Below are 288,358 nucleotides of genomic sequence, written 5' to 3'. Positions count from 1 at the left end.
GGGAAGAGTGCGCCGCAGAGTCATCAGACGGTGAGTCCAACGACGCCTGGCGTCGGGAACTCTTTCGAGCTCCCTTGGCCTTCTTGGTCTTCTTCGGCACCTTATAAGGGGCCAGAGTCAGCATCTTCGTCAGAAGAGCGTCTGCGGGGCCTTCGGGCAAGGGAGCCGGACAGTCGATTTGTCCGGCCATCTTCTGCCAGTCCTGTTAACGGCACGGGAGTTTAGATCCCGCATAGAGTCAATCTATATAGAAAACAAGTATCCTGTAAAAGGTAAAACAGCTTACCGCACTGGCTTGGTGCTTCGCGCTGAATCCGCGATCCTCAGTAATGGGGGGAGGGACCGCGGCGCCCTTGAACAGCACCCTCCAGGCATCTTCATGAGTTGTGTCGAAGAGCTTGTTTAGAGTTCAGTGCTGCGCTGGGTTGAACTCCCACAAGGTGAACTCCCGTTGTTGGCACGGGAGTATCCGGCGGATGAGCATGACCTGGACTATGTTGACGAGCTTGAGCTTCTTGTCCACCATGTTTTGAATACATGTCTGGAGTCCGGTCAGCTCTTTTGAATTACCCCAGGACAGGCCCTTCTCTTTCCAGGAGGTGAGCCGTGTGGGGATGCCAGATTGGAACTTGGGGGCCGCTACCCATGCGGGGTCACGCGGCTCGGTGATATAGAACCACCCCGATTGCCACCCCTTTATGGTATCCACGAAGGAGCCCTTGAGCCATGTGATGTTGGGCATCTTGCCCACCATGGCGCCTCCGCACTCCGCCTGGCGGCTGCCCACTACCTTCGGCTTGACATTGAAGGTCTTCAACCATAAGCCGAAGTGGGGCCTGATGTGGAGGAAGGCCTCGCACACGACGATAAACGCCGAGATGTTGAGGATGAAGTTCGGGGCCAGATCATGGAAATCCAGGCCATAATAAAACATGAGCCCCCGGACGAAGGGATGAAGAGGGAATTCTAGTCCGCGAAGGAAATGGTTGAGGAATACCAGCCTCTCATGGGGCTCGGGGGTGGGGATGAGCCGTCCCTCATCAGGGAGCCGGTGCGCGATGTCGTCGGGCAGGTATCCGGCTCTCCTCAGTTTCTTGACGTCTCACTCCGTGATGGAGGAGACCATCTACTTGCCTCCCGCTCCGTACATGGTTGGAGAAGGTTGAGGTGGAAGTGAGAGCTTGGGTGCTAGAGCTCGAGTGTGCGGGAGCGGATGAGCAGAGGAGGAAGAAGGCGTGGATAGAAAGGTGAATCTTTATCCCTTTATATGGGCGGACAAAATTAAGCGTCCCCACTTGCCTGGTAAAACTCGCTTATCCCCCAAGCGCCGCAATTGATGGCGCGGTTGGGTTACCCACGCCCATATTGATGAGAATCCCGTAATAAGGGGACACGATCTCTGCTTTGACAAGACGTGTCGAAAAACTGCCTCGCGTTATGTGCGGGGCTGGTTAAAAGGAACGGTTCGAATAATCACCGGGCCATGATGTAACGTCATGTTGCCAAAACAAGCTAGTGGATTAGATCTGCGAAAACATTATTCTCTCTACGGTGAAATGTGGAACTTATTTTGTAGGGTTGGACACTATCCTCGTATTCAAATTCTTCTGTGATGTATTCGGAGAAGGAACCCGCCTTGCAATGCCGAAGACAACTGCGCGCCGGACTTGTCGTCATTGAAGCCTGGTTCTGGGGCTACTGTGGGAGTCCTGTATTAGGGGGTCTCCGGATAGCCGGACTATCTCCATTGGCCGGACTGTTAGACTATGAAGATACAAGATTGAAGACTTCGTCTCGTGTCTGGATGGGACTCTACTTGGCGTGGAAGGCAAGCTAGGCAATACGTATATGGATATCTCCTCCTTTGTAACCGACCTTGTGTAACCCTAACCCTCTCCGGTGTCTATATAAACCGAAGGGTTTTAGTCCCTAGGACAACAATCACAACATACAATCATACCATAGGCTAGCTTCTAGGGTTTAGCCTCTCTGATCTCGTGGTAGATCTACTCTTGTAACACCCATATCATCGATATTAATCAAGCAGGATGTAGGGTTTTACCTCCATCAAGAGGGCCCGAACCTGGGTAAAACTTCGTGTCCCTTGCCTCTTGTTACCATCCGGCCTAGACGCACAGTTCGGGACCTCCTACCCGAGATCCGCCGGTTTTGACACCAACAGCGAGGGGCTCACGTTGAGCCCATAGGAGTGCACAGCGGGCTTGGGGGAGGCTCGGTCATAGCGGATTCCAGCGATGGCGACAACGGTGCAGAGGAGGAAGACGGGGTCGGTCCGGCGATGCAGGGTGCTTCGGCTCGATACCATGGACGAGAAGGAGGAAACAGACGATGGCAGATACGCGGGACTCCCTAGCTCGACGTGGGGGTGATGGTGGCCACGAGGTCGACGACAGCCATGGCGAGGCGTGGTGGTGGGTGCGGCGGATCTAGAGGAGGGTAGTGGAGCGAGAGGGAGAGGGAGAGGGGGAAAGAAAGCGAGTGGGAGAGAGGACCAAGGAGAGGGGGAGGTGGTGGCCTTATCTCCTCCGGCGGGGGCGGCGACGAACACTGGAGGGGGGAGAGGAATACGATAACAGGGGAGCTGGGCTGGGATTGGCTGGGCCTGCCACTATGGCCTAAGGCCCAGTCTGGCCTAGCTCTTCTTTTTCTTTTTCCACTTTCTGTTTTTCTTTTTATTTCTTTTGTTTTCTTTAAAAAGTATTTAGTTTTGTAAAATATAAAACTTGCACCTAAATTAGTATTTTAAATTAGGCCACTTCCAAAAAAGTTTGGCACTTATATAAAATAGTTTGTAATTTTTATAATTAAAAAGCATTTAAATTATTATTTTGGCCCCTATTTTAAATGTTTTACGACACTTAAACACTTCATAAAATGTTAGTTTCATCACCATAATTAACTATGGATTATTTTCAACATTAATAACATTTTAGTTTCATGTTTGTGAATTTCTTTATTTCACTTATAATTTGAATTTGAATTCAAGTGGAATCTGAAATGAGATTTGGGTCGAAAGGAGATCAAGCACTGTTTAGCAAAATGATTTAGCTTAATCATAAAGGTTACTATAGATCACTTACAGATGGGTCTTACAACTCTCCTCCTCTAAAAGAAATTCTCACCCCGAGAATTAAGAGGTAGAAGGGAAAGGATTGGGGCATTCAGCATGAAGATTATCCTCGCATTCCAAAGTGGTTTCATCTTCAGTTTGATTTTACCACTGCACTTTGAGGAACTTGGTAACCATCCAGCGGGTTCGACGTTCGACTTCTTCAAGAATGTGTATCGGGTGCTCTTTGTAAGTGAGATCATCTTGCACTTTGATCAACTCCGAATCCACTTCACGGCATGGGTCCTTGAAGCAACGGCGGAGTTGCAACACGTAAAATTAGTCATGGACATGAGAGAACTGAGGTGGCAATTCCAGTTGATAAGCCACAAGTCCAAGACGGGTGAGAATGTGAAAAGGACCAATGTAGCGAGGAGCTAACTTGCCCTTGACTCCAAAATGATGAGTGGCTTTTAAAGGAGTGACACGCAGATAAGCTTGCTCACCAAGTTAATAGGTTGAACCCAATGTTTACTGTCATAGTTGCTCTTCTGGTGGGACTGGGCCACCTTGAGACTATCCTGGACAATGCGTACTTGCTCTTCAGCTTGTTGGGTAATGTCTGGACCAATGAGCAGTCGTTCCCTAGTTTCTGACCAATTCAGATGGGTTCGGCACTTACGTCCATATAGCACTTCCAAGGGTGCCATCTTCAAGCTAGCTTGATAGCTGTTGTTATAAGAGAATTCGGCATAAGGGAGAGATTCTTCCCACTTCTTGCTGAAAGAGATGAGCATGTCTTCAAGAATTTGATTGACTCGCTCGACTTGAACTTGGGATTAGGGATGATAAGCAGCGCTCCTGGTTATATGAGTTCCCATTGCTTCTTGGAAACTATCCCAGAACTTCGAGGTGAATATACTGCCACGATATATATGAGATGATCTCCTTAGGAATGCCATGGGGGGTTACAATTCTGGAGATATACAAGTTTTTTAATTGACTAGCAGTGATTGTCTCCTTGACTGGCAGAAAGTGAGCAACTTTGGAGAATTGGTCGATGACGACAAAGATAGCATTGTTGCCCTTTTGTGACTTGGGAAGCTAGTGACGAAGTCCATCTGAATCTTATCCCATTTCCATTCAGGAATAGGGAGTGGTTGCAAAAGTCCAATAGGTTTATGATGTTCTACTTTGACGCGATGGCAAATGTCACATTCTTTGATATACCGAGCAATGTCTTGCTTCAACTTAGACCACCAGTACTTTGAACGGATGTCTAGATACATCTTGATACTTCCCGGATGAATAGAGAGAGGGTGTAATGTGCCTCTTTCATCACCTTCTCTGTCATAAGATCGAATTGGGTACCACAATGCAATCTCTGAAGTACAAGGTCCCATCTTTAGCAAGCGAGAAATCTCTGGATTTCTCTAAAGCAAGATTTCATTTCATATGATCAACTTCAGCATCTTTTGCTTGCGCAGATTTAATAGCTTTCAAAAGAGTTGGTTCCGGGACAAGGTTATTCAGAGAACCCTGTGGAACTAGGTCCAGGTTCAGCTTGCGAAGCACTTCATGAAGGCGAGGTTGAGCCTTATGAACCATGTGGTCATTGCAATATGACTTGCGACTCGGGGCATCGGCCATGACATTAGTCTTGCCAGGGGTATAAGGTATACCGCACTCATAATCAGTAATAACTTCCATCCATCGCTGCTGATGGAGGTTTAGATCTGGCTGAGTAAATAGATACTTCAGACTCTGATGATCAGTGAAGATCTCGCAATGATTACTAAGGAGGTAATATCACCACAACTTTAGTGCATAGATAACGGCAACAAGCTCGAGGTCCTGAAATGGGTAGTTCTCTTCATGAGGGCGCAAGTGACGAGAGGCATGAGCAATCAGCATGTGCTATTGCATTAGGACACAACCTAATCCTTGATGAGATGCATCGCAATAGATGATGAAATCCTTTTGGGAATCTGGAGGAGCAAGTACTGGGGCAGATGTTAGCTTGTCCATGAGTGCCTGGAAACTTTCCTGACACTTATCTATCCAATCAAACTTAATGCCCTTGTGAAGCAGACCAGTTAGGGGCTTGGCAATCTTGGAGAAGTTCTCAACAAAATAGTGGGAGTAGCTGGCGATTCCGAGAAAGCTTCTGACCTGCTTGGCATTCTTGGGGGGAGTCCAGTCAAGAATGGCCTGAACTCATTCGGGGTTGACGGCAATACCATCCTTGGAGATTACGCAACCAAGGTAGGTTACCTCAGGTAACCAAAATTCACACTTGGAATACTTGGCATAAAGTTGATGCTCTCAAAGCTTTTCTAGGATAAGACGAAGATGTTCAACATGTTCTTCTTTATTCTTGGAATATACAAGGAATCATCCAGATAAACCACAACGAACTTGTCGAGGTATTCCATGAACATATAGTTCATCAGACAAGAGAATGTAGCTGGAGCATTGGTCAAGCCAAAAGACATGATGGTGTACTCGTATGAACCATATCGAGTAACGCATGTGGTCTTGGGAATATCCTCTTCATGAACCTGGATCTGGTGATAACCCAACCTCAAGTCGAGTTTAGAGAAGACTAAGGAACCAACAAGTTGATCATACAGATCATTGATCCGAGGAAGGGGATACTTGTTCTGAATTGTTGCTTCATTGATAGGACGCTAGTATTGGACTCAATGATTCATTCCATCCTTATTCTTGACAAAGAGAGAAGGTGCTCCCCAAGCAGAGGAACTAGGACAATGGAATCCACTATGAAGAGATTTGTCGATTTCCTCCTTAAGTTCAAGGAGTTCATGAGGCGACATCTTGTAGGGTCATTTGGCAATAGGAGTGGTGCCTGGTTTCAAGTCGATGATGAACTCAACTCTCCGCACAAGAGGTATCCCAAGGAGTTCTTATGGAAAGACATCTTGAAAGTCATGAATGACTGGAATGTTTTCAATCTCCTCAAGAGGTGATGCATTCAATGCATTCAAGGAATAAAGGTGTGCTTCGACATTTTGAACAAGATGAGCATGGCAACTTATTATGTCATTCGAAGGATGTAGGAGATGGATGGTTTTTGTGGCACAAACGATAGAAGCGGTATGTGATTTCAACCAATCCATTCCCAGAATAAGGTCAATATTGGAAGACTCCAAAATAATGGGAGAAGCATGGAATTCCAACTCTTCAATTTCAACGAGGATGTCATGACTAATCATGGTGGTTCGACATTGGCCCGCAAGGCTATGTACCACTAGCGAAGTGGTCATGTTCTCACATCTAATGTCGTGCTTGTATGCAAAATTTTCTGACATGAAAGAATGTGATGCTCCTGAATCGAATGAAACATATGCTGGTACTGAATTAACAAGGATAGTACCCATCACAATAGCAGGTAGCTCTTGAGCTTCATTCAGATCAATGTTGTTAGGCTAACCACGACCATAATGCCCGGCATTATTGTTGCGGGGCTGGTTACCACGGACATTGCCACGGCCAGTTGAAGGCAGCGCAAGCTAGTTCTGCTTCTGATAGCATTCCCTGGAACGGTGACCTGGATGGCAACACTTGAAGCACAACCCATCATTGGGGTTGGGAGTAGGAGCTCGGGGTGGTGCAGTTCGAAGAGGCTTCCTCGGTGGTGGAGGAGGCAGACGGGGTGCAGCATAGGATTATCTTGGTGCAGGAGCAGCTAGGCGGTACATGCTGTGGGGAATCCATATCCTACGCTACTGCGATGACGGGCCTAAAGATGAACCAGCATCATGGTTGCGCTTGAGGGATCCCTGGTGTTCCTAAAGACCGGTCTCAACCTGAATGGCCTTGTTCACCAAGGTGGCGAAGTCAGCGAAGTCATGCACCAGGAGGGCAAGCTTGTTATCAGGGTGAAGTCTGTCATGAAACTTTTCCTGCCTACGAGCATCAGTAGCAATGTCTTCTTCTTCATAGCGAGACAAGTCAAGGAACTCCTGCTGATAAGCATCCACAGTCTTGTTGCCCTGCTTGAGATTGTGGACCTCTTGCTTCTTCATGTCCATGATTCCCTGAGGAATGAAGTGGGCATAAAAGGCAGCTTGGAACTCCGACCAAGTAATGATTGTTCCAGCCGGTTGGGTATGCCTGTGGCTATCCCACAATTGAGCATCCGGGCCCTTGAGGAAAAAGGATGCGAAAGTGACATGGCTGGCAGGGGCAACGTTAGCAGACTCCATCTCATAGGTGATGTCATGGAGCGAGTCATCAACTTCAAGGGGCTGAGTTGAGTTGCGGTAGATGATAGGGTTGAGGTGCATTAAGTGATGTAGAGTTACTGGGGTGGGCCGTTGATTCATATTGGGGCACGGGAACTGAGCCATGACCCCTTCCACGAACTGGTGATTCAGCTCAAAGTGTTGTATCATTCTAGCCATATATTCGGGCGGTGGTGGATTGTTGTCACCACGGCCATGACCAGTGGGTCTAACCATCCCGCTAGAATGCATTAGAGATAGTTTAGCATGGAGCAATGGTAGAGATAATGAATCATTCATGAGGTAACATGCACAATGAAAAGAGCGCAAAAGATACATCATAGTAGTCAAGCATGACATGCAGATCCATACATAAAGTCGATTACAAGCCAAAGTACAAGTTCAGAAATGGAAAGATAGTCTAGACCAACTAGGCGGCACGTAGGCACGCGGTGGAGGGATACAACAATAGGACATAGCGATATGCTACATCAGCGTCGAGGAAAACCTCTGAAGTTAGGCAACTGCAGGTGATGAAAAGCCAGGCGGTGCTCGAGAGAAGGATCCTGCGCTCCGTGAACACTCTGGTGTAGGAACTGGCCCCGAACTGGAAGGAGAGGTCCACATGGAGGGGTGTCACCTCCAACAGTAGGCCGTGCAAGATCTGGCAGCATCTATGTCCTACGCGGGTAAAGGATGTACTCTGGCTGAATCCTCGTGCTGGCTGCTGGCAGCATCTGTCAGATTGTCATAGTAACGAGCACGAGTGGCGTACAACTCGATAGTCAGAGCTCGAACAGTGTGATCTAGAGCCTCAATGTACCGAACCATAACCCGAGGGTCATAAGGACGACTCACGTAGGGGGTACAAACAACAGTGTAGTGTCTAGTCTCATCCCCAGCTGGGACGTATGGGATGTATCTGAACCCAATCTCCTCCAAGCGAGGGTGCTCTCCACGGGGATTGGTGATAGAAACATAGGCAGCATCATGGACTGCCATCTCAACGTTCACTTGAACACCCTCAAAGGTGTGCGACTCATCGATGGAGTTGTCCCGCTGATCATAAGTAAAGACCACAACACGGTACTGCTCCTGGTTGAACTCTTGGTAGTCCTCGTACATGGTGTACTGGGGGTACCAGCAATATTCCAGCAGGGTGAAGTGGTCGACCAGAATGGTCGGGAACCCAGTCGCATCAACAACCATGGTTTGGCAGACGATCTGCGTTGCGGGACACATCTAAAACAAAAGAAGTTCAACGGTGTCAAATGACAGTGTGTTTATCATTCATTATAATTTCAAAGGAATAGTTGAAGATAATCCAGCACTGCGGGTAGATGTGATCACGAGAATCTAATGTTAGAGTTAGCAAAATCATTTAACTCGATTAGAAGAGAGATCAGAGTCCCAGAGTTAAGATCGACGAATAAAAGATTCTAATACTACCCAGTTGTGATGTGGGCCCATAAGCCACACAACAAAGTTAGCAAAAAAATCCAAAGACTAGACTCAACTTTGGCCAAGGAGTTGGAAAGGGGGCTACCTACAATACCAACTTGTGATGCCCCAACTTAATCCTGCACTAATCATACACACAAATGTGCACAATCAAGATCAGAGACTCACAGGAAGATATCACAACACAACTGTAGACACGAATTAAAGTCATACAAGCTTTATATTACAAGCCAGGGGCCTCAAGGGCTCGAATACATAGCTCAAATACAAATGAGTCAGCGGATGCAACAATATCTGAGTATAGACATAAGTAAATAAGTTGCCTTAAGAAGGCTAGCACAAACATCACCATAGACCGAAAAGGCAAGGCCTCCTGCCTGGGAGCCTCCTAACTACCCTTGGTCATCAATGGCCTTCACGTAGTAGTAGGCACCCTTGGTGTAGTAGTAGTAGTCGTTGGTGGTGGCATCTGGCTCCTGTAATCCGTCATCTGATCGCAACAATCGGGTATAGGGGAAAAGAGGTAGCAATGCAACCATGAGTACTCATCCAAACTACTCGCAAGACTTACATCAGATCTAGTATGCAACGGTATCAAAGGAATGGGGCTATATCTTTGGACTGGACTGCAAAAATGCCAGAAGAGAAATGAAAGCATAGCCTATCGAAGACTAGCATCTTGAAGCAATAGAAGAGAGTAGAGTAACATAACATAAGTAGTAAGTATGTTGTAGCATCCATGCCTAGAAATCGTTTCTCAACTCACTACAAGAAATCAATCCCGGTGCCATCATATCCATTTCACATCTTCAATATCCCATTCTAGTTTTATCGACTAAGATACAACTCCGAGCGCCCGTTACCGTTGACACGTCTATTCGAATAGATTAACTTCCCTGCAGGGGTGCACAAACTTACCCAACATGCTCGATTAACTCCAATCAAACACACTTTCCTGGGTCATGTCCTGCCTCGACTGATTGACACACTATAGTCCAACGCAGGTTCAACAGAGAGGCCAACACGCTGGTCTACCTCCTAAGCGCTCATGGGTTTTGGGCCCATCGCCCTTTGCACTCCTGTGCATTGCATGGACGACCAGAACCAGTCTTGGATACCACTTTATACAAAGTAGGTGCTTACGTGGACCACTCGAGCATGTGCCGCTCAATCACTAACGTCTGAAGAGCTTTTAGAAAATCATACGACGCAGAGTGCCCATACTTATTCCCCTGTGGTGGTCAGTGCGAAAAGGCTAGAGGCCTACTCGGATCACATATGCAAACCGTTAGTGTCTTGGGAGCATGCGAAGACGATCAATGATCCACGATCTGTGGTCCCATCACCCCATCTCATGGACTTACGACAAGGGCTAAGAATGGCTAGCCGTGCTGCATAGTTATCGATACGTCTTCAACGTATCTATACTTTTTGATTGTTTCATGTTGTTATGATATCAATCTTGGATGTCTTATATTCATTTACTAGCAACTTTATATCATTTTTTTGGGACTAACATATTGACATAGTGCCTAGTGCCAATTGTTGTTTTTTGCTTATTTTTTTACTTTGCAGAATATCAATACCAAATGGAGTCCAAATGCAATGAAACTTTTTGGAGATTTTTTTCTAGAGAGAAGACACCTAGGGAGCCAAAGGAGCAGAAGGGTGGAGGCCCGTGGGGCCTATTAGGCACCAGGCCGAGCCAGGGAGCCTAGGCGCACCCTTGTGGGTAGTCGGGCCCACTGGAAGCTTCTGTACCGACATCCACCTCTATAAATACTCTAAAATCCCAAAAACCCTAGGGGAGTCGACGAAACACTTTTCAAGATGTCGCAAGTTCCAGAACTACGAGATCCAATCTAGAGGCCTTTTCCGGCACTCTGCCGGAGGGGCAACGATCATGAAGGGGTTCTTCATCATCCTTGTTGCCCCTCTAGTGATGCGTGAATAGTTTACCACATACCTATTGGTCTGTAGCTTGTAGCTAGATGGCTTCTTCACTCTTTTTGATCTTCAATACAATGTTCTCCTCGATGTTCTTGGAGATCAATTTGATGTAATGACTTTTTGCGGTGTGTTTGTTAGGATCCGATGAATTCTGGGTTTATGATCAATTCTATCCATGAATAGTATTTGAGTCTTTGATGAACTCTTATACCCATGATTGTTATAGCCTCGTATTTCTTCTCCGAAATTTTGGTTTGGTTTGGCCAACTAGATTGATTTTTCTTACCATGGGACGAGGTGCTTTGTGATGGGTTAGATCTTGCGGTGCTCAATCTCAGTGACAGAAAGAGACATGACATGCATGTATGATTGCTATTAAGGGAAACAAGATGGGGTCTATTCCTACATGAATAGATCTTGTCTACATATCATTCTTATTGCATTACTCCGTTTTTCCAATGAACTTAACACACTAGATGCATGCTGGATAGCGGTCGATGTGTGGAGTAATAGTAGTAGATGCAGAATCATTTTGGTCTACTAATCTTGGACGTGATGCCTATATACATGATCATTGCCTTGGATATCGCCATCATTATTCGCTTTTCTATCAATTGCCCAATAGTAATTTGTTTACCCATTGTATGCTATTTTTCTTGAGAAAATCCTCTAGTGAACATTACTGCCCTCAGGTCTATTTCCTATCATATTAAGTCTAAAAATACCTTGCTGCACTTATTCTTTATTTATTTTATTTTGTGTTTTAGTTAGATCTATTTATCAAAACCTATACAATTTAATCTATCTCAATACCGAGGAGGGATTGACAACCCCTCTTACGCGTTGGATTGCAAGTTTTTGTTGTTTGTAGGTGTTGTTTACATATTGTTGCTTGGTTCTCCTACTAGATTGATAACCTTGGTTTCATAACTGAGGGAAATACTTACCTTTGCTGTGCTGCATCATCCTCTCCTCTTTGGGTAATTACCAACACAGATACAAGCAATTAGGAAGAATTTTTGGCGCCGTTGCCGAGGAGACATCATCAACATCTATCAAGTACCTACGTGTAAACTTTCATCTTCTTGCAATTACTTTATCTTCCATTTGGCTCTCATTTTCATCTCCCCCACTTCTAAAAAGTTTTTGAAAAACACAAAAATATTTTCTGTTTGCCTTTTTCTTGGTTGTTCTTTTGTTTGCTTGCGATCTTGTTTGCATAGTCACGATGTGTCAAGAAAATTAAAGATGGATCATCCTCTTGCTAATCTTTTTAAAAGAACCAATTATGTTGAACCAATTGCTAGTGAGTTGAGTGCGCTTGATTATCTCTATGAAGTTTTGCTCGAAAACCATGAATCTGAAAATTTTGGTGAAGTGTTGAAAGAGGAAATTTATAAAGTGATTCATGATAGCTCATTGAGTGAAAATCATGATAGCAATGATGTTACAATAAACTCTATTAATGTCAATTGTGCTAATTATATGAAAAACCCCAAGCTTGGGGATGCTAATTTTGTTATGTTCACTACTTATTGCAATGATCATGATTGGGGTGATAATGATTCTTATGATCTTGAAAATTTATTTAAGCCTCATGATAAATATGTTTGTAATAATATTGAAAGTGGATTTGGAAGAGTGTCAACTCTAGGTAAAAATAATCCCACTATTTTGGAAGAGTGTCAACTTTGCATGCATGTGGATAATGTAGAGAATATGTTATGTGATAGCTATATTGTTGAATTTGAATATGATTCCACATTTAATTATTATGAGAGTAGAAATTTTCATGTTACTAAATTACCTCTCGTTATGTTGAGATTGTCAATGTTTTATTCCTCTCCTTTGCACATGCTAAATATTTCTTGTCTTAATAATTTGTTTGCTTATAAAATTCCTATGCATAGAAAGTATGTTAGACTTAAATGTGTTTTTCACATGCTACATGATGCTCTCTTCGTGTTTTAATTACTATCTTTCATGTGAGCATCATTGAAATCTCAAGGCTATCTTAATGGCTATAAAGAAAGAGCTAGTTGGGGGCAACCTAATAGTTATCTTTGTTGTGAAATGTTGCATGGAAAACAAAAACATTTCTACGCATGCAAGATCTATCCATGAAGATGCATATCAACGAGAGGGGAGAGTGTGTCTATGAACCCTCGTAGACCATAAGCGGAAGCATTTAACAACGCGGTTGATGTAGTCGAACTTCTTCGCGCTCCAACTGATCAAGTACCGAACGTACGACACCTCCGTGTTCTGCACATGTTTAGCTCGGTGACGTATCCGCCTTCTTGATCCAGCAAGACGGTGATGTAGTAGATGAGTTCCGGCAGCACGACGGCGTGGTGACGGTGATGGTGAAGCTATCTCCATAGGGCTTCGCCTAAGAACTACGAAAATACGATCGAGGGTGTAAACGGTGGAGGGGGCACCGCACACGGCCAAGATAATGATCTGGTGTGCTAGGCGCCCCCCCTCCCACATATATATAGGTGGGGGTGGAGGGAGCAGCCAGGAGGCACCCCCAAGTAGGCCGAATCCTACTTGGGGTCTTCCCCCAAGTGGCGCCCCTTCCTTGTTTGAAGTGCGGGAGGAAGGAAGGAGGAGGTGGCACCCCCCTTTCCTTTCTCTCCCGAGGAGGGAATGGCAGGAGGGGCCACCCGTCCCCTTTCCTTCCCCTAGGGCCGGCCAGCCAAGGGAAGGGGCGCACCAGCCCCCTTGTGGGCTGGTTTGTCCTCCCCTTTGGCCCATAAGGCCCATACACTTGCCGAGGGTGCCCGGAACCCCTTCCATTGACCCGATGACTACCCGGTGCACTCTGAAACTATTATGGTGTCCGAATACCATCATCCTATATATCAATATTTACCTCTCGACCATTTAGGGACGGGTAATCATGTCCGAGATCTCATCCGGGACTCCGAACAACATTTTTTCACCAAAACATATAACTCATATAACACTATATAGTCAACGAACGTTAAGCTTGCGGACCCTATGAGTTCGAGAACTATGTAGACATGACCAAGACACCTCTCCGGTCAATAACCAATAGTGGAACCTGGTTGCCCATATTGGGTCCTACATATTCTACGATGATCTTTATAGGTCGAATCGTTATGACAACATACGTAATTCCCTTTGTCCATCGGTATGTTACTTTCCCGAGATTCGATCGTCGGTATCTTCATACCTAGTTCAATCTCGTTACTAAAAAGTCTCTTTACTCGTTCCATAATACATCATTCTGCAACTAACTCATTAGTCACTTTGCTTGGAAGGCTTCTTATGATGTGTATTACCAAGAGGGCCTAGAGATACCTCTCCAATACTCGGAGTGACAAATCCTAATGTCGATCTATGCCAACTCAACAAACACCTTCGGAGATACATGTAGAGCATCTTTATGATCACCCAGTTACGTTGTGACGTTTGATAGCACACAAGGTATTCCTCCGGCATCCAGGAGTTGCATAATCTCATAGTCGAAGGAATATGTATTTGACATTAGGAAAGCAATAGAAATAAACTAAACGAATCAATATGCTAAGCTAACGGATGGGTCTTGTCCATCATATTATTCTCCTAATGATGTGATCCCGTTATCAAATGACAACACATGTCTATGATTAGGAAACCTTAACCATCTTTGATCAATGAGCTAGCCTAGTAAAGGCTTACTAGGGACATGGTATTTGTTTATGTATCCACACATGTATTTAAGTTTCCGGTCAATACAATTCTAGCATTAATAATAAACCATTACCATGATTTAGCAAATATATAATAATCTTTTATTAATGCCTCTAGGTCATATTTCCATCAATCTTTTAATATTTTTTTGAGGTAATATCACCGGGAGTCATAGAACTTGCATCCATGTTCAGTTTGATGTTAGAACTTTGAAAATATGGTTTTATGGTCATCTAACTTGTCTCAAGCGTGTAGATACGATCACAATACACGTATGCGGACATATCCATGTGTAGACCCCATTTGTCAGTGAGTAATGGCATCGGGTGCGTCCTATTTTTACACAGAACACCCACATATTTTTTCTACTTGCGGAAAAAGTGAAACACAACGACGATTGTTTTGCACAGAACCCCCTAACATTTTTTATTTACAAGAAAAAGATGGCCACAATCGTGCAGATATATAAGCGAAAATGAACACCAAGAAGTTGCGCAAGTATTCCAACCGGGACCGAATGTTTTAAGGTGGGGCGGACTAGCTAATAGTAGTTTGAGCTCCAGATGTCAAATATTGATAACAAACCTATTTGTACTGAACAAGGATTCATGCGGAGTTTAATTGGGCGCGGATACTGCCGTCCATTTTGCGCGAGGTTTTTTTAAAGATATTTGTAAAATGTAAGTAATATAGTTATGCTCAAACATGTGTGTGTTAAAAATATTATATATATACAGATAATGATTAGCAAATAAAAGCATTTAAATATAAAGCCTGTGAATTATGTATAAAATATTGAGTAAAATTTAAGTAATATAAACCTGTGTATTATATATATATATATATAATACTTAGTAAAACATAAGTAATAAAAATAATGTACAAATATATGTGCTTTAAAATAGTATACATACAAACGATGACTAGTAAACAAAAACATTTAAATATAAACATGTGTATTATATAAAAAAATATTTAGTTAATACGGACACTGGAAATGTTTATTAAATAAATAAGTTTATTGAACCCAAAAAAATACACTTGCGGTTTATATTTAAATTATAAAGAATGATGAATACAAACATGTACTAAATATATACGAATATTCAGTTGTGGATAATATCAACTTGTGACTCATATTCAATATAATTATATAATTTAAATATTAACGATGATTTATTCACATTAAGAGTTTAAATTTTATATCATACAAACATTGAACTACAAATGTGCGTGTAATTATTGAAATGTTTCTATAATTAAAATAATATTTTGAACTTTAATTATGAAAAACAAATATGTAGTATGCCCATTTATAAAACACATATATTTATATAATACTCAGGTTTATAAAACATTTTACCAAATATTTCTCATATAATACACATGTTTATATTGTAAAGTTTTTATTTACTAATCATCGTATGTATGTATAATATTATACATAATATTCAGTATTGTTGTTGTTTCGAGTCTTGATGGGCCCTCTATTGGGTTTTATTTCTCGCATATATATTTAGTACCATTGTCTTGTTTTTTTGTAAATAAAAATGCGAGGTAGCTTTGTGCAAAAATTCATAGGGTGGTTGACGTGTTCTGCAAATAAAAAGTTTATGACGGTGTTCTTTCTAAAAATACATCACACCAGCGCCTTCACTCACTAACAAGTGGGGCCATGCACATGGATACTACCGCATATGTGTACTGTGACCGTATTTGGACGCTTGAGTCAAATTAGATGACCACAAAACTGTATTTTCAAAGTTAAACTGAACATGTAGCGCAAGTTCTACGACTCCCGATGATATTACCTCTTTTTTTTGTTTTTCTTTCTGTTCTTTAATAACTCAACGCAGATTTTTGGGACATGATGGAAAGCGAGGACGTTATGTGGGCAGCCCATTCATGCTATGAGATTAGAAATTAATATAGTGATTGAATGAATACTTGAACGATACGCCTGGTTAATTCGACAAATATGACGTACAGAGGTTGGTGGCTAACCATCTTAAATGGAGTTGGATACACGTTCATAAACATGCAAAATATGGTTCTAGCTGTTCTTTTGTGTTAATGTCAGACCATTTAATAACGCTGGTCGGCTGCGTTTAAACGTTTCTATGTCGAACAAGTACGCCTTTAATGGCACTTAGCAAGTGTGGGCCTGCCGTTTCTGTGCTGTTTTGTTTTGCCAAGTTCATTTTGCATGTCTATAATTGAGGTGCACTGCTCTATCAGTTCATCAGGTATTACCTCATGGATGATGGGATATCTCCCCAAACATAAATGTAAACTACATGCGTTGTTGTAATAACAAAAATGGCGGGAACATTACGCGAAGCAACTCTTTGTCTCTGAAATTAGACATGATGGATTAATTAGTGCAAGCAACAGTAATACCCCTAGTACAACCTTCTTCAACCTGCCTGCTGGGAGAAGACAAAACAAGATGACCATGGCATCAAACTACAGCGACAGCAGAAGGTTAGCTGTCCATTAATTTTGCTACTGTAGCAAAACCTTTCTGACGCTCAAAATATGTGCCCAGGGAGTTTTTGTTATTGCTTTCCTAGGCTTGTTGGTATCCTAGTACAGGAGCTTGCAATGCCACCCGCAAAAGACGAGCTTGCAATGTCCACCAGCTGATTCTGAACAGGTAGCACACCCAGAGTCGATGAGAGGACCTAATGTGACAATGATGGATTAGATCATTGGAAGGATTAGTTCGTCAGCTCCTCCAACTCACCTTCTAATGATGGCCATCAAATGAGCGAAAGGGGAGCTTCCTGGTCTAAATGAATACATGTTGGAGGAGCTAATGAACTGGACTAGAACATGGAGGAGCACATTATAGAAAGCATTGTAGGGAAGACCAGCAGTTGAACAAAGCCGAGGAAAAGGATGAATGCGAGGAGATGAATGCATAGTAGAGAAACTAATACATGTAAAGGTTTCAGTTGTAAATCAATAGTCCAAAACATGTGATGACACTAAAATACCTCACTTTCCAACTTCAACAACGCTGGATGGAGAGAGATGGTGGTGCAGGCATCAAATGCAGTTAACGTTCCCAACCTCTGCCTAGTAAATGAGTTGTGTCACGTTTGTCAAGCATGTGGCCCCTTATGCATTGATTGTTTTATGGAATACAGATCCAATACTGCAAGGAGGAATATTCAATATACGTGATATGCACTGCTTATGGTATGAATACGATACAAATCTGAGAGAAATGGATGGTGAGATAAAGACCTCGCGTGGCGCCATGTTCACCTATGCATTTTCATTAATAACTACACAATTATGCTACTGTTATGATTGTGCTTTTTTATGTTTTAGTTAGTGTTTGTGCCAAGTAAAGCCTTTAGGAACATGTTGGGTGATAGTTGATTTGATCCTGTTGGAAAATAGAAACTTTTGCATCCAGTAGAAGAATTTTTAAAATTCGCTGGAGTGTGATAAAATCCTGATAGATTTTACATATGATTGATATACAAATTGCCTACATTGTCCTAATTTTTCAGATTTATTGGAGTTATAGAAGTATGGTCAAAGTCCAGAGTACTACAAACTGTTCTGTTTTTGACAGATTATATTTTCGTTGCATTGTGTGCTTATTTTGATGAATCTGTGGATTGTATCAGGGAGTATAAGCTATGGTAAAGTTAGAATCCAGTAGTTATAATGCAATGACAAAATATAATTTGGTTTGCAACAATACTTAAAGTGGTGATTTGCTTTATTATACTAACGGATCTCACGAATGTTTTGTTAAGTTTTATGTGATTGAAGTTTTCAAGTTTTGGGTGAGATCACGATGGATGAAGGAATACAGAGTGAAAATAGCCTAAGATTGGGGATGCCCATGGCAACCCAAGGTAATATTCAAGGAGTACCAAGCAACTAAGCTTGGGGATGCCCCGGAAGGCATCTCCTCTTTCTTCTAACGACCATCAGTAATTTTACTTCGAGCTATATATTTATTCGCCACATATCATGTGTTTTGCTTGGAGTGTCTTGTATTATATGATCCATTGATTTTTTTTAGTTTGCCACAATCATCCTTGCTGAACACACCTATTTCAGAAAGCCATAATGATGCTATGATTTGTTAGAATTGCTCTATGTGCTTCACTTAATTTTTTTCGAGCTATGGGATTACCCTAGTACTTCACTTATATCTTTTTGAGCCTGGTGGTTATTTAATTTTTGAAGAAATATCCTCTCATGCTTCACTTAGATTATTTTGAGGGATGAAGATTTTGGAGAAATATTTATACTCTTGTGCTTCATTTAAACTTGTTTGAGAGCTTGTTAGTAGCAATGGTAATATATGAAATATCTCCCAAAGAGATAGATATTCAAGGCGGATATAATAAGGACTTCCATGAAGATGATTATAAACTTGATTCCTTGTAATAGTTTTGCGATGTGGAGATAGTAATATGTGACTCATGTTAGTGTGTAGTTATGCTTTAGTAAGAATATTGGTGTTAAGGTTTGTGATTCCCTATGCAAGCACGAATGTTAATAGTTATGCAATGAAATTACATCCTACTTGTGGTGCATTATTCAGTGTTAGTTATGTCCAATGCTCGTTTATGAGAGTCTCTGTTTTTTGGTTGGTTGCTTCTCAATCTATTTTCTAGCCTTTCCTTGTACTAGGCGGGAATACTGCTTGTGCATCCAGACTCCTTAAATCACGTTGTGCCAAATGAGTCCACCAACCTACCTATATGAGGTATTTACATGTCGTTCCAAGTAAATTTGTATGTGAACTCTAATTTTCAAAATCAATTTCCTTTTTGTGTGTTTGTACCGCTCATGAAGCGGCAGGGGGTGGCCAATATTTTCTATGCTAGATGTGTTATTCTCAAGATGAGTGTTTATTCACTTACCATTGCACGAGAGTGTTGCAGGTAATAGGGATGTCCAGTCTCGAAATGTTTTTTTATTTATGTTGCCAATAATAATCTCCTTGGAAAGTGTTGGTATGGAAGGCACCCATGGATACGGCTAGCCATGGATTGTGAAAGAATGGTGGAAAGTAAATAAACATTATTTTATGTTTGGGAACCGCCTATGATTTATCTAGCATGGAAGATATTGGGAATTCTCGGCCCAAATGTCCATGGTACAAAAGAAAAGAATATATGATGAACATGTTAGGCAGCATTCCACATCAAAAATTCTGTTTTTATCATTTACCTACTCGAGGACGAGCAGGATGTAAACTTGGGGATGATGATATGTCTCCAACGTATCTATAATTTTTGATTGTTTCATGTTGTTATGTTATCAATCTTGGATGTTTTATATTCATTTACTAGCAACTTTATATCAATTTTTGGGACTAACCTATTGACATAGTGCCCAGTGCTAGTTGTTGTTTTCTGTTTGTTTGTACTTTGCAGAATATCAATGCCAAACGGAGTCCAAATGCAACTAAAGTTTTTGAAGATTTTTTCTGGACAGAAGACAGCCAGGGAGCCAAAGGAGCACATGCGAGGAGGTCTGTGGGGGCCAACTAGGCACCAGGGCGCGCCACGGAGCCCAGGCGCGCCCTGGTAGGTAGTGGGGCCCACAAGAAGCGTCTCCACCGACCTCCACCTCTATAAATACTCTAAAATCCCAAAAACCCTAGGGGAGTCAACGAAACACTTTTCCAGCCGCCGCAAGTTCCAGAACCACGATATCCAATCTAGAGGCCTTTTTCAACACTCTGCCGGAGGGGGCAGCGATCACAGAGGGGTTCTTCATCATCCTTGTTGCCCCTCCGATGATGCGTGAGTAGTTTACCACAGACCTATGGGTCTGTAGCTAGTAGCTAGACGGCTTCTTCTCTCCTTTTGATCTTCAATACAATGTTCTCATCGATGTTCTTAGAGATATATTTGATGTAATGACCTTTTACGGTGTGTTTGTTGGGATCCGATGAATTGTGGGTTTATGATCAGTTCTATCCATGAATATTATTTGAGTCTTTGTTAAACTCTTATATGCATGATTGTTATAGCCTCGTATTTCTTCTCTGAAATTTTAGTTTGGTTTGGCAAACTAGATTGATTTTTTCTTACCATGGGAAGAGCTGCTATGTGATGGGTTCGATCTTGCGGTGCTTAATCTCAGTGACAGAAAGAGACATGACACGCATGTGCTGCTGCTATTAAGGGTAACAAGATGGGGTCTATTCCTACATGAATAGATCTTGTCTACATCATGTCATCGTTGTTATTGCATTACTCTGTTTTCCATGAACTTAATACACTAGATGCATGCTAGATAGCGGTTGATGAGTGGAGTAATAGTAGTAGATGCAGAGTCGTTTCGGTCTACTAATCTTGGACGTGATGCCTATATACATGATCACTGCCTCAGATATCGTCATGATTATTCACTTTTCTATCAATTTCCCAAAAGTAATTGTTTACCCACCTTATGTTATTTTCTTGACATAAGCCTCTAGTGAAAACTATGCCCCCCGGGTCTATTTCCTATCAAATTAAATCTAAAAATACGTTGCTGCACATTTTCTTTATTTATTTTATTCTGTGTTTTAGTTAGATATATTTATCAAAACTTATACAATTTAATCTATCTCAATACCGAGGAGGGATTGACAGCCTCTCTTACATGTTGGGTTGCAGTTCTTTGTTGTTTGTGTGCGTGTGCTGTTTACATAGTGTTGCTTGGTTCTCCTACTGGATTGATAATCTTGGTTTCATAACTGAGGGTAATACTTACCTTTTCTGTGCTGCATCATCCTCTCCTCTTCAGGGAATTACCAATGCAGATACAAGCAATCAGTTATCTCGCGGGTACCCTCTAGGTCAACCCGACTCCATATCACTCACAGGTACCCTCAAGGTCAACCCAACTTCACATTCTCTCGCGGGTACCCCTCGGGTCCGACCCAACTCCATCATGGTTCTAGGGTAAAGTCAAAGCAATCGCGTGTCCATAACACCAAGGGGGAATCCGAGGAATCACCCTCGATCGATTCTAGCTGATGTAACCGTCAAGGTGAACTTGGAGGAATCACCCTCAAGGGTTCACACTTGAGGTGTAGCACGACAAAGTCATTAACGTGAGTGGTGAAGGAGGAATCATCCTCCGTAGACCAGGACCAATTAGCTACACTACAGAGATCTCATCAAAAGTGTTATGCGAGGTATCACCCTCGGCACTCGATAGTAACTCTGCAGAGTCATCCAACTAAGGGGGAGTGATGTGATGTGTCGGGTCCTGGACAACGATCACGTTGATCGAGTCATCGATCACAAAGCGGGGGCAATAGGGACAAGGTGAGGGGTCACTGGTGGATCACTAACCATCCTATACTAAGCATATAGGATAAGTACGCAAGTAATAATGGCAGGTTACAAAATCAGGATATGCATCATAATAAGATCAATAAAATATAGTAACAAATTCTAATGCAAGCATGAGAGAGAAGGAACTGGGCGATATAGGAATGATCAAGGGGTTTTTGCTTTCCTCGAAGCTCTGCTGCAAGGGGCTGAACATCAGGGGCGTAGTCATACTCGGCAGCAGCGTCAGTCTCGATGTCTACCAGAGAGAAGAGGGGAAAGAAACAATTTATATAAAGCAAACATATGCATCAAGATGCATGACATGACAATATGCAGTGCTAGGGGTGGCCAATTGCAGTGCTACACGATACAGAAGAAGAGGGAAAACATCTGGGGATGTTTTCCCAGAGTTTGGCAATTTTTGGAAAGATGAATCGAAGGGCAAGGATCCATGTTCATCATGTTATAGGCATGTGACAGATGAACGGATAACATATTTCGATTCTTTCTAATTTTCTGAGCAACTTTCATATATAAATTATTTTCATCTCACTTATAGATTATTTTTTATGATTTCTCAAAGTTTTAACAATATTATGAAATTATTATTAATTCAAAAATACATTTATTGCATCAGCACTACGTCAGTGGTCAACCCAGCCGGTCCAGGTCAAACCTGACCACTTGGTCCCACCTGTCATTGACAGAAAGACTAACAGGGGTTTGTTTTTAACTATACTAGTTAATTAATTAGTAGGGCCCACTAGTGAGTGACTAATTAGTCTAATTAAATTTAGTTAAACAAAAGGGGGGGTCCACCAGTCAGCGACTGGGCTGCCAAGTAAGCACTTGTTGACTGGTCAGCCCAGTCAACAAGGTCAGCTGGGCTACTAGGGCCCACCAGTTAGTGACCCTGGGGGTGGCCCCAATAGCGCCACGTCGGTGTGGTACCGGAGAGGGCTCTGGCGACCGTTCCCGCGGTGGAGACACGCCAGAGCTGGTCGAAAAATGCGCACAAAACCCCATTTGCCGCGCGGCCAGGTGCTTTCGAATGGGCGTTGTGCTGCGTGTCGCCCTATGGCGTTGGTTTGGTCGGGGGTGCCCGGAGCGACGACGACGACGATGTGAAGCGGCGGTGGTGTTCGGGGTCAGACGGCGGCGCTAGGGGCACAAGGGGGGCGTGCGTGTGTGCATTGTGATCCTGGGAGCACCATGAGCACGGTGATGGGGTCGGGCGAGCCCCACGGCGGCTGTGGCTGCGTCGGCGAGTCCACGGCATGGCGGCGAGGTAAGCTAGAGGGGATACCGGAGCTCGGAGAGAGAGGGGAAAGGGCGAGGGGCTCACGTTGAGCCTGTAGGGGTGCATAGCGGGCTCGGCGGAGGCTCGAGGATGGCAGATTCTGGCGATGGCGACGACGGTGCAGAGGAGGAAGGTTGGTGCTTCGGCTTTTTCCCCCGGACGATAGCGGATTCGCGGGACTCCCTAGCTTGGCGTGGGGGCGACGGTGGCCGCGAGCTCGACGACAGCCATGGCATGGCATGGTGGTGGGTGTGGTGGATTTGGAGGAGGGGAGTGGAGCGAGAGGGAGAAGGAGAGGGGAGAGCGAGCGAGTGGGAGGGAGGACCAAGGAGAGGGGGTGACGGCCTTATCTCCTCCGGCAGGGGTGGAAAGGCGGCCGGGCAGAGACCGTCGAGCGCGGTCGCATGAACAATGGAGGCGGGAGAGGAAGATGATAATGGGGGAGCTAGGCTGGGCCTGCCACTTTCGCGTAAGGCATAGTCTAGCCTAGCTCTTTTTTTCTCCTTTTCCATTTTCTGTTTTTCTTTTTGTTTCTTTCTGTTTCATTTTTTAACAAAAGTGTTTTAGTTTTATCTTTCCCTAATAATAAAGCACTGATTGACTCCGTGGGTTCACCGTCACAATACATTTTTTCAAGTAAATTTACGCTTTCAGTTTAAATTTAAAACATATACGCGAGGTGGTACTAATATTTACCCACTGACGCCCTTAAGTAAAAGAAGACCTAGCGAGTTGATCCCATCTCCCTCGATCCCGCAGGTCGCATACGGCGCTCCTCTCGATGACCACCACCGTCGCCTTCCCCAAGGCCATCACCTCCCTCACCGGCCTCAAGCCCCTTCTCCAGCGCCTTCCCTCTCCTCTACACCACCGACCACTGGCGCCCATGGAAAGCACTATGCCCCTGCACCGCTTGCCGGCCTCCATCTCCAACATTGATACATCCCTTCCCATCGCTGGCGCTCCTGCTCGCTCAGTAGCCGTCCCCAACTCCTCCTCAATCCACGCCTCCGTGTCCTCCGCCTTTGCCGCCTGCCGCCTCCTTCTTCCAACGACCCCACCTCCTCTCTTTCTCCCTTTCCGCCTCCTGCCTCACTCCCTGTATGCCTCCTTCTCACCACCCCGCCAGCCTCCTTATCCTCCCGCGACCGTCTCGTTGCCGGTGGTGGTGGCTACGGTCGGACTCTTGCGCAACTACCGACCGTAGTCCCTTGCGCCTCCTCCCACGTCTCCCCCACCTCGCCTATGCAACACCGTGGCTGCACGGCACCAGCGCCATCTACTGCAACCCCGTGGTCAACCGTCTAGACACCATGGGGCAGCAGCCATGGAGGCCGCACCTCTGTTCGCTCGCCAGCCAGTACCTCCGCCTACATCCTCCATCATCCATCTAGATCAGGGCTGCCCAACAGGTGCTTGTTTTTATGCCTAAAAGTAAGTATGTGTTTTCTAGAATAAGCTCCATATATATACATCTTTACCTAATAATAAAGCAAATTAGGTTTCTTTCATCCGTCATGGCATTTTTCAGAAAAGTCTCTTTATTTTAAAGAATTCAACCCGCAGTCCTGTTTTAAGTTAAAACGAATCGTTATTTTCGTATTTTACACAAAAGTCCCTGTCTTTTCTTGAAATCAACCCACCGTCCGGATTTAAGTCACACCCGAACCGTTATTTTACATTTTTCGGAAACCCCCTGATGTTTTAGGTAATTCATCCGTGGATCATATTTAAGTCAAATAAATACTTTTTAAAATCATCCATATCTTTTAAACCGTAACTCCGATTTGAACATGTTATATATGAAGTTTGATTAGAAAAATATGTAGGATATGAATATGAGATTATTTTTACCTCTTAAGTATTTTTAAATATTATTTTGGAATATATTTGAGTCAAACCAAATGATTTTCTAAATTATATGTATCTTGTAAACAGTAACTTTGATTTTAACATATTATATATGAAATTTTATTAGAAAAATGTGTGGAATCTAAATATGATGTTAATTTTACCTGTTAAATATTTTTAAAATATTTTTATGGAAGTAAACTTATAATTTATAGCGCAAAATCCGTTTTTTTCATACCGGCGGCGATTTAGATTGCAAATAAACACCCCACTATAACCATATAGGGAAAAAACATTGATAACTACACATGCATACCTCTAAAAAATGTCGTAGGGGAAAACAACAGATTTCTCATCGTGAGAGTGAGAGAGAGAGAGAGAAAGAGAGAGAGGGGGGGGGAGAGGGAGAGGGAGGAGAGAGGGAGAGAGAGACGTCTTAGGATTATTCATATTCAACACACGTTTTTTGTTGTTTTGTGTGAACACCGAGGCCATCACCGGCGAGGGTGAGAAGGAGGATAAACGGCAACACAAATATGATGCCTCGCAAAAATAAAGGAGATGGACCTATTGTAGTCTTGAGTGATGGTTGTTGAGTTAAGAACGTGTGTTATGTTTTCTCTCCCGTTACAACGCACGGGCTCTTTTGCTAGTATATATATACATATATATGTATATATATATATGCATTGCCTGTTGACTGCTCCTAAATTCTAACATACATTTGCAGGTTTATGAATGCATACCGCACGATTGTGGTAGAAGCACTTGTTCTTATTCTCTTGTCTAATTAGAGTTTTTAATTAGTGAGGTAGATGATTTCTTTGGCTGCATATTAGTTACAGAACATGAGCTTGTGAAGAGACAAAGTTCCAGCATTTGGTTCAAATATGACATAACTTTTGAAATAGGCCCCAAAACTTTCTAATCAGATACTACTAACATATTGTTCTATTTGAAAATATTTGGGTGGATAGGTTTTGGTGATTGAAAATATTTGAGATACCACACTTCAGTTTAATTTCATATATGCTCCCTGTTTGATTCAACTCCATGAACAAATAAGTTCATGAACACGTTGCTGTTTAATTCAAGTCTGAAAGATTCATATTTAGGTACATAGGTTTCGGTGATTGAAAATATTTGATATGCTACACTTTAGTTTCAAGTGAAATAATATACATGGATTTAAATTAAGTTTTGACATGTTTGACTTGCCTGTATTCAAAAACTATCGTTTGCCACAGCTGCGGTTATATCGAAGCTACCAATAGCGGCAACTTGCAGGGCCCTGCTATCTGACCATGCTTGCCGAAGCTGCTACATGTCATATTAGTTTTTCATGTTGTGTCTTTTCTAACCGCGTGAAGTTGCAAGTTGCAGAACTGGAATCAACCTTTTCTAGTATCATGCCAAAAGAAAAAACCTTTAATGCTACAGCCGAGCAGAGCCATGGATGCCTATGCTTTCGCATACTTGCCTCTGTTGCTGGAGGTATTTAGCCAGTCACCTAATGCTTCCTCTGTTTTAATGCGTGTTGTTTCTGAAAAATACAGGGTAGTACAGCTGCATACATATTGTATGCAGGAAACATAGAGTGGAACAGAACTGAAGCATCTCTAATCTGGCTCCCTTGGTCTTTCAATCGGTTGGTTAAAACCCAAGATATCTTTTGGGGTTCGCAGTAGTTATTTACTAGAGGCTTGCACGACCCTTTAGAAATTAGAAGTGATTTTAAAACAGAAGTGGTACCAAACTGAAGCTATTTCCGTTAGTATTGTCTATATCTACTTGACCTTTCATGGGAATCTTCCGCAACCTGCAAATACTACAGATGATATGCAGAGAAGATTTCAGTAGTACTTATTACTGCCTTAGTACCATGTTGTTCTTCTCTGCATAAATCATTTAGAAAGCTGTAGGAGGAACTCTGCTCGCATATCTGAATATCCAACTAACTGTCTTACCACTAATTAGTTGCCACAGTGCAACTACTGACAGTGGATACAGACATCTTACTCTCTTGGCAGAGTTCAAAACAACATGAACCAAGCTGATGAAATTTAGTCATATTTTTTTCTTTTTTCCGAGCATGTAGTTTCTTCAACTGTTCTGAAGGTCCTCTCTTATGTAATTAAGCTGACATGCAAATGTCCTGGTACGTAGTTAGAATCATATAGCTGACAATATTCAACTTTTCTGATGTAGTAAGAATGTCAAGCGTTATTTTGTCATTGGTGTTTCCGTTTGTCGGTTACAGATATATCATTCAAATATTCATACTATAGAAGTCATTGTCAGGGAGTGCGAGATGGGCGGCGCAGTGGCTAGCGATGGCAACAACATCACGGGAGCTATGTTCACCCAGTTTGAGGTGACGTTGAGGAGATGTCAACGAACTCTATGGATGAGCGGTGGTCATGAGAGTTTCCGAGGAAGGCCGACTTGATCATGGAGTTGCCATCGCTGCAAAAGGCGATGCTGGCAACAGAGAAAGCCATCCATTTGTGCCACCGTGAATAACAACATTGTAAGGCTCTACATTGGTGAGTAGAACTCTTCCTCCAAATCAAATCCAACTATTGGCTAAATATGTTCTAAAATTTGTTGCCTGACTGCCTCATTTGTGTCCATGTCTCTGTTGGGAATTTCTAGGTTGCTGAAGCAGCAGAGAAGCTTGCGTCATGCAAGCAACTGGTGGCTGCAAGGATCTGTATGTAAACATGGTATGTGAAATTTGTGCCACACAGGAATGGAAATGCCAATTTTCAAAACATAATATGCGTGTTTGGATGATGATTACTCGGGATAGCCGAATAAAATTTGGAATTAGTGTAACTTCAGTGTGGCTATGAATTTTAGATGTAGTTAATGATTTGTTACTTATTGGCATAAAAAATTCCAGTTACCCAGTAGAAATTAGTTGAATCTGAAATCAATTATTAAATCTGCTTTGTAGGCTTCTGCTAAAGAGATAAACTGAGAGGTACTACTATCCTGGTTCCATGGAAGGCTTATTTGTCATCTTGAATCCCGATTTGGACAAGAAGAACTCCCCCATGTTTCCTTGAATCTCTGTAAAGCAGCGTTGTGCATTGCTATTGAATGATGCCGTGGGTCGTGGGCATAGAATGGAGGTTGCATCACATCCTCTACATTGTGTCAAAGGACATGCATGTGGTGGTGTTCATAGTGGACGGGGTTTGTTTTCATGTAAGTGATCGTATATGTAAGATAGGTGGTGGATGAATGGGCATTTCATAAATTTTTTCCCATTGCAACCCATGGGCATATTTCCTAGTAAAATATAAGACTTGCACCTAAATTAGTATTTTAAATTAGGCCACCACCACAAAAAGTTTGGCACTTAAATAAAATAGCTTGTAATTTTTTTAATTAAAAAGCATTCAAATTATTGTTTTGGCCCCCTGTTTTAGGGCACTTAAACACTTTATAAAATGTTGGTTTCATCACCATAATTAACTACGGATTATTTGCACCATCAAGAACATTTTAGTTTTCATGTTTGTGAATGTATTTATTTCACTTATAATTAGAATCTGAATTCATGTGGAATTTGAAATGAGATTTGGGTCAAAAGGAGATCAAGCACTATTTAGCAAAATGATTTAGCTTAATCACATAGGTGCATGACCACCATGGTCGCGCAGGCTGGCAGGTGGCCGAAGAAGTGGCCTAAGCGTCGGTACAAGTGACGGATGTTGGTCATCCAGCTCCGGGTTAGTTGCTCCTCGCACATGCTTTGGACGCTCTGTCAGCTCTGCCCATGTCGGGGGTTGGGTCTTGCGGGTTGGGGAGGTGTCCACGTGTTATAGCGACGGTGAAGGGTTCGTTTCGAGATGTCATGGTGGCGGCCTTGGGACGTGGACTACTGATGCGTCCATTTTACATCATGTTTACCTACTGTTATTTATAATACTTTTATGCATAATAATGCTTTTTGGAGTAATTATAATGCCTTTTCTGTCATAATATGCAAGGTTCACACAAAGAGGGAGAATACCGACAGTTGGAATTCTGGACCTGAAAAAGCTACGTCAGGCAACCTATTCTGCACAACTCCAAATGAGCTGAAACTTCACGGAGATTTTTATGGAATATATAAGAATTATTGGAGCAAATAACTACTAGAGGGGCCCCACCAGTTGGGCACAACACACCTGGGCGGGCCAGGGCCCCCAGGCGCGCCCTGGTGGGTTGTGCTCTCCTCGGCCCACCTCTGGTGTCCCTCTTCTAGTATATAAGTCATTTTGACCTAGAAAAAAAATCAGGGGAGGACTTTCGGAATGAAGCGCCACCATCTCGAGGCGGAACTTGGGCAGGAACACTTTAGCCCTCCGGCGGAGCGATACCGCTAGGGAACTTCCCCCCCGAAGGGGGGAAAATCATCGTCATCATCATCACCAACAACTCTCCCATCTTGGGGAGGGCAATCTCCATCAACATCTTCAACAACACCATCTCCTCTTAAATCCAGTTCATCTCTTGTGTTCAATCTTTGTACCAGATCCTTAGATTGGTGCTTGTGGGTGACTAGTAGTGTTGATTACATCTTGTAGTTGATTACTATATGGTTTATTTTGTGGAAGATTATATGTTAAGATCAATTATGCTATTTAATACCCCTCTGATCTTGAGCATGATTATCATGTGTGAGTAGTTACTTTTGTTCTTGAGGTCACGGGAGAAATCTTGTTGCAAGTAATCATGTGAACTTGATATGTGTTTGATATTTTGATGGTATGTATGTTGTGATTCCCTTAGTGGTGTCATGTGAATGTCGACTACATGAAACTTCACCTTATTAGGTCCTAGGGGAATGCAGTGTGGAGTAGCTATTAGATGATTGGTTGTGAGAGTGACAGAAGCATAAACCCTAGTTTATGCGCTATTTCGTGAGGGACTGGTTTGGATCCAAAAGTTTAATGCTATGGTTTGATTTTATCTTAATACTTTTCTCGTAGTTGTGGATGCTTGCGAGGGGGTTAATAATAAGTAGGGAGTTTGTTCAAATAAGAACAACACCTAAGCATCGGTCCACCCACATATCAAATTATCAAAGTAGCGAACACAAATCAAACAAACGTGATGAAAGTGACTAGATGAAATTCCCGTGTACCCTCAAGAACACTTTGCTTATCATAAGAGACCGTTTTGGCATGTCCTTTGCCTCAAAAGGATTGGGCTACCTTGCTGCACTTTTGTTACTGTTACCGTTACTTGCTCGTTACAAATTATCTTGCTATCAAACTACTCATTACTTATAATTTCAGTGCTTGCAGAGAATACCTTGCCGAAAACTACTCGTCATTTACTTCTGCTCCTCGTTCGGTTCAACACTCTTACTTATCGAAAGGACTACGATTGATCCCCTATACTTGTGGGTCATCAACTACGAGGTCGGCTCTCCAGCGAGTGGTGTTGTGGTGGTGGTGGCTTCTCTTAGATGTGTGGATGCGAGGAGTGAGACGAAGGGTGAACCTGGTGGTGGTGTTGCTTTAGTGGTGGTGTCTCCCAAACGTGATTCTGAGGCCATTTTTGGTAGCGATGGGTTTGTTGAACTATGGTACCTCGGTGTAGCATGGGTGAGACTCCGGTCAAAATCTCAACGCTCAAGCGCCAGCGGTGGTGATGCATATGGATGTTATGTCCCTCTTGGTGGACATCGTTGTGCCCCCTCCCCCGTCAGGGCTCCAGGTGAAAACCCTTGGATATATCTTCGGTCTCGAAGACGCGGTTGATGTAGTTGTACTCGTCGCGATCCAATCATGATCCAATCCAATCTAGTGCCGAATGGACGACACCTTCGAGATTAGCACATGTTCAGCTCGATGGCATCCTCTCCTTCTTGATCCAGTAAGTGACAGAGAGAGAGAGAGAGGAGGTAGATGATATTTGGAACCAGCACGGCAGTATGGTGGTGGTTGCGGAAGCGGAATTTCGGCAGGGCTTCGCCAAGCGTGTACCGATGGAACGTGGAAGGAGTTGGGAGAGGCAATGGGCAAGGGTGAAGGGGTGGCTACCCCATGTGCCCCCTCTATATATAGGCTATGGGGCAGGGGAGGGCATCCAAAACCCTCCTAGGGCCGGACACATGGGAGAAATCCCTTTAAACTTGGAGATAACATCTTATCTCTAGATTCAACACTTTAAATTTAAACATAAGACCTTATCTCTAGATTTAAACAACATGTGCCTTAGGGAATGGTGCGGCTAGCCCATGTAGGCTGTGACCCAACCCCTCGATCCATATGGGCCCTTCCCGGGTCATTGGGCCCCACAGTGGAACCCCCGGAACCTTCTAGAACCTTCCCGGTACAATACCACAAAAAGCAAACTTTTTCCGGAACCAAACATATGACTTCCCCATATAAATCTTTACCTTTGGACCATTCCGAAGCTCCTCGTGGTGTCTTGGATCCCATCTGGGACTCCGAACAACCTTCAAAATTTCCGCTATTAATATCTCATCACTGCCGTAGTACTATTGAACGTTAAGCGTGCGACCATATGGGTTCGGAACATGCAGACATTACCGAGACTCCTCTCCAGTCAATAACCAATAGCGGGATCTAGATGCCCATCTTGGTTCCTATATATTCAGCAAAGATCTTTATCAGTTGAACCACGATGTCGAGGATTCAGTTAATCCCGTTGTCAATTCCCTTTGTTCGGCGATATGTTACTTGCCTGAGATTCGATCGTCGGTTGCTACTTGTAATCTGCGTTGGTATTTCCCCGAAAAGGAGAGGATGTTGCAGCATAGAAAAGGTAAGTATTTCCCTTAGTTATGAAACCAAGGTTATCAATCCAGTAGGATAACCAAGCAACACTATGTAAACAACACCTGCACACAAACAAAAAATACTTGCAACCCAACACGTAAATGGGTTGTCAATCCCTCAATGGTATTGAGATATATTACATTGTATAGGTTTTGATAAATAGATATAACAGAAATACAAAATAAAATAAATAAAATAAAGTTGCAGCAAGGTATTTTGGTTTTAATATATGATAGGAAATAGACCCAGCGGCCATAGTTTTCACTAGAAGCTTCTCTCGAGAAAATAGCATACAATGGGTAAACAAATTACCGTTGGGCAATTGATAGAAAAGCTCATAATTATAATGATGTCCAAGGTAATGATCCTGTATATAGGTATTACGTCCAAGATTAGTAGATCGAAATGATTATGCATCTACTACTATGACTCCACACATTGACCGCTATCCAGCATGCATCTAGTGTATTAAGTTCATGGAAAAATGGAGTAATGCATTAAGAAAGATGACATGATGTAGACAAGATAAACTCACATATGAAATAAATCCCATCTTGTTACCCTTAATAACAACGATACATGCGTGTCATGTCTCTTTCTGTCACTGAGATTAAGCACCGCCAGATCAAACCCATCACAAAGCACCTCTTCCCATGGAAAGATAAATTAATCTAGGTGGCCAAATCAAACCAATAAATCAGAGAAGAAATACGAGGATATAACAATCATGCATAAGAGAGTTCAGAGAAGACTCAAATAATATTCATTTATAGATCTGATCATAAACTCACAGTTCATCAGATCCCAACGAACACACCGCAAAAAGAGTTACATCAAATAGATCTCGAAGAACATCAAGGAAAACATTGTATTGAAGATCAGAAAGAGAGAACAAGCCATCTAGCCACTAAATATAAACCCGTAGGTCTGTGGTAAACTACTCACGCATAATCGAAGGGGCGGCAAGGATGATGAAGAACCCCTCCATGATTGTTGCCCCCTCCGGCAGAGTGTTGGAAATGGCCTCTAGATTGGATCTCGTGGTTTTGGAACTTGCGATGGCGGAAAAAGTATTTTGTTGACTCAACCAGGGTTTTTGGAATTTTAGAGTATTTGTAGTGGCGGAGATAGGTCAAGGCGGTGCCCGTGGGCCCTACTACACACCAGGGGCGCCAGAGGCCCCTGGCGCGGCATGGTGCCTAGTGGGCCCCATGAGCCTCTTCTCGTGGCCTCCAGAAGCTTCCGCGGCCTCTTCTTGCTAGAAAAAAAATCCCCAAAAAGTTTTGTGGCATTTGGACTTCGTTTGGTATTGATATTTTGCAAAGCAAAAAACAACAACCGACACTAGGCACTAAGTTAATAGGTTACTCCCAAAAAAATGATATAAAGTTGCTAGTAAATGTATATAAAACATACAGGATTGATAATATAACAACATGAAATAATCAAAAATTATAGTTACGTTGGAGACGTATCACCATCCCCAAGCTTAATTCCTGCTCGTCCTCAAGTAGGTAAATGATAAAAACAGAATTTTTGATGTGGAATGCTGCGTATCATGTTCATCACATATTCTTTTCTTTTGTACCATGGACATTTGGACTGTAAATGATTTAAAGCAATTTTCTATAATTTGAAATGAAGACCTTAATACTCAAGTGTATCAACAAGCAACCATGTCTTCCAAAATATCAACGCTAAGGAAAGCTATCCCTAGCCCAATATGCTCAATCGTTGATCCATTCATGAAACACACTCAAATATTAGCTACATCCAATGCACAAGTATGATAATAGTGTTCCCTAGTTGGTGCTTTATAAGAGAAGATGGAGACTCAAAAAATAAAAATTGCATAAAAGTAAATAGATAGGCCCTTCGTAGAGGGATACAGAGATTTGTAGAGGTGCCAGAGCTCATAGCTTAATTCGAGAGATAAAATTATTTTGAGAGGCATGCTTTTCCTATCAACGAAAACGACCAAGAATTTCCAATATCTTCCATGCTAGATAAATCATAGGCGGTTCCCAAACATGAAATAAAGTTTATTTACTTTCCACCATTCTTTCACAATCCATGGCTAGCCGTATCCACGGGTGCCTTCCATACCAACACTTTCCAAGGAATTTATTATTGACAACATATAAGTAAAAAAATCATTTCAGGACTAGGCATCCCTATTACCTTCCACAATCTCATGCAATGACAAGTGAATAAACACTCATCTTAAGAATAACATACATAGTATGTAAAATATTGGCCACCCCATGTCGCTTCATGAGCTGTACGGGTGCAAAAAAAGAAAATTCATTTTGAAAATTAGAGTTGGCACAAACAAATTTACTTGGAACGACATGGAAATACCGCATATAGCTAGGTATGGTGGACTCATTTGGCGCAGGTTTGGCTTATGGAGTTTGATGCACAAGCAGTATTTCCGCTTAGTACAAATGAAGGCTAGCAAATAGATTGAGAAGCGACCAACCAAGAAACGAGAACGATCATAAACGAGCATTAAACATAACTAACACTGAATAATGCACCACAAGTAGGATGTAACTTTGTTGCATAATGATACATCTCCAAAGTATCTATAATTTTTGATTGCTCCATGCTATATTATCTACTGTTTTGAACATTATTGGGCTTTATTATCCACTTTTTTATTATTTTTGGGACTAACCTATTAACCGGAGGCCCAACCCAGAATTGTTGTTTTTGCCTTTTTTAGGGTTCCGAAAAAAAGGAATATCAAACGGAGTCCAAACGGAATGAAACCTTCGGGAACGTGATTTTCTCACCGAACATGATCCAGGAGACTTGGACCCTACGTTAAGAAACAAAGGAGGAGGCCATGAGGTAGGGGGCGTGCCTACCCCCCCTCCCCAGGCGTGCCCTCCACCCTCGTGGGCCCCCTGTTGCTCCACCGACGTACTCCTTCCTCCTATATATACCTACAAACGATCAAATACGGAGCCAAAAACCCTAACTACACCGCCGTAACTTCATGTATCCACGAGATCCCATCTTGCGGCCTGTTCCGGAGCTCCGCCAGAGGGGGCATCTATCACGGAGGGCTTCTACATAAACACCATAGCCTCTCCGATGAAGTGTGAGTAGTTTACCTCAGACCTTCGGGTCCATAGTTATTAGCTAGATGGCTTCTTCTCTCTTTTTGGATCTCAATACAAAGTTCTCCCCCTCTCTTGTGGAGATCTATTCGATGTAATCTTCTTTTTCCGGTGTGTTTGTTGAGATCGATGAATTGTGGGTTTATGATCAAGATTATCTATGAACAATATTTGAATCTTCTCTGAATTCTTTTATGTATGATTGGTTATCTTTGCAAGTCTCTTCGAATTATCGGTTTGGTTTGGCCTACTAGATTGATCTTTCTTGCAATGGAAGAAGTGCTTAGCTTTGGGTTCAATCTTGCGATGTCCTTTCCCAGTGACAGTAGGGGCAGCAAGGCACGTATTATATTGTTGCCATCGAGGATAACAAGATGGGGTTTTCATCATATTGCATGAGTTTATCCCTCTACATCATGTCATCTTGCTCAAGGCGTTACTCTGTTTTCATGAACTTAATACTCTAGATGCATGCTGGATAGCGGTCGATGAGTGGAGTAATAGTAGTAGATGCAGGCAGGAGTCGGTCTACTTGTCTTGGACGTGATGCTTATATACATGATCATACCTAGATATTCTCATAACTATGCTCAATTATGTCAATTGCTCAACAGTAATTCGTTCACCCACCGTAAAATACTTATGCTCTTGAGAGAAACCACTAGTGAAACTTATGGCCCCCGGGTCTATCTTCATCATATTAATCTTCCAATACTTAGTTATTTCCTTTGCTTTTTACTTTGCTTTTATTTTACTTTGCATCTTTACCACAAAAATACCAAAAATATTATCTTATCATATCTATCAGATCTCACTCTCGTAAGTGATCGTGAAAGGATTGACAACCCCTTATCGCGTTGGTTGCAAGGAGTTATTTGCTTTGTGCAGGTACGAGGGATTCGCGCGTAGCCTCCTACTGGATTGATACCTTGGTTCTCAAAAACTGAGGGAAATACTTACGCTACTTTGCTGCATCATCCTTTCCTCTTCAAGGAAATCCAACACAGTGCTCAAGAGGTAGCAAGAAGATTTCTGGCACCATTGCCGGGGAGTCTACGCAAAATTCAACATACCAAGTACCCATCACAACCCTTATCTCCCGCATTACATTATTTACCATTTGCCTCTCGTTTTCCTCTCCCCCACTTCACCCTTGCCGTTTTATTCGCCCTCTCTCTCTATCCTCCCTCTCTTTCTCTATTTGCCTCTTTTTTCCCGCTTGCTTTTTGTTTGCTTGTGTGTTGGATTGCGTGCTTTTCACGATGGCTCAAGATAACACTAAATTATGTGACTTTACCAATACCAACAACAATAATTTTATTAGCACTCCGATTGCTCCTCTTACCGATGCCGAATCTTATGAAATTAATGCCGCTTTGCTGAATCTTCTTATGAAACATCCATTTTCCGGCCTTCCTAGTGAAGATGCCGCTACCCATCTAAATAGCTTCGCTGATTTGTCTGATATGCAAAAGAAGAAAGATGTGGATAATGATATTGTTAAATTTAAGCTATTTCCTTTTTCGCTTAGAGATCGTGCTAAAGCTTGGTTTTTGTCTTTGCCTAAAAACAGTATTGATTCTTGGAACAAGTGCAAAGATGCTTTTATCTCTAAGTATTTTCCTCCCACTAAGATCATCTCCCTTATAAATGATATTATGAATTTTAAGCAACTTGATTATGAACATGTTGCACAAGCTTGGGAGAGGATGAAATTAATGATACGTAATTGCCCTACTCATGGTTTGAATTTGTGGATGATTATACAAAAAATTTATGCCGGATTGAATTTTGCTTCTAGGCACTTTTATGGAAATCACTTTAGGAGAAGCTACTAAACTCCTAGATAATATTATGGTTAATTATTCTCAATGGCATACTGAAAGATCTACTAATAAAAAGGTGCATGCGATAGAAAAAATTAATGTTTTGAGTGGAAAGATGGATGAACTTATGAAATTATTTGCTAGTAAAAGGGTTTTTTCTGATCCTAATGATATGCCCTTGTCTACCTTGATTGAGAATAATAATGAATCTATGAATGTGAATTTTGTTGGTAGGAACAATTTTGGTAACAACGCGTATAGAGGAAATTTTAATCCTAGGCCTTATCCTAGTAATCCCTCTAATAATTATGGTAATTCCTACAATAATTTTTATGGAAATTATAATAAGATGCCCTCTGATTTTGAATCCAATATTAAAGAATTTATTACTTCGCAAAAGAATTTCAAAGCTTTGATTGAAGAAAAGTTGCTTAGGATTGATGAGCTGGCTAGGAACGTTGATAGAATTTCTCTTGATATTGATTCTTTGAAACTTAGATATATTCCTCCTAAGCATGATATCAATGAGTCTCTCAAACCTATGAGAATTTCCATTGATGAATGCAAAGAAAGAACCGCCAGGATGCATGCTAAGAAAGATACCTTTATAAGAGCGTGTTCTTCTAGTTCCTATGAAAATAAAGATGAAGATCTAAAAGTTATTGATGTGTCCCCTATTAAATCTTTGTTTTGCAATATGAATCTTGATAATGATGCGATTGAATATGATCCACCTTTGCCTAGAAGGCATTCTAAAAATTTGGAGTTTTTAGATCTTAATGCTAAATTTGATAAAAGTGGGATTGAAGAAATTAAAACCCTAGATGTTGCTAAACCCACTATTTTGGATTTCAAGAAATTTAATTATGAAAATTGCTCTTTGATTGATTGTATTTCCTTGTTGTAATCCGTGCTAAATTCTCCTCATGCTTATAGTCAAAATAAAGCGTTTACTAAACATATTGTTGATGCCTTGATACAATCTTATGAAGAAAAACTTGAGTTGGAAGTTTCTATCCCTAAAAAACTTTATGATGAGTGGGAACCAACTATTAAAATTAAGATTAAAGATCATGAGTTCTATGCTTTATGTGATTTGGGTGTTAGTGTTTCCACGATTCCGAAGACTTTGTGCGATTTGTTAGGTTTCCGTGATATTGATGATTGCTCTTTAAACTTGCACCTTGCGGATTCCACTATTAAGAAACCTATGGGAAGAATTAATGATGTTTTTATTGTCGCAAATAGGAATTATGTGCCCGTAGATTTTATTGTTCTTGACATAGATTGCAATCCTTCATGTCCTATTATTCTTGGTAGACCTTTCCTTAGAACGGTTGGTGCGATTATTGATATGAAGTAAGGAAATATTAGATTCCAATTTCCGTTAAGGAAAGACATGGAACACTTTCCTAAAAATCTATATAATATTAAAAGAGCAAACATGAACTCCCCTAAAACCACCCAAACAAATGTACACATGACAATTAGAACCCTTAGATCCAATCCAATAACTCAAATCTAAGAGTCCATAGTAATTTGATGGTCTGCCAGAGAATCAAACGGTTCAGATTCGATGTTCTGCCAGGGCAGACGACGATCGATCTGACCGGGTCGGATGGATCACCCCAACAAACCGCTAATCCCGCGCGGCAATCCTTCCTCTCACGCCCATGCACGCCGCATCTTCCCCACTAACTCCGCCGATTATTCAGGCGAATATGCGGCCATCAGATCCCGTCCCTGGATGTCACCACGCCACGCCGTTGGCACAGGCTCCCCATCCCGTCGCTGGATGGAGGATGCCGCTGGAGACGGCCGAGCCAACGACGAGCGTAGGACGCGGGCGGACCTCCCTCGCCCTACCTTGCCGCCCCTCCGGCCCTCATCATCCTCGTGCTTCTCCCGCACCGGCGTCTCCCCGCCGCCTCGGCACCTTCCGTAGCAGGCCAGTATCGGAGCCAAGAATGAGGCGTCCGCACGCGACCATCTCTCCCTTCGAGCACCTTCAACTCACCCCTGACTGTTGCCGCCAACTTCACTGGAAGCAACACGATGATCCAGGTAATCCCCAAGCAAACCATTGTCTGCTCACGATTTCAGAAGAGAAGCGGGGGAGTGTATTCATGTGATGAGTAAGAAGATAAACTTGTGTGGTTCAGTCACCGGATCAACTGTTAGATGCCCAGATGGTACTGTTAGTGTGTTACTACACCTGAAATTACAGCTCAGCTAGCAGCTTCCTTCACAGTCCTGCCGACCTCACCGAGCTGCAATTTCTGAGTAGTTTCCGTACACTAACTCTCGGAGTTACAGATGCCTTCAAGCACAAGCTCGGCGACCCCCAGCAAGGTGACCGAGCACGCGCAACCGCTGGCCAGTGAGCAGGAGAAGCTCACCGCCGAGGCTGAGTTCAGAACTACATATAGGTAGGTAGATGGATGAACATGAGATACCTTTTTTTCCTTTTTCTCCTATTTATCTAGATCAGCCGATCACCAAGGCATGTAGCTGTTTGTAATTAATAATGGAAGTGCAAGCATTCTCACATAGATAATAGAAAATGGTGGTAATCTGCTCAGGGAGTGATTCTCTCTAATTCATGGGAGCACCCACAGGGCTGTAATCGCCGTGAAGATTCAGCGGTTCGCTCTCACTAATTCAGGGTGCGTCGAAGGCACCGCGACGGTGGCAGTCACTATACGGATATCAGGCCAGTTGCATTATTTCTTGCCTGATATTTTTATTTATTGTTGCGGACTGGGGTAGGATGCCGAAGATGTAGAGGTTGTTGCTCCAGTGACGCTGGAGCCCATTCAAAAGAAGATAATATGCGCGTTTTCCCTCCTAACCATTTGAGTAGTGTTCTGTGCAATTTATGCTCACTTTGAAAATTTAGTTATAGACGTCGAATTTATCTCCAATCATCTATTGTACCGCATCTTCTACAATCTTTCATATTTTAGCATGAATTTTTGAAAATGTGTGTTAGAAAGCTTGTATATCATACATGGATTGGAAAGCATACATGTGCTATTTTCTTCTGATTATCTCCTTTCAGACTGTTCGTGGTTTCTAGATCAGAATAATTTGTTCTTAATAGCTCTTTGGGTCTTAGAGAGTTCAGAGTAAGTTCTTACAACAATCGTTACTGGATAAATCATGTATGATACCATGCTCGCACCCTTATTTGCAGCTGTATTTCAGGTTTTTAGCACAATCAGAAAAGTTTTGTTTTTTCTGCTTTTTGGTTAGCACTGATGATAATTTGAACCTGTCAGACGGGGAAAGATATGCCCAGTACGAGTGCATCTTGATTCAGTTTGAGGAGAAAGAGTAGTTAATTCAGCTTGTGGCATGTGTCCACACTTGTTAACCAATTAACCCTTTTCCATTTGTGTCTTAAAAGTACTTTTGTTAACACTTGCAACCTAACAGAGGATCTACTTTTGCTAATAGTGGTCAAATAAAAAAGGATCGAGAGTTCCAGACTCTGTGTTGTATAGAATTATTCTTTGCCAATTATAGTTTTGCTAAGTTTCTCTTGCCTCTCAGTATTACTACAGAGATTTAGAAACACAAGGAATTATTAACGATGAAAGAACCACAGATAGATCTGTGATTTCTCCATTGGCCAATAATTCAACTGCATATTTTAGGAACCACAAATAGCTTTGGGTATTTTCTTTGTATGCATTAATAATTTAATATTATATTGAGAACTGAAATAAATATTTTATGTCATATTTATTTAAAACTTTTTGTATTAATAATGCAAAGCATAGATTTATTTTTCTATGATTTTATGTTTATTTCCCACTAGACTGAGAATATTGATTATACTAGACAAGTAGTCATTGTTGCTTTTATTCAGAATGAGAAACATTACTATTTCTGAACCATTGGTACAGTTAGTTCACACCAAACCATTCAAAGGTACTATACCTCATGTTGGTGAAGATGGCAGATTTCAAAAACATGGTGGCGAACAAAGGTTTATATTGCAGGCGCCTCTGATTTCTTAAGTTCTTAACAATTTGATGATCGCTCGTTACTATTCTCATCATTATTATAGATAAGAATGCAAGACCCGTGAGTTTTCTACTACCTCGACGGTAATTAAAATGACAAGGAAATACACGGGGAAGCAGATAACTTGGATCATATGGTGTCACAAATTGTGTTGACCAATGTACTTTGCAGCTCAGACAAGGACCTTTATATGCACAGCACAATTTTGTGACAGTAGTCTTTTTAAGCAAAATGACCCTATGAACATACTTATCATTAGTTATTTCCTGGAACTTTCTATCCAGCTAAACTGGAGCATCAGGTAGCTATCACACACATCCTTTTGAGAACAAGAACACATTTATTTATATGCTTGTCTTGTTTTCTGTTCGTGCTTGCAGGAAAATAGTCTAGCTACTAGAGATTTGAGCTGAAGCATAAGCCTTTCCTCTTGGAATTGATTTAGAACCCAAAGGAGGAGTTTCTATCGTCAATGCTAGCTGTACATTCAAATGCATATGCTTGTGAGCTCTGCTCTCTAAACACCCTAAATATAGTAGATGTTATTTTGTACTTTATAAAGCACCCTATGATATTTCTAGAAAGTAAGGTCATGTAGGAAAATGGAGCGCTCCATCTTTGGTTATTCTCCACTCAGGTGTTTATTGCAGTGTTGTCCTTTTTTATCTTTCAGTAAAGTGCAAAGAAGCTCCTTTTTGTGAAAATTGTTATTTCCTTATGGTGACCATTTCCATACGAACTACTATTGTTTGCTTGCCGTTTTTCTGTTGCATCATGTCCATTCCACAACCTTTATATGGAATCCCGAAGGTAGTTGAATTCATGCTATTTTATTATGATTTTAATGCCTTACTATGCATTTCATCTTTTGATGGTAGATTTTTTTTTTTTGCGCTTGAACATTTTAATAAGTTGTTCAAGCCTTCTGAATTTACTTCATTTTAATAAGTTGTATGTGGCGATTTAATTGTCTATGCCCCTCAGGTTTGAGAAGAAGCACATCCCATTACTATTACATGGCAAAATCGGCTGCATGGCAAGGAGAAAGTCGCAACTCTGCCATGGACTTATGTGGCGATGGGAGTAGAGAGATGGCAATTCATGCTGGTAGTGCTATAAGGCCACGCCAGGGTTTGTGACATTGCTGGGTGCCAGTATGTTTCTACCATTGGCCCTTGTAAATCCCTTTAGTGAAAGGGTCGTGGTTATTAGAATAGAGATCGTGCATTGCACGTGCAAGTTTGGTAGAGACGTGCATTGCACGTGCACATTTACTAGTAAAATTAAATTATCTTATAAATCTATTATGAGAGTCACTTATGAATTGCCTACCAAAGATGGCAACACATAGATTTATCCTTGCTTTTTATGCCTAGCTAGGGGCGTTAAACGATAGCGCTTGTTGGGATGCAACCCAATTTTATTTTTTTCCTTGCTTTTTGCTACTGTTTAGTAATAAATAATTTACCTAGCCTCTGTTTTAGTTGTGTTTTTTGTGTTTAATTAGTGTTTGTGCCAAATAGAACCGTTGAGAAGACTTAGGGAAAGTCTTGTTAAATCTTGCTGTAAAAAATAGAAACTTTAGCGCTCACGAGAACTGCTGTTATTTTTATTTGGAAAGTGATATTTAGTTAATTTTTTTTGCAGATGATTAATAGATAAATTACTCACGTCCAGAAATTTATTTTAGAATTTTTGGGGTTCCAGATCTTGCGCTAGCTACAGATTACTACAGACTGTTCTGTTTTTGACAGATTCTGTTTTTCGTGTGTTGTTTGCTTATTTTGATGAATCTATGGCTAGTAAAATAGTTTATAAACCATAGAGAAGTTGGAATACAGTAGGTTTAACACCAATATAAATATAGAATGAGTTTATTACAGTACCTTGAAGTGGTCTTTTGTTTTCTTTCGCTAACGGAGCTCACGAGATTTTCTACCTTAAGTTTTGTGTTGTGAAGTTTTTAAGTTTTGGGTAAAGATTTGATGGACTATGGAACAAGGAGTGGCAAGAGCCTAAGTATGGGGATGCCCACGGCACTCCCATAAAATAAGGACACCTAAAAGTCAAAGCTTGGGGATGCCCCGAAAGGCATCCCCTCTTTCGTCTACTTCTATCGGTAACTTTACTTGAACTATATTTTTATTCACCACATGATATGTGTTTTGCTTCGAACGTCTTGTATTATTTGAGTCTTTATTTGTTAGTTTACCGCAATCATCATTGTTGTACACACCTTTAGAGAGAGCCATATATGATTTATAATTTGTTACAATACTCTATGTGCTTCGCTTATATCTTTTGAGTTATATAGTTTTGCTCTAGTACTTCACTTATATTTTTTAGAGCACGATGGTGGATTTGTTTTATAGAAACTATTGACCTCTCATTCTTCACTTAGATTATTTTGAGTCTTAAATATCATGGTAATTTTCTTAAATAATCCAATATGCTTGGTATTCAAGAATAGTAAAAACTTTCTTATAAGGGTGTTGAATGCTATGAGAAGTTTGATGCTTGATAATTGTTTTGAGATATGAAGATGGTGATATTAAAATTGTGCTAGTTGAGTAGTTGTGAATTTGAGAAATACTTGTGTTAAAGTTTGTGATTCTCATAGCATGCACGTATGGTGAACCGTTATGTGATGAAGTCGGAGCATGATTTATTTTTTGATTGTCTTTCTTATGAGTGGCGGTCGGGGACGAGCGATGGTCTTTTCCTACCAATCTATCCCTTAGAAGCATGCGCGTAATACTTTGCTTTGATAATGTGACGCCCGGATAATCAAGCTACAGTAACCTCTGCTAATGACACCACGTCACCTCCGTTACTGTCGCTAATCTCGCGTTAGTTCAAAACGGTTTCGAAATTCAATTCAAAATTATGATGGCGATAAAAGTTTTCAAAAATTAAAACTAAAATGTTCGGGGGTTGTCAAATATTACAAAGTTAATTATGGTGGAGTAAACACATTCTTATAAAATGTCTAAGTTGTTAAAATGAATTAAAACAGAAAAGGAAAAATAAGAAAAGAAAACAAACAAAACAAATAGAGAGAAAGAAAACCCCCCCTGGCCAACTGGGCCAAACGGCCCAGCCGGCCGGCCCAATGGCCCACCCGGCCCCCTCACTCCCCTTATCCCCTCGGTCCACACCCGACCGAACCCTAGCCCGCACCCCACTCGCCCCACGCCTCGCTCCTCCTCTCCCCACCCCGTCTGGATCGAGATTGGGGCAACCGTGCCCCCGACCCCGTCGGCGCACGTCGCCATCCCCGTCGCACCTCGCCACCCCGTCGTCGCCGGTGCTCCCCGTCGCCTGCCTCCTCGTCTGCCTCCCCGCTGGACTACATCGCCCCTCGCCGCTGCCCGAAGGCCTCCCCATCGCTGGACCACCCGCCGTTGCTGCTCGTCGCCGCCGCCTGGATCTCCCCTGCCTCGTCGACGGCCACCTCGCCGGAACGCCACCTCGACCCCCTCCTCGTCGGACTTCCCCGACCTCCGTCGAGCCCGCTGCCTAGACCCCACGGCCCCGTGGTGAGGCCCCGACAACTCCTCCTCCTCCCCTGCTCCGGCCACTTCGGCCATGGCCTCGCTCACTGGCTCCTGCAACGCGCGCCGGCCGCCCTGGCCACGCCCGCGCCCCCTACCTGTGCCCGCGAGGCCTGCCGCCCGTAGACACGCCCGCGCCGGCCTCGTCCTGCCCCGGACGGCATCGCCCTCCGCCCGGGCCATCGCCTTGCCTTGCCTCGCCGTGTTCCCCGCGCCCGCGCGCCGGCTTGGGCTCCCTGCGCCCTGCTGCCGCTTGTGCGGTGGCCGCCGGCGCCCCGCCAGCCTCGCCCCGCTCTACGCCTCGCCGGCGCCCCCCCTCGGGCGCCCTGTTGGGGCCGGCCACCACGCCCGCACGCCGGTGCCCGTTGCCCGCAACCGCGCCCGCGCCCGTTGCGCCCGAAACCGCTAAGGCCCCTGTGCCTATGACATGAGGGGCCCAGGCCCTAGAACGAAAAAAAAGAAAAAAAAGAAAGATTTAATAAAATAAATAAATAAAATAATTAAAATATTAATTAGTTAATTAATTAAAGAATTAATTAACTTAATTGATCTGATTAGATTAACCTAATCACCTAGTTAGTTAATTAATCTATTAGGTTAGTTAACAGTCAATGACAGCTGGGACCCACACGTCAGCGACCCAGTCAACACCTCTGTTGACTGCCGACGTCATGCTGACGTCATGATGACGTCAGCATGCACTGTTCTGGATAATGTTAAATTAAATTAATTAAATAAATTCTAAAAATGATTTAAAACTTTAGAAAATCATATAAAATAATCCGTAGCTCGGATGAAAATACTTTGTACATGAAAGTTGCTCAGAACGACGAGACGAATCCGGAAACGCAGCCCGTTCGTCCGCCACGCGTCCCTAGCATAGAGAACCCGCAACATTTCACCTCCGGTTCATCTGTCCGAAAACACGAAACACTGGGGGTACTTTCCCGGATGTTTCCCCCCTTCACCGGTATCACCTCATACCGCGTTAGAACACGTCTAGCTCTGCTTGTTGACCTGTTATGCACTTGCTTGCTATGTATTTACTATTTCTCCCCCCTCTTCTCTCCGGTAGGCCCCGTGACGATGCTGATGCCCCTGTGGACGACTACGTCACCGACGACCCCTCCTTCTTGTCTGAGCAACCAGGCAAGCCCCCCCCCCTTGATCACCAGATATCGCCTATTCTCCTCTATACTGCTTGCATTAGAGTAGTGTAGCATGTTACTGCTTTCGTTAATCCTATTCTGATGCATAGCCTGACATTGTCGCTACATCTGTTGATACCTTACCTGCAATCCTAAATACTTAGTATAGGTTGCTAGTTTATCACCATTGGCCCTACATTCTTGTCAGTCTGCCTTGCTATACTATTGGGCCGTGATCACTCGGGAGGTGATCACGGGTATATATGATACATACATACATACTATGCAGATGGTGACTAAAGTCGGGTCAGCTCGAAGAGTACCCGCGAGTGATTCACGGATTGGGGGCTGAAAGGACCTTTGTCCCGACGGCCCTCTGTGTGGATCTTTGTGGCGGAGCGACAGGGCAGGTTGAGACCGCCTAGGAGAGAGGTGGGCCTGGCCCTGTTCGGCGTTCGCGGATACTTAACATGCTTAACGAGATCTTGGTATTTGATCTGAGTTGGCTACGAGCCTATACGCACTAACCATCTACGCGGGAGTAGTTATGGGTATCCCGACGTCGTGGTATCAGCCGAAGCACTTCAGACGTCAGCGACGGAGCGGCGCGCGCCGGATTGGACTGGTAACGCCACTTAGGGGCTAGGTCTGCTTCCGGCCGCGTACGCAACGTGCAGGTGTGCTCATGGGCGATGGGCCCAGACCCCTGTGCGCTTAGGTTTAGACCGGCGTGCTGGCCTCTCTGTTGAGCCTAGGTGGGGCTGCGACGTGTTGATCTTCCGAGGCCGGGCATGACCCAGGAAAGTGTGTCCGGCCAAATGGGATCGAGCGTGTTGGGCTATGTGGTGCACCCCTGCAGGGAAGTTAATCTATTCGAATAGCCGTGATCTTCGGTAACAGGACGACTTGGAGTTGTACCTTGACCTTATGACGACTAGAACCGGATACTTAATAAAACACACCCTTCCAAGTGCCAGATACAACCGGTGGTCGCTCTCCCTCAGGGATACGAGGGGAGGATCGCCGGGTAGGATATGCTATGCGATGCTACTTGGAGGACTTCGACCTACCCTCTTCTGCCTGTTGCAAGACGAAGGTGACCAGAAGCGTAGTCTTCGATAAGACTAGCTATCCCCCTCTTATTCTGGCATTCTGCAGTTCAGTCCACTGATATGGCCCTTTACACATATACCCATGCATATGTAGTGTAGTTCCTTGCTTGCGAGTACTTTGGATGAGTACTCACGGTTGCTTTCTCCCCCCTTTTCCCCCTTTCCTTTCTTTCTGGTTGTCGCAACCAGATGCTGGAGTCCAGGAGCCAGACGCCATCGTCGACGACGACCCCTACTACACCGGAGGTGCCTACTACTACGTGCAGCCCGCTGACGGCGACCAGGAGTAGTTTAGGAGGATCCCAGGCAGGAGGCCTGCGCCTCTTTCGATCTGTATCCCAGTTTGTGCTAGCCTTCTTAAGGCAAACTTGTTTAACTTATGTCTGTACTCAGATATTGTTGCTTCCGCTGACTCGTCTATGATCGAGCACTTGTATTCGAGCCCTCGAGGCCCCTGGCTTGTATTATGATGCTTGTATGACTTATTTATGTTTTAGAGTTGTGTTGTGATATCTTCCCGTGAGTCCCTGATCTTGATCGTATACCTTTGCGTGCATGATTAGTGTACGATTGAATCGGGGGCGTCACAAGTTGGTATCAGAGCCAACTGCCTGTAGGAATCCCCCTTCCACACTCCTTGGCCGAAGTTGAGTCTAGACTTTACAAAACTTTTACTAACATGGTTGTGTGTCTTACGGGCACACGTCGCCATTGGGTGGTAGTAGGACCTTTTATTCCTCGACCTATACTCTGGGACACTGACATCTCTTCTATTCGGGTTAAATGAATTTTACTAAATCTAACATTAGGATCTCGTTATCATTTTCACCCGGAGAGCCCCTTATTATTGATGATCGTCTGCTGCACCAGAAGATTCCGAAGATACTCTACGATGTGCTCTCGAGACTATGTGCCATCGCTTTTGCAATTAACTTCCATCGATAAATCCCTCTGGATAACTACTTACACCTATCGTTCATATTGTCATCCCCAGTTGCTCTTGTTATTACAAGATGTCCTGAAATACTCTTCGATATTCCGAGAATTCTTTACGCTTACTGCCCTGCAGTTCCTTGCTGCATGAATACCCCTACGAATAATTACTCGCGCTTGCCGAGTATCCGCTCATCTCCAGTTGTTCAGGTGTTTCACAAAAGTCTTCAAAATAATATTCAATCTTCCGAAAATCCTCTGGAGCCTTTGGCTCTTGAAATTCTTGCTTGCTTGCATTATGGTTAATCCCATAAGTCTCGTAGTCCTAATGACATTCCTTGTCATTATCATTTTGAGTCTGTTGACTCAATATGTTTGCGAATACACGCAATCATCATTGATCCTTATAAATTACTTTTCCGGCTAAGCTGCCATTCTTTTAACTGGAACTGGTTCCCGACCAATCCAATTGTCTTTGATTGTACCCTAAGGCTATTCAACTTATCCACCCCTAATCAGAGCATTGCTTCTGATCCCTTGATTTGGAAATCATAATTCCTTGCATTTGACAATTGAGTTAGTCAGTTGTTTCTATAATCTGCTTCCTCTAGTTGAGTACCGATGCTCACACCAGATCCCTTATGGACCACCAGATCCTTTGTTGGATTTATCTGACAACGCCCTTCATATTCAATAACCTTGTGAGCCTTTCCTCGGATACATAATGCCTTTGGTAAATTGTATCCTCTGCTTTTCTCAACCATGCTCTGCCATCGAGTTTGTGTTATTTACTCTTGAAACTTGTGGTATATGTTTCTAAGAAGCCCTTATGGGTTGAACATATGCCTTCTCTAAACCGTGTGAACCCGAAAGTTTTCACGAGTCATACTCTTCTGGTGCTTCACCAGACAAAATTTCAACACTACAACTTCATCGAACGTGAGAAGTGAATGAAAGTTTATGCACTGGAGAAGTGGGAGTCGACCTTGAACTTGTGTTCCTGCCCATGGACGCGATATATATCCTATCATGAAAGCTTCTTGTAACAATAACTATTTCCTTGATAACTAACCTCTGGTATCTGTGAATTGATCCCTTGCAACCGTGGTTCCGACCATGATTGTTCTTCTTTGATCTCATTTCTCGGACAAGTTAAAACAATTGTCTTCTATGGATCAATACACCAGTCCAACCTTTACTTTGATCTTGTGTCGAGTATTACCCCCCTGGTATCTCGAGATTATCATGGAACTGCATAACTTTTTTTTATGAGTTCTTCATCAAGTGCTACCTTCCCACTGATTCCAATTTTTCGCGGGCTCTGTGTTACTGAACACTCAAAGACACCGATAACTGAACCGAGTCCGCTCTACGGTTCAACAACTCTTCGGTAAGCTACTATAAGTACGAGTTTGTACCCGATCACGCCATTCCTAGCCTGTTTGGCTATATCTTTGTCGTGATGATTTTAACTGTGCTACCCGGTCCTTCTTCTCGGAGCACAATTTTCGACGATGAACTAACCTTACGTCGATCCTCATCGTCATATCATTTCGCCTTGAACAACAAGCTTGGTTTCGAGTTTGTGTCGTACCCTTGGTTCCAATAACCTTTCACTTCATCATTACTTTGACTTGATGTCGTCGCTGATCGATTACATCTTCATGAACTCTCGCGACAAAGGTGTCGTGATCATCAACATTCTGAGCTCATCCAGGATATCAATTGAATTCATGATGAGAAATACCATCCTTGCCCTCGATGAATTGTATTATCATCGACCACTTTATTGCCTTCCCACCAACACAAGCTTGTTCATGTTTTGTGTTATACCTTGAGATCCTTGCTATCCAGCAATTGTTCTTCGTTACCTTGGACTATTAACATCCTTTATGTCAAGAATGTTCTGAGATTTGTTCCACCTCTTGAGAATTCTTGACATAGAAATACTTCTCACCATCACCATTCTTTCTTGGTCCCCGTGTTAATTCCAACAAGTGAACGGTGTTTGGATTCTTTCCTTCTAGCAACCCTATTTTCTTGAAGTTAATGGTCGAAAGTTCATTCTTAGGCTATTGACTATTGAATCACCATTCTGACATTGGTCGTGCAACCCAACCCATATTTCGGGTGCACCTTTCAACCAATGTTTAATTGTGTATGTTTTCCTCGAGCATACATCATTATACCATTTGATTTGACAAATGTCATCTTCCTGTTCACATTATTGTGGAAATCCATCTTTTGAAAATCTCAATGAATTGTCGCTGAGTCAATCAGCCACCTCCTCACCTCTCCTTGGTTTAATGATGAACTATTGTTTCAGGAACCCGCTCCCATAGTTCATTTCCCGAGAAGCTTGCAATGCCATTTCAACGATTTGTGTTGCGCCTTTTCTTCTCGGACATCCAGAGTCTGAGGCATCATGACACCAATTGGATCTGAATCTCGGTCAGATATGATGGTTGGGACAACTTTCCAGGAGTTATGTTGTTTGTCCTTTGATGACCCGGTAACATGATGTCATGCCTAGCACCCCCCCCCCCCGGCTGGAGGACCTATCTTTATAGATACCTTTACAGCAAGGTTATCCATTCGTCCATGAGGAAATTGTAAGACTTATTCTACAAGTTATTCCTGATGGATCCTTCGTGTTTCCAAAGTCTGATCTTCACCTGAAGACCATGTCAATGCTATCTCGAAGCATGTCAATGGTACTCCGATTTTCAACAGGAACATTTGAAGCACGATGCTAAATTTTATTTATCACTTATCCTAACACCGTTGTATGGGTAATATCATGAGATTCCTTCCCCCTTACCTAAATGGTTTTCTACTTTCTATCCTGTCATGGATATCATGCTCTGCTTGTCCTTGGGAAGGATATACCCCTGATATATGTGTTTAAACACATTTTCCTTTCCATTATTTGGTTTAACCTTTCTTGTGATCTATATAATCTAAGCAGTAATAATTCACTTCGTAGGTAAAACACCTCGGTGTACAACTCTGACAGTGAGACCCTGTTTCTATTGTTGATGGCATTTCGGTAACCGCCGATGGATGAGAACTTTGCCTCTTGGCCCGCCTCGTTCAACGAGCAGGAAAATAGTTCTCTTCGTCCCTCGCCCTTGGTATCGACGTTGTCGCCGACATAATCGACAGGCTACCCCCCTGACATGCCTTGCTTGCATGATCACGCAAGACGTCTCCGCCCTTCCTACTTTAACCACATGATGGGCCCATAACCCATAGTTCCACAGGATCGAAACCTGACTCTCCGGCACACCCATATCTCCGAAGTTATTCCTCACGATTGGCTTCGTATGAAGATCACCAACCACCTTCCTAGAGACGATCTATTCTGGTACCAGATGCAATACTTATTCTCGTTGCTCTGAACCCCTTTCACCCTTTGTTTCAGGCAACGAACGATTGCCTATGCGCTTGAAACTTCTATTTTGCACCTTCTTGCTTTGCTCTCGATATTGTCTTAAATTTCAATTCGAGAGTTACTTTCCGCCACCTTCCTCGTTGTTGTCTACCAGATAGTCTACCCTGCAGAGATCTATTCTTCGGTATACCCCCTTAATCTTTCGTTAGTACGATGAAATTTCCGAAGAAAGGATGATGACTTCATCATGATGACCTGAAGCAGAGAAAGGAAGACATCAATATAATGGGTCGACCTCTTCGAGAAGAGCAACCAAGACTGAGAAGATCCGTTAGCATTTCGTAACTAGATCCTTCCCCCCTTACTCCTGCTCCTAAATCTCGGGACGAGATTTCTTGTAGTGGAGGAGAATTGTGACGCCCGGATAATCAAGCTACAGTAACCTCTGCTAATGACACCACGTCACCTCCGTTACTGTCGCTAATCTCGCGTTAGTTCAAAACGGTTTCGAAATTCAATTCAAAATTATGATGGCGATAAAAGTTTTCGAAAATTAAAACTAAAATGTTCGGGGGTTGTCAAATATTACAAAGTTAATTATGGTGGAGTAAACACATTCTTATAAAATGTCTAAGTTGTTAAAATGAATTAAAACAGAAAAGGAAAAATAAGAAAAGAAAACAAACAACACAAATAGAGAGAAAGAAAACCCCCCTGGCCAACTGGGCCAAACGGCCCAGCCGGCCGGCCCAATGGCCCACCCGCCCCCTCACTCCCCTTATCCCCTCGGTCCACACCCGACCGAACCCTAGCCCGCACCCCACTCGCCCCACGCCTCGCTCCTCCTCTCCCCACCCCGTCTGGATCGAGATTGGGGCAACCGTGCCCCCGACCCCGTCGGCGCACGTCGCCATCCCCGTCGCACCTCGCCACCCCGTCGTCGCCGGTGCTCCCCGTCGCCTGCCTCCTCGTCTGCCTCCCCGCTGGACTACATCGCCCCTCGCCACTGCCCGAAGGCCTCCCCATCGCTGGACCACCCGCCGTTGCTGCTCGTCGCCGCCGCCTGGATCTCCCCTGCCTCGTCGATGGCCACCTCGCCGGAACGCCACCTCGACCCCCTCCTCGTCGGACTTCCCCGACCTCCGTCGAGCCCGCTGCCTAGACCCCACGGCCCCGTGGTGAGGCCCCGACAACTCCTCCTCCTCCCCTGCTCCGGCCACTTCGGCCATGGCCTCGCTCACTGGCTCCTGCAACACGCGCCGGCCGCCCTGGCCGTGCCCGCGCCCCCTACCTGTGCCCGCGAGGCCTGCCGCCCGTAGACACGCCCGTGCCGGCCTCGTCCTGCCCCGGACGGCGTCGCCCTCCGCCCGGGCCATCGCCTTGCCTTGCCTCGCCGTGTTCCCCACGCCCACGCGCCGGCTTGGGCTCCCTGCGCCCTGCTGCCGCTTGTGCGGTGGCCGCCGGCGCCCCGCCAGCCTCGCCCCGCTCTACGCCTCGCCGGCGCCCCCCTCGGGCGCCCTGTTGGGGCCGGCCACCACGCCCGCACGCCGGTGCCCGTTGCCCGCAACCGCGCCCGCGCCCGTTGCGCCCGAAACCGCTAAGGCCCCTGTGCCTATGACATGAGGGGCCCAGGCCCTAGAACGAAAAAAAAGAAAAAAAGAAAGATTTAATAAAATAAATAAATAAATAAATAAAATAATTAAAATATTAATTAGTTAATTAATTAAAGAATTAATTAACTTAATTGATCCTGATTAGATTAACCTAATCACCTAGTTAGTTAATTAATCTATTAGGTTAGTTAACAGTCAATGACAGCTGGGACCCACACGTCAGCGACCCAGTCAACACCTCTGTTGACTGCCGACGTCATGCTGACGTCATGATGACGTCAGCATGAACTGTTCTGGATAATGTTAAATTAAATTAATTAAATAAATTCTAAAAATGATTCAAAACTTTAGAAAATCATATAAAATAATCCGTAGCTCGGATGAAAATACTTTGTACATGAAAGTTGCTCAGAACGACGAGACGAATCCGGATACGCAGCCCGTTCGTCCGCCACGCGTCCCTAGCATAGAGAACCTGCAGCATTTCACCTCCGGTTCATCTGTCCGAAAACACGAAACACTGGGGGTACTTTCCCGGATGTTTCCCCCCTTCACCGGTATCACCTCATACCGCGTTAGAACACGTCTAGCTCTGCTTGTTGACCTGTTATGCACTTTCTTGCTATGTATTTACTGTTTCGCCCCCCTCTTCTCTCCGGTAGCCCCCGTGACGTTGCTGATGCCCCTGTGGACGACTACGTCACCGACGACCCCTCCTTCTTGTCTGAGCAACCAGGCAAGCCCCCCCTTGATCACCAGATATCGCCTATTCTCCTCTATACTGCTTGCATTAGAGTAGTGTAGCATGTTACTGCTTTCGTTAATCCTATTCTGATGCATAGCCTGACATTGTCGCTACATCTGTTGATACCTTACCTGCAATCCTAAATACTTAGTATAGGTTGCTAGTTTATCACCATTGGCCCTACATTCTTGTCAGTCTGCCTTGCTATACTATTGGGCCGTGATCACTCGGGAGGTGATCACGGGTATATATGATACATACATACATACTATACAAATGGTGACTAAAGTCGGGTCAGCTCGAAGAGTACCCGCGAGTGATTCGCGGATTGGGGGCTGAAAGGACCTTTGTCCCGACGGCCCTCTGTGTGGATCTTTGTGGCAGAGCGACAGGGCAGGTTGAGACCGCCTAGGAGAGAGGTGGGCCTGGCCCTGTTCGGCGTTCGCGGATACTTAACACGCTTAACGAGATCTTGGTATTTGATCTGAGTTGGCTACGAGCCTATACGCACTAACCATCTACGCGGGAGTAGTTATGGGTATCCCGACGTCGTGGTATCAGCCGAAGCACTTCAGACGTCAGCGACGGAGCGGCGCGCGCCGGATTGGACTGGAACGCCAACTTAGGGGCTAGGTCTGCTTCCGGCCGCGTACGCAACGTGCAGGTGTGCTATGGGCGATGGGCCCAGACCCCTGTGCGCTTAGGTTTAGACCGGCGTGCTGGCCTCTCTATTGAGCCTAGGTGGGGCTGCGACGTGTTGATCTTCCGAGGCCGGGCATGACCCAGGAAAGTGTGTCCGGCCAAATGGGATCGAGCGTGTTGGGCTATGTGGTGCACCCCTGCAGGGAAGTTAATCTATTCGAATAGCCGTGATCTTCGGTAATAGGACGACTTGGAGTTGTACCTTGACCTTATGACGACTAGAATCGGATACTTAATAAAACACACCCTTCCAAGTGCCAGATACAACCGGTGGTCGCTCTCCTCAGGGCAATGAGGGGAGGATCGCCGGGTAGGATTATGCTACTGGAGATGATACTTGGAGTTGCTACTTGGAGATGCTACTTGGAGGACTTCAATCTACTCTCTTCTACATGCTGCAAGACGGAGGCTGCCAGAAGCATAGTCTTCGACAGGATTAGCTATCCCCCTCTTATTCTGGCATTCTGCAGTTCAGTCCACTGATATGGCCTCCTTACACATATACCCATGCATGTAGTGTAGTTCCTTGCTTGCGAGTACTTTGGATGAGTACTCACGGTTGCTTTCTCCCCCCTTTTCCCCCTTTCCTTTCTTCCTGGTTGTCGCAACCAGATGCTGGAGTCCAGGAGCCAGACGCCATCGTCGACGACGACCCCTACTACACCGGAGGTGCCTACTACTACGTGCAGCCCGCTGACGGCGACCAGGAGTAGTTTAGGAGGATCCCAGGCAGGAGGCCTGCGCCTCTTTCGATCTGTATCCCAGTTTGTGCTAGCCTTCTTAAGGCAAACTTGTTTAACTTATGTCTGTACTCAGATATTGTTGCTTCCGCTGACTCGTCTATGATCGAGCACTTGTATTCGAGCCCTCGAGGCCCCTGGCTTGTATTATGATGCTTGTATGACTTATTTATGTTTTAGAGTTGTGTTGTGATATCTTCCCATGAGTCCCTAATCTTGATCGTACACATTTGCGTGCATGATTAGTGTACGATTAAATCGGGGGCGTCACAAATAACTTGTAGATTTTTGCAATAAGTATATGAGTTCTTTATGACTAATGTTAAGTCCATGGATTATACGCACTTTTCTTCCTTCCACCACTGCTAGCCTCTCTAAAATACCGCGCACCTTTCGCCGGTATCATACACCCACCATATACCTTCCTCAAAATAGCCACCATACCTACCTATTATGGCATTTCCATAGCCATTCCAAGATATATTGCCATGCAACTTTTCATCGTTCTGTTCATCATGACATACTCCATCATTGTCATATTGCTTAGCATGATCATGTAGTTGACATCGTATTTGTGGCAAAGCCATCATTCATAATTCTTTCATACATGTCACTCTTGATTCATTGCATATCCCGGTACACCGTTGGAGGCATTCATATAGAGTCATATTTTGTTCTAAGTATCGAGTTGTAATTGTTGAGTTGTAAACAAATAAAAGTGTGATGATCATCATTATTAGAGCATTGTCCCAGTGAGGAAAGGATGATGGAGACTATGATTCCCTCACAAGTCGGGATGAGACTCCGAACGAAAAATAAAAAAGAAAGAAAGAAAAGTGGCCATAAAAAAAGAGAAAAGGCCCAAATAAAAAAATGAGAGAAAAAGAAAGAAGGGACAATGTTATTATTCTTTTACCACACTTGTGCTTCAAAGTAGCACCATGATATTCATATTAGAGAGTCTCTCATTTCATCACTTTCATATACTAGTGGGAATTTTTCATTATAGAACTTGTCTTGTATATTCCAATGATGGACTTCCTCAAAATGCCCTAGGTCTTCATGAGCAAGCAAGTTGGATGCACACCCACTTAGTTTCTTTTGTTGAGCTTTTATATACTTATAGCTCTAGTGCATCCGTTGCATGGTAATCCCTACTCACTCACATTGATATCTATTGATAGGCATCTCCATAGCCTGTTGATACGCCTAGTTGATGTGAGACTATCTTCTCCCCTTTTGTCTTCTTCACAACCACCATTCTATTCCACTTATAGTGTTATATCCATGGCTCACGCTCATGTATTGCGTGAAGATTGAAAAAGTTTGAGAATGTCAAAAGTATGAAATAATTACTTGGATTGTCATCGGGGTTGTGCATGATTTAAATACTTTGTGTGATGAAGATAGAGCATAGCCAGACTATATGACTTTGTAGGGATAACTTTCTTTGGCCATGTTATTTTGAGAAGACATGATTGCTTTGTTATTATGCTTGAAGTATTATTATTTTTATGTCAATATTAAACTTTTATCTTAATCTTTCGGATCTGAATATTCATACCACAATTAAGAATAATTACATTAAAATTATGCCAAGTAGCACTCCGCGTCAAAAATTCTGTTTTTATCATTTACCTACTCGAGGACGAGCAGGAATTAAGCTTGGGGATGCTTGATACGTTTCCAACGTATCTATAATTTTTGATTGCTCCATGCTATATTATCTACTGTTTTGGACATTATTGGGCTTTATTATCAACTTTTATATTATTTTTGGGACTAACCTATTAATCGGAGGCCTAACCCAGGATTGTTGTTTTTGCCTATTTTAGGGTTTCGAAGAAAAGGAATATCAAACGGAGTCCAAACGGAATGAAACCTTCGGGAACGTGATTTTCTCACCGAACATGATCCAGGAGACTTGGACCCTACGCCAAGAAACAAAGGAGGAGGCCATGAGTTAGGGGGCGCTCCGTCCACCCTCGTGGGCCCCCTGTTGTTCCACCGACGTACTCCTTCCTCCTATATATACCTACGTACCCCCAAACAATCAGATATGGAGCCAAGACCCTAATTCCACCGCTGTAACTTCCTGTATCCACGAGATACCATCTTGGGGTCTGTTCCGGAGCTCTGCCGGAGGGGGCATCTATCACAGAGGGCTTCTATATCAACACCATAGCCTCTCCCATGAAGTGTGAGTAGTTTACCTCAGACCTTCGGGTCCATAGTTATTAGTTAGATGGCTTCTTCTCTCTTTTTCGATCTCAATACAATGTTCTCCCCTCTCATGTGGAGATCTATTCGATGTAATCTTCTTTTTGCAGTGTGTTTGTTGAGACCGATGAATTGTGGGTCTATGATCAAGATTATCTATGAACAATATTTGAATCTTCTCTGAATTCTTTTATGTATGATTGGTTATCTTTGCAAGCCTCTTTGAATTATCAGTTTGGTTTGGCCTACTAGATTGATCTTTCTTGCAATGGGAGAAGTGCTTATCTTTGGGTTCAATCTTGCGGTGTCCTTTTCCAGTGACAGTAGGGGCAGCAAGGCATGTATTGTATTGTTGCCATCAAGGATAACAAGATGGGGTTTTCATCATATTGCATGAGTTTATCCATCTACATCATGTCATCTTGCTTAAGGCATTACTCTGTTTTCATGAACTTAATACTCTAGATGCATGCTGGATAGCGGTCGATGAGTGGAGTAATAGTAGTAGATGCATGCAGGAGTCGGTCTACTTGTCTTGGACGTGATGCCTGTATACATGATCATACCTAGATATTCTCATAACTATGCTCAATTCTGTCAATTGCTCAATAGTAATTCGTTCACCCACCGTAAAATACTTATGCTCTTGAGAGAAGCCACTAGTGAAATGTATGGCCCCTGGATCTATCTTCATCATATTAATCTTCCAATACTTAGTTATTTTCTTTGATTTTTACTTTGCTTTTATTTTACTTTGCATCTTTATCACAAAAATATCAAAAATATTATCTTATCATATCTATCAGATCTCACTCTCGTAAGTGACCGTGAAGGGATTGACAACCCCTTATCACGTTGGTTGCGAGGAGTTATTTGCTTTGTAAAGGTACGAGGGACTCGCGCGTAGCCTCCTACTAGATTGATACCTTGGTTCTCAAAAACTAAGGGAAATACTTATGCTACTTTGCTGCATCATCCTTTCCTCTTCAAGGAAATCCAACGCAGTGCTCAAGAGGTAGCACATAACTATTGACTTTTGTGCTTGGATAGGGAATCACAAACCTTAACACCAATATTCTAACTAAATCATAATTACTCACGAACATGACTCACATATTACAATCTCCACAACGCAAAACTATTGCAAGGAATCAAGCTTATAATATCCAATGATCTTCATGAAAGTCTTTGTTATATCCCTCTTGGATATCTATCACTTTGGGACCAAATTCACAGCTCATGCAAATTACCATTACTATTTTTAATTCTTAAAAATATCTATGTGAATCATGAGAGCATAAATATTTCTTCAAAAAATTCAACTCTCAAAATGATATATGTGAAGCATGAGAGCATTTCTTCAAAATTTACAAACTCTTAAAAAAACTAAGTGAAGCATGAGAGCATTTCTTGAAAATTTACTAACTCCTGAAATAATATAAGTGAAGCATGAGAGCATTGCTTCAAAATTTACTAACTCTCAAAATAATCTAAGTGAATCATGAGAGCATTTCTTCAAAAAATTAAACCACCACCATGCTAAAAAAGATTTAAGTGAAGTTCATAGAGCAATTACCTAGCTCAAAAAATTTAAGTGAAGCACATAGATCAATTCTAACAAATCATATTATCATTATGGCTCTCTCAAATAGGTGTTTCCAGCAAGCATGACTGTGACAAACTAAAAACCAAAACAAGCAAAGACTCATATAATACAAGACGCTCCAAGCAAAACTCATGATATGTGACGAATAAAAATATAGCTCCAAGTAAAATTACTGATGGTCGTTAGAAGAAAGAGGGAATGCCTTCCGGGGCATCCCCAATCTTAGTTGCTTGGGAGTCCTTGAATATTACCTTGGGGTGCCATGGGCATCCCCAAGCTTAGGCTCTTGCCACTCCTTATTCCTTCATCAGTCGTGATCTCACCCAAAACTTGAAAACTTCAATGACACAAAACTTAACAAAAACCTTCGTGAGATCCGTTACTATAATAAAGCAAATCACTACTTTAGGTACTATTCCAAACCCATTCATATTTTATTATTGCGTTATACCTATTGTATTCTAACTTTACCATGGCTTATACCCCCTGATACAATCCATAGATTCATCAAAATAAGCACACAATGCAACGAAAATAGAATCTGTCAAAAATAGAACAATCTATAGTAATCTGAACTTTGACTATACTTCTGTAACTCCAAATATTCTGGAAAATTGGGAGAATGCAGGAAATTTTATATCAATCATGTGTAAAAACATCAGAATTTTATCATGCTCTAGCGAATTTTAACAATTCTGCTACTGGACGATTTTTTTTGTTTTCCAACAGGATCAAATCAATTATCACCCAACATAATCCTAAAGGCTTTACTCGGCACAAACATTAAATTAAACACTAAAACACAATCATAACAGTAGTGTAATTGTGTATTTATTAAATAACATAAGGGAAAATGAAAAATTAAAAGATAACTATTGGGTTGCCTCCCAACAAGTTCTATTGTTTTACACCTCTACCTAGGCATAATGCAAAGATTCAAGTATTGTCATCTTTGGTTTTTGCAATCTTTGTAGGGGTTTTCTCAAACCGGGGATGCTCTTTACTCTTCCCATTCCTCTCAGGAAATGAGACCATCTTGAACCGGGCATCAATGTCAACAAAATTCCCTCTAGCGGCAAAATCCAAAAGTTGTCTATGATGCATATGGTTAAACCTATATAAAATTGCGAAACAGAATTTTTGCATCCCCTTTTATGGAACAAACATGGTAAGATTCCATTAACCTATACCAAGCATCCTTAAGATTTTCTCCTTGTTTCTGCTTGAAGTAAAGAACTTCAATATTTGGTGACAAAGGAGGGATAGTTATGCTAGTCATGATGACAAGATAACCAAGACAAAAAGGCAAACGAGAAATATTTTTGTATTTTTTGTAAAACTTTTTAGAAGCGGGGGAGATTAAAATGAGAGGCAAATGACAAATAAAGTAATTGCAAGGAGATGAGAGTTTATGCGTAGGTACTTGGTAGACATCAATGATGTCTCCCCGGCAATGACGCCATAAATTCTTCCTGCTACTTGTAATCTGCGTTGGTATTTCCCCGAAGAGAAGAGGATGATGTAGCATAGCAGAGGCAAGAATTTCCCTCAGTTATGAAACCAAGGTTATCAATCCAGTAGGAGACACAAGAAACACTATGCAAACAACACCTGCACACAAACAACAAATACATGCAACCAAAAGCGTAAAGAGGTTGTCAATCCCTCCTCGGTATTGAGATAGATGGAACTGTATAGGTTTTAATAAATAGATCTAAAAATACAAAATAAAATAAATAAAATAAAATTGCTGCAAGGTATTTTTGATTTTAATACATGATAGGAAATAGACCCGGGGGCCATAGTTTCCACTAGAGCCTTCTCTCGAGAAAATAACATACAGTGGGTAAACAAATTACTGTTGGGCAATTGATAGAAAGCAAATAATCACGACGATATCCAAGGCAATGATCATGTATATAGGCATCACGTCCAAGATTAGTAGACCGAAATGATTCTGCATCTACTACTATTACTCCACACATCGCCCGCTATCCAGCATGCATCTAGTGTATTAAGTTCATGGAAAAATGGAGTAATGCATTAAGAAAGATGACATGACGTAGACAAGATAAACTCACATATGAAATAAATCCCATCTTGTTACCCTTAATAGCAATGATACATGCGTGTCATGTCTCTTTCTGTCACTGAGATTGAGCACCGCAAGATCGAAAATATCACAAAGCACCTCTTCCCATGGCAAGATAAATCAATCTAGTTGGCCAAACCAAACCAATCAATCGGAGAAGAAATATGAGGCTATAAAAATCATGCATAAAAGAGTTCAGAGAAGACTCAAATAATATTCATGGATAGATCTGATCATAAACTAACAATTCATCAGATCCCAACAAGCACACCAAAAAAAGGGTTACATCAAATAGATCTCCAAGAACATCAAGGAGAACCTTGTATTGAATATCATAAAGAGATAAGAAGCCATCTAGCTACTAATACAGACCTGTAGGTCTATGGTAAACTACTCACGGATCATCGGAGGGCAACACGGATGACGAAGTACACCTCCATGATTGTTGCCCCCTCGGGCAGACTGTCGGAAAGGCCTCTAGATTAGATCTCGTGGTTCTGGAACTTGCGGCGGCGGAAAAAGTGTTTTATCAACTCCCCTAGGTTTTTTGGGATTTTAGAGTATTAATATAGGCGGAGGTAGGTCAAGGCGGTGCCTGTGGGCCCCACTACCCACCAGGGCGCGCCAGAGGCCCCTAACGCGCCCTGGTGCCTGGTGGGCTCCATGAGCCTCTTCTCGTGGCCTCCAGAATCTTCCAGGGTCTCCTCTTGCCAGAAAAAATCTCCAAAAAGTTTAGTGGCATTTGGACATCATTTGGTATTGATATTCTACAAAGTAAAAAACAAGCAAAAATAGCAGCTAGAACTGGGCACTGAGTTAATAGGTTGGTCCCAAAATATGATATGAAGTTGCTAGTAATTGTATATAAAACATCCAAGATTGATAATATAACAGCATGAAACAATCAAAAATTATAGATACGTTGGAGAGTATCATCGGTATCTCCATACCTAGTTCAATCTCATTACCGACAAGTCTCTTTACGCATTCTGCAATACAAGATCCCGTGACTAAACTCATTAGGCACGTGAAGCTTCTTATGATGTAGTATTACCGAGAGGGCCTAGAGATATCTCTCTATCACATGGAGTGTCAAATCCTAGTCTTAATCCACGCAACCCAAAAGACACATTCGGAGATACCTGCAGAGCACTTTATGATCACCTAGTTACGAAGTGACGTTTGATAGCATGCAAGGCATTCTACCGGTATATGGGAATGGCATGATCTCATGGTCTAAGGAACTGATACTTGACATGAAAAAAGCTGTAGCAAATAACTAAACGATTTGATGCTAAGTTTACGGTTGGGTCTGTCCATCACATCATTCTCCTAATGATGTGATCATGTTATCAAATGACAACTCATTTCCATGGTTAGGAAACCTTAACCATCTTCAATCAACAAGCTAGTCTAGTAGAGGCTTACTAGGGACACGATGTAGTTCATGTATTCACACATGTATTTAAGTTTCTGGTCAATACAATCCTAGCATGAGTAATAAACATTTATCATGAACGAGAAATATGATAATAACCAATTTATTATTGCCTCTAGGGCATATTTCCAACAGTCTCCCACTTGCACTAGAGTCAATAATGTAGATTACATCGTAATGAATCTAACACCCATGGTCTTGGTGCTGCTCGTGTTTTGCTTGTGGAAGAGGTTTAGTCAGCAGGCTTGGCACATTCAGATCTGTATGTACTTTGCAAAGTTCTATGTCTCCATCCTTAATGTAATTACAAATGGAGTTGAAGCGGCGCTTGATGTGCTTGGTCTTCTTGTGAAACCTGGGCTCGTCGGCTATGGCAATTGCACCAGTGTTGACACAAAAGATATTCATTGGATCTGATGCACTAGGCACAACCCTTAGATCGGATATGAACTCCTTCATTCGCCCTTCCGAAGCAGCTATGTATTCCGCTTCACATGTAGATCCTACTACGATGCTCTGCTTGGAACCGCACCAACTGACGGCTCCACCATTCAAAATAAATACGTATCCAGTTTGTGACTTCGAGTCATCTGGATCAGTGTCAAAACTAGCATCAACGTAACCCTTTACGACGAGCTCTTTGTCACCTCCATAAATAAGAAACATGTCCTTGGTCCTGTTTATGTACATGAAAATATTTTTAACCTTTGTCCAGTGATCCACTCCTGGTTTACTTTGTACCTCCCTGCCAGACTTATGGCAAGGCACACATCAGGTCTGGTACATAGCATGGCATACATTATATAGCCTACGACTAAGGCATAGGGGATAACCTTCATCCTTTATCTTTCTCCTCTCGTGGTCGGGCTTTGAGTCTAACTCAACCTCATACCTTGCAACACAGGAAAGAACCCTTTCTTTGACTGATACATTTTGAACTTCTTCAAAATCTTGTCAAGGTATGTGCTTTGTGAAAGTCCTATCAAGCATCTCAATTTATCTCTATAGATCTTAATGCCCAATATGAAGCAATTTCACCTAGGTCTTTCATTGCAAAAATCTTGTTCAAATAACCTTTTATGCTTTTTAGAAACTCTATATCATTTCCAATCAAAAATATGGCATCCACATATAGTATTAGAAATGCTACAGAGCTCCCACTCACTTTCTTGTAAATACAAGCTTCTTCGGAAGTTTGTATAAAACCAAAAGCTTTGATCACCTCATCAAAGCGTATATTCCAACTCTGACATGCTTACACCAATCCATAGATGGATCGCTGGAGCTTGCATACCTTGTTAGCATCCTTAGGATTGACAAATCCTTTCTGGTTGCATCATATACAATTCTTCCTTAAGGAACCCATTAAGGAACGTTGTTTTGATGTCCATCTACCAGATTTCATAGTCGTAATAAGCGGCAATTGCTAACATAATTCTAACAGACTTAAGCATCACTATGGGTGAGAAAGTCTCATCACTACTGCACGATGCTGCTAACGCGACACTACAATCAGAGACCCTTCGACGAAACTATGTGCGATGCAATAATCGCAAACGATGATGTAAAAAACGTCAAAAAGGATGCAAAACATTTGCGATGATGGATGCATCAAACACACACTACTGCAGGATGCTGCTAACGCGACACTACGATCAGAGATCCTTTGACGAAACTGTGTGCGATGTATTAATCACAAACGGGGATGTAAAAAACCGTCAAAAAAGGTGCAAAACGTTTGCGATGGAGCATGCATCAAACATGGTTCAGATTTTAGTTGTGTGTGCGATGCAGGGCACATGGTTAACCCGTTCGAATTGTTTGCGATGAGGAAGAACAACAGAAACGGGAAGCCATATCAATGTTTGTGCAATATACAGCATACAGTTTGCTCCGATGAACCGTTTGCTATTAGGGAGTGCAACATAAACGGTTAGCCAGATCAAAGTGTGTGATATAGGGCATATGGTTCACTCGGACAAACTGTTTTCGATTAGCGAACGCAACAGAAACGGTTCAACTTAACAAGATGTGTGTGATATGTGGCAAACAACTGACTCAGATGAACTGTTTGCGATGAGAATTTACAAGACAGATAGTTAATATAGTTAGTTTGTGTGCGATTCTGTGTGTACAAAAAACTTTGAAAAATGCAAACTAGTTGCTTGCGGTGGCTAGGAGTATCGCACACGATGCGTCTACGAGCACTCGTCTGCGATGATTAGTAAGTTTCACATGCATTTCCTTATGTTAACACTTGTGTGATAAATAACACGTGGCACCGGATACGGTATTCGGGTTGTGTGTGTGTGTGCTCCACTTAGTCTTCCCGCGCTCCACATGGGTGAATTGTAAAATCCACGCCTATTCCCTCACCGGTTTCCCGCCACCAGCTAACGGCTTGCTGCATATAACCCAGGCGGCAACGCACCGCCGCGACACTCTGCGAAGATCTAGTCCTCACCCATCTACCATTAGTTATTCCAAGCATGCTAGGCCGACCAAATCTTCGACGTCGACGCCTACCTGCGTTCCATCTTCAGCGAGGAGAATGAGCCGGAGCAGGTTGGGGAGCAAGAGCTTCATTGGCCGGTGCAGGCACCATGGCCCATCGGCAACGATATTGGCGTCATAGTCCTTGGGAGCACAATCAACATATTGCAGAGGAGGTGTGATGAGCAGTTTGCTATCCATCATGCAAAAGATCCACCCGAAGAACCTCCGTCACCAGTGCTCATCGAGAGCCTGATGCCCTCCAAGGAATGGGCAGAGGACCTCTGCGATTCAGTCAAGACAAAGGCAGCGTGCGGCTTCATCATTGCCCACGGTGGCTGTGTCAACCTCGATCCCGATGATGTGGTAGCTAGGCTCGAGCGCATCCTTGGCAGAGTTGACGTCCCCGACGAAGTAGAACATCGCCAACATGATATCTTGAGGATGCAGGTGATCGACGGAATTTGCTACCAGGTCGGAGACATGGGAATGGACCGGTTCCGTAGAGTTGTCATGCGCGCGATTGTACGCTGTCAAGCTCTTCTGGAAGAGGCCCAGCAGCCCCAGAGCCTCCTAGCACCAGCAGCTCTGTAGGCGGAGGCGGGTCGGGACACTCGGAGTGAACAACCACAAGGGTGCTATGCTGATCATGGAGAGAAGACCATCGTTGGAAGGCCTCCTACTCAGCCTTTTAGCTTATATTTTATTATAATTGTATGCATATGTAGGTCGTGAGTGTTTTGGGCCTTGCCGCATTTGGCATTTTAAATTATCCTGAATATGTAAGACAATTTTAAGAATTATTAAATGTTGCCATTGTAACTTTGCCTCAACGGTGAGCAGAGCGCGTGCAGGGACGCCAAAGCGGAGCGCGCCGCGACCGCCTCAATGGCGAGCAACTACATGGTCAACCTTCTGCCATCAATAAATTTTAACCTTGTTTCTTGTCACATTGCTGATTACAATGCAATAAGTAATTACAAATCTGTTCACACCTTTCAAACTATATGTGTTCGCACTTAGCACCGGGCTATAAAAACTACCCACTCGAAAATTACTTCACAGTTCCTCTCCTCATCACCCACAAAACTGATTTTTTCTATCAAGTCTTTCCGCCATGACCGGTAGGAGGAGTTTAGGGTGGACATATAACCAGGCAGCAAAGACCAAGGCCGCGGAAGCATTAGAGAGGTCCCGCCGCGAAGCCGCAGCCATAGCAGAGATGTCCCGGTGCACCGCGGAGCCCTCGAACGAGCTCTCACGAGCACGCGAGGGCTCTCACAAGTGCATTTGCGGCGTCAGCCATCACGACGAGCCGATGTTCCTCAAGTCCTTCGCCGGCGACTACGACATTCTCATTGGTGTCTCTATGCAACAGGAGTTGGTCGACGGCTTGATGAAGCTACTCAAGATCAGCGATGCCTCGGTTGACAAGGCGTCTGGCCTCGTCGAGCAACTCATGGGTGACAATGCGAAGCTCCTCAAGTTGGTCCTCGAGAAGGAGGAGGAGGCCACTAGCTGGAAGATGCTGCATGAGCAGAGCAGTGCCTCGGAGATGATGCTGAAAGCAGTCGTCGAGGAACTGATGGGTGGCTTGAGGAAGCTCCGGATCGAGCGCAAGCAGGAGGTGGAGGAATCTGTGGCTGCTTTCAAGCAAAGTCGTGAGGAATTGAAGAAGGAGTTGGAGGATTTCACTGCCCAGCGATCCATCGACGAGTAGAGACAGTAGCGACCCAGATCGTTGTCTGCAATTTCCTTCTTCTCTTCCCCCCGTGTCTTCCGGGCTTTGCCGCATGTGGCATTTTAAATTATCCGAAATATGTAAGACAATTATTATCTGCACCATTGTAAATTTGTCATTGTATTATCCGTTGCCATTTTATTTGTGGTCATATTATCCGTTGCCTTATGTGGCAATTTAACTTAGGGCAGAATACAAGTTGAAAACACGAACAAAGCAAATGCTGCCATGGGATCACAAGCAAACACCCTCTGTCCAGGTCCTTTAATTAACCCATTAATGGAGAAGTTGTGAGCGAGGTGGGCGGCGGCTGGTGCATGCAGGTCAAAGAGCTCGCTTCCCGGTGAGCATGGGCGGCCTTGCTGCTCGCACGTGTCCCGTTGAGCCTACGAGGTGGACAGGATGCATACGTCCCATCGAGCCTGCACGGCGGATTGCTCGCACGCGTCCCGTCGAGCCTGCACGGCGGACTTGTCATGCTCGTCCCGTCTAATCAAACAACTGCATGCACGCCACCGAGTATGGTTAAATTTCGACACAGTTAATATAATATAACCGTTTGCGATATTAACGTGTTGGTTTTTTGTTTCAAAAAGGACTTCATTGGATACTAATGCGTGCACCTCTTCTCAAACTGGACAATTTTTTTACCACGACATATATGTGCCAGGTCATGAAATGCCAAGTTTCATGTTTTTTGGGTGACTTTTTTATTTACTGGGATTTAAAAACTGAGATTCTCAATGTTTCACGAGGATGACAAGTTTGTAATTCATTCTCATTCCTTAAACGAGACCTAAACATGCACCCAATGACACATGTACGATTTCCCACCCTTTTTGCTTCACTGGAGCATGTGGTTGTAGTTCAAAATTGAATTATGGACTACATTAAATGCATAGAAAACTTTGTAATTACTAATATATATATATATATATATATATATATATATATATATATATATATATATATATATATATATATATATATACAATGGCCAAACGAACCCTGAACAGTTTCAAATTTCAGCCCGACACTCCTGTTATTCTATATTGCCTGTAGAAAGCAAAGTTCAAGGCGGGAAGAGGCAGCGATTATTGTTTCGCCCACAAGAGGGGCATGTTTCCCTACCGGAACTACGAGGCTTGCGATAGGCTCCGGTTTGTAAAAGGCTTGTAATATAGCTACACCCAAATTGGACAATTATATGTACCATGTAGTGACACCATGCCAAGTTTCATGATTTCTTGGTGAGTTTTGGATTTACAGAGATTTGAAAACCGAGATTCGCATTGTCTGTGGCCAAGCCAGGACGGCGAGACGGTTGAATTCGTTCCCATTCGTTCCACGGGACCTAAACATGCACCCCAAGGAAACATGTACGTTTTTTCTAGCCATTTTGGCGCACTGGAGCATGTATTTGTAGTTCGGATTTGAATTATGGACATTAACTGCCTAGAAAACTCAATTAGTGCATAAAAAAGGTCAAACGAACCCTGAATAATTTCAAAGTTCAGCGCAAATCTCCAGTTGTTCCGCGTCACGTGTAGAAGAAAATACGAGGCTAGAAGAGGGAGTGATTATCGTTTGGCCCACAAGGGGACACGTTCCCCTATCGAAACCACGAGGGTTCTTGTGACAGGCTCCGGTTTGTAAGAGGTTTGTAATAAAGCTTGGCCCAAATTGGCAATATTTTTACCATGACATATATGTGCCATGATGTGACACCATGACACCTTTGATGACTTTCTGGTGAGTTTAGGATTTATGGGGACTTAAAAACCGAGATTCTAAATGTTTGAGGACGAGCCAGGACGCCGGTACGGTTGAAATTTGTTCCCATTCCTGGCATGAGACCTAAACATGCACCCAAGGACACATGTATAATTTTTATAGCCATTTTGGTGAATTGGAGCATGTATTTGTAGTTCAGAATTGAATTATGGACATTAAATGCCTAGGAAGCTCAATTAGTGTATAAAAAGGCCAAATGAACCCTGAATAAGTTAAGTTTCAGCATGCCCGTGGAAGAAAATACAAGGAGAAAAGAGGCAGTGATTATGTTTTGCCCACAAGGGGAACACATTTCCCTATCAGAGCCACGAGGCTTCTTTGAGAGAAGCTCCAGTTTTTGTAAGAGGTTTCTAATAAAGCTTGACCCAAATTGGACAATGTTTTTACCACGACATATATGTGCCATGACGTGACACCATGCCACCTTTGATGACTTTCTGGTGAGTTGAGGATTTATGAGGACTTAAAAACCGAGACTAGAAATGTTTGAGGACGAGCCATTACAACGGTACGGTTGTAATTCGTTCCCATTCCTGGCATGGGAACTAAACATGCACCCAAGGACACATGTATAATTTTTCTAGCTATTTTGGTGAAATGGAGCGTGTATTTGTAGTTCATATTTGAATTATGGACACTAATGCCTAGGAAACTTAATTAGTGTATAAAAAGGCCAAACGAACCCTGAATAAGTTTAAATTCCAGCACGGATATCCTGCCGTTCCATGTTGCTCGTAGAAGAAAATACAAGGCGAAAAGAGGCAGTGATTACGTTTCACCCACAAGGGGGACACATTTCCCTATCGAAACCACGAGGCTTCTTTGAGAGAAGCTCTGGTTTGTAAGAGGCTTGTAATAAAACTTGTGCCACAATGGACGAAAAAAATTCCTCGACATATAAGTGCCATGTCATGACACCATGGCAGGTTTCATGATTTTTGGCTTAGTTTTGGATTTATGGGGATTTAAAAACCAAGATTCTTCTCATGAAATGTTTTCAAATAGCACACAGTTCACTCACGAAAGCTGATATTCAATGAAAACTTCATGGAGACCATATTTTAAAGTTTCATAAAAAACTGAAGAAAAAAATGTGGGATGTTAAGAAGGTGATGCTTTATTGCGACACAAAATTTCAAGTTGAAAAAAATTACGAGATGTGAGCTATGAAAAAGACAAATTCAGCCCTGAATAGTGACATTACTATTTCGCACTACTCGACGCTGATTTTTTCTTTTTCATAGCTCACATCTTGTAATGTGTTTCAACTTGAAATTTTGTGCGGCAATAAAACAACATCCTCTTAACATCCCAAATTTTTTTCAATTTTTTTGAAACTTCAAAACATCTTTTCTCGTGGTTTTCACCGGTTTCCATCGAATGTTGGTTTCCGTATGATATCCCCCCGCTGCGCTTGCGATCTGAGTCGTGCGTTCTGACTGGCCAGAACTCAAACCCCACGGATCATACATGTGCACCATTGGATGCTCCCAGATCGAACGGCAACCCTGAGCCCTTTCGACAACACATGCAATACATGGGTAAGCACTATGCGCATGCGTCGTGTAGCTCACGCTTCCTTCTCTACTAGGTTTTCATTCAAAACATACTACCGTTTCTCGCCACTCCTCTCATCGGTTTCCCGCCTCTTCTCCCAGATATGCATGATGTAGATGTTCGTTTAATTCTTATAGTTCATCTCATCCAAAATCAATTATTTTTATAAAAAAATCTATTTTAAGATTCATGGAATTGTGCATTGTAAAGGTAAAAACAAAACGTGACAATTCATTTAGAAAAAAAATAGTTTGGGCAATTAAGATATGGAAGATTCTAGAGAACAAAGGAGAAGTGCTTGTGTTTTGAGGTTTGTGCATTATGCTTAAGTTCAACCATGGAGTCTTCTAGATTCTACATGTGGCAGAATCTGGTGGAATGTAGACGATATCCAACGGCAAGTAGTGCTCAGATTTGCCATCTCTGTACCGTCGGATTGGCTTCATCCAATGAGCAACTTTCAAAGTTATTCGCACACTATATAGGTGTATAGATGTATAGATATATATAGATGTGTCCCATGCTAGAAAAAAATAAAGTTTGAGCGCATGCGTGGGATGACCCCCCTGCCGCCGCCTCGAAGTTGGGAAACTGACATCGTACGTATTGAACCAGGCTTGGAGTCGGGTACGGTGTTCGGTTTGTAATGTAGTTGGTAGCCCATCGAAGTTGTGCATTTGGGATTTAAACACATCATACACCATCATACCCATACATATTTTCGAGCTGCATGTAGTGTATACGGGGTCTTCTAATCGACCATGTCTCCCTTGTGCAGTTTTTTGTGATGACACGGATATCTGTGGGCTCCCCGAGTGTATATATATCATCCCTTTGACCGATAATGAGGGGTATGTGTTGGCCATGAATGGATTCCTCCTAGTTCGTGTTAGGGACGGTCACCGTGAAATGTCGGTCAACCAAAGCTCGAGCTCATGCATTGTCAGGATTCCCTCCCAGATGCTCGGATTGTTGGGTTTGACCTACATCAAACCCTGCGTATCTCGTCCTTAACTACCTTGCCTTCATGGTTGTTGTCTGTATTGATAGGTAGGCGCCACATCTAAATTGTACATCATTCTATATTGAAAACACACATCACCCCTTCCCAACGTACATCATTTTGGGTGCATGCAAGAGGTGCTGGTTTTGTGGTCCCTCTCGTGCGATTTTCATGATAGTTCAATCTATTAGCCCAAGCGGTTTATCGACAACAAAAACTATCATTTGACCAAACGATAGATTCATTGGTCCGTCTTACGGTAGGTCATGGTGACATGCATGTATGACCAAAGTATCGATCATTATGTGCATCCGCCCCACTGACACGAAGTGGGAGGTGGTGGGCCAAGCATCCTAGCTAGGTACGATGTCAGGTCATTATATATATCCTAGCTAGGTGGTTGTTAGGGTGCTTTCAGGTTTGCGAGGCAGGTGCCACCAAAGTTATCCATTGTGTATTTAAAGTTTTAAACATCCCCAATATTCGTACATATATTTGGCCACTTCCAGGTGGTTCTTGAATTCTGGCCCCTCTCATCGATCTTAAACGACGCGCCCAACCATGGTCCCGCGGGGTCAAAGTTGTGCATTGGAATTTTGAACATCACACAGACCACCCTTTTCACTCATATATATTTGTGCCACATGTTGGTGTGGCTGTCTTTTGACCCTCTCTAACATTATTTTTTGCTGCAAAGACTTTGATGACCCTCAACGGACACGGGGTATAATATCTTAACCGTGTGCAATACAAGTGCGATGTGAATCACCACGCCTGCGCAAGCGCGAGCAAATTAAGGTGGAGGTACTGGCTCAACCGTGTGCGATGCAAGTGTGCTGAAATCACCACGACCATGCAAGCACGACTAAATTAAGGTGGAGGTACTGGCTCAACCATGTGCGATTCAAGTTTGCTGAAATCACCACGACCGCGCAGGCGCAAGCAAAGGGTGGAGGTACTGGCTTAACTGTGTGCGATGCAAGTGCGCTATAAAACCACCACCTATGCAATCTAGAGGCGGGTAAGTTTATTTGGCAATTAGGACGAACCGTGTGCGATAGACCAGCTAGCTAGAAATATAAAAAACAAACTACCCGCCTTGAGCATTGCAAAAATCGGCGGATCGGCGCTACTTTTCCTTATTATCATACACGCTTATTGTTATTGGACCGTGCACGATCTTGGGCACTCCCGCCCCGCATCAATTCCTTTACCCAAATTCTAGTAGCCGTCGTACATCAACCGTTGCCCACACTCCTCCAACACCGACCTTAATTATAGTAAAAATGTAGTAGCTGAGGCATTTGAACCGTCACCCTCCCTCGTCCACCACCATCTCCACCCACCATTACTAAAATATTCAGTAGTCGCGACGTATCCTCAAACACCACCCCTCCCCCCTCAAACCCTAGCTCACGGCGGCCGCCGGCACCGCCACCAACCCCTGTCGGCCTGCCCGTTCCTCCTAGCCTAGATAATAAAGTTCAGGTTACCCAGCGATTCACATACCGTCGCCCCACTCCCCCTGAGTTTTTAGATGAGGCCTGCGGTGTCCCTCCCCACTAGATCCACATCCCCTGCTCCAGAATGTCGCAACCTAAGCTCGACCATGTATCTCGGGGAGCCCGACGAGCGTTCAACCAAGAAGAGGTTTATCATGGCCTCTCCAGCGGACATTGGCGAGGTGGCCGCCGTTCACCCTGACCTGTCGATCCCGGAGCAACACATCATCGCGGAAGCCGGCGAAGACGTTGACTACGTTGCCATGCCGAAGGCTTCATGTCAGCGGGCTAGCGTATTACTGTATCTCGGGAAAGCTGCCTACGACATCAAGCTCATCCACACCGCCGGCTTCACATGGGCCATGTCACAGGTTAAGTGGTCCATCCCCAACCCCTCTGTTTCAACCTCCGTCGATCTCTTCAACGGCCCTGCCCGCTGATCTCCTCCGCCAAACGGTCAAGGATTTGCGAGCTTTATACGCCATCGGTCCCATTTTGTCATTTATGAAAGACACTTTCTACAATGGCACCTTGGGATCCTCAATTGCCAAGTCAGTTCTCATCGACCACAACCACGAGGAGGGCACCCACGAAGGTTCTTCCAAGGTGAAACAGCCCATCTGTGACATCAAAGAGCGCACCATGGGTATGTGCTCTTCCAACTGGAAGAATCCCATCCATGAAATGTGAGGCAACATTCTATCAGCAAATCTTACCTTTTCTAGCTTGCCAACTTGTACCCTTTGTTGTAGTAGCATTTGTCGTGCGGTGCTTTAACTGTGCCGTGTTTAATTATTTCAATTATACAAAAATGTATTGTTCAATAGGTCTATGTGATGTTGAAGTATGAATTGTCCACTTCAGTTTCACGAATGGCTATATTTGGTTGTTTATAGTGAGTAGATGCCTTGTTTATCTGTATTTGGTTGTTAGGTTGGTTGGAGTGAGCATTTTTCTAGTTATCAAGCAGATGCCTTGTTTATCTATATTTGGTTCTTAGTTTGGTTGCAGTGAGCATTTGTCCAGTTATCAAGCAGATGCCTTGTTTATCTGTATTTGGTTGTTAGGTTGCTTTTTTTAGTATTTGTCCAGTTATCAAGCAGATGCCTTGTTTATCTATATTTGATTGTTAGGTTGCTTTTTTAGCATTTGTCCATTTATCAAGAAGATGCCTTGTTTATCTTTATCTGCTTGTTAGGTTGGTTGTAGTGAGCATTTGTCCAGTTTTCAAGCATATGCCATGTTTATCTGTATTTGCTTGTTAGGTTGGTTGCAGTGAGACTCTATCCAGTTTTCAATGGCTATATTTGGTTTTTATACTGGTCATTTATGCCTTGTTTATTTCAGTCATTCACAAGGTGTTGTTCATTATGTGCAAGTCAGAACTGTGCCACTCGACTACATCAATACCAGTTTGAACGGCTATATTTGGTTCCAGTTATTCCTGGTGTAGTTAACACATGCCCTTTATTTCAGTTTTACACATTTATCAAGTGTGATGGTTAAGCATTACCTACATTATATTCATTTTCAACATTACCAGTTTGAATTGCAATATTTGATGGTTGTTAAGCCTGCAGTCGGTAACATTGCCTTCCATTTTATATCTGCTTTAACATCATGCTGAAACAAACACATTCAAGCTATCATTTGGAGATGATGTTGTTTAGCTTTGCTATATTTGTTTGATGTTAAGATTGATGTACTTATCATGCCTTTCCACTACTTATGCAAGACAACAACGAGAGTGGCCACCATTTTCCGCCGAGGTTAGCTTCATCCCTCGGCTTGTACTCCCCCCGTCGTTCCATAATGTAGTGCATATAGATCCAGGCCTGGACACTAGTTAGCTTCTAATATTGACTTGTTGCTTGTAGGTACATATGCCCTTGGAAAGGATCCACGCATCGACCCTTTTTGCATATGGGGCAATGAGATATTGATGAACAAGCATCAAGTGAGGAAACTGATAAGGATTATTAGCAAAAAGATACGAATGGTGGCAAGCAAATTATTTGTTTATGCTCTATCCAACACAACATTGAGCTGTAGGATGGTAACTACAAACTCTGTAGCCTTCTCTTTTTACTGCCCATAATGAGTTGTTAGACAACAATGTCTGAATCTTTTTTGCTCCCAGTGGTTCCCGAAGCAGTTCACTCAAGATTACCTCGCAAAGTACATGATTGGTGGACACACAATGAAGGTTAAAGTATTTCATCCAGACTACAATGAGCATCGAGAAGTCCTAATGAAGACAGTGAAGGATGGACGGGCAGCCATCACAAGGGGTTGGCCTAGAGTCGTGCGCGCATTACGCATGGAGGAGGGCACAATATGGGCATTCCGCTTCACCTTCTCCAGCAACCAGAATGTCTTTCACCTCTCTCTTTATAGTCTTTAGTACGAATGTGGTTCATCATTCTTTACTTTGTGCTTATGTAGTTCTTCAGTATATGTACCTGTGCATCGAATTATGGATTCGTGGTTGAACCTATATTTGTAATAAACATGGTTGGATATGAAATAAGTGATTGCCTACTTTCAAATTCGGAACATGTGATTTTTAAATTAGGGATTACACCGCACTCGGTTTGCGAAAGTGAAACGTCTGTGATATACGTGGAGATCAGAAACGTTTCTAGGATCCACTACGTGTGTGATCAATCTCCACTGCACACACAACTTTCTCTTGAAAACTGTTTGCGTCAGGCCAACTTGCGCAAACGTTTACCACATAAAAAGTGTGTGTGATGGACAACCTTTGCCACATAGTTTCTTCTACACACCGTGTGTGATGCATTCAATAACGCAAATGATAAAATTATTAATATTGTGTGCAATGGCAATGCTATGACAAACGATTTAACGGGAAAAATTGTGTGTGATGTCCCTGTGAACGGAAACGTTGTCCTTGGAGCGACTGTGTGGGATGTACATACGAATGGAAACGTTTAGCAGGGACTAATTGTGTGTGATGTACTTGCGACCGGAAACAATTTCGCTATATAATTGTATTTTTTAAGCTCTATTGTACGTATTTCCGTATTTGAGTGCCCGTCGGTCGCACACGACCTCATTTTGCCGAGCGTGTGTTCCAGGAGGGCATATCCTCGAGGGTTTTTGGGTCGTGTGGGAAGGACCCCCCTATCGCCCACACTCACTTGGCGACGGTTCCAAATGCCGTCGTGGAAAGGGGTTAAAAAACCGTTTGTTTAGCACCGACGCACACCAGTGACGGTACAGAATTTAGTTGCGGGTGCGATGAGGGGCATATGGTTTAGTTCAATGAATTGTTTGTGATGAAGCGGAAGAACAGAAACGGGAAGCCAGATGAAGATGTGTGCGATATACGACATATGGTTCACTCAGATGAACTGTTTGTGATTAGGCAGAACAAAAGAAACAGTCGGCCAGATCAAGGTGTGTGTGATAGAGGGAAAACAGTTCACTCGGACGAACTATTTGTGTTGAGCCAAGATAACAGAAACGGTTCAATTTAACAAGATGTGTGTGATACGCGGCAAACATGTCTGTAATCAGAAATATGTGCGTGAAGACCGATAATAACACACACGATTGCTGCTAATAAGACGTGTGTGTTGTGCGTTGGGATTGCATATAGAACAACATATATATACACACTTATAAGGACATGGTTGCATAACCAAATTAAACATTCAATTACACATGTGGCTACTAGACACATGACATTTGCACACACCAAAGTAAACTATTACATGCATAATTACATTGGTGGCTACTACACACATGACATTTCCACACACCAAAGTCAACTATATATTACATGCATAATTAACTAGGATAAACGATCATCTGATCATCATCTACTTCTTGTGACGCTTACCGCTACTGCTCTGCTTGTGGCTCGATCCGGCCTCATCCATTTTGGTAACGAGGCACTTCCTCATGTGAACGACCCACCTGTGCATCTCGTAGCATGTGTACACGCTCTTGGCCGCGAACGTAAGGTGAGGTTCATCCAGTTGCCGCATCCAGGCCCCATGCTAGGGTACCAGATGTGTTTTGTTGGCATCCTGCTTCATCTTTTCATAGTATGGGTAGATGATGGCCGAGGCGAGTTCAATCAGGGAGTCCTTCTTCATCCTGCCCCAGACCGTGTAGTGCTCATGGATTTCGACAAGGTTCTTACAAGCCAAGACCGTAACCCTGACCGCTTTTACATCGTCGGTGGTTTCTACCGTATTGAACTTATAGTCGGTGTTGTTGACAAACCTAGCAAAATGGTCGCAAGGATCTGTGGCCATGCAGTAGTGGTCGATGAGGACATGATGGCGCTTGCACAACTGAGCGATGGCAACCTTATGATCTATGTTGGGACGACCGCCTTGTACTTGTCTTGAGCAAGCAACTGCTCAACGGTGTTGATGTAGTCATCCACCACGGCTGGGTCGATGGTGTACACCAACGAGAGATCTGTATCTCTCGCGTTGGTCTCCACTTTATGCTCGCTGAACTCCATTGGAGCGCCGCTAGGCATCCCCTCTTTATGTGTCATCGTGGGTGTGCTTGTTGTGTTGTTGGGCGCGATCAAAAGGTTAAAGAGACTAAGGTTATAATGGTTGATAACCCACAAGTATAGGGGATCACAACAGTTTTCGAGGGTAGTGTATTCAACCCAAATTTATTGATTCGACACAAGGGGAGCCAAAGAATATTCTCAAGTATTAGTAGCTGAGTTGTCAATTCAACCACACATGAAAGACTTAATATCTGCAGCAAAGTATTTAGTAGCAAAGTAGTATGGGAATAACAGTAACGATGACAAAAGTGATAGTAGCAGTTTTGTAGCAATCGTAACAGTGGCAACGAAAAAGTAAGGGAGCAAAGATCAATATGAAACGAGCTCGTAGGTGATACATCTCCAACGTATCTACTTTTCCAAACACTTTTGCCCTTGTTTCAGACTCTAACTTGCATAATTTGAATGAAACTAACCCGGACTGATCCTGTTTTCAGTAAAATTGCCATGGTGTTATTTTTGTGCAGAAATGAAAGTTCTCTGAATGACCTGAAAATTCACGGACACACGTTTTGGAATTTATAAAAAATACCGGCGAAAGAATCAGCGTAAGGGGGCCCACACCTAGTCCACGAGGGTGCAGGGCACGCCCCCCTGCTACCTCTTGAGCAGTGCGTTGGTTTTCCCTTGAAGAGGAAAGGGTGATGCATCAAAGTAGCATATATATTTCCCTCGGTTTTTGAGAACCAAGTTATCAATCCAGTAGGAGGCCACACGCAAGTCCCTTGTACCTACACAAACAAATAAGAACCTCGCAACCAACGCGATAAAGGGGTTGTCAATCCCTTCGCGGTCACTTATGAGAGTGAGATCTTATAGAGATAATAATGATAAGATAAATATTTTTGGTATTTTTATGATATAGATTGAAAGTAAAGATTGCAAAGTAAAATAGATTGGAAACTTATATGATGGAAAATAGACCTGGGGGCCATAGGTTTCACTAGTGGCTTCTCTCAAGATAGCATAAGTATTACGGTGGGTGAACGAATTAATGTCGAGCAATTGATAGAAAAGCGAATAATTATGAGAATATCTAGACATGATCATGTATATAGGCATCACGTCCGTGACAAGTAGACCGACTCCTGCCTGCATCTACTACTATTACTCCACACATCGACCGCTATCCAGCATGCATCTAGAGTATTAAGTTCATAAGAACAGAGTAACACCTTAGGTAAGATGACATGATGTAGAGGGATAAACTCAAGCAATATGATATAAACCCCATCTTTTTATCCTCGATGGCAACAATACAATACGTGTCGTTTCCCTTTCTGTCACTGGGATCGAGCACCGCAAGATTGAATCCAAAGCTAAGCACTTATCCCATTGCAAGAAAGATCAATCTAGTAGGCCAAACCAAACTGATAATTCGAAGAGACTTGCAAAGATAACCAATCATGCATAAAAGATTTCTGAGAAGAATCAAATATTGTTCATAGATAGACTTGATCGTAAACCCACAATTCATCAGATCTCGACAAACACGCCGCAAAAAAGAGTTACATCGAATAGATCTCCAAGAAGATCGAGGAGAACTTTGTATTGAGATCCAAAGAGAGAGAAGAATCCATCTAGCTAATAACTATGGACCCGAAGGTCTGAAGTAAACTACTCACACATCATCGAGGGGCCATGAAGTTGATGTAGAGGCCCTCCGTGATCGATGCCCCCTCCGGCGGAGCTTCGGAAAAGGCCCGAAGATGGGATCTCTTGGGTATAGAAGGTTGCGGCGGTAGAAATATGGTTTCATGGTGCTCCTGGATGTTTTCGGGGTATGTGAAATATATAGGAGGAAGAACTAGGTCCATTGAGCCATGAGGGGCCCACGAGGGGGAGGGCGCGCCGGGGGTAGGCGTGCCCCTGCCTTGTGGACTCCTCGTACGTTTCTTGACATACACTCCAAGTCCTCTGGATCACGGTTGTTCCAAAAATCACGCTCCCAAAGGTTTCATTCCGTTTGGACTCCGTTTGATATTCCTTTTCTGCAAAACACTGAAATAGGCAAAACACAACAATTTGCACTGGGCCTTGGGTTAATAGGTTAGTCCCAAAAATAATGTAAAAGTGTAAATAAAGGCCATTAACATCCAAAATAGATAATATAATAGCATGGAACAATAAAAAATTATAGATATTTTGGAGACGTATCAGCATCCCCAAGCTTAATTCCTGCTCGTCCTCGAGTAGGTAAATGATAAAAACAGAATTTTTGATGTGGAATGCTTTCTAGCATGTTCTTCAATGTATTTTTCTCTATTGTGGCATGAATGTTCAAATCCGAAAGATTCAAGATAAAAGTTTATTGTTGACATAAAAATAGTAATACTCCAAGTATGCTAATCAAGCAATTATGTCTTATCAAAATACCATAGCCAAAGAAAACTTATCCCTACAAAGTCATATAGTTTGGCCATGCTTCATTTTCGTCACACAAAATGCTCCCATCATGCACAACCCCGATGACAAGCCAAGCAATTGTTTCATACTTAGCCTTTTCAAACTCTTTCAACTTTTACGCAATATATGAGCGTGAGCCATGGACATAGCACTATGGGTGGAATAGAATATGATGATTGAGGTTGTGTGAGAAGACAAAAGGGAGAAAGTCTCATATTGATGCGGCTAATCAATGGGCTATGGAGATGCCCACCGATTGTTATCAATGCAAGGAGTAGGGATTGCCATGCAACGGATGCACTAGAGCTATAAATATATGAAAGCTCATCAATGAAACTAAGTGGGTGTGCATCCTGTTGGGGAACGTAGTAATTTCAAAAAAATTCCTACGCACACGCAAGATCATGGTGATGCATAGCAACGAGGGGAGAGTATGATCTACGTACCCTTGTAGATCGCAACGGAAGCGTTGACACAATGTGGAGGAAGTAGTCGTACGTCTTCTTCCCGATCCGACCGATCCAAGCACCGTTACTCCGGCACCTCCGAGTTCTTAGCACACGTTCAGCTCGATGACGATCCTCGGGCTCCGATCCAGCAAAGCGTCGAGGAAGAGTTCCGTCAGCACGACGGCGTGGTGACGATCTTGATGTTCTACCGACGCAGGGCTTCGCCTAAGCACTACAACGATATGACCGAGGTGGAATATGGTGGCAGGGGGCACCGCACACGGCTAAGGAACGATCTCAATGATCAATTGTGTGTCTATGGGGTGCCCCTTGCCTCAGTATATAAAGGATGGAGGAGGAGGAGGCCGGCCAAGGCCATTGGTGCGGCCAGGATGGGAGTCCTACTAGGACTCCAAGTCCTAGTAGGAGTCCATCAAGAGGGGAGGAAGGGAGAAGGAAGTGGAGGAGTAGGAAAGGTGGCCGGCCCCCTTTTCCCTAGTCCAATTCGGACCAAAGGGGAGGGGGGCGCAGCAGCCTTTTTTCCTCTTCCCACTAAAGCCCATCAAGGCCCATTACTTCTCCCGTAACTACCCGGTACTCCGAAAAATACCCGAATCACTCGGAACCTTTCCGATGTCCGAATATAGTCGTCCAATATATCGATCTTTACGTCTCGACCATTTCGAGACTCCTCGTCATGTCCCCGATCTCATCCGGGACTCCGAACTCCTTCGGTACATCAAAACTCATAAACTCATAATATAACTGTCATCGAAACCTTAAGCGTGCGGACCCTACGGTTCGAGAACAATGTAGACATGACCGAGACACGTCTCCGGTCAATAACCAATAGCGGGACCTGGATGCCCATATTGGCTCCTACATATTCTACGAAGATCTTTATCGGTCAGACCGCATAACAACATACGTTGTTCCCTTTGTCATCGGTATGTTACTTGCCCGAGATTCGATCGTCGGTATCCAATACCTAGTTCAATCTCGTTACCGGCAAGTCTCTTTACTCGTTCCGTAATACATCATCTCACAACTAACATATTAGTTGCAGTGCTTGCAAGGCTTATGTGATGTGCATTACCGAGAGGGCCCAGAGATACCTCTCCGACAATCGGAGTGACAAATCCTAATCTCGAAATACGCCAACCCAACATCTACCTTTGGAGACACCTGTAATGCTCCTTTATAATCACCCAGTTACGTTGTGACGTTTGGTAGCACCCAAAGTGTTCCTCCGGCAAACGGGAGTTGCATAATCTCATAGTCATAGGAACATGTATAAGTCATGAAGAAAGCAATAGCAACATACTAAACGATCGGGTGCTAAGCTAATGGAATGGGTCATGTCAATCAGATCATTCAACTAATGATGTGACCTCGTTAATCAAATAACAACTCTTTGTTCATGGTTTAGGAAACATAACCATCTTTGATTAACGAGCTAGTCTAGTAGAGGCATACTAGTGACACTCTGTTTGTCTATGTATTCACACATGTATTATGTTTCCGGTTAATACAATTCTAGCATGAATAATAAACATTTATCATGAAATAAGGAAATAAATAATAACTTTATTATTGCCTCTAGGGCATATTTCCTTCAGTCTCCCACTTGCACTAGAGTCAATAATCTAGATCACATCACCATGTGATTAACATCGATAGTTCACATCATCATGTGATTAACACCCATAGTTCACATCGTCATGTGACCAACACCCAAAGGGTTTACTAGATTCGGTAATCTAGTTCACATCGCTATGTGATTAACACCCAAAGAGTACTAAGGTGTGATCATGTTTTGTTTGTGAGAGAATCTTAGTCAACGGTCTTTCACATTCAGATCCGTTATGTATTTTGCAATTTTCTATGTCTACAATGCTCTGCACGGAGCTACTCTAGCTAATTGCTCCCACTTTCAATATGTATCTAGATCGAGACTTAGAGTCATCCAGATCAGTGTCAAAACTTGCATCGACGTAACCTTTTACGACGAACCTTTTTGTCACGTCCATAATCGAGAAACATATCCTTATTTCACTAAGGATAATTCTGACCGCTGTCCAGTGATCTACTCCTAGATCACTATTGTACTCCCTTGCCAAATCAGTGCAGGGTATACAATAGATCTGGTATACAGCATGACATACTTTATAGAACCTATGGCCAAGGCATAGGGAATGACTTTCATTCTTTTTCTATCTTCTGCCGTGGTCGGGCTTTGAGTCTTACTCAACTTCACACCTTGTAATACAGGTAAGAACTCTTTCTTTGACTGCTCCATTTTGAACTACTTCAAAATCTTGTCAAGGTATGTACTCATTGGAAAAAACTTATCAAGCGTCTTGATCTATCTCTATAGATCTTGAAGCTCAATATGTAAGCAGCTTTACCGAAGTCTTTCTTTGAAAAACTCCTTTCAAACACTCCTTTATGCTTTACAGAATAATTCTACATTATTTCTGATCAACAATATGTCATTCACATATACTTATCAGTAATGCTGTAGTGCTCCCACTCACTTTCTTGTAAATACAGGCTTCACTGCAAGTCTGTATAAAACTATATGCTTTGATCAACTTATCAAAACGTATATTCCAACTTCGAGATTCTTGCACCAGTCCATAGATGGATCGCTGGAGCTTGCACATTTTGTTAGCACCTTTCGGATTGACAAAACCTTCTGTTGCATCATATACAACTCTTCTTTAATAAATCCATTAAGGAATGCAGTTTTGTTTATCCATTTGCCAGATTTCATAAAATGCGGCAATTACTAACATGATTCGGACAGACTCAAGCATAGATACGAGTGAGAAGCTCTCATCGTAGTCAACACCTTGAACTTGTCGAAAACCTTTTGCGACAATTCTAGCTTTGTAGATAGTAACACTACTATCAGCGTCCGTCTTCCTCTTGAAGATCCATTTATTCTCAATTGCTTGCCGATCATCGGGCAAGTTAACCAAAGTCCAAACTTTGTTCTCATACATGGATCATATCTCAGATTTCATGGCCTCAAACCATTTCGCGGAATCTGGGCTCATCATCGCTTCCTCATAGTTCGTAGGTTCGTCATGGTCAAGTAACATGACCTCCAGAACAGGATTACCGTACCACTCTGGTGCGGATCTCACTCTGGTTTACCTACGAGATTCGGTAGTAACTTGATCTGAAGTTACATGATCATCATCATTAGCTTCCTCACTAATTGGTGTAGTAGTCACAAGAACAGATTTTTGTGATGAACTACTTTCCAATAAGGTAGAAGGTACAATTACCTTATCAAGTTTTCTACTTTCCTCCCACTCACTTCTTTCGAGAGAAACTCCTTCTCTAGAAAGGATCCATTATAAGCAACGAATGTCTTGCCTTAGGATCTGTGATAGAAGGTGTACCCAACAGTCTCCTTTGGGTATCCTATGAAGACATATTTCTCCGATTTGGGTTTGAGCTTATCAGGATGAAACTTTTTCTCATAAGCATCGCAACCCCAAACTTCAAGAAACGACAACTTTGGTTTCTTGCCAAACCATAGTTCATAAGGCGTCGTCTCGACGGATATAGATGGTGCCCCTTTTTTAACGTGAATGCAGCTGTCTCTAATGCATAACCCCAAAACGATAGTGGTAAATCGGTAAGAGACATCATAGATCGCACTATATCTAATAAAGTACGGTTATGACGTTCGGACACACCATTACACTATGGTGTTCCAGGTGGCGTGAGTAGTGAAACTATTTCACATTGTTTTAACTGAAGACCAAACTCGTAACTCAAATATTTTACCTCTGCGATCATATCGTAGAAACTTTTATTTTCTTGTCACGATGATTTTCCACTTCACTCTGAAATTCTTTGAACTGTTCAAGTGTTTCAGACTTATGTTTCATCAAGTAGATATCCCCATATCTGCTCAAATCATCTTGTGAAGGTCAGAAGATAATGATACCTGCTGTAAGCCTTAATATTCATCGGACCACATACATCAGTATGTATGATTTCCAACAAATCTGTTGTTTGCTTCATTGTTCCGGAGAACGGCGTTTTAGTCATCTTGCCCATAAGGCATGGTTCGCAAGCATCAAGTGATTCATAATCAAGTGATTCCAAAATCCCATCAACATGGAGTTTCTTCATGCGCTTTACACCAATATGACCTAAACGGCAGTGCCACAAATAAGTTGCACTATCATTATTAACATCGCATCTTTTGGTTTCAATATTATGAATATGTGTATCATTAAGATCGAGATCCAATGAACTATTTTCATTGGGTGTGTAACCATATAAGGTTTTATTCATGTAAACAGAACAACAATTTATTCTTTTACTTAAATGAATAACCGTATTACAATAAACATGATCAAATCATATTCATGCTCAACGCAAACACCAAATAACACTTATTTAGGTTCAACACTAATCCCGAAAGTATAGGGAGTGTGCGATGATGATCATATCAATCTTGGAACCACTTCCAACACACATTGTCACTTCACCCTTAACTAGTCTCTGTTCATTCTGCAACTCCCGTTTCGAGTTACTATTCTTAGCAACTGAACTAGCATCAAATACTGAGGGGTTGCTATAAACACTAGTAAAGTACACATCAATAACATGTATATCAAATATACTTATGTTCACTTTGCCATCCTCCTTATCCGCCAATCACTTGGGGTAGTTCCGCTTCCAGTGACCAGTCCCTTTGCAGTAGAAGCACTTAGTCTCAGGCTTAGGATCAGACTTGGGCTTCTTCACTTGAGCAGCAACTTGCTTGCCGTTTTTCTTGAAGTTCCCCTTCTTCCCTTTGCCCTTTTCTTGAAACTAGTGGTCTTGTCAACCATCAACACTTGATGTTTTTCTTGATTTCTACCTTCGTTGATTTCATCATCACGAAGAGCTTGGGAGTTGTATCCGTTATCCCTTGCATATTATAGTTCATCACGAAGTTCTACTAACTTGGTGATGGTGACTAGAGAATTCTGTCAATCACTATCTTATCTGGAAGATTAACTCCCACTTGATTCAAGCGATTGTAGTACTCAGACAATCTGGGCACATGCTCACTAGTTGAGCGATTCTCCTCCATCTTTTAGCTATAGAACTTGTTGGAGACTTCATATCTCTCAACTCGGGTATTTGCTTGAAATATTAACTTCAACTCCTGGAACATCTCATATGGTCCATGACGTTCAAAACGTCTTTGAAGTCCCGATTCTAAGCCATTAAGCATGGTGCACTAAACTATCAAGTAGTCATCATATTGAGCTAGCCAAACGTTCATAACGTCTGCATCTGCTCCTGCAATAGGTCTGTCACCTAGCGGTGCATCAAGGACATAATTCTTCTGTGCAGCAATGAGGATAAACCTCAGATCACGGATCCAATCCGCATCATTGCTACTAACATCTTTCAACACAATTTTCTCTAGGAACATATCAAAATAAACACAGGGAAGCAACAACACGAGCTATTGATCTACAACATAATTTGCAAAATACTACCAGGACTAAGTTCATGATAAATTTAAGTTCAATTTAATCATATTACTTAAGAACTCCCACTTAGATAGACATCCCTCTAATCCTCTAAGTGATCACGTGATCCAAATCAACTAAACCATGTCCGATCATCACGTGAGATGGAGTAGTTTCATTGGTGAACATCACTATGTTGATCATATCTACTATATGATTCACGCTCGACCTTTCGGTCTCCGTGTTCCGAGGCCATATCTGTATATGCTTGGCTCGTCAAGTATAACCTGAGTATTCCGCGTGTGCAACTGTTTTGCACCCGTTGTATTTGAACGTAGAGCCTATCACACCCGATCATCACGTGGTGTCTCAGCACGAAGAACTTTCGCAACGGTGCATACTCAGGGAGAACACTTCTTGATAATTTAGTGAGAGATCATCTTATAATGCTACCGTCAATCAAAGCAAGATAAGATGCATATAAAGGATAAACATCACATGCAATCAATATAAGTGATATGATATGGCCATCATCATCTTGTGCTTGTGATCTCCATCTCCGAAGCACCGTCATGATCACCATCGTCACCGGCGCGACACCTTGATCTTCATCGTAGCATCGTTGTCGTCTCGCCAATCTTATGCTTCCACGACTATCACTACCGCTTAGTAATAAAGTAAAGCATTACATCGCGATTGCATTGCATACAATAAAGCGACAACCATATGGCTCCTGCCAGTTGCCGATAACTTGGTTACAAAACATGATCATCTCATACAATAAAATTTAGCATCATGCCTTGACCATATCACATCACAACATGCCCTGCAAAAACAAGTTAGACGTCCTCTACTTTGTTGTTGCAAGTTTTACGTGGCTGCTACGGGCTTAAGCAAGAACTCATCTCACCTACGCATTAAAACCACAACGATAGTTTGTCAAATAGACTCCGTTTTAACCTTCTCAAGGACCGGGCGTAGTCACACTCGGTTCAACTAAAGTTGGAGAGACAGTCGCCCGCAAGCCATCTATGTGCAAAGCACGTCGAGGGAACCGGTCTCGCGTAAGCGTACGCGTAAGGTTGGTCCGGGTCGTCTCGTCCAACAATACCGCCGAACCAAAGTATGACATGCTGGTAGGTAGTATGACTTATATCGCCCACAACTCACTTGTGTTCTACTCGTGCAAATAACATCAAACCATAAAACCTAGGCTCGGATGCCACTGTTGGGGAACGTAGTAATTTCAAAAAAATTCCTACGCACACGCAAGATCATGGTGATGCATAGCAACGAGGGGAGAGTATGATCTACGTACCCTTGTAGATCGCAACGGAAGCGTTGACACAACGTGGAGGAAGTAGTCGTACGTCTTCTTCCCGATCCGACCGATCCAAGCACCGTTACTCCGGCACCTCCGAGTTCTTAGCACACGTTCAGCTCGATGACGATCCTCGGGCTCCGATCCAGCAAAGCGTCGAGGAAGAGTTCCGTCAGCACGACGGCGTGGTGACGATCTTGATGTTCTACCGACGCAGGGCTTCGCCTAAGCACTACAACGATATGACCGAGGTGGAATATGGTGGCAGGGGGCACCGCACACGGCTAAGGAACGATCTCAATGATCAATTGTGTGTCTATGGGGTGCCCCTTGCCTCAGTATATAAAGGATGGAGGAGGAGGAGGCCGGCCAAGGCCATTGGTGCGGCCAGGATGGGAGTCCTACTAGGACTCCAAGTCCTAGTAGGAGTCCATCAAGAGGGGAGGAAGGGAGAAGGAAGTGGAGGAGTAGGAAAGGTGGCCGGCCCCCTTTTCCCTAGTCCAATTCGGACCAAAGGGGAGGGGGGGCGCAGCAGCCTTTTTCCTCTTCCCACTAAAGCCCATCAAGGCCCATTACTTCTCCCGTAACTACCCGGTACTCCGAAAAATACCCGAATCACTCGGAACCTTTCCGATGTCCGAATATAGTCGTCCAATATATCGATCTTTACGTCTCGACCATTTCGAGACTCCTCGTCATGTCCCCGATCTCATCCGGGACTCCGAACTCCTTCGGTACATCAAAACTCATAAACTCATAATATAACTGTCATCGAAACCTTAAGCGTGCGGACCCTACGGTTCGAGAACAATGTAGACATGACCGAGACACGTCTCCGGTCAATAACCAATAGCGGGACCTGGATGCCCATATTGGCTCCTACATATTCTACGAAGATCTTTATCGGTCAGACCGCATAACAACATACGTTGTTCCCTTTGTCATCGGTATGTTACTTGCCCGAGATTCGATCGTCGGTATCCAATACCTAGTTCAATCTCGTTACCGGCAAGTCTCTTTACTCGTTCCGTAATACATCATCTCACAACTAACATATTAGTTGCAGTGCTTGCAAGGCTTATGTGATGTGCATTACCGAGAGGGCCCAGAGATACCTCTCCGACAATCGGAGTGACAAATCCTAATCTCGAAATACGCCAACCCAACATCTACCTTTGGAGACACCTGTAATGCTCCTTTATAATCACCTAGTTACGTTGTGACGTTTGGTAGCACCCAAAGTGTTCCTCCGGCAAACGGGAGTTGCATAATCTCATAGTCATGGGAACATGTATAAGTCATGAAGAAAGCAATAGCAACATACTAAACGATTGGGTGCTAAGCTAATGGAATGGGTCATGTCAATCAGATCATTCAACTAATGATGTGACCTCGTTAATCAAATAACAACTCTTTGTTCATGGTTTAGGAAACATAACCATCTTTGATTAACGAGCTAGTCTAGTAGAGGCATACTAGTGACACTCTGTTTGTCTATGTATTCACACATGTATTACGTTTCCGGTTAATACAATTCTAGCATGAATAATAAACATTTATCATGAAATAAGGAAATAAATAATAACTTTATTATTGCCTCTAGGGCATATTTCCTTCACATCCAACTTGCTTGCTCATGAAGACCTAGGGCATTTGAGGAAGCCCATCATTGGAATATACAAGCCTAGTTCTATAATGAAAAATTCCCACTAGTATATGAAAGTGACAAAATCAGAGACTCTCTATCATGAAGATCATGGTGCTACTTTGAAGCACAAGTGTGGAAAAAGGATAGTAACATTGTCCCTTCTCTCTTTTTCTCTCATTTTTTTATTATTTGGGCCTTTTTTCTCTTTTTATGGCCTCTTTTTTATTATTATTTTTCGCTCGGAGTCTCATCCCAACTTGTGGGGGAATCATAGTCTCCATCATCCTTTCCTCACATGGGACAGTGCTCTAATGATGATCATCATACTTTTATTTTCTTACAACTCAAGAATTACAACTCGATACTTAGAACAAAATATGACTCTATGTGAATGCCTCCGGCGGTGTACCGGGATTGCAATGAATCAAGAGTGACATGTATGAAAAATTAAGCATGGTGGCTTTGCCACAAATACGATGTCAACTACATGATCATGCAAAGCACTATGATAATGATGATGCGTGTCATAATAAATGGAATGCTGGAAATTTGCATGGCAATATATCTCGGAATGGCTATGGAAATTCCATAATAGGTAGGTATGGTGGCTGTTCCGAGGAAGATATAAGGAGGCTTATGTGTGATAGAGCATATCATATCATGGGGTTTGGATGCACCGGCGAAGTTTGCACCAACTCTCAAGGTGAGAAAGGGCAATGCACGTTACCGAAGAGGCTAGCAATGATGGAAGGGTGAGAGTGTGTATAATCCATGGACTCAACATTAGTCATAAAGAACTCACATACTTATTGCAAAATCTACAAGTCATCAAAAACCAAGCACTACACGCATGCTCCTAGGGGGATAGATTGGTAGGAAAAGACCATCGCTCGTCCCCGACCGCCAATCATAAGGAAAGCAATCAAAGAACACCCCATGCTTCAAATTTGTCACACAATGTTTACCATATGTGCATGCTACGGGACTTGCCAACTTCAACACAAGTATTCATCAATTTCACAATTACTCAACTAGCACACCTCTAATATTACCACCTTTATATCTCAAAACAACTATCAAGCATCCAACTTCTCTTAGCATTTAAAATTTATAACCAAAGTGAATTACCATGCTGTTCTAAAGGACTCTCAAAATGATATAGGTGAAGCGTGAGAGATCAATTATTTCTATAAAATAAAATCACCGCCGTGCTCTAAAAGATATAAGCAAAGTACTAGAGCAAAAATTATCCGACTCAAAAGATGTAAGTGAAGCACATAGAGTATTCTAATAAATTCCAATTCATGTGTGTCTATCCCAAAAGGTGTGTACAACAAGGATGATTGTGGTAATCTAAAAAGCAAATACTCAAATCATACAAGACGCTCCAAGCAAAACACATATCATGTGGTGAATAAAAATATAGCTCCAAGTAAAGTTACCGATGGACGAAGACGAAAGAGGGGATGCCTTCCGGAGCATCCCCACGCTTAGGCTTTTGGTTGTCCTTGAATTTTACCTTGGGGTGCCTTGGGCATCCCCAATCTTATGCTCTTGCCACTCCTTGTTCCATAATCCATCAAATCTTTACCCAAAACTTGAAAACTTCACTACACAAAACTTAAAAGAAAATCTCGTGAGCTCCGTTAGTAAAACAAAACAAACCACCACTTCAAGGTACTGTAATTAACTCATTATTTATTTATATTGGTGTTAAACCTACTTTATTCCAAATTTTCTATGGTTCATAAACTCTATTACTAGCCATAGATTTATCAAAGTAAGCAAACAACACACGAAAAACAGAATCTGTCAAAAACAGAACAGTCTGTAGTAATCTGTAGGTTTCGAATACTTCTGGAACCCCAAAAATTCTAAAATAAATTTCTAGACGTGAGGAATTTATCTATTAATCATCTGAAAAAGAATTAACCGAATAAAACTCTCCAATAAAAAATGGCAGCAAATCTCGTGAGCGCTAAAGTTTATGTTTTTTACAGCAGGATCGCAAAGACTTTCCCCAAGTCTTCCCAAAGGTTCTACTTGGAACAAACAAAATTAAAAGCATAAAACCACATCTAAACAGAGGCTAGATGAATTATTTATTACTAAACAGAACCAAAAATCAAGAAACAAAAATAAAATTGGGTTGCCTCCCAACAAGCGCTATCGTTTAACGCCCCTAGCTAGGCATAAAAGCAAGGATAGATCTAGGTATTATCATCTTTGGTATGTATCTTTTTAATGGAATTGCACTCGAATCCGGGAGGTTCCTTACGTTTCCCTTCATACTCGGAGATTTTTAAATCTAGAGCATCCAACCGCTTATTGCAAAGTGTAATCAATGTATTCATGCGGTGAAGGTTCCCTGCAACATTTTTAAGAGGTTCAATAGACTTTTGCAATTCGCATAATTTTTCTAAGATTTGGGTTCCCTTGGAAGATGGTCCATTTTGTGGGGGCAGTATTCCTACTATCCCTTCTATAATTTCATAAGCAACACTAGGATCAATATCAATAAAATACCCTTTGGCGGCAAAATCTAGGAGTTACCTATGGGGTATGGTGAGCCCAATATAAAAGTTATGAAGTAAAATCTTAGAGTCTCCCTCTATAGCGCAATCATGATAAGATTTTATCACCTATACCAAGCATCTTTTAAGTTTTCTCCTTGTCTTTGTTTGAAGTGGAGTACTTCAAAATTGGGAGACAGAGGAGTAGATAAAGGACTAGCCATAACAACGAAGCAAGCGAAAGAAAAGGCGAAAGGAAAAGAGGGCGAATAAAATGGCAAGGGTGAAGTGGGGGAGAGGAAAACGAGAGGCAAATGAAAAATAATGTAATGCGATGGATAAGAGTTTGTGATGGGTACTAGGTATGTCTTGACTTGTGCGTAGACTCCCCGGCAACGGCACCAGAAATCCTTCTTGCTACCTCTTGAGCACTGCGTTGGTTTTTCGTTGAAGAGGAAAGGGTGATGCAGCAAAGTAGCGTAAGTATTTCCCTCAGTTTTTGATAACCAAGGTATCAATCTAGTAGGAGGCCACATGCAAGTCCCTCGTACCTACACAAACAAATAAGAACCTCGCAACCAACGCGATAAAGGGGTTGTCAATCCCTTCACGGTCACTTACGAGGGTGCCAGCGATAACCTAGATAGGTCATCATCTCAACCAACACAGCAGGTGATCCTGAGGCACCAATGGCCGTCATGTGGCGCACGACCTGTCTCGTGGGTTCCATCTGAAAACAAAGATGTTTCGAAGGAGTCAAATGCCAGTGTGGATAATGTTCAATATACTACTCTAAGGAATAGCTAGGGCTTATCCAACTTTGGGGTGTCTAACCCAAGTAGAAGAGAGTTTCGAGTCCCAGAGTAAGGATCGAGGAGTAAAAGATCCTAATACCACCCAAATGGAGACATTGGCCCGTAAGGCACACAACCATGTTAGTAAAAGTTTTTGTAATGTCTAGACTCAACTTCAGACGAAGAGTGTGGAAGGGGGATTCCAACAGGCAGTCGGCTCTGATACCAACTTGTGATGCCCCCGATTCAATCATACACGCAAACGTGTACGATCAAGATCAGGGACTCACGGGAAGATATCACAACACAACTCTACAAATAAAAATAAGTCATACAAGCATAATATTACAAGCCAGGGGCCTCGAGGGCTCGAATACAAGAGCTCGATCATAGACGAGTCAGCGGAAGCAACAATATCTGAGTACAGACATAAGTTAAACAAGTTGCCATAAGATGGCTAGCACAAACTGGGATACAAATCAAAAGAGGCGCAGGCCTCCTGCCTGGGATCCTCCTAAACTACTCTTGGTCATCAGTGGCCTGCACGTAGTAGTAGGCACCTCCAGTGTAGTAGGAGTCGTCATCAATGGTGGCGCCTGGCTCCTGGGCTCCACCATCTAGTCGCAGCAATCGAGTATAGAAAGGGGGAAAAGGGGGAGCAAAGCAACCATGAGTACTCATCCAAAGTAATCGCAAGCAAGGAGCTACACTACATATGTATGCATTGGTATCAAATGGAAAAGGGGTAACATATGTGGACTGAACTGCAGAAAGCTGGAATAAGAGGGGGATAGCTAGTCCTATCAAAGACTACGCTTCTGGCCACCTCCATCTTGCATCATGTAGAAGAGAGTAGATGGTAAGTTCACCAAGTAACATCGCATAGCATAATCCTAACCGGTGATCCTTCCCTCGTCTCCCTGTGCGTGAGCGATCACCGGTTGTATGTGGCACTTGGAAGGGTGTGTTTTATTAAGTATCCGGTTTCAGTTGTCATAAGGTCAAGGTACAACTCCAAGTCGTCCTGTTATCGAAGATCACAACTATTCGAATAGATTAACTTCCCTGCAGGGGTGCACCACATTTCCCAACACGCTTGATCCCATTTGTCTGGACACACTTTCCTGGGTCATGCCCGGCCTCGGAAGATCAACACGTCACAGCCCTACCTAGGCACAACAAAGAGGTAAGCACGCCAGTCTAAATCCTATGGCGCAAGGGTCTGGGCCCATCGCCCATTGCACACCTGCACGTTGCATGGGCGGCCGGAGAGCAGACCTAGCAACCTCCATTACAAAGGAAGTTGCATTACGCGGTCCAACCTGGCGCGCGCCGCTCAGTCGCTGACGTCATGAAGGCTTTGGCTGATACCACGACGTCGAGTGCCCATAAATGTTCCCGCGTAGTTGGTTAGTGCGTATAGGCCAGTGGCCATACTCAGATCAAATACCAAGATCTCGTTAAGCGTGTTATTTTGACATAACCGCGGACGCCGACCAGGGCCAGGCCCACCTCTCTCCTAGGTGGTCTCAACCTGCCCTGTCGCTCCGCCACAAATCGACAGTTGGGGGTCGTCGGGAACCCTGGCCCACCACTACCTGGGTGGAACCACCTGCCCCTTCAACCCCGAACATCGGAATCACTTGCGGGTACTCAATGAGCCGACCCAACTTTAGTCACAACATTTATATGTATAAAGTATATAATATATACCCACGATCATCTGCCGAGTGATCACAGCCCGGTAGTATAGCATGGCAGACAGACAAGAATGTAGGGCCACTAATGATAAACTAGCATCCTATACTAACCATTTAGGATTGCAGTAAGGTATCAACAGCTGTAGCAACAATGGCAGGCTATGCATCAGAATAGGATTAACGGAAAGCAGTAACATGCTACACTACTCTAATGCAAGCAGTAGAAAGAGAGTAGGCGGTATCTGGTGATCAAGGGGGGGGGACTTGCCTGGTTGCTCTAGCAAGAGATAGGGGTCGTCAACAACGTAGTCGATCGGGGCACCAGCAGCGGCGTCAGTCTCGTAGTCTACCGGAGAGAAGAGGGGGAAGAAACAATAAATACAATGCAAACAAATGCATAACGATGCATGACATGACAAGTAGCAGTGCCAGGGGTGCCCTAACGCGGTATGAGGTGGTACCGGTGAAGGGGGAAAACATCCGGGAAAATATCCCCTGTGTTTCACGTTTTCAGACAGATGAATCGGAGGGGGAAAGTTGCGTGTTCGCTATGCTAGGGATGCGTGGCGGACAAACAGGCTGCGTATCCGGATTTGTCTCGTCGTTCTGAGCAACTTTCATGTACAAATTTTTTCCGTCCGAGCTACGGTTTATTTTATATTGATTTTAAAAGATTTAAATCATTTTTAGCATTTATCTAATTATTTTAATTCGAAATTGGATTTATGACATCAGCATGATGTCATGGTGACGTCAGCAGTCAACAGGGGTTGACTGGTCAACCTGACGTGTGGGTCCCACCTGTCACTGACACATTTTAATTAAACACATTAATTAACCTAATCAGGATTAATTAGGGGTGGGCCCCATTGTCATTGACTACTTAATTAACTAACAATAGTTAGTTTAATTAGTTATTAGATTAATCTAATTATGATTAATTAATTTAATTAATCGAAATTAATTAGGTTAATTAATTCTTCAATTAATTAATTAATTCTTCAATTAATTAATTAATATTTTTAATTCTTTTTTAAACGTTCTGGGGGCGGCCCCACATGTTATTGGCCCTGGGGGCCTATCGGGTCCGGGCGACGGGCGTTTATCGGGTGTGGGTGCCGCGCACCCGCACGGAGGCGACGGAGGGTGCCGGCGGGGTCATGCCCACGACGTGTCCAGGGGAGGGCGCCGGTCGCGACAAGGAGGCGGAGGTGCTGCAGGCCGTTGCGGGGCCGCGCGGCTACCGCGGCAAGGCGAGGAGAGGCGCAGGAGGGAGCAGAGCGCGGCAGACCTGGCGCGGTCGGCGAACCAACGGGCGGCGGCTCCGGCACTGCCAGAGTGGCCGGGCCAGACGACGCAGGCTGGGAATGGGGTGGTTCGCGGCTGCGGGCAGCCACGGCAGGAGCACACGGGGTCGATTAGGCAGCGGCGCAACGCATGGTGGGGCGTAAGGGAGAGGCGAGTGGAGCGCCGGCGCGGGGAGCAGCAACAGGGAAGGTCCGGGGCCGGCACGTGCGGCGTGCATTACGGCGATGGTGAGCAACCGAGGTGGGAGGGTCGACGACGCGGCTGACGCGGTTGTGGGCGCGCGGGCGCGGGCGTGCGCGGTCCACGACAACAGCGGGCGAGCAGGGGAGGAGAGGAGAGGCGCCTGTTCACGGCGGGGAGTAGGGGCGGGACAGTGGGGGTCGGGGTGGTCGATGGGGATGACACGGCGGAGCGGAAGCAGGTCGGCGTGGTAGCTCCGGGCGGCGGCGGGGTCCGGTGGGCGTCGGGGTCGACGCGGTTGTCGGGGACGAGCACCCCCGATCCAGATCCACGCGGGTGAGGGGAGAGAGATCGAGGGAGTGGGGGGTTATGCGGTAGTGGGCTAGGGTTTCGATGGGGAGTGCGGGCTTAAGATGGGAGCGAGGTGGGCCGCTGGGCCGGCTGGATGGCTGGGCCAGGTGGGTCGGTGCCTTGCTGGGCCGGAGCCTAGTGGGGGGTATTTCCTTTTTATTTTTTTGTTTGTTTGTTTTTTTGCAATTTCTTTTCTGTTTTAAATCATTTTAAATTATCTAGGCATTTTATAAAAATGTGTTTATTACACCATATTTACTTATGCAAAATATGGCACCTCCCGAACATTTTTGTTTTAAATTTTGAAAAACTTTTATTGTTGACATTAATTTGAATTTGAATTTTGAAATGGTTTTGAATTATCGCAAGGTTAACAATCGTAATCGTGGTGACATGGCACCATTAGCGTGGGATTACTATAGCTTAATTACCCAGGCGTTACAGATCTCTTGGGTACAGAAGGTTGCGGTGGTGGAAATAGGGTTTCGTTGTGCTCCTGGATGTTTTCGGGGTTTGTGAACATATATAGGAGGAAGAAGTAGGTCAGTTGACCCACGAGGGGCCCATGAGGGGTGAGGGCGCGCCCAGGGGGTAGGCGCTCCCCCTGCCTCATGGGCTCCTCGTCCGTTTCTTGACGTCTACTCCAAGTCCTGTGGATCACGTTTGTTCCAAAAATCATGCTCCTGAAGGTTTCATTCCGTTTGGACTCCGTTTGATATTCCTTTTCTGCAAAACACTGAAATAGGAAAAAAACAGCTATTTGCACTGGGCCTTGGGTTAATAGGTTAGTCCCAAAAATAATATAGAAGTGTAAAATAAAGCCCATTAACATCCAAAACAGATAATATAGCATGGAACAATAAAAAGTTATAGATACGTTGGAGACGTATCACCCTCCCTGGGGCACGCCCCCTGCCTCGTGGGCCCCCTAAGGCTCCATCGACGTCAACTCCAACTCTATATATTCACGTTTGGGGAGAAAAAAATCAGTGAGAAGGATTCATCGCGTTTTATGATACGGAGCCGCCGCCAAGCCCTAATCTTCATCGGGAGGGCTGATCTGGAGTCCATTCGGGGCTCCGGAGAGGGGAATCCGTCACCATCGTTGTGACGCCCCGAGACTGATGTGCCAGGTGTCTTCCAGTTATTTGCCGATGTTGCCATCTTTTGCTTGCGTGTTGCATTTCATCATGTCATCATGTGCATTGCATCATCATATTTTTTGAAACTTGCATCCGTCCGGGCCTCCCCATTCATTTCGTTGTGCGTTTTGAGCCCAACAACACTCGCACGCACCCGCAGCATGTCCGAAATATTATTTTATAAGTGGCTGGAAAATGTTCTCGGAATGGGTTGAAAGTTGGCATGCGGTGTTGTTATGTTGTAGGTAGGCCGCCTGCCAAGTTTCATCGCGTTCGGAGTTTGTTTGATGCCCCAACGGGTAACTATAGCGGCATTATAGCCGGTCTATCGTCGGACATTTCCGCTCTCCGGAAACGGTTGCCGGGCTGCATTTCCGTCTCTCTCCTCTCAGCCCAACCCACTCTCCACAGCCCACCTAACCCAGCTAAACCCCTCCTCTCGATCGGAACCATCGGATCGCGATCGGGTGCTCTGAAACGCTCCAAAACCCCCTAACCCTAAACCTGCCTATTTAAACCACCTCCCCTTCCAAATCTAGTCATCCCTCTCCTCCCTCGTTTCCCGTGCCATCTTAACCAGCCGCCGCCGCCATCCTCCTTGTTTTCCGGCGCCCTCCACCTTGTCCCCGCCACTTGGCGCGTAGCCTTTGGCTGCGCCGCCACCCAGCGCCGCCCGTGGCCAGTGGCAAGCCGCGATGTCGCCTCCTCGTGCCCTCCACCGCACCGCGGCGTGCCAGGCCCCGCCGCAGCCCGCCCGGCCCAAAGTGGCCCGCCGCCGGACCACGCTCGTCCCGAGCTCCTCCAACCTCCCTCGCCTGGATCGAACAGTGCCCGATCCCCATCGCCGCCGTCCTGCACTCGCCGGCCACTAGAGCCTCGCCGCCGACGAGCACCTCCGACCCAGGCCAGTGCCCCGCACCCCCTCTCCTTCTTCTCCCTCCGTTTCTCTCTCTCTGCTCCTCACCAGTGCCGCCGCCCCTGCAGGAACCGCCGCCGCCATGGGAGTTCGCCGGTGCCGGAGCTCGCTCGGCGCCACCCTTGCCTCCTGCCGCTGGATTCACCCGAAAATGGAGCCGCTACCTCCGGATCCATCGTCCTCCGACGCCCTTCGCTCGGCCCCGCCGCCACCTGCTCGCCGGAGCACCGGAGTCGCCGCCGCCTCGCTCGATCGGGAGGTCCCCGATCCGCACCTGCTCGTTGACCGCGCGTGGGCCGGCCCATCACTCTAGCCAGGCCCAGCCGCTCCTCTGCTGCACCGCGCCAGCCCAGCGTGCCCCTCCTGGCTACCTCTCCACAGTTTTGGGGAAGACCCATGGTGAGAACAGATGCGGCCGGTACCATGTTTTTTCCCAGTTCTACGAGTTTAGCTATTTTTTCCAGAGACATCAGTTTTACAGAAAAACCCTCATGTTTCATGCATTTAATAACTCACAAATGGTGCATCGGATTAAAATGATTTATATATAAAAAATGACTAGAATTTCATCTAGTCATTGTTGAAATGTGTAAATTGTTGTTTGCATTAACTTGCTTAAATGCCATGTTAAAATGATTTATTTCATAACTAAGTAACCGTAGCTCCAAACTTAATAAACTTTATATGTCAATGGGGTGGAAAACACCTAGTTTAACATGGTGGCTTTACTTGCATGTTTAATAAATATAAAATTGTGTTTAGGGCAAAACAGTACCAAATTCAAATATGCACATGGGGATTTTTTCGAAATTGTTGTTTGTTGTTCCGGCCTCATTTAAACTTGCCTAGATAGGTAGTTTTCTTATGCTTCACCCCTTGCCATGTTTAAGAGCATTTAATATTGATGGGTACCTAAACGAGAGAGAACTAAATAAGTCATGTGGTGTTTTGTTGCATATTGAGCTCCACTTAATTTGTAGTGTTGTTTGTTGCACTTTGCCATGCCATGTTTCATTAAACTGGACATGCATCATACTTGGTTGTGCATCATGCCCTGATTATGTGATGGTTGTTTACTATGTTGCTTGCTTCTTTCCGGGTTGCTTCTCTCATTCGCTTCGGTTTCATTCTGGAGTTGTGAGGATCCGTTCGACTACGTTCATTTGTCTTCTTCATGGACTCGTTCTTCTTCCTTGCGAGATCTCAGGCAAGATGACCATACCCTCGAAATCACTTCTATCTTTGCTTGCTATTTGTTCGCTCTATCTCTATGTCACGCTACCTACCACTTGTTATATCATGCCTCCCATATTGCAATGTCAAGCCTCTAACCCACCTTTCCTAGCAAACCGTTGTTTGGCTATGTTACCGCATTGCTCAGCCCCTCTTATAGCGTTGTTAGTTGCAGGTGAAGCTGAAGTTTGTTCCATGTTTGGAACATGGATATGTTGGGATATCACAATATCTCTTATTTAATTAATGCATCTATATACTTGGTAAAGGGTGGAAGGCTCGGCCTTATGCCTGGTGTTTTGTTCCACTCTTGCCGCCCTAGTTTCCATTATACCAGTGTTATGTTCCTTGATTTTGCGTTCCTTACGCGGTTGGGTTTTATGGGAATCCCTTGACAGTTCGCTTTGAATAAAACTCCTCCAGCAAGGCCCAACCTTGGTTTTACCATTTGCCTCACCACCACCTATACTTTTCCCTTGAGAGTCGCGCTCTCGAGGGTCATCTTTATTTTAACCCACCCAGGCCAGTGCTTCTTTAAGTGTTGGTCTGAACCAGATCCACTTGCGGCACCACCTCGGGGAAACTTGAGGGCTGGTTTTAGAGGTACGTAGTGTTCATCCAGTGTTGCCCTGAGAACGAGATATGTGCAACTCCTATCGGGATGTCGGCACATCGGGCGGTCTTGCTGGTCTTGTTTTACCATTGTCGAAATGTCTTGTAACCGGGATTCCGATACTGATCGGGTCTTCCCGGGAGAAGGAATATCCTTAGTTGAACGTGAGAGCTTGTGATGGGCTAAGTTGGGACACCCCTGCAGGGTATAAACTTTCGAGAGTCGTGCCCACGGTTATGTGGCAGATGGGAATTTGTTAATGTCCGGTTGTAGAGAATTTGACACTTAACTTAACTAAAATGAATCAACCGCATGTGTAGCCATGATGGTCTCTTCTCGACGGAGTCCGGGAAGTGAACATGGTTGTTGTGTTATGCTTGAACGTAAGTAGTTTCAAGATCACTTCTTGATCATTTCTAGCTTCACGACCGTTGCATTGCTTCTCTTCTCGCTCTCTTTTGCGTAAGTTAGCCACCATATATGCTAGTTCTTGCTGCAGCTCCACCTCACTACCATTTTCCTACCCAGAAGCTTAAATAGTCTTGATCTCGCAGGTGTGAGATTGCTGAGTCCTCGTGGCTCACAGATACTTCCAAACAGTTGCGGGTGCCGATGAGACCAGTGTAGATGACGCAACAGACCTCAAGTGGGAGTTCGATGAAGATCGTGTTCATTGTGTTGTTTCGTTTCCTGTTGATCAGTAGTGGAGCCCAGTTGGGACGATTGGGGATCTAGCATTTGGGGTTGTCTTCCTTTATTTTGGTTCCGTAGTCGGACCTTGACTGTATTCTGGATGATGTATGTTTAACTTGTATTTGTGTGAAGCGGCGATTGTAAGCCAACTCTTTATACCTTTCTTATTCAGTACATGGGATTGTGTGAAGATTACCCCTCTTGCGACAAACCTACCATGCGGCTATGCCTCTAAGTCGTTCCCCGACACTTGGGAGATATAGCCGCATTGTGGGTGTTACAATCGTCATCATCAACCTTCCTCCATCACCAATTTCATAATGCCCACTGCTGCGCATGAGTAATCCCATCATAGGCTTGCTAGACGGTGATGTGTTGGATGAGATTTATCATGTAATCGAGTTAGTTTTGTTAGGGTTTGATCCCTAGTTTCAATTATGGTCTAAGATTGATGTTGCATGACTTTGCTATGCTTAATGCTTGTCACTAGGGCCCGAGTACCGTGATTTCAGATCTGAAACTATTATGTTTTCATGAATATATGAGAGTTCTTGATCCTATCTTTCAAGTCAATAGTCACCTACTATGTGTTATGATCCGGTAACCCCGAAGTGAAAATAATCGGGACCACTCCCGGTGATGACCATAGTTTGAGGAGTTCATGTATTCACTAAGTGTTAATGCTTTGGTCCAGTACTCTATTAAAAGGAGGCCTTAATATCCCTTAGTTTCCAATAGGACCCCGCTGCCACGGGTGGGTAGGACAAAAGATGTCACACAAGTTCTTTTCCATAAGCATGTATGACTATATTCAGAATATATGCCTACATTACATTGCTGAACCAGAGCTAGTTCTGTGTCATCCTATGTTATAACTGTTGCATGGGGAATCGCATATGACATAATTAACCATCATTGATCCATTGCCTACGAGCTTTTCACGTATTGATCTCTGCTTAGTTACTTTTATGTTGCCACTGTTACAATTGCTACAAAACTGCTACTGTTACTTTTGCCACTGTTACCGTTACTTCCATATTACTTTGCTACTAAATAATTTGCTGCAGATATTAAGTATTTTAGGTGTGGTTGAATTGAAAACTCAACTGTTAATACTTGAGAATATTCTTTGGCTCCCCTTGTGTCGAATCAATAAATTTGGGTTGAATACTCTACCCTCGAAAACTGTTGTGATCCCCTATACTTGTGGGTTATCAGTAAGAAATGGACCAATGATGGACAATTATGTTGGATGGCATTCATCATGCAATAGTTATAACATAGGGTGACACAGAACTAGCTCCAATTCATCAATATAATATAGGCATGTGTTCCGAATATAGTCATATGTGCTTATGGAAAAGAACTTGCATGACATCTTTTGTCCTACCCTCCCGTGGCAGCGGGGTCCTATTGGAAACTAAGGGATATTAAGGGCTCATTTTAATAGAGTACCGGACCAAAGCATTAGCACTTAGTGAATACATGAACTCCTCAAACTACGCTCATCACCGGGAGTGGTCCCGACTATTGTCACTCCGGGGATGCCAGATCATAACATGTAGTAGGTGACTATAACTTCCAATATCGGATCAAGAACACAAATATATTCATGAAAACATAATAGGTTCATATCTGAAATCATGGCACTCGGGCCCTAGTGACAAGCATTAGGCAGAGCAAAGTCATAGCAACATCAATCTTAGAACATAGTGGATACCAGGGATCAAACTCTAACAAAACTTACTCGATTACATGGTAAATCGCATCCAAGCCATCACGGTCCAGCAAGCCTACGATGGAATACTCACACACAGCAGGGAACATCATGAAATTGGTGATGGAGGATGGTTGATGATGACGATGGCGATGATTTCCCCTCTCCGGAGCCCAGAACGGACTCCAGATCTGCCCTCCCAGGGAAGAACAGGCTTGGCGGCGGCTCCGTGTCATAAAACATGATGAATCCTTCTCTCTGATTTTTTTCTCCTCGAACATGAATTTATAGAGTTGGAGTTGAGGTCGGTGGAGGTCCAGGGGGCCCATAAGGACGGGTGGCGCGCCCCAGGGGGTGGGCGTGCCCCCCACCCTTGTGGCCAAGGTGTGGGCCTCCTTCACTTGATTCTTTCGCCAATATTTTTTATTAATTCCAAAACTGATCTCCGTGAATTTTTAGGTCATTCCGAGAACTTTTATTTCTGTACAAAAATAACACCATGGCAATTCTACTGAAAACAACATCAGTCTGGGTTAGTTTCATTCAAATCATGAAAGTTAGAGTCCAAAACAAGGGCAAAAGAGTTTGGAAAAGTAGATACAACGGAGACGTATCAACTCCCCCAAGCATAACCCATTGCTTGTCCTCAAGCAATTCAGTTGAGAAACTAAAAGTGATAAAGAAAAACTTTTACAAACTCTGTTTGATCTTGTTGTTGCAAATATGTAAAGCCAGCATTCAAGTCTTCGACAAAGATTATGAAGTAACCATATTCACAATAACATTTAGGTCTCACATTTACTCATATCAATGGCATAATCAACTAGCGAGCAATAATAATAAATCTCGGATGACAACACTTTCTCAGAACAATCATGATATAATATAACAAGATGGTATCTCGCTAGCCCTTTCTGAGACCGCAAAACATAAATGCAGAGCACCCCTGAAGATCAAGGACTGACTAGACATTGTAATTCATGGTAAAAGAGATCTAGTCACCGTCATACTCAATATAAATTAATAGCAATGCATACAAATGATAGTGGTGCTCTCTAACTGGTGCTTTTTATAAGAGGATGATGACTCAGCAATGAAAGTAAATAGATAGGCCCTTCGCAGAGGGAAGCAGGGATTTGTAGAGGTGCCAGAGCTTGAGTTTTCAAATAGAGATAAATAATATTTTATGCGGCATGCTTTCATTGTCAACATAACAACCAAAAGATCTTGGTATCTTCCATGCTACATACATTATAGGAGGTTCCCAAACAGAATGATAAAGTTAATACTCCCCCACCACCAACAAGCACACTCCACGGCTGGTCCGAAATAACGGGTACCATCCAACTAACAACAATCCTGGGGGACTTTTGTTTGCAATTATTTTGATTTGATTTGAGCATGGGACTGGGCATCCCGGTTACCAGCCATTTTGTCGTGAATGATGAGCAGAGTCCACTCATCGTGAGAATAACCCACCAAGCATGGAAGATATTGACAGCCCTAGTTGATACATGAGCGATTCGAGCATACAAAACATATTATCATTTGAAGGTTTAGAGTTTGGCACTTACAAATTTACTTGGAACGACAGATAAATACCACATATAGGTAGGTATGGTGGACTCATATGGAACAACTTTGGGTTTATGGAAGTGGGTGCACAAGCAGTATTCTCGCTTAGTACAAGTGAAGGATAGAAAGAGACTGGGAAGCGACCAACTAGAGAGCGACAACAGTCATAAACATGCATTGAGATTAACCAACATTGAGTGCAACTATGAGTAGGATATAAATCACCATGAACATAAATATCATACATGCTATGTTGATTTTGTTTCAACTACATGCGTGAACATGTGCCAAGTCAAGCCACTCAAATCATTCAAAGGAGGATACCATCCTATCATACTACATCACAACCATTTCAATTTCCATGTTGGCACGCAAGGTAAACCATTATAAACTCCTAGCTAATTAAGCGTGGCATGAGTAACTATAATCTCTAATTGTCATTGCAAACATGTTTCATTCATAATAGGCTGAATCAGGAATGATGAACTAATCATATTTACAAAAACAAGTTAGGTCGAGTTAATACCAGCTTGTCCTTATCTCAATCATTTCATCATATATTGTCATTACTGCCTTTCACTTGCACAACCGAACGGTGTGGATAATAATAATAGTGTACTTGCATTGGACTAAGCTAGAATCTGCAAACATTTATTTAAAAGGAGAAGACAAGGTAATATGGGCTCTTTGTTAGATCAACAATAATGCATATGAGAGCCACTCAACATTTTCATCATGGTCTTCTCCTCTCGACCCCAAAGAAAAGAAAAGAAATTCAAAGAAGCACACTGAAATATTTTTGGAGTTTTTGTTTTTCTGAAGAAAGTAAAACAAGAACGAGAAAAACTATTTACACGAGAAAGCTCCCAACAAGCACAAGAAGAACGAGAAATCTTCTTGGGTTTTCTTTTAATACTACAACTAAGCATGCATGGAAAGTAAACTAACTACAACTAATATTTTTGGGTTTTTCTTAAGGTTTATCAAACACACAAGAAGAAAACGGGAAAAGGAAATAAACTAACATGGATAATACAATGAAAAAGTATGAACACCGACAACTGAAATGAATATGTGAACATGAATTTAATGTTGGTGAGAAATACGTACTCCCCCAAGCTTAGGCTTTTGGCCTAAGTTGGTCTATGCCCATGGGTGGCCTGGCGGATATCCAAAATTGTAGTCGGGGTTGTACCGAGGTGCGGCAACTATTTCCTAAAGGGCTGCAGCATGGAGGCGAGCAACCTCCGCTGTCCTCTCATACTCGTTTGCCTCCTCTCTAGTTATAAAATATCTCCCATTTTCCTGAAAGTTGAAGAAAGCAGGAGCAGGAAGAGTAACATGGACGGCGAGCCGTCTATCAAAGATTAGTCGGTATTGGAGGGACTGTTCGTTCCTCTCAAGAAATTGGTAGCGTACCATAGCCTCATAATCTAGAAAAGAAGGTGGCAACTCAATATCATGAGAGAATTCCTTATTTGGCCCTTTTTTAAAGTTTGGTTCCCTATTTGGCCCAAAATAAATTTTCTTCTCTATTTGATACCTAAAGTAATCTTTGTTCCTTATATAACATTTCCGTCCATTTTAGACACTAACCGTGTTAAGTGTGAGGTGAAAAGACCGTTCTGCCCTTGGTGTATTGTGTAACCATTCTGGATATAGTAAAAAAGCAACCACTTCATCCATGTTTTAGGGATATTCAACGAATACTGTGCATGTATATGTATGCTTCAATATTTTGGTTAGTTAATCACGTGCGAGCGTGGCTGCATAGTGGATGGCCCACGATGTTGAGGTGAGCTCTATTAGGAATTAACCGCGATGATATGTGTGCGCCCGTGGTCACCATGGTGCATGTGGGTGTGTGTGTGCATGTCCGTGGCCTTGGTGGTCTGTTGAGCAGGCCGCCTCCTACGCGTTGTGGGCGCCGTGGGTGTGGCCGGGCGGATCGCACGCGCTTACTACTGTTGGAAAGTTTCCAGCGGAGTAGTTGCTCGTACGTGCATATAGGGAGTAGCCAGTGCATGCGGTTAGTGGCCAATGTGGTGGTTAGTTAAGCTAATGCATATGAGATTTGCGGTGTGGCCATGTGTACTTAAGTTGTAGTCCCATTCGTGTGGGATCAATTCTTACTGAAAATACAGAAAATCCGTTGGCACCGCGATACGTGGCAGTCGCGATTAAAGATGCGCCTGCGGTAGTCGGACGAGCTAGCTGATTCCGCACGTGCACACCAAGTAAGCAGACAACCAGATGGATTGATTCCATGTGAACCTAGTCGGACCTGCCGATTGCTTCCGGTGAAACGTGTAAATACACAAGCCGCGCTTGATCGATTCTTTTCCAGGAGACAACACGCACGTACATAGCAAGCTAGCTACCAAAGCTAGCAGCCTGCTGGATCGATCTTGAGGCCTGGCTAGTTATACTACGTATGTATGTATAATATAAATTATCAGCCGCTGATTGATCAGTATTGCGGACTAACTAGCTATGCAAGTTTACCCGTAAAAAAAACTATGCATATACATGCACAACATCCGTTGAACATCCATAAAACATGAGTGAATTGTTTGCTTTTTTTATTACATTCACAATGGTTACACAATGTATTAGGGGCAACATGGTATTTTCACCTCACACTTAACACCGTTAGTGTCTAAAATGGATGGAAGTGTCATATAAGGAACAAAAATTATTTTAAATGTCAAATAGGGTAGAAAATTTTATTTTGGGCCAAATAGGGAACCGAACTTTAAGAAAGGGCCAAATAAGGAATTCTCTCCAATATCATACCCTCTTATAGGTACGCCCAAATAATTAGCTAAACGAGTTGCATAAATCCCACCAAATAAATCTCCATCTTTAGCATTAAGATGCAACCTCCTAGCAATAATGGCTCCCAAGTTATAACGCTTATCGTGTAACGCCCTCGATGCGGCTATAGCTCCCACGTGTCGAGGCACGATTTAGAGACATAACCGCATTGAAAGCAATGTCGCAAGTTAGGCAATCATTACAACCTCCCATGTAATATATGATAAAAAGGGGGAGATACATAGTTGGCTTACACTCGCCACGCCACATCAAAGTACGTAAATAACATCCATCATACAAGCACTCATGGCCCGACTACGGCGCCAAAATAGAAGAAAACCCAACATGCGACAAGGCCCTGAATCAAACCTCAACTAGGCACCACTACTGATCATCGGGAAAGGAAACATAATAACGCTGAGAGTCCTCGTTGAACTCCCACTTGAGCTCGTACTCGTCACCTGGAGCGGAATCACCTGGACCTGCATCTGGAGTTGTAGTATCTGTGAGCCACAGGGACTCAGCAATCTCGCACCCTCGCGATCAAGACTATTTAAGCTTATAGGAATGGATGAGGCAAATATATGTGGAGCTGCAGCAAGCGACTAGCATATGTGGTGGCTATCTTACACGCAAAAGAGAGCGAGAAGAGGAGGCAAAGCACGAGCGAGAAGCTATAAGAACAACCTGCGCAAGCATAACTCCAACACCGTGTCCACTTCCCGGACTCCGCCGAGAAGAGGCCATCACGGCAACACACTCAGTTGATTCATTTTAATTAATTAAGGTTTAAGTTATCTACAACCGGACATTAACAAATTCCCATCTGCCCATAACCGCGGGCACGGCTTTCGAAAGTTCAATCCCTGCAGGGGAGTCCCAACTTAGCCCATGACAAGCTCTCACGGTCAACGAAGGAATAGACCTCCACCCGAGACACACCGATCAGACTCGGTAACCCGGTACAACAAGACAATTCGACAGGTTAAAACAAGACCAGCAACACCGCCCGAATGTGCTGACAAATCCCGATAGGAGCTGCACATATCTCTTTCTCAGGGCACACTCAGATGAGCCAGACGTCGGGTAAGCCAGCCCAGAGTTGCCCCTTGTAGCCTCGGACATCGTTCAGTGGGACCAACACTCAGAGGAGCACTGGCCCGGGGGGGGGGGTTAAAATAAGATGACCCTTGAGTCTGCAGAACCCAAGGGAAGGAAAAGGCTAGGTGGCAAATGGTAAGACCAATGTTGGGCATTGCTGGAAAAGCTTTAATCAAGGCGAACTATCAGGGGGTTCCCATTATAACCCAACCGCGTAAGGAACGCAAAATCCGGGAACATAACACCGATATGACGGAAACTAGGGCGGCAAGAGTGGAACAAAACACTAGGTGAGAGGCCGAGCCTTCCACCCTTTACCAAGTATATAGATGCATTAAGATAACATGGCAATATAATGATATCCCCAACAAGTAAATAACGATGTTCCAACAAGGAACGACCTCCAATCTTCACCTGCAACTAGCAACGCTATAAGAGGGGCTGAGCAAAGCGGTAACATAGCCAATCAACGGTTTGCTAGGACATGGTGGGTTAGAGGTTGACATGGAAATTAGGAGGCTGACAAGCAAAAGGTAGGCATCGTAGCATTGGCATAGCAAGAGCGAGCAAACTAGCATAGCAAAGATAGTAGTGATTTCGAGGGTATGATCATCTTGCCTGCACAGTTATCAAAGTTGACTGGATCCTCACAAGCAAACTCAATGGGCTCCTCGGTAGCGAACTCGTCTCCCGGCTCTACCCAACAAGACAAACAAGCAACAAGGATACAATCAACCACGTGCAAGACCAAGCAATATGATGAAATGAAGATATGCTATGCAGGATACGATGCGGGATGCAAAATGCAAGATATGACAGGAAATGCATGAACCTGGCCTCAACTTGGAATTCCAAGGGTGCCACTGGAAAGGTGAGATGAAATCGCTCGAAAACGATATAAAGATCATTGGAATCGGAGTTACGGTTTGGAAATGGCAAGCGTTTTAAGAAATGAATCGGTCTGCGATTTACAGCAAGTAGGCATCTAAATGCAATGCAACGAACATGCTACAGCCACCAAACATGACAACAAAAGACATGGCAGGGATGCACACAAGATGCTTAACAAAAGACTAGCATTGAGCCACGGCCAATTCATCCATTATGAGGTTCAAACAAGCATGGCAAAAACGCAAATGCAAAACAGATTCCAGACTTGGTGAAATTAACACTTGTCTGAAATTTCAGATCACGATGCTCTCTTCGGAGCAGCAAAACAACATGATACATGACCTGATTAAGACAAGTAAGAACATGACATGGAGCTACTCAAAGAGCTTAACAAAAGACCCAAAGTGACCTGGGGCCAAAAGGGTTCACAAAATATATTAACGGGCACACGAACATAGCTAAAACACAATCAGTTTTCAGACTTAGTGAAAACTGAGACATGCTGAAATATAACTCACGAAGGCATGTAAACAAGCTCGATGCACTCACCACGGTGCAAGTCATGGCAAGAGAGGCATACACACATTAAGAAGGCACAAAATACAAGCTAGACATGGCAAGAACAATGGCATAGCATGCACGGATCAACTACAACAACGCCGGCAAAATCGCGAACGAGTTGACGATCTGCACAGATTCACCATGAAGCAAAAGTAGAGCTTGATTGACTCAAGCTAGGGTGCTCCATAATTGCAAACAAAGACATGGATGGATAGAGCATAACATGATTAACAAAACTCCTTTACTGATCATCCTCAAAAGAGGCACGGATCACTAGGAAACAAGCTGAACATATGGCATCAAGAACTAAAATATCCCAGACTTAGTGAAAACTACTAAGTCTCTGAAAATAGATTTCCTGGGTGCGTCTCTTTGCGAGTTTACACAAGTCACCACACACATCCTAAAAATGCATGGGTTGCACCTCTAGAAAGAAGACAAAATGCTTAACAAAACATATGAAGGACTCGCAGGCATAGCATGCACACATTAATCATGGCAAAAATGACAAAAGTCTAAGATGAACTAGAAGATCTGACAATTAACTCACGAAGCCTACTTCTAACATCATTTTGGGCATCAAGATGAACTCAAATGAAAATGATGCAATGGAATGAAATGATGTACTCGTCGAGGCGAACATTTTGGTATATCATATGCCCAAATCGGAGCTACGGATGCAAAGTTACGGGCGATCAAAGTATGCATAAAAAACTAGGGTTAGGCGGGAAAGTCAACCGAGATCCGGATCTGGATCTGAGGAGGTACTGTAGTAGCACTGTTCACGGGGCAACTCCCAAGGTTCGTTGGCGTCGAGGTCGGTCGCCGGAGATGGAGAAGAGGCCGGGGTGGGCCGCGGCCACCGGAGTCGGCGAGGGGCGGTGGCGGCTGGGCGGCGCCGGGCCGGGGCGGCGCGGAGGCGGCGTAGGGCGGCCGGGCCCTGAGGCGAGGTGGCGGCCGGCGATGGCTAAGTCCGGCGCGGCGGCGGCCGGCAAAGGAGCTCGGGCGGGCGGCGGCGCGGTGCTCCGGAGTCGGGGAAGACGGGAGGCGGCGGCGGCGGTCAGCGGGGCCACGTGGCGGGCGCGGAGTGGACGAGAGGCGGCGGCAGACTTGTCCGGCTAGGCCCCGGACATGTCCGTCGGCGCGGATCTGTTTTTTTTAAACTAGGGTTGGACGGGGAAGAAGATCCGAAAATGGAGGGGGGCTATATATAAGCATAAGTAGAGCTAGGTGAGTCCAAATGAGGTGTGGTTTTCGGCCATGCGATCGTGATCGAACGCTCTAGGACATGGAGCAGAGTTTGGTGGGTTTTGGGCCAAATTTGAGGGGTGTTGGGCTGCAACACACATGAGGCCTTTTCGGTCCCTCGGTTAACCGTTGGAGTATCAAACGAAGTCCAAATGGTATGAAACTTGACAGGCGGTCTACCGGTAGTAAACCAAGGCCGCATGACAAGTCTCGGTCCAATCCGGAAATGTTTAATCCCCACTCACGAAAGAAAGGTAGAAATGGCCACCGGAGGAGAACGAAGCGCCGGAATGCAAAACGGACAACAGGGAAAATGCTCGAATGCATGAGATGAACACATATGCAAATGCAATGCACATGATGACATGATATGAGATGCATGAAAACGAAAACAGCACATGGAGACAAAGACCTGAACTCGAGAAATAAATATAACTTAACACCGGAAACGGCAAGAGTTGGATACAAATTTGGAAAGTCGTATCTGGGGCGTTACAACACTCCACCATTACGAAAAGATCTCGTCCCGAGATCTAGGACTGAAAGAACTCCGGGTACTCAGAACGGAGGTGATCCTCGCGTTCCCAGGTAGCTTCACGGTCGGAATGGTGAGACCACTTGACTTTGAGGAATTTGATTGACTTGTTGCGAGTCTTGCGTTCAGTCTCTTCAAGAATAGCAACTGGGTGCTCACGATAAGAGAGATCTTCTTGCAGCTCAATGTCCTCGAAGTTGATGGTGCGGTCAGGAGTCTTGAAGCACTTTCGAAGCTGAGAGACATGGAACACATCATGAACATTTGCAAAGTTTGAAGGAAGCTCGAGTTGATAGGCGAGGTCGCCTCTCTTGCTGACAATCTTGGAAGGTCCCACGTATCTAGGGGCAAGCTTCCCTTTGATACCGAAGCGACGAGTACCTTTCATAGGAGAGACACGGAGGTAAACATGATCTTCGATCTCGAAAGCCAAATCACGGTGCTTACTATCATAGTAGCTCTTCTGGCGGGATTGGGCTGCTTTGAGGTTATCACGAATGACTTTGCACATTTCTTCTGCTTCTGTGATTAAGTCATTACCCAGCAGCTGACATTCGCCAGTTTCAGACCAGTTGAGAGGGGTACGACACTTCCTGCCATACAGAATTTCAAATGGGGCCTTGCCCGAACTTGCTTGAAAACTGTTGTTATAGGAGAATTCAGCATAAGGAAGACAATCCTCCCACTTCATGCCGAAGGAGATCACACAAGCCCTGAGCATATCTTCAAGAATCTGGTTGACACGCTCGACTTGACCGCTTGTTTGAGGATGGAAAGCAGTGCTGAAGCGGATGTTGGTGCCCATGGCCTTCTGGAAAGAATTCCAAAACTTTAAGGTAAAGATGCTGCCACGGTCTGAAGATATCACTTGAGGAATACCGTGCAGAGAGACAATGCGAGAGGTATAGAGTTCCGCCGATTGAGCTGCAGTGATCGACTCTTTGATAGGCAGAAAGTGAGCCACTTTGGTGAGCTTGTCGACGACAACAAATATAGCATCATTGCCACGCTTGGACTTTGGAAACCCAGTCACGAAGTCCATTTCAATGTGGTCAAACTTCCATTCTGGAATGGCAAGAGGTTGGAGGAGACCAGCTGGCCTTTGGTGTTCTGCCTTCACTCTTCTGCAGACATCACATTCGTTCACGAATTGAGCGATCTCGCGCTTCATTCGAGTCCACCAATAAGCTTGCTTGAGGTCCTGATACATCTTCGTGCTCCCAGGGTGGATGGAGAGGAGAGAATTGTGAGACTCGTTCATGATCACTTTACAAAGTTCACCTTTGAGCACAACAATGCGATCCTCGAAGAAGAGAGTGTCCTTGTCATCAAGGCGGTAGCACTTGTACTTGGACTGACTCTTGGCAATCCCAATCTTCACCTTTTTCGCCATAGCATCAAGAAGTTGGGCTTGGCGAATCTGGTCTTCTAAGGTAGGAGAGACTTGAAGGTTGGTGAGGAAACCTTGAGGAACAACTTGCAGATTAAGTTTGCGGAAAGCTTCACAAAGCTCGGGTTGATAAGGCTTGAGAATCAGACTGTTGCAGTAGGCCTTTCTGCTCAAAGCGTCAGCAATCACATTAGCCTTGCCTGGAGTATACTCGATACTCGGATTATACTCTTGAATCATTTCGACCCATCGAGTTTGTCTTAGGTTGAGATTAGGCTGAGTGAAGATGTACTTGAGACTCTTGTGATCAGTGAAAATGTCCACTTTTCTTCCCAATAGAAGATGTCTCCAAGTCAAAAGAGCATGCACAACTGCCGCCAACTCGAGATCATGAGTGGGGTAGTTCTTCTCATTAGGCTTCAACTGGCGAGATGTATAAGCAACAACTTTCTTCTCTTGCATCAAAACTGCGCCAAGACCTTGGAGAGAGAGCATCACAAAAGACCTTGTACGGCTTGGATTCATCAGGCGGAGTCAAAACTGGAGCAGTGATCAACTTCTCTTTCAAAGTGTTGAAAGCAATATCACACTCTGGAGACCAAACATACTTGACGTGCTTCTGAAGAAGATTTGAGAGAGGCTTCGCAATCTTGGAAAAGTTTTCAACGAATCTTTGGCAGTAGCTTGCGAGACCGAGAAAACTTCGGAGTTGCTTCACGTTCTGAGGAGGTTCCCAATTCACAATTGCGGATACCTTCTCGGGATTCACGGAAATGCCCTTGGCAGAGATGATATGACCAAGATAAAGAACCTCATCGAGCCAAAATTCACACTTGGAGAACTTGGCGTAGAACTGATGTTCCCTGAGTTTATCGAGAACCAAACGCAAGTGCTTGGCATGATCTTCCTTGTTCTTAGAGAAAACCAGAATGTCATCGAGATAGACCAAAATGAAGTCATTGGTGTAGGCGTTGAAGATGAAGTTCATCATGCGAGAGAACGTCGGAGGAGCATTGGCGAGGCCAAAAGACATGACAGTGTATTCATATGAACCAAAGCTTGTTCTGAACGCTGTCTTGGGAATATCTTCTTCACGAATGCGAATCTGGTGATAACCCATACGGAGATCAAGCTTGGAGAATACTTGGGCACCTTTGAGTTGTTCGAATAGCTCATTGATGTTGGGAAGTGGGTATTTGTTCTTGATGGTCTTCTTGTTCACTGGACGGTAATCAACACAAAGTCGGTCCATTCCATCCTTCTTCTTCACAAAAAGAACACCACAACCCCACAGAGATGTACTAGGACGAATGAGACCCATTCTTTCTTGCTCATCGAGTTGCTTCTTCAGCTCCTTCAGCTCTTCAGGTCCGAGCTTGTAAGGACGTTTGCACACAGGTTCCATGCCAGGCTCAAGTTCAATAACGAATTCAACTGGCCGGTGCGGAGGCATTCCTGGGAGCTCTTCTGGAAAGACGTCTTGATATTCGCAAACGACTGGAATTTGAGAGATGGCATCCAATTCACCCTTCTCATTTAGAGAAAATAGACGAATAGTATTATCCCGAGCGGCAAAGATAATTACATCCTCAGACGAATGAGTCAATTGAATCTGCCTGGCAGCACAATCAAGATGTGCCTTGTGCTTAGAAAGCCAATCCATTCCGAGAATAAGATCAATATCCGAGTTACCAAGAACCACCGAAGAAGAGAGAAATTTGCAATCACCTAATGTGATAGAAACATCTGGGACAAATGCGCTTGCATTCATAAATTTACCCGGAGAAACCACAGATAACTGTCTAGGCAAATCTTGCAAAGGCAACTCATGCTTAGAAACAAATGGCCTCGAGATGAAACAATGCGATGCACCTGTGTTAAAAAGAACTTTTGCAGGAATATCATTAACAGGAAGGTTACCCATGATCACATCTAACGAGTCCTCTGCCTGAGCTGCATTCATCAAATTGACCTTGGCGGACTTGGGGTTATGCTTGACCACAGCTGTACTTGCCGATCTGACAGGAGGAGGCGGAGGAAGTCGCCTCTGGTTGAAACACTTGTTGGCATAGTGACCCTTCTGTTGGCACTTGTTGCATGTGACCTCTGAAAGCGGACGGTGATACGGAGCACTCGGTCTTGGTGCTTGAGACGAAGTCTTGTTCTGAAAGCCTGGGTTGGGTGGGTGGGAAGAACCACTGCCACCTTTGCTCTTCTGCTGATACGGCTGACGGAATGGAGGAGGAGGAAGCCAAAACTTCTGCTGCTTGGCAACTTGAGTAGAGGATGAAGGAGTAACATCTCTCACTCGCTTCCTGGAAGCATCACACCTCAACTGAGCAGCCTCTTGTTTCAGTGCCATGTTGTAGAACTCATCGTATCTCAATGGCTCAAAGAGAACAAGAGCGAGCTGAATATCTTCTCTAAGAACACCCCTGAACTGATATATCATGCTCTTCTCATCAGGCACGTCCTGCTTGGCAAAGCGGGCAAGCTTTTGGAACAATTTGTTGTAGTCATAGACAGACAAAGAGCCTTGCTTCAGATTGCGGAATTCCACACGCTTGCTTTCAACCACGCTCTGCGGAATGTGATGAGCTCAGAAATCTCGACGGAAATCATCCCAAGTGATAACACGTCCACCTCTGGAATCCTTGTACTGCTGGAACCATTCTGCTGCCTGATCTTTGAGTTGGAAGGAAGCGAACTTGACAAAGTCCTCAGGCCTGACGTTACTGCACTCGAAATGCTTACACAGATCCACAAGCCAATCGTCAGCATCGGTTGCCTCAACACAATTACTGAAAGTCTTTGGCCCGTTAGCAAGGAACTGGTTGAGTGTAGCAAAGTGACTCTGATTGCTGCCTTGATTCCCTTGACTGCCTTGATTGCGCTCTTGAAGAATTTGCATGATCAGCTGAGTGTTTGCATTGGTTGCGGCCATCACAGCTTGCCATGCCTCTGGAGGAGGTGGAGGCGGTGGTGGATCTTGATTCTGGTTCTGACTGGTGCTCTTAGCGGGAGCCATCCTGAAGAGGTTGACCACCGTTAGCACATAGACAGATAAATATTGAAGCTGAATCCAACGGAATGAAAATTGCAACATATAGTCTTCACATCCGAACAAAATGAACGAATGCATTCCTCTTCAAATGGTCACATATCCATAAATTGAGAAGCCACGTAGAATTAAGGTAGAGAAATAAATCAACAAGGTACGGATCAAGAACGAATAACCGGTAAGAAATCCCAATCTCAAACCAATATCCGTGGAAGAAGAACTAGAGCTACTAGAATTCCCACCTATGAAACTCCCGAACTTTTCTGGTTATGCAGTCAGGTGTTGGGGATACAGGGGAAGCATAATATCTCACCCAAACTAGCAAACCCTACATCCAGCTGTATCCATCCTTCAACACATAACCAAGAAAACTTCGGAAACCATCTACCTCAACCTTCAAAAAGCATCCGTTATACAAGTTATGGCGATACTCCCGAACTCCCACCCCAGTACTGGGAGGCGTCGAGGTTATCTCACCAACGAACTGCATAAAAGAGATTTTCGATGTCGGCGAACATATCTCAAGTATTCCAGAATTACAACGATAAAATTATGATGACAACACCTCAGAGCTCAACTCCCCGGGACACTTCCACTAAACCCCTGATAGGAGGCACCAAGACATTATTCTCATCATAAGCCATCGGAACAAATCCAAGATACTCGCATGATCCTAAAAAAAAATTAGTGAAATTTGAGAAGAGAAGAGTCAAAACTCTACGTCAGGATGCCTTACCAGAGCGATGAGGAGACTAGGAAGTAAAAAGAATTCCTAAGCTCTCCGATATATAATTCCTAAATGACTCAAAACATTTTTCTAGACACAACTCGGCTGCTAAAAACGATCAAGCAATGGGGCTCCTAAGGTCGGGGAAGGCTCTGAATACCAACTTGTAACACCCTCGATGCGGCTATAGCTCCCACGTGTCGAGGCACGACTTAGAGACATAACCGCATTGAAAGCAATGTCACAAGTTAGGCAATCATTACAACATCCCATGTAATATATGATAAAAAGGGGGAGATACATAGTTGGCTTACACTCGCCACGTCACATCAAAGTATGTAAATAACATCCATCATACAAGCACTCATGGCCCGACTACGGCGCCAAAATAGAAGAAAACCCAACATGCGACAAGGCTCTGAATCAAACCCCAACTAGGCACCACTACTGATCATCGGGAAAGGAAACATAATAACGTTGAGAGTCCTCGTCGAACTCCCACTTGAGCTCGTACTCGTCACCTGGAGCGGAATCACCTAGACCTGCATCTGGAGTTGTAGTATCTATGAGCCACAGGGACTCAGCAATCTCGCACCCTCGCGATCAAGACTATTTAAGCTTATAGGAATGGATGAGGCAAATATATGTGGAGCTGCAGCAAGCGACTAGCATATGTGGTGGCTATCTTACACGCAAAAGAGAGCGAGAAGAGGAGGCAAAGCACGAGCGAGAAGCTATAAGAACAACCTGCGCAAGCATAACTCCAACACCGTGTCCACTTCCCGGACTCCGCCGAGAAGAGGCCATCACGGCAACACACTTAGTTGATTCATTTTAATTAATTAAGGTTTAAGTTATCTACAAACGGACATTAACAAATTCCCATCTGCCCATAACCGCGGGCACGGCTTTCGAAAGTTCAATCCCTGCAGGGGAGTCCCAACTTAGCCCATGACAAGCTCTCACGGTCAACGAAGAAATAGACCTCCACCCGAGACACACCGATCAGACTCGGTAACCCGGTACAACAAGACAATTCGACAGGTTAAAATAAGACCAGCAACACCGCCCGAATGTGCCGATAAATCCCGATAGGAGCTGCACATATCTCTTTCTCAGGGCACACTCAGATGAGCCAGACGTCTTGTAAGCCAGCCCAGAGTTGCCCCTGGTAGCCTCGGACATCGCTCAGTGGGACCAACACTCAGAGGAGCACTGGCCCGGGGGGGGGGGTTAAAATAAGATGACCCTTGAGTCTGCAGAACCCAAGGGAAACAAAAGGCTAGGTGGAAAATGGTAAGACCAATGTTGGGCATTGCTGGAAAATCTTTAATCAAGGCGAACTATCAGGGGGTTCCCATTATAACCCAACCGCGTAAGGAACGCAAAATCCGGGAACATAACACCGATATGACGGAAACTAGGGCGGCAAGAGTGGAACAAAACACTAGGCGAGAGGCCGAGCCTTCCACCCTTTACCAAGTATATAGATGCATTAAGATAACATGGCAATATAATGATATCCCCAACAAGTAAATAACGATGTTCCAACAAGGAACGACCTCCAATCTTCACCTGCAACTAGCAACGCTATAAGAGGGGCTGAGCAAAGCGGTAACATAGCCAATCAACGGTTTGCTAGGACATGGTGGGTTAGAGGTTGACATGGAAATTAGGAGGCTGACAAGCAAAAGGTAGGCATCGTAGCATTGGCATAGCAAGAGCGAGCAAACTAGCATAGCAAAGATAGTAGTGATTTCGAGGGTATGATCATCTTGCCTGCACAGTTATCAGAGTTGACTGGATCCTCACAAGCAGACTCAACAGGCTCCTCGGTAGCGAACTCGTCTCCCGGCTCTACCCAACAAGACAAACAAGCAACAAGGATACAATCAACCACGTGCAAGACCAAGCAATATGATGAAATGAAGATATGCTATGCGGGATGCGATGCGGAATGCAAAATGCAAGATATGACAGGAAATGCATGAACCTAGCCTCAACTTGGAATTCCAAGGGTTCCACTAGAAAGATGAGATGAAATCGCTCGAAAATGATATAAAGATCATTGGAATCGGAGTTACGGTTTGAAAATGGCAAGCGTTTTAAGAAACGAACCGGTCTGCGATTTACAGCAAGTAGGCATCTAAATGCAATGCAACGAACATGCTACAGCCGCCAAACATGACAACAAAAGACATGGCAGGGATGCACACAAGATTCTTAACAAAAGACTAGCACTAAGCCACGACCAATTCATCCATTATGAGGTTCAAACAAGCATGGCAAAAACGCAAATGCAAAACAGATTCCAGACTTAGTGAAATTAACACTTGTCTGAAATTTCAGATCACGATGCTCTCTTCGGAGCAGCAAAACAACATGATACATGACCTGATTAAGACAAGTAAGAACATGACATGGAGCTACTCAACAAGATTAACAAAAGACCCAAAGTGACCTGGGGCCAAAAGGGTTCACAAAATATATTAACGGGCACACGAACATAGCTAAAACACAATCAGTTTTCAGACTTAGTGAAAACTGAGACATGCTGAAATATAACTCACGAAGGCATGTCGAGCTCGATGCACTCACCACGGTGCAAGTCATGGCAAGGCAGGCATACACACATTAAGAAGGCACAAAATACAAGCTAGACATGTCAAGAACAATGGCATAGCATGCACGGATCAACTACAACAACGCCGGCAAAATCGCAACGAGTTGACGATCTGCCCAGATTCACCACGAAGCAAAGGTAGAGCTCGATTGGCTCAAGCTAGGGTGCTCCATAATTGCAAACAAAGACATGGATGGACAGAGCATAACATGATTAACGAAACTCCTTTACTGATCATCCTCAAAAGAGGCACGGATCACTAGGAAACAAGCTGAACATATGGCATCAAGAACTAAAATATCCCAGACTTAGTGAAAACTACTAAGTCTCTGAAAACAGATTTCCCGGGTGCCTCTCTTTGCGAGCTTACAAAATTCACCAAACACATCCTAAAAATGCATGGGTCCAATCCGGAAATGTTTAATCCCCACTCACGAAAGAAAGGTAGAAATGGCCACCGGAGGAGAACGAAGCACCGGAATGCAAAACGGACAACGGGGAAAATGCTCAAATGCATGAGATGAACACGTATGCAAATGCAATGCACATGATGACATGATATGATATGCATGAAAACGAAAACAACACATGGAGACAAAGACCTGAACCCGAGAAATAAATATAACTTAACGCCGGAAACGGCAAGAGTTGGGTACAAATTTGGAAAGTCGTATCTGGGGCGTTACATATCGCCTAACACCGCACACTTGAGGACAATAAGATCAGGAACACACGGGTGGCAATGCTCATGTTTATTGTTGATGCATCTTCCTACAAAGTGAGCAAAATAATGTATGGCAGGAAAGTGAATGCTCCCATGGTAGCTTGTGTGATATTTCTAGTTTCTCCAACGGTGATGCTAGCAAGGAAATCAATATATTCAGATTTATGAGGCTCACTAAGAAGGCCCCATTGTGGAATTTTGCATGCATCACAAAAATCTTCCAGGTCCATGGTATATGATTCATCATAAAGATCAAACAAGACAGTATGATTATTACTCTTAGAGGAAAACTCAAACCTTAGCACAAAGGAATTGGTGAGATAATAATATTTTAAGCACTTGTCCGATAAGAAGTGATCAAGGCCAGCATTTTGTACGTACTCATAGAATTCCTCCTTAAACCTGCACGATCCATAAATTCATCCGACGTCCATTCACATGGCTTTACTTGAGCTTCCCTTGGTGGTTCAGGGTCTAGTTCGCGTATCCCACGCCTCGGTGCTTGCTTCCTTGAAGAACCACCTTGGTACATTATCCTAGAAATTTTTCTTCCTCTGAAAAATTTCTAAAATTTTTAGTGACTCAAAATAAAAGTGAACCAAGCTCAACAAGATTGATAGCAACTACTCCTACAAGTGCCTAGAGGCTATATCATGCATCAAAACTACTTTGGACCATATAAATTTGACATGCAAGCTCAATAACAGGGTCACCAATGCAGCAAAAATTGCAATAAATAAAGCACTAGAACAAAAACTAATTGGACCATTGGAGGAGTCACATACCGAAGAACAATCCCCCAAAGCAGTTTCGTGAATGCAGCTTTGAGCAAGGAGATCGAAAATGGCAGCAAAATGAGCAAGAACACAAGTTTGAGCTATGGAGTGATTTTTTCTGGAGGAAGAAGGAGAGGATGGGTGCTGGAATAAGTGGAGGGGGGCCATGTGGGCCCCACAAGGACAGGGGCGTGTCCAGGGGGTGGGCGCGCCCTCCACCCTTGTGGCGAGCTGGTGAGGCCCCCTGGTGTACTCTTAGCACCAGAAATTCTAAAATATTCTATAAAAAGTCATATCAAATTTTCAGGGCATTTGGAGAACTTTTATTTTTGGGACATTTTTTATTACATAGATAATTCAGAAAACAGACAAAAAATACTAATTTTGCTTTATTTAACCTAAATAACAGAAAGTAAAAGATGGGTATAGAGAGTTGTGCCTTCTAAATTCATCCGTCGCATGCTCATCAAAAGGAATCTATTAACAAGGTTGATCAAGTCTTATTAACAAACTTCTTCGGAATGACATGAAACCGGAGAATTTTCGAATAACACTAGGTTACCTCAACGGGGATATGCATGTCCCCAGCAATAAGAATATCATATTTCTTTTTGACAGTAGGAAGAGGGAATTCAAAACCTCCAATAGTGATAGTTGAAATTTTTCCGATAGAATTGATACTATGAACTTGAGGTTGTTTCTTCGGAAAGTGTACCGTATGCTCATTACCATTAACATGAAAATTGGTATTGCCTTTTTTGCAATCAATAGCATCCCCTGCAGTATTTGAAAAGGGTCTACCAAGGATGATCGACATACTGTCGTCCTTGGGAATATCAAGAATAACAAAGTCTGTTAAGATAGTAACATTTGCAACCACAACAGGCACATCCTCACAAATACCGATGGGTATAGTAGTTGATTTATCAGCCATTTGCAAACAAATTTCAGTAGGTGTCAACTTATTCAATTCAAGTCTATGATACAACGATAAAGGCATAACACTGGCTCCAAGATCACATAGAGCAGTTTTAACATAGTTTCTTTTAATCAAGCATGGTATAGGTGGTACTCCTGGATCTCCAAGTTTCTTTTGTATTCCAGCCATAAAAGTGCAATTAGCAAGCATGGTGGAAATTTCATCTTGCGGTATCTTTCTTTTATTAGTAACAATCTCTTCCATATACTTAGCATAGGGAGGCATTTTAAGCATATTAGTCAGATGCATACGCAAAAAGATAGGTCTAATCATTTCAGCAACGCGCTCAAAATCCTCATCATCCTTTTTCTTGGATGGCTTAGGAGGAAAGGGCACGGGTTTCTGAACCCATGGTTCTCTTTCTTTACCATGTTTCCTACCAACGGAGTCCCTTTTATCATAACGTTGATTCTTTGATTGTGGGTTATCAAGATCAACAACAGGTTCAATCCATACATCACTATCATTACTATGTTGAGCATCAACATGAACATCATCATTAACATTAGCACTAGGTTCATGTTCATTACCAGACTATGTTTTAGCATTAGAAATAGAAATATCACTGGGATTCTCAGGTATATCTATAACAGGTTCACGAGAAGCATGCGAAGTCATATTAGGTTTCTTTTTCTTTTTATTACTAGGACTAGGTGCTTCAGTTTTAGTTCTCTGAGAATCCTACTCAATTATCTTAGGATGGCCCTCAAGATACAAAGGTTCCTGGGTCATCTTACCACCTCTAGTCATAACACTAACAACATTATCTTTGTTCTTATTATTCAACTCATTAAGCAAATTATCCTGAGCTTTAAGTACTTGCTCTACTTGAGTTGTAACCATGGAAGCATGTTTACTAATAAGCTTAAGATCATTAACATTTCTACTCATGTAATCACCCAAGTGATCAAGCATGTAAGCATTACGCTTCAATTGTCTACTAATATAAACATTGAAGTTTTCTTGTTTAGCAATAAAATTATCAAACTCATCCAAGCATTGACTAGCAGACTTATTATGAGGAATATCACCTTCATCGAATCTATGGAGAGAGTTTACCTCTACTACCTGTGTTGGGTTATCAAGACCATGTATTTCTTCAATAGGCGGTAAATTCTTAACATCTTCAACTTTAATACCTTTTTATTTCATAGATTTCTTTGCCTCTTGCATATCTTCAGGATTGAGAAATAGAATACCCCTTTTCTTCGAAGTTGGCTTCGGAGTTGGTTCAGGAAGTGTCCAATCGTTATCATTACTCAATATATTATTCAATAGCAATTCACCTTGCTCAACAGTTCGTTCCCTGAAAACACAACCATCACAACTATCCAGGTGGTCTCTGGAAGCATCAGTTAGTCCATTATAAAAGATATCAGGTATTTCATTTTTCTTGAGAGGATAATCAGGAAAAGCATTAAGTAATTGGAGAAGCCTCCCCCAAGCTTGTGGGAGACTCTCTTCTTCAATTTGCACAAAGTTAAATATTTCCCTTAAAGCAGCTTGTTTCTTATGAGCGGGGAAATATTTTGTAGAGAAGTAGTAAATCATATCCTGGGGACTACGCACACAACCAGGAGCAAGAGAATTAAACCATATCTTAGCATCACCCTTTAATGAGAAAGGAAACAATTTTAGAATATAGTAATAGTGAATTTTTCCTCATGAGCAAATAGGGTGGCTATATCATTAAATTTAGTAAGATGTGCCACAACAGTTTCAGATTCATAACCATAGAAAGGATCAGATTCAACCAAAGTAATTAACTCAGGATCGACGGAGAATTCATAATCCTTATCAATGACAAAGATAGGTGAAGTAGCAAAATTGGGATCATATTTCATTCTAGCATTTAAGGAATTTTCTTTCGGCTTAGCTAATAGTTTCTTAAGAACCTCTCTATCATTGCAAGCAAAGAAGTCTCTAGCAGTTTCTTCATCCATAACATAACCCTCAAGCACAACAGGCAATTCATATCTAGGGGGAGAATCATAATCTTCAATTTCAATATCATAAGTTTCAATAATTTCATTTTCTCTAACCCTAGCAAGTTGTTCATCAAGAAATTCACCTAGTGGCACAGTATTATCAAGCAGAGAAGTAGTTTCATCATAAACATCACGCATAGCAGCAGTGGCATCATCAATAACATGCGACATATCGGAATCAATAGCATGATTAGGTGTCGCAACTTTACTCAAAATAGAAGGAGAATCAAGTGCAGAGCTAGATGGCAGTTCCTTACCTCCCTCATAGTTGAGGGAAATATCTTGGTTCTTTGATCTTTCAAATTCCTCATAGTGATCAACAGATATAAATTCCAAGTGACTCAGAGAATAGAGCTATGCTCCCCGGCAATGACGCCAGAAAAGGTAATGATAACCCACATGTATAGGGGATCACAATAGTTTTTGAGGGTAGAGTATTCAACCCAAATTTATTGATTCGATACAAGGGGATCCAAATAATATTCTCAAGTATTAGCAGCTAAGTTTTCAATTCAACCACACCTGAAAGACTTAATATCTGCAGCAAAGTAGTATGGGAATAAGGGTAACGGTGACAAAAGCGATAGTAGCAGTTTTGTAGCAATCATACCAGTGGCAACGGAAAAGTAAGGGAGCAAAGATCAATATGAAATGAGCTATTAGGCAATGGATTAATGATGGATAATTATGTCGGATGGCATTCATCATGCAACAGTTATAACATAGGGTGACATAGAACTAGCTCCAATTCATCAATATAATGTAGGCATGTGTTCCGAATATTGTCATACGTGCTTATGAAAAAGAACTCGCATGCCATCTTTTGTCCTACCCTTCCTTGGCAACGGGGTCCTATTGGAAACTAAGGGATATTAAGGCCTCCTTTTAATATAGTACCGGACCATAGCATTAGCACTTAGTGAATACATGAACTCCCCAACTATTGTCACTCCGGGGTTGCCTGGTCATAACACATAGTAGGTGACTATAACTTGCAATATTGGATCAAGAACAAAAATATATGCATGAAAGCATAATAGGTTCAAATCTGACATCATGGCACTCGGGCCCTAGTGACAATCATTAGGCATAGGAAAGTCATAGCAACATCAATCTTAGAACATAGTGGATACTATGTATCAAACCCAAACAAAACTAACTCGATTACATGGTAAATCTCATCTAACCCATCACAGTCTAGCAAGCCTATGATGGAATTACTCCCGCACGATGGTGTGCATCATGAAATTGGTGATGGAGGATGGTTGATGATGACGATTTCCCCTCTCCGGAGCCTAGAACGGACTCCAGATCTGCCTTCCTGGGGAAGAATAGGGCTTGGTGGCGGCTCCGTATCGTAAAACACGATGAATCCTTCTCTCTGATTTTTTCTCCCCGAACGTGAATATATGGAGTTGGAGTTGGGGTCGGTGGAGGTCCAGGGGGGCCACAAGGACGGGTGACGTGCCCTAGGGGGGTGGGCGCACCCACCACCCTTGTGGCCAGGGTGTGGGGCCCCTTCACTTGATTATTTTTCCAATACTTTTTATTAATTCCAAAACTGATCTCCATGAATTTTCAGATCATCCCAAGACCTTTTATTTCTGCACAAAAATAACACCATGGCAATTATGCTGAAAACAGCGTTAGTCCAGGTTAGTTTTATTAATCATGCAAGTTAGAGTCCAAAACAAGGGAAAAATAGTTTGGAAAAGTAGATACTACAGAGACGTATCAATGGTCGCAAGAATTAAAGGGGAAGCCAGACGGCCTGGAATATCAGCATGTCCGGATGGCAGTTCTAATTTGCAACACGTAACTCCATCGTGTCACACGTAACTGCATAGTGGCGACGCGCACATCGTAACCACATGCATATGGGGGCCCCAACGTGATCGTGCCCAGGCCCAACCGCCGGCAGAGCACGCGCGGAGGGACGCGAGTAGAGCGCTCCGCGGTCGCCTCATCGACGAGCAACCATATATATGCATATAGAGTTGACCACGCACGGAAAAGTTGTCCACAAGCCGAGCGCATGGAGGTACGTGAGCAGAGCGCGCCGACGGACAGCTGAGCGCGCCGCGGCACCTAACGGCGAGCACAGCGCGCTATGGTTCCTAATGGCGAGCAGAGCACACCGAGGGACCCGAGCAGAGGCCGGGACAGTGATACGTGGCAAATAAGACGAACTGTGCGAGCGATGGCGGAGACATCAAGCACAAATCATATTAGAGTTGCGTGTGCGATACGTGGCATATAGCTGATCCATCTGAGCTGTTTGTGATGGAATAAGCTGTGTGTGTTGTGGGCAAACGCTTGCTGGTATATAACCATTTGCGATTGATGAATTCATCACCGACGATTTACCTAGTTTGGTCCATGTGAGATGTGATATGCTCTGTCTGCAGAACATCTATGCTCTGTGTACAGAAGAACAACATATATATACTTGTAACAGGACATGATTGGAAGACCAAATTAAACAGCCAGTTACGTTATATAAAAAATACCATAAATATTGCAAGGTTCAAATTCCAGCATTACTAGGCCCAAATTCAAAGATTACAAGGTTCAAAATATCCAGACACATAAATTTCATCATTTTCATGCATAATTTCTATGAAAGGATCAGCCACCGAGAAGTCATATAGCGGCTCGATACAGTGAATTCCGAATAATCTATCATATGAAGTTACAAACTGAAATTTAGCTTGTGTAGAGCCTTTTCCATTTAGCTTTAAACGCCTACGCTCTTTAGCAATGCATTCACTTCTGTGTAGTAAATATAGGGCAAACCTCATTACCTTGAGCAACCTTGCTTTCTCAACAAAGAACCTGGCGAATTTAATTTCTGGTGTGGTGCCTCGTTACTCGTTAAAAGTAATTTCTGTGAGATGAAGATCAAGGCATTCAATGGGATTGTTATATTCCCCAACATTTTCTACTTCCGGGCCTGCTAGTATCTGCAAACAAAGACAACATTTTAGTGCATAGCTGCAGATTTGAACACTTCGGGCCTCTTTGATATGTAGGATTTCTAAAATACATGAAAAGAGTGAAATGCCACCTTCAATCTTTCATGATAAACTTTTATCACGAAAGCATGTCGGGCGAAGGAATAAAACGCGTACAGCACTAGCATCTCAAAAAATATATGTATTGAAATTCTCCAAATTTCCTTTAGAAATCATTCTACATTTGTCATTGGGTAAAAGTAACAAAAAATGAGCTCCGTTGTGGTTAACAATTAACAGGAAAGGAGCATCACCTCGATGTATAGCTTCTCCATGCAAGGAAAGCATCTAAGAAATCTAACAACTTCATCCAGATCGGGGCCGACAGATTGTAGTGCCAAGATCTTCACTGTGCGCAGAGGCCGGGTCTTGTGGGAATCATTTTCTGGATGACAGCCGAACATATAGATCAACAACAATTAAATAAAATGTGATGTCCGATAATATATAAGAGGGAGAAGAAGAAGACTGTTGTACCTAAACGGATAATGATCCAGTAACAAGTTCGTTGAATTCAGCACACGAATAGCCCAACACTGTCAATTTCGGTTCGTGAATGACCCTGATTCTTGCTGGACCTAATCTATCATATACATACAATCTCTCAAGGAAAGGCACATTCTCAATGACAATATCGTGAAACACCTCAACTGACAGCCTTGGGCGGCGCCAGCAATGCACATAAATCACACGGAAATTCATCGAGGTGATGTGGAGGCTACTGAACCCATCCATCACACGAAGAGGAAGGTACTCGAGCCTTATACAACCGACGAGCAGGCGCTCCAAATCCTCCTTCGAGATGCGGACATCAATGAGCTCGAGGTTCTTAAGTTTAGGGAGATGAAGAGCACGCGCAGCATCGATCCAGGGAAAAATGCACCGCCTGAATGTAGTGCAACACAATGTGGGTGCGAGGCGGAACACGGATGGTGGCAGGGAGCAAGGGCGTCTAGCATGAAGGTTGAGCTCCTCGAGCCGACCCAGGGCTGGGGATAGGAACCAGTAGTGCAACCTGGGTTTTCGAGAACGTAGCAATAATTCGAAAAATTTCCTACGTGTCACCAAGATCAATCTAGGAGATGCTAGCAACAAGAGAGAGGGAGTGCATCTTCATACCCTTGAAGATCGCTAAGCGGAAGCGTTGCAGGAACGCGGCTGGTGTAGTCGTACACGCAGCAATTCAGATCGCAGTCGATTCTGATATAAGTGCCGAACAACGGCGCCTCCACGTTCAACACACATACATCCCGGGGACGTCTCCTCCTTGATCCAGCAAGGGGAGAGGAGAAGTTGAGGAAGAACTCCGACAGCACGACGACGTGGTGGTGATGGAGCTCGTGGTTCTCCGGCAGGGCTTCGCCAAGCACTATGGAGGAGGTGGAGGTGTAGGAGAGGGGAGGGGTTGCGCCAGGGGAAGGGTGCGGCTGCCCTCTCACCCCCACTATATATAGGGGCAAGGGAGAGCCCCCCCTAGATGCATCTAGAGGGGGGGCGGGGGCAAGAGGAGGCTTGCCCCCCAAGCCAGGTGGGGTGACGGTGTCAAAACCGGCGGATCTTGGGTAGGGGGTCCCGAACTGTGCGTCTAAGGCGGATGATAATAGGAGGCGGGGGACACAATGTTTACCCAGGTTCAGGCCCTCTCGATGGAGGTAATACCCTACGTCCTACTTGATTCATCTTGATGATATGAGTATTACCAGAGTTGATCTACCACGAGATCGTAGAGGCTAAACCCTAGAAGCTAGCCTATGATTATGATTGTTGTTGTCCTATGGACTAAACCATCCGGTTTATATAGACACCGGAGGGGGCTAGGGTTACATAGAGTCGGTTACAAGGGAGATCTACATATCCGAACTGCCAGGCTTGCCTTCCACGCAAAGGAGAGTCCCACTCGGACACGGGACGAAGTCTTCAATCTTGTATCTTCATAGTCCAACAGTCCGGCCAAAGTATATAGTCCGGCTGTCCAAGGACCCCCTAACCCAGGACTCCCTTAGTAGCCCCTGAACCTGGCTTCAATGACGATGAGTCCGGCGCGCAGATTTTCTTCGGCATTGCAAGGCGGGTTCCTCCTCCGAACACTCCACGGAAGATTTTTGAACACAAGGATTGTGTCCGGCTCTGCAAAACAAATTCCACATACCACTGTAGAGAGTATAATAATTCCACAAATCTAATCTGCTGACAACTTTTCATAACGTGACATCACGCCATGGCCCGGCCATTATTCGAACCGTTTTTCTCAACCAGCTACTACACATATTACGAGGCGGTTTTTGTGGCACGTCTTGTCAAAGCAGAGATCATGTCCCCTTGTCATGGGATTCTCATCAATACGGGTGTGGGTAACCCAACTGCGCCATCAATCACGACACTTGGGGAATAAGCGAGTTTACTAGGCAAGTGGGGAGGCGCATAGTTTCTTCCGCCCTTATAAAGGGACAAGGACTCCTCCTTTTCACCCACGCCTTTTCTTCCCGATCCATTCCCCTTCGCCTGAGCTCTAGCGCCTGAGCGTTCGTCCTCTCCGCCCAAAAAGGCCTTCCGAAAATGTCTGGATCCAGAGCAGGAGGCAAGTGGATGGCCTCTAGCGTCCAGGAGAAGCATATCAAAAAGCTTCGGGAGGCTGGGTATCTGGCCAAAAAAATCGTCCGCCGTCAGGCGTTCCCACTCCAGAACCCCAAGAGAGGGTTGTATTCATCCCTCACTTTGTCCGCGGGCTGGGGTTTCCCCTCCACCCATTTGTTTGCGGCATCATGTATTATTACGGGATCGATTTTCATGATCTATCCCCCAATCCCTTCCTCAACATCTCGACATTCATCGTCGTGTGCGAGGCTTTTCTCCGCATCTCGCCACACTTCGGCTTATGGCTGGAGATCTTTAATGTGAAGCCCAAGGTGGTGAGCGGCGAGCACGCCGAGTGCGGGGCGCCATGGTGAGAAAGATGCCGAACGTCACATGGCCAACAGGTGCCTTTAATGATTCCGTCAAAGAGTGGCAACAACAGTGGTTTACATTACTGAGCCACGCGGCACGGAATGGGCCGAGGCTCCAGAGTTCCGATCCGGAGCCCCCCTGCAGCTTACGTCCTGGCCCAAGAAGGGCCTGAACTGGCCTTCGTCCGAAGAACTATCTATGCTCCAGAACCACGTTAAAGATAAGGAAGACAATAAAATCGAACTTGTCAATGTAGTCCAGGTGATGTTAGTTCGTCGGATCCTGCCTTGTCAGCACCAGACTTGCAATCTCTGGGAATTCGATCCGGCCAAGCACCAGACCCTGCGAAAGCTCTTTGGCTCATCGCAAGAAGACATCTGGAAGGTGCTTTTCAAGTCCGGCAAATCATGGCCGGACTCGGCCGAGAACCGCGGGTATCAACTGTCCCACCCTGCAAGCTCGGTAAATTTTTACGCGTTTTACCCGCATAACCCAAGGGAAATGCTCAATGTGTTTTCCTCAACTCCCCTAGGGCTGGACAAAGAAGGAGGGGCGGATCCACTGTTCGGCCCCGTTGCCCGAAGAACCGACCAGCCCACTTCTAACGAAGATGCTGGTCCCGGCGCCGTACAAGGCGCCGAAGAAGAAGGCCGAGAAGGAGGCCAAAAAGACCCGGGGCAGCCTTCGTCACCGCGGCACTTCAGACACAATATCTGAAGGCTCCAACGTCCGTTCTGCCTCTGAAGAGGACAAGGAGGAGGAGGAAGATGAATCCCCGGCGGGGGGAAGAAAGAAGAGGGCGGCCTCCATACACTTGGAGGCCAAGTCGCCTAAAAGAGGAAAAGCTCCTCTTCCGGAAGACTCCACTGCCACCGCCGACAACAGCCCGGCATGGGACCCCAGGGCCCAAGCCCCTGGTGAATTCATGAGTATAAGATCCGAACATGCTTATGTGTCCAGACTCATCAAGACATAATATTTTAACCTGAGCTATATTTTCTATAGTCCGGCGAGGTTCCGCACCGAACGATCCTCATCAGAGGATTCGCTGAGCTCGGATGCTGTAGAGAGCGGGACACCCCGAAGGCCCCTTCCCCCAAATATGTGCATAACACCGAGGCTTCGTCCTAGAGGGACCCCGGCCAAGGAGGTGGAGAAGAGATCATGAAAGCGGCACCTGGAGGTAAAACTTCGGGGCCGGAGACATGGGGGAGAAGATTCCCATGGAAGTCGACGGCGGGATCCATCTTGAATTTGGCTCCCAGCCGGACGCAATTCCGGAGACCAATACGGCTCCAGAATCAAGTAGGCAGCCTCCCTCGGCTTGAGGGGGTGTGCCTATTCCACCGCCAATCTCTGTTCATCCAGAGGTGCCAGATGTTTTGTTGGCGGCGCTGAAGAACGCCTCCATCGTCGATGAGCACCGTGCCCTGATGGGTGCGGTGATGAAGGAGATTCAGTCTGCTGAGGGTGGACTGAATGAAGCATGTATCGGCCTTATAAGAGGCTTTGAGGTATGTTTTATGAGATTTCGAAGAGTGTCATAGTATGGATAGTAGCCCCTGATACACTGTTCGGTGAAGAAAGGACCGGACAGAGGATCAATTTTATTTTCGCAGGAAGACTCACTTGATGACATCTATCTCTCTTCTTTTATAAGCAGGCGTCTGCAGCGGCTACTGCCTCTCATGATGCGGAGGTCTCCGGACTGAGTCGAATTCTGGAGCGGGTCGAAGAAGAACTTGGCCAGTTGAAAGGCAGTTGGAGGATAAACAAGGTGTGCGCAAGCCTTGTTCGCATTCAGTGCGAACAAATTCTCAGTATGATAACATATGTTTCATTATTTGCGCCAGGGGCAATGACCGAAGTCGAGGCTCTGAGGAGGGCTGTTGCCGAGGCCAAGGAAAAGGTAGCCGCAGAGTAGGCTCTTCGTGAGAAGCACTAGGCCATGGTTATTGAAGCTGAGCAGGAGCTTCAAGAGTCCGTGAAGAAATGTGAGACCTTGGAGCAGAGTTTAACAGAGAAAGAATCCGAACTCACCAGGGCTCATTAGGCCGCGCGCGATGCCCAGGGGGAAACCCAAGGCGCACTATAGGAGATCCAAGAGGCGAGGACCATCACGGCGGGTAAGGCTTTTTTCCATGTAAAGTAAGTATTTGAGGAGAAAATCCTGTATCCAATTTTGAGTTCAGATTTCTCCAGGGGTATTTGCAGAACTGCCCCGCGGCATATCGGATGCCGCCCAATTCTACCGAGCCGAAGAAAGGAACACTGTGGATAAGCTCTTCTGGTCGCACTATCTGGCACCGAATTATCCGGTGCCTTTTTCCAACCAACTGAAATAGCTGGTCAAACTGCATAGGGCGGCCGAACTAGCCATGAAGGATTTGATTATCCGGCTATGGCCTGCCGAGCCGATTCCAGGGAGCTACTTCAGGCTTGTGAAGTGGCTTGTGAGTGCCTGCCCTTGACTTGACATCATCAAGCGGTCGGTCTATATAGAGGGTGCGCGAATGGTCTTCGCCCGTGCAAAGGTGCACTAGGGGAAGATGGATGCTGAAAAGCTGATGACCGAGGGACCGCCAGAGGGGAAGGAGCACCGCAAGCCCGAATTATATTATGAAAGTGTCCTAAAAGGATCCTGCCTAGCGGCGGAGCAATGCACCAAGGATATTATATTTCCATGAATACAATCATGTTGTCCTTTGTAATGTTGAACAAGGTCATTTCTATTATTTATTGACTATTATATAAAAGTTTATCCTCCTGTGCGGCTGTTTTATTATTAAACCTGAGAGTTGGCCAATCGTTGGCTTCTGCCCCCACCTAGGAAGTACGGGGGTGTTCGGGATAAACCTGATCACTCTTTATCCCATTTTTGGGTCCTTCGAAGGAGGTGTTCAGCACAACGAACCAGACAATCGGACTATAGGGCTTTATCACCCTCACCTAGCCATAGGATCTTTATAAAAGGATGGTAGGTGCAGCCCCTGGTGTTCGGAAGACCTTATGAGGGGCTATATAAGCACCTAATCGGAAGAAAAGCCGATCCATCACACGCTGCATTGGTTATGGCCTTATGCCGGACAAATCCTTAAAGATTTTACAACCTCTCAAATAGCTGACCAACTCTCGCCGTATCATTACAGTCAGTTTTTGGCTTTTCCCTACTGAGGTGCTCATCCGGAAGAACCGGGACACAATCACAGTAGTTCTCCCTGTGCCGCCTTAGGCGATATAGCGGAACGCAAGGCAAAAAAACATGGGAGCCGGGCAAACCCAACATTTGACGCAAGACATGATTCGGAGCTGATGCATATAATGCTATAAGTTCGGGGTGCCGAACTTCCATGAAGGTGTTCGGACTTTATTACCGTATTATGTGTAAAATGAAGCCCCTGGCATGTTTAAAGCATATCGCGGTGTATGGATGCCACTTGATAAAAGAATTTCAATAAGAAATAACAGCAGATAAACGTTATATAAATCCACATGTTGTATTTGAATAGTACGTCGATGCGTGTGAGTATAGGTAATGTGGTAAAAAAAGAAATATGACCGTGGAACCTGATGAGGCCAGGGGGAAGAAGTTGTGTGCGGATCCGAAGTATAGCCGGATGGTCATCGCGGGGAATATCTAAGGATTCCCTTGCGCGTTCGAGCTGCTTCCTTATCACCAGTCCTGGTCTGCGCAAAGTTAAACTTGCAAGCAAAATGTAAGAAATGCTTGTGTGCTGCATAGCGGTTGAGCCGCGGTATGTGGCCTGTCCTGGCTTTCACCAGAGTGTTTAATTGAGCTCTAGACGAGCCGGGCTATCCTCCCGTGAAGTATTTCAAAGTCCTTTAGCGGTGTCCGGGAGTTGGGCCATTGACTCGAGGTTCGGTTGGAAGGTGCTACTTGTAGCTTCTGCTGTTAAAGCAGTGGTATACTCCTTGGTGCCGAGGGAAAATTCGGCCTTGCCATTAACCGTGATGACGCCGCGAGGACCGGGCATCTTGAGCTTATGGTAGGCATAATGTGGAACTGTGTTGAATCGAGCGAACGCGGTTCATCCGAGCAGTGCCTGATAATCACTGCGAAAGGGGACGCTGTCGAAGATTAACTCTTCGGCACAGTAATTGTCTGGTGATCCGAAGGCTACCTCAAGGCGATGGAGCCAGTATAGCAGGCCTCCACACCTGGTATAATACCGCTGAAGGTGGTTTTAGTGGGCTTGATCACCGAATGGTCGATGCCCATCTTGCGCACTGTGTCCTGGTAAAGCAGGTTTGGACTGCTACCTCCGTCCATAAGGACTCGCGTGAGGTGGAACTCGTCAATTATTGGGTCAAGGACTAGTGCGGCTGGGTTGCCCTAATTAGTATTAACCGGAGGATCCATGCGGTTGAAGGCAATCAACCCTAGTTTAAATTGTGGGACGACTGGTTCCGTTAAGTCGACATCCCTAAGGGTCTACATCCGGTCCGGGTTGGGAGTGTAGGTGTCGTTTACCACGTTCACCATTCGGATTTGTGGGGGAAATTTCTTTTGCCCTCCTGTACTCGGTGATCTGGGCTCCTCGTCGCCATCGTCGCTTTGAGACCCCTTATCTTTGTTTTTGGCACCTGACCTACCGGCTTGTTTGAAGACCCAGCATTCTCTGTTGGTATGATTGGCTGGTGTTCCTCGGGTGCCATGAATTTGGCATGGGCGGTCGAGTATGCGGTCCAGACTGGACGGACCCGAATTGTCATTTGTTAGTGGCCCGTCCCGCTGACTGGACGTAGAGCCCTTAAATCCGGCATTGACTACCGTATCTTCGGCATTTCCACCATTTCTGCGGCGCTTCTGTTTGTTGCGTCGGGGTTTGCCGTTGCTATCTCTAGCTTCTGATGTGCCAGGGTTGCTTGCTGTGTTGTTGCTACGGGCCAACCAGCTATCTTCACCCGCGCAAAAGCGGGTCATGGCTGTCGTGAGGGTTGCCATGGATTTTGGCTTCTCTTGGCGGAGATGTCGGGCAAGCCACTCATCGCGGATGTTATGTATAAAGGCTGCTAGGGCTTCGGCATCTGGATAGTCAACAATTTGGTTCTTTTTAATTAGGAACCGAGTATAGAATTTCCTGGCTGACTCTCCAGGCTGCTGTGTTATGTGACTTAAATGGTCAGCATCCGGTGGCCGCACATAAGTGCCCTAGAAGTTGTCCAGGAATGCGTCTGCCAGGTTCTCCCAGCTTTCGATGGAGTTTGCCGGCAAGCTATTCTGCCAATGCCGAGCCCGCCCTTTGAGCGTTAGCGGGACATACTTGATGGCATGTAGATCATCCCCGCGGGCCATGTGAATGTGGAGGAAGAAATCCTCTATCCATACCACGGGGTCTGTGGTGCCGTCATATGATTCAATGTTTACGGGTTTAAACCCTTCTGAGAATTCATGATTCATTACTTCATTAGTGAAGCATAGGGAGTGTGCAACACCTCTGTGCCGGGCTATATCACGACGCAGTGCATACGAGTCTTGTCTGTTGTGTTCGGCCCGGCCGGATTTGCTTTTAGTATATCTGGCGTGACGGTTGTCGTCGCGCGTTGGGGCTCATCCCCGTGATCCGTAGATCGATCTTTTATGTCCGATTTGTTTTCCAATACTTCTCGCAGGTCCTACGTGTTAACCCGGGCCTTGGTATTTTTGTTTGACTGGCGACAGGGTGCGGTCTAGACTTCAGGCTGATATGCAACTTTGTCTCGGCCACGAGGTGGCCGGTCAGCCGCATCATACGCTGGCGGTGTAGGCTTTAATGCTTCCTCCTCAAGTTGGGGTAGCAACCTGAACTTTGGGTAACTTTTGGTTGGGCGCTCGAGTCCGTATTCCTCGGCTGCCAGTACCTCGATCCATCTATCCTCTAGCAAATCTTGATCAGCTGGAAGCTGCTGTTGCTTTTTCTTTAGGCTTTCTGCTGTGGCTATAAGCCAGCGCTTGAAGCGTTCCTGTTCGATGGGATCCTCAGGCACGATAAATTCTTCGTCGCTGAGGCTCACCTCGTCATCGGAGAGGGCCATGTAATGGTCATCCTTTGATTCTCCGTCTGCCGCCTGTTCCTTGGGGCTAGCTTGTCCATCCTCCCGCTGGAAGTCTAGCTGGAGGGGATTGTCTTCGTCTTCGGCACTGTCTGCGGCGTTATTGTCTCTTGTGCCGGTATCGCTGCTTTTGCTATGGCGGGGCTTAGAGTGGCGCCGATGACGTCGGTGCTTAAATTGCTTCTCGAGGGGATTATCCTCCGTTGTCTTATTGCAATCGCTTTCTTTGGGGGTATCCACCATGTATATATCATATGATGAGGTGGCTGTCCAGCGCCCTGTGGGCGGTGGTTCCTATTCTTCTCCTGCATCGTCGTCCATACCGTCGATGTCTTCGGAGCCGAAATCAAGCATGTCGGTTAAGTCGTCGACAGTGGATATTAAGTGGGTGGCGGGTGGGGAATGAATTTATTCGTCGTCCGCTTCCCACTCCAGCCGGACATAGTTCGGCCAAGGGCCTCCTGACAAAGAGAGAGACCTTAATGAATTTAGTGCGTCACCCAAGGGAGAGTGCTGAAAGATATCCGTGGAGGTGAACTCCATGATCGGTGCCCAATCAAATTCGATAGGAACAGACGCAGGTGGCTTGGAGCCTGTGACCGGGGACGAATCCAAGGGTCCGGCAACACAGGTCTCACAGGAGGTGAAGTTAGTATTCGGCTCTATCGCCGCTGGGTGTGCGGCCTCCGTGGCGGGGTCCATCCACCCATCCTCGGACGGCACGATCTGCTCTGGTTTGAGGGCTGGAGTAGCCACAGGTGTGATCTCCCGAACACCGTCCGGCGGCAGAGCTAATTCATGCTCGTCGCGACTGTGCGGCGCACCTGACATGGGCTCGAATCCGTCAAAGATCAAGTCACTATGGATGTCGGCAGTATAGTTCAAGCTTCCAAACCTGACCTGATGGCCAGGGGCGTAGCTATCGATCTACTCTAGATGGCCAAGCTAATTGGCCGGCAGTACGAAGCCGTCGAATACGAAGATCTGTCCGGGGAAAAAAACCTCACCCTGGACCGCATCGTTGCCGATGATCGAAGGAGCCATCAAGCCTTATGGTGATGACACAGTGGAACTCTCAATGAAAGCACCAACGTCGGTGTCAAAACCGGCGGATCTTGGGTAGGTGGTACCGAACTGTGTGTCTAAGGCGGATGGTAACAGGAGGCGGGGGACACAATGTTTACCCAGGTTCGGGCCCTCTCGATGGAGGTAATACCCTACGTCATGATTGATTGATCTTGATGATATGAGTATTTCAAGAGTTGATCTACCACGAGATCGTAGAGGCTAAACCCTAGAAGCTAGCCTATGATTATGATTGTTGTTGTCCTACGGACTAAACCCTCCGGTTTATATAGACACCGGAGGGGGCTAGGGTTACACAGAGTCGGTTACAAGGGAGGAGATCTACATATCCAAACTGCCAAGCTTACCTTCCACGCAAAGGAGAGTCCCACCCGGACACGGGACGAAGTCTTCAATCTTTTATCTTCATAGTCCAACAGTCTGGCCAAAGTATATAGTCCGGCTGTCCGAGGACCCCCTAATCCAGGACTCCCTCATGGGGGCACCCCCTCTAGGGTTTCCCCCAACCCTAGGCGCATGGGACCTAGGGGGAGTTGGCGCTCAGACCACCTAGGGGCTGGGTACCCTCTCTATTCAGCCCATAGGGCCCTCTGGGCAGGTGGACCCTCCCGGTGGACACTCGGAACCCCTTCAGTGGTCCCCGTACAATACTGGTAACCCCCCAAACACTTCCGAGGACCGAATAAGGACTTCACATATATAAATCTTCATGTCCGGACCATTCCGAAACTCCTCTTTACGTCCAGGATCTCATCTGGGACTCCGAATAACCTTCGGTAACCACATACTATTTCCCATAACAACTCTTGCGTCACCGAACCTTAAGTGTGTAGACCCTATGGGTTCGAAAACCATGCAGACATGACCGAGACATCTCTTCGGCCAATAACAAACAGCGGGTTCTGGATATCCATGTTGGCTCCCACATGTTCCACGATGATCTTATCGGATGAACCACGATGTCGGGGATTCAACCAATCACGTATATAATTCCCTTTGACCATCGGTATGTTACTTGCCCGAGATTCGATCTTCGGTATCTCTATACCTTGTTCAATCTTGTTACCGGCAAGTCTCTTTACTCATTCCGTAATGCATGATCCCGTGGCTAACTCCTTAGTTACATTGAGATCGTTATGATGATGCATTACTGAGTGGCCCCAGAGATACCTCTCCGTCATACGGAGTGAGAAATCGCAGTCTCGATTCGTGCCAACCCAATAGATACTTTCGGAGATACCTGTAGTGCACCTTTATAGCCACCCAGTTACATTGTGACGTTTGGTACACCCAAAGCATTCTTATGGTATCCGGGAGTAGCACAATCTCATGGTCTAAGGAAATGATTCTTGACATTAGAAAAGCTTTAGCAAACGAACTACACGATCTTGTGCTACGCTTAGGATTGGGTCTTGTCCATCACATCATTCTCCCAATGATGTGATCCCATTATCAATGACATCCAATTTCCATGGTCAGGAAACCATTACCATCTATTGATCAACGAGCTAGTCAACTGTAGGCTTACTAGGGACATAATACGATCTATGTATTCACACATGTATTACGGTTTCCGGTTAATACAATTATAGCATGAACAATAGACAATTATCATGAACACGGAAATGTAATAATAACCACTTTATTATTGCCTCTAGGGCATATTTCCAACAGTCTCCCACTTGCACTAGAGTCAATAATCTAGTTACATTGTGATGAATCAAACACCCATAGAGTTCTGTTGTTGATCATGTTTTGCTCGTGGAAGAGTTTTAGTCAACGGATCTGCGTCATTCAGATCCGTATGCACTTTACAAATATCTATGTCTGCATCCTGAATATATTCACGAATGGAGTTGAAGCGACGCTTGATATGCCTGGTCTTCTTATGAAACCTAGGCTCCTTGGCAAGGGCAATAGCTACAGTGTTGTCACAGAAGAGAGTCATCGGGCTTGATGCATTGGCAATAACTCCTAGGTCGGTGATGAACTCCTTCATCCAGACTGCTTCCTGTGGTGCCTCCGAGGCTGCTATGTACTCCGCTTCACATGTAGATCCCGCCACGATGCTTTGCTTGCAACTGCACCAGTTGACTGTCCCACTATCGGTGTCAAAACCGGCGGATCTCGGGTAGGGGGTCCCGAACTGTGCGTCTAGGCCGGATGGTAATAGGAGGCAGGGGACATGAAGTTTTACCCAGGTTCGGGCCCTCTCGATGGAGGTAAAACCCTACATCCTGCTTGATTAATATTGGTGATATGGGTAGTACAAGAGTAGATCTACCACGAGAACAGAGAGGCTAAACCCTAGAAGCTAGCCTATGGTATGATTGTATGTTGTGATTGTTGTCCTATGGACTAAAACCCTTCGGTTTATATAGACACCAGAGAGGGTTAGGGTTACACAAGGTCGGTTACAAAGGAGGAGATATCCATATCTGTATTGCCTAGCTTGCCTTCCACGCCAAGTAGAGTCCCATCCGGACACGAGACGAAGTCTTCAATCTTGTATCTTCGTAGTCTAACAGTCCGGCCAATGGAGATAGTCCGGCTGTCCGGAGATCCCCTAATCCAGGACTCCCTCAGTAGCCCCTGAACCAGGCTTCAATGACGATGAGTCCGGGGTGCAGCATTATGTTCGGCATTGCAAGGCGGGTTCCTTCTCCGATTACATCAAAGAAGAACTTGAAAACGAGGATAGTGTCCGACCCTGCAAAATAAGTTCCACATTCCACCATAGAGAGAATAATATTTTTGCAGATCTAATTGGCTTGTTTTGGTAGCACGATGTTATGTCATGGCCCGGTGATTATTCGAACCGTTTCTTTTAACCAGCCCCGCGCATAACGCGAGGCAGTTTTTCGACACGTCTTGTTAAAGCAGAGATCGTGTCCCCTCATTACGTGATTCTCATTAATGCGGTCGTGGGTAACCCAACCGTGTCTAGGACTCCTAGATTATAGGCAAGTCCTAAACGGCTACGGAGAGGACGCTTGATATTCACCCTCTTTATAAAGGGACGAGGTTTTCTCTTCTTCTCTCTCGTGCTCAATCGAACCCTTCTCCCGCCTTGAGATCTAACACCCAAAGCCCAGGTTAGGTGCTCCGGATCTTCAATCATGTCCGGATCCAGCCTTCAAGGTCGATGGATGCCCTCCTCCATTACGGAAGAGGACATTAAGAAGTTGAGGGAGGCCAGATACCTGACCGCCGAGGTTTCGCATCGGCTACCTGCTCGAGGGCAGATCATCCCTACTCCCGAACCCAACGAGAACATTGTGTTCGTCTCCCACTTCCTCCGAGGTCTAGGCCTCACTCTGGATCCTTTCGTCAGAGGTTTGATGTTCTATTACGGGCTAGATTTCCACGATCTAGGTCCGGACTCCTTTCTCCACATCTCGACATTTATTATCGTGTGCGAGGCCTTCCTTCGCGTTACCCCTCACTTCGGCCTGTGGCTCAAGACCTTTGAAGTAAAGCCGAAGATGATCGAGGGGCAGCATGCAGCGTGCGGAGGTGCATCAATAGGCAAGATGGCAGGAGCTCCATGGCCAAAAGGTTCCTTTCCAGACGTGTCTGAATTATGGCAACGGGAGTGGTTTTACGTCACGGCTCCCAGAAGTGCCAAGTGGGCGGCTGCCCCTGCTTTCCGCTCGGGCCCCCCACCACAACTGATGTCATGGATTAGCAGAGGTCTGAGCTGGGGTCCAGCCAAGGACGTGCCTATACTGCAAAGCCGCATCCGAGATCTCTTCGAGGGAGATTTTAATTTGGTTGTGGTAATACAAGTTATGTTGGTTCATCAAGTCTAGCCTTGCAGACGCCGGCCCCTTCGCTTGTGGGAGTTCAACCCAGAGGGACCGCGTGCCATTCAAAGTTTCCTCGGCCCGACGCACAAGAAGATGTACAAGTCATTCTTCGGACCTCAAGTAGAGTGTCTGTATATTACCGAGGACGTGGGCCTGAGCAGTAACCGCGCCGCTGAACAAGTAAGAAACCCTCTGGCCGAACACACTGTCTTTTATTCGTCACGAAGTTATTTCTGAGAGTTCACTTTTTGACCAGGACTGCCTAACAAAGGCGAAGATGATTCGGTGTTTGGCCCCCCTCCCTGAGTGTTTAGAAAATCCGGTGTTGGAAAAGATGCTTGAGGTCGCACCTTGCCCGGAGACCTTGAAGGAAGATATCGGGGGGATAATACGGGTGGACGCGGGCCCCCATCGCTGCCCGTTCCAACCAAGCGAACGAGCGTCTCCATGAAGGAGGACAACTAGGGGAGGAAAAGGACTGCTTCCTAGGATCCGGAAGCCGAAGCCTCCAAACAGGAGAAGAAGTCTCCCACAGAGGGTCCTGCCTCGGGGGGTGCTTTTGCCGCACAAAGTCCGCGGGGGGATCAGCCCTCCAACGAGTCGTAAGTGATCCAAAATACTTTAATAGTAAAGGTATACTATCTTTTTCTTCTGAGAAAATAACCACCGCATATATCTTGCAATTCAGGCCTTAGCCCCTCTCAGATGAGCTCGTCTTCGGGGGATCTTCTTCCAGAGATGATGGAGAGCGAAACGCCTCCCCCGGACTCCTCCGCTCAAGAAGCGGGCGACCCCGAAGTGTCGTCACGGAGGGCCTCTCCGGATCCGGTGAGGCCAGAAGATAATCCCATAGACCCCCGAAGTCCCCAGCGTCCGGCTCCCGAAGAGAGCAGACAAAAGAGCCTGGCACCGTCTGGTGTGCGGTCGGACGTTCTGAGGTAGTTGGTGGGGCGAGCGGCCATATCAGAAGAACACCGTATGCTGATGGGTACGGTGATGGAGAGAATCTCTTCCGCCGAAAGTGGATTACATGAAGCCTTTATGAGTCTACTGACAGGCTTTGAGGTATGTGAGATAATATGTGATAGTACTGCACATGTTAGGTGTGCCCTGTGTAGATAGTAGCCCTTGAGACTCTGGTTGTCGTCGAGAATAGCGGCGAACAGAGGATCATATTCTCAGGCAATAACCAGACTGCCCCTATGTGCAGGTGGTGGAAGCTCCGGTGGCTAGCCGGACTAGTGAGTTTGCCAAATTAAAGCGACAACTGGATGCGGCAGACGCCGACATCGAGCTTGTTAACAAGAGGCTTGACGAGGCACGGGGTAAGTGTTGTTATCTGGTGAACACCACATAGTAAGAGTAGCATGATGCCAGTATCTTTAATATGTTGTGACTGCAGATAGAGATGCCACCGTGGAAGCCTTGCGGGCAGAACTTGCCCGAGCCAAGGAACAAGCGAGCATTAGTAATGCGACTACTTTGAAGGCGGCCGAAGAGTTGAAAGCCGAGAAGGCCGCACATTGCGAGAGCCAAGAGAAGATGGCCAAGATGGTCGTAGAATTAAAAGACACTGCCAACCGTTGTCGGGTCCTTGAAAAAGAAAATCGAGCGAAGGCAACGGACCTTGAGAAGGCCACGGCGGCGGACAAAGACACCAGTTCTGCTATGAGAGCGAAGAAGGAGGAGCTGCGGGAAGCCGGGGATATTGTGGCTGGGAAAGCCTTCATGTTACGGAGGAAGTTCGGAGACCCACGGTATGCCCCTCTGGATCGGCTGTGGAGTTCGGCAGATGCGTATATGGATTTGGCGGCGAGCGCTACTGATGCGGCCAAGTACTTCCAAGGTCAGATAGATCGTGAAGTGGACAAGCTGTTCTGGTCGCAATTCCACGTTCCAGAGCGTCCGCTTTCATTGACTAACCACCTAGCTGAATGGACTGAACTGAATAGGTTGTCCGGACTCGCCATGAGGTCTGTTGTGGATCAGCTATGGCCGGTAAAGCCAAAGCCGAACAACTATTTTAGCTTAGTGCAGCAGTTCCTTGGTGCGGTGCCGCGCATTAATGCGATGAAGAGGTCGGCGTGCATAGAAGGCTCGCGGATGGCCCTTGCCCATGTTAAAGCATACTGGGCGGAGATGGACGCTACCACTGTTGCGGCACAGGGTTCGGCCATAGGCCGAGTGGCTGCCGAGCATTATTTCGAGGAGGTTCTCGAGGGTGCTCGTTTGATAGAGGCCCAGTGCTTGAAGAATATTATGTTTGAGGGATATGTATTCTCATTGTAAACGCAATGCTTTTATGAAGTTTTTATAAGGCTATGTTTATACTTTTGCCTGAAAGTAGTATGATGCCTCCTGTGCGGCCGTTTATGTATACATGTGTATAACCTGAAAGATTGCAGCCGTCGGCTTCAACCCCCACACATATAATGCGGAGGTGCTCGCAAAAAACGCGTGTTCACACTTAACCCAATGTCTTGGTCCTATTAAGGAGGTGATAGCGTAGCGAACGAGGCAATCGGGCTATAATGCTTTAACACTTTCACTTAGCCACAGGAGTTTGACAGTGGGGCTAATAGATAGCCCCTGGTGGCTCCGCACTCTCTCGATCGCGGGGTGCATACATGCCTAGCCGGAAAATAGTCCTTCGTTAAGGCGGAGGAATTCTAACATTCCGATAGGTCATCGAGTGGTTGACTAGTCTCACGCTATATCATGATAGTCAGTTTTCGGCTTTCTCTACTGAGGTGCTCGTCCGAATGAACCAGGGCACAATCGCAGTAGTTCTCCTGGTGCTACCTTAGCTGGTAAAGCGGAACGTAAGGCACCAAAACACAGGAGTCGGGCAAACCCAACATTTGACCAAAGTCAATGATTCGGAGCTGATGCATATAGGGCCAAACTCGTGACGCCGAACACTCCCTAAGGTATTCGGTCTTTATGGTATAAACTGGGCCTAAATAGTGCCCTTTGTAAGAAGCCCCTTGTGTCGAGGTACGTGCATTATTCTGACGTGGCCACATGCCAAGACGTCAGCATCCTTCTCAACTGTGCTGAGAATTCAGTGGATATGTATCAACAAGAGACAGTAAAAAAAGGTTTACGCAGGGTCTTAATCTAAAAAGAATCCTTTGAGCGGGTCCCTGCTGCACGTCTGCGCCTGTGTCTCCGTTGTGTCGTATCCTGGACAGGTGTAGCACGATGATCATCTATAAAAGAGAGGAACTTAGGTGAAAAAGTTGTCGTGCAAAAAGATAGTTTTTAAAGAAACTATGTATAATTCAAGATGAGTAAAAATTGCCACTTGTCTACGCGCTTTGAGCCCCTTGTATTTGTAATAGGGGTGCGACAGTTGATCCGGTATGAATTACATATAGCTGCGCAGGACTCGTCTAACCGTATCCGAGGTCTTGAGGACCTGATAAATGCTTTAGTTGGTCAGGCCGTTTTTTAGTGTGCGGCTGCCAAGGCAGCCGCACTTTCTTCGGCGCGCAAAGATCGCTTAATATTTCTGTTCACTGTAATGGTGCCACGTGGGCCGGGCATCTTGAGTGTGAGGGAAGCATAGTGCGGTATTGCATTAAAGCAAACGAAAGCTTCACGTCCAAGTAGTGCTTGATAGCCACTTTGGAATGGAGCGATGTGGAAGGTTAAATGTTCGCTACGGAAGTTATCGGGGAAGCCGAATATAACCTTTAGTAGCAGGGAGCCCGTGCAATGAGCCCCTGGGCCTGGCGTTACTCCTTTAAAGTTAGTATTGCTTCGGCAAATTTTTGTTGGGTCTATCCCCATTTCGCGGATTGTATCTTGATATATCAGGTTTAGACTGCTGCCACCGTCCATTAGGACTCGTGTGAAGTGGTATCCGTTAATTATTGGGTCTAATACCAGGGCAGCCCATCCTGCACGCCGGATACTTGCTGAGTAATCATGATGGTCGAAAGTGATCGGTTGAGACGACCAGTGGCAGGACTCCATGGTGATAGGCCCGTGGGCATATTTTTCTGGGAGTGCCATTTTGTTTCTTCCCTTGATCATGTGTAACACGTTTACTGTTTTGACTTCTGGGAGAAATTTCTTTTGTTCCCCGGTGTCTTGCTTGAGAGGCTCATCCTCGTCTTCGCTTGGTGTATCCTCCCCCTTGTGTACGGCGTTGAGCTTGCCGGACTGCTTGAAGACCCAACATTCTCTGTGGGTATGATTAGCAGGTTTACCAGGGGTGCTATGGATTTGACATATTTGGTCCAGAATTTTGTTTAGGCTGGACAGTTCGTCTCTGGCGCCTTTAGAGGGCGGCTTTTGCTGACCCGGCCGAGAGCTTTTGAATCCGGCGTTTACTGCCGTGCTCTTCGTGCTGTCTTCTTTATTCCAGCGTTTGTTATTGCTGGTGCGCCGTGATTTCCCGTTTCCATCTCTAACTTCAGATGTACTAGGGTCGGTGGTGCTGCATCTGGCTAGCCAGCTGTCCTCACCCGCACAAAAGCGGGTCATGAGGCTTGTTAATGCTGCCATTGTTCTCGGCTTTTCTTGGCCGAGGTGACCGGCAAGCCATTCGTCATGGACGCTATGCTTAAAAGCTGCCAAGGCTTCAGCGTCCGGGTAGTCGACAATTTGGTTCTTTTTAGTAAGAAACCGGTTCCAAAGTTTTCCGGCTGACTCTCCGGGCTGTTGAGTTATATGACTCAAATCATCCGCGTCCGTAGGTCGGACAAAAGTCCCTTGAAAATTTGCCCGAAAAGCGTCTTCGAGCTCTTCCCAGCTTCCAATGGAGTTTTCGGGGAGGCCTTTAAGCCAGTGACGAGATGGCCCTTTGAGCTTGAGGGGTAAGTACTTGATGGCGTGGAGATCATCTCCTCGAGCCATATGGATATGGAGGATATAGTCCTCAATCCAGACCCCAGGGTCTGTTGTTCTGTCGTATGCCTCTATGTTTACGGGTTTGAATCCCTCTGGAAATTCATGGTCCATCACCTCATCGGCGAAACGTAGGGGGTGTGCGGCACCCCTGTATCTGGGTGTACCGCGTTGTTCGGATGTTTGTTGTGTTACATTGTATGTTGGGGCGCGTTTGCGTGGTCCATAGATGGATCTGGTTGCGCCGTCCTTTTGGTGCGAGCCCTCGCGTGGATCGCGTATTGTCTTGTGAGTGGCATTGTTTGCCGCTCTATGTTGTCCATGAGGTCGTCTATCCAGCCAGGTGGCTGTTTTGATTTTTGGTTGTGGGGGGTCTGAGGCCTCCCCACCGAATTCAGGTAGAAACTTCCGCTTTGGGTAGCGCTTGGTGGGGCGATTGTCGCCGTACTTTGTTGTTGTGTTGAGTACTTTACTCCATCTGATTTGGAGTGTGTCCTGCGCAGCCTTGAGCCTTTGCTTCTGCTTTTTCAGACTCCTCGCGGTGGCAACAAGCCTTTGATGGGCATTCTGCTGCTCCGGGTGTTTGTTCGGCGTTATGTCGTCCGGACTATTATCTTTGACAAAATTGGTTTGTTCGGTTTGATTCCCCGCATTGCCGTGGTCCGGCAGTGGTTCGCCCTGCTCCAACGCTGGGTATGTATGATCGTTATTTCTGCCGAGGCGGGATTTGGGGCGGCGCTTGCGTCGTCGCTTTGACTGCTTCTCAAGGGAACAAGCCTTCGGTGCGTCCTTCTGTTCCTCGTCGTCTTATTTTGGTGTGTCCACCATGTATACGTCATATGATGAAGTGGACGTCCAGCGCCCTGTGGGCGGTGGTTCCTCTTTGCCTCCCGCATCATCGTCCATACCGTCGATGTCTTCGGAGTGGAAGTCGAGCATGTCGGTTGAGTCATCGACAGTGGCTATTAAGTGGGTGGTGGGTGGGCGTCGAATTTCTTCGTCGTCCGCATCCCAATCCTGTTGGCCATGATCTGGCCAGGGCTCTCCTGACAAAGAGAGAGACCTTAGTGAATTCAGAATGTCGCCGAAGGGCGAGTGTTGAAAGATATCCGCGGCGGTGAATTCCATGATCGGCGCCCAATTGGATTCGATTGGTAGAGGCACGGATGGTTCGGAGTGCGGGAAAGAGTCCAGCATCTGGGAGTCACGGGCTGCGCAGAGGGTTAGGCGGGTATTCGGCTCGGTCGCCGTTGAGACTGCAGCCCCTGAGGCGGTGTCTAACCACCCGTCCTTGATTCGCGCAGTTGGCTCCGAACTAAGGGTCGGAGCTGATGCGGGCGCGGCCTCTGGGGTACTGTTCAGCGGCAGAGCTAGGTCATACCCATCACGACAGTGTGGCGCGCCCGGCTATGGCTCCAATCCGTCGAAGATCAAGTCTCCGCGGATGTCGGCCGTGTAATTCAAACTTCCAAATCTGACCTGATGGCCAGGGGCGTAGCTTTCAATCTGCTCCAGATGGCCATGCGAATTAGCCCGGGGAGATAAGTCTCACCCTGGACCGCATCGCTATCGATGATAGTAGGAGCCATCAAGCCTAACGGCGACGACACAGACGAACTCTCAATGAAAGCACCAATGTCGGTGTCAAAACCGGCGGATCTCGGGTAGGGGGTCCCGAACTGTGCGTCTAGGCCGGATGGTAATAGGAGGCATGGGACACAAAGTTTTACCTAGGTTCGGGCCCTCTCGATGGAGGTAAAACCCTACGTCCTGCTTGATTAATATTGATGATATGGGTAGTACAAGAGTAGATCTACCACGAGATCATGGAGTCTAAACCCTAGAAGCTAGCCTATGGTATGATTGTATGTTGTGATTGTTGTCCTACGGACTAAAACCCTTCGGTTTATATAGACACCAGAGAGGGTTAGGGTTACACAAGGTCGGTTACAAAGGAGGAGATATCCATATCCGTATTTCCTAGCTTGCCTTCCACGCCAAGTAGAGTCCCATCCAGACACGAGACGAAGTCTTCAATCTTGTATCTTCGTAGTCTAACAGTCCGGCCAATGGAGATAGTCCGGCTGTCCGGAGACCCCCTAATCCAGGACTCCCTCGCCCACCATTCAAAATGTACACGTATTCGGTTTGTGACTTGGAGCCATCCAGATCTGTGTTGAAGATAGCATCGACGTAACCCTTTACGACGAGCTCTTCCTCACCTCCATAAACGATAAACATATCCTTAGTCCTTTTTAGGTAATTTAGGATATTCTTGACCGATGTCCAGTGTTCCATGCCAGGATTAGTTTGGTACCTCCCTACCAAACTTCGGCAAGGTTCACATCAGGTCTGGTACACAACATGGCATACATAATAGACCCTATGGCTGAGGCATAGGGGATGACACTCATCTTTTTTGTATCTTCTGCCGAGGTAGGGCATTGAGCCGTGCTCAATTTCACACCTTGCAATACAGGAAAGAACCCCTTCTTGGACTGATCCATAGTGAACTTCTTCAATATCTTGTCAAGGTATGTTCTTTGTGAAAGACCAATGAGGCATCTCGATCTATCTCTATAGATCTTGATGCCTAATATGTAGGCAGCTTCTCCAAGGTCCTTCATTGAAAAACACTTAGTCAAGTAGGCCTTTATGCTTTCCGAAAATTATATATCATTTCGCATCAATAGTATGTCATCCACATATAATATGAGAAATGCTACAGAGCTCCCAATCACTTTCTTGTAAACACAGGCTTCTCCATAAGTCTGCGTAAACCCAAACGCTTTGATCATCTCATCAAAGAGAATGTTCCAACTCTGAGATGCTTGCACCAGCCCATAGATTGAGCGCTGGAGCTTGCATACCTTGTCAGTATTCTTAGGATCGACAAAACCTTCCGGTTGCATCATATACAATTCTTCCTTAAGGAAACCATTAAGGAATGCCGTTTTGACATCCATTTGCCATATCTCATAATCATAGAATGCGGCAATTGCTAACATGATTTGGACGGACTTCAGCTTCGCTACGTGTGAGAAGGTCTCATCGTAGTCAACCCCTTGAACTTGTCGATAACCCTTAGCGACAAGCCGAGCCTTATAAATGGTCACGTTACCATCCGCGTCAGTCTTTTTCTTAAAGATCCATTTATTCTCTATGGCTTGCCGATCATCGGGCAAGTCTATCAAAGTCCATACTTCATTTTCCTACATGGATCCCATCTCGAATTTCATGGCTTCAAGCCATTTGTTGGAATCTGGGCCCGCCATCGCTTCTTCATAGTTCGAAGGTTCTCCGTTGTCTAACAACATGATTTCCAGGACAGGATTGTCGTACCACTCTGGTGCGAAACGTGTCCTCGTGGACCTATGAAGTTCAGTAGCAACTTGATCCGAAGTTTCATGATCATCATCATTAACTTCCTCTCTAGTCGGTGCAGGCACCACAGAAACACCTTCCTGAGATGCGCGACTTTCCGGTTCAAGAGGCAGTACCTCATGAAGTTCTACTTTCCTTCCACTTACTTCTTTCAAGAGAAACTCTTTCTCTAGAAAGGATCCATTCTTGGCAACAAAGATCTTGCCTGCGGATCTGAGGTAGAAGGTATACCCGATAGTTTCCTTAGGGTATCCGATGAAGACGCATTTTTCCAACTTGGGTTCGAGCTTTTCAGGTTTATGTTTCTTGACATAAGCATCGTATCCCAAAACTTTCAGAAACGACAGCTTAGGTTTCTTTATAAACCATAATTCATACAGTGTTGTCTCAACAGATTTCAACGGAGCCCTATTTAAAGTGAATGCGGCAGTCTCTAAAGCATAACCCCAAAAAGATAGCGGTAGATCGGTAAGAGACATCATACATCGGACCATATCCAATAGAGTGCGATTACGATGTTCCGACACACCATTTCACTGAGGTGTTCCAGGCGGCGTGAGTTGTGAAACAATTCCACATTTCCTTAAGTGTGTGCCAAACTCATAACTCAAGTATTCTCCTCCATGATCTGATCGTAAGAACTTTATTTTCCTGTCACGTTGATTCCCTACCTCACTCTGAAATTCCTTGAACTTTTCAAAGGTCTCAGACTTGTGTTTCATTAAGTAGACATACCCATATCTACTTAAGTCATCAGTGAGGGTGAGAACATAATGATAGCCACCGCGAGCCTCAACGCTCATTGGACCGCACACATCAGTATGTATGATTTCCAATAAGTTGGTTCCTCGCTCCATTGTTCCGGAGAACGGAGTCTTTGTTATTTTTCCCAAGAGGCATGGTTCGCACGTGTCAAATGATTCATAATCAATAGACTCCAAAAGTCCATCTGCATGGAGTTTCTTCATGCGTTTGACACCAATGTGACCAAGGCGGCAGTGCCACAAGTATGTGGAACTATCATTATCAACCTTACATCTTTTGGCATTCACACTATGAATATGTGTAACGTCACGTTCGAGATTAAATAAAAATAAAACATTGACCAGTGGGGCATGACCATAAAACATATCTCTCATATAAATTGAACAACCATTATTCTCATATTTAAATGAGTAGCCATCTCGCATTAAACGAGATCCAGATACAATGTTCATGCTCAAAGCTGGTACTAAATAACAATTATTGAGGTTTAAAACGAATCCCGTAGGTAGATGTAGAGGGAGCGTGGCGACGGCGATCACATCGACCTTGGAACCATTCCCGACACGCATCGTCACCTCGTCCTTCGCCAGTCTCCTCTTATTCCGCAGCTCCTCTTTTGAGTTACAAATATGAGCAGCTGCACCAGTATTAAATACCCAGGAGCTACTACGAGCGTTGGTAAGGTACACATCAATAACATGTATATCACATATACCTTCGGCATTGCCAGCCTTCTTATCCGCTAAGTACTTGGGGCAGTTCCGCTTCTAGTGACCATTTCCCTTACAATAAAAGCACTGAGTCTCGGGCTTGAGTCCATTCTTTGGCTTCTTCCCAGCAACTGTCTTACCAGGCACGGCAACTCCCTTGTCGTCCTTCTTGAAGTTCTTTTTACCCATGCCTTTCTTGAAACTAGTGGTTTTATTCACCATCAACACTTGATGTTCCTTTTTGATTTCCACCTCCGCTGATTTTAGCATTGAATATAACTCAGGAATGGACTTCTCCATCCATTGCATATTGTAGTTCATCACAAAGCTCTTGTAGCTAGGTGGAAGCGACTGAAGGATCCTGTCAGTGACCGAGTCATCTGGAAGATTAACTCCCAGCTGAGACAAGCGGTTGTGCAACCCAGACATTTTGAGTATATGTTCGCTGACAGAACTGTTTTCCTCCATCTTACAACTGTAGAACTTGTCGGAGACTTCATATCTCTCGACCCAGGCATGAGCTTGGAAAACCATTTCAGCTCTTGGAACATCTCATATGCTCTGTGCTGCTCAAAACGCTTTTGGAGCCCTGGTTCTATCTGTAAAGCATGCCGCACTGAACCAGGGAGTAATCATCACTACGCGACTGCCAGGCGTTCATAACGTCTTGAGTTGCTAGGAAAATGGGTGCGTCACCTAGTGGTGCTTCAAGGACATATGCTTTCTTGGCAGCTATGAGGATGATCCTCAAGTTACGGACCTAGTCTGTATAGTTGCTACCATCGTCTTTCTGCTTGGTTTTCTCTAGGAACGTGTTGAAGTTGAGGGCAACATTAGCGTGGGTCATTTGATCTACAAGACATGTTGTGAAGACATTTTAGACTAAGTTCATGATAAGTAAGTTCAACTAATCAAATTATTTAATGAACTCCCACACAGACAGACATCCCTCTAGTCATCTAAGTGATACATGATCTGAATCGACTAGGCTGTGTTCGATCATCACGTGAGACGGACTAGTCATCAACGGTGAACATCTCCGTGTTGATCGTATCTACTATACGACTCATGTTCGACCTTTCGGTCTCTCGTGTTCCGAGGCCATGTCTATACATGCTAGGCTCGTCAAGTCAACCTAAGTGTTTTGCATGTGTAAATCTAGCTTACACCCGTTGTATGTGAATGTTAGAATCTATCACACCCGATCATCACGTGGTGCTTCAAAACAATGAACCTTCGCAATGGTGCATAGTTAGGGGGAACACTTTCTTGAAATTTTAGCGAGGGATCATCTTATTTATGCTACCTTCATCCTAAGAAAACAAGATGTAAACATGACAAACATCACATGCAAATCATAAAGTGACATGATATGACCAATATCATCTTGCGCCTTTGATCTCCATCTTCGAGGCGCGACACGAACACCATCGTCACCAGCATGACACCATGATCTCCATCATCGTGTCTTCATGAAGTTGTCTTGCCAACTATTACTTCTACTACTATGGCTAACGGTTAGCAATAAAGTAAAGTAATTACTGAAGGAAATATGCCCTAGAGGCAATAATAAAGTTATTATTTATTTCCTTATAATCATGATAAATGTTTATTATTCATGCTAGAATTGTATTTACCGGAAACATAATACATGTGTGAATACATAGACAAACAGAGTGTCACTAGTATGCCTCTACTTAACTAGCTCGTTAATCAAAGATGGTTATGTTTCCTAACCATAAACAATGAGTTGTTATTTGATTAACGAGGTCACATCATTAGTAGAATGATCTGATTGACATGACCCATTCCATTAGCTTAGCACCCGATCGTTTAGTATGTTGCTATTGCTTTCTTCATGACTTATACATGTTCCTATGACTATGAGATTATGCAACTCCCGTTTACCGGAGGAACACTTTGGGTACTACCAAACGTCACAACGTAACTGGGTGATTATAAAGGAGTACTACAGGTGTCTCCAATGGTCGATGTTGGGTTGGCGTATTTCGAGATTAGGATTTGTCACTCCGATTGTCGGAGAGGTATCTCTGGGCCCTCTCGGTAATACACATCACATAAGCCTTGCAAGCATTACAACTAATATGTTAGTTGTGAGATGATGTATTACGGAACGAGTAAAGAGACTTGCCGGTAACGAGATTGAACTAGGTATTGGATACCGACGATCGAATCTCGGGCAAGTAACATACCGATGACAAAGGGAACAACGTATGTTGTTATGCGGTCTGACCGATAAAGATCTTCGTAGAATATGTAGGAACCAATATGGGCATCCAGGTCCCGCTATTGGTTATTGACCAGAGACGTGTCTCGGTCATGTCTACATTGTTCTCGAACCCGTAGGGTCCGCACGCTTAAGGTTATGATGACAGTTATATTATGAGTTTATGCATTTTGATGTACCGAAGGTTGTTCGGAGTCCCGGATGTGATCACGGACATGACGAGGAGTCTCGAAATGGTCGAGACGTAAAGATTGATATATTGGAAGCCTATGTTTGGACATCGGAAGTGTTCCGGGTGAAATCGGGATTTTACCGGGTTACCGGGAGGTTACCGGAACCCCCCGGGAACCATATGGGCCTTCATGGGCCTTAGTGGAAAGGAGAAAGGGGCAGCCCAAGGGGGCTGCGCGCCTCCCCCCCTTCCCCTAGTCCTATTAGGACTAGGAGAGGTGGCCGGCCACCCCTCTCCCTCTTTCCCCCTTGGGAATCCTAGTTGGAATAGGATTGGAGGGGAGTCCTACTCCCGGTAGGAGTAGGACTCCTCCTGCGCCTCCTCCTCCTGGCCGGCGCCTCCTCCCCCCTTGGCTCCTTTATATACGGAGGCAGGGGCACCTCTAAACACACAAGTTGACACAAGTTGATCCTCGTGATCGATTCCTTAGCCGTGTGCGGTGCCCCCTGCCACCATATTCCTCGATAATACTGTAGCGGAGTTTAGGCGAAGCCCTGCTGCTGTAGTTCATCAAGATCGTCACCACGCCGTCGTGCTGACGAAACTCTTCCCCGACACTTTGCTGGATCGGAGTCCGGGGATCGTCATCGAGCTGAACGTGTACTTGAACTCGGAGGTGCCGTAGTTTCGGTGCTTGATCGGTTGGATCGTGAAGACGTACGACTACTTCCTCTACGTCGTGTCATCGCTTCCGCAGTCGGTCTGCGTTGGGTACGTAGACAACACTCTCCTCTCGTTGCTATGCATCACATGATCCTGTGTGCGCATAGGAAATTTTTTGAAATTACTACGAAACCCAACAGTGGCATCCGAGCCAGGTTATTGATGTTGATGTTATATGCACGAGTAGAACACAAGTGAGTTGTGGACGATACAAGTCATACTGCCTACCAGCATGTCATATTTTGGTTCAGCGGTATTGTTGGACGAGATGACCCGGACCAACCTTACGCGTACGCTTACGCGAGACCGGTTCCCTCGACGTGCTTTGCACAGAGATGGCTTGCGGGCGACTGCCTCTCCAACTTTAGTTGAACCAAGTATGGCTACGCCCGGTCCTTGCGAAGGTTAAAACGGAGTCTATTTGACAAACTATCGTTGTGGTTTTGATGCGTAGGTGAGATTGGTTCTTACTTAAGCCCGTAGCAGCCACGTAAAACATGCAACAACAAAGTAGAGGACGTCTAACTTGTTTTTGCAGGGCATGTTGTGATGTGATATGGTCAAGGCATGATGCTGAATTTTATTGTATGAGATGATCATGTTTTGTAACCAAGTTATCGGCAACTGGCAGGAGCCATATGGTTGTCGCTTTATTGTATGCAATGCAATCGCGATGTAATGCTTAACTTTATTACTAAACGGTAGTGATAGTCGTGGAAGCATAAGATTGGCGAGACGACAACGATGCTACGATGGAGATCAAGGTGTCGCGCCGGTGACGATGGTGATCATGACGGTGCTTCGGAGATGGAGATCACAGGCACAAGATGATGATGGCCATATCATATCACATATTGATTGCATGTGATGTTTATCTTTTTTGCATCTTATCTTGCTTTGATTGACGTGTAACGCCCTCGATGCGGCTATATCTCCCACGTGTTGAAGCACGACTTAGAGGCATAACCGCATTGAAAGCAATGTCGCAAGTGAGGTAATCTTCACACAACCCATGTAATACATAAGGGAAAGAGATACATAGCTGGCTTACAATCGCCACTTCACACAATTACATGAATAAAGCATTACATCATCCAGATACAATCAAGGTCCGACTACGGAACCAAAATAAAAGAAGAACCCCAAATGCGACAAAGGTCCCCGATCGACCCCAACTGGGCTCCACTACTGATCAACTAGAACGAAAACAACACAAAGGGCAAGATCTTCATCGAGCTCCTCCTTGAGCTTGGTTGCGTCACCTGCTCGGTAACATAGGCACCTGCAAACTGGTTTTGGAAGTATCTGTGAGCCACAGGGACTCAGCAATCTCGCACCCGCGAGATCAAGACTATTTAAGCTTAAAGGAAGGATGGAGTAATGAGGTGGAGCTGCAGCAAGCGACTAGCATATATGGTGGCTAACATACGCAAATGAGAGCGAGAAGAGAAGGCTAAGCACGGTCGATAAAAGTATGATCAAGAAGTGATCCTATAGCAACCTACGTCAAACATAACTCCAACACCGTGTTCACTTTCCGGACTCCGCCGAGAAGAGACCATCACGGTTACACACGCGGTTGGTGTATTTTAATTAAGATCAACTTCGGGTTTTCTACAACCGGACGTTAACAAATTCCCATCTGCCCATAACCGCGGGCACGGCTTTCGAAAGTTCAAATCCCTGCAGGGGTGTCCCAACTTAGCCCATGACAAGCTCTCACGGTCAACGGAGGAATAGACCTCCACCCGAGACACTCCGATCAGACTCGGTATCCCGGTACAACAAGACATTTCGACAGGGTAAAACTAAACCAGCAACACCGCCCGAATGTGCCGACAAATCCCGATAGGAGCTGCACATATCTCTTTCTCAGGGCACACTCAGATGAGACTAGCTACGAGTAAAACCAACCCTCAAGTTTCCCCGAGGTGGCCCCGCAGGCAGCTCAGTTCGGACCAACACTCAGAGGAGCACTGGCCCGGGGGGGTTAGAATAAAGATGACCCTTGAGTCTGCAGAACCCAAGGGAAGGTGGTAGGTTGTTAGCGCAAATGGTAAAACCAATGTTGGGCATTGCTGGAGGAGCTTTACTTAAGGCGAACTGTCAAGGGGTTCCCATTATAGCCCAACCGTGTAAGGAACGCAAAATCCGGGAACATAACACCGATATGACGGAAACTAGGGCGGCAAGAGTGGAACAAAACACCAGGCATAAGGCCGAGCCTTCCACCCTTTACCAAGTATATAGATGCATTAATTAAGTAAGATATATTGTGATATCCCAATAAGTAAACATGTTCCAACAAGGAACAACATCTCCATGTTCCAACAAGGAACAAACTTCAATCTTCACCTGCAACTAACAACGCTATAAGAGGGGCTAAGCAAAGCGGTAACATAGCCAAACAACGGTTTGCTAGGAATGGTGTCAAAGGTTAGAGGTTTGACATGGCAATTTGGGAGGCTGACAAGCAAATGGTAGGCATCGTAGCATTGGCATAGCAAAAGAGCGAGCAAACTAGCATAGCAAAGATAGTAGTGATTTCGAGGGTATGATCATCTTGCCTGAGATCCCGCAAGGAAGAAGAACGAATCCAAGAAGAAGACAAACGGTCGTAGACGAACAAATCCTCACAACTCCAGAACGAAACCGAAGCTAACGAGAGAAGCAACCCGGAAAGAAACAAACAACATAGTAAACAAACATCACATAAACATGGCATGATGCACAATCAAGTATGATGCATGTCCGGTTTAATGAGGCATGGCATGGCAAAGTGCAACAAACAATACTACAAGTTAAGTGGAGCTCAATATGCAATGAGGTGCATGTTGACGGAACACCACATCAATTATTTAGTTATCTCTCGTTTAAGCTACCCAACAATATTAACTGTTGTTAAACATGGCAAGAGGTGAAGCATAATATAAACTATACCATCTAAACAATTTAAATGGGGCCGGATATAAAAACAACAAATCCGGTAAATCCCCATATGCATTTAGCAATTTAATGCAACAACAAGTTTAAACATTTTAAATGTTGTTATCATGATGCGGATGACATATACAAGTTTTAAGCAATTTTATGAAAACGATAACATGAACATGTTATGAAGCATTTGACATCGTGGTGGAAAGGAAAAGGGTGCCACGACGATGAATCCGAAATTGATGCCACGACAACATATCGGTTCTCCGGTAGCCCACGGGGATACCGGTGCAAAAGGAAGTGACGGGAGCGTGTCATGCAAGGATGGTGGGGTGCTCCCGATTACGAGGTTCCCACATGTCGGTGGCAAGGCAAAAGAGGGGCAACGTGCTCCGAACAACTCCGACACGGAGTAAACACGAGCATTTCATACAACACGCAACATTCGTTCACGGGCGTCGTCTCGGGGTTATACCTTCGAGGCATGCATTCGGGGCGGAACGCGTTCGTAGTGGAAGTAGTCGTTCACGGAGCGGTCGTCGTCGGAAGTAGAGGAAGTAGTCGTTCACGCGTCCGATGGTAATAGTACTCGGTCGTTTCGAAGAGGTACTTGGGGTCATTCGAACTTGTCGATCTCGTCATCTCGAAGGGGTACTTGACGTTCTTAGCGATTCCGAAGACGAGGTAGAGGTACACTTGACGGTTTTCGGCGACGGTAGTGGTACATGTTCTCGTAGATGTTCGGGGTCGTCACCATTCGTAGTCGATGTAGTTGAACTTGACGAAACCCTCAGCGGCAGTAGTGGTGAATGGTCTTTGCTTCGTAGTCGGACTTGACGAATCCGCGTAGTGGTACTTGTCGGTCTCGGTCAGGGCGTTCCTGGTCTTGAGGAGGTCCCCGAAAGAGAGCTTGGCGGCCACGGGGACATGGAGCTGCGGTCTTGGCATCGGGCTGGGGATCGAAGGCAAACGAGGGGTGCGTGTAAGAGTGCTGCTGGAGAGGCCGGAGTTGCGGCCGTTGGAGGCGGGGCCGGTCGATGCTGTCCGATCGGGGACGAAGCCGGAGAAGTAGGGGCGGAGCTGGGAAGAAGCGGCTGCAGCAGGAGCTTGGGGTCGGGTTGGCCAAGGCGTGGAGGATGAACCAGGTGGCCTCGGCGAGGAGGCGCAATGGCAGGGCCGACGGGAGCAGCAGCTCGGACGGCGAGGCGTGGCCATGGAAGGAGCCTGGACGCGAGGGACGCTAGCGGCGGGGCCGCGCGCGAGGTGGCCCTCCCGGTGGTCGCCGACAGCGGCAGGTGGCGATGGGTCACCGGAGCGGGCGATGGCCGGACGGGTCACGGCGGAGATGGCCTGGAGGTTGAGGTCGAACGGAGGGAGGAGGAGGCACGGGCGCTGATGAGGCTGGGGGCGCCGGATCACGGTTTCGGTGGATCGGGGGCCTCTCCCGATTGGGACGAGGATGGAGGGGGCGAGCGAGTGAGGGGATCGGGCGATGCGGCGAGGAGAAGGGCGAGGAGAAGGGCGAGGAGGAGCGGGGGCGCTCGATGCCGGAGGAGGAAGGGCGAGGCCGCGGCGCTCTTCTCTCTCTCTCTCTGCGACGGCGCAACGAGGGAGGAGGGGATCGGGCGAGAGGCGCGGGTGCAGGAGGGAGAGATCGAGGGAAAGAGAGATGACGGCGCGAGGGAGAGAGCGCTGCGGTGCGGGCTAGGGTTAGAGCAGCGGGGCGGCTGGGCCTAGAGGCAAATGGGCCGGCCTGGCTGCTGGGCTGCAGGGCTCCTTCTCTCTCTATATCTCTAATTCTCTTATCAAAACAGAAAATAAAGAGAAAGAAAAAAGGGAAGAAAAGAAAGGTTAGAGAAAGAGTTGGGCACGGGGATAATTTTCCCAGACTCGCAAAAATGCGCTTGTCCCAAGAAAAATGGAGTGGGCAAGATTGCAAGAATTAAATTCAAAGTCATTTGAATTTAATTCAAATGGTTTGAACAAGGACTAGGATTTAGAAGTGTCCAAAAATGTTCGGATTTTTGGTGGAGCTCCGGAAAATGATGAAATAAATATTGGCAAGGTTGGAGACCAAACTTGAAGCAGAAAAGGAACGAAATTATTTTGTAAGTGTGTTTTGGTGATTCCAAAATAGTGGAATTTTTAATATAGCTCCCTAATAATATTGAGAGGCTTTAATATGTTATAAAGAGAAATCACGAGTGAATTCCCTCGATTTAAATGGATCGAAAAATCCATACAATTTATTTAGTTGAGGTTTTAAAAATTAATGATATGATGGCATGATGCAATGCAAATGATGCAGAGATGAATGCACGAACAAAACAAAATCACACAATGAAACTCGGAGTAGCTGGAAGTCTTCTGGAACGTCGGTCTCGGGGCGTTACAACACTCCACCACTACAAGAGGATCTCGTCCCGAGATCTAGAATGGCACCGGAGGGAAAACGAAAGGGAAAGAGAAGCGGTAAAACTAAGTTGCTTCTTTGACCAATGAGTGAAACCATGAACCTTGAGAGGTTGAGCAATTTAAAAGAAAGAGTACAGCAGAGACGAACGAGATTGCAAACAATCCGTTAGAAAAGAGGAACAAGGAACATTACGAGGACTTGAAGGTTGCAAAGACATGAATCAAGAGTTTGATGGACAAGATAGAATTCGAAATCACTCCGGTTAAAACAAGATCAGAGAGGAAGAATTCGGGCAGCACTCTGGTTGAACAGAGATGCAAGACTTGATAAAATGAGAGAACTTGAGCAAAAGGAACACAACACTCCGGTTGAATGGATAAGTCAAGAAAAGAACATGATCCTGACAAAACAAGAAGATGGGTTGCAGAGAGGAGCATCACAATGCCTCCGGAATAGAAGAAAGAGTGGAATGGAATGAACGAAGTGAAACAAGATCTTGAGAGAGCACGATAACAACAAATGCTAGAACGGAGTTGTTGGAAAACCAACAACGAAAAGATAAGCTTGCTATGGTCTTGTGGAGTACATCTCAAATAATGAGGTGACAACCTGCCACTAACGGAAACGATTGCTAGCTTTAGATCGACAAAGAGATGAACACTTCTTCCACCAAGATGATAAAGAGATAACTTGAATCATTGGCAAGCACCACAAATAGCAACATTCCCAATGGAAGGCTTTTAGGTGAAATATGACACAAGATAACTCCAACAACGAGGTTGATGGATTTAAAAATAACTCATTCTTAACAACATGTGAATCATGGAAAACATGAACTCAAATTATCAAGAATGACATAATACCACCTCCGATAATATGGTAGAAAGAAATTGCACTCCGGATTACAATATGAAGAAAGCTTGAGCTCCCTAGCAATGAATCTTGATGAAAACTTTGAGAAGGAATTAAATCCTTGATGAATCGTCATGTAGAACCTCCATGAAGAACTCCGGTAAACAAAAGGAATGAAAAGAAAGAGAAATTGAAAACACAAGGTGAATCCTTGCAATGATTTAGATGGATCTCCGTGATAATTAGAGCTTGGAACTCCGGGAAAAAGAGAAGATGAAACAAATGAAACCGAGAATTTTAAGGGCCTCCGGAATAAAGAATTAATCACTTGGATGAACAAGAATAAGAATTATGTTATGCTTATCCTTCACCAATTAAATTGATGACAATCAACGGATTTGGCATACTACTTATTCTCGTAGAAAGGATTAAAAGAGATATAGCGTAAACTTGAGAAGGTCTTCAACGAACCACCGGTAGGATTGGAACAACAAATGAATTGATATGATGAACAAGGAAGAGAGATCTTGAAAGAACCACCGTAAGAATTGAAAATGATCGAAGTAGGGGTGCATCACTGGTTAGAATTAGCAAATGAACGAAGGTGCTTGAGACAAACTAGATACATGAGAACAAAGAGATCAAGAACTGATTAGAGGATATTCGATAGATGCACCGGCAAGATAGGAGAATGATAACTGACGGCTGAGAATGAATAAACCTGAATTGATGGACTCCGAATGACAAACTGAGAAGACTCTTGAATATCTCCTGATGGGTGAAAAAGATTCTCACAATCGAAAACAATTATGAGAGGATGGCAACAAGCTAGCACCATGAATCTTGAAGAGAATAGAGCAAGAATAAAGAGAAACTCTTCTTCGGTCTTCAAATGATGAGAATGACAACGAGAAACACCACCAAGAATTATTGAGGCACACCGGAAGAATCAAAAGCGAAGAGGTTGAGCCAACTATGAAAAGAATTTGAAAGATCTTGGAGAAAAGCATTTGACTAATGATAACTCATTCTTACGTCAAACTTGGAGAAGAATTTAGGATAGCTCTGGGAAAATAGAAGAGTCAGGTAAGATCCTGGGAAAAGACCTGTGGGTTAGGGCCCACTCAAAAGAACACCGTTGAAAAGATTTAAAAGAGATGTTGCACCGGTTGAATTAAATGACTTGAATGAGATACCAATCTCGAAAGAGCTTGAACTAATGCAGAGTGGAAACACGAATCTTCGAGATAACTTGAGCACTCCGGAACAATTTAATAGCGAGAGATGGATGATTAAGAGGTGCACCGGCATAAGAAAAGCATTGGAAAAAAAGAAAAGGAGTATGCTTAATACCAAAGCTTGAATTAAATCCACCGGAGAAGAAAAGAACGAGGAATGACGAACTAGTAGAACATCTTCTTGAGAACCACCGGGTAAGAACATTGACAGAAAAGAATGGAGAAACTTCCCATCAATAAAATGGATACTTGAAGAAGAAATCTTAGTCCTTGAACAAAAAGGGTGGGAGGGCGGGAAAAACAAAGGCAACTTGGGGCAGTTGGAATGAACACCGTTGAGAAAACTTAGAATTGATCTTGCGGATGGGAAGAATGATCGGATCCACTTGAAGAGAGACACACTGGTTGAAAAGGATTGGCAAGACAATCTCGATGATCAAGAAGGATTAGTATTCACATAGGAATATGAGAACACCATTTGGAAAAGGTATGGAATCAACATTTGACTCGAAGCAACTCGAATACCACAACAAAAACAAAACAAAGGATTGGCTTGCAGAATAAGCCGGAACAAACATATGATAGAGATCTCGTCCGAAGTTTTCGTGGTGGGGCCTACACGGGCTCGATCGTACAGCACCATCATGTACAAGGCAGTGCACATGACATACGAAGCGTCCCCGAGTCGGCATAGCCAAGGACTCTTTAAGACACAACGAGACCACTGTAAAACCAACCGTGAATAGGCGGACCACTAGACGTCGAACCCCAATTTCATATCATACATCCGTCAGAAAGATATCCTAAGAGCTACTTGAATCCCCACCTATGAAACTCCCGAAATTTTCCGGTTATGCAATCAGGTGTTGGGGATACAGGGGAAGCATAATATCTCACCCAAAACTAACAAATCCTACATCCAGCTGTATCCATCCATCAACACATAACCAAGAAACCTTCGGAAATCGTCTACCTCAACCTTCGAAAAGCATCCATTATACAAGTTATGGCAATACTCCCGTACTCACCTCAGTACTGGGTTATCGGGGTTATCTCACCAACAACTGCATAAAAGAGATTTTCGATGTCGGCGTACTAAACTCAGGTATTCCAGAACTGCAACGATAAAATTATGACGACAACACCTCAGAGCTCAACTCCCCGGGACACTTCCACTAAACCCCTGACAGGAGGCACCAAGACAATGTTCTCATCATAAAACCATCGGAACGATTCCAAGATACCCGCGTGATCCTAAAAAAAATTAGTGAAATTTGAGAAGAGAAGAGTCAAAAATCTACGTCAGGATGCCTTACCAGAGCGATGAGGAGACTGGGGAGTAAAAAGAATTCCTAACTCTCCGATATATATAATCCTAAATGACTCAAAATATTTTTCTAGACACAACTCGGCCGCTAAAAACGATCAAGCAATGGGGCTCCTAAGGTCGGGGAAGGCTCTGATTACCAACTTGTAACGCCCTCGATGCGGCTATATCTCCCACGTGTCGAAGCACGACTTAGAGGCATAACCGCATTGAAAGCAATGTCGCAAGTGAGGTAATCTTCACACAACCCATGTAATACATAAGGGAAAGAGATACATAGCTGGCTTACAATCGCCACTTCACACAATTACATGAATAAAGCATTACATCATCCAGATACAATCAAGGTCCGACTACGGAACCAAAATAAAAGAAGAACCCCAAATGCGACAAAGGTCCCCGATCGACCCCAACTGGGCTCCACTACTGATCAACTAGAACAAAAACAACACAAAGGGCAAGATCTTCATCGAGCTCCTCCTTGAGCTTGGTTGCGTCACCTGCTCGGTAACATAGGCACCTGCAAACTGGTTTTGGAAGTATCTGTGAGCCACAGGGACTCAGCAATCTCGCACCCGCGAGATCAAGACTATTTAAGCTTAAAGGAAGGATGGAGTAATTAGGTGAACTACAGCAAGCGACTAGCATATATGGTGGCTAACATACGCAAATGAGAGCGAGAAGAGAAGGCTAAGCACGGTCGATAAAAGTATGATCAAGAAGTGATCCTATAGCAACCTACGTCAAACATAACTCCAACACCGTGTTCACTTTCCGGACTCCGCCGAGAAGAGACCATCACGGTTACACACGCGGTTGGTGTATTTTAATTAAGATCAACTTCGGGTTTTCTACAACCGGACGTTAACAAATTCCCATCTGCCCATAACCGCGGGCACGGCTTTCAAAAGTTCAAATCCCTGCAGGGGTGTCCCAACTTAGCCCATGACAAGCTCTCACGGTCAACGGAGGAATAGACCTCCACCCGAGACACTCCGATCAGACTCGGTATCCCGGTACAACAAGACATTTCGACAGGGTAAAACTAAACCAGCAACACCGCCCGAATGTGCCGACAAATCCCGATAGGAGCTGCACATATCTCTTTCTCAGGGCACACTCAGATGAGACTAGCTACGAGTAAAACCAACCCTCAAGTTTCCCCGAGGTGGCCCCGCAGGCAGCTCAGTTCGGACCAACACTCAGAGGAGCACTGGCCCGGGGGGGGTTAGAATAAAGATGACCCTTGAGTCTGCAGAACCCAAGGGAAGGTGGTAGGTTGTTAGCGCAAATGGTAAAACCAATGTTGGGCATTGCTGGAGGAGCTTTACTTAAGGCGAAATGTCAAGGGGTTCCCATTATAGCCCAACCGTGTAAGGAACGCAAAATCCGGGAACATAACACCGATATGACGGAAACTAGGGCGGCAAGAGTGGAACAAAACACCAGGCATAAGGCCGAGCCTTCCACCCTTTACCAAGTATATAGATGCATTAATTAAGTAAGATATATTGTGATATCCCAACAAGTAAACATGTTCCAACAAGGAACAACATCTCCATGTTCCAACAAGGAACAAACTTCAATCTTCACCTGCAACTAACAACGCTATAAGAGGGGCTAAGCAAAGCGGTAACATAGCCAAACAACGGTTTGCTAGGAATGGTGTCAAAGGTTAGAGGTTTGACATGGCAATTTGGGAGGCTGACAAGCAAATGGTAGGCATCGTAGCATTGGCATAGCAAAAGAGCGAGCAAACTAGCATAGCAAAGATAGTAGTGATTTCGAGGGTATGATCATCTTGCCTGAGATCCCGCAAGGAAGAAGAACGAATCCAAGAAGAAGACAAACGGTCGTAGACGAACAAATCCTCACAACTCCGGAACGAAACCGAAGCTAACGAGAGAAGCAACCCGGAAAGAAACAAACAACATAGTAAACAAACATCACATAAACATGGCATGATGCACAATCAAGTATGATGCATGTCCGGTTTAATGAGGCATGGCATGGCAAAGTGCAACAAACAATACTACAAGTTAAGTGGAGCTCAATATGCAATGAGGTGCATGTTGACGGAACACCACATCAATTATTTAGTTATCTCTCGTTTAAGCTACCCAACAATATTAACTGTTGTTAAACATGGCAAGAGGTGAAGCATAATATAAACTATACCATCTAAACAATTTAAATGGGGCCGGATATAAAAACAACAAATCCGGTAAATCCCCATATGCATTTAGCAATTTAATGCAACAACAAGTTTAAACATTTTAAATGTTGTTATCATGATGCGGATGACATATACAAGTTTTAAGCAATTTTATGAAAACGATAACATGAACATGTTATGAAGCATTTGACATCGTGGTGGAAAGGAAAAGGGTGCCACGACGATGAATCCGAAATTGATGCCACGACAACATATCGGTTCTCCGGTAGCCCACGGGGATACCGGTGCAAAAGGAAGTGACGGGAGCGTGTCATGCAAGGATGGTGGGGTGCTCCCGATTACGAGGTTCCCACATGTCGGTGGCAAGGCAAAAGAGGGGCAACGTGCTCCGAACAACTCCGACATGGAGTAAACACGAGCATTTCATACAACACGCAACATTCGTTCACGGGCGTCGTCTCGGGGTTATACCTTCGAGGCATGCATTCGGGGCGGAACGCGTTCGTAGTGGAAGTAGTCGTTCACGGAGCGGTCGTCGTCGGAAGTAGAGGAAGTAGTCGTTCACGCGTCCGATGGTAATAGTACTCAGTCGTTTCGAAGAGGTACTTGGGGTCATTCGAACTTGTCGATCTCGTCATCTCGAAGGGGTACTTGACGTTCTTAGCGATTCCGAAGACGAGGTAGAGGTACACTTGACGGTTTTCGGCGACGGTAGTGGTACATGTTCTCGTAGATGTTCGGGGTCGTCACCATTCGTAGTCGATGTAGTTGAACTTGACGAAACCCTCAGCGGCAGTAGTGGTGAATGGTCTTTGCTTCGTAGTCGGACTTGACGAATCCGTGTAGTGGTACTTGTCGGTCTCGGTCAGGGCGTTCCTGGTCTTGAGGAGGTCCCCGAAAGAGAGCTTGGCGGCCACGGGGACATGGAGCTGCGGTCTTGGCGTCGGGCAGGGGATCGAAGGCAAATGAGGGATGCGTGTAAGAGTGCTGCTGGAGAGGCCGGAGTTGCGGCCGTTGGAGGCGGGGCCGGTCGATGCTGTCCGATCGGGGACGAAGCCGGAGAAGTAGGGGCGGAGCTGGGAAGAAGCGGCTGTAGCAGGAGCTTGGGGTCGGGTTGGCCAAGGCGTGGAGGATGAACCAGGTGGCCTCGGCGAGGAGGCGCAATGGCAGGGCCGACGGGAGCAGCAGCTCGGACGGCGAGGCGTGGCCATGGAAGGAGCCTGGACGCGAGGGACGCTAGCGGCGGGGCCGCGCGCGAGGTGGCCCTCCCGGTGGTCGCCGACAGCGGCAGGTGGCGATGGGTCACCGGAGCGGGCGATGGCCGGACGGGTCACGGCGGAGATGGCCTGGAGGTTGAGGTCGAACGGAGGGAGGAGGAGGCACGGGCGCTGATGAGGCTGGGGGCGCCGGATCACAGTTTCGGTGGATCGGGGGCCTCTCCCGATTGGGACGAGGATGGAGGGGGCGAGCGAGTGAGGGGATCGGGCGATGCGGCGAGGAGAAGGGCGAGGAGAAGGGCGAGGAGGAGCGGGGGCGCTCGATGCCGGAGGAGGAAGGGCGAGGCCGCGGCGCTCTTCTCTCTCTCTGCGACGGCGCAACGAGGGAGGAGGGGATCGGGCGAGAGGCGCGGGTGCAGGAGGGAGAGATCGAGGGAAAGAGAGATGACGGCGCGAGGGAGAGAGCGCTGCGGTGCGGGCTAGGGTTAGAGCAGCGGGGCGGCTGGGCCTAGAGGCAAATGGGCCGGCCTGGCTGCTGGGCTGCAGGGCTCCTTCTCTCTCTATATCTCTAATTCTCTTATCAAAACAGAAAATAAAGAGAAAGAAAAAAGGGAAGAAAAGAAAGGTTAGAGAAAGAGTTGGGCACGGGGATAATTTTCCCGGACTCGCAAAAATGCGCTTTTCCCAAGAAAAATGGAGTGGGCAAGATTGCAAGAATTAAATTCAAAGTCATTTGAATTTAATTCAAATGGTTTGAACAAGGACTAGGATTTAGAAGTGTCCAAAAATGTTCGGATTTTTGGTGGAGCTCCGGAAAATGATGAAATAAATATTGTCAAGGTTGGAGACCAAACTTGAAGCAGAAAAGGAACGAAATTATTTTGTAAGTGTGTTTTGGTGATTCCAAAATAGTGGAATTTTTAATATATCTCCCTAATAATATTGAGAGGCTTTAATATGTTATAAAGAGAAATCACGAGTGAATTCCCTCGATTTAAATGGATCGAAAAATCCATACAATTTATTTAGTTGAGGTTTTAAAAATTAATGATATGATGGCATGATGCAATGCAAATGATGCAGAGATGAATGCACGAACAAAACAAAATCACACAATGAAACTCGGAGTAGCTGGAAGTCTTCTGGAACGTCGGTCTCGGGGCGTTACATGACGGTAGCATTATAAGATGATCTCTCACTAAATTATCAAGAAGTGTTCTCCCTGAGTATGCACCGTTGCGAAAGTTCTTCGTGCTGAGACACCACGTGATGATCGGGTGTGATAGGCTCTACGTTCAAATACAACGGGTGCAAAACAGTTGCACACGCAGAATACTCAGGTTAAACTTGACGAGCCTAGCATATGCAGATATGGCCTCGGAACACGGAGACCGAAAGGTCGAGCATGAATCATATAGTGGATATGATCAACATAACGATGTTCACCATTGAAAACTACTCCATCTCACGTGATGATCGGTTATGGTTTAGTTGATTTGGATCACGTGATCACTTAGAGGATTAGAGGGATGTCTATCTAAGTGGGAGTTCTTAAATAATATGATTAATTGAACTTAAATTTATCATGAACTTAGTACCTGATAGTATCTTGCTTGTTTATGTTGATTGTAGATAGATGGCTCGTGCTGTTGTTCCGTTGAATTTTAATGTGTTCCTTGAGAAAGCAAAGTTGAAAGATGATGGTAGCAATTACACGGACTGGGTCCGTAACTTGAGGATTATCCTCATTGCTGCACAGAAGAATTACGTCCTGGAAGCACCGCTGGGTGCCAGGCCTGCTGCTGGAGCAACGCCAGATGTTATGAACATCTGGCAGAGCAAAGCTGATGACTACTCGATAGTTCAGTGTGCCATGCTTTACGGCTTAGAATCGGGACTTCAACGACGTTTTGAATGTCATGGAGCATATGAGATGTTCCAGGAGTTGAAGTTAATATTTCAAGCAAATGCCCGGATTGAGAGATATGAAGTCTCCAATAAGTTCTATAGCTGCAAGATGGAGGAGAACAGTTCTGTCAGTGAGCATATACTCAAAATGTCTGGGTATAATAATCACTTGATTCAATTGGGAGTTAATCTTCCGGATGATTGCGTCATCGACAGAATTCTCAAATCACTGCCACCAAGCTACAAGAGCTTCGTGATGAACTATAATATGCAAGGGATGAACAAGACTATTCCCGAGCTCTTCGCAATGCTAAAAGCTGCGGAGGTAGAAATCAAGAAGGAGCATCAAGTGTTGATGGTTAACAAGACCACTAGTTTCAAGAAAAAGGGCAAAGGGAAGAAAAAGGGGAACTTCAAAAAGAACGGCAAGCAAGTTGCTGCTCAAGAGAAGAAACCCAAGTCTGGACCTAAGCCTGAAACTGAGTGCTTCTACTGCAAGCAGACTGGTCACTGGAAGCGGAACTGCCCCAAGTATTTGGCGGATAAGAAGGATGGCAAGGTGAACAAAGGTATATGTGATATACATGTTATTGATGTGTACCTTACTAATGCTCGCAGTAGCACCTGGGTATTTGATACTGGTTCTGTTGCTAATATTTGCAACTCGAAACAGGGGACTACAGAATAAGCGGACACTAGCAAAGGACGAGGTGACGATGCGCGTAGGAAACGGTTCCAAAGTCGATGTGATCGCGGTCGGCACGCTACCTCTACATCTACCTTCGGGATTAATATTAGACCTAAGTAATTGTTATTTGGTGCCAGCGTTGAGCATGAACATTATATCTGGATCTTGTTTAATGCGAGACGGTTATTCATTTAAATCAGAGAATAATGGTTGTTCTATTTATATGAGTAATATCTTTTATGGTCATGCACCCTTAAAGAGTGGTCTATTTTTATTGAATCTCGATAGTAGTAATACACATATTCATAATGTTGAAGCCAAAAGATGCAGAGTTGATAATGAAAGTGCAACTTATTTGTGGCACTGTCGTTTAGGTCATATCGGTATAAAGCGCATGAAGAAACTCCATACCAATGGACTTTTGGAACCACTTGATTATGAATCACTTGGTACTTGCGAACCGTGCCTCTTGGGCAAGATGACTAAAACACCGTTCTCCGGTACTATGGAGAGAGCAACAGATTTGTTGGAAATCATACATACCGATGTATGTGGCCCGATGAATATTGAGGCTCGTGGCGGATATCGTTGTTTTCTCACCTTCACAGATGATTTAAGCAGATATGGGTATATTTACTTAATGAAACATAAGTCTGAAACATTTGAAAAGTTCAAAGAATTTCAGAGTGAAGTTGAAAATCATCGTAACAAGAAAATAAAGTTTCTACGATCTGATCGTGGAGGAGAATATTTGAGTTACGAGTTTGGTGTACATTTGAAAAACTGTGGAATAGTTTCGCAACTCACGCCACCCGGAACACCACAGCGTAATGGTGTGTCCGAACGTCGTAATCGTACTTTACTAGATATGGTGCGATCTATGATGTCTCTTACTGATTTACCGCTATCATTTTGGGGATATGCTTTAGAGACGGCCGCATTCACGTTAAATAGGGCACCATCAAAATCCGTTGAGACGACGCCTTATGAACTGTGGTTTGGCAAGAAACCAAAGTTGTCGTTTCTTAAAGTTTGGGGCTGCGATGCTTATGTGAAAAAGCTTCAACCTGATAAGCTCGAACCCAAATCGGAGAAATGTGTATTCATAGGATACCCAAAGGAAACTGTTGGGTACACCTTCTATCACAGATCCGAAGGCAAAAACATTCGTTGCTAAGAATGGATCATTTCTAGAGAAGGAGTTTCTCTCGAAAGAAGTGAGTGGGAGGAAAGTAGAACTTGACGAGGTAACTGTACCTGCTCCCTTACTGGAGAGTAGTTCATCACAGAAAACTGTTTCAGTGACACCTACACCGGTTAGTGAGGAAGCCAATGATAATGATCATGAAACTTCAGATCAAGATACTACTGAACCACGTAGATCAACCAGAGTAAGATCCGCGCCAGAGTGGTACGGAAATCCTGTTCTGGAAGTCATGCTACTAGATCATGATGAACCTACGAACTATGAAGAAGCGATGGTGAGCCCAGATTCCGCAAAGTGGCTTGAAGCCATGAAATCTGAGATGGGATCCATGTATGAGAACAAAGTATGGACTTTGGTTGACTTGCCCGATGATCGGCAAGCAATTGAGAATAAATGGATCTTTAAGAAGAAGACTGACGCTGATGGTAATGTTACCGTCTACAAAGCTCGACTTGTCGCAAAAGGTTTTCGACAAGTTCAAGGAATTGACTACGATGAGACCTTCTCACCCGTAGCGATGCTTAAGTCCGTCCGAATCATGTTAGCAATTGCCGCATTTTATGATTATGAAATTTGGCAAATGGATGTCAAAACTGCATTCCTGAATGGATTCCTGGAAGAAGAGTTGTATATGATGCAACCAGAAGGTTTTGTCGATCCAAAGGGAGCTAACAAAGTGTGCAAGCTCCAGCGATCCATTTATGGACTGGTGCAAGCCTCTCGGAGTTGGAATAAACGTTTTGATTGTGTGATCAAAGCATTTGGTTTTATACAGACTTTCGGAGAAGCCTGTATTTACAAGAAAGTGAGTGGGAGCTCTGTAGCATTTCTGATATTATATGTGGATGACATATTACTGATTGGAAATGATATAGAATTTCTGGATAGCATAAAGGGATACTTGAATAAAAGTTTTTCAATGAAAGACCTCGGTGAAGCTGCTTACATATTAGGCATTAAAATCTATAGAGATAGATCAAGACGCTTAATTGGACTTTCACAAAGCACATACCTTGACAAAATTTTGAAGAAGTTCAAAATGGATCAAGCAAAGAAAGGGTTCTTGCCTGTGTTACAAGGTGTGAAATTGAGTAAGACTCAATGCCCGACTACTGCAGAAGATAGAGAGAATATGAAAGATGTTCCCTATGCATCAGCCATAGGCTCTATCATGTATGCAATGCTGTGTACCAGACCTGATGTGTGCCTTGCTATAAGTTTAGCAGGGAGGTACCAAAGTAATCCAGGAATGGATCACTGGACAGCGGTCAAGAACATCCTGAAATACCTGAAAAGGACTAAGGATATGTTTCTCGTATATGGAAGTGACAAAGAGCTCATCGTAAAAGGTTACGTTGATGCAAGCTTTGACACTGATCCGGACGATTCTAAATCGCAAACCGGATACGTGTTTACATTAAACGGTGGAGCTGTCAGTTGGTGCAGTTCTAAACAAAGCGTTGTAGCGGGATCTACATGTGAAGCGGAATACATAGCTGCTTCGGAAGCAGCAAATGAAGGAGTCTGGATGAAGGAGTTCATATCCGATCTAGGTGTCATACCTAGTGCATCGGGTCCAATGAAAATCTTTTGTGACAATACTGGTGCAATTGCCTTAGCAAAGGAATCCAGATTTCACAAAAGGACCAAACACATCAAGAGACGCTTCAACTCCATCCGGGATCTAGTCCAGGTGGGAGACATAGAGATTTGCAAGATACATATGGATCTGAATGTTGCAGACCCGTTGACTAAGCCTCTTCCACGAGCAAAACATGATCAGCACCAAGGCTCCATGGGTGTTAGATTCATTACAGTGTAATCTAGATTATTGACTCTAGTGCAAGTGGGAGACTGAAGGAAATATGCCCTAGAGGCAATAATAAAGTTATTATTTATTTCCTTATAATCATGATAAATGTTTATTATTCATGCTAGAATTGTATTTACCGGAAACATAATACATGTGTGAATACATAGACAAACAGAGTGTCACTAGTATGCCTCTACTTAACTAGCTCGTTAATCAAAGATGGTTATGTTTCCTAACCATAAACAATGAGTTGTTATTTGATTAACGAGGTCACATCATTAGTAGAATGATCTGATTGACATGACCCATTCCATTAGCTTAGCACCCGATCGTTTAGTATGTTGCTATTGCTTTCTTCATGACTTATACATGTTCCTATGACTATGAGATTATGCAACTCCCGTTTACCGGAGGAACACTTTGGGTACTACCAAACGTCACAACGTAACTGGGTGATTATAAAGGAGTACTACAGGTGTCTCCAATGGTCGATGTTGGGTTGGCGTATTTCGAGATTAGGATTTGTCACTCCGATTGTCGGAGAGGTATCTCTGGGCCCTCTCGGTAATACACATCACATAAGCCTTGCAAGCATTACAACTAATATGTTAGTTGTGAGATGATGTATTACGGAACGAGTAAAGAGACTTGCCGGCAACGAGATTGAACTAGGTATTGGATACCGACGATCGAATCTCGGGCAAGTAACATACCGATGACAAAGGGAACAACGTATGTTGTTATGCGGTCTGACCGATAAAGATCTTCATAGAATATGTAGGAACCAATATGGGCATCCAGGTCCCGCTATTGGTTATTGACCAGAGACGTGTCTCGGTCATGTCTACATTGTTCTCGAACCCGTAGGGTCCGCACGCTTAAGGTTACGATGACAGTTATATTATGAGTTTATGCATTTTGATGTACCGAAGGTTGTTCGGAGTCCCGGATGTGATCACGGACATGACGAGGAGTCTCGAAATGGTCGAGACGTAAAGATTGATATATTGGAAGCCTATGTTTGGACATCGGAAGTGTTCCGGGTGAAATCGGGATTTTACCGGGTTACCGGGAGGTTACCGGAACCACCCGGGAACCATATGGGCCTTCATGGGCCTTACTGGAAAGGAGAAAGGGGCAGCCCAAGGGGGCTGCGCGCCTCCCCCCCTTCCCCTAGTCCTATTAGGACTAGGAGAGGTGGCCGGCCACCCCTCTCCCTCTTTCCCCCTTGGGAATCCTAGTTGGAATAGGATTGGAGGGGAGTCCTACTCCCGGTAGGAGTAGGACTCCTCCTGCGCCTCCTCCTCCTGGCCGGCGCCTCCTCCCCCCTTGGCTCCTTTATATACGGAGGCAGGGGCACCTCTAAACACACAAGTTGACACAAGTTGATCCTCGTGATCGATTCCTTAGCCGTGTGCGGTGCCCCCTGCCACCATATTCCTCGATAATACTGTAGCGGAGTTTAGGCGAAGCCCTGCTGCTGTAGTTCATCAAGATCGTCACCACGCCGTCGTGCTGACGAAACTCTTCCCCGACACTTTGCTGGATCGGAGTCCGGGGATCGTCATCGAGCTGAACGTGTACTCGAACTCGGAGGTGCCGTAGTTTCGGTGCTTGATCGGTTGGATCGTGAAGACGTACGACTACTTCCTCTACGTCGTGTCATCGCTTCCGCAGTCGGTCTGCGTTGGGTACGTAGACAACACTCTCCTCTCGTTGCTATGCATCACATGATCCTGTGTGCGCGTAGGAAATTTTTTGAAATTACTACGAAACCCAACAATTACATGGCGTTTTTATTGACTCGCGGGTCATACAATAAATTAAGACAACTCCTATGGCTCCTGCCGGTTGTCATACTCATCGACATGCAAGTCATGATTCCTATTACAAGAATATGATCAATCTCATACATCACATATATAATTCATCACATCCTTTTGGACATATCACATCACATAGCATACCCTGCAAAAACAAGTTAGACGTCCTCTAATTGTTGTTTGCATGTTTTACGTGGCTGCTATGGGTTTACCTATGCAAAACCACAACGGTGATATGCCAATTGCTATTTACCCTTCATAAGGACCCTTTTCATCGAATCTGATCCAAGTAAAGTGGGAGACACAAACACCCGCTAGCCACCTTATGCATCAAGTTCATGTCAACCAGTCTCACGTAAGCATACGTGTAAGGTCGGTCCGGGACGCTTCATCCCACAATGTTGCCGAATCAAGATAACACTAGTAACGGTAAGCAAATTGAACAAATCATTTCCCTCAATACTTTGTGTTCTACTCGTGCATAGAATCTATGCATAGACCTGGTTCATGATGCCACTGTTGGGGAATGTGGCAATAATTCAAAAAAAATTCCTACGTGTCACCAAGATCAATCTAGGAGATGCTAGCAACAAGAGAGAGGGAGTGCATCCTCATACCCTTGAAGCATTGCAAGAACACGGTTGGTGGAGTCGTACACGCAGTGATTCAGATCACGGTCAATTCCGATCTAAGCATCGAACAACGGCGCCTCTATGTTCAACACACGTACAGCCCGGGGACGTCTCCTCCTTCTTGATCCAGCAAGGGGAGAGGAGAAGTTGAGGGAGAACTCCGACAGCACTACAGCGTGGTGGTGATGGAGCTCGTGGTTCTCCTACAAGGCTTCGCCAAGCGCTATGGAGGAGGAGGTGTTGGAGAGGGGAGGGGCTGCGCCAGGGGAAGGGTGTGGCTGCCCTCTCACCCCCACTATATATAGGGGCAAGGGAGAGGCCCCCCTAGATGCATCTAGAGAGGGGCGGCGGCCAAGGGGAGGCTTGCCCCCCAAGCCAGGTGGGGGCGTCCCCTCTAGGGTTTCCGCCAACCCTAGGCGCATGGGCCCTAGGGGGGAGTTGGCGCCCAGCCCACCTAGGGGCTGGTTCCCCTCTATATTCAGCCCATAGGGCCCTCCGGGGCAGGCGGACCCTCCCTGTGGACCCCCGGAATCCCTTCGGTGGTCCCGGTACAATACCAGTAACCCCCCAAAACACTTCCGGCGACCGAATAAGGACTTCCCATATATAAATCTTCATCTCTGGACCATTCTGAAACTCCTCGTGACATCCGAGATCTCATCCGGGACTCTGAACAACCTTCGGTAACCACATACTATTTCCCATAACAACTCTAGCGTCACCGAACCTTAAGTGTGTAGACCCTACGGGTTCGGGAACCATGCATACATGACCGAGACATCTCTCCGGCCAATAACCAACAGCGGGATCTGGATACCCATGTTGGATCCCACATGTTCCATGATGATCTCATCGGATGAACCACGATGTCGGGGATTCAATCAATCCCGTATACAATTCCCTTTGTCCATCGGTATGTTACTTGCCCGAGATTCGATCGTCGATATCTCTATACCTCGTTAAATCTCGTTACCGGCAAGTCTCTTTACTCATTTCATAACGCTTGATCTCGTGGCTAACTCCTTAGTTACATTGAGCTCGTTATGATGATGCATTACCGAGTGGCCCCAGAGATACCTCTCCGTCATATGGAGTGACAAATCCCAGTCTTGATTCGTGCTAACCCAACAGATACTATCGGAGATACCTGTAGTGCACCTTTATAGCCACCCAGTTACGTTGTGACTTTTGGTACACCCAAAGCATTCCTACGGTATGCGGGAGGTGCACAATCTCATGGTCTAAGGAAATGATACTTTACATTAGAAAAGCTTTAGCAAACGAACTACATGATCTTGTGCTACGCTTAGGATTGGGTCTTGTCCATCACATCATTCTCCCAATGATGTGATCCTGTTATCAATGACATCCAATGTCAACGGTCAGGAAACCATGACCATCTATTGATCAATGAGCTAGTCAACTAGAGGCTTACTAGGGACATATTACGATCTATGTATTCACACATGTATTACGGGTTCCAGTTAATACAATTATAGCATGAACAATAGACAATTATCATGAACATGGAAATATAATAATAACCACTTTATTATTTCCTCTAGGGCATATTTCCAACACTGGATTCTCTCTTGTTGTGGGGATTGAGCCTGCCGATAGCAAGGCATCTGACCAGCCCAGGGTGCGTGTCGAGTACGCGGGATAATGCGTCTAGGCTTGATGTGCCCCACTGCATAACTCATGCTCGAGATGATCTCCAGGGGGTGGTGTGCCAAAGGGGGTGCCAATACTGCCAGAGGACAGTGGTCCGCACACCATATTTGATGGGGAGGTGGGATATGATGGTTACCAACATCTCGTCGGCGAGGCTGCTGATGAAGTCCACATTCGCCGGAGGCTCTTGCGGTTTTGGCTCGACCTGCCCCCGCTTGTTGGCCAGCTCATCCTCCATCTCGCAGCAAGCGGTGATCCTCAGAGGCGGTGATTTTAGATGAGAACAAAGGACTGTTCTTCATACCTTCCCGAGGCGGCCAAAACAAAAGTCCAAAACGAGCAATAAATTGCAGCGCTCACGGCATGCGTGGCGGACTGCTCACAGTCGTCCCATCTAATCAAACAGTTGCCTGCGATAGTAAATGGTTAGTTGAACGCCCACGGTTGGACTAATACGATGTTTGCGATAACAACGTTGCAGCTCTTTGTTAAAAATGTCTAGGAAAATCAATGTATAAAAAGGCGAAACGAACCCTTAATAATTTCATATATTTAGCACAGTTGCTTGTTGCCTCTGGAAAATAAATCAAGTCGGGAAGATACAGTGTATGTTGTTTCGCACACAGATCATGTGATCAAGTTCCCTCTCAGAACCATGAGGCTTCTTGATAGAACCTCCGGTTTGTATGAAAGAAAATATGGGTCAAAGCCTAGTTGAAAAGGGCAGCAATATCTAATCCCAGCTTACAGAAGGTACAAAAGCACGATGATTAATTGTTCATCAGGTTTACACACAATCCAGATTGAATATGGCAATAGCAACTAACTCAACCAAAGTTTTCTGTAGTCACAATCAAATGGATCAGTCTGATCCATAAAATCAAGATCCTGGACCAGAAAATCTACGGGTACATGAAGACAAGTTGTTGTAAATAGAAGCCGAGAACATTCAGAAGCCCTTTTGTCCACCCGAAACTTCTTTTTATGTTGTTCAATGTGTCCATCTGTGAGAAAGTTTTTGTTAAAAAACTTAATCCTCATGGACAATAGTACTCTCGCATTGAACAGGAAGAATGTGACAAAGCTAGTGTTTGCATGGTTGGATGCATATCCTTCCAGCATTATTGTCCTCACATGAATGTCATGCGAACTGAGAAAATCCCGGTACTTCTTATGCCACCGATTGGTTATACCTTTTTGTCCATGTCCTTTAGCCTAAATAGACATGAAGACTGAAAACACTTAATGTCTAAAAAATAGTACAGCTGAACTATTAGTTCTAGTAAAGTATATCAATGTGCTTGATATGACCACCTCTATATACAAACATCGCAGACATGGAAAGCATCGCAGCAAGCCGATAAACATGTTCAGATCAAAACACCACGTACTGATATGTAAGGTCTTGGTAAAATCCAACACCATTGATAGGGTACCCATGGACAAACTCTTCATTAAGCATAGAACATAATATTAGTACCAAAAGCGTACTCCAAGATTATATAAAGATCATGCGCACAAATGAAAAATGCAGCTTATGATTACAAAAGTGCTGATGATAATATACAGTGCATGAATAAGTGTGGAGCCAACCACCATCTTGTAACCTTGAAACGGATCAGGAATTACACCCAAGGTCTCCAGTTTAGGTGCAGAGACCACAGTTATTTCCGAAGGTGCATAATGATAATCAAGGAGCAGCCTTTGGACTGAAGAGGCATCTTTGATGACGAGGTCCTCTCCTTTAAAGCAAATTCCAATGCTTACAAGGTGAGGCGACTTTATTTGGAGATAATGGATACGGATTTCTTTTCCAAACACAAGCAGCAAGTGCTCCACGACAGGGCAGTAGGAGTGAATGATGCTGTGCAGTGAGACCTCCGACAGATCAACCACCACAAGCGTGAGTTTTTTAGTAGTGGGAGTCTAAGCATTTGTACCAGATTGTCTAGTAGACGATACCAGTCCAGGGTGGTGGTGTGGAGAGAGGAGGAAACCCATGAGATGGACACTGGTGGTGAGGGAACAACTACAACGCTTGGTGGACAACTATTTGCATAGTAATTGTAGAACCCAAGATGTTGGAGTTTTTCGAATTGATGGGATGTCAGCGAGGCGTTCACCATGCAGGGTATGTGCAGCAGGCACCATGCCGGGATGCATAGGCGTTGAACGGAGCCCTGGTGGGAGGAGATGATGGCTCCATGGATTTCAAAATCATGAACGACAAATAGCCGGCGACGGTCTAGATTAGGAGACGCGGCGTGCCACAGAGTGCGCCACCGAGATGCGAGGACCTGTGTGCGACATCCATCCTTGGTGTGGAGCAGGAAGATGATCTCCCCATGGATGGCGTCCGGGAGATCGCTGATGCAGACCACCTGATATTCTACGGGTTCCTTAGATCCAGGGGGCGTGGCCGCTTCTATCCGCACTACCCTGTGTAGAATCTACAGCCGGCGGTGCTGCTAGCCGGAGCCTCATCTGTGTACATAACAATCTGGAAGGAAAAAAGGGCAGAAACATACATGTAGGACATTCCAAATCAATTCTCAAGATCTGGAAGAAAAAAGGGCACAAACATATATTTAGGACATTCAAAATCAATTCTCAAGATCTGGCTATGAATTATTAGCACGCATGCTAACCCTAGTCAGATTATTAGCAAAAAAATCATTCGTACAGAACAAACAATTAATCACTAATCATAGATACCATTCAAACAATCAATACACTACACGGATCTAACGAATCTTACTCTGATTTCATGGACTGGGTGAACATAACCAAGGGTTTCTGTTCCTAACAATGGGGGGGCTAACCGGTTTTCCGTTGGAGTCAGAGTCGTTGCCGGAGTAGCTGTGAACCTCCGGCTCTGGCTAGGGAGGCACGACGATGGCGACGAATTCAAGGTCGCGCTGCTACCCGCGCGAGACCTCGGCGGTGGCGACAGCAACCTCTATGCCCAGCTTCATGCGTTGCGCAGGTGCTTCACCTACCTCGGCGTCGCCACTCCACCGATGGTGCGCTTTGGCAAAATCCTAATACACTCCATGCGGCGTTGACAACTGTGTACGGGGTGTGCGGCCGCCTATTATGACCATCGGATCGGGCGCGCCATTAATATGGAGTAGTGGGAGTGAGGTGGGCGGCAGTCAAAGGGCTGGTTCACCTCTCAGTGAGCCTGCGCAACAGACTGCTAGCACGCCTACCGTCATTTCACACAGCTACTAGCACACCCCACGGTGAGTGTGTAGCGAACACGTGCATGCCTCGACCTCTTGGTCTGCCTGCTAACATGTGTCTCATCAACTCATGCATGCTCGTACAGCACACGGGGCGTGTGCGCGGCACATATTATATTGGTTTTTCCTTTTTGATGATTAATTATGCTGCTTTATTGCTTAACCGAAGCACGACACTTACATTGTTGGTCTAACGCACATGGTTCGAATAAAGAGTTCGTTTGCGATATTGGTTGATAATTATTTATAATTTCCTGTATGTAAGAAAATTATATCAAAATTTATCTCAAACTTGAAAAACAATATCACAGTCTATTGGTGTCCATATGACACCATGATAAGTTTCATGAATTTCAACTTAATTTTGAATTTATTGGATTTTAAAATCAAGATTCTAGATGTTAGAAATTTATTGCATGGAGACTAAACATGCACCCAGGGATACGTACACATATGATTTTGCAATCCATTTTCATGCACTATCACGGGTCTCATGTAGATCAAATTTGATTTTTGCACATTTAAATCCCTGGGAAACCAAACAATGTATAAAAACGGATAGATGTTATCTAATTTTTTTTCAATTTTCAACACTAAACTCCTTTGGTCGCATGTTCGCTGCAGAAAAAGTTTGACATGCATCTTTGGGCCACATGCACGCGGTCCTAGGACACTCACTTGTGTGGGCCCGCGAGGTCGCCGTCCAGCACTATGACATGCGATGAGAGAGGTTAATTTGACCAACAAGGATGATCATTTTTTGGTTTTTGCTATACATACGGTAGGACTATATATAGTACGCGTTGAAGAGGATGGTCGGGGGCAGTACTACGTGTCATATAGGACACTCACTCGCGTGTGATGCTTCCATCCGTGGGCCCGCGAGGTTGTCCTCCATCACTTTGACCCAACAAGGATGTTCCTTATTGGGTTGTGTTGCTATAGGAGTATATAGTACACGTCAAAGAGGGGAGGAGGGGCGGGGTAGCACATATATACTACACACACGTCATGAATTGATCTCGCTCCATGTGGGGACTTTTCGGTTTCCGAGGCAGGTGCTGCAAAGAAGTTGTGCATGTTGGGTATTAAAAACCTCACCAACACATTGGGCCACGTGCAGACGATGGTTGTCACTCATTCGCCTGCGACTCTTCCCTCCATGGGCCTGCGAGGTCGTTGTCCATCTAATATATGAAACAACAAGAAAGGTAATTTGACGACTAGGGAGGATTATTTTCGGGTTGTGTTACAGTATGTAGGAGTATATATTACGCGTCGAAGAGGGGAGGGGGCAACATATATATACCACATGTCATGAACCTCGGTTCATGTGGGAGACTTAAATGTTTCTGAGGCAGGTGCCACATCAAAGTTCTGCATATATATTAGGTATTCAAACATCACAACAACACATCTCCATACATATGTTTGGCCCACAAGCAAGTGATGGCGGTTGTCCTCTAACACTCACTCACAGGGTTATCGGTGAGATGCTTCGTCCATCTCTGTGTGTCTGCTTGGTCAATCACATCGACCGACAGCAATAGAGGTTAATTTGACTTATAATTAGGAGGGGATTAAATTTTGGTTCATCTTATACGGTTCGGTACATGCAACTATACTTCGTGTGCATGTGTACACATTAATCCCCCACCGGGTCGAAGTGGGGGAGAGGGGGGCGAGCATGCGATGCATCATGAACCAGATCTGTGTGGGGACTATGCATTTTTTGATGCATGCATGCACCACATCAAAATGTTATGCTTTTGGTATTCAAACATATATGCATGCATCACGCATGTCCATACATATATTTGGGGCACATACATGCAGTGGTTGTCTTTGGACACTCACCCTCGCTTGGTTATCACCGACGGCCTATATATTCGTGGGTCCACGTGGACGTCCATCACTTCGACCAGCAATGCGAGAGAGGTTACCAGGGTGGATTCTTCTTCTCTTGGTTCATGTTACCGTATAGTCGTACGTCGATCATGGTGATATTTGAGACCTAAGTTCGAGGGCTCGCATACACATGAATACATATATATATATATATAGTAGCACTATTCTAATCCTAGGATCAGAATAGTTATTGTGATCACGATGTCGCTATATAGGGCGCTATGTGATTTCCTGAGATCGGAAACAGAGGAAAAACTGGCCCGTTGTACACACCCCGGACGACCCACTACCACACCCACGGCCTTCTCCTCTCCCTCGACGACGACTCACCATCCCCCGATCCCCATCGACCAAACAACCGCACCGCCCTCCCCTGCCTGCCGCACCGCCCTCCCCTGCCCGTCGGCATCTCGTAGCCCCTCCTCGCTGGCCTCGTGTCACCGCCCACTAGCTAACACCCACCGCCGCCCATTGGCAATGCGCGCCGCACCGCCGCCCCCAACCTCCACCGCCCACAGGCCTTGAATGCCGCCGCGAGCCGTGGATCCAAGGTGCCGACGCCTGGCTCTGGATCCCACGCACCGCCGCCAGAGTCCCCGACTGAAGACGAGCAAGCCTGCGCCCCCTCACTCACGTCGCCTCCTCCCGACGGCGATCCACCGTCGCCGCGCTCATGTCGTTCAGCGTCGCCACCTCCGACTGTTCAACAACGGCGCTCCTGGATGTTCACCACATTAGCGCCCAAATCCCAGCCATCCGGGGGTCTCCGACACCTCCACCCCTCTCCACCCCTGCATCACCTCCTCCGCCCATGTTGAAGACATCGTCGGCCCTATGGAACAAACACCGGCGCCGCCCTCCAAGAACCCGAGCCGCCGCCTGCCACCAAGATCCTACGCTGCCACTAGTGGCTCCTCCCAAACCGAACGCCATGCACCCCCATCTCCTCCACGTCCTGGCCGTCGCTCGCACGCATGCGAGGATGGTGCTGGCCCAACTTCATGCTTCGGACCTGGAGAGGTGGTGGCTGGCTCACACCTAGGACGGCTTCGCATCAGTCCAACTACACTGCTAGTCCCTGTCCAGGTTCTGCCATTTCTGTGCATCCACTCCTGTGATTGCTGCATCTAGAGTAAACGGCTAGTCCCCTAGTCCCCTGTTTCTTTGGATAAATTTTTCGTACAAGTTTCATGAAAGTTGTGCTGATTTGATGCCCTCAACTATTTGTGGTTATGTCTCTGACAACTAACAACAACTTTTGTCCTTTGCCTAAATTTTTGTGAGCAACAAATATTCATACATGTGCATTATATCAGTTCTTGTGGGAATAACTCTACATCAAGTTCGTTTTTGCACCTCTTTCACGAAAAAATCATATTCTACAATTCTAGTGTATCTTCTTGAAGTTCATATTGTCAAGACCTCAAGCTCACATAATATAGTTCAGGATAGTTCAGAAGTTTGGATGACTCATGTCTGATAATTTTTTTGTGATACATACACGCGAGCCTGTTCGTATTTGTATATTTGTTAAATTCATTATCCGTTATGATCTAATATTAGTAGTCTATTTTTTATGAGCAGTCTTGTTCGGCAGATGCTTTATTATAGTGTGTGTTTGAAGTTCATATTGTCAAGGTCACGAAATTCACAACCTGTCACCAGAGATCCTGAAGAAAATACATGTGGGTTTGGCATGTCTCACATCCTACAGCAACGATCCCCTGCAAGCACCGAGCCACCGGTGTTCCGTCCACAAATCTGCGAGGGATGTAAAAGTGGCTGTGGCATATTGTCAGCTTCCCATCAAATATAAGACTATTATGTTGTCCTTCAGTAGCAGTTCAACAAAAAACTGCAACAATTCTACATTGGAAACTATGATATTTCAGGTCTGCTACTATGTACGTGCTTGTTGGTATGACTATGAGTACATACATTTTGTCTTGGTTCTTTCTCCCGTCGGCTTTCTCTGCCATGGATGTGTGCATGCGTGCTATGTGCGTGAGTGTGCTACAGTAATTTGTGTAAAAGAAGCATTTTCAATTGGGAAAAATTAGTTGATGGTTGACAAAGTTCAGACATTTCTATTGGTGACGTTTAGTAATTATAGAATGAGAAGTAGTGGGTGTCGTCTTGTGCCCGCAAGGTGCCACTGGCTGCTACACACCCTGTGCTGCTGCTGTTGCTGCTTTAACTTTTATGTGACTTGCAAAAAGTTTTTTTCCTTTGGATATATGCGATCCAGTACACTTGTTCTACTAAGTAGTAGGGTACGTGCTTCTTACCGGCCACACATGTGAAATCTGTTTGTTGATTTCACTTGATTGACTTGCAAAAAAGTTTTTTCCTTTGGATATATGCGATCTAGTACACTTGTTCTACTAAGTAGCAGGGTACGTGCTTCTTACCGGCCACACATGTGAAATTTGTTTGTTGGTTTCACTTGATGGCATGTACATAAGTTCAAAATAGAAAAAACCGGAGATCACTAGGGAAAATGTGACAAATCCATGGAACAAACTTGAGTAATTCATGTGGTGATTGCAAAAGATAAAAATAGAAAAACAAGCAGTTAATATTAAAAAAACAAGCAATTCAAATTTTTCTAGAAATAGGATTTACCCCATTTCTAAAAAGCCTATAAGTTCAAATTAAAGTTACAAAGTGGTTCAACATGTGCATAATTAAAAATGAGGAAGTCCAGCCTTATCCTTGTGAAGGTTCAGTGTGTGCGCCAATTGCAGAAATTCACAAATTTCAAAAAAGATATATTTCAGTTGTGTGTGCCGTATGTGTGGGGTGTACTAAAAACATTTTGTGGGTGAGAAGTTCATAGTTTCTGTCACTGATAGTTCAAAAAATCGCTTTTGAAAAAGCAAAACAACATGGGTGTCCAAGAAAAGAGAGTTGAACACATGAAAAAAATCAATTGACAAGTGAACCGTGTGAATCCAGGGTTTTATAAAAAATGTTCCATTGTAAAACATTATCTAACTAAAGTGATACATAAAAAATATATGAGAAAAGGCAGAAATTGAACATCTATTTCAAAAAATAGAAGTTCAAAATTAAAATAGCGGAGAAGTTCTTCGTTAATTATAAAACCGGTATTTTCACCTTTAATAAAAAATAAACCAAGAAGTTCAAATAAAAAAGCAAATTGTTTCAAAAATTATACAAAAAATGACATTTTCACCATTTCAAGAAAAAAAAACTAGAGGTTCAATATTTATTACATTATCAAGAAGGTCAAAATGAAAAAACCGAGCAGCTCAAAAAGTTTATAAAAACAGATTTTCCTTATTTTCAAAATAAGACATAGAAGGTCAACTTTAAATAATTCAGTAGTTCGATATTTATTACATAACTAGGACTTTTCCTGTTACTAATGAATAAAAACAAGAAGTCCAAACCTAAAAAAATAGGAAGTTGTTTAATGTTCATATGAACTCGGGTTTTCTCAAATGTTAAATATTAAAACCAAGAAGTTCAATTTCGAAAAATGGGGTAGTTCAATGTATATAAAAACCTCAGGTTTTCGAGTTACTAAAGAATAAACCAAGAAGTTCGATTGAAAAAAGTATATTAGTTTGATATTGATTTGAAAAATCAGATTTTTCTAGTTACTAAAGAATAAAACTAATAAGTTCAATTTGAAATAACGAAGAAGTTGGATATTTCTAAAAAATCCTCCAATTTTCACATTTCTAAAAAAACACAATGAGGTTCAAATAAAAAAAGTAGAGCGGTTCAATGTCTATAAAAACGTAGATATTTTTGCGTAACCAAGAGAAGTTCGGATTGATAACTGCCAGAAGTTCACGTACTAAACGTATTTTGTATTAAAAATAATAATGAAAAAGAAAAGGCTAAAAAGTTTTGTTGCTAGAAGTTCAAGTGCTCGGCTCAAGAAAGTTCAAAAATTCTTGTGATAAGTTCACCTTGTATTTCCATGTTTATTTTTTCCGTATAAAAATCGAATACAATTCTTTACTCAAAATACGAAAAGGTGAAGTTTAAATTGAAATAATAGAGAAGTTCAGAGTTTATTAATACCTAGGATTTACCTGTTCAAAAAACAAAAAAACACAATACCATTTTTTGCACTTTTAAAAACAACTCATAAACGAAAAAATGGTTGCTAGAAGTTCAAGTGCTCGGCGAGGAAAAGTTTAAAAATTTCCTGTGAGAGAGGTTCACCGTGTATTTAGATGTCCAAAATACATTAAAAAAATATGTTGTTTTTTGTGTTTTAAAATAATTCTCTCAAACTAGAGAGGAGTTCAAAAGTACAACAACCGGAAGTTCACGTACTACATGGTTTGTATTTCATATAAGAAAAATTCAATAAAGTGAAATAGAGTGAAGTTCAAATAGACATGCCCCAAAAGTTCAACTACTACAAGCAGTGCAAAAAACAGCACATAAAAAACAGAGTGAAGTTCAAACAGACATGCCCGAGAAGTTCAACTACTTCACACAGTGCATTTCCATTCGCGATGAAGGCAGAAATCATGATCTCGTCATTTTCTAATTTACTTCAAAGAGGAGGAATATCATTTGTGTAAGTTCAAGTCCTCGGTCAGAGAAAGTTAAAAAAATTGTGAGATGGGTTTGTACGAAAAAGAATATCATTTGTGTAACACTCGCGAAATGGATGAGAAATTTACAAACGAAAACATGTCACAGAAGTTCAACGTGAAAACAGCATGAAGTTCACCAACTACACTAAATGAATATCAGATGAAAAACTTTTAAAATCATGGCAACTATGAAAAAATGATTAACACGGAAAAGTTGTGTCTTTACAACAGCTTTCCATAGGTATATCACTAACTCAATTCCGGTGAGTGGATGGAGAGCTACAAGCAAAAAAACACGTGAAAAAACAGAGTGAAGTTCAAGTAGACATGCCGAGAAGTTCAAGTAGACATGCCGAGAAGTTCAAGTCTTCACCCGGTGCATTTTCGAAGAATCTGTTTCGCGAGAAATGCAGAACGTATGATCTCGCCGTTTTCGAAATTACTTGAAAACGGTTAGGAATCAGAGAAAACCATCAACATGAAAAAGTTTGGCATTTTCCGTAGCTTTTCAATGGTATATTATTTTCCCAATTTCGATAAAGTATGTAGAAATTATGGTGAAAATACGTTTTTAGTAATTTTCAAAATTGACTTAAAACCGTAACGAATAGGGAGAAACAATATATACCAAAAAGTTTTGCATTTTCTCAAGCTTTCCAGCGCCATATCATTTGCTGCATTCGGAAGTACGGTTAAAAAAGTAGCTCAAAAATACGAACTCGATGGAACTTATACTATTTTCTAAATTACTTTTAAACCATTCAAAATTAGAAAAAACTTTTAACACGAAAAAGTAGCGCATTTCCATAAGCTTTCCAACGCCATATCATTTGCCTCAAGTGGATTATCCGTTTAGAAATGGCATAAAAAATATGAACTCGGTTGTTCGGTTTGCGAAATTTTACGATTTGCCAAATTACTCTTTATCCATAGGGGATTAGAGAAAAAGTTCAACATGTGGAATGATACGAACTCGGCTGTTCGGTTTGAGAGGTTTTGCAGCAGCTTTCCAACGCCATATTATTTACCTCATTCCGACAAACGGTTTAGAAATGCAATCGAAAATACGATTCACGTTTTTTGTATGAAGAAAAAACGGTTTTCGAAACTGCTCTTAAACCGCTTACATTTTGCCAAAAATTTGACCTGGGTGATGATACTGGTGTCCATAGCTTTCCAACAGTGTACCGCAAGCCCCATTTGGACAATGTTGGCGGAAGTTCAACCTAGCACAGGGGGAAGTTCAGGTCGAACAACTCAGGTAGTAAAATTGCAAAAAATGCAATTTCATCATGACCCGAGATTCCTATTTAAAACCGGTATTTGGTTGCTAAAACATTTCTAGATTACACTAACCTCATATAGAACATGACTAAGCAGAATAATTCGCGGGGGGAGCCACAGTTGCAAAGATAGCCCGAAGGTCGGCTTCGTACATAGGGAAGTTCACGCGCGTTACTCAGGTAGTTCAGGTTGTGATCAGAATATTATTCTGATCCCGTGATTAGAATAGTGTTTATGTGTGTGTGTGTGTGTGTGTGTGTGTGTGTGTCTATATATATATTATACTACGCGTCGTGAACCCTCGCTCCATGGGGGGACTTTCCGATTCCAAAAGCACGCGGTCACATCAAAGTTGTGCATTGGGATTCAAACACCAGATGACACTTCATACATATGTTTGGGACACATGCATGCAGTGGTTGTCTTCAGGCACTCCCTCGCATGGTTATAGGCAACAAGCTAGCCTATTTTGTAGGGCCGCGTGTGGAACGTCAATGCATGACTTTGACCCAACAAACAAGAGAGGTTATACGACCAAGGTGGTGATTCTTCTTGGTCAGTCTTACGGTATGCCTTGGTGAGATGCCCCCTCCCACCGACTCGAAGTGTGTGGGGGGGCACATTACTACTTTGGACTAGATAAACCTTTATGGGGTCAGGGATGTCCGGTTAATTTGCGATGCACATGTGCCACATCAAATTTGTGATTTGGTTATTTAAATATCATATCACATTGTTTTCACACACACACACATGCACATGCACGCCCACACACATACACACACATCGGGCCACCTGCAGGTGTGGCTGGTAAGTGGTCTCACCCATCTAACGCTAGAAGAACACATCTGTGGGCCTGCACACGGTCCACATTTCATCGGAAGCAAAGGGGGAGGGGGTTGATGTACTCCTTTTGGTTTTGTGTTATGGTACGGTGAGATGTCAAACCTACCTATTTGGGGGCATGCGTTCATAGCTAGGATTCCCTTCCCGGCAACACGAAGTGTGTGTGTGTGTTGGGGGGTGGGGGCCGGTAGCAATAATAATGTGCGCTTTGTGCGACAGGTGCCACATCAAAGTTGTGCATTGGGTATTTGAACAACAAACCACCCTTTTCATACATATATTTGGTCCACATGCAAGTGTGTTCGTGTTCTAACCCTTTCCCATGTTTTTTGGCCAAATTTATAAACAGCAGATGAGTCAGACGCAGCAACCATCTGTGATCAGGTACGAAACAGACATGGTTCCCTAGGACTACCCATGTGCCGCACCCCCGCCCCTGTCACCCACATGATCACAGTAGATTGGGCTCCACAAGGCTTGCTACTTCTTGAGATTGCATTGGTTTTTCCCTTCAAGAGGAAAGGATGATGCAACAAAGTAGAGATAAGTATTTCCCTTAGTTAGAGAACCAAGGTATCAATCTTGTAGGAGGTACAAGCAAGTCCCCAATCAATGCACGTGCACAAACAATCAAGCACTTGCACCCGAAGTGATAAAGGGGTTGTCATTCCATTCACGGTCAATTGCAAAGGTGAGATCTAATAGAGATAGGTATAAAAGATTGCTAAAACGTAAAACAAAATAAAATTAAATAAATTGCAGCAAGATATTTTTTGTATTTTTGGTTTATAGATCTGAAAATATATGAAGGAAAATAGACCCGGGGGCCATAGGTTTCACTAGAGGCTTCTCTCTTGAAGACAAATAATATGGTGTGTGAACAAATTACTGTCGAGCAATTGGTAGAAAAGCAAAAACTTATGATGATATCCAAGGCAATGATTATGCATATAGGACCCACGTCTGTGTCAACTAGACCGACTCCTGCTTGCATCTACTACTATTACTCCACACATCGACCGCTATCCAACATGCATCTAGAGTATTAAGTTCATAAAGAACGAAGTAACACCTTAAGTAAGATGACATCATGTAGAGGGATGAACTCAAGCAAATATGATGACAACCCCATCTTTTTATCCTTGATGGCCACAATACAATACGTTCCTCACTACCCCCTAGTTTGTCACTGAGTGAGGACACCGCAAGATTGAACCCAAAACTAAGCACCTCTCCCATTGCAAGAAAAACCAATCAAGTTGGCCAAACCAAACAGATAATTCGAAGAGAAATACAAAGATATCAAATCATGCATATAGGAATTCAGAGAAGATTCAAATAATATTCATAGATAATCTGATCATAAATCCACAATTCATTGGATCTCGACAAACACACCGCAAAAGAAGATTACATCGGATAGAACTCCAAGAACATCAAGGAGAACATGGTATTGAAGAACATAGAGAGAGAGAAGAAGAAGCCATATTGCTACTAGCTATGGACTCGTAGGTCTGAGGTAAACTACCCATGCTTCATCCGAAGGGCAATAGGGTTGATGTAGATGCCCTCGGTGATCAAATCCCCCTCCGGCAGATCGCCGGAGAAGGCCCCAAGATGGGATCTCACAGGAACGAAGAAGTAGGTCGGTGGACTCCCAAGGGGGCCTCAAGCCAGGGGAGCCCCCCCCTAGGGCGTGCCCCTGCGGCTTGCCGCCGCCTCGTGTGTGACGCCCCAACACCGACGCTCCTGATGCCTTCCATGCTTTTCGTTGTCCCCGTTTGTCGTATTTGTTATTTTGCATTGCATCATGTCATCATGTGCATTGCATCTTCATGTTTTTCAAAACTTGCATTCATTCGGGTCTCCCAGCTCTCTCCATTGTCCGTTCCAAGATCTTTTGCACTCGCACGCGCCCGCGGCACGTCCGAAACTTTATTTTATAAGTGGCACAAAAAAGTTCTCGAAATGAGGTGAAAGTTGGCGTGCGGTCTTGTTATAGTGTAGGTAGACCGCCTGCCAAATTTCGTCGCATTCGGAGTCCATTTGATAGCACAACCGTCATCTGTAGCGGCACCGTTGCCCGTTAAATCATTGGACGTTTTCGGTCTCCGAAAACTGTTGCCAGGCTGCCTTCTCCTCTCTCCTCTCAGCCCAAGGCCTTATTTGCTGTACCCACTAGCCCCGCCTAGGCCCAACTACCCTTCTCCTCCACTCGAAGCCGTCCGATCGTCATAGGAGGGTCCGAAAACCCTCCAAAACCCTCAAACCCTGCCCCTTCCAGTTATAAACAACCCTTCCTTCCAAAAATGGGCTACCCTAGTCTTCCCCTACCCCCCTAGCCTCCTCCCACCACCTGCAGCCGCCTGTTCCTTGTTTTCCGCACCGACCAAACCCCTCTCTGCCACTTGTCGCCGCTCCACATGCCAGCGCCGCCGCCAGCTCCCGTGCGCAGCCAATCAGAGGCGGGCACGCGCCTCCCTGCGCGTCCCCACCGCCGCGGCCCGGAAGGCCCGCATCCGGCCCACCTCGGGCCGCCATGGCCCCGATCGCCCCGCGCCTCCCGCTCCCGCACTCCCGATCTGGATCGAGGGGAGGAGCCCCTCGACCCCGATCCCGCCGTCTGCTCCTTCCCCACCGACTCGCCAGAGTCTCCGCCGGCGACCACCTCTGGCCAGCTCGTGCTGCCGCCCGGTCCCTCTCTCTCTCTTCCCTTTCCCCTTCCTCCCCTCACCAACTCTCTCTCTATCTCCCTCTATTGCCTCAGGGAACTTCCGCCGCTGCCCTGAGTCTTGCCGCCGACGCCGGGAAAGGGCTTCCCCGCCTCAGATCTGTCCGTCCTTGCCGCCATCCAGTCGTCCTTCGCCGGAGCCTGCCTCGGACCTCCCGTTAACGAGCCCGGATCCGCCTGCTTCGAGCACGGCTCGATTCGGTCGTGCATGTTGACCACACCAGCGTGTGGGCCCTGCAGCCCCGTGTGGCCTCCTTGGGCCGCCTTCTGCCGCCAAGGCCCGGTGCAGCTCCAGATCGAGCCCAGCTCCACCTAAGGCCGATTTGGCCCAAAGTGAGCAGATCCCCTCTAGCCCCTCTCCTGTGCACTTTGGCCCGGCAGTTTCGGCCCGTGGTATTTTTTTCCCTGCGCAGCGATTTACTAATTTTCCAGAGATGTGTAGTTTTTGCAGAAAAGTTCTTGAAGCTCATGCACTTAATAACTAAACAACCATGCATCAGTTTGAAACAACTTATATATGTAAAATGCTTAGTTTTTCATGTACTTTCCTAATATGCAACTTTGACCCATGTGAAAAAAATTTGCATTGTTGTTTACATTTAAATTGCCTAAATGACATGCTAAAATGATTTATTTAATAACTAAATAACCGTAGCTCCAATTTATATGTTCTTTATATGTAAATGGGGTAGAAAAATGCCTAGTTTAACATGGTGCACTCATCTTGCATGTTTAACAACTCTAAAATAAGGTTTAGGGCAGAACAGTACCAAATCAAAAATATGCATATGAGGATTTTCCGGAATTGTTGTTTGTTATTTCCGGCCTCATTTAAACTTGACTAAATTGTTAGTTTACTTATGCTTCACCTATTTCCATGTTTACCAACATTTAATTTTGTTGAGTAGATTAAACAAGAGAGAACTAAATAAAAGAATGTGGTGTTTTCTTCAATATGCAAGTCCGTTGCATATTGCGCTCCACTTAATTTGTAGTATTGTTTGTTGCACTTTGCCATGCCATGCCTCATTAAACCGGACATGCATCATACTTGATTGTGCATCATGCCATGTTTATGTGATGGTTGTTTACCATGATGTTTCCTTCTTTCCGGTTGCGCTTCTCCTTGATAGTTCCGGTTACGTTGCGAGTGTGAGGATTCGTTCGACTACACCCGTTCGTCTTCTTCATGGACTCGTTCTTCTTCCTAGCGGGGTTTCAGGCAACATGACTGTCACCTTGGATATCACTACTATCTTTGCTATGCTAGTTGTTCCCTCTATCGCTATGTCGCGCTACCTACCACTTGTTTATCAAGCCTCCCAAATTGCCATGATAGCCTCTAACCTTTTTACCCTTCCTAGCAAACCGTTGTCTGGCTATGTTACCGCTTTGCTCAGCCCCTCTTTTAGCGTTGCTAGTTGCAGGTGCAGTTGCGGGTTGTTCCATGTTGGGACATGGATATGTTGGGATATCACAATATCTCTTATTTAATTAATGCATCTATATACTTGGTAAAGGGTGGAAGGCTCGGCCTTATGCCTAGTGTTTTGTTCCACTCTTGCCGCCCTAGTTTCTGTCATACCGGTGTTATGTTCCTTGATTTTGTGTCCCTAACACGATGAGGGGTATGGGACCCGCTTGACGTTTCGCTTTGAATAAAATTCTTCCAGCAAGGCCCAACCTTGGTTTTACCATTTTCCTAATAACAACTAAAACTTGCCTAGGGACTTGCCAGCCCCATGGATTTTTAATCAACCCCCGGGCCAGTGCTCCACATGAGTATTGGTCCAAACTAGAGCACTGCGCGGAGCCACCCCAAGGAAACTTGGGGTATTTGGTATATACCTGTACGCCTAGCTCATCCGGTGTACCCTGAGAACGAGATCGCGCTACTCCTCTCAGGCTAGGTCGGTGCATCGGGAGGTCTTGCTGGACTAGTTTTACCATTGTCGAAATGTCTTGTGCACTGGGATTCCGAGTCTGATCGGGTGTCCCACGATGGAGGATTATCTCTGCGGATCATGAGCTTGTCATGGGCTAAGTTGGGACACCCCTGCAGGGTTTAAACTTTCGAGAGTCGTGCCCGCGGTTATGTGGCAGATGGAATTTGCTAATATCCAATTGTAGAGAACTTGACACTTGACTTAACTAAAAGACACCAACCGTGTGTGTAACCGTGATGGTCTCTTTCCGATGAGGTTCCTGAAGTGAACACAGTGGGGTTATGTTTGAACGTAAGTAGTTCAGGATCACTTCTTGATCGTTTCTAGTTTCACAACCGTTGCGTAGTTTCTCTTCTTACTCTTATACTCATATGTTAGCCACCATTTTTTCTTAGCGCTTGATGCAACTCCACCTCATAAACCCATCCTACCCATAAGCTTAAATAGTCTTGATCTCGTGGGTTATGAGATTGTTGAGTCATCGTGACTCACGGATACTTCCAAAACAGTTGTAGGTGCCAATGATACTGATGCAGGTGATGCTACCAAACTCAAATGGGAGTTCGACGGGGACCTTGGTCGTTACTACATGTCTTTTCCTGATGATCAGTAGTGGCGCCCAGTTGGGACAATCAGGGAGCTAGCAGTTGGGTTTATCTTCCTTTTCATTTGGTTGTCCCTAGTCGGACTATGAGTGTACTCTGATGATGTATGAATTATTTGATATTGCGTGACATGGCGAGTGTAAGCCAACTCTATTTATCCCTTTCTTGTTCATTACATGGGATGTTGTGAAGATGGCCCTTCTTGCGACAAAACCACTATACGGTTATGCCTCTAAGTCGTGCCTCGACATGTGGGAGCTATAGCCGCATCGTGGGCGTTACATCGTGGGTCTTCTGACTTGGACTCCAAGTCCTACGGGTGTCTTTTGGTCCAAGAAAAATCATCGTGAAAGTTTTATTCTGTTTGGACTCCGTTTGATATTCCTTTTCTGCGGAACTCAAAAACAAGGAAAAAACACAAACTGGCACTGGGCTCTAGGTTAATAGGTTAGTCCCAAAAATAATATAAAATATCATATTAATGCATATAAAACATCCAAAATAGATAATATAATAGCATGGAACAATAAAAAATTATAGATATGTTGGAGACGTATCAAGGCTTCCCTCCCGCTCTCGAAAATATCTAGTCCCTCGCAATCTCGAAAATATCCACCACGTAGATGGTTTTCTGTTTGATAGCACATGATTAGTATGTCTGGACCGTGTGCGATGTCTTTACTCTCGCTCTGCTTCAATCAGTAGATCCAAATTTTCAGTAGCCCCGGCATTTTACTCCCGCCTCCATCTCTCGCAATCTCAAAAATATCTGCTCAGCTGGAGTATTTTTCTGTTTGATAGCACACGATTATTATGTTTTAATCGTGTGTGATGTTTGTTACTCCCGCCCCGGTCTGCTTCAATCCCTTGATCCAAATTTTCGGTAGCCCCGACATTTTACTCCCGCCAAGTAAAACTTTCATTACCCGCAACATTTCCTCAAACACCACCTTGGACCCCTCCACACACATCCCCCAAATCCTTCGCTCACCCCAAATACCCTGCTCACACACATACACACCACCCCTCCCTCGCTCCAAACCTAGCTAAGTCGTCGCCGCCGCCGCGCCACCTCCATCGTCAACCTCTGCCAGTCTGCCCGTGCAGTTTACCCACCGACATACATACCCTCGCCTCCCTGAGTTTCTTAGATGATGCCTGCGAAATGCCCCCTTTCCCAGAGATCCCCATCCCCAACCCCACCCCCACTCAAGAGCGTCGCAGCCTAAGCCCGTCTACGCTTCCCGGGGAGTGCGAGGAGCGAATGGCCCAAAAGAGCTTTACCGCGGCCTCTTCACCAGACGTCGGCGAGGAGGCCGCCGAGGAAGCTGACGACGATGAATGGGCCTGGATTGAGCCTTTCAATTAGCAGGCTATAGTATCCTACCATGTCGCGGATGCTGGCTATGACATCGAGGTCGTTGACACCGACGGCTTGATGCGGGTTATGTCACAAGTAAAATTTCCCACCCCCAACCCTTCGGGTTTGACAGCCGTCAATCTCATCAATGGCCCTACCGCTGATCTCCTGCGGCTCGGTGTGAACAATTTGCCATCCTTCATCGCCATGGAGCCCCTTTTGTCATTTCTTAAGGACACTTTCTGCGACGCTGGCTTGGGATCCTCAATTGGCAAGTCAGACCTCATCGACGGCGACCACGAGGAGGAGCCAATCTGTGACAAGTGAGGAAACCCATGATTTGTTTTTTCGAACCCCTTTTGTAGTGACAACTTGTCCAGTATTTATTGCTATATTTGGTTGTTTGCATTATGCCTTGTTTATTTCTATGGTTTATGGTTGTTAGGTTGTTTGTAGTTAGCATATGTCCAGTTTCAATTGCCATCTTTGGTTGTTCATAGTATGCCTTGTTTATTTCAGCTATTAATAGTGTGATGTTCTACGTGTGCTAGTATGAACTGTATAGTTCAATTTCATCAATACCAAAATTAAGAATAGCTCTATGAATGACTATATTTGGTTGCTATTAGGCATGCTGTACTCTCTCCGAATCTTTTTAGTTCACATATAAGATTTGTCTAAAGTCAAGCCTCGTAAAGTTTGACCAACTTTATAGAACAAAATACCAACATTCACAATATGAAATAAATATGAGTACATGTGTCATGACTTAAATTTTCGTATTGTATAACTTTAGCATGGTAGATGTTGATATTTTTTCATATAAATAAGGTCAAACATTATGAAGTTTGACTTCAAGCAATTCTTATATGCAAAGTAAAAAGGATCAGAGGGAGTATTGAACACGCCTTTCCATTTGATTTAACAACGACACTGTTTGGATACTCTAAGTTAGCTAGAGGTTAGAGTTAGTTTGTAGCTCATGACAGTTAAAAGGGAGAGAGAGATTGGTGGAATAGTTCATTGTATTGCTTGAGCCTCGTAGGCATATATATAGGAGTACATGGTCATCTTGGAGTACAAGTCAAGGTAGAATAAATCCTATGCTATCCTATGTTTCCTAAATAACAACGATACTAAACAATGACTAACCCTGAACTATCTCTAGACAAAGAGGTGTTTGGATGATAGTGTTAGATTAATAATAAATGCACCAGGAGAACTAGCCCCAATCAGCACCTCTTGGGTGGGATAGTTGTTTTGGGTGGGTTTGACACAACTAGCTCAAACTACCCCTCATGTTTGAATACTTTAGGGCTATTTGAGCCCAAACTAGCTCAAACTAACTCTAACCCATGGATCCAACAGGGCCAGTAACTAGTGTACTTAGACCTGCACAATACAAGTTTGAATGACTATGTTTTCTTGTTTTAAAATATTAGGCATGTTGTAGTTAATAACACACCTTTCCACTTCTTGTTTTTAAATATTAGTTTTTTTAACAATTTGGTCTTGCACATGTGGGTCCTACTGTCAGAGGTTTTGACCCACTGTTTGACCCTTTTTTCATATGTGGAAATGAGTTGTTCATGAATATCAGTCAAGTCAAGAAACTCAGAAGGATTGTTACGATAAAGAAATAGAAAAAACAACAAGATCTTTGTCTGCACAATGAAGAAGACATCAGTTCACTACGGGGTGGTACTAACTGTTATACCTTGTCTTTTTAATTCCTTTGCGCCATTTCAAATCTAGAGAAGATATTTATGCATATCCTTGTTTTCAGGCCTTTCCAAAGCAGTTCACTGATGATTACCTCTCAAACCACCTGTATGGTCAGGAGGCGAGGAAAGTTTTCATACAACACCCATGGTTCAATATTGAAGTGTTCCTGAAGAGGATGAAGGATGGATGGTCAATCATCCACAGGCATTGGCCTAAAATTGCAAGGACCTTCAACATCAATGAAGGCTCAATATTCGCCTTCCGCTTCAACTGTTTTCCAGATGAGATTCATCTGTCTATGTATCGTCTATGATGCTAATTTCGAAAGGTTATAGATGTTGCATGTGAAACTTGGTGCTGGTGCAGTTGTGTAATGGGGTAGCTGAGTGTTGAAGCTATATGATGTTGTACTCCGATGTATTTCAATTATGAAATCTTGCTTCCTTAATATGGAAATGAAACATATTGTGTGCTTAATATGAATGTCAATTAGATTAATAAATAGATTATTAATAATAGGGCAATTTATCCTGCTAATGGCCAATTAGCCTGCTAATACAGTTTTTCTATTGCAAACGGTTACTGAGAAAACACCATGGGCAATGACCTCAGGCAGCACACATAGTTTCTAGGAATAAACCATGTTGAATCAATGAATAATCACACACGACATCCTCTTGAAAACTGTTTGCGTTAGGCCACCTTACGTAAATGTTTACCACATAAAAAGTGTATATGATGGACAAACTTTGCCACACAGTTTCTTCTACACACCGTGTGTGATGCATTCAATAAAGCAAATGATAAACTTGTTAATATCGTGTACAATGGCAACGCTATCACAAACGATTTAATGGGGAAATTGTGTGTGATGTACCCGCGAACGAAAATGTTTTCCTTGGAGTGACTGTGTGGGATGTATATGCGAATGGAAATGTACTTCTTAGATTAACTGTGTGGGATGTACATACTAATGGCAATGTATTCCTTGGATTCACTGTGTAGAATGTACATACGAACGGAAATGTTTAGCCGGGACTGACTGTGTGGGATGTACTTACGACCGGAAACGATTTGTCATGTATAATTGTATTTTTTAGCACAACTGTACGTATAACCGTATTCGATCGCTCACCTTTGCCGAGCATGTGTACCAGGAGGGCCTATCCCCGACGGCTCCTGGGTCGTGTGGGAAGGACCCCCCTATAGCAGTCACTCACTTGGCGACTGTTCAGAACACCGTTGCGGAAAGGGGTTAAAACTGTTTGTATAGCACCTCGTTGTACCAGTGCATCGCAGTGAACTCCGTGAATTTGTCAAAAATCCTTTGCGACAAGTCGAGCTTTATAGACGGTGACATTACCATCCGCGTCTGTCTTCTTAAAGATCCATTTGTTCTCAATGGCCTGCCGGTCATCGGGCAGGTCCACCAAAGTCCACATTTTGTTCTCATATATGGATCCTATCTCGGATTTCATGGCCTCAAGCCATTTTTCGGAATCCGGGCTCATCATTGCTTCTTCATAGTTCGTAGGTCTCCGTTGTGTAACAACATTACTTCCAGGACGGGATTACCGTATCACTTCGGTGTGGAGCGTGTCCTGGTTGACCTACGGAGTTTAGTAGTAACTTGATCTAAAGTTTCATGATCATCATCATTAGCTTCATCTCTTGTTGGTGTAGGCATCATGGGAACTATTTTCTATGATGAGCTACTCTCCAATTCGAGAAAAGGTATGATTACCTCATCAAGTTCTCTTTCCTCCCACTCACTTCTTTCGATCGAAACTCCTTCTCTAGAAAGGACCCATTCTTGGCAACAAATGTCATGCCATCAGATCTACAATAGAAGGTATACTGATGCCTACTACACAACCTTCTTCTTGTAGACATTGTTGGGCCTCCAAGTGCAGAGGTTTGTAGGACAGTAGCAAATTTCCCTCAAGTGGATGACCTATGGTTTATCAATGCCTGGGAGGCGTAGGATGAAGATGGTCTCTCTCAAACAACTCTGAAACCAAATAACAAAGAGTCTCTTGTGTCCCCAACACACCCAATACAATGGTAAATTGTATAGGTGCACTAGTTCGGCGAAGAGATGGTGATATAGGTGCAATATGGATGGTAGATATAGGTTTTTGTAATGATAAAAGTCAGCACAAACAGTATTGCAATGTGTTGAAACAAGGCCTAGGGTTCATACTTTCACTAGTGCAAGTTCTCTCAACAATAATAACACAATTGGATCATATAACAATCCCTCAACATGCAACAAAGAGTCACTCCAAAGTCACTAATAGCGGAGAACAAACGAAGAGATTATTGTAGGGTACAAAACCACCTCAAAGTTATTCTTTCTGATCAATCCATTGGGCTATTCCTATAAGTGTCACAAACATCCCTAGAGTTCATAGTAAAATAATACCTTAAGACACAAATCAACCAAAACCCTAATGTCACCTAGATACTCCAATGTCACCTCCAGTATCCACGGGTATGATTATACGATATGCATCACACAATCTCAGATTCATCTATTTAACCAACACAAAGAACTTCAAAGAGTGCCCCAAAGTTTCTACCGGAGAGTCAAGACAAAAACGTGTGCCAACCCCTATGCATAAGTTCACAAGGTCACAGAACTCGCAAGTTGATCACCAAAACATACATCAAGTGGATCACGTGAATATCCCATTGTCACCATAGATAAGCACATGCAAGACATACATCAAGTGTTCTCACATCCTTAAAGACTCAATCCGATAAGATAACTTCAAAGGGAAAACTCAATTCATCACAAGGAGATAGAGGGGAGAAACATCATAAGATCCAACTATAATAGCAAAGCTCGCGGTACATCAAGATCGTGCCATATCAAGAACACGAGTGAGAGAGAGATCAAACACATAGCTACTGGTACATACCCTCGGCCCTGAGGGTGAACTACTCCCTCCTCGTCATGGAGAGTGTCGGGATGATGAAGATGGCCACCGGTGATGGATGCCCCCTCCGGCACTGTGCCGGAATAGGGCCCCGATTGGTTTTTGGTGGCTACAGAGGCTTGCGGCGGCGGAACTCTTGATCTAGATTATTTTTTGAGGTTTCTGTATTTATAAGAATTTTTTGCATCGGTCTCACATCAGGGGGGTCTCCGAGTTGTCCACGAGATAGGAGGACACGCCTAGGGGGGTAGGGCATGCCTTCCACCCTCGTGGATGGCTCGGGACTCTTCTGGCCCAACTCTTTTACTCCGGGGGCTTCTTTTGGTCCATAAAAAATCATCAAAAATTGGCATGTCAATTGGACTCCATTTGGTATTCCTTTTCTGTAAAACTCAAAACCCATTTTCTGTAAAATTGGACTCCATTTGGTAGACCTAGGGCATTTGAGGAAGCCCATCGTTGGAATATACAAGCCAAGTTCTATAATGAAAATTTTCCACTAGTATATGAAAGTGACAAAGTAAGAGACTCTCTATCATGAAGATCATGGTGCTACTTTGAAGTACAAGTGTGGAAAAGGGATAGTAGCATTGTCCCTTCTCTCTTTCTCTCTCTCTCTCTCTTTTATTTTTTTGGGCCTTCTCTTTTTTTGACTTTCTCTTTTTTTTTTCTCACATGGGACAATGCTCTAATAATGATGATCATCATACTTCTATTTATTTACAACTCAAGGATTAAAACTCGATACTTAGAACAAAATATGACTCTATATGAGAGCCTCCGGCGGTGTACTAGGATGTGCAATGAATCAAGAGTGACATGTATGAAAAAATTATGAATGGTGGCTTTGCCACAAATACGATGTCAACTACAGAATCATGCAAGGCAATATGACAATGATGGAGCGTGTCATAATAAACGGAACGGTGGAAGTTGCATGACAATATATCTCGGAATGGCTATGTAAATGCCATAATAGGTAGGTATGGTGGCTGTTTTGAGGAAGGTAAATGGTGGGTTTATGCTACCGGCGAAAGTTGTGCGGTACTAGAGAGACTAGCAATGGTGGAAAGGTGAGAGTGCGTATAATCCATGGACTCGACATTAGTCATAAAGAACTCACATACTTATTGCAAAAATCTACAAGTCATCAAAAACCAAGCACTACGCGCATGCTCCTAGGGGGATAGATTGGTAGGAAAAGACCATTTCTCGTCCCCGACCGCCACTCATAAGGAATGCAATCAAAGAAATACCTCATGCTCAAAAAATTTACACAACGGTTACCATACGTGCATGCTACAGGACTTGCAAACCTCAACACAAGTATTTCTCAAATTCATAACTACTCAACTAGCATGACTCTAATATCACCATCTTCATATCTCAAAACAATCATAAGGAATCAAACTTCTCATAGTATTCAATGCACTTTATATGAAAGCTTTTATTATATCCCTCTTGGATGCCCATCATAATAGGACTAAATTCATAACCAAAGCAAATTACCATGTTGTTCCATAAGACTCTCAAAATAATATAAGTGAAGCATGAGAGATCAATAATTTCTATAAAATAAGACCACCATCGTGCTCTAAAAAGATATAAGTGAAGCACTAGAGCAAAATTATCTAGCTCAAAAGATATAAGTAAAGCACATAGAGTATTCTAATAAATTCTGATTCATGTGTGTCTCTCCCAAAAGGTGTGTACAGCAAGGATGACTGTGGTAAACTAAAAAGCAAAGGCTCGAATCATACAAGACGCTCCAAGCAAAACACCTATCATGTGGTGAATAAAAATATAGACTCAAGTAAAGTTACCGACAAACGAAGACGAAAGAGGGGATGCCTTCCGGGGCATCCCCAAGCTTAGGCTTTTGGTTGTCCTTGAATTTTACCTTGGGGTGCCTTGGGCATCCCCAAGATTAGGCTCTTTCCACTCATTATTCCATAGTCCATCGAATCTTTACCCAAAACTTGAAAACTTCACAACACAAAACTTAATAGAAAACTCGTAAGCTCCGTTAGTATAAGAAAATAAATCACCACTTAGGTACTATTGTGAACTCATTATAAATTCATATTGGTGTAATATCTACTGTATTCCAACTTCTCTATGGTTCATACCCTCCGATACTACTCATAGATTCATCAAAATAAGCAAACAATACAATGAAAAGAGAATCTGCCAAAAACAGAACAGTCTGTAGTAATATGGAGATTTCGAATACTTATGTAACTCCAAAAAATCTGAACAATTAGGACGACCAGGAGAAAACTATATTGATCTACTGCAGTTGGAATTGGTATTTTATCGCTCTATGGTAAAAAATGATAAAAAATTCCGTGAGCGCATACTTTGTGTTTTTATCAGCAAGATCAAACAACAATCACCCAAGAAGATCCTAAAGGCTCTACTTTGCACAAACACTAATTAAAACATAAAACCACATCTAACCAGAGGCTAGATAGATTATTTATTACTAAATAGGAGGAAAAGGCAACGAACAAAAAATAAAGTTGGGTTGCCTCCCAACAAGCTCTATCGTTTAACGCCCCTAGATAGGCATGATGATTTCAATGATGCTCACATAAAAGATAAGAATAGAAACATAAAGAGAGCATCATGAAGAATATGACTAACAAATTTAAGTATAACCCACTTCCTATGCATTGGGATTTTGTGAGCAAACAATTTATGGGAACAAGAATCAACTAGCATAAAAAAGCAAAACAAGCATAACTTCAAGATTTTAAGCACATAGAGAGGAAACTTCATATTATTGCAATTCCTACAAGCATATATTCCTCCCTCATAATAATTTTCAGTATCATCATGAATGAATTCAATAATATAACCAAAACATAAAGCATTCTTTTCATGATCCACAAGCATAGAATTTTTATTACTCTCCACATAAGCAAATTTCTTCTCATTCGGAATAGTGGGAGTATCATAAGAAACTCGAATACTATAAATTGTTTCCACATTAAAAGACTAATGTTCAGAAAAAGGGTAATCATAATCATAACTAGTTTTGTAGATATAATCATCACTACTTTTGATAACATAAGTATCATCAAAATAATCATCATAAGTAGCAATTTTGTTCTCATCATAATCAATTGAAACCTCCTCCAAGATAGTGGAATCATTACTAAATAAAGTCATGACCTCTCCAAATCCACTTTTATCACAATAAGATTCAACATCCTCAAAAATAGTGGGATCATTACTTCCTAAAGTTGACACTCTTCCAAACCCAATTTCATCAATATAATCTTCATAAATAGGAGGCATGCTATCATCATAATAAATTTGCTCATCAAAACTTGGGAGACTAAAAATATAATCTTCATTAAACATAGCATCCCCAAGCTTGGGACAAACATTAATTTTATCAAATAAATTCTCAAACATGTAATTCTCATCAAACATAGCATCCCCAAGCTTGGGCCTTTTCATATCATAAGCATAATCACTCTCATCATTAATAGTATGGATAGCACCAATAGTATAGCAATTATCATCATCACAATGAGTAATAGGAGCAACATCATTTAGGAGGGATACCTTTTTACCTTTGCTTCTCCGTCTTTTCTTTTTCTTTTTCACATTATGTGTGGGTTTAATCCTCTTTTTGGAGCTCCTTATTAATGAGATTGGTTGAATAGAAAGCTCCTCCTCGTTACCTAATTCATCATAAGAAAGAATAGGAGGATACGGGGGAACCTCCTCCCTTTCATTAGTATTCTCTTCATCTTCTATTTGTTTTCTTGTCTTTATGTAATTGGCAATATAAGGATTTTGAATGCAATTCACCGCATAATACATATAAATTTCCTCTAGATCAAAATCAAGAACTTTATCACGGACAAATTCTGGAAAATCCTTAGTTATACGTTTCATTTCTTCATAACCCACAAGCAAACTAAGTTCATTATGATGTGCAAGGGAAATCACGTCATCACAATTTTTGGACACGATTCGATCATGAAACAATTTGCATTGGAGATTTAAATGATCACGTTCATTGAAAAGTTCACAAGGATGGCTAAGAAAAATTTAATTTTCAGCACAAACATTTAGCCTTTCTTGCATCCATTTAGTTTCTAAATACTTATGCCTCTTGCAAAATCTATCTTCCCAATTTGGTGTGTACTTGCAAACTCTATGCACTCCACAAAAATTGACATGCTTATAAGAGACATTTTCATCATGACTAGTGCAATCATCATTAGTACTGTGGATATTCAAAGAATTCGTACTAACAACATTGCAATCATGCTCATCATTCAAAGATTTAGTGCCAAACATTTATGCATTCTTCTTCTAGCACTTGGGCACAATTAGCGGAATCCTTATTTTCACGAAAGATATTAAAAAGATGAAGCATATGAGGCACCCTCAACTCCATTTTTGTAGTTTTCTTTTATAAACTAAACTAGTGATAAAACAAGAAATAAAAAGATTCAATTGCAAGATCTAAAGATATACCTTCAAGCGCTAACCTCCCCGGCAACGGCTCCAGAAAAGAGCTTGATGTCTACTACACAACCTTCTTCTTGTAGACGTTGTTGGGCCTCCAAGTGCAGAGGTTTGTAGGACAGTAGCAAATTTCCCTCAAGTGGATGACCTAAGGTTTATCAATCTGTGGAAGGCATAGGATGAAGATGGTCTCTCTCAAACAACCCTGCAACCAAATAAAAAAGAGTCTCTTGTGTCCCCAACACAGCTCATACAATGGTAAATTGTATAGGTGCACTAGTTCGGCGAAGAGATGGTGATACAAGTGCAATATGGATGGTAGATATAGGTTTTTGTAATCTGAAAATATAAAAACAGCACGGTAACTAATGATAAAAGTGAGCACAAACTGTATTGCAATGTGTTGAAACAAGGCCTAGGGTTCATACTTTCACTAGTGCAAGTTCTCTCAACAATAATAACATAATTGGATCATATAACAATCCCTCAACATGCAACAAAGAGTCACTCCAAAGTCACTAATAGCGGAGAACAAACAAAGAGATTATTGTAGGGTACGAAACCACCTCAAAGTTATTCTTTTCAATCAATCCATTGGGCTATTCCTATAAGTGTCACAAACAGCCCTAGAGTTCGTAGTAAAATAACACCTTAAGACACAAATCAACCAAAACCCTAATGTCACCTAGATACTCCAATGTCACCTCAAGTATCCGCGGGTATGATTATACGATATGCATCACACAATCTCAGATTCATCTGTTCAACTAACACAAAGAACTTCAAAGAGTGCCCCAAAGTTTCTACCGGAGAGTCAAGACGAAAACGTGTGCCAACCCCTATGCATAAGTTCACAATGTCACAGAACTCGCAAGTTTATCACCAAAACATACATCAAGTGGATCACGTGAATATCTCATTGTCACCACATCTCTACTACTATAATGTGTCAGTTTAAAATTTGGATTTACCACGTTTGTCTTGGCTTTCCTGCCAAAACAGCACTCGAGTGATTGAAGCCGTTGATTTGCCAAGATGTACTAACAGCGACCGTTCATCCATCATCAAAGCTAAGAATCCAACGGCTAGTGTGCGCTGGATTCGCTAGTCCTGTCACACGCATCTGCCCCCGCAACACGTTGCATGCCTAGGAGCTACACGACATTTCCAGAAGCCCTGTCCGTTTGAGGACTTGTCACTTGTGGGCCGAGTGAATTTTTTGCCTGGCCCAGCCGGAGTGGATGTATCACTGCAACCAAGATTACATAGCAATATACCTATAAAAAAGATTACGTACCAATATACCCAACCAAACCCCAAGCAACGTAGAAGAAAACTAAATCTGAAGATTCACATTCTATTGCACACCATCTTTGCATTTTATATGATGAACGTTTCTTTAGTCCACTAAAGCATTTATTTTTAACTGGAGTTTACAAGTAAAACCAACTAATAGGAAAGTGCAATGACAAAAAACGTCAATAGTTGACAGGTTAATTTGTGTAAACTGTACCATCAATGAACATTTCCATTCTTAAAGAAAACTGTACCATTCCATCAATGAATATCTTAGTTCATAAACACATGTTGAGACATCAAAAATAAAATAACTTGTGTCTATATCAAACTCATTTAGCTTGACCTAGAACATGTTTTCCAGAAAAATCAATAGAGTAGATTCTGTTATCACAATTTCAGATTTCTTATGTACATATAATTTTATTGGTATTGGACATTTGGCAATTGGAATAGTCTGGAACTATTCAAGCTGTTTTTATTTGCATTTTCCAAAATTTATACAACAGTCATATTAATACCAAAATTTCACAAGAATATGCCAATTATAAAGTTTATGAAAAAAAACTTATGCCTGATTTGAAAAATAACATTGCTTCAGAATAAATTATTTGCTTGACCGTCTTATCTTTATATCTTACTATATAAGCATATTCAATTTCTGATAACAGTCATATTACTCCCTCCTTCTGGTTTAAAAGGTCCAATTCAAAAAACTCTCGAACCAAGGTAGATGGTGGGTGATGTAATAAACTTTATATTTTGTGAAAGTACTCAATTAGCGTACTCATTTTCCTCAAGAATGGAGTTCATCGACACGTTAATTTGAATTAACTGCAATGCATGCATGTGTGACCACTAAATGGCCAGAGACTTCTACATACATTTGTGAGTTTTCTTTTAATTCTAGCATGCAACGATTTAACATGACTCGAAATCTAAAAAGGTGACCGAGAACAATAAAAACAAGACTTACAAAGCAAAAAAGGAAAAAAATGAGATAGACTTTTGAAACCAAATGAATGGAATATGTTTTTATATGCCTCTCAACGTGCAGAGCACGGGCTACTTACTAGTATAAGAACATGCAAGACATACATCAAGTGTTCTCAAATCCTTAAAGACTCAATCCGATAAGATAACTTCAAAGGGAAAAATCAATTCATCACAAGGAGATATAGGGGGAGAAACATCATAAGATCCAACTATAATAGCAAAGCTCGCGGTACATCAAGATTGTGCCATATCAAGAACACGAGAGAGAGAGAGAGATCAAACACATAGCTACTGGTACATACCCTCGGCCCTGAGGGTGAACTACTCCCTCCTCGTCATGGAGATCGCCGGGATGATGAAGATGGCCACTGTTGATGGATGCCCCCTCTGGCAGGGTGCCGGAACAGGGTCCCGATTGGTTTTTGGTGGCTACAGAGGCTTGCGGCGGCGGAACTCCCGATCTAGGTTATTTTCTGGAGGTTTTTGTATTTATAGGAATTTTTGGCGTCGGTCTCACGTCGGGGGGGGGGGTCTCCGAGTCGTCCACGAGATAGGGGACACGCCTAGGGGGTAGGGCGTGCCCTCCACCCTCATGGATGGCTCGGGACTCTTCTGGCCCAACTCTTTTACTCCAGGGGCTTCTTTTGGTCCATAAAACATCATCAAAAATTGACACATCAATTGGACTCCGTTTGGTATTCCTTTTCTATAGAACTCAAAAACAAGGAAAAAACAGAAACTGGCACTGGGCTCTAGGTTAATAGGTTAGTCCCAAAAATCATATAAAATAACATATAAATGCATATAGAACATCCAAGATTGATAATATAATATCATGGAATAATAAAAAATTATAGATACGTTGGAGACGTATCATATACCCAATGATCTCTTTAGGGTATCCTATGAAGATGCACTTGTCCACTTTGGGTTCGAGCTTATTAGTCTCAGGCCTCTTGACATAAGCATCGCATCCCCAAACTTTAAGAAATGACAACTTAGGTTTCTTGCCACACCATAACTGATGCAATGTCATCTCACCAGATTTAGACGGTGCCCTATTTAAAGTGAATGCGGCTATCTCTAATGCGTGCCCCCAAAATGATAGTGGCAAATCGGTAAGACACATCATAGAATGCACCATATCCAATAAAATACGATTAGGATGTTCAGACACACCATTACACTGTGGTGTTCTAGGTGGCGTGAGTTGCGAAACAATTCCACATTGTCTTAAATGTGTGCCAAACTCGTAACTCAAATATTCACCTCCACGATCAGATCATAGAAACTTTATTTCCTTGTTACGATGATTCTTCACTTCACTCTGAAATTCCTTGAACTTTTCAAATGTTTCAGACTTGTGTTTCATTAAGTAAATATACCCATATCTACTCAAATCATCTATGAAGGTAAGAAAATAACGATATCCACCACGTGCTTCAACACTCATCGGACTGCATACATCAGTATGTGTTATTTCCAACAAAGTCACTAGCCCGCTCCATCGATCCGGAAAACGGGGTTTTAGTCATCTTGCCCATAAGGCATGGTTCACATGTCTCAAATGATTCATAACCAAGTGATTCCAAAAGTCCATCAGCATGGAGTTTCTTCATGCACTTTACACCAATACGATCTAAGCAGCAGTGCCACAAGTATGTGGTACTATCGTCATTAACCTTGCATTTTTTGGCATCGATACACTAAAAAAAGACACATCCATGACATTTGGGCCGAACGAAAAACAAATCTGTCATACTTATGACACCTCTATGACGATAATTATGACAAAACCCGGTATCATCATAGATGTGGTGGGGTCCTACTTCTATGACAAAAATCATGACCGAAAATGGGCTTTTTGTCCTGGGCGGGCTGGAGATGCAGCTGCCTGACATTCTTTGGGCCGTCCATGACGGAAAAAAACCGTGGTAGACGCGAGGGCGAGGAAAATATCGGGGAGTTCCCGGTTACGGTGGGTGGTCGGGGGCCGAGCGGTGCGCGTTTCTCTCGTACATACACGTGTGTATGCGAGGCGCTGGGCTCTAACTGAACCCGAGCGAGGCGTTGGGCTCTAACTAAACCCGAGCGATTGCACTGTAGGCTACGCGTTACTAAACCCGAGCGATCGATCGATCCCTTGCTGCTAATTGAACCCGAGTGTGATTCCTTTGCTACTGCTGCTAACTGAAGCCGATCGATGCTGCCTCTAGATGAACAGTGAGCGTTGTTGAGGGGGTTTGGATGAACAGTTCCTGGCGGGGGTTGGATGAACAGGACCCCTTGGTAGTAGAGGCCGTTGCCGCTGGATGAACAGTATCCCGATCGATCGAGCCGGTGGATGAACAAGACCCCGTGGAGGGCTGGATGAACAGGACCCCATGGAGGGCTGGATGAACATGACCCCGTGGAGGGCTGGATGAACAGTATCTGGTGGAGGGCTGGATGAACAGTAGCCCGTGAAGGGGTGGTTGAACAGGACCCCGTGGAGAGGGCTAGTTGAACAGTAGCCAGTGGAGGAGCGCGTGGTGGAGGCTGGATGAACAGGAGCCCGTGGATGAACAGTCGCAGGTTGAGGCAGGAGGAGGTCGACGGTGGATGAACAGTAGCCCGTGGAGGCTGGAGGTGGTCGACGGTAGAGATTAACAGTATCCCGTGGAGTCCCGTTTTGCGGTACGCCACACCCCTCCCGATGAACAGCACCCTTGTTTCGACCGTAGCGCTCCAACACAAATCTGTTTCCTCCGTTTTGCGGTACACCACACCCCTCCTGTCATAGAATCGTCACGGCAGATGTCCTAGTGTGAGGACTTAGTCGTGAGGCCAACGCATCTATGTGGTAGCTTGAGAGGGGTTGAGTGGAATCGAGAGACGCAACGCAAGACAAAGGTTTAGACAGCTTCGGGCCCCGGGAAACATCATCCGGTAACAACCCTATGTGCTGTTTGAGGCTATCTCTCACTATGATCATGAGGAAGTCACCGTAAACCGGCTCTCCCAGTTAACCCTAACCCTTTAAGATTGTTTCTTCTTCCTTGTCCCTCTTTGGGGAGCCCTGCCCCTCCTTATATATGTTGAAGGGGCGGGTTACATGTAGAATCCAACTCGGACTTAAGACTTAACTATTTTGACTTCTCTTCTTGGGATTCTTAACATCTTGGGCTTCATAACGTCTCGGGCTTCATAACTCCTGGCAACCCAGTTACCACTACCTGCCGGGAGTTAACTGGTGTTGGTTTAAGATGGTCTGCCGGGAGTTAACTGGTGCCAGTTTAAGATGGTCTGCCGGGAGTTAACTGGTACCAGTTTAAGATGGTCTGCCGGTTAAGAATGTCTGCAGAGTTATCATCTGACTTAACTCCTTTCTTAACTGTCAGTCGGTTTAACAACCGGCCGGTTTACCATCTGGGTTAACTGCCTGTTTTACCTGTCTGTCTTAACTGTGAGCCAGTTTAACAACCTGCCGGTTTACCGTCTGACTTAACACCAACCGGTTTACCACCTGCCTTAACACCTGCCGGTTTACTAAGTCCCAGCCGGGTTATAACTCCGTCCAGATCATACTGCGGGGTATATCCCTGACATTAGCCCCCAGTTTAATTTGGATTTATCCATGTTAAACTGATCCCGATCATCCTTAAGTCCTTTATTACTTCCTTATTCTATAAAATTCGGGTCAACTAGGCCAGCTTCATAATCAATTTGCTGACATTGGTTTGTCATAGAAAAATATTGTGAAGAATAACTCCTTTGACTCAGCTCCCAATGCTTTAAAAAATATTGATCTTTGAAATATTCATCTGATCTTCAGTCGGTTTAAGAATGTAGAATTTGCCGGTTTAAGAATGTAGAACCTTGCCAGTTTATCATTGCCAGTTTACAAATATTGATGGCACTGGGTCATAATTGTAGTTAACATCAAGCTTGAAAATGTACCTCTTATATGCCTATCACTTGTAGCCCCCAAGTCTTAAGAAGGTAGCATAGCAACAGCTTAAGACTTGCTTCAATATGAATGTCACAAGCTTGAAGAAATCCAGGTTGTTCATCTCAATCACCAGTCAGAACTGAGTATTCCACATATGTAGCCCCCAAGTGCCGGGTTGTCATGCTTGCAGCAACCTGGGACTTGAAATTGCCTTATGCTTATAAAAACTTCAATCAGTGTAGCCCCCAAGGGCCGTGTCATTATGCAATAATGAGAAGGGACTTTATAGATATGATCATGTAGACTTGAACAACAACGTGTATCCCCCAAGGGCTGGCTCAGTAAGATAATATTGAGTTGGGACTTTATATATACTTCATTAAGAATAACATTATACGATGTAACCCCCATCATGGGGCTTGAACCCACGTCCACAAGCTTGAGAGCTTTGTGCTTTACCAACTGAACAATGGATCCTTCAATAATAGATGAAAATTTGTGTACCTTGATGTAACACCCTCGATGCGACTATATCTCTCACGTGTCGAGGCACGACTTAGAGGCATAATCGCATTGAAGGCATATGTCGCAAGTTAGGCAATCTCCACAACATCCCATGTAATATAAATAATAAAGGGGAGATAACATAGTTGGCTTACACTCGCCACGTCAAACAAGTACATAAATAACATTACATCATCCAAACACTCATGGCCCGACTATGGCGCCAAAATAAAAGAGAACCCAACACGCGACATGGTCCCAATCACCCCCAACTGGGCACCACTACTGATCATCGGAAAAAGAAACATAGTAACGCTGAGAGTCTTCGTCGAACTCCCACTTGAGCTCATACGCGTCTGCTGGAGCGGAATCATCAGGCCCTGCATCTGGTGTAATAGTAATCTATGAGCCACAGGGACTCAGCAATCTCGCACCCTCGCGATCAAGACTATTTAAGCTTATAGGTAAGGCAAGGTAAATATATGTGGAGCTGCAGCAAGCGACTAGCAAATATGGTGGCTAACTTATTTGCAAAAGAGAGCGAGAAGAGGAGGCAAAGCACGAGCGAGAAACTAGAGAGCAACCTGCGCAAACATTACTCCAACACCGTGTCCACTTCCCGGACTCCACCGAGAAGAGGCCATCACGGTGACACACTCAGTTGATTCATTTTAATTAATTAAGGTTCAAGTTATCTACAACCGGACATTAACAAATTCCCATCTGCCCATAACCGCGGGCACGACTTTCGAAAGTTCAAATCCCTGCAGGGGAGTCCCAACTTAGCCCATGACAAGCTCTCACGGTCAACGAAGGAATAGACCTCCTCCCAAGACGTTCCGATCAGACTCGGTATCTCGGTTATTCAAGACACTTCGACAGGTTAAAACAAGACCAGCAACACCGCCCGAATGTGCCGACAAATCCCGATAGGAGCTGCACATATCTCTTTCTCAGGGCACACTCAGATTGTCCAAACTTCCGGTAGGCCAGCCCAGAGTTGCCCCTGGTAGCCACCGGCGGCTGACGGTTTGGACCAACACTCAGAGGAGCACTGGCCCGGGGGGGTTAAAATAATGATGACCCTTGAGTCTACAGAACCCAAGGGAAAGAAAAGGATAGGTGGCAAATGGTAAAACCAAGGTTGGGCATTGCTGGAAAAGCTTTAAACAAGGCGAACTATCAAGGGGTTCCCATTATAACCCAACCGCGTAAGGAACGTGAAATCCGGGAACATAACACCGATATGACGGAAACTAGGGCGGCAAGAGTGGAACAAAACACTAGGCGAGAGGCCGAGCCTTCCACCCTTTACCAAGTATATAGATGCATTAAGATAACATAGCTATATAATGATATCCCAACAAGTAAATAAATGTTCCAACAAGGAACGGCCTTCAAACTTCACCTGCAACTAGCAACGCTATAAGAGGGGCCGAGCAAAGCAGTAACATAGCCAATCAACGGTTTGCTAGGACAAGGTAGGTTAGAGGTTTGACATGGCAATTTGGGAGGCTTGAAAGCAAGTGGTAGGCATCGTAGCATTGGCATAGCAAAAGAGCGAGCAAAACTAGAATAGCAAAGATAGTAGTGATTTCGAGGGTATGATCATCTTGCCTGCACAGTTGTCAAAGTTGACTGGATCCTCAAAAGGAAACTCAACGGGCTCCTCGTTAGCGAACTCGTCTCCCGGCTCTACCCAAACAAGACAAACAAGCAACAAGGACACCATCAACCACGTGCAAGGATCAAGCAATATGATGCAATGATGATATGCTATGCGGGATGCAAAACGCAAGATATGACAGGAAATACAAGAACCTGGCCTCAACTTGGAAATCCAAGTATGCCACTGGAAAGATGAGATGAAATCGCTTGAAAACGATATAAAGAACGCCGGAATTGGAGTTACGGTTTGGAAATGGCAAGTGATTCAAATATGACACCGGTCTGCGATTTACAGCAAGTAGGCATCTAAATGCAATGAGATGAACATGCTACAGCACCCAAACAAGATGATAAAATACATGGCAGGGATGAATTCAAGATGCTTAACAAAAGTCTAGCACTAAGCTACGGCCAATTCATCCATTAAGAGGTTCAAACAAGCATGGCAAAAATGCGTATGGCAAACAGATCTCAGACTTAGTGAAATTAACACTGGTCTGGAATTTCAGATCAGGTAGCTCTCTTTGGAGCAACAAAACTACATGCTACAGGACCTGAACATGACAAAGTAAAACATGGCATGGAGATACTCAAATAGCTTAACAAAAGTCCCTTAGTGACCTTGAGCCAAAAGGGATCGGAAAATATACTAACAAGCACGTGAACATCGCAAAAACACAATCGGTTTTCAGACTTAGTGAAAACTGGCACATGCTGAAACAGATATCAAGTAGGCATGTTCACGAGCTCGATGCACTCACTACGGTGCAAGTCATGACAAGACAAGCATACACCCATCAAGAATACACAAAATGCAAGCTAGACATGGCAAGAACAATAGCATAGCATGCACGGATCAACTACAACATCATCGGCAAAATTGCAAACAAGTTGACAATCTGCCCAGATTCACAAAGTAGCAAAAGTAGAGCTCGATTGACTCAAGCTAGGGTGCTCCATAATTGCAAACAAAGGCATGGATGGATAGAGAACTACAAGATTAATAAAACTCCCTTAGTGATCATCCTCAAAAGAGGCATGGATCACTAGGAAACAACATGAACATATGGCCATATGAGATAAACAGATCAAGGACTTAGTGGAATTACTAAGTCCCTGAAAACAGAATTACTAAGTGCACCACTTTGCAAGCTTTCACTAGTCACCACACACATCACAAAAATACATGGGTTGCACCTCTGGAAAGATGACAAAACCCTTAACAAAACATATGTAGAACATCAGGGCATATCATGCACACATTAATCATGGCAAAAATGACAAAAAGCTAAATAGAGCAGCAGATCTGGCAAATACCTCAAGTAGCCCTCTTCTAACAGCATTTCGGGCATCAAGATGAACTCAAATGAAAATGATGCAATGGAATGAAATGATGTACTCTCTGAGATGAACATTTTCATATGCCATATGCATGAATCAGAGCTACGGATGCAAAGTAACGGTAGCAGCTCGGCAGCGGAGGGAGTCCGGCGGGCAGCCGGCAACGGGGACGAAGGCTCCGGGCGGCGGCGCAGTTCAACGGGCCGCGGGGGCCCCTCCTGGGCCTCCCGGGCCGGCGGCGGTGGTGAAGTGGGGCGGGCGGCGCGGCGAATGGCAACGCGCCACGTGGCGGCGGCGGGGCGGACGCTGTCCGGTCCGCTCCGAACCCGTCCGGCGGCGGCGGTGGATGAATCTAGGGTTAGGGGGGAAGAGTGGAACCGCGAATATTTCGAGGGGGACCTATTTATAGGCATAGAGGGAGCTAGGAGAGTCCAAATGAGGTGCAGTTTGCGGCCACGCGATCGTGATCGAACGCTCTAGATGATGGAGAAGCCTTAGGTGGGTTTTGGGCCAAATTGGAGGGGTGTTGGGCTGCAACACACACGAGGCCTTTTTGGTCCCTCGGTTAACCGTTGGAGTATCAAACGAAGACCAAATGGTACGAAACTTGACAGGCGGTCTATCGGTAGTAAACCAAGGCCGCTTGGCAAGTTTCGGTCCAATCCGGAAATGTTTAATCCCCACACATGAAAGAAAGCTAGAAATGCCCACCGGAGGAGAACGAAGCGCCGGAATACAAAACGGACAATAGGGAAATGCTCAAATGCATGAGACGAACACGTATGCAAATGCAATGCACATGATGACTTGATATGAGATGCATGACAACGACAACAACACACGGAGACAAAGACCCGAACCCGATAATATAAATTAACTTAACGCCGGAAACGGCAAGAGTTGGAGTACAAATTGGGAAAGTTACATCCGGGGTGTTACACTTGAATTGTTGACAGGAGCAATTGGTAGCCCCCAAGGGCCGGCTCATTACGATGTGATGAGTCGGGTCTTCAATAAGTGAGCAAACAATGACTTTGCATTAGCCCCCAAGTGTCATGGTGCATGCTTGTAGCGACATGAGACTTGTGTATTTGATGTAACCCCAACTTGAATAATGTAGCCCCCAAGTGCCGGGTCGTAAGCCTGCAGCGACTCGGGACTATTCCTTCAATTGTAGAATAAATCATATCCATTGATAATATAATAGCCATTGCGCTAAAGCGACTTTGAAAACCTTAATCATAATACTGGTTATCGATAACCATAATAAAATCCAACCGTGTTGGCTATTAAAGATTTTGAATAATATAACCTTGTTTTGGCAACCGATTCCTGCCAGATAAACCGGTATATCTGTGCTCATATAATACATGTTATGATGATGTAATGATGATGCAATGTATGATGCAATATATGATGATGTATATGTATGATCAAGAGGGTTTAAGCTATGGTTCGAATATGACCAGAGCCCCCAAGTAGTCATAATTGTGGCATTGCACTGATCAAAAGGTGTAGCTATGGTTCGAATACGACCAAGCCCCCAAGGTATTTCCCTAGTGCCCTTATGCCTATCAAGAGGTGCAACTATGGTTCGAACCCATAGCCCCCAAGTGATTTCCTTGGTGGCCTTATGCCTATCAAGAGGTGTACCTATGGTTCGGATATGACCAAGCCCCCAAGTGATTTCCCTGGTGCCCTTATGCTGATCAAGAGGGTATAAGCTATGGTTTGGATACGACCAGAGCCCCCACGTGATTTCCCTGGTGGCTTTAAGCCTATCAAGAGGTGTGACTATGGTTCGAACATAGCCCCCAAGTGATATTGTGAGTTGTGATCATGGGATACCCATGTTTGAGTTGTGCTATGCAGCAGACTCTCTTCGGCCCCTTATGATAATATTGACTCGATAGCCGGATTACCGAAGTAACCAGAGCTGTGCTCTTATGATAATATTGGCTTGATAGCCGAATCAAGAGGGTAGTAATACTATGTTCTCTTTGGTTAATACACCTATGTTTGAACAGGAAGCCCCCAAATGATATTGTGACCTGTGCTCAAGGGGTACCTATGTTTGAGCTATGCTTTTGCAACAGACTCTCTTTGGTCCCTTTAATTTTTCCTAAAAACTCGAACTTGCGAGAGATTATTCTTTTTGAACCAGAAATTCTTAAACCGAATACTGAGAGCTTCAAAGCTTTGTGGGAGATAGCTTTCCGTTGAACCAGATTTCAAACCGGAATCCTTCTTTTTAAGCTGGAAATTTTCTGACGGCCTTTAAATTTGCACCAATATGGCGGTTTAGGGTCCTACATTAGATAACCTTGCAAGCCGGAGTAATTGCTCTTTTAAAGTAAGCAATATATAATATAAAAATATACCGGATGGATTTCACCTGATATATTAGGTCAGAAATTATCCACCGCGGAGTTGATCATCACCACGGTGAAGCTGAAATCAATCACGGGCGGGTCGACCGTGGGAGCAGACAGATGAGTCGGCCGCAATATTATAAACCGGTGCGAACGGGCGAGTCAATCATAGGCACAATCCCAACAAGTTGATGTAGATTAAGCTGCACGAGCGGTGGTTTGTGCAAACTTGTTCAACGGCAAGCTGGTGCGGTCACCAATGCATGATGATGCTAATGCATATTCCATAAGCACGGCATGGACAAACGCTAGTGAAAAATTAATGCTGACGCGCGCCCTTTTTGCGACATCTTTGTAAGGAATAATGGTCCTGTGAAAAGAAAATATCATAGACCAGAGTAATTGTTCTCAAACAATTTAATGTGTGTTGATAAAATATATAGAAAAGACAGCATCTGGTGATTTTGATTTGTCAGACAAACGCGGGCACCGACATTGGATAATATAGTCGGACGAAAAGAGTTCTCAGATATACTGTTAACTTTGTCCGATCTTTTAAATTGCCGGACGCGTCTGACAATCTCATGGAATAGTATTCTGCACCATGGAATTCCTATAGTCAAAATACAGACTCGCAGTTGGAGTACTAGTACTGCCTCTGATCTTTTTTCTTGGCGTTTATGCTTATCCCGCATACCACAGCAAAAATCAGATTGCCTTATTCCTCTTTGCATGCACACAGGTTTCTCTATCCCGTCCCTCTCTGTGTGGATGTGTATGCGCCTGCATGCGTTTATCCTTCTCTCTCTCTCTCTCTTTTTGTGCACACCCATACAAGTTTTGTCTGAGCAAGCAACTTGAGAGCCTTTTGTTTTGTTGGGTAGCTTTAGATGCGTACTTGCTTCTTCATTATTTTAATATTGCATGCTCCTCCTTTGTTCTGATTGCACCAAGTCGCTACTTATGGAATCCTTCTTTAGTCTTTGGCTTCTGAAGCTCACAATGGTATCCAGCAGCTGCAGGGCCGCGGGCGGCGAGGCCAGCGCAGCGGTGGCTCGGAAGCAGAGCGACGAAAGCAGGACCACAGGCAGCAAGGCGAGTGCAGCTGCGGCTTGGTATGGAAACGACATCTTGAAGCGGCACAACCAGTTTGAGGGTGGAACTGCGGCTGCAAAAAACGCTCCAGCGAGGTGAAACTGCGGCCATTGGAAGCAAGGTTGAGCTCGGACGACGACAGCTGTAGCAGGCAAACCAGCGGGCGGCTCACGACCGAAGATGAGGCGAGGCCCAAGGCTGTGGCTGAAGCGGACTGCAGCATTGGTCTTGACCCGGCAAGGCGGTTTGGGGAGAGCGGCGACTAGTGTGATTTGCATCTTGCAACAGACCCATGCCGGCCTGGCGCAGTGATGGTGACGATTTGAGGCGGCCAAGGGTCGTGGCGGTTTGGAGACGGCGACTCAAGATCACGGTACAGGCCGTGCAGGACGAAGTGAGGCCCAGGCGACGGCTCGGAGATGGGCTGCTCGAGGCCACTTCGGCAGGGGCAGTTCCCTGCGACAGGGAGGTTCACAGCGGCAACTTGAAATCGACCGGCAGGGCGACTCTCTGCGGACGGGCTAGGCCATGCGGTTCTAGACCGCGGGCGCTCGCGACAGATGCAAGGCGACTTGTAAACGGACGGCCGCTCGAGGCGTGGTGACCAGTGGAACTCGTCGTTGAAAATAGGGCGACCCGGCGGCCACGCGCCACGGTAGCTCGATGTGAGGTGAGGTTTCAACAGAGGAGAGAGTGCCGTGGGGTCAAAGCTGAGGTGGCTTGAAGCGGAGGCCTGCGAGGCAGGGCCAACTTGCGGCCGGGTTAACCCAGCGCGGCGGCTCGCGCTGAGTCTGCGGACGCGACTCAGAGGCATTGAGGCGGCTCGGCGGTTTGAAAGTGATTCGAAGACGAGAGCCACGGCAGGAGCAGCGGGTCGAGGCAATTTACAGCAACAGCGGAGATGGCTCTCGTGGCGAGGCGCATCGGCTCCGTGATGGTCGCGAAGGCAAGCCTGCAGTAAAGACCGGTGGGTAGTCCAACGACGGCCGCGGGGCTGCCTGCTGGTGATTTGTAGAGGAGGCCCGAGGCCACGGTGTTGAGGGCGCAGATGTAGAACCGGCGCGGGCGCGCCAAGACGCGCCGAGACCGGCCGGTTCAACAATCAAGCATGTCGGCAGAAGGTGATCCGGCGGCATGGCGGTTCAAAAGTGCAGCGGCGGCAACGTCAGGACCCAGGCCGGCAATTGAAAGCACGGCGGCTCGGATGCAGCCTCGGGTGTGACGTCAGTGACCCGGCATGACGAGACGACGGAGGTGGAAGCCGCAGAGGTCCGGTGGCGGCTTTGAAGTGGAAGAAAAGGCGCAAGGCCGGCTTGAGGATGAAGAAGCAGCCCGCGGCAACAGAGGCTGAGGGGCAGGGCTTGACGGTTAATAGCTCAACACGGTGGCCGGCGTTCGGGCGAACGGGTAGTGAGGACAGGCCACGAGTAGGCGGAGGCGAAACAGCTAGTCTTTGATGGATGAGTCCGGGTCGTGGCCTCGAGGTGCGGACGGCAGAGGAGTCTGGATCGTTTACCTTATCTGTTTCCGGGTTGTGGCCTCCGGGCATCCTTTTTTTATACGCTGAGTAACCTAGCTTAGATCGGTTTATACTGCTATGTATAGCAACCCTTTGCCACCAGTAATACGCCTCGTGGCATCTGATGGTAAAAAACGAAAGGACGGATTAATACTCTGTACTAATGCCTCCATACGTCATACTGAATGATTTGTTTTTGGTCTCCCTGGGAAGAAATCAATGACGGTCAAATCTGGAGTTGTTGTCGAAGAATCAAACAGCAGCATTATAGTTGACGTTTCCCCACATGTTCCAGTTTGGAATTGAAGCAGCTGCAGTGCCGGTACACTGGATGGCGCGTATGTGCCCACGCCGATATAGTAACACCTGACCTCGGTTGATATCCTTGCGATCTAGTATGGCGCACCGCTCCCCCTTTACCGCCTCAGATTTGGACGGTTGTATGTTTAGCAGCACCGACAAACTGGATTGCCTCGGATTTAGACTCCACATGCCGTATCCGTGACGGTTTTGGTGATTTTTTGGGGCGGCAGCTGCACGCGATGCAACCCTAATCTCATTGGCTTAAACCTTATACTGCTCACTCCATCACAATTTTGATCAGAAGCAACGAATTTGCCAGTCTCTCCCGAAGTTATCCAATGTCGGTTTATCCCGCGGGATTGTTTGGTCCTGTCTTTTCTTCATCTGACCAAATTGCCAGCTTCTCAATCCCTGAAAGAGATCCCTCCAAGAACTCAACACCACCGTGCGCGAGCCCCACGGTGGGCGCCAACTGTCATAGATCGTCACGGCAAATGTCCTAGTGTGAGGACTTAGTCGTGAGGCCAACGCATCTATGTGGTAGCTTGAGAGGGGTTGAGTGGAATCGGGAGACGCAATGCAAGACAAAGGTTTAGACAGCTTCGGGCCCCGGAAAATATCATCCGGTAACAACCCTACGTGTTGTTTGAGGCTATCTCTCATTATGATCATGAGGAAGTCGCCGTAAACCGGCTCTCCCAGTTAACCCTAACCCTTTAAGATTGTTTCTTCTTCCTTGTCCCTCTTTGGGGAGCCCTGCCCCTCCTTATATATGTTGAAGGGGCGGGTTACATGTAGAATCCAACTCGGACTTAAGACTTAAATATTATGACTTCTCTTCTTGGGATTCTTAACATCTTGGGCTTCATAACGTCTCGGGCTTCATAACGTCTCGGGCTTCATAACTCCTGGCCACCCAGTTACCACTACCTGCCGGGAGTTAACTGGTGTCGGTTTAAGATGGTCTGCCGAGAGTTAACTGGTGCCAGTTTAAGATGGTCTGCCGGGAGTTAACTGGTGCCAGTTTAAGATGGTCTGCTGGTTAAGAATGTCTGCAAAGTTATCATCTGACTTAACTCCTTTCTTAACTGTCAGTCGGTTTAACAACCGGCCGGTTTACCATCTGGGTTAACTGCCTGTTTTACCTGTCTGTCTTAACTGTCAGCCAGTTTAACAACATGCCGGTTTACCCTCTGACTTAACACCAACCGGTTTACCACCTGCCTTAACACCTGCCGGTTTACTAAGTCCCAACCGGGTTATAACTCCGGCCGGATCATACCACGGGGTATATCCCCGACACCTCCCGATCAACAGGACCCCATTTCCACCATAGGAGGTCCGTATCCTCCATTTTGCGGTACGCCAGACCCCTCCCGATGAACAGGATCACGTTTCCACCGTGGCCGGTCGAACACAAGGTCGTTTCGTCTGTTCTGCGGTACGCCAGACCTCGTTTCCATCGCCTATTCTGTCCAAGCCGGTTGGCTACCGATGAACATCACATGTTTCGTTGCCTCCCGATGAACACGACACATTCCGTTGCCTCCCCATGAACACGACGGCGACGCAGTTTCTCCATTTCGACCCAACCACAGCCATGTACATGAGCCCTGGCCGTATGTATGGGCAAGTAGGCGTTCGAGACCCCGCCCGTATGTACGTATGTGGTCATATTTACTTTCTTGCACCCTGTCCTCTGTACATACATGTACATGTTACGTGCGCGCCTCTACTATGACACGTGCACGCCTCTACTACGACATGTGTCCTTCCTTGCACGGCCACGATTCATCGCTGCAACGTGCAGACAAACCGATCGTATGTACGTACCCGCTCGTGACCAGAATGACAATGCTATGTACGCTTCGACAAGGTGGGTCCCGACTGTTAGGCACTTCCTTGCATGCGAAGATGTAGCTCATGGGTCCCAGCGGTCAGGGGGAAACATTTTTTCATGAAATACGGTGGCCCGTCCGTTGGGTCCCTACTGTCAGGTGGAGGAATCATTATTTTGCGCGTAATAAGGAGGCACTTCCTTGCTGCGGCCATGGACCTAGATGTTAGCCTCTCCACGTATAGTACTCTTTCGATGGAAGTCGTTCCTTGACCATGTTGACCACGCCGCGCCGAGAGCACCAGGGCGGTGGACGACAGCGAGGCCTAGGAAGGGGACGATGCGGAGCTGGGGAAGACACAGCAGTGGAAGCCCACGCGGATAGGAGTATGAGGGTTCACTGGTTCAGCTAAGGTGTGAGGCTGCCATCACCGCAGGGCCTGGCCAGCGGTGGTAGTAGTACGGGGCGGTGAGGCCTCCGCGGCAGCACAGCCGACCACGGGAGGCAGGAGCAGGCGGCACGATCAGAGCTGCTCTGGGCGGCTGGAGCAAGAAGACCAGAGGTTGAAGAAGCACTACGGCCGTTGGATGGACATCGTATGGTCACTGGAGCTAGAATTGTTCATATTGACTAAGTTGACAAAGCCCTCCGTCCCCATCAACTTAGTAGGCCCACAAGTCAGCCTCCCACTATGTTGGGTCCCAGCTAGCAGGGGGAGTATTCATTTTTTGTGCGCAATAAGGAGGCATTTTCTTGCGTGCGAAGATATAGCTGGTGGGTCCGAGCTATCAGCGGGGGAACATATATTTCACGAAATACAGAGGCCCTTCCAGTAGGTCCCAGATGTCAGTTGGAGGAATCATTATTTTGCGCGTAATAAGGAGACATTTCCTTGTGTGCAGCTGTGGACCCAGCAGTCAGCCTCTCCACGTACAGTCCACTTCCGATGGATGCCGTTCGTTGACCACGTTGACCACGCCGCGCCGAGAGCACTAGGGCGGTGGACGACGGAGAGGCCTACAAAGGGAATCACACGGAGCCAAGGAATACACGGCAGTGGCTGCCCACACGGTGGGGAGTACGAGGGTTGACTGGTTCGGCTGCCGTCACCGGAGAATAACAATAGGTGTGGGTGAGTAGAGGTATGGCTAGGCCAGCGATGGGAGTACGGTGGGGCGGTGAGGCGTGCGCGGCAGCACAGCCGGTCGCGGGAAGAGGGAGAGGCAGTCCCGCCGGCGCTTGTTTGAGCGGCTGGAGCAGGAAGAGCAGAGATTGAAGAAGCACGACGGACGTTGGATGGACATCCAACAGTCACTGCCTGTGCGTCAACCTATTTTGTTAGGAAAGCCTCAAATCTGTGGGAAACAACATACAACCCATCTACCATTATTTCTAATAATTGACAGCCCATTTGCTAATTCTTAAGGGTTTTTTGGAGCCCATATTCTTTTTGTTAGCATTACAACCCATATTGTGGCCACGGTTAAAACATTATACAAAATTTTGCATATTTCGGTGCGGTCCGAACTGTTTTTAATCCCGAAATTTCAAGTCACATTCAAACTGATTTTAAAAATAAATGTATATCAATATAAAATCCAACAAATTGTCCAAGCAAAAAAATCAATGAAATTTAAAATCTCGAAATGAAAAAAAAGAAATTTGAAACTAATTGCCGGTTTGATGTGTTTTAAAAATGTATAGCCCATTTCTCATTACTGATAGGCCATTTTCTCGGCCAGCCGAATGAAGCTCTCATCGTCTTGAAAGTTTGCAGCCCAACAGGCCTGACAAAGCGACTTACTTGACAAATCACAAAAAAACTGGGCTAGCCATTTTCAGAAAGAACAAAAAAACTACTGGGTTGGTCTGTTGTAAACATAAAAGAAAAGGCTGTCTAGACGGGCTAGAGTGCCCCGCACAGCCCAGTTGACACCCTGCTTCTGTCTCAAAAACAAATTAGATAAATGCCACTCCAATTATGGTGATCCATAAAAATGCCACTGCAATTTTCAAACTTTGAAAAATGCCACTGCAATTTTTGCAACCTTTGAAAAACGCCACTGCAATTTGCAAACTTTGAAAAACGCCACTCCAGACTTTGAAAATGCCACTAGAAATGGCATGAAATGGCATTATTCAAAGTTTGGAAATTGTAGTGGCATTTCTCGGAATCACCAGATTTGGAGTGGCATTTATCAAATTAACCCAAAACAAACATAACTGGGCGATCTGCTAGGTCCCTAGTGTCAGTCGCTCATTGTGCAATTCTCTCGTTTATTGACTACGTTGACAATGGCATGGGACCCAGATGTCAGAAATCCATTGGGAGGAGCCATTTTTTATTGGCTTGAAATAAGGAGGCAATTGCTTGCGTACTGCCATGATGTTGGTGGGTCCCTGCTGTCATCCTCTCCCGTACAATCAAATCCTGATTGTGTATGCGTCAACCTGGTAGGCCCACAAGCCAGCCTCTAAAGCCGTGGCAGACAAATACTACCCATTTAAAAAAATAACAGCCCATTCCATATGTTCAAACGGAAAGTTCAATGTTCAGAGCAAAGTAACAGGTCTGATCCAGATAGAGAGTACTGAACTTCCACGTTGACAGCCATCATAGCCAAGTTAACTCTCTACTCCCACTAATACTCTAGTAGTGTACAAATACCAACTTACTCTTAGCTAACTAGACGATGTCGGCCACCATCTGCGGTACACGCTAAATGCCGGCACCGGCGTCCTCCGCCTCACCTCGGACTTGCTAGAGGTGCGATAGGGCGCATTGCTCGCGTGCGTTGGCCCTTTCCATGCCGGCGTGGTCCACCGAAGTTTTGGCTTCTAAGCGGGAAACCCACTTGATGAGCTTGTAGTAAAATTTGGCGTCGTGAATGCGTGCGTGCCTGACAGCCTCTAGGGCTATTTGCCAGGCGCCGGCCTCCACTTAGTCGGCCCAGTTGCGGGCGCTCTGCTCGCGACTCAGAGCGTCGGTGCGCTACTACTCCATGTCCCGCTGGCGGCACAAATCGGCGATACGCTGCTCCTCCGCAAGGCAGTCATGCTCCAACAACTCCTCATACTCCACATTGGCATCTAAAGACCGATAGAATGCCTCCTCCCTCTGTCTGCCTTCCGGTGAAAACCGAACACTAGTTCCGGCGGTGACCGCCTCCGGCGTCGCCTCTCCCGGGCGGGCGGGGGCATTGTGGACGTGGCGAGAGCGAGGATAAGTGGCGAGCGACGTCGGGCCAGTGGGGGGCTTATGAGGATAGGGCGAGTTGGGTGATGGTGCCACCGGAGAAGCCCCGGAAATAGTAATTATAAGCGGAAGGTAGGCGAACCAGCATGTCATGGGAAACACGATGGTCATCGTGGTGATCGGAATTCAATGCATAAGAAGGCATGGCTTAGCGCGCCAGCTTGCCGTGGAAACTAGAAAAACTGAAATTATGACCGTGCCATCCCGTCCCGTCAGTGGTGCGTCCCGTCTGTGCTGGGTTGCACGCTGACATGATGGTCAAACGAGTGCGCTCAAATCATCCAGATGAGGTACTCCCTCCTTGTCAAAAATGATTCCACCACTCATCATCTACCTTGGTTGGTGAGATTTTTGAATTAAGCCCTGCAAACCGGGAAGGATGTAGTACGTGTGTGATCCGCTATTTATTCGTGTAGGATCGAGTAGGTCATTTTTTGAATTGAGCCCTGCAAACCGGAAAGGAGGTAGTATGTGTGTGATCCGCTATTTATCCATGTAGGATCGAGTAGGTCGGATAGTGTACATGTAGGATCGAGTAGGTCGGATGGTGTACGTGTAGCATCGCATTAGCTGATGAACATTCGCTGGGAGATAAGGCATTTGTGAATGTTTTTGCTGGCAGTTTCTTCAGATTCGCATGGCATTTTCTTCAGAGTAGCTTGTCAGTTTCTTCAGAGGTAGGCATTTTTATTCAAAAAACTACCACTTCGGATCTTGTGTCGCAACTAAAACTGCCAGGAGCACATTAGTAGGCTAGCTAGTGATTGATCAGTAACTTGAAAACACTGAGCGAACAGAAATAAGGAACTGTTAGTAACTTGTAAACACTGAGAACACAGAAATAAGGATCATGATGTGCACAGCAGTAAGAGTCGATCCGTTCGAAATGTTCACACGAGACTATAGGCCTGGCATTGTAATACGTTCACATTAGTAGCCCAAATTCGAAACCAACTAGTACGATTCCCATACATAACATCAACATGTTAATGCATCTCAATGATTCACATATCATATACAAATATGTAGCTCCAAAAGCAAAGATCTAGAAAAAACATTTGTTCTTCCTACTAACATGGATGCTTCTCTTGGCCAACATTCAGTACATACTGAAAGAAAAATTTGTTTGTGAAGTCTACAATTCCTCTTGCAAACGTAAGTGGTTTCACCAACAGCTGGAACCATGAGAATGAACCACACATGATGGAGGAACTTCCACTGCAATATGATTTGGTCTTCTCTCGATCACACGGTGAGACTATTTTTGGAATACAAACTTTTAACTTAGGCAAAATGATGCCCATTGTATAATCAGACCAAAGCAATGAAGCACCTAGTGTTGGCCAATAAATAGTACAATACTACTTTTCTGCAGTCCATGAAGTGACTATCCAATCTTTCTGTGTCTATTTTCAAATGGCACTGCATGCAGTGACTATACTATTCTCTTGTGCAGTTCAACCAAAATTGCGGTCACTTTGTTTGTTTGCCAAATAGCAACGGGCAGACATCTCTGTCTGCACAAATATCAAGCAGCTAGTAAACATATACCCCACCTTGTATTTTCGGTTTAAACACATCTCTTCCGCTTAGCATCTGTCATGTTTTGCACTGGACAATTTGATACAGTCATGTTTTGCCCTGGACAATTTCATACTGAATTGATTTGCTGGTTCAGAGCAGAAATATAGCGCCTATTCTTCATCAGACCAAGGATATCCATGTTCGCAGTGATGGAAGAGGTGAAATCGATACAACCGAAATTGAGCATCCAATCATTGAATCTGTCCTGCACCTCCAATGTAGGTCCACCCTGCCAATAAATTCACATGCAAACCACTAGTATTACTATCTAATGACAGTACAAAAAGAGTAGCAAGATAGTAGCAAACCATGTACCTTCGTAATGAACAGCTCATAGTGCCACCAATTGGATATAAAGGTTTGGAAGAAAACATGCTCCTAATGTTGAACCATTTGGACTTTTTGTGCAGTTCCACTAAAATCGAGCATCCCTGTTTGCATAGATATTGAAAGTGTGATTACTATAAAAGTGGCACTAGTTGAAGCATAGACTCACAAATATAAGCATTCCAATTTCTTAATGGGAAAAGGTAGCAAGACTGTTTCTAACCACCTGTTTGAAGGAATAAATAAGGCAACAACGGCTGATGTCAGGAAGGCATATATAGTTCTTTCTGAAAGAATGATCGATTCCTGACCTTTCCTCTTCTTTTAAGCATATTTTGTGCAGTTCAACTAAAATAAAATGCCATCACCGCCTTGACAATTCAGTGACACTGTACAAAAGGAAATGACTTAACATTACATCATGATGTCAGGTATGTAGTCGACAGGCATTAGAGACAAACATACAGACCTCCTCCGATAACATAATGAACATTAATTTTAACAAAGGTGTGACTAGCTTTACCGGGATAATTTGAGTGAACTCTACACCCTCTGTTCCTTAATATAAGACGTTTTCGCAGTTCAATTTAAAGTACCCAAACGTCTAGTATTTAGAAAAACAGGTAGTAGTTTTCTTGAGCACATATCTAGGAAAGCTTGCCACACTTTATTTATGTCCATACGCTAATGCAACACCATTCGAATAGTACAAATATACACTAATCCAGTGGCTAGTGCAACAGTAGAGTAGTTATTTTATTACAGGGTACAGTACAATGGTTTTACTGAACATATTTCAATAAACTCTAGCACTGGAAGATTTCTATAAGAATTAACAATACAAAATGTAAAGGTAACAAGTTTCAGCATTGGTATACTAGCTGTGCATGAGCATTAAACCAAATACAAAAGTCTGAAGGTAACTAGCATTATTAACTAATGACAGTATAAAAAATTGCAAACCATGTACCTTCAAGGTAAATATCATTTCAAACTCGAGGGGACCTAAAAATTGCTATCCCAATCTTGATAATCGGTCAAACATAAAAACTTGATCGAACGAATCAAGAGAACAGCCGGAGGAGGAGGTGCCCACTCTTGACCTTTCCTCTTGACACTGTACAAAAAAATTGACTTATCTCATGAAAGTGAGGTATGTAACCTATAAGCATTAACAGTGCAAAAATCTGAAGGTAGTAACAAGATTCATCGTTGGTATACTGGTTGTGCAACAACATTAGAATGCCTTAGCTGAAAAATCTTTAATACATCCACAATCAACAGCTAACCCTGAAATAATCCAGTGACATTAAATTCCATTGCTTAAATTTATCGGTGGCATTAGACTAAGTGCGGCATTAGTTAAATGTGGCATCACTTTAGCAGTAGCATTACTTGACTTGACTGTTGGCGTTATACTAACAGCAAAAAAGTGGCAATAAGAGCATGGGAGGCCCATTCAGACAATGGGCGCACTAGTACGATGTACCTCCACGGACGCATAGAGTGGTGAGGGAGGTATGGTTGCCCAGAGCAACAAATATCCAGGCAGCATATGTGGATTATGTCCCATTTTTGTTCTCTTTAGACACCTTTTTCCTATGTGGGAACAACAAACAGATCAACCTAGCCATTCTCTATTGCGTTGTCATGGATTCCTACCCTTCTTCAACCAAGAGACATGAGACTCATTCCTTAGTTACTGATTTTCCCCTTTACAACCTAGATACGGGTTCGATACCTACTCTCTTGGACAGTATAGTCTCCCTTCCTTTCCTTATTCAACCCAGACATGGATTAGTCTGCATGAAGTAGGGTTTCCTTTAATAGTGCAAATTAAGGTTTTCGTCTACGTGGCCAGCAGAGCAGAGGATAGCAAATTGGGAACATGGTGGAGTGGAAAAAGATCCACATGCAGCGACGTGGCAGATGGGGCAATAGAATAAGGGTATGGTTCGAAAAGAGGTAGCATACCTAAGGGTCGGCGAGAAGTGGCTTCGCTCGTGGTCGTCGTCCTCCACACACACTACGGCAGGGAGCTTGGGGACGGAGGCCATCCCGCGCGGGCGCTAGGTCTGAGAGGATGGCCTTGTCGTCAGTGCGTGACCTCGCTCGCCGACGAGGAGTGCGTCAACGCTGCACGCCCTTTTCTTCCCTGGCGGATCTGCGACCACCAGTGAGGAGGGAGAGAGAGGCCGTCTTTTGTAGATCCAGAGAGAGGGTGATAGTGTGAGAAGAAAGTGGGCAGCCCTTAGCAAGAAAGCGCTAAAGCTCCAGCGTATATATCTTTTTTATACTACTAGTACTAGAGGTGGAGTAGTGGTAGAGTAGTTTATATTTTCTCTGCATACAGTAACAGTTAGTCGTGATTCAAAACTGAACGGCGCGCCATTAAAAAATAAAGTAGAGAAATAATGCGGCACTTCGGGCCAACGCGGTCAGATCGCATTTTGCATGAGAAATAACACACCATGTTTCATTGACATGTGGTCCCATTCCAACATGTCAGTGAGAAGACGGTGAGTCCTTTTGTACAATTCCCGAACGGACATCTATGTAGGCCGGGGCACCTCTTCGTGTACCGTGGCAACCGTCCATCGGCTCTTCACCTTCCTCTCGATTTGGAACTGTTGTCGCACGCTCTTCCTCCCTCCTCCATTTGCCTCCATCCTTCCTTCTGCCATTGTTCGATCATCTTCTATTCTCCATGGAGGGAACAAGCCAGAAACGACCCCGTTATCCTTGACCCGATCTGAAAGATAACGTGGTGGAGGAACTCATTGATCGGTGCAACATCATCACCTCGGCTAGCATGGCAAGTTCGTTCAAGACCATTCTCAACTCAACTAATAACATCATTACAAGGAACCCAAGGGTACAAGAGCGGTTTGATCTCCCTTATCTTCGATATAAGCCTGTTCGCATGGGCGCGGACGACAGAGGCCTCGCCTTGTGTGAGTTGATGCCTCTTGATAACGATACGAGTGGTGTCAAGATGCCATCGCTTAAGGGTAAGGCCTGGGCTGGCGCAAATGGAGATTGGGTTGTTTATATTGGGTACAATTGCGAGTGGGAACTTGTGAATGTGTACACTCGTCAGCGGATTCCACTTCCAAAAATCTCAGAGTGCCCTGAGGTTGAGCACACAGATGATCTATGTACGTTCAAATACGATCATGGTGGTTGTCATCTATGGAAGATAGCAATTTTTCGAGTTCCCAACCGCTCTTGGAATTACAAGAACTAAGAAGTTGTTGCTATCTTCGACAAGCTTGTTGCCGTCGTTACTGATTCCACGGTTCGTCCATGGATATTGCTCAAAAATCAGTTTCTGTACACGGATGAGTACTGTGATGCAATTGAATACGAGGATCTTGTGTTTGCTGCCACCACTCGTGGCACTGTTTTTGCATGGGATCATCGTAGTTTCGGTACGTTTGTCTTCCACCGTAATTATAATTGTTTCATCCACATGCATGCGGGTTAGCAAGTTTCCCTTTACTAATTAACCTTCTTGTGTTTCCAAGGTCCTGTGAACATTCCACCACCTATACTTGAAAAAATTTATAACCAAGGGGGAGATGACGATGGTGATGATCACGAGCATGAGGACGAGCAGAACTTATATACTCAGTGGCGCCTGGCAACTAATTCCGATGGATCACCCCTTCTTATCTGTATACAGTGCAATGAGATTGTTACTACCGAGGGAGCACGTGTTGTCTCCCATGGCCGCCCTCTCCGAACCTATTCCAACACCGTTGCAGGGTATTCGGGATGGATACTAGTGTGCTAGCGCCAACACCTTCTCCCTGGTACAGTATTGATAGTCTTGGAGAAAACTCGCTCTTCCTTGGACAAACCTATCTAATGATGGCGAAAGGCGATCCAGCTGCTGTTGACACAATGTTACTACCATTTATGAGAAGCAACTGTATCTATACCTCGGACATTGCGGTGGTTCCCTACCCTGGTCCTGATATATGCCGCTTCAGCCTGGATGATCAGTCCTGCGTTGCTCTCGATATTGACAATAGCTGGCCCTTCCCAGAGCACCTATGGTTCAAAGCAAGCGTTTCCAACGCCGAGGATTGGTTGAGTTGAAGTTCATTTCATTGCTTGTTATTTGTTGTGTGATGAAAACTTCAGTATTTACTAGAATGTTTTGTTGGAAATAATCTATAATCCAACATGTATCCTCGTTGTCGTTGTGTGTTGATGACTTGTTGTATGTAATGAATGGTACATTTGCAAATGCATGTCATAGACTCAATTTATGAATGGTTTTTGAGTCACTTCTTGGAGTGTGAGTACCGTAGTAGTATAGCCAGCATCCGGTTAGTATATGAAGTTGCCACATCACATAGAGCCAACCTAATATTGGAGTATGCTAGCCCTCCACCGGCGCGCCGCTTCAAATGGCGGACGAAGTGAGAGGTCGCGTCACCTTGTGTCCAGATCTGAGATGCCACGTGTACCAGATGAATGACTCCAAGTTCGACCACCGTGATGCTAGGTGTGAGCCGAGGAACACTGTTGGAGAGACCCCCCTCATAATTTTCCTACATTGGTCATTTGATTCATAGGATAGAATGCTATAGGATTTTTTCCTATGTAATCATGTTTTAATTGGCAATCTAGCATCCACTCCAACTTTTGTTTCACTTCCTTTGTTCCTACGAAGAGAGTACTTGCTCTAAATGATGTGCCGCTGCAAGAGCCGCCTATATTAATTAACCATGCTCTAAAAAGGTGGACCAGCTTTGGCTATAGTAGTACTGTACTAGGTTAGTAGGTGACCTTGCGCTTGGCTCTTCTCCTCTTCCGGAAGTCGAACAATAATGATGGTACTACAGTAGTACTTCTGGCAATCTGACACCAAATGAACTGCTGCATGTCCACCACTTGTAAGCAAAAGTTTCTCCTCATGTTGCGAGCCACCGCGCACGCGTTGGCGAGGGAGAAGGCATAGTAAGAAAGCTTCTTGTCATTCTGCAAGTTGATGGGACACATCAAAGTTATTTATTAGTACTCCCTTCAAAAAGGGCTGACCATGGCAATGGCTACCATCCCCTGTCATTGAGTACGTGCACTATTCACATGCCATCGAGGAGAAAAAATATTGCATAGTACTAGGTGCCATCGAAGTGCACGACTCACTTACGCACTGCATATCTCCATTTTCTTGCATGACACGCCACCTTGATGCTAGATGTCCCGCGTGTCATGGAGGCATATAGTATGATTTTTAAAATGGAGGCATATAGATGTCCCGCGTGTCGGCAAAAGGATGAACAAAGCTCATGTCTTAAATGAAAGAGTGGAAGAACATAGATTCCCGATGACCGAGATGGAGCAACAAACCTCGCGGTGGAGCATCTGCACCATGTTTCGTTGACATGTGGTCCCGTTCCAACATGTCAGTGAGACGACACTGAGTCCTTTTGTACAATTTCCGAACGGATGTGTAGGCCGGAGCGCCTCTTCGTGTACCGTGGCAAACTAGCAACCATCCACCGACTCTTCGCCTTTCCCTCTCGATTTGGAACTGCTGTCGCACGCTCTTCCTCCCTCCTCCATTTGCCTTCACCCTTCCTTCTGCCATTGTTTGATCGTCTTCTCCATGGAGGGAACAGGTCGGAATCGACCCCGTTATTCTTGCCCCGATCTGAAAGATGACGTGGTAGAGGAACTCATTGATTGGTGTGACGTCATCACCTCGGCTAGCATGGCAGGTTCGTTCAAGACCATTCTCGACTCAACTAATAACATCATTACAAGGAACCCACGGGTCCAGGAGCGGTTTGATCTCCCCTATCTTCTTCGCCGTGACCCTGCTGACTGGCGCGGGGATGAGGGAAGCCTCGCCTTGTGCAAGTTGATGCCGCTTGATAATGATACATATGATGTTAAGATGCCATCGCTTGAGGGCAAGGCTTGGGCAGGCGCAAATGGAGATTGGGTTGTTTATATTGGGTACAACTACGAGTGGGAACTTGTGAATGTGTACACTCGTCACCGGGTTCCACTTCCAAAAATCTCAGACTGCCCAGAGGTTGAGCACACCGGTATTCTACGCACGTTCAAATACGATCATGGTGACTGTCTTCTATGGAAGATAGCAATTTGTCGAGTTCCCAACCGCTCTTGGCATTACAAGAACTATGGAGTTGTTGCTATCTTCGACAAGCTTGTTGCCGTCCTTCGTGGTTCGACTGGATGGATATTGCTCAAAAATCAGTTTCTATACACGGATGTGTACTGTGATGCAATTCAATACGAGGGTCTTGTGTTTGCTGCCACCACTCGTGGCACTGTTTTTGCATGGGATCCTCATAGTTTCGGTACGTTTGTCTTCCACCGTAATTATAATTGTTTCATCCACATGCATGCGGGTTAGCAAGTTTCCCTTTACTAATTAACCTTCTTCTTGTGTTTCCAAGGTCCTGTGAACATTCCACCACCTATACTTGAAAAATTTTATAACCAAGGGGGAGATGACGATGGTGATGATCACGAGCATGAGGACGAGGAGGGCCCATATACTCAGTGGCGCCTGGCAACTAATTCCGATGGATCACCCCTTCTTGTCTGTATACAGCCCACTACTGATGTTACTACTAAGGAAGCATGTGTTGTCTCCCATGGTCGCACTCTCCGGACCTATTCCAACACCCGTTGCATGGTATTCGGGATGGATACTAGTGTGCTAGCGCCAAGACCTTCTCCCTGGTACAGTATTGATAGTCTTGGAGAAAACTCGCTCTTCCTTGGACAAAACTATCCAATGATGGTGAAAGGCGATCCAACTGCTGTTGACACAACGTTACTACCATTTATGAGAAGCAACTGTATCTATACCTCGGACATTGTGGTGGTTCCCCTACCCTGGTCGTGATATAGTGGACCTCTTTAGCCTGGATGATCAGTCATGCATTGATCTCGAGATTGACAGTAGCTGGCCCTTCCCAGAGAATCACTTGTGGTTCAAAGCAAGCGTTTCCAACACCGAGGATTGGTTGAGTTGAAGTTCATTTCATTGCTTGTTATTTGTTGTGTGATGAAAACTTTAGTATTTATAATGTATCCTCGTTGTCGTTGTGGGTTGATGACCTGTTGTATGTAATAAAATGATATGCCTGTGATAAACTTATTAAATTTATGAATGGATGTCAAGTCGATTCTCTGAGTGGGTGCTGCGACGAGGCAAAAAAATATTTTCCGAATACATAATTGTACGTGCATTGCAACAGGTTATCGGATGAGGCCAATCAACAATAGTACACTATTTGTACTAGCTTCACATGCTGCACTATCTCTACGTCTACGTACGTAATACAACAAGTTTTAAACTTGAGACCAGCCACCCACCCTCACAAAGAACACTTTTTAACCTAGCACAGACTCCAGGAAATTTGGCCACAGTGTGAGGTGGGCCATATGTTAATGTGTTCGCTGTACGTAACCAGCACCTCGAATCCTCGATACTACTAGTACTATATAGTAGTAGGGTGGCATGGGCCAGAACAAGCATTCATGTCCAGGAGTACGGCACACGCCACCAGCACGACTTCCATCTGACACCATATTTCTTGGAGTCTGTGCTACAACTATGTCTTCAACCTCGTCATTTCTCTAACTCAGCCATCGCGCGGCGGGCGAGGTGGGGGTTTGCCGATAGTCGGTTTCCTCAACTGCGGTCCCACTTGTAAGTCCAACTCCAATGCAAGACCCCAAACGGACCTGCATTTTGCCCGGATTCTATCAGTTTGGGTAGGGCAATGGGGTCGTGTCCGGGCCATTTCTATGATGCGGTGGCCGTGCGCCCAACGCGCGGACGCATCCCTGCTGCGTACATTTTTATTTGCAAACACATATCTTTTGTTCATCATTGATTTTTGGTACATGGGAATACATCACCAAAATTTGACTAGAAAAACAAGACCAAAGTAAACAAGAACCACAAGAATACATTTTAGAAGATATCCAACTTCCATAATTGCTCCTGTAAGTTGGATTAGTGCCTTCTTGATGCATTCATTATTGATCTGCGGAGGCTCGATCTTGCGTGCTTCTTTCTTCTTCGAGTGTAAAGAAGTAGACGTTGCTTCCTCGCATCTAGTCTCATGTTTAGCCTCTATTCTATGAACAAGTGCACTAGTCTCATCTCTAGCCTCTATGCTAGCTAAAAGTGCTACAGCATCTACTAAATTGCGCTCTATCAATATATCGATGTACTCTTCTTCCCAATACCAAAACCTGCATCCATTCTACACAATAAAATTTTAAGTTAGCACAACAAGTCTAATCCGAGAGCACAACTGAAGCTAAAGTAGCACATACCCCATTGGTTGAGCACTTGATGAACACCCATCTGGGATGTTCCGGCATTATAGACACGCAGCGCAAGACCTTCTTTGGGCAGTCGCCGCGTGTAATGAGTGGCAACGGTGCGCCGACGAGCTTTTGGGCCAGCACCGAGCCCGGCCGACCTCCATTCATGTACCTTCATGCGGCCTTGCCGGGGCCTTCTGGCCCGGTGCCTGGCCAGTCCATGGCGCGACGCGGCCTCCCACAATCGGGCGAGCTCAAGCCCGATCGGATCCGCTCCAAATTCGGCCGCCGGGTGTGCAAAACACGTAGCCATGGTTAGGTAGCTCCGGGGCATCAAGGGAAAGGGGGCTGACGGAGCGCGTGTCTGAGCTACACAAGCTGGAGTTGGCCTAGCGGCATGGCGGACCAACCGTGTGGGGCTGCCGAGTGGCTTCGCTTGTGTGGGGGACGGAAGCCATCCCGCGCGGGCGCTAGGTCTGAGAGGACAGCCTTGTCGTCAGTGTGTGACCTCTGTGGCAACCGTCCGCTCCCCACTAGCCTCTTCGTTGACAAGTGGTCCCGTTCCCACATGTCAATGAGACGGCGGCTAGTCCTTTTGTACAATTTCTGAACAGATGCCTATGTAGGCCGTGGCGCCTCTTCATGTATCGTGGCAACCGTCCGCCGACTCTTCGTCTTTCCCTCTCTATTTGGAACTGCTGTTGCACGCTCTTCCTCCCTGCTCCATTTGCCTTCACCCTTCCTTCTGCCATTGTTCGGTCGTCTTCTTCATGGAGGGAACAGACCGGAAACGACCCCGTTATTCTTGCCCTGATCTGAATGATGACGTGGTGGAGGAACTCATTGATCGGTGCGACGTCATCACCTCGGCTAGCATGGCAGGTTCGTTCACGACCATTCTCAACTCAACTAATAACATCATTACAATGAACACAAGGGTCCAGGAGCGGTTTGATCTCCCCTATCTTCTTCACCATGACCCTGCTCACTAGCGCGCGCACGATGGAGGCCCCGCCTTGTGCGAGTTGGTGCCGCTTGATAATGATATGTGTGATGTTAATATGCCATCGCTTGAGGGTAAGGCTTGGGCAGGCACAAATGGAGATTGGGTTGCTTATATTGGGTCCAGCTGCGAGTGGGAACTTGTGAATGTGTACACTCGTCACCGGGTTCCACTTCCAAAAAATCTCAGGCTGCCCAGAGGTTGAGCACACCGGTTATGACCGTACTTTCAACTACGGTCATGGTCACTGTCTTCTACAAAAGATAGCAATTTGTCAAGTTCCCGAACACTCTTGGGATTTAATGGAATATGTAGTTGTTGCTATCTTTGACAAGATTGTTGCCTTCCTTCATAGTTCGACTGGATGGACATTGCTCAAAAATCAGTTTCTATACAAGGATGAGTACTGTGATGCAATTCAATACGAGGGTCTTGTGTTTGTTGCCACCACTCGTGGCACTGTTTTTGCGTGGAATCATGATGCTTTCAGTATGTTTATCTTCCACCATAATTATAATTGTTTCATCCACATGCATGCGGGTTAGCTAGTTTCCCTTTACTAATTAACCTTCTTGTGTTTCCAAGGTCCTGTGAACATTCCACCACCTATACTTGAAAAAATTTATAACCAAGGGGGAGATGACGATGCTGATGATCATGAGCATGAGGACCCATATAGGAGTACTCAGTGGCTCCTGGCAACTTATTCCGATGGATCACCTCTTCTTGTCTGTACAGGGCACCGCTGATGTGACTAAGGAAGCAGGTGTTGTATCCCATGGTTGCACTCTCTTGACCTATTCCAACATCCATTACAGGGTATTCGGGATGGATACTACTATGCTAGCGCCAACACCTTATCCCTAGTTTAGTATTGATACTCTTGGAGGAAACTCGCTCTTCCATGGACAAACCTATCCAATCATGGTGAAAGGCGATCCAGCTGCTGTTGACACAACATTACTACCATTTATGAGAAGCAACTGTATCTATACCTCGTACATTGCTATGCTTCCCTACCGTGGCTATCACAATATGGGTAATGAAATAGGCCGCTTTAGCCTGGATGATCAGTCCTGCGTTAGTCTCGAGATTGACAGTAGCTGGCCCTTCCGAGACAAACTCTTCTGTTTCAAAGCAAGTGTTTCCAACGCTGAGGAGTGGTTGAGCTGAAGTTCATTTCATTGCTTGTTATTTGTTGTGTGATGAAAACTTTAGTATTTACTAGAATGTTTTGTTGGAACTGATCTATAATCCAACATGTATCCTCGTTGTCGTTGTGTGTTGATGACTTGTTGTATGTAATGAATGGTACATTTGCATATGCATGTCATAAACTCAATTTATAAATGGTTTTCGACTCACTTCTTGGAGTATTAGTGCCATAGTAGTATAGCCAGCATCCGTAGTAGTATGAAGTTGCCACATCACATAGAGCCAACCAATAGTTAGGTGTCGCACGGAGGCCAAGAAATATGGTGATAGCGTGACTGCGTGAGGTGGGCTTGTATGTAGTATGATGTACGCACAGGGCTTGCCGTGTTTCGTACTCCTCCGGTCTGCCTCCTTTTGCCGACACGTGGGACATCCAGCATCCAGGTCGTGTCATGCAAGAAAATGGAGTGCTAGTTGAAGCCACGTGATGTGCATCTTGGGTTAAACTGTAAATAGAATCTTACTACTCTTGAGTAACTCCAAAAGCCGTCACCAAAGATCTTTATTGGATTTATTTTTCATTACCAGCACATCGAGGTGAAAGATGTGCAGGTTTAGTGGGTCCTCTTGCGTTTTCACTGATATGTGGGACCGCATGTGAGCAAACCGACAATGGGCTCTGCGGGTCTGCTGGTTGGCTGAGAAGAGAGATAGAGGAGGGCTGAGCACGGATTCCAGGAAATTTGTTGTATGTAACCAGCACCTGGATATAGTGGGGTGGCATGGGCCATAACTAGCATTCATGTCTAGCAGTACGGCACACGCCACCCACACGAGTCCCATCTCTTCTCCCTCCTATTTTCTCAGCCATCGCGCGCTGGGCGGGGTGGGGGTTTGTCGATAGTCGGTTTGCTCAACTGCGGTCCCACTTGTAAGTGAAAATGCAACACATCACACATTCGCCCTTGAGCGGCATGCCTGACCAACCATGTGGGCAGCGGGGTGCGACGCAAACACGGCAAGCTTTTCCTTTTGAACTTGTAACTTGTAAAATTTGGTTCTGCTCCATGGCGCGACCGATAGGTAGAAATAACGATTTTTCCTAGAGTAATGAGAAGTTAGGTTCTGGCGTGGTTCATGCATGGAGTACGTACAAAAATTATGAAGTTGATGCGAAGATAATTACAAGTAGTACCATATACTACTACATGGATTTGACGGAAAGATAAAGATACATACGGATCCATCAACGACATCCTCACGCCCTAGTGCGCTGGGTCACCAACCAACGTGTGAGGAGCAGCGGCGTTGGCGGCGAGCTCAACGTGCTTCTGAACAATGTCGTCCAAGGTTGCCCTGCGGGTTAAGAAGGCCAGCGACCTATCGTCCTCCTCTAGCACATAGTAGTCCTTGTGGACGATTTGCGCATAGACCTAGGTGATTATGTCGATGGTGTCTTGCTGCGCCAAGCGCTGCGCGGCGAGTGCGGCCTCGAGGTGGACATTCTCCGGCGCGACGGCGGGCAGTCGCAGGGCCACTAGTGCGTTGAAGAGGTTGTCACCATAGAGGTCGTTGAGGGTGGCGGGCATCGCAGAGCCTTGGCGCATGGGATGGAGGCGTACGTCAAGGTCGTCCGCGAGCTTCTTGACGATGGTGAACTTGTTAAGGAAGCCGACGAGGACCTTTTCAAACAAGGAGATGAAGTTTTCGTCCAAGCATCCTCTCACCCTGGCGGCCTCAAGCACGACCTGGAGACGTTCCTCGGTGTCTGGCCGCATGCTGGCATCGTGGACCATCTGGCACAACCGGCTAATGCTCGCGCTCATCGCCACCATGGGTCTAGCTTCTAGTCAACTGATCTTGCAATTGGAGTAATCACTCATGCCCTTGGTTAGGGTGCGTAGGTGCGTAGGATTTCGCATATTGGACTGGCAGGGAGCCTTTATATGAGAAGTGCAGACTGCGTTGAATTCATGTGCGTGTTGGCCATCTACTACTCAGCCCTCTACTGCACCTGCCTTTGGCTGTATGACAGGCGTGCCAACCACCTGTTGGACCCACGTGTCATACAACCAAAGGAAGGTGCAGTAAGTCAACAAAGGTGTGTCCCCCTCTGTGTCGATGCAGTATAGTCATCTCACCGGACCTCTAGTTGGGGCCAAACGAGAGAACTTCGATGTTTACTAGTTTATTGGTCCCCTTTGCATTTTGCGCCAAGTTTTGATCTTTGATTTAACTAATAAAATGTTAATGCATGTAACCAAAAATGTTGTGTAATCCCAAAACACTTAGGCATGGTACATTAACTCCCTCCTCATTTCTTATTTCGTGACATATCAACCAATGAGAGATGTGGGCCGTGCATGCATTCAATGACTTGAGACTACCAAACTTGACATGAAGTGGTTAGTTCATTGCATGTAATCCTATTAATTAGCAAAAAGAAATTATGTTCTCTCGCCGATAGGAATAAAACAATACACCATGTATTTATTTACAGAGGGAGTAGTACATTTTTCGTGACATGCATTACTAGATATTGCTAGTCAAATACTGAATCCAGATGGACGTGGTAGTACTAACAAATCCAGACGGTGGTGCTAGTACTAGTAGTAGTTTTACCAATGTACTAGTAGCGTTGTACTACCCGTTGGTCAAATTATTACGTGCTGCTCCTCACAGTGAAGTGACAAGACCCTAAGCCGGAGATGACACCTGAGTATAGGCGCCGTGTTCGGCATACCATAGTCAGCCTCACTGTCTGCAGTCACTATCATAATGGCTGTAGAGCTAGCCTGCTTACAACTAGCTGTGTTCGACATAATTTCCTGTGCATAGATGCCCATGCATTGCACGGAACACCAAGATTGGGGGTAGACGGTGCCGGCAGCGGCCGTCGCGCCAGATTTTTCCATGGCCTTCTAGATGTGGTGGGGAGGAGATAAGGCTGATTGCGAGAGACAAGTAGTTGTTTGTAAATAACGAACATGTGCGGGCATCTTTTTGCAAAACTAGAGAAGTTTGGTTTGTATGCGTCAGATCTAGATCCGACGGCTATTCGTGAAAGATGGCAGGCACAACATTGAGGGAGTCCTAGACTAAGGGGTCCTCGGATGTCCGGCTTCTTATTATGGGCAGGATTGATGGGCTGTGAAGACATGAAGTCCGAAGACTGCACCGTGTCCGGATTGGACTCTACTTGGCGTGGAAGGCAAGCTTGATGACCGAAGATCCCTTCTTATGTAACCAACTCCATGTAAACCCTAGATCCCCTTGGTGTCTATATAAACCGAAGGGGATAGTCCGGAAAGGACAACACATATACTCATTACCATATTCATAGGCTAGACTTCTATGGTTTAGCCATTACGATCTCGTGGTAGATCAACTCTTGTAACACTCATATTCATCAAGATCAATCAAGCAGGAAGTAGGGTATTACCTCCATAGAGAGGGCCCAAACCTGGGTAAACATCGTGTCCCCTATCTCCTGTTACCATAAATCCTAGACGCACAGTTTGGGACCCCCTACCCTGTCTACTGATTCCGTCACGTTAAATGGCCGGATACTTCTAGCACCATCTGTACAAGATATGCCTTGACGTATCCATCCAATCATAATAAAAATGGTTCCTGGACCAGTCTCTATGTTTTTCGCCTCTTACTTTGCTTTATTTTGATCTGCCTATCTGCTGCATCGACACTCTTTTACATTTCATATTCGCCAGGGGCTACCTATCGCCCCACAATACGGAAGCACAGTCCGAACACTTCTTATACATAAGTTTGGCACCCCGAATTTAGCATTATATGCATTGGCTCTGAATCATGTCTTTGGTCAATAGTTGGGTTGCCTGGCTCTTGTGCTTGCTACCCTACGTTCCGCTCCATCGGCTAGGGTAGTAAAGGGAGAACTACTGCGATTGTGCCCTGGCTTGGACCGGACGAGCACCTCAGTAGAGAAAGCCGAAAACTGACTGTCTTGATACGGCGAGAGCTGGTCAGCTACTCGAGGGTTACAAATCATTGGAGATTTTATCCGCATTATGCGAGAGATCGGTACTTCCCGATCAGATGATGACAGCACCCTAGCTCGAATCGTGAGGGCGTTTAAGCCGTATAGTCCGATTGCCTTGTTCGTTGCGCTAAACAACTCCTTCAAGGACCATGTAATTGGATCAAGATTGTTTAGATTCCATCCTGAACACCTCCGTACTATCTACGTGAGGGCAGAAGCCGACGACTGGCCAACCCTCATATTACATATAACACGGCCCCACAGGAGGAAACAATCAAAGCATAACAAAATTGCATTAACAAAACAGGCTTTGTTTCTCATAATACAAGGCAAAGGCAACATGAATACATTCATTCAAACACAATGTCCTCTGAACATTGTGTTGCCGCAAGGCGAGAACCCTCCAGGACATCCGCAAAATACCATTCCGGTGTATGGTGCTCCTTGCCCTCCGATGGCCCCTGGTCACCTCGACAACGTCCATCTTCGCCCACCACATCTTGCAACGGGTGAAGGCCATGCGCGCACCTTCAATACAGGACGAGCACTTCACGACGTCCAGCCGAGGATAGGCGTCCACCACCTGCCTCACGAGTCTGAAGTAGCTGCTGGGCATAGCTTCGGCTGGACATGGCCGGATTATCAAATCCTTAATGGCTAGTTCGGCCACCGTATGCAGCTCCACCAGATGTTTCAGCTGATCGGTGAAGGACACGGGATGCTCCAGCGCCGCATACTGCGACCAGAATAGCCTCTCCACGGTACCCCCTCCTTCGGCTCGATAGAACTACATGGCATCGGATACACTGCGTGGAAAATCCACAAAGGCCCCTGGGGAACTCCAAACTTGAGTTAGTAAAAGGTACTGCATCTCTGCATACTTGCTTTGCATTTTAAATGCCTTACCCGATGTGATCTTCTTGGCCTCCTGGATCTCCTAGAGGGCGGCCTGGGCCTCATTCCGGGCAGTCTCCGTGCTTTGATGAGCCTTGGCGAGTTCGGTCCCTTGAACCGACGCATCATGCTCCAAGGTCTCGCATTTTTTCACCGCGTCCTGGAGCTCCTGTTGGACTTCTTTGACCCGGGCCTTGAGCGTCTTACGAGCGGCTTGCTGCTGGATAGCCTTCTCCTCGGCCTCGCCCAGGGCCTTCTTCAGGACCTCGACCTCGGTCGCGGCTTCTGCACATAACAATACCGCTGTCACTACACAGCGCTTATCCTTTCCCGAACATATAGCAAGTCGTTCCTCACCTTGCTTCTCTTGGAGTCGAACCTTAGTCTCGCCGACCTCGTTCTCGGTCCGCTCTAGTATGCGAGGTCGGGGCCAACAGCGACGCCAGCTTATTCATACACATTTTTTTAGTCTCCTACAATAAGAGGTTGATCCTCTGTCCGGTTCTTCTTGCCGAACTCCGGACAGTGTCTCAGGGGCTACTGAATACATGGGGTTTTCCTCTTTCTATGTCACTTACCTCGAAACCCGTCAACAGATTGCTGCAGGCTTCGTCTAGTCCACTCTTGGCGGACTGAACCTTCTCGATCACTGCACTCATAAGGACACAGTGCTCGTCCACAACGGAGGCGCCTCGTAGCGCCTCCATCAGGTCATCCGACGCCGCTGGGTGGACAGGGGCCACCGGTGGAATTGGCACACCCCCTCCTTCGAAGGAGGGTGCTCGCCTGATTCCGGAGCCATATGGATCTCCAGAATCGTATCCGGCTGAGGGCCGAACTGAATACGGCCCTATTCGTCGGTCTCCTTGGGGATATGCTCCCCCATCTGTCTGGCAGCGGAGGTCCCGCCTTGTGGCGCCCCCCGGACAATGTCCTGAGCTCCTCCCTTCAGAGCGGCCCTCGAGGATAACACTTCGGTGTCGTCCCTGGCCCCGGGGGGGCAAGCAGGCGGTGGCGACATGCTCGCCATCTCCGACGGAGCCAGCAAACCTCCAGATGAGGAACGCTGGATAAGTTCACGGGCTGGACTACAAAAGTGTGGATTAACCATGTCAACATAATAAAAAGAAAGGGCTGGGGGCGTCGCTCCGGACTACTGTCAACGTCCCACGCGGTGTTGACCGCTGGGGCACCCTTCCCCTTTTTGGGCGCTTTTGCCTCCGGATGTGTTGGGGCCACCCTCTTCTTCTTCTTCTCCTCAGGAGGAGGGTTGTTTTCCTCCTCCTCCTCCTCCTCTTCCTCGTCATTGTCCTCGGGGACGGAGGAATGGGCCTCGTCATCTTCAGACGTCGCATCCGAAGCGCCCTTGCGACGGGGGCCACTCTTGGCCCCCTTGGCCTTCTTCTCTGGCGCCGTATATGGTGCCGACACCAGCATCCTCGCTAGGCACGGGATGACCGGTTCCTCGGGCAGCGGCGCCGGACACTGGATCCGATGCACCTTCTCCACCCAGTCCTGATGGAGCAATACCAAATCTCAAACATCCTCCTCGAAACATTCACGTTGGGAATACGTCAAAAGAAACATACCTCATTGGTGGGGTGTTTACAATTGTGACCACAGTCTGAGTCCGTGGCCGGCGGCTTCTCGTTGCCCTTAAAGAGCAACTTCTAGGCCCCTTCATGAGAGGTGTCGAAGAGCCTTCTCAGGGTATGGTGTTTCTTTGAATTGAACCCCCATAAAGGGCGGCTTCGGCGCTGGCACGGAAGAATCCGGCGGACTAGCATCACCTGGATAATATCGATGAGCTTGACGTCCTTGGTCACCATGCTTTGAACGTGCGTGTGCAGCGCTATCAGCTTGTCAGGAGAACACCAGTCCGGACTCTTCTCAACCTAGGAGGTGAGCCGCGTGGGAGTACTAGAGCGGAATTCGGCAGCTGCGGCCCAGGTGGTGCCGCGAGGTTCTGTAATGTAGAACCACTCCTTGCCATTCCTTTACTGTCTCTATAAAGGTGCCTTTGGGCCAGGAGACATTGGATAGCTTGCTCACCACGGCCCCTCCGCACTCCGCGTGCTGACCATCCACCACCTTCGGCTTCACGTTGAAGACTTTGAGCCACAGCCCGAAGTGGGGATGGATGCGGAGGAAGGCCTCACACACGACGATAAACGCTGACACGTTGAGGAAGGAATTTGGGGACAGATCATGGAAATCTATCCCATAATAGTACATCAGCCCGCGGACGAAAGGGTGGAGTGGAAACCCTAGCCCGCGGAGGAAATGGGGGGTGAAGACTACTCTCACTGTGGGCTTCGGCGTGGGGGCGACTTGTCCCTCGGCTGGCAGACGGTGGGCGATCTCCTTTGCCAAATATCCAGCCACCCGAAGCTCAGTAATGTCCTCCTCCTTGACGGAGGAGACCATCCACTTGCGCTGACTACCAGAGCTGGACATGGTTGCTTGAGTGGAAAGGAGATGGGAACTTGGGCGCTAGAGTTTCAGATCGGAAGGGCGAAGATAGAGAGAAGGCGTGAGGAGAGGAAGGGGGAATCCTTATCCCCTTATAAAGGTAGCAGATATTAAACGCCTCCTCACCCGCCTTAGGATTTGCCTGTTCCCTAGGGCTGTATGAACGGCACGGTTGAGTTACCCATGCCCGCATTGATGAGAATCCCGCGATAAGGGGACACGATCTGTGTTTCGACAAGATGCGCCAATTGCAACCGTGTCTCGGAACGTGGGATGTTAGAAGAAAAATGGTTCAAAATTATAACCGGACAGACACGATGCCGTGTTGGAGAGACGCTGTCAACAGATTGGATTCGTGCAAATATTATATTCTCTCTGCGGTTGTGTATGGTGTGTGTAAGAGGTCCGGATGCACTTATTTCGTCCGAAGACTATTCTGGAGTTCGGAAGGAGGGAACCCGCCTTGCAATGCCGAAGATAAATCTTCGCGCCGGACTCCTCTTCATTGAAGCCGGGTTCAGGGGCTACTGAGGGAGTCCTGGACTAAGGGGTCCTTAGACGTCCGGCCTGTTATCTATGGGCCGGACTGATGGGCTGTGAAGACATGAAGACTGAAGACTGCACCGTGTCCGGATTGGACTCTACTTGGTGTGGAAGGCAAGCTTGACGACCGAAGATCTGCACCGTGTCCGGATTGGACTCTACTTGGTGTGGAAGGCAAGCTTGACGACCGAAGATCCCTTCTTATGTAACCGACTCCATGTAAACCCTAGATCCCCTCCGTGTCTATATAAACCGAAGGGGATAGTCCGAAAAGGACAACACATATACTCATTACCATATTCATAGGCTAGACTTCTAGGGTTTAGTCATTACGATCTCGTGGTAGATCAACTCTTGTAACCCTCATATTCATCAAGATCAATCAAGAAGGAAGCAGGGTATTACCTCCATAGAGAGGGCCCGAACCTGGGTAAACATCGTGTCCCCTGTCTCCTGTTACCATCGATCCTAGATGCACAGTTCGGGACCCCCTACCCGAGATCCGCCGGTTTTGACACCGACAAACATCATCACCAACTCAGGACCTCTTTGATTCGCAAGATTTTGAAAACGTAGGAATAGGACACGGCAATATTACAAGTTTCAAACTGATATTACAAATATTAGGAGTAATGCTGCACCTACGAAGAGGGAATTACTAGGAAGTTTACATAAGAACTTTCATTACTTTAGGTGGATGTAGCATTATCGTACAAACTAAAATCCACCACCTTGACAAGTCACTAGTGGGCAAATAAATTTTCGAGTCTCTATCCACTTGATGTTTCAAAAACAAATTCAGCTTCTGCGGAGACTTTGTCATTTAGGCTTAGATGCTTGCGGTGATCAGCACACCATTCATTATTGCGCCAGAGGACGCCAAACCTCATTACCTTGAGCACACATGCCTCCAGAACAAAGAACCTGGCCAATTTAATCTCAGATGTGCTACCTTGGTAGTCGATCAAATCAATTTCTATAAGATGGAGATCAAGGCATTTGATGAGATTGTTATAGTGCAGCACATTTTTCACTTTTGGGTCTTTTTTTATCTGCAAAAGAAGAGAACATATTAGAGCAGCTGGCTATATAAGATTGCCATGTCATTAAGAGGTACCAATATCATTCGCTCATACGATAGGGTTGGCTGGCTAGCGATATTTTTTCACTCTCTCTCTCTCTTTCTCTTTCCTCTCATTTACTTAGGAGCACGTGAAGAGCTTGGGCATTTGTTGCCTTCCACTATGTGGCCGATGCCATATTTCTCAAAAATATGCCACATAATACGCATCGATGTCAAATCAAAAGATTTTGGCACCGCTCTCGCGATGTAAGAGAGTTGCCACCGCTGTGCACAAAGACCCACATGTATAAACAAATCAATCAAACCAACTACACCAGCCTCTCACTCTCCCAAACAAGTGTTTTTTATTGCCACAGTCCTCTCTCTCTCTCCCACGCAAGTGTTTTTCCATTGCGTGAGTTAATTTGGCACCGGAGCAAAGTAGGTGATCTAGATTGGGGCACCAGGTGAGAAATGGAGGAGCATCGATGCCAAATGCATCACAAGTGAATTTGGCACGTGTGTTGGCCTACATAGTGGAGGGCTGTTATAGCCCACTTTTGTACTACCTCATATTTAGTGTAAAATTTTGACTATAGATTTACCTAAGAAAATGCCAACGCATGTCACCAAAAATTATACCATTTGAAATTATGTTCAAATACGAATCCAACGATATAATTTTTGGTGACATGCATTAACATTTTGTCAGTTAAATCTATGGTCAAATTTTGATACTACAAAATAGGAAGAGTAAACAAGGATGGAGGTAGTACTTGCTCTTAGGGTAACCATAGAGTTACGAGTCTGAGTTACTTTCCACTATGACTAGCCTAGGCTACTATAGTAGTACAACAAAAAAACGATTCAGGTGATCACGTGAGAAAAAATACTAAAAACATTTCTTTCAGTGAAGTGCATAGATGCAATTTTGAACACTACACTTGTCATCATAATTTGGGAAAATTATGAAAAAGATTGAGCTACGTTGTGATTACCGTTTACTAATAGGAAAGAAGTTTCACCTCGATGATTAGCTTCTCCGTGCATGGAAAGCATGTAAGGAATCCAACAACTTGATCTAGATTGGGGCCGATAGATTTTATTGCCAAGATCTTCACTGTTCGCATAGACTGAGTCAAGCTCGTGGGAATCATTTTCTGGAAGACGGTCGTAAATACATCAAGAAGAAATTTAAAAATGTGAATTTCAAGAAGATGGAGAAGAAGATGAGTGTTGTGCATGAACGATTACGGATCCAATAAAGAGTTCGGAGAATCTGGCAGATGAGTACACCAACGTAGTCAATTTCGGCGCGTCAATGACCCTGATTTTTGTTGGACCTTCTAGATCAGATACAAGCAATCTCTCAAGGAAAGGTGCATTCTCAATGACCATAACGTGGAACAGCTGGAGTGATCTCTTCCCAATTGATGTCTTGTTGCGGGGCCAGCAAGACATAAAAATCCATCGAAGATCCGCCGAGGCGATGTGGAGGCTAATGAACCCGTGGATATGCTCAAGACGAAGGTACTCGGGCGCAGTATAGCTACGGAGCAGGTGCTCCATAGCCTGCTTCGAGATGCCAACGTCGAAGTGGTCGACCTGCTTGAGTTGAGGGAGAAGAAGGGCGGGCGCGGCATTAATCTGGGGAAGATAGCAGGAGCTGAAGCTGGCACGGTGCAGCGTTGGCGTGAGGCGGAGCACGGACGGCGGCAGATAGCGACATCGTCCAGCTTCAAAGCTGAGCTTCTCGAGCTGATCTAGGGTGGGGGATAAGAACCACTCATCGAACTTGGCTTGAACCTTGCAGTTGGTATTGAACATGCGGATGTCAAGGCGTCTGGTTGGCCTAGGGTGCGATGAAAGGATCTTGGAGACTGCGGCCATGCGTTTGCAATCCCCGTCGCAGAGGGAGCTGTCGACGGTGAGGTTGAGGGGGATGCGTCGCCAAAGGGGGTGCCACCGCCGGGAGAGCAGGGCGTTCCGCATGGCAGATTTGGTGGGGAGGAGGCCGATGATGACGAGCAGCATGTCATCCGGGAGGCTACAGATGAAGTCCAGGCTCGCGGGATGCGGTGTTGGCTCGAGCCGCCTCTGATTGTTGTCTGCCTCGCCATCCATCTCAACCGGCGGCGACACCGGTGTACACGTGTGCTAGTCTGTGTTGTGTGTTGGCCTGCTGGGTGTGCGCGAGTGCATCCTTCTGTGCATGCCGCCGCGTAGTGGTGAATTGTGCGCGAGTGCGTCCTTCACGACGAAGAAATGTGTCCTTAATGCGCCCTCAATTTACTAGCGTGCTAGGTGCTACCCCGAGTGGTTTCAACTTTGTTTACTTCACCACTTGTCAGATGGGCCTTTAGTTTACTTATTTTCACCCACTGCCACATGGGCCAGCACACGAAGATAGAGAACACGAGCTGACAAGGCAGCATGTGGACTGGTTGACCGGTCAACTAAACAATATAGGAGCTATATGGTGACATGGTGAGTGTATAATCCGTTGGTATAGAGAGTTCGAGTGAGAGGGGAGGCCCGTGAGAGATAGGTGAGAGAGAGAAGGAGCTACTCCCTCCGTTTGATAATGTAGTGCCAACATTTTTTTAAAGTCAAACTTTTGAAACTTTGACCAAGTTTATAAAGAAATTACTTATATCTACAAAACCAAAGATAAATGATAGTATGAAGTAAGTACATGTTGTGATGAATCTAATGATCATTCCATATGTAAATGTTTTTCTCCACATATACCTGGTCAAACTTTTTTGACGTTTGACTTTTCAAAACATCCATATGCTTATGGATGTCAGAGAGTCCCTAACTAGAGAAAGAGAGAGAGTGAGAGAGAGTGTGTGTGAAATAGAAAGAGTGAGTGAAAAAAGTGTGCATGCGTGTGCGAAAGAGACATGGACAACACACGATAAAAGTAGAGAAAAGGCGTGTGTGTCTTATGCAAACATATCACACATGCATCTTCGACAACGGAAGCAAGGTGAGGAGATAGTGTGTGGTTGTTTGCAACCGAGAGAGAAAGACCCCTAGCACGTGGCCAACAGGGGTCTGACAAGCAAGGGAGAGAGGGCGAGAGAGACTTATGGAGAAAATGCAGACATGGGGAGGAGAGAGTGTATGTTTGTGATAGAGATATCCCCTGGAGATCGTGATGGGACTACATGGGTGGGAGATCGAGTGACAAGGTGTGTGTGTCCTAGAAGATACCCCGAGAGATATCGAGATAGACGTATGGATGGAAGGAGACAATACGTCTGTTCCTGATGGCTAGTGAGATATAATCATACTTAGGGGGGAGTACGTGCGCCTATGATGGAGTGAGGAATTATGGTACTTAGGGGGGGGGTGTGTCACATAGAGAGAGAACAAGGGCGAAGAGTGTTGGATGGGTCTATATGTAGCGCAAGCGAGACATGTGTATGTGTGAACCAGGGACATATAAAGTTTGAGCGAGATAGAGGAGCCCCAATAAGGCTGAATGGTGTGTCAGATAGCTGAGAGGGGGAAAGAGATATTCCATCCGCTCGATAATGCAGTGCATGTAAAAAAAATTAGAAGTCGAACTTTGGAAACATTGATCAGGTTTATGATAACCCACAAGTATAGGGGATCGCAACAGTTTTCGAGGGTAAAGTATTCAACCCAAATTTATTGATTCGACACAAGGGGAGCCAAAGAATATTCTCAAGTATTAGCAGCTGAGTTGTCAATTCAACCACACCTGGATAACTTAATATCTGCAGCAGAGTGTTTTGTAGCAAAGTAATATGATAGTACTGGTAACGGTACCAAAAGGTAATGATAGCAAAAGTAATATTTTGGGGGTTTTGTAGTGATGATAACAGTAGCAACGGAAAAGTAAATAAGCGAAGAACAATATATGGAAATCTCGTAGGTAATGGATCAGTGATAGAGAATTATGCCGGGTGTGGTTCATCATGTAACAGTCATAACCTAGGGTGACACAGAACTAGCTCCAATTCGTCAATGTAATGTAGGCATGTATTCCGAATATAGTCACACGTGCTTATGGAAAAGAACTTGCATGACATCTTTTGTCCTACCCTCCCGTGGCAGCGGGGTCCTAGCGAAAACTAAGGGATATTAAGGCCTCCTTTTAATAGAGTACCGGACCAAAGCATTAACACATAGTGAATACATGAACTCCTCAAACTACGGTCATCACCGGGAGTGGTCCCGATTATTGTCACTTCGGGGTTGTCGGATCATAACACATAGTAGGTGACTATAGACTTGCAAGATAGGATCAAGAACTCACATATATTCATGAAAACATAATAGGTTCAGATCTGAAATCATGGCACTCGGGCCCTAGTGACAAGCATTAAGCATAGCAAAGTCATAGCAACATCAATCTCAGAACATAGTGGATACTAGGGATCAAACCCTAACAAAACTAACTCGATTACATGATAAATCTCATCCAACCCATCACCGTCCAGCAAGCCTACAATGGAATTACTCACGCACGACGGTGAGCATCATGAAATTGGTGATGGAGGATGGTTGATGATGATGATGGCGACGGATTCCCCTCTCCGGAGCCCCGAACGGACACCAGATCAGCCCTCCCGGGAGAGTTTAGGGCTTGGCGGCGGCTCCATATCGTAAAACACGATGAATCCTTCTCTCTGATTTTTTTCTCCCCGAACATGAATATATAAAGTTGGAGTTGAGGTCGGAGGAGCTCCAGGGGGCCCACGAGGTAGGGGCGCGCCCAGGGGGGTAGGCGCGCCCCCACCCTCGTGGCTAGGGTGTGGCCCCCCTGGTCTTGATCTTTTGCCGGTATCTTTTATTATTTCCAAAAATAATCTCCGTGAAGTTTCAGGTCATTCCGAGAACTTTTGTTTATGCACATAAATAACACCATGGCAATTCTCCTAAAAACAGCATCAGTCCGGGTTAGTTCCATTCAAATCATGCAAGTTAGAGTCCAAAACAAGTTCAAAAGTGTTTGGAAAAGTAGATACGACGGAGACGTATCAACTCCCCCAAGCTTAAACCTTTGCTTGTCCTCAAACAATTCAGTTGGAAAACTAAAAGTGATAAAGAAAAACTTTTACAAACTCTGTTTTCTCTTGTTGTTGTAAATATGTAAAGCCAGCATTCAAGTTTTCAGCAAAGATTATAAACTAACCATATTCACAATAACGCTTAGGTCTCATGTTTACTCATATCAATGGCATAATCAACTAGCGAGCAATAATAATAAATCTCGGGTGACAACACTTTCTCAAAACAATCATAATATGATATAACAAGATGGTATCTCGCTAGCCCTTTCTGAGGCCGCAAAACATAAATGTAGAGCACCTTTAAAATCAAGGACTGACTAGACATTGTAAGTCGTGGTAAAAGATATCCAGTCAAGTCATACTCGATGTAAACTAATCAGTAATGAATGCAAATGATAGAGGTGCTCTCCACCGGGTGCTTTTTAATAAGAGGAGGATGACTCAGCATAAAAGTAAATAGATAGGCCCTTCGCAGAGGGAAGCAGGGATTTGTAGAGGTGCCAAAGCTCGGTTTTGAAATAGAGATGAATAATATTTTGAGTGGTATACTTTCATTGTCAACATAACAACCAAGAGATGGCGATATCTTCCATGCTACACACATTATAGGCGGTTCACAAACAGTATGGTAAAGTTTATACTCCCCCTCCACCAACAAGCATCAATCCATGGCTTGCTCGAAACAACGAGTGCCTCCAACTAACAAGAGTCCCAGGGGGAGTTTTGTTTGCAATTATTTTGATTCGATTTGCATAAAGCATGGGACTGGGCATCCCGGTGACCAGCCATTTTCTCGTGAGTGAGGAGCGGAGTCCACTCCTCTTGAGAATAACCCGACTAACATGGAAGATACGGACAGCCCTAGTTCATACATGAGCTATTCGAGCGTGCAAAATAGGATATTTATTTGAAGGTTTAGAGTTCGGCACATACAAATTTACTTGGAACGGCAGGCAGATGCCGTATATAGGTAGGTATGGTGGACTCATATGGAACAACTTTGGGGTTTATGGAATTGGATGCACAAGCAGTATTCCCGCTTAGTACAAGTGAAGGCTAGCAAAAGACTGGGAAGCGACCAACTAGAGAGCGACAACAACCATGAACATGCATTAAAGTTAATGAACATTGAGTGCAAGCATGAGTGGGATATAATCCACCATGAACATAAATATCGTGAAGGCTATGTTGATTTTGTTTCAACTACATGCGTGAACATGTGCCAAGTCAAGTCACTTAAATCATTCAGAGGAGGATACCACCCTATCATACCACATCACAACCATTTTAATAGCATGTTGGCACGCAAGGTAAACCATTATAAGCTCCTAGCTAATTAAGCATGGCATAAGAAACTATGATCTCTAATTGTCATCGCAAACATGTTTATTCATAATAGGCTGAATCCGAAACGATGAACTAATCATATTTACAAAAACAAGAGAGGTCGAGTTATACCAGCTTCTCCCATCTCAATCAGTTCATCATATATCGTCATAATTGCCTTTCACTTGCACGACCGAACAATGTGGATAATAATAATAGTGCACATGCATTGGACTAAGCTGGAATATGCAAGCATTCAATAAACAGGAGAAGACCAGGCAATATGGGCTCTTTTGTCAGATCAACAATAATGCATATAAGAGCCACTTCAACAATTTAATCATGATCTTCTCCTATCGACCCCCAAAGAAAAAAGAAATAAAACTATATACACGGGAAAGCTCCCAACAAGAAAAAGAAGAACAAGAAATCTTTTTGGGTTTTCTTTTTAGATTACTACTACAAGCATGGAAAGTAAACTAATTAAAAGCTACAGCTAATTTTTCTGTTTTGTTTTTCTTAAGGTTTATTAAACAGACAAGAAGAAAGCAATAAAAGGAAATAAACTAGCATGGATAATACAGTGAAAAAGTATGAGCACCGACATCTAGCAATGAGTGTGTGAACATGAATGTAATGTTGGTGAGAAATACGTACTCCCCCAAGCTTAGGCTTTTGGCCTAAGTTGGTCTATGGCCACAGCTGGCTTGGCGGATATCCAAAGTAATAGTTGGGGTCGTACTGTGATGCAGTAGTCATTGCATCGTGGGCTGCAGCTTGGAGGCAAGGTATCTCAGCTCTCCTCTTATACTCTTTCGCCTCCTCTCTGGTTATAGAATATCTCCCTTTTGCCTGAAAGTCAAAGAAAGTAGAAGCAGGGAGAGCGACCTGATAGGTGCATCGTCTATCAAAGATTAGTCGGTACTGGAGGAACTGATCGTTCTTCTCAGCAAACTGATGACGAACCATAGCCTCATAATCCAAATAAGCAGGAGGCAACTCAATATCATCCTCACGTATGGTTATACCAAGAAAATTAGCTATGCGAGTTGCATAAATTCCACCAAAGAAATCTCCATTAAATCTATTAAGATGCAACCTACGTGCAACAATGGCTCCCAAATTATAAGATTTATCTCCTAACACAGCACTCCTAAGAATGCTGAGGTCAGGGACACACATGTGACATGCTTCATCTTTACCATTAATGCATCTACCTATGAAGAGAGCAAAATAATGTATAGCAGGAAAGTGAATGCTCCCTATGGTAGCTTGTGTTATATCTCTGGACTCTCCCAAAGTTATACTAGCAAGAAAATCTCTAAACTCAGATTTGCGGGGTTCATTAGTACTACCCCATTGTGGAAGTTTGTAGGCAGTGGTAAAATCCTCTAAGTCCATAGTATAAGAATTTTCATAAAGATCAAACAGGACAGTTTGAGAATTGCGTGAAGATAAAAATTCAAACCTCCTCACAAAGGAACTAGTGAGATAGTGGTACTGACGGCACTTTTCTGCCTCGAAGCTCACAAGATCAGCATTACGCAAATATGCGTTAAATTCTTCCTTAATTCCTGCTCGATCCATGAAGTCCTCTGAAGACCATTCACAAGGCCGCACTGGAGCGTCCCTTGGTGGCTCATCATCAGCATCACGCATTGCAAGCCTGGGTCCTTGTTTCCTTGAAGAACCACCTTGGTACATTCCTAAACATATTTCTTCCTCTAAAAAAATTCTGAAATTTTTAGTAACTTCAAAATAAAAGTGAACCAAACTCAACAAAATTGATAGCAACTACTCCTACAAGTGCCTAGAGCCTATATCACGCATCAAAACTACTTGGAACCATATACATTTGACATGCAAGCTCAAGAAAGGGGTCACCTAAGCAGCAAAAATATGCAATGAATAAAGCACTAGAACAACAACTAATTGGATCATTGGAGGAGTCACATACCAAGGAACAATCCCACAAAGCAGTTTTGTGAGAGGTGCCTTGAGCAAGGAGATCGAAAATCATAGCAAAAGAGGCTAGAACTCGTGCTTGAGCTAGATAATGGTGTTTGTGGGAGGAAGAAGGAGTGTGTGGGTGCAGGAATAAGTGGAGGAGGGCCATCGTGGGCCCACGAGGCAGGAGGGCGCGCCCAAGGGGTGGGCGCGCCGTGGACCCTGGTGGCCAGGTGCTTGCTCCCCCTACTATGTTCTTAGTGTATTCCAGAAAAAATCATATTTAAATTTTAGTGCATTTGGAGAACTTTTAATTTCGGGGTATTTTTATATTGCACGGATAATCAGAAAACAGACAGGAATTACTACTTTTGCTTTATTTAATATAAATAATAGAAAGTAAAAATAGGGTACAGAAGGTTGTGCTTTCTAACTTCATCCATCTCATGTTCATCAAAAGGAATCCACTAACAAGGTTGATCAAGTCTTGTTAACAAACTCATTCCGAATAACATGGAACCGGAGAAATTTCGAATAACACTATGTTACCTCAACGGGGATATGCACATCCCCAATAATTAGAATATCAAATATCATATTTCTTCTTGATAGTAGGAAGAGGAAATTCAAAACCTCCAAAAATAATCGATGGAACTTTTCCAATAGAATTAATACTATGAACTTGAGGTTGTTTCCTCGTGAAAGTGTACCGTATGCTCATTACCATTAACATGAAAAGTGGCATTGCCTTTGGTGCAATCAATAACAACTCCTGCAGTATTCAAAAAGGGTCTTCCAAGAATAATAGACATATTATCATCCTCAGGAATATCAAGAATAACAAAGTCCGTTAAAATAGTAACGTTTGCAACCACAACAGGCACATCCTCACAAATACCGACAGGTATAGCAGTTGATTTATCAGCCATTTGCAAAGATATTTAAGTCGGTGTCAACTTATTCAAATCAAGTCTACGATATAAAGAGAGAGGCATTACACTAACACCGGCTCCAAGATCACATAAAGCAGTTTTAACATAATTTCTTTTAATGGAGCATGGTATAGTGGGTACTCCTGGATCTCCTAACTTCTTAGGTATTCCACCCTTAAAAGTGTAATTAGCAAGCATGGTGGAAATTTCAGCTTCCGGTATCTTTCTTTTATTAGTAACAATTTCTTTCATGTACTTAGCATAAGGATTCATTTTGAGCATATCAGTTAATCACATACGCAAAAAGATAGGTCTAATCATTTCAGCAAAGCGCTCAAAATCCTCATCATCCTTTTTCTTGGATGGTTTGGGAGGAAAAGGCATGGGTTTTTGAACCCATGGTTCTCTTTCTTTACCATGTTTCCTAGTAACAAAGTCTTTTTATCATAATGTTGATTCTTTGATTGTGGGTTATCAAGATCAACAGCAGGTTCAATTTCTATATCATTATCATTGCTAGGTTGAGCATCATCATGAACATTATCATTAACATTATCACTAGTTTCAGGTTCATTACCAGATTATGTTTCAGCATCAGAAATAGAAATATCATTTGGATTCTCAGGTGTTTTAGAAATAGGTTCACTAGAAGCATGCAAAGTCCTATCATTTTTCTTTTTCTTCCTTTTAGAAGGACTAGGTGCATCTATAGTATTTCTCTGAGAATCTTGCTCAATTCTCTTAGGGTGGCCTTCAGGATACAAAGGTTCCTGAGTCATTTTACCAGTTCTAGTAGCCACTCTAACAGCATAGTCCTTATTCTTACTATTCAATTCATTGAGCAAATCATTTTGAGCTTTAAGTACTTGTTCTACTTGAGTGGTAACCATAGAAGAATGTTTACTAATAAGTTTAAGTTCACCTTGGACATTAGCCATATAATCACCCAAGTGTTCAAGCATATCAGCACTGCATTTTAATTCTCTACCAAAATAAGCATTGAAGTCTTCTTGGTTAACCATAAATTTATCAAACTCATCTAAGCATGGGCTAGCAAACTTGGTGAATGGGATTTCAGCTTTATCATATCTATAGAGAGAATTTACCTTTACTACCTGTGTCGGGTTATAAAGACCATGTATTTCTTCAATAGGCGGTAAATTAAGACCATGTATATCTTCAATTGGAGGTAAATTCTTAACATCTTCAGCTTTAATACCCTTTTATTTCATGGATTTCTTTGCCTCTTGCATATCTTCAGGACTGAGAAATAGAACACCCCTTTTCTTTGGAGTTGGTTTAGGAATAGGCTCAGGGGCTAGCTCAGGAAGTGTCCAATTATTTTCATTTGTCAACATATTATTCAATAAAAATTCAGCTTCATCCGGTGTTCTTTCCCTGGAAACAGAACCAGCACAACTATCCAGGTAATCTCTGGAAGCATCGGTTAGTCCATTATAAAAGATATCAAGTATTTCATTTTTCTTAAGCGGGTGATCAGGCAAAGCATTAAGTAATTGGAGAAGCCTCCCCCAAGCTTGTGGGAGACTCTCTTCTTCAATTTGCACAAAATTATATATATCCCTTAAGGCAGCTTGTTTCTTATGAGCAGGGAAATATTTAGCAGAGAAGTAATAAATCATATGCTGGGGACTACGCACACAACCAGGATCAAGCAAATTAAACCATATCTTAGCATCACCCTTTAATGAGAACGGAAATATTTTAAGGATATAAAAGTAGTGAGTTCTCTCATCATTAGTGAATAGGGTAGCTATATCATTTAATTTAGTAAGATGTGCCACAACAGTTTCAGATTCATAGCCATAAAAAGGATCAAATTCAACCAAAGTAATTATCTCGGGATCAATAGAGAATTCATAATATTTATCAGTAACAAAGATATGTGAAGTAGGATAAGCAAGATCATATTTCATTATAGCATTCAAAGTTTTTTGTTTAAGCTTAGCTAATAATTTCTTAAGATCACTTCTATCATTGTAAGCAAGAAAGTCTCTTTTAGTTTCTTCATCCGTAACATAGCCCTCAGGCACAATCGGTAATTCATATTTATTAGGAGATCCTTCATAATCACTTTCATCAGTATTATCAGTTTCAATAATTTCATTCTCTCTAGCCCTAGCGAGTTGTTAATCAAGAAATTCACCGAGTGGCACATTAGTATCAAGCATAGAAGTGGTTTCATCATAAGTATCATGCATAGCAGAAGTGGCATCATCAATAATATGCGACATATCAGAATTAATAGCAGAAGTAGGTCTAGGTGTCGCAAGCTTACTCAAAACAGAAGGTGAATCAAGTGCAGAGCTAGATGGCAGTTCCTTACCTCCCCTCTTAGTTGAGGGATAAATCTTGGTTCTTGGATCTTTCAAGTTCTTCATAATGATAAGCAGATATAAATCCCAGGTGACTCAAAGAATAGAGCTATGCTCCCCAGCAACGACGCCAAAAAATAGTCTTGATAACCCACAAGTATAAGGGATCGCAACAGTTTTCAAGGGTAGAGTATTCAACCCAAATTTATTGATTCGACACAAGGGGAGCCAAAGAATATTCTCAAGTATTAGCAGTTGAGTTGTCAATTCAACCACAATTGGATAACTTAATATCTGCAGCAAAGTGTTTAGTAGCAAAGTAATATGATAGTAGTGGTAATGGTAGCAAAAGGTAACGATAGCAAAAGTAATATTTTTGGGGTTTTGTAGTGATGATAACAATAGCAACGGAAAAGTAAATAAGCGAAGAACAATATATGGAAAGCTCATAGCCAATGGATCGGTGATAGAGAATTATGTCGGTTGTGGTTCATCATGTAACAGTCATAACCTAGGGTGACACAGAACTAGCTCCAATTCATCAATGTAATGTAGGCATGTAATCTGAATTAGTCATACGTGCTTATGGAAAAGAACTTGCATGATATCTTTTGTCCTACCCTCCCGTGGCAGCGGGGTCCTAGCAGAAACTAAGGGATATTAAGGCCTCCTTTTAATAGAGTACCAGACCAAAGCATTACACATAGTGAATACATGAACTCCTCAAACTACGATCATCATCGGGAGTGGTCCCGATTATTGTCACTTCGGGGTTGCCAGATCATAACACATAGTAGGTGACTATAGACTTGCAAGATAGGATCAAGAACTCACATATATTCATGAAAACATAATAGGTTCAGATCTGAAATCATGGCACTCGGGCCCTAGTGACAAGCATTAAGCATAGCAAAGTCGTAGCAACATCAATCTCAGAACATAGTGGATACTAGGGATCAACCCCTAACAAAACTAACTCGATTACATGATAAATCTCATCCAACCCATCATTGTCCAGCAAGCCTACGATGGAATTACTCATGCACGGCGGTGAGCATCATGAAATTGGTGATGGAGGATGGTTGATGATGACGATGGCGACCGATTCCCCTCTCCAGAGCCCCGAATGGACTCCAGATCAGCCCTCCCGAGAGAGTTTAGGGCTTTGCGGCGGCTCCGTATCATAAAACGCGATGAATCCTTCTCTCTGATTTTTCTCTCTCCGAACACGAATATATAGAGTTGGAGTTGAGGTCGGAGGAGCTCCAGAGGGTGTGGGCCCCCTGGTCTTGATCTTTTGCCAGTATCTTTTATTATTTACAAAAATAATCTCTGTGAAGTTTCAGGTCATTCCGAGAACTTTTGTTTCTGCACATAAATAACACCATGGCAATTCTGCTGAAAACAGCGTCAGTCCGGGTTAGTTCCATTCAAATCATGCAATTTAGAGTCCAAAACAAGGGAAAAAGTGTTTGGAAAAGTAGATACGACGGAGACGTATCAGTTTATGCAAATGTTATTTATATCTACAATACCAAAGATACATCATATGAAACTACATCCCATGATGAATCTAATGGTATATGTTTGTCGTTCTATATGTAAATGTTTTTCTCCATGTACATGGTCAAACTTTGTGATGTTTGACTTTTCAATAAATCTATATGCTATGGACCGAAGAGAGTGCCTAAGTCGAGAGAGATCAAGTGCGTGTGAAGGAGAATGAGTGAGTGTGCAAAAAGAGTAAGTGTGTGAAAGAGGAAGGGACAATAAACGATAAATTAGAGAGAGAGTGTGTTTTTTGTTTCTTATGCAAACATATCACGCATGCATCTCCGAGATAGAAAAGCGAGGTGAGGAGATACACGAGATAGCTAGTGTGTGATTGTTTGCAATGAAGAGAGACACCCCTATAACACATGTCCAATATGTTGGGGAACGCAGTAATTTCAAAAACATTCCTATGCACATGCAAGATCATGGCGATGCATAGCAACGAGAGGGAATAGTGTTGTCTACGTATCCTCATAGAACGTAAGCGGAAGCGTTATGACAACGTGGTTGATGTAGTCATACGTCTTCACGATTGACCGATCCTAGCACCGAAGGTACGGCACCTCCGCGATCTGCACACATTCGGCTCGATGACGTCCCACGAACTCATGATCTAGTAGAGCTTCGAGGGAGACCTTCGTCAGCACGACGGCGGGATGACGGTGATAATGATTATACTGGAATAGGGCTTCGCCTAAGAATCGCTATGATATGACCGAGGTGGATTATGGTGGAGGGGGGCACCGCACACGGCTAGAAACAATCAACTTGTGTGTTCTAGGGTGCCCCCTGCCCCGTATATAAAGGGGCAAGGGGGGAGGCCGGCCGGCCTTAGGGCGTGCCAAGGAGAGGGGGAGTCCACCTCCTAGTAGGAGTAGGACTCCCCTTTGCCTATTCCAACTAGGAAGGGGAAGGGGGGAGGAAGGAGAGGGAGAGAGGGAGGAAAGAGGGGGCGCCCCCCTCCTTGTCCAATTCGGACTCCCAAGGGAGCGCCAGCCCTAGGCCATCTCCTCTCTCTCCCACAAGGCCCATGTTGGCCCATTAGTTCCCCCGGGGGTTCCGATAACCCCTCCGGCACTCCGATAAATATCCAGTGACCCCCGAAACTCATCCGGTGTCTGAATATAGTCGTCCAATATATCAATCTTTATGTCTCGACCATTTCGAGACTCCTCGTCATGTTCGTGATCATATCCGGGACTCTGAACTATCTTCGGTACATCAAAACACATAAACTCGTAATATCGATCGTCACCGAACGTTAAGCGTGTGGACCCTACGGGTTCGAGAACAATGTAGACATGACCAAGACATGTCTCCGGTCAATAACCAATAGCGGAACCTAGATGCTCATATTGGCTCCTACATATTCTACGAAGATCTTTATTGGTCAAACCGGATAACAACATACATTGTTCCCTTTGTCATCGGTATGTTACTTGTCCGAGATTCAATCGTCGGTATCTCAATACCTAGTTCAATATTGTTACTGACAAGTCTCTTTACTCATTCCGTAATGCATCATCCCGCAACTAACTCATTAGTCACAATGCTTGCAAGGCTTATAGTGATGTGTATTACCGAGAGGGCCCAGAGATACCTCTCCGACAATCGGAGTGACAAATCCTAATCTCGATCTATGCCAACTCAACAAACACCATCGGAGACACCTGTAGAGCACCTTTATAATCACCCAGTTACATTGTGACGTTTGGTAGCACACAAAGTGTTCCTCCGGTATTCGGGAGTAGCATGATCTCATAGTCATAGGAACATGTATAAGTTATGGAGAAAGCAATAGCAATAAACTAAACGGTCATCGTGCTAAGATAACGAATGGGTCAAGTCAATCACATCATTCTCTAATGATGTGATCCCGTTAATCAAATGAAAACTCATGTCTATGGTTAGGAAACATAACCATCATTGATTCAACAAGCTACTCAAGTAGAGGCAAACTAGTGGCACTCTATTTGTCTATGTATTCACACATGTACTAAGTTTCTGGTTAATACAATTCTAGCATGAATAATAAACATTTATCATGATATAAGGAAATATAAATAACAACTTTATTATTGCCTCTAGGGCATATTTCCTTCACAATAGAGGTCTGGCCAACAAGGAACAAAGGTCGAGAGGGACACATGGAGAACATGGACGCATGGGGAGGGAGAGAGGTTGTGTTTGTGATAGAGAGATCCCCTCGAGATCGTGAGGGGACTTATATGGGTGGGAGATCAAGGGAGGTGCGTGCGAGATAGAAAGATGCCCCGAGAGAAATTGAGATAGACCATGCACATGTTTGTGATGGAGACTAAGATTAGCTAGTCATATACATATAGGGGGGACTACGTGTGCCTACATTTTTGTGAGAGACCATCATACTTGGCTAGGCATGAGATTGTGTGTGTGTGTGCGTGTGAGATGGAGAGAGACCGAGGGAGAGAGAGATAAATTTTTAGATGGGTCTATCCAGTGTGAGTGAGATATGCATGTGTATGTGTGACCCAGGTAGATGGAGAGTTTGAGAGAGAGAGAGAAGAGCTCCGAGACGATAGAGTGGTGTGTGAGAGAGTTGCGGACAACGAGCCAAGGAATTTGTGTGTGTACGATGAGTGCACCCAAGATATTTAGCTTGGACTAGAGAATCATACATAGTGTGGACCTATAGATGCAGTATATATGCATGCGAACTAGAAAGACCCCCCCACACACACACAGAGAGAGATAGAGAGAGAGAGAGAGACGGAGAGAGAGGGAGAGGGACCAACAAGGTTTGTGTGCTGGATGCGTGCGACAGAATTGAAGATTGTTGGCGAGAGAGACAGGGAGCAGGAGTCCGGGAGAGGGGGAGGTCGCATTTTATGCATCAAAGGCTGATATAAACCATGTTTCGATATAAACTTGCATTCAAATATTTAAATTGGAGAACATGTTGTCTGCAATCCACACATGAACGGAGATATGAGTATATCAAACAAGTTCATTAATTTGACTCTCAACATGTTCGTGGAGTACTATAATACTGTACAATATGCTACTCGATTGAGGTGTTTAATTTTGGATTTAGTTCACTATTTTGACCTGGTGAACGAGCTATTTCATTGAATCGAGATATTTCATTTTGGGTTTGATTCCTGTTTTTGAGTGGGTCAACTATTTGTCATATAGTAAATCGCTAGCAACGAGCATGTAAAAACACATTACTCCCGAGCATCATCTCTCCATCTAAAAAAGAAGTGGCAAGCTAATATTTCAAATTTTGATTCGAATCGACTTGGTAAGGTAGACATGGATGCTCGTTCTCACAAAATTTGAACGAACCGTTAAACACCCTCTGCTCGATGGAATTTGCCCAAGCAAATAAATGGGAGACGCGAAATTACTGGCCTGTGTGGGACAAGCATCAATTGGCCCGTTGTACATCGAGGGTAGGTTCGTAACTTCATCCAAGCGCACCTTCTCCTCGGCCAAAATGACATGTGCCGAATAATTCATAAACCATGGTCGGCAAAACACCCTCTCCTCACCCGAAATAGCTCGCGCCCACTATTTCAAAACACGCTCTCCTCGCCTGAAATCGCTCGTGCCCACTATATTTCAAAACACGCCCTCCTTGCCCGAAATCACTCGCTCCCACTATATTTCAAAACACGCCCTCCTTGCCCGAAATAGCTCGCGCCCACTATTTGGGAGAAGCAAAGTTACTCTACTATCGCCGACCCTCAGTACACAGACCCAAGCCGAGAAGCCTAAAGTCAGGGGTAGAACTGTAACCCCCCCCCCCCACACACACACACACATTTCAGACAAATGCGTCCATAAGACATGGTTCCCCCTTGAGGGAGTCCTGGATTAGGGGGTCTCAGGATAGCCGGACTATCTCCATTGGCCGGACTGTTAGATTATGAAGACACAAGATTGAAGACTTCGTCTCGTGTCCGGGTGGGACTCTACTTGGCGTGGAAGGCAAGCTAGGCAATACGTATATGGATATCTCCTCCTTTGTAACCGACCTTGCATAACCCTAACCCTCTCTGGTGTCTATATAAACCGAAGGGTTTTAGTCTATAGGACAACAATCACAACATACAATCATACCATAGGCTAGCTTCTAGGGTTTAGCCTCTCTGATCTCATGGCAGATCTACTCTTGTACTAACCATATCATCAATATTAATCAAGCATGACGTAGGGTTTTACCTCCATCAAGAGGGCCCAAACCTGGGTAAAACATCGTGTCCCCTGCCTCCTGTTACCATCCGGCCTAGACGCACAGTTCGGGACCCCCTACCCGAGATCCGCCGGTTTTGACACCGACATTGGTGCTTTCATTGAGAGTTCCTCTGTGTCGTCGCCATTAGGCTTGATGGCTCCTACTATCATCAATAGCGATGCGGTCCAGGGTGAGACTTTTCTCCCCGGACAGATCTTCGTATTCGGTGGCTTTGCACTGCGGGCTAATTTGCTTGGCCATCTGGAGCAGATTGAAAGCTACGCCCCTGGCCATCAGGTCAGATTTGGAAGTTTGAACTACACGGCCGACATCCGCGGAGACTTGATCTTCGACGGATTCGAGCCACAGTCGGGCGCGCCGCACTGTCGCGATGGGTATGACCTAGCTCTGCCACCGAACAATACCCCAGAGGTCGCGCCCGCATCAGCTCCGACCCTTAGCTCAGAGCCAACTGCACCAATCGAGGACGGGTGGTTAGACACCGCCTTAGGGGCTGCAGTCTCAACGGCAATCGAGCCAAACACCAGCATAATCCTCTGCGCAGCCCGTGACTCCAAGGTGCCGGACTCTTTTTCTGACTCCGAACCATCCGCGCCCCTGCCAATCGAATCCGATTGGGCGCTGATCATGGAATTCACCGCCGCGGATATCTTTTAGCACTCGCCCTTCGGTGACATTCTGAATTCACTAAAGTCTCTCTCTTTGTCAAGAGAGCCCTGTCCGGGTTATGGCCAACAGGATTGGGATGCGGACGATGAAGAAATTCGACGCCCACCCACCACCCACTTTGTAGCCACTGTCGATGATTTAACCAACATGCTCGACTTCGGCTCCGAAGACATCGACGGTATGGACAATGATGTAGGAGACAAACATGAACCAGCGCCTATAAGGCACTGGAAATCCACCTCGTCATATGACATATACATGGTGGATGCACCCAATGAAGGCAACAGTGACGAGATAGCGGAGGATGACCCCTCCAAGAAGCAACCCAAGCGCCGACGTCAGCGGCGCCGCTCTAAGTCCCGCCAAAGAAAAAGTGGTGATACCGGCACAGGAGATAATAACACTCCGGATAGTGCCGAAGACAACAACAATCCCCTCCAGCAAGATTTAGAGCAGAAGGATGAAGGAGCCAGCTCTCCTGAGAGAGCGGCAGACGGAGAGGAGGAGGATGACAATTACATCCCCCCCTCCGAAGACGTGGCAAGCCTCGGTGACAATGAATTCGCCGTCCTAGAGGATCCCGTCGAACAAGAGCGCTTCAAGCGTCATCTTATGGCCACGGCAAATAGCCTAAAGAAAAAGCAGCAGCAGCTTCAAGCTGACCAAGATCTGCTAGCTAACAAATGGATTGAAGTCCTCGCGGCCGAGGAATATAAACTCGAGCGCCCCTCCAAGAGTTACCCAAGGCGCAGGTTACTACCCCGACTGGAGGAAGAAGCGTATGATACGGCTGATCGGCCACCTCGTGGCCACGATAGAGAGGCATTCCAGCCAAAAGCCCAGCCTCCACCCCAACGCCATTCAAATAAAAAGGCATGGGGAGATACGCCAGACCCACGAGACATATTGGAGGACAAGGCAAAGCATTCAAGATCGATCTACGGATCATGAGGGCGCACCACTCTGCGAGACGACAAACGTCACGCTGGATACAGAAGCAAATATGGCCGGGCCGAACACAACGGGCAAGACCAATTCGAGCTGCGTCGCGATATAGCCCAATACAGAGGCGCCGCACACCCCTTATGCTTCACAGACGAAGTAATGGAACATCAATTCCCAGAAGGTTTCAAACCTGTAAACATTGAATCATACGATGGCACAACAGATCCCGCAGTATGGATTGAGGACTTCCTCCTCCACATCCACATGGCCCGCGGTGATGACTTACACGCCATCAAATACCTCCCACTAAAGCTCAAAGGACCAGCGCGGCATTGGCTTAACAGCTTGCCAGCGGACTCCATTAGCTGTTGGGAAGATTTGGAAGCCGCATTCCTCGACAACTTTCAGGGTACTTATGTGCGACCACCAGATGCCGATGACTTGAGCCACATAATTCAGCAGCCAGAAGAGTCGGCCAGGCAATTCTGGACTCGGTTCCTTACAAAGAAAAATCAAATCGTCGACTGTCCGGATGCGGAGGCCTTAGCGGTTTTCAAGCACAACATCCGAGACGAGTGGCTAGCCCGGCACCTTGGTCAGGAAAAGCCGAAATCTATGGCAGCTCTCACGACGCTCATGACCCTCTTTTGTGCGGGAGAAGACAGCTGGCTGGCTCGCAGTAATAACATATCAAAGAACCATGGTACCTCAGATACCAAGGACGGCAATAGCAGGTCACGTCGCAACAAGCATAAGCGCCGCATTAACAGCGAAAATACTGAGGATACGACAGTCAATGCCGGATTCAAAGGCTCTAAACCCGGTCAGCGGAAAAAGCCATTCAAACAAAGTACGTCGGGCCCGTCCAGCTAGGACCGTATACTCGATCGCTCATGTCAAATACACGGCACCCCAGATAAGCCAGCCAATCACACCAACAAGGATTGTTGGGTGTTCAAGCAGGCCAGCAAGTTAATTGCTGAAAACAGGGACAAGGGGCCGCATAGCGACGACGAGGAGGAGCCCCGGCAGCCGCACACTGGAGGACAGAAGAGGTTTCCCCCGCAAGTGCGGACGGTGAACATGATATACGCAACCCACATCCCCAAGAGGGAGCGGAAGCATGCGCTCAGGGACGTATATGCGTTGGAGCCAGTCACCCCAAAGTTCAACCCTTGGTCCTCCTGTTCGATCACCTTCGATCGCAGGGACCACCCCACTAGTATCCGTCATGGCGGATTTTCCGCACTGGTCCTAGACCCAATCATCGACGGATTTCACCTCACTCGAGTCCTTATGGATGGCGGCAGCAGCCTGGACCTGCTTTATCAGGACACAATGCGCAAAATTGGTATAGACCCCTCAAGGATCAAACCCACCAAAACGACCTTTAAGGGCGCCATTCCAGGTGTAGAGGCCCATTGCACAGGCTCAATTACACTAGAAGTGGTCTTCGGATCCCCAGATAACTTCTGAAGCGAAGAGTTAATCTTCGATATAGTCCCATTCCGCAGTGGTTATCACGCGCTGCTCGGGCGAACTGCATTTGCTAGATTCAATGTGGTACCGCATTATGCATACCTCAAGCTCAAGATGCGAGGACCTCGCGGAGTTATTACAGTCAATGGAAACACAGAGCACTCTCTCCGAACAGAGGAGCACACCACGGCCCTCGCAGCAGAAGCGCAAAGCAGCCTCTCAAGGCAATCAACCTGTTCGGCGCTCCACAGCCCGGACACCTTCAAGCGCGCTCGGGGCAATCGGCAAATAGACCGCCTGGCGCGATCTGAGCTCGCGTAGCAATACGGCGGCCACCCCAATCCCAACCCAGCGGCGAAACTTGTGTCGCGCGTACATAATTACACATTAAAAATACCATGGGCACAAGTGGGGAGGGGGGCACAACTACGGCACGCCCCAAAACGCGGCCTAAACCGCACTAGGGGATTCCCGTTCGGTTATTTTTCTTTTTCTTTCAGGACCTTAATCTCTGGAAACATTGTCCGGCAGCACTATTGCCGAACACATGATGCAGCAACCAAGGAGGCAGACAACTACGTCATACCACGGAATTCCTAGGTTGATTACAGTAACGAGTGAAATATTTAATTTAATATCATTACTCAGCTTGGCCTTGGAAGGGACTTAGTCCTACTTTTTGCTTATCGCACTATCTGTATCACTCTGCTTTAACGCAGTTTTTTAATAAACAATGCATGACATTACGACTATTATTGCATTTTTGTTATATATATGTGTGTTCATTAACGACGCCTTGCAATCGTACACTTTGGTACGGCCAATACACCAGGGGCTCATGTACCCCACAATGTGGTGTGAAAAGTCTGGAAACTTTCACAAGTGCGGCACCCTGAACTTATAGCATTATATGCATCAGCTCCGAATCATGCCTTTGGTCAAATGTTGGGTTTGCCCGGCTCCTATGTTTTGGTACCTTATGTTCCACTCTATCAGCTAAGGTAGCGCTAGGAGAACTACTGCAATTGTGCCCCGGTTCTGTCGGGCTGAGCACCTCAGTAGAGAAAGCTAAAACTGACTGTCATGATAAGGTGAGAGACTGGTCGTTGTTCGGCGAGGTTTTTCGAGGCCCAAAAGACTCATGCCGCTTAGGGCGAGGGGTCGGCCCTGTCCGTCTTAAAGGTGTGTATCGCGCCCCGAATTCGGCCTTCCGAATACCAGGGGCTTCGCCGAAATTTAAAATTATAGAATTCTATGGCTAAGTGAGAGTGATAAAGCATTATTAGTCCGGTTGCCTTGTTCGTTGTGCTGAGCACCTCACTCGAAGGACCCAAATATGGGAACAAGAGTGCTCAGGTTTATCCCGAACACCCCAGCACTCGTGGCATGGGGGCAGAAGCCGAGGACTAGCCATCTCTCAGATTGGATAAACAGCCAAACACAAGGTAATATTTTAAATTCAAACAAGCATTGCATAGCGCATATGAAACAAGTTTTCATAAATACAGGATAAAACGAGCAAGTTTACTCAAATATTACATCTTTCGAACACTCATCTGTGATAAGACGGGCACCCGGCAGAACACCCTCGTAGTACATCTCGGGCTGGCGGTGCTCCTTGCCCTCCGCCGGCCCCTCCTTGATCAGCTTCACACAGTCTAGCTTGACCCACTGCAATTTCACACGGGCGAAAGCCCGGCGTGCACCTTCAATGCAGACGGATCGCTTGACGACCTCCAGTCGTGGGCAGGCATCCACAAGCCGCCTCACCAGGCCGAAGAAGATGTTCGGAAGGGCGTCGCCAGGCCACAGCCGGACTATGAAGCCCTTCATGGCCTGATTGGCCGCCTTATGTAGCTCGACCATCTGCTTTAGCTGGTCGCTCATTGGCACCAGATGTTCGGCCTCAGCATACTAAGACCAGAACAGCTTCTCCGTCGAGCTTCCGTCCTCGGCCTGGTAAAATTGTGCGGCATCGGACACACTGCGGGGCAAATCTGCGAGTGCTCCTGAAGAGCTTCGGATCCGGGTAAGTAATCGGTAATTTGCTTTTACATGCTTGCTTTGTATATAGAAAGCCTTACCCGCCGCTATCTTCTTCATTGCATCAATCTCCTGGAGGGCCTTTTGGGCCTCGGCCTTGGCACTCTTTGCACTCTCAAGGGCCGCGGCAAGCTCAGACTCTCGCGTCTTCGAGTCAAGCTCCAACGCCTCGTGCTTTGTCACGAGAGCCTGGAGCTCTTGCCGCACCTCGCCCACCCGAGCCTCGTGCTTCTCTTGCTCGGTGCGCTCCTTGGGCACTGTATCTTCGGCCTTGGTTAGCACTAGCTTCAGGGTCACCACCTTGGTCGTGGCCCTTGACAAACATACGATGATCCTGTCATTTTGCAATCGCGTCCTTTTTTACATATCTATAGACAGGGTATTACTTACCCTTGTTCTCCTCAAGCTGCCTCTTGACAAGGCCGAGCTCTTTCCTGGACCCCTTGAGGTCCTGATTCAGTACGGCGACCTCCGCAGTCAGTGTGGCGGACGCCAGCAGCAAAGCCTGCATACGCATATTGACATACTTATATTAGACTCCTGCGATATTATTTGATCCTCTGTTCAGCTTTTCTTTGTGAACACCGAACAAAGCATCAGGGGCTACTGTCTATGCGGTAATATTTCTACTACATTTTAAAACACTTACCTCGAAGCCTGTTAGAAAGCTGGCACAGGCTTCAGTTAATCCGCTCTTGGCGGACTGAACCTTCTGGATCACCGCACTCATGATAGTGCGGTGCTCCTCGTCGATGGAAGAGCTGCGAAGCGCTTCCAACAGATTGTCCGGCGCCTCTGGATGGACAGAGGTCACAGGCACAGGCGTCTTGCCCCTCTTAGAAGGAGGCCGCCTGCCCGAGCCCAGAACCGCTAGAGGATCCAGCGTGGTGTTCGGCTGAGGGCCAAACTCAGAGCTCTCGAGGGCCCCGTCCCCTCGGCTCCTGGAGTCCGGAAGGTCGCCTTGAGATGCCTCCGGGACTGTCTCCCCTCGATCCGGTGCCTCTTGAGACAGCACCTCGGCGTTGTCGGCAGGATGAGGGGAGGTGGCGGTCGGGACTGGATCGCTATCCATGTCCGACGAGCCCAGGGAGCCATCCGATGATACCTCGATATTGGCTCGGGGCGGCCTGCATAATTATGTTCGGCGATTAGGAAAAGCAGTGCGACAAATGAATCCTATGAGTTACTCTGGTATCCGAATACTTACGATCTCTCCGGGGGCTTAATCCTGGGCAACCACTCGTCTTCGCCTTCGTCGGCGGCAGTGGAACTGTCCGGAAGGAGAGTCCTTCCCTTCTTGGACCCTCCGGCCTCCCCAGTTGGGGCGGCCTTCCTTTTCTTGTCTCCCCCAGTCGGTGGGGGAGCATCTCCTTCCTCTTCATCGTCTTCAGGGGAAGAATGCACCGCAGAGTCATCGGACGGTGAGTCCGACAACGCCTGGCGTCAGGAACTCTTTCGGGTTCCCTCGGCCTTCTTGGTCTTCTCTGGCACCTTGTAAGGGGTCGGAGTGAGCATCTTCGCCAGAAGGGCGTCTGTGGGGCCTTCGGGCAAAGGAGCCGGACAGTCGATCTGTCCGTCCATCTTCTGCCAGTCCTGTCAAAGGTACGGGAGTTTAGATCCCGCATAGAGTCAATCTATATACAATAAGTATCATGTGAAAGGTAAAGCCGCTTACCGCACTGGCTTGGCGCTTCGCGCTGAATCCGCGATCCTCGGTAATAGGGGGGACCACGGCGCTTTTGAACAGCACCCTCCAGGCGTCTTCATGAGTCATGTCGAAGAGCCTGTTCAGAGTTTGGTGCTGCGCCGGATTGAACTCCCACAAGTTGAACTCCCGTTGTTGGCACGAGAGTATCCGGTGGATGAGCATGACTTGGACTATGTTCACAAGCTTGAGCTTCTTGTCCACCATGTTTTGAATACATGTTTGAAGTCCGGTCAGCTCTTTTGAACTACCCCAGGACAGGCCCTTCTCTTTCCAGGAGGTGAGCCGCGTGGGGATGCCAGATCGGAACTCGAGGGCCGCTGCCCATGCAGGGTCACGCGGCTCGGTGATATAGAACCACCCCAATTGCCACCCCTTTATGGTTTCCACAAAGGAGCCCTCGAGCCATGTTATGTTGGGCATCTTGCCCACCATGGCGCCTACGCACTCCGCCTGGCGGCCGCCCACCACCTTCGGCTTGACATTGAAGGTCTTCAGCCATAAGCCGAACTGGGGCTTGATGCGGAGGAAGGCCTCGCACACGACGATAAACGCCGAGATGTTGAGGATGAAGTTCGGGGCTAGATCGTGGAAATACAGGCCGTAATAAAACATGAGCCCCGGGACTAAGGGTTGGAGAGGGAATCCCAGTCCGCGGAGGAAATGGGTGAGGAATACTACCCTCTTGAGGGGTCTGGGGTGGGGATGAGCTGCCCCTCATCGGGGAGCCGGTGCGCGATGTCGTCGGGTAGGTATCCGGCTCTCCTCAGTTTCTTGATGTCTCCCTCCGTGACGGAGGAGACCATCCACTTGCCTCCCGCTCCGGACATTGTTGGAGAAGGTTGAGGCGGAAGTATGGGCTTGGGCGCTAGAGCTCGAGTATGCGAAAACGGATGAGCAAAGGAGGAAGAAGGCATGGATAGAAAGGTGAATCCTTATCCCTTTATATGGGCAGACGAAACTAAGCGTCCCCACTTGCCTGGTAAAACTCACTTATCTCCCAAGCACCGCAATTGATTGCGCGGTTGGGTTACCCACGCCCGTATTGATGAGAATCCCGTAATAAGGGGGCACGATCTCTGCTTTGACAAGACGTGTCGAAAAACTACCTCGCGTTATGTGCGGAGCTGGTTAAAAGAAACGGTTCGAATAATCACTGGGCCATGACATAATGTCATGCTGCCAAAACAAGCCAGCAAATTAGATCTGCGAAAATATTATTCTCTCTACGGTGGAATGTGGAACTTATTTTGCAGGCTCGGACACTATCCTCGTATTCAAGTTCATCTGTGATGTATTCGGAGAAGGAACCCGCCTTGCAATGCCGAGGACAATACTGCGCGCCGGACTCATCGTCATTGAAGCCTGGTTCAGGGGCTACTGAGGGAGTCCTAGATTAGGGGGTCTCTGGATAGCCGGACTATCTCCATTGTCCGGACTGTTAGATTATGAAGATACAAGATTGAAGACTTCGTCTCGTGTCCGGGTGGGACTCTACTTGGCGTGGAAGGCAAGCTAGGCAATACGTATATGGATATCTCCTCCTTTGTAACCGACCTTGTGTAACCCTAACCCTCTCTGGTGTCTATATAAACCGAAGGGTTTTAGTCCGTAGGACAACAATCACAACATACAATCATACCATAGGCTAGTTTCTAGGGTTTAGCCGATCTAATCTCGTGGTAGATCTACTCTTGTACTACCCATATCATCAATATTAATCAAGCAGGACGTAGGGTTTTACCTCCATCAAGAGGGCCCGAACCTGGGTAAAACATCGTGTCCCCTGCCTCCTGTTACCATCCGGCCTAGACACACAGTTCGGGACCCCCTACCTGAGATCCGCCGATTTTGACACCGACACCCCTCCTAATTCCCAATTCATACCTCGTGGGCACCAAATCACCTTCTCCCCGAAAGCTCCCTTCTCCCGAGCCGCGAAGACTTAGCCCCTACTACATGGCGCCCCCACCGCACCAAATTCACAGCCGCCCTCCTCTCTAATCCCGAAGACATTGTCCATTTATCGTCATGCACTGGGCCGTGTGCCTCTTACTCCGTGCTGCCGGAGCTGCCTCGACGACGGACGCGTGAACCATACCGGAGGCGATTCACCCCCGCCATTGTTCATGGCGCTGGAGCGGCTCCAACTTTGGACCCGTCTAGAGCCCCGGCACTGCTTCCCCGTAACCGTCGACCATCGCGACATCTCTACTTCCCTGTCGCTGGTAGCCACCGCAACCACGCCAGCCTCACCGACTAGGCAGCTGGAGCTGCCTACTTCACCGGGCCGCCAGACAGGTCACACCCTCATCTCAAATCACTTTATTTAGGCGTCAGTTGTCTGAATTTTTATTCTGGGCCAATCGATTCCGAATGGGAAGCAGCACCCCTCGAGCCGGTGGAGCTCCTAGGCTACCGGTTGGTTGGTGTCTAACATAAGAGTGCGGGGGCGCAAGTTTGTCGCGGAAGCATCGCTTAGATGGCTATCTTAGAGTTGCGTGGGTTAAAGGTACTGCTGCCGCAGGATCTGGATGACGGAGAGTCTTTGTGGATTGTCCCAGGGGCGGCGCAACCACGGCAGTGTGGTGGGGCGGGGAGCGGGGTTTTGGTCGGGGCCACGGACGGCGGAGGCAGGATGCTCTGCCGGTGGTCGCTGGCTCTTCGGGGAAGATTCCGAATAGTGTCAGCCGGGAGGCACAAGACGGCCATCAAGCCGTCCAGCGTAGATCGTACAGTACCAAAATAAAATAAAATCGTGTGACCCCAATTTAGTCTTCAGTCAACAGACGTGTGACCACTCTTGTACCTTGCTGTTGATCTCTTAGGGTATTTCTTCAGATCAGAGATATGTGTCGTTCTTAACATTATGTGTTTTATGCATCTTCAGCCACACCGTCTGCCGACTCACCGCAGCTACTCCAACAAGGGAAGCATGCACCAGAAGGGAGCTATAGTCCCCACTCAACAGTTCCCTGCATCGAATGTGCGTGCCTGACATGGACAGCCACAACAATTGTAGGGCCATCGACAAGTCAGCACATGATGCTCACTCCTATGGATGGCGGCCAGATAGGTTGTACCCTCATCTTACTGGTGTGGAACATTTATGGCTTTGTTATTCATCTAAGCATTGAAAATAGATTATCACGTTTCACTGTATATTCATGTTGATCTCTTACCGGTCTTGTTCAGGAGTTAACGATGTTCCATAGTTCATCTAAGAGACTTGTTCTTTAGGTAACGTTGTTCCATAGTTATCATCCATCAGCCAATGCTATCCCACAGGATGGTGATTATAGTATTATATCACTTCTAGTATAACCTATGTTATTCCTTAATACTTTTGTGTGCCATCTAGTTAATCTCGAGTACAAACGATACATATTCTGTAGCTTTCATCTGTGTTCTCCCTTTAGTTTTTGAGACCTGTTGCTGCTAGTTAACCCCAGTCCTACTATTTATGTCGTCTCCTATAGGCACTCATTACATAAATCTAACTACTAGTTGTCTTCCATGCATGTCAGATATAATTGCACACACTGATTTATCCACAAGAACCACACGGAGCAATGTAACAGCCAACAAACTTGACGTCAATGATACCCAATATGCTGGAACATGTAAAGGCAGTTCTTCACAAGACTTGCAGAAAGATGATGAATACTATTCACCCCATAAGGTCCTTGCTCTAACTTGGCCCTTGATATGGGTACAACATGCATATAATGTCCTGGAGTGCATCTACTCTGTTGCAATGCCTTGTGCTTCGCCTGCTGATCTTGCATGTAAATATGGCATGCTTTCCTGTTTTTCAGTACCTATTCCATTAATGATAACATGTTTTCAAATTCAAGTATTGTCATTCTACTCTATCGCAATACCATCTGCTTAGTTTGGACATCATGCTTCTCAATATATTATGCATTGTTATTCATAAGTATGTACTTCATCTGTCTACCATACCATGTTCTTTTTTTACATTAAAGTGATGTACTAGTGGTCTTTTGCAATGCCATCTTAGTTTCCCAATCATACACGCATATGTTGCCTTAGTGTTTTTCCGTAATGTATTCCGCTAGCATACAGTTTTACATTCAACTAGTGTTTTTTTACATTGTTGTCATGTCGTATCCCTAGCTCTTACATCACACTCCCTCCGTCCGGATTACATGTCGCAGAAATGGATAAAACTGGATGTATCTAGAACTAAAATATGCCTAGACCCATCCATTTATTTCCGGATGGAGGGAATACATGTCAATATGTCATGCCTTTCTATTCTTCAGTACCTATTCCATCTTTGTTGTAGCATGTTTTATAATTGAAGCACCGTTCTTGTATATAAGGCATGCAAGGGGAAGGCGGCTATGTTAGAATCTGAAGGGTTACAAACCAGGTCTTTGCAAAAGATCCAAAAGCCAGGGGATAATAAACCAACTCCAGTTTTCATAGATACTGCTTCAGCACAGAGAAACCCAACTCCCACTGATAATAAGCAGATTCCAGTGGCCAAAGAACTAGTCCTCTCCAGTCCAGCAAAAATATGTCAACTCCATTCTAAGAAGCGTGTGTGTATCCTTGCATCATGAAATTTTATAGCATTCTGAACATATTTTCTACATGTTTCTTACCAATCTCTCTTTTAGAAAATAAGCTTAAAGGATAGAAGACTTTCTGTACTGGTATTGTATTCAAGGAAAGTATCTTGCGGTAATTCTCTGTGCTCCAATGTTGATGTAAGTACCTACTATATATCACTATATTTTTACATCAGCATGTATTTTGTTAATCAGTGTGAATACAACCTTTATCTGGTCCAAATTCAGTTGTAGCAAAATGTTAAAGGCGACGATGTTGATTTTTGTAAGGAAAACTGCCTGGTAGTTTTGCATATTGAGCTGCATGAGTGTACTATCACATATCATGCACATTGCCGAATTGTAGTGCTGCTCTGGTTGCCCATTCATTCATTGTGTCAATGTTGCTTTCATATTACCTTACCTGGCTGATGATAGATGTGCCATATTGTGTTAATTTGGTGTAGGCTGGTATGGTCTGATTGCCCAAACGTTTGTTGTGTCAATGTTGCTTTCCTATTATCTGACCTGGACAGTGATGGCAATGCTAGTGTGTTAATTTGGTGCAGGCTGCTAAAGATAAGAAGACAAACTCTGAAAACAGCAAGGCAACCCCATTGTTTCTTTCCAATAAATCTAGGCCAGGTAATATGGCAATAACTCATGATTAATCTGTTCGGTTCCCCTCCTAATTTATCTTATGATGCAGTGGTCGAGACACTCTCCACTATCAATAATACAAGCCTGCCAAAATCACCATCTGAATCTGTTCAGTTTCCTCTGTCTCGAATGCAACGGAAAAAACGTATGTTTGTGAACCAATTAATGGCTGAAGCAATGATGGAAATGGTGGAGGAATAAGAGCTGCTCATTCGTGTGCAACAACAACTGATCAATGTTTTTAGAGACAATGTAGCAAAGCAGCAAGAACTTGCCCACATGCTTATGGGTGTCATCCGCGCTGAGGTTGCAGATTGTGATGTTGTAGATTGTTAGGTTATGTTCATTTATTTACACTGACATCAATCTTTGATTGCCTGGTGGATGTAATTTCCTGTAATATATGTTGGATGTGCAATGTTTTTCCATGTATGTCATACCTTTCCTTGATCGGTTTTGGTCCTGTGCATAATTTCTCGTCGTAATGGGCTCAAATTATCTAATTGGGCCTAAAGACATGTACGAACTTTAGTGGGCCCATTAAGTTAATGGGCCGTTACCAGGCCGAAAGTTAATGGTCGGCCCTCTTACCTCCTAGGTCGTTAACAGTCCGACATCGAAGCGGGAACAGGTGGGCCCATTTGATTTCACGGGTCGTTAACAGGCCGTTACTAAGGTCGGGCTACATATGGCCCAACTATACTCTGGGCCTTTAGCAGGCCGAAAGAGACAGCGGGCTCGTACTAGACCACGAAGAGCATGGGCCGCTAAGAGGCCGAAAGTCAGATCATACTATAAATGGCCCAAATGTGTTGTAGGCCTTTAGCAGGCCGAAAGAGAAATTGGGCTGGTATTGGACCATGAAGAGCATGGGCCGTTAAAAGGCCAAAAATCAGGTCCGACTACAAATGGCCCAAATGATTTATGGGTCGTCAACAGGCTGAAAGACACACCGGGCCTGGAATTGGCCCAACACTTAAATGGGTCGCTAAAAGGCCAAAACTAAGGTTCGACTACAAATGGCCCAACTCATTTATGGGCCGTCAACAGGCTGAAAGACACACCGGGCCAGAAATTGGCCCAACACTTAAATGGGTCACTAAAAGGCCAAAAGATGTACATCCTGAAAATTGGCCCATCCCTTGAATGGGCTGTTAACAGGCCGAAATCACATCGGGCCGATATTGAGCCCAAATATATAGCGGGTTGTTAACGGGCTCAAACTAACAATGGGCTGCAATGGTGTCAAATGTTTAACGAGCCATTGATGGGTCGAATTGGCACATCTCGTATGGGCCGTGGGCTTAAATGGACCTGACACAAGTAGGCCTTATATGGGCCGGCCTGCTAATTTTTACTGGACTGGCCTTTTTGACCGGAATGGGCCACTGTTGGGCCATGCCACGTGTCGACCTATCATAGGTGCCTCCTGTCCAATGAATGGATGAAATCTGTCCCAACGGTGAGCCAACACGTGTTTCCTCCAGCCAATGAGAATTTTACACGTGGAAAATCCTCATTGGTCCGGGCTGTTAGTGGGTTATCGGATCCAAAACCGGACCCGATAGCTTAACGGTGTTCCGTTACGGTGGATGCCACATGTCAGTCACCCTTGACGAAAGCACTTCCATGACGCGCGATTTATCGTCATGGAAGTGGACACTTCCGTGATGATAATTTTGGTAATGTCATGGAACACTTTTACGACAGCACAGGTATGACTATCTTGATTCTGTCATAAAACCGTCATGGATGTACATGCATGACAAAAAACGTGACCTACTATGACAAACACGTATCATCACGGAAGTGTATTTTTTTGTAGTGATATTATGAATATGTGTATCACTACGATAGAGATTCAATAAGAATAAACCATTCACAAGGGGTGCATGACAATAAAAGATATTATCCATATAAATAGAACAACCATTATTCACTGACTTAAATGAATAACCGTCTCGCAATAAACAAGATCCAGGTATAATGTTCATGCTCAACGCAGGCACCAAATAACAATTATTTAGGTTCATAACTAATACCGAAGGTAAACGTAGAGGGAGCGTGCCGACGACGATCACATCAACCTTGAAACCATTTCCGGCACGCATCATCACCTCGTCCTTAGATAGACATCATTTTATTTCGCAGCTCCTGTTTCGACTTACAAATATTAGCAACCGGACCAGTATCAAAAACACGCGCGCTACTACGAGCACTAGTAAGGTAGACATCAATAACATGTATATCAAAGATACCTTTGTTGACGTTGCCAACCTTCTTATGTGCAAGTACTTGGGGTAGTTCCGCTTCCAATGGCCTTTCCCCTTGCAATAGAAGCACTCAGTCTTGGGTTTAGGTCCAGCCTTGGGTTTCTTCATGGGAGCGGCAACTACCTTGCCATTTTTATTGAAGTTCCCTTTCTTTCCCTTGCCCTTCTTGAAACTGGTGGTCTTATTGACTATCAACACTTGATGCTCTTTCTTGATTTCTACTTCTGCGGCCTTAAGCGTCACGAAGAGCACATTGATCGTTTTCTCCATCCCTTGCATATTATAGTTCATCACAAAGCCCTTGTAGCTTTGTGGCAGTGGATGGAAAACTATGTCAATCGCTACTTCATTCAGAAGATTAACTCCCAACTGATTCAAGCAATTGTAGTACCCAGGCATTCTGAGTACATGTTCACTAACAAAGTTGTTCTCCTCCATCTTGCAGCTAAAGAACTTGTCAGAGGTGCCATACCTCTCAACCCAGGCATGATCCTGAAATACCAATTTCAGCTCCTAGAACATCTCCTATGCTTCATGGTGCTCAAAACATCTTTGGAGCCCTGGTTCTAAGCCCTAAAGCATGGTGCACTGAAATATCATGTAGTCATCACTTCTAGTCTGCCAGACGTTCATAGCATCCAGATTAGCGGGAGTGGGTGGAACACCTAGCGGTGCTTCAAGGACATAAGCCTTCTGTGCAGTAGTGAGGATAATCATCAAATTACAGACCCAGTCCTCATAGTTGCTTCCATCATCTTTCAACTTAGCTTTATCTAGGAACGCATTAAAATTCAGGGGAGCTACATCGCGAGCCATTGATCTACAACATAATTTGCAAAGACATTAAGACTATGTTCTGATAATTGGTTCAGTTAATCAAATTACAAGTGAACTCCCACTTAAATCAACATCCCTCAAGTTGTCTAAGTGTTTGCATGATCCAAATCAACTACCCATAGGGGTGGGCATATTAACCGAGGATCGAACTACCAAACCAAAAAGACGGAGCCGAAGCCGAAATGACCGAAACCAAAACTTTTGCTTGTTAGTTCGTTCAACACTTTGTTAAAACCGAAATTAATTCGGTGAGTTCGGTTCTCTATATCAGTTATCCGAAAGGACCTTCTAAACCAATTAGATATAACATGGACTAAATCTACTTAATGGGCCATAGCCCACAACCCAATATCAAGTCTCCCATCCTTATCCAGTACGCAGCCACCAGAGATACCAGACTGACCTGCGCCTAGACCCATCTTCCTGCACTCCCGATTGTCCCCACTGAACGCCTAACCCTAGCCGCCTCTTCTTCTCTCCACCCGGGCGGCCGATGGCGACGGTGATGCAGACCTATGTGCTATGGAAAACGCACACCTCTTCCCTCCAATCTGTTGCTTTCTCTTTGATTGCATATCGTTGGCATTTTCTCTTTTACGATGGGGATTTCTTGATAACTTCATGAGGTGCTGATGATTTCACGTCATCATATTGCTAATAGGATCTGATTTTTACTCAAATGATCTTACTTCTTGAGCATACACAAGGTTCATTTGCATATCTATTGCAGAAGTGTCCCTTCCTTTCATTTCATTTCTCTAATCTATCGGTCAATAATAGGTGTCAACCAAGCACCGAACCAAAAATCGGTCCACTGAATCTTCAGTTAGTATTTTTTGAAATGACCGATCAACCATGTTTTCTCAAAACCGAACTTTTTCAAAAGTCAAAGAACCAAACCTAATGGCTCGGTTAAACTAATGCCCGGTCCTAACTACGCGGGTCCGATCATCACGTGAGATTGGGTCATCACCAATGGTGAACATCTCCATGTTGATCATATCTACTATATGACTCATGTTCGACCTTTCGGTCCTCTGTGTTCATATGCCATGTCTGTACATGCTAGGCTCATCAAGTTTAACCCAACTATTCCACATGTGTAAAACTGGCTTACACCCGTTGTATGCAAACGTAGAGTCTATCACACCCGATCATCACGTGGTGCTTTGAAACGATGAACTTTTGCAACGGTGCATACTTAGGGAGAAAAATTTTATCTTGAAATTAGGTGAAGGGGTCATCTTATAATGCTACCGTCGTTCTAAGCAAAAGAAGATGCATAAAAGATAAACATCACATGCAATCAAAATATGTGACATGATATGGACATTATCATCTTATGCTTTCGATCTCCATCTCCAAAGCACTGGCATGATCTCCATCGTCACCGTCTTGACACCGTGATGTCCATCATCATGGTCTCCATCATCGTGATGTCATGTGGTTGTCTCGCCAACTATTGCTAACACATGGCGACAAAGTAAACCAATTACATAGTGTTATTAGTTGACACGCAGGTCATACAATAAATTAAAGACAACCCTATGGCTCCTGCCGGTTGCCGTACTCATCGACATGCAAGACGTGAACCTATTACAAAACATGATCATCTCATACAACAACATATATCACATCACGTTTTGGCCATACCACATCACAACATGCCCTGCAAATAGATGTCTTCTACTTTGTTGTTGCAATTTTTATGTGGCTGCTAAGGCATACTATAAGAACCGTTCTTATCCGCGTGAAACCACAATGGCGATATACAAGTTGCCTTTTAACCTTCTACAAGGACCACCTTTGTCAAATCAAATTCAACTAAAGTGGGAGAAATAGACACCCGCAAAGCCACTTTTATGCAATACAAGTTGCATGTCAAACAGTGGAACCGGTTTCATGTGCGAGGTCCGAGCCACTTCATCCCACAATACCACCGAATCCAAATAAGACAAGGGAATTAAGCAATCTAAACATCAACGCCCATAACAATTTTGTGTTCTAATCGTACATATACATCTATGCATAGACCTAGCTCATGATGCCACTGACGGGGAACGAAGCACGAAAGTCAAAAAATTCCTACGGAACACCCAAGATCTAATCTAGGAGATGCAAAGCAACGAGAGGGGAGTGTGTCTATGTACCCTTGTAGACCTAAAGCATTAGTGTCGTAACACGGTTGATGTGGTCGTACTCATCACGATCCAATCCGATCTAGTGCCGAACGGACGGCACCTCCGAGATTAGCACACATTAAGCTCGATAGCATCCTCCCCTTCTTGATCTAGCAAGAGGGAGAGAGGAGGTAGATGAGATCGGAACCAGCACGGCGGTATGGTGGTGGTGGCGGCAGCGGAATTCCGGTAGGTCTTCTCCAAGCGTGTACCGAAGGAACGTGGAAGGAGTTGAGAGAGGCAATGGGCAAGGGTGAAGGGGTGGCTGCCCCCATGTGCCTCCCCCCTCTATATATAGTCTAGGCGGCAGGGGAGGGCGTCCAAAACCCTCCTAGGGGCAGCCACATGGGAGAAATCCCTTTAAACTTGGAGATAATATCTTGTCTCTAGATTCAACCCTTTAAATTTAGAGATAAGACCTTATCTCTAGATTTAAACAACATGTGCCTTGGGGGATGGTGCAGTCAGCCCATGTGGGCTGTAGCCCCACCCCTTGGTCCATGTGGGACCTTCCCGGGTCATTGCGCCCCATGGTGGAACCCCAGAACCTTCTAGAACCTTCCTGGCACAATACCAAAAAAACCAAACTTTTTTCGGAACCCAAAATATGATTTCCCATATATAGATCTTTACCTCTGAACCATTCTGGAGCTCCTCGTGATATCCCGAATCCCATCCGGGACTCCGAACAACCTTCAGAATTTCCGCTATTAATATCTCATTACTACCCTAGCACTATCGAACGTTAAAGCGTGCGACCCTACGGGTTCGGAACATGCAGACATGACTGAGACTCCTCTCCCATTAATAACCAATAGCAGGACCTGGATGCCCACATTGGTTCCTACACATTCAATGAAGATCTTTATCGGTTGAACCAGGATGTCAAGGATTCAGTTAATCCCGTATGCAATTCCCTTTGTCTGGCGATATGTTACATGCTCGAGATTCGATCGTCGGTATCTCCATACCTAGTTCAATCTCGTTACCAACAAGTCTCTCTACTCGTTCCGTAATACAAGATCTCGTGACTAAACTCATTAGACACATGAAGATTGTCGTGGAATTGTCACGGCATATGTCCTAGCGAAAGGACTTAGTCATGGAGCCATCGTAGCTAGATTAGCTTAAAGGGGTTAAACGGGACAAAGGACACAGGAGTTTATACTGGTTCGGCCCCTTACTATGAAGGTAAAAAGCCTACTCTAGTTGAGATGGTATTACTTGGATTTCGATTACCAGGGAGCGAATACGCTTAACTTAGCTTTCGATCTCTCTTGTTTCTTGTCCAGAACCACCATCGGGTCGTTCCTTTATATACACAGGTTGACGCCCAGCGGCTTACAGAGTCCCGGCCGGCTCATACACAATGTGTCCTGCTCGGTGACTAATTACACGTGCCTTATACTACAACTCATACATATATGGCGGTTTACAACTCTGGGCCTTGAGCCGCCTTTGGGTTTTGGGGCCTCTAATAAGCCTGCTTCGTGAACTGCCCTCTTAACGGGCTTTGTCATAATAAGCCACCAGCGGTATAACCCGGCCCCTCCTAGGCGGGTCATACCTAGTAGCTATATCCCCAACATTAGGCCCCAGGTTGATTTGAACTTGTTCATGTCAATCTTCAGCACTTAGTAAAAATCCTTCCTTATTTGTTTCTGCGAGATATTGCAACCCGCCATGACGTCATCTCCTTGGATTATGGAAACCCGCCGTGACATCATCTATCAGTAATTTCACACGATGCACAACACATCTTAATAGATCCTTATCTTAAATAACTATCCCGAAAATCGAGGCGTCCAAATTGCTGTTATCATTCTTTGATCTCCTCGATTCTTGTGCCTGCCTGTTATCCATTTCCTTATAAATAGGGTCAGGCAGCCTTTTCTCTCTCCCTCCTTCCTTCTCATCTTCAACCTCTCTCTCTCGCGCGACACATCTACACATCTGAACGCCGCCGTCGCCGATCTCGTCAACTCCTCGACCACGGCCGCTGCATCAACCTGAACGAAACCAGACACTGCATCGCCCCTTCGTTGCTCAGCAGATCTAGTAAGCACTTCATTTTCCCCCACTGTAGATCTCCATTAGGGTTTTCTCAAGTTATTAGGAGTTCGTCATCGTTCTTCATTATACCTCTGTTTAATCATCACTTTGATCCAAAAGTAACACTTAAAACATGCAGAATCTGTTTCTGTGCCTTCTCTTAATCACCAGATACCTTTCTCAGATGGAGAAAACTTGCCCAACATGCTAGTACCTTAGCTGCTATAGTACTAGGTTTTGATTTTATTTTCTTTTCGAATAGCATCGGATCCAAAATTGAGTGCACCAATCTGTAAAACCTGTTGTTCCAATACTTAGTAGAATTCGCTCTTGATAGATCTTTAAATATCAGCACTGTTCTGGAGGCTTATATCACCAGTTGTAACTAGTCATATGGCATTAGGCCCCGTTTAAGCCGCTAATATGCATATATGTGGTAGTGCTCACTTCCGGCTTAACAAAAGAACATAAACCGGGAATATTTCTTTCTTTTTAGGCTTTTTCCCTTACGATGCCGAAGACAGTTACCTCGTTTAATTGGGTTCCTTCCATTGTCACAGAAAACATGCTCGAGGACTTTTTCAAAGTCGACTTTTTTCCAGCAAAAAACATCCTGCACTGGCGCACTCCCAAACCAGGTGAAGAAAGACCTCAACCATAGGACGGTGAAGTCATTGTTTTCACTGATCATATGAACCGGGGCTTCTCACCACCTGGATCCAAATTTTTCTGAGACGTTCTGCACTTCTTTCAACTTCATCCTCAAGACATCGGACCCAATTCCATGTCAAACATCTGCAATTTTCAAGAGCCTGGTGTTGACCTCTTCAGGGAATATTTTTATCTAAACTAGCAGAATGAGTTCACTGATGGACCCAACTTAGAACTTGGTGGGATCTCAATTCAACAGAGAACAGATGCTATCTTCCCTTATGCTCTCCTTCCGAGTCACCCCAAAGATTGGAACCAAACATTGTTCTACTGTAAAGATACTTCTCCGGCTGATGAGAATCCTCTGTCGGGTTTTCGTGTCCAGCGGCTTAACCCAAAACATCCTCTTCCCAAATGGCTTACCACTGCCGAACGCGCAAAGCTCGTACCTACCTTTTCAAAGGTCAGGGCCCTGCTCGGAAATGGGTTAACTGGTATTGATTTGGTTCGGTGCTGGGTTGCTTGGAGAATCATACCCCTGAGCCACCGTTCCGGATTAATGTGTACTTATATGGGTGGCGAGACAGATCCACTACGGTACTCCTCCACATATTTAACTGATGACACAATTAAAGAGATGACAAAGACCCTTCTCCACGAGAGTCTGGCAAGCTGTAGCAAAGTGGGATTAAACCCTTTCTGCACCCTTAACCCGCCACCAGCGGTGAGTCTCTGAACCATTTATTTTACCTGATTATTCATCTGTTCTATTAATTTGACTTTGTCAACCTACACAGGTTCGGTCCGCTTTTTGGAATAAAAAGTATGATCACGAGGCTGCCAAAAGACCCAGGACCAAAGCAAAAACTGCCAAGAAAGCCGCCAAGAAGAATAAAAAGAAACCAAGCACTTCCGAGTTGTTTGGCTTGGACGACACTACTGAGTCAGAGGCAGCCCTTGATTCCCTTGGCTCCTTATCCAACCATCTTATTGACACTAATTATCATCAGAATGACACAGGGGCCAGCCAAGCGGTCGAAGAAGAGGTAACGATTATTTCCTCTAACTCTGAGCCTTTGCAAAGACAGAAAATTCGACGAGTAATCTGGAAAGTAAGCTTTTCACACCCCTTAGCTCATTTGGATCCTCACTTTCTTTTGAAGCAACAGCAGCGCGAGAGCCGGCAACAAACCCGGACCAGCAGAGGTGGAGAGTTATCCTCCGGTTTACCGAACACACCAGCACCGCAGAAACGCCGAAATGAGGTCCTTCCTAACTTAAACTCTTTCCATCCCCTGGCTGGTCTTATTCGTCAGCCACTTAATTCTTCGAATTCAAACTATCAGGGGACTTCTCGTTCCTCTTCTGGCGACTCATCGTAGACCAATCTTCCGACTTTCAAGACTGCCCCCGGGTAACTACTTTATTTCCTACTTCTTACACTTTTATATTTGTACTAACCTCCCTCGATCCTTGCAGCGGAAAGGCAAAGTCTAGCAAGAAACTCAAGGTGGTTAAGCCGGCTGAACACCCCAAAATTCCTGAACCAGAGCAGCAGAATCCGCTGTCTGAGGCTTCTGTGCAACAGCCAGACGGACATGTTAATGATCCGCCACCAGAGACTCCTAACCTCTCAAACGATCATATAAATGTCAACCCTTTGAACACTAAGCCGACAAGTCCATTTAAACCACCAGAAAAGCATGTTGATGACGTTGTGATTACCGGTACCGGCTTCCAAGAGCCGGGAAAACACATTGTCTTAGCCAAGCACTCCGCCAAAGAAGAACTTATTGAAAGGAGAAAAGTAAGATTTGACATTGCCAACTATTGTCAATTGAGAATCAGTGAAGTACTGTCTGGTTATCTTAACCAAGTGCATACCAGTCGCGGCCTTGAAGTTGACATGGTGAAGCAGATGCATCAAAAATATGAGGTATGAACTCTTGCTTAATAAATTATGCCTATCCTGTTAGCCCCCAAGTCTATCATATATAGCATATTTGAATGTGCTGTAGACTTAGAATAGTCAGAGATATAATGAGAATCCTTTGTAGAATCCCTCAACGGCTGGCTTTCATTGTTAAGGTTAAATTGGGTCTTCAAATCTTTAGTGATAAAACCATGCAGTCGTAGCCCCCCCCCCAAGGGCCGGCTTACTCAGTGATGAATAAGTTGGGACTAATCGTCCTGTTTAAAATCAACAACTTAATCTGTAGTCTTTATAAACCGGATTACCTCATTTGTTCGGGTCATAAATTTGTCTTGGAACAAAGCAATAGGCATTAGCCCCCAAGTGCCAAGTATAATACTTGTATTGTGCTTGGGACTTTGAGAATTTTGTGTTCAGAAAAGAGCAATATGCATTAGCCCCCAAGTGCCAAGTGTTATTGCTTGCAAAGGACTTGGGACTTATTTATATGCACCATTGTATAAAGAATTTTGTCTGCATCCATTAGCCCCCAAGTGCCAAGCGTTGTTGCTTTGCAAAAGGCTTGGGACTTTTATAGTTGTAACCCAAACATGAATATGTTTTCAAATCTGTACATATACAGGAGGCCACTGCTCAATTGCAATCACAATTGGCTGATGTGAAATCCCGGCTGGCACATCAAGAATCTGAGACTTGGAAGGCCAATTCAAAATTCAACTTTAGCTTGGAAGAAACAGAAAAACTAAAGACCAACTTCAATACTAAAAGAGCCGCCTGGGCTGAGGAGAGAACTGCCCTGACACAGCAGGCTGAAAAAGCGGAAACTACTCTTCAAGAAGTGACCATGGAACTTACCAGTTTAAAACACCATATATCCCAGATGATCTCTGCTATTTTTGGTAAGTAATATTATCAGTTTCATAACCAAATTTTCTCTTTCATGTAGCAAACCATCTCTGATCCCTCTCAATTATTACACAGGTCCTAGGAGCAGTAACCTTGGTCAAGAAATGCTTGTGAAACTCAAGGAAGTATACACGCTTGTTGAATAGCTATATATCGGAGCTCAGCGCATGTTGGCCACTATCTCCCCAACTAGCCAAACACCCAACCTTCTGAGTCACGTCTTGAAAAAACTTTCCATTCTGCCTGCTAGGATTGAAGAGATAAAGCGGTCATCTGCAAGAGCCGGTGTCGTGATGGCCTTAAGCCGGGACAAGGCATGACAATCAGAGCTAGACCCATCCCAGTTGGCTACTGGGTATCCAAGTTTGAAATAAGATGGCACTCCCTTTGATAAGAAAGACATTGCTGCCTGCGTGAAGGGGATACGTCCCCTGGCCAGTCTGATTGCTGATGAAATGGATCTTTCAAAATACCAGGCGGCTTATGATATGGAAAATCATAAGATGCCCACGCCGGCTTAAAAAGTGATGGACCTAATCCCTCCAATCTGTAAGCATACTTTCGCCCCTAAAGTTGATCCGTCCGATCTTATAGATGATGAAGCTGAATTCCAAGCCTTGTATGGCATTGACTGGCCATCACCAAACTTCCAGATGACGGAAGAGGATGAAAAATCGGCGAGGGATGATCCAGAAGCTTAAAGCCATCAAAGCCAAGAAGATTGATCCGCCCAGCGGTTCACATTTCATATTTAATCTTTTGAAACACTTAATCATTTGGGTTTGCTGATTTATGTAATAGTCTAGTGAAAAACCATGATTTGCCATGCCATCGTGTATGTTTTATTTTGCATGATACTGCTGATCCGCTAGTTGAGGATATGCAACTTATGTTTACTATATCATCATGTAGATCAATTGTTTGTCCCTTTTTCCTGCACACAAACAAATCATAAGTGCCCTGGCGGGTTACCGCATGGCGGGTCATGGTGCCCAGTATAAGTCAGCTGGTGACCATAGAAGTTCATAACCAGGGTAGGGGTAATATCCCAAATATGAGACATAATCAGGGCTACTTGGCCTGACTTGTAAAAAAACCATATGGTAAGAAAAATAAGGTGATACAAATCCAAATAAAAAACCCAAAAAACACGAGGCTTTCATATGCCGCCGAGCCAAAATATCTTCTTCAATGAAACTAGCATGATGGCCTCTGGAGTATCTGTGCTTTCTGTTAGCCGGCTCTCACATGACCCAATCGACATTTTAACCTGGATAAGTCCAGGGTCTTTAAAAGATTGACTTATCGAGAGTATGCGGGGTTGGAGTAGCATCATGCAAAACAGGCCGGTTTAACCAAGTTTCAATGAAGGCGACTTAACAGCCTGAGTTTCTCCTTGCTTTTCGTAAGCCGGCTCTTTCATGACCCAATCAATGTTTTAACCTTGACAAGTTCAGGGTCTCATTTAAGAGATTGACTTGTTAAGAACAGGGCGGGTCATCCAGGATTACCTGGTCGAAGAGCATCTTGCATATAGGCTGGATAACCTGGATTTTTGGTGAGTACACCTGGCATCCAAGCCAATCAAAAGGGTAAATACAGCTGTGTTCATTGAACAGGAAGCCCCCAAGTGATATGTTTCTGAGCTGTGCTCAACGGGTACCTATGTTTGAGTTGTGCTCTGCATCAAACTCTCTTTGGTCCCTGTAACTTTGGGCATCAAGCCTTTTATGTGAAATGATAATAAAGACTCAGTTTCGAAGAAATGAAATGACAGAGGCCCTGAATTATCAGGGATGCTGGCTTTATTATTTTCATTATAATATATACATCATTAAAATATGTACATCACAAGAGCCGGTGGCTCAAGTATAGTAAGGCCGAAGATGAGTGATATTCCACGGCCGACGGGTCTCCTCCTCCGATGTGCGTGAGTCCTTGTGGTCTCGAACATCAATAAGATAGTATGACCCATTGTTCAGATTATTGCTGACCACAAAAGGCCCTTCCCAAGGTGGGGATAGTTTATGTATATCAGTCTGATCCTGGATAAGCCGGAGCACCATGTCGCCTTCTTGAAAGGTTCTAGTTTTAACCCGGCGGTTGTGATAACGGCGCAGATCTTGCTGGTAAATCACCGAACGAGCCGCCGCAAGGTCACGCTACTCATCCAACAAGTCAAGTGTGTCATGGCATGCTTTTTCATTATCAGCTTCCACATAGGCCGCCACACGAGGCGAATCGTGAGGGATGTCACTAGGGAGAACCGCCTCTGCTCCGTAAACCATGAAGAAAGGTGTGTAACCCATAGATCTGTTAGGGGTAGTATTGATACTCCATAACACTGAGGGTAACTCCTCCACCCAACAACCTGGCATCCTTTGCAAAGGGACCATAAGGCGGGGCTTGATGCCTCGCAAAATATCTTGATTGGCTCTTTCAGCTTGACCATTGGACTGGGAGTGAGCCACTGATGATACATCAAGTCGAATATGTTCTTGCTGACAAAACTCTTTCATAGCACCCTTGGACAAATTAGTGCCATTATCAGTTATGATGCTATGGGGAAAATCAAACCGGAAGATCACCTTTTTGATGAATTGAGCCGCCATCGCTGCGTCACACTTACTAATCGGCTCTGCTTCAACCCACTTTGTAAACTTGTCAACTGCCACCAGGAGGTGGGTCTTTTTGTCCTTGGACCTTTTGAAAGGCCCAACCATATCAAGCCCCCAGACTGCAAATGGCCAAGCAATTGGAATCATCCTCAATTCTTGAGTCGGCACATGAGCTCATTGCGCAAATTTCTGACAACCATCACATTTACTGACTAAATCCTCAGCATCAGCATGAGCCGTCAGCCAATAAAACCCATGACGGAAAGCCTTGGCTACAAGAGACTTAGAACCGGCATGATGACCACAATCTCCTTCATGAACCTCTCACAGAATCTCACAGCCTTATTCAGGAGAAACACAACATTGAAACGCCCCTGTGACACTACGATGATGCAACTCTCCATTGATAATAGTCATTGACTTAGACCGCCGGGTTATCTGTCTAGCTAAAGTTTCATCCTCGGGTAATTCTCCCCGGGTCATATAAGCCAAGTATGGAACTATCCAATCAGGAATAACATGAAGAGCTGCTACCAGTTAAGCTTCCGGGTCAGGAATAGCTAAATCCCCCTCTGTAGGTAATTTGACTGAAGGGTTATGTAGAATATCCAAGAAAGTGTTAGGTGGCACTGGCTTACGCTGGGACCCTAACCGGCTCAAAGCATTAGCCGCCTCATTTTTCCTGCCCTCAACATGTACCACTTGATAACCTTTGAAATGGCCAGCGATAGCATCAACCTATCGGTGATAAGCCGCCATGAGTGGATCCTTAGAATCCCAAGTACTAGAAACTTGATGAGCCACCAGATCTGAGTCGCCAAAACACCTCACCCGGCTTAAGTTCATCTCTTTAGCCATCCGAAGACCGTGAAGCAAGGCCTCATACTCAGGTGCATTGTTAGTACAAGCGAACATCAACTGGAGAACGTAAGAAAATTTATCACCTCGTGGGGAAGTCAAGACAACACTAGCCCCCGATCCCTCCAACTGACTAGATCCATCAAAGTGAATAGTCCAATATGTGCTATCCGACTTCTCCGCAGGCATCTGCAACTCTGACCAATCATTGATAAAATCCACAAGTGCTTGAGACTTGATGGTTGTGTGAGGCATATACTTCAAACCATGGGGTCCAAGCTCAATGGCCCACTTGGCTACCCGACCTGTGGCTTCTTTGTTTTGAATAATATCCCTTGGGGGAGCAGAACTAACCACAGTGATGGGATGACCCAAAAAGTATTGCTTGAGCTTTCGGCTGGCCATGAACACCCCATATACAAGCTTCTACCAATGTGGATACCTCTGCTTGGACTCAATAAGCACCTCACTGATGTAGTAAACCGGCCGCTGAACCGGATGCTCCTTGCCTGATTCCTTCCTTTCCACCACAATGGCTACACTGACGGCTCGGCTATTGGCAGCCACATATAACAATAAAGGCTCCTTATCAATGGGAGCAGAAAGAACTGGCGGCTCAGCCAACTGTTTCTTCAAGGCCTCAAACACCTGATCAGCAGCATCACTCTAAACAAAATGATACGTCTTCTTCATCAACTGATAAAGAGGGATGGCCTTCTCACCCAACCGGCTTATGAACCGGCTTAAGGCCGTAATACGACCCGCCAAATGTTGAACATCATTGATACACGACGGCTTAGCCAGAGAGGTGATAGCCTTGATCTTCTTCGGGTTAGCTTCAATACCCCTTTCCGAAACCAAAAAACCCAAAAGCTTGCCTGCTGGCACACCAAAGACACACTTGGCCGGGTTAAGCATCATCTTGTAGACCCGGAGATTGTCAAAGGTCTCTTTTAAATCATCTATCAGGGTCTCTTTCTTCATGGACTTCACCACAATATCATCCATATAAGCATGAACATTGTGCCCAATTTAGTAATGGAGGCAATTTTGCACACATCGCTGGTAAGTCGCCTGGGCACTCTTGAGCCCAAAAGGCATCGATACATAACAGAAGGCTCCAAAGGGAGTAATAAAGGTTGTCTTCTCCTGGTCCTTAACTGCCATCTTGATCTGATGATAACCAGAATAAGCATCCAAAAAACTCAGACGCTCACAACCCGCCGTAGCATCAATAATCTGATCAATACAGGGGAGAGCAAAGGGATCAACCGGAGAAGCCTTGTTTAAGTCTGTATAATCCACACACATGCGCCAGGTGTCATTTTTCTTAAGCTCCAGCACCAGGTTAGCCAACTGATAATCCCCAAGTGCAGGGAATCATCGCAGCAATTTCCAAAGGTGGAAGTGATAAGTATGGAGTGTCGAACCCACAAGGAGCTCAAGGTAAGATCAGTATTCTCTCAAGCCCTATCTGCCACTGATGCGACTCTACGTACACCGAACGTTTGCTTCCAGCTAGCAACGAGAAATAAAACTATGTTGTGGGTATGAAGTGGATAAATTTGCATGATATTGGAGAGCTAAAATATGAAAGTAGGTGCTATTATCATAAAGTTA

Source organism: Triticum aestivum, chromosome 1A (genome assembly GCF_018294505.1).
Source record: "Triticum aestivum cultivar Chinese Spring chromosome 1A, IWGSC CS RefSeq v2.1, whole genome shotgun sequence".
NCBI classification, from domain to species: domain Eukaryota; kingdom Viridiplantae; phylum Streptophyta; class Magnoliopsida; order Poales; family Poaceae; genus Triticum; species Triticum aestivum.
The sequence above is the reverse complement of the archived record's forward strand: the minus strand, read 5'-3'. Positions refer to the sequence as shown.